Source organism: Anarhichas minor, unplaced genomic scaffold (assembly GCF_050575085.1).
Source record: "Anarhichas minor isolate MPS153535 unplaced genomic scaffold, ASM5057508v1 ptg000004l, whole genome shotgun sequence".
NCBI classification, from domain to species: Eukaryota; Metazoa; Chordata; class Actinopteri; order Perciformes; family Anarhichadidae; genus Anarhichas; species Anarhichas minor.
The window spans coordinates 13,189,128-13,477,485 of NW_027466450.1; the positions used below are offsets into that span (position 1 = coordinate 13,189,128).

At 41.7% G+C, this 288,358-nt stretch overlaps 10 protein-coding genes and 7 pseudogenes across 23 annotated transcripts; 2 read left to right on the plus strand and 15 right to left on the minus strand.

The window, feature by feature from the left end:
• Positions 1-30,287: 30,287 nt before the first annotated feature.
• On the minus strand, positions 30,288-61,329 carry epb41l5 (erythrocyte membrane protein band 4.1 like 5). Of its 3 annotated transcripts, none has more exons than XM_076109724.1 (27): positions 59,784-61,329; positions 59,275-59,482; positions 58,230-58,443; positions 52,927-53,031; positions 51,649-51,691; positions 51,357-51,435; positions 50,973-51,017; positions 50,376-50,428; positions 48,296-48,416; positions 48,055-48,142; positions 47,814-47,902; positions 47,485-47,554; positions 45,615-45,784; positions 44,699-44,805; positions 44,455-44,473; positions 43,556-43,601; positions 43,165-43,286; positions 37,570-37,712; positions 37,250-37,341; positions 36,913-37,047; positions 36,509-36,576; positions 35,539-35,661; positions 34,363-34,444; positions 33,980-34,060; positions 33,302-33,364; positions 32,942-33,069; positions 30,288-32,368 (listed from the first exon to the last, which is right to left on the minus strand). In XM_076109724.1, the coding sequence occupies exons 1-27, from the start codon at positions 59,842-59,844 to the stop codon at positions 32,299-32,301; spliced, it is 2,625 nt and encodes an 874-aa protein (XP_075965839.1). In that variant the 5' UTR covers positions 59,845-61,329; the 3' UTR covers positions 30,288-32,298. The 3 variants fall into 3 exon arrangements, with proteins under 3 accessions (XP_075965839.1, XP_075965832.1, XP_075965845.1); XM_076109717.1 differs by having other exon boundaries at positions 37,250-37,344; XM_076109730.1 differs by lacking the exon at positions 32,942-33,069 and having other exon boundaries at positions 37,250-37,344.
• A 363-nt stretch (positions 61,330-61,692) lies between these two features.
• On the minus strand, positions 61,693-118,559 carry ptpn4a (protein tyrosine phosphatase non-receptor type 4a). 7 transcript variants are annotated; one of them, XM_076109670.1, is made up of 28 exons: positions 118,015-118,555; positions 111,883-111,976; positions 96,618-96,772; positions 89,423-89,530; positions 88,984-89,026; positions 88,274-88,352; positions 87,132-87,176; positions 86,828-86,880; positions 84,070-84,190; positions 83,414-83,501; positions 82,434-82,522; positions 78,761-78,824; positions 77,938-78,110; positions 77,016-77,084; positions 76,777-76,911; positions 76,478-76,642; positions 72,206-72,365; positions 71,747-71,830; positions 71,506-71,562; positions 70,988-71,144; positions 69,847-70,013; positions 69,410-69,500; positions 69,167-69,228; positions 68,253-68,399; positions 67,499-67,627; positions 65,705-65,853; positions 65,475-65,610; positions 61,693-65,307 (listed from the first exon to the last, which is right to left on the minus strand). In XM_076109670.1, the coding sequence occupies exons 1-28, from the start codon at positions 118,018-118,020 to the stop codon at positions 64,930-64,932; spliced, it is 3,204 nt and encodes a 1,067-aa protein (XP_075965785.1). In that variant the 5' UTR covers positions 118,021-118,555; the 3' UTR covers positions 61,693-64,929. The 7 variants fall into 7 exon arrangements, with proteins under 7 accessions (XP_075965785.1, XP_075965779.1, XP_075965800.1 ...); XM_076109664.1 differs by having other exon boundaries at positions 78,755-78,824; XM_076109685.1 differs by lacking the exon at positions 118,015-118,555 and adding an exon at positions 111,374-111,456 and having other exon boundaries at positions 78,755-78,824; positions 111,883-111,957.
• Positions 118,560-120,341: 1,782 nt separating this feature from the next.
• On the minus strand, positions 120,342-126,567 carry tmem177 (transmembrane protein 177). 5 transcript variants are annotated; one of them, XM_076109752.1, is made up of 4 exons: positions 122,631-122,673; positions 121,997-122,082; positions 121,655-121,919; positions 120,342-121,347 (listed from the first exon to the last, which is right to left on the minus strand). In XM_076109752.1, the coding sequence occupies exons 3-4, from the start codon at positions 121,853-121,855 to the stop codon at positions 120,616-120,618; spliced, it is 933 nt and encodes a 310-aa protein (XP_075965867.1). In that variant the 5' UTR covers positions 121,856-121,919; positions 121,997-122,082; positions 122,631-122,673; the 3' UTR covers positions 120,342-120,615. The 5 variants fall into 5 exon arrangements, with proteins under 5 accessions (XP_075965867.1, XP_075965875.1, XP_075965846.1 ...); XM_076109760.1 differs by lacking the exon at positions 121,997-122,082 and having other exon boundaries at positions 122,631-122,766; XM_076109738.1 differs by lacking the exon at positions 120,342-121,347 and having other exon boundaries at positions 121,865-121,919; positions 122,631-126,567.
• An 8,890-nt stretch (positions 126,568-135,457) lies between these two features.
• Positions 135,458-151,899, plus strand: LOC142969766 (ras-related protein M-Ras). Of its 2 annotated transcripts, none has more exons than XM_076109777.1 (6): positions 135,458-135,690; positions 142,543-142,799; positions 143,738-143,891; positions 144,438-144,537; positions 146,697-146,776; positions 148,384-151,899. In XM_076109777.1, exons 2-6 carry the CDS (start codon positions 142,607-142,609, stop codon positions 148,481-148,483), a joined length of 627 nt encoding a protein of 208 aa, XP_075965892.1. In that variant the 5' UTR covers positions 135,458-135,690; positions 142,543-142,606; the 3' UTR covers positions 148,484-151,899. The 2 variants fall into 2 exon arrangements, with proteins under 2 accessions (XP_075965892.1, XP_075965885.1); XM_076109770.1 differs by having other exon boundaries at positions 135,462-135,600.
• Positions 151,900-162,819: 10,920 nt separating this feature from the next.
• On the plus strand, positions 162,820-191,598 carry pth2ra (parathyroid hormone 2 receptor a). The gene is made up of 13 exons (XM_076104109.1): positions 162,820-162,885; positions 167,996-168,101; positions 169,581-169,691; positions 170,048-170,169; positions 171,192-171,289; positions 175,318-175,501; positions 177,679-177,832; positions 180,150-180,210; positions 183,614-183,680; positions 185,405-185,499; positions 189,149-189,287; positions 190,117-190,158; positions 191,230-191,598. The coding sequence occupies exons 1-13, from the start codon at positions 162,820-162,822 to the stop codon at positions 191,596-191,598; spliced, it is 1,614 nt and encodes a 537-aa protein (XP_075960224.1).
• Positions 191,599-208,258: 16,660 nt separating this feature from the next.
• Positions 208,259-209,123, minus strand: LOC142964017 (olfactory receptor 10K1-like; annotated as a pseudogene).
• Positions 209,124-218,008: 8,885 nt separating this feature from the next.
• LOC142964024 (olfactory receptor 10K2-like) lies at positions 218,009-218,873 on the minus strand (annotated as a pseudogene).
• Positions 218,874-220,787: 1,914 nt separating this feature from the next.
• On the minus strand, positions 220,788-221,652 carry LOC142964031 (olfactory receptor 10J4-like). The gene is given in 2 exon segments (XM_076104142.1): positions 220,788-220,811; positions 220,813-221,652. Coding segments are annotated over 2 exon segments (864 nt in total).
• A 3,455-nt stretch (positions 221,653-225,107) lies between these two features.
• LOC142964038 (olfactory receptor 10K2-like) lies at positions 225,108-225,972 on the minus strand. Its single transcript, XM_076104155.1, is given in 2 exon segments — positions 225,108-225,131; positions 225,133-225,972. Coding segments are annotated over 2 exon segments (864 nt in total).
• A 9,150-nt stretch (positions 225,973-235,122) lies between these two features.
• LOC142964045 (olfactory receptor 10K2-like) lies at positions 235,123-235,987 on the minus strand (annotated as a pseudogene).
• An 8,093-nt stretch (positions 235,988-244,080) lies between these two features.
• LOC142964054 (olfactory receptor 10K2-like) lies at positions 244,081-244,945 on the minus strand (annotated as a pseudogene).
• A 1,926-nt stretch (positions 244,946-246,871) lies between these two features.
• On the minus strand, positions 246,872-247,736 carry LOC142964062 (olfactory receptor 10J4-like). Its single transcript, XM_076104188.1, is given in 2 exon segments — positions 246,872-246,895; positions 246,897-247,736. Coding segments are annotated over 2 exon segments (864 nt in total).
• Positions 247,737-253,759: 6,023 nt separating this feature from the next.
• On the minus strand, positions 253,760-254,624 carry LOC142964072 (olfactory receptor 13C2-like). The gene is given in 2 exon segments (XM_076104200.1): positions 253,760-253,783; positions 253,785-254,624. Coding segments are annotated over 2 exon segments (864 nt in total).
• Positions 254,625-256,684: 2,060 nt separating this feature from the next.
• LOC142964080 (olfactory receptor 6N2-like) lies at positions 256,685-257,549 on the minus strand (annotated as a pseudogene).
• A 6,800-nt stretch (positions 257,550-264,349) lies between these two features.
• Positions 264,350-265,214, minus strand: LOC142964084 (olfactory receptor 10K2-like; annotated as a pseudogene).
• A 7,576-nt stretch (positions 265,215-272,790) lies between these two features.
• LOC142964093 (olfactory receptor 10K2-like) lies at positions 272,791-273,655 on the minus strand (annotated as a pseudogene).
• A 3,979-nt stretch (positions 273,656-277,634) lies between these two features.
• Positions 277,635-278,552, minus strand: LOC142964101 (olfactory receptor 10K1-like). Its single transcript, XM_076104244.1, has one exon. It carries the CDS (start codon positions 278,550-278,552, stop codon positions 277,635-277,637), a length of 918 nt encoding a protein of 305 aa, XP_075960359.1.
• Between the last annotated feature and the right edge of the window lie 9,806 nt (positions 278,553-288,358).

Genomic DNA, 288,358 nt, shown 5'->3' on the forward strand with positions numbered 1-288,358 from the left:
ATGTCATAAAAAGTCATAGCATAGAATGTCATAAAAAGTCATAGCATAGAATGTCATAAAACGTCATAGCATAGAATGTCATAAAACGTCATAGCATAGAATGTCATAAAAAGTCATAGCATAGAATGTCATAAAAAGTCATAGTATAGAATGTCATAAAACGTCATAGCATAGAATGTCATAAAAAGTCATAGCATAGAATGTCATAAAAAGTCATAGTATAGAATGTCATAAAAAGTCATAGTATAGAATGTCATAAAAAGTCATAGTATAGAATGTCATAAAACGTCATAGCATAGAATGTCATAAAACGTCATAGCATAGAATGTCATAAAAAGTCATAGTATAGAATGTCATAAAAAGTCATAGTATAGAATGTCATAAAAAGTCATAGCATAGAATGTCATAAAAAGTCATAGCATAGAATGTCATAAAACGTCATAGCATAGAATGTCATAAAAAGTCATAGTATAGAATGTCATAAAAAGTCATAGCATAGAATGTCATAAAACGTCATAGCATAGAATGTCATAAAAAGTCATAACATAGAATGTCATAAAAAGTCATAGTATAGAATGTCATAAAAAGTCATAGCATAGAATGTCATAAAACGTCATAGCATAGAATGTCATAAAACGTCATAGCATAGAATGTCATAAAAAGTCATAGCATAGAATGTCATAAAAAGTCATAGCATAGAATGTCATAAAAAGTCATAGCATAGAATGTCATAAAAAGTCATAGCATAGAATGTCATAAAACGTCATAGCATAGAATGTCATAAAAAGTCATAGCATAGAATGTCATAAAACGTCATAGCATAGAATGTCATAAAAAGTCATAGTATAGAATGTCATAAAAAGTCATAGTATAGAATGTCATAAAAAGTCATAGCATAGAATGTCATAAAAAGTCATAGTATAGAATGTCATAAAAAGTCAGCATAGAATGTCATAAAACGTCATAGCATAGAATGTCATAAAAAGTCATAGCATAGAATGTCATAAAAAGTCATAGCATAGAATGTCATAAAACGTCATAGCATAGAATGTCATAAAAAGTCATAGTATAGAATGTCATAAAAAGTCATAGTATAGAATGTCATAAAAAGTCATAGCATAGAATGTCATAAAAAGTCATAGTATAGAATGTCATAAAAAGTCAGCATAGAATGTCATAAAACGTCATAGCATAGAATGTCATAAAAAGTCATAGCATAGAATGTCATAAAAAGTCATAGCATAGAATGTCATAAAACGTCATAGCATAGAATGTCATAAAAAGTCATAGTATAGAATGTCATAAAAAGTCATAGCATAGAATGTCATAAAAAGTCATAGTATAGAATGTCATAAAAAGTCAGCATAGAATGTCATAAAACGTCATAGCATAGAATGTCATAAAAAGTCATAGCATAGAATGTCATAAAAAGTCATAGCATAGAATGTCATAAAACGTCATAGCATAGAATGTCATAAAAAGTCATAGCATAGAATGTCATAAAAAGTCATAGTATAGAATGTCATAAAAAAAGACATATAGTATAGTATATAGTCTCTCTCTCTCTCTCTAACTCTCTATCTCGCTCCCTCTCTATCTCAGGGGTGTTCTGGTATTTGTACCCATGAGTCATAGTCATAGCCAAAGCATGAAGGATCAAAGACTCTCTTCATTTAATCGAGCTTGCTTGAAAGCTTGCTCCTAATTAACACGTACCCACTGAAACACACAAACCAAAGCACCCGGCCTAGTGGAGATTAGCTGCAAGATCAAAATAGGAAATGTGTCACCCACTCAACTCATTTATCTTAAGAGTTGAAAAAGCGAGAAAAGTGATGGCGCAAAAATGATGACATGTTGGGATAACTTATGGTTGTTGTTGATGTTAAACAATGTGTGAAATAGTGTGAGTGTGTGTGTGTGTGTGTGTGTGTGTGTGTGTGTGTGTGTGTGTGTGTGTGTGTGTGTGTGTGTGTGTGTGTGTGTTTGTGAGTGTGCACATTATGAATCAACACATTCAAGGAGTAGCTGGAAAGCAGTAATTTATATGAAACAACAGTGAGAAAAGATTCAAACATTTCTAAGGCCTAAATAACTTCAGACAGGCTCACGTTACAATGCATCCTAATTGTCTATAACTGCACAATGCTAGTTTGGTTTTAGCCCTCTAATTAGCGTAGAAAGCTCTTATCAGTGATTTCTCTGCATCAGCATTTCTTCACCTCTTTCTTCTTGTTTTTTTCTCATCACTCCTGCCCTCATTTATTCATCGCTCCTTCATCTCACTGTTACCCTTCTCCCCAGGAGACCGACCCGGTTCTCACGCTTCCTCTGACATGAAAACACACAATTGTACACACAGATGTGGATGCACACACGAACAGATGCAACAACATTTCTGCAACCAGCTTTATGAAGGGAAGGAGTCTCCGCACATCAGCCAACTTAAGGCTCAAACCGGTGCCTCAACAGACAAATGGATACAGGCACAGATGAATTTCAGAGTATAAATTCAGCAGCTTTCTCTGCGTTTTTTCTTTTTTACAATCTCCCGTCCCCTAGAGGATGAGGAAATGTTTTCAATACCCCAGAATTTCAGGGTAGCAGCCGTTCCATAATTGGCATTCGCACAATGACGTGCTCCAGATCTCATCTTCCCAGATCCTGAATGCACTTTAACGCGGGCTCACACAAACTCAAGCATGTCAGTGTCTGTAGATGCAAACGCACACTTCAGACAGGTCTCTTGTGGTTGACTTTTGCTGAGAGTGTAACCTACTGACATAGATTTTTTTAACTCTCTGCTTAGCAGCACAAATCACTCTTCGCTCACACACAAACGAAAAGTTTTAGACATTTATATTTGGGGAATTTCCCAGCTTTGGTAAAAACAAAACATAGAAATTGAACGGTAATAATGTGTGTATTCAATCATTTTAAACCAGCTAATCTTAATTAAACTGATCAGCACTTTAATTTAGAAGTTATGAAGGTGAATGCCGTCTTGCAGCCTGCCCGCCACTCTTTCCATTCCTGCCTCTTATAACGCACACAACCAGATGCACACAGCTCCCACATTAACCATCAGGCAGCCCCTCATAAATGTGGTAAGTCTGGTACTCATTAGAAGGCAGTTATACTCAGAAGTAGCATCGACAGCTATAGGCGAACAAATTCTGTGCTGCACAAAGCTGCTACTGCTGTGGCAGAGACTTGGCTTGTTTGTGTGTGTGTGTGTGTGTGTGTGTGTGTGTGTGTGTGTGTGTGTGTGTGTGTGTGTGTGTGTGTGTGTGTGTGTGTGTGTGTGTGTGTGTGTGTGTGTGCTGTATTATGAATCCATACCTGCCTAGAGTCAATAATGCAATGGGAGAGAGGCAACTCCAATAGAACGTCCCCAAGAGGACTGTGGTTACGGTGCCTTTCTCGCTGTTAGGCAATAGCATTAACTGTTGAGTTACTCTATTATCAACCATTACTCCTAATATAATGTCAACTAAAAATGTTACATTTGCATAATGGGTGTCACCACACAAACAACAACCCCAATAAAATAAATCTAATGAGTAGAAACTTTGCATTTGCATGAAATATTTCAACATCTGGCCTCACTGAGGTTGGAAATAAAATCATGAATATGAGTGTGTGTGTGTGTGTGTGTGTGTGTGTGTCTGTGTGTGTGCGTGTGTTCACATTCATTTGTGTGAGCAAAGTCGCACTGTTAGTTTTACAGAAGAACAGTTGATTTGATTATCTGCATTATATTTTCTACCTTGTTGGCAGCGTAGATATAATATTCTGCCTGCAGCTGAGACAGAAACTACCAACTGGAACCGAATTGAGGCATACAGCACAATAGCCTCTTTGCCCTATTGTTTCTTCTCTCCTTCCTCACTTCCCTAGCTACCTTGCTGGTTTGCAACTTTTTTCCTTCCCTCCAAAGTATTGCATAATTTACTGGAATAATTATTTGCGTAGCAAACAATTTGGTCAAATATTTGATTCACTGTTCTCCCTTTCTGCCTTCTTTCACTCCGTCTTTGCACATATTCCACATTTGCTCTCTCTGCTCCCTCTCCAATTCCCTCAGATTGATAAACTTTAAATTATTCTAATATAATTTCCAGGGAACAGAGCAGCTCTGATATCAGCATAGAGGGGACGGGACTAGAAAGCATTTTTAAAATAATGAGCTACAAATTTAATTTGCATGCCGTGCAGCCTCTTACGGAATCTTATTTTTCAATTTGTAGAAAAACATGAAGTAAGCTAAGTGCTAAATGTCTCCTTTGCAGACTGTATAAAATCCATTAATGTTTTTTTTGTTTGTTTTTTTATCTTCCTCTACCTGGGTGGGCGTCTGGGTGAGAGAGCTGTTCGTGGTCTTGGCAGCTTCCAGCGCCCTGCTCTCCTAATGTCCTGAACTCACTGGCTGCATGCTGCTAAATCAAATTACATTTTATCAGACAAAAGCTTTTTTTGTTTGTTTTTTACCACTACACACACCAGTACAAATAAGATTGTTGTAAATCTAATCACAGTATAAAGGTTTATTGCTTTCTCATTTCTGGGTTTTTCATTCGTTGGCTGTTTGCCAGGTGCTGGCAACCGTCCCTGAATTTTTGCCAAATTAAAAAGTTACTCGAAAGATGTAAGGCTCACCTGACAAACTAGTTTGTTTTGCATAATTAACTATTTATTTGCATGTTCTATTCCTCCCTCTCTGCTTTTTATCCGTCCTAACTGTTCCTTTTTTTGCCGTGTATTGTCCTCGCTTCCATTTTTATTCTCTCTTTTCTTTCGTTCCTCCATTAATACATCACTTTATTCAATATTCTACTCCATGCTTCTCTCTTACTGTGAATAATCTAAAAAATCTCATCTTCCTTTTCTCAATCCTTCATTGCTCTCGCCTCTTATGAAACATTTTATCATCAGTGTCTTCCTTGCCTGCCACTGCCCTTTTTTCATCCCTCTCATTTATTTGTAAAACATTTCATCAGTCACCGTTACAGCAGGCACATTCTGTTGTGATGATATCAGTCTCTCCGTTCGGTAGCCTTTGGCTTATCTAAAGCGGCTGCTCAGCCTCAAACACTTGTGCTTTTAGAGGTGGTTGTTGACATTGAGACTCCTAAACTATCCAAGGCTGCGGTTTCTCCCCCCTCAGTGGATTGTAAGTGAGCGTGTGTGTGTGTGTGTGTGTGTGTGTGTGTGTGTTTTACCCATCTTGTGGGGACAACAATCTGATTACATGGAGGACACAACTTTTTTGGGGCTGAAATGGGGATAATTTTGATTTAAGGATAGGGTAAAGTTAGGTTTAGGTTAAGGATAGGGCTAGGAATAGAAATAGGCTTGTAGCAGTTATGGTTAGGGTTAGGGTAAGTCTCCAGGAAAGAACATCCCCAAAAGTCATGGAAACATGACTGTGTGTGTGTGTGTGTGTGTGTGTGTGTGTGTGTGTGTGTGTGTGGTTTATGTAAAACCAAAGGCCACACAAAAGCATGCACAACATACTGTACAGTACACACTGTTATGCCTCCTGCTGACTCCTTATACTATTAATAGCAACAATAACCCTCATCAGGGCCTCTAAGAGCGCCACAGAGTGGACTGCCACAGAGTGGACTGCCACAGTGCCAACACTTTCATCTGGGTAGGTGGCACAAGTGTGTGTGTGTGTGTGTGTGTGTGTGTGTGTGTGTGTGTGTGTGTGTGTGTGTGTGTGTGTGTGTGTGTGTGTGTTTCAGCAGATTGTCTGTGTTTTGTACTCCCTGTCCTCCCCCACACAGCCAACCTCACCTCACTGCTGGCTCATGCCAACACATACCTGTCAATATGTGTTGGATCAAACCCGATCTGCCCACCGAGCAACCTCTCACTCAGTGTGCTGTTCAGTGTTACGTGAAGTTATACTTAAATGTGAGATATTTTTAAAATGACAGTGCAAGTGTACACAAGCCTCTGAGCCTGGCTTCATTTGTGCAAATTTGACCTCTGGATCATTTGTGCTGCCTGTGTTTATTCAAACCAAACAGCTAATAAACTGACTGTGTTCCTGTTGTGGATTCATAAATCCAGAATACGTGCAAGTTTTGCTAAAGTCTGAACATTTGGAATTTCCGTTGACTTTGAATGCAATCTGTTGCCTTTAAAATTCACCTCAGGTTCTGTCTGAACACACAGTTAGTCCCATTGGGCTCAACAGAAAAACAATTTCCCTGCTTTTGTTTGAAAACCACGACTGGGATCAGCACAATGTGTGGGTCCACACATGCAAACTGGGTCGTGGTTATACATTTAATAAACTGTAGTGTTTTAGTGGACTGAATTGAAAATTCAACCTGAGATCAGTTTAGTCATGTGAGATCTGTAATCACCTTCTGCTGGCTGATACACATTAGGAGAGGCTAACCTAAAACTGAGCAGCAAAAGGTATCAAAAGCTGATAAGAAATAAAATGATGATGACATGAATGAGAGTGAGAAGTGGTAGATTTTTACATCATGTTGGACCAGCGAGATCAATTCACTAGAGCAGAATTATCACTCTCTTTCTATTGAAGATGAGTCCACAGATACACATATTCACCAGACATGATGCAACCTCATTACATATTGTGTGTATTCAAAGGTGGCTTTTAAGGTTTATTGCACAACCACTGTAGCCAAGCACACCTCTTGGTGTTCAGTAATGTATGTAGGCATATACATGTGAAGCCTGAATAGTCTGACAGAAGAATTTGGAGCGGTGTGAGTCAGGTTGGACACGTTTTTTTTCCATTCTGTACGATTACTGACTAACAGGAAACGTTTTAAAACATTCCTGATGAGCCCTAAAATGCATCTTCAGAAAAAGGCTGATTTTCTTGATGAAGTGACTGTTATCACTTCTTTGGTGTGAAAAAAAGGCTTCTGGTGGTGATTTTTGTTTTTTTTAAAGTCACATAATAAAACCAAAGAAAAAAATAAGTAATGATGCAAACCTAGTCTGACATCATCATCATGGGGTTTCTAATAATGCCTCTCTTTTCCTGTGTGTGTGTGTGTGTGTGTGTGTGTGTGTGTGTGTGTGTGTGTGTGTGTGTGTGTGTGTGTGTGTGTGTGTGTGTGTGTGTGTGTTGCACTCTTTACCTCTCTAAGAGATGAAAGTCCTCTATCATTAATTTTCTAATAATGCGCCCATGGCTTCACATGTGAACAGAGCTCCAAACACATCAATCATGGTTTCGAGTGTGTGTGTGTGTGTGTGTGTGTGTGTGTGTGTGTGTGTGTGTGTGTGTGTGTGTGTGTATGGGGTGTTATTTGTGGTTATTTGTGTGGTTTCTTGTCAGTGCCTGGGAGTGTGTTTCTGCGTTTTCACCATGTTGTGCATTTACCAGCGGCTCGGGGCAGTGTGTGCTTATTGGATTGGTGACAGACTGGTGTATTATTCATCACCAGATGGAGAGTGACAGATGACTCCCTGTGTGAGTCCATGCATGTGCATCGACATGTTCATTTTAACAAGGGATGAAGAGAAGGTGGTGCAGGTGTGCTTTTGTGGCGGACGTTCTTACGTCTGTGTGTGTCTCTTTGTAACGTGCGTGTACTTAATGTGTGAACAATAAACAGGTAAGAAGAGACCCATAACGTGTGTGTGTGTGTGTGTGTGTGTGTGTGTGTGTGTGTGTGTGTGTGTGTGTGTGTGTGTGTGTGTGTGTGTGTGTGTGTGTGTGTGTTTGTGTCCTGCCATGCAAAATCTCTATCAATCTAAACAAGAAGAGGGAAAAGAGTGGGAATGTTTCTTGGCTGTATGTGACTAAAGGCATTTACTCAATCCCTGAACTTGTGACTAGACATTTGTGGAACATGTACTTAATGTGTGAACAATAAACAGGTAAGAAGAGACACATAACAAGTGTGTGTGTGTGTATGTGGAACATGTACTTAAGGATTTCCTTGTTATGCTGCTTTTTACTTCTACTCCATTATGACTCAGAAACAAATAATGTCCTTTTTTACTCCACCATGTTGCTGTGACAGCAGCAGTAGTTACTTTACTACTTTACATGCAAAATATTTAGTTCCACCTCATCAGCTTCTACATTTAAACAACTCTATCTAGAAATAACGTTTTCATAGGTCTACGACCTATTCGCATCTTCTACATTTTCTAAGTAACAGTGTTCTGTTAACATAATGAAGAAACATTGTTAACTGACATATCTGCCACGTTGCAAAATGTTCACTGACAAAATATTTAATCAGTTTTCCCCTTCTCATAGAAACTAAAGCAGGATTAACATTCTTATGGTTATTTAGCCACTCATCGTCTGAGTTAAATACCCATGGCATGACTTTTTTAATTAACATTTAACCAAATCCATGATCTTTAGCTAACATTAACCTTTTATTACCTTAACCTAATAACTGGACTTTATATTGAATATATTTTGTGGGTAAAACTAATCAATATTCAGGAACAAAAAGACAGAAAGAAGCTTCAAAACACATGAACACGATGTAAATCTCCACGGGAAATACATGCAACCACGGCTCTACAAAGCCCCGGTTTATCTGACTATATCCATTCAAAATCCTTAAAGTTCCTGCCACATTTATAGCACTGATCCCTGTACAGCCAAGATTGGACGGAATCATCTATCAATCTGCTAGAGGAGCGAGAGAGAGAGAGAGAGAGAGAGCGAGAGAGAGAGCGAGAGAGAGAGAGAGGTTAATTTCCTGCTGAGTTAAGAGAAGTTACTGGACCCCGAGCGCCTCCTGCACAGCATGACGGTAATGGTCTGTGTGTGTGTGTGTGTGTGTGTGTAAGGTGCACATGTAGTGCATTTGTGTGCCTTCAGGTGTGTCTTTGTGTGTGTGTGTTTTTAGTGTGTCCTTCCCTAGCCTCCTCTCAGTATGCTGTAGCGAGTGACAGCTGGTGATTTTGAGCAACAACTGTTCAGACCCGAGGAACCCCAGTGTGCAGCTGTAAATAAAAGCTTATTCTGATTTAAACAGTGGCTCTCAACCAATTTGGCGCCCCATACCTTATGTCCTGCCTATCACACCAAAGCTGGAGAAATTAGCAACTAATGCCTAGTTCACACTACACGACTTTAGCCCTATTTTTTACAGCTTTCTGAGCTTTTTGGAGCTCATGGAAAAAAAGCCCCAGATCAGAGGCAAATAGGCGCTGGAGCACTATGTGTGAGGGAGGCAGTATTCAATGGCTGCAAGCTGCTGCTACATGTGCTTCCCACTGAAAAGCTTGGGACAGAAGCTATGAGCTGCACTTAATCGGCGGTGGTGAAGTTTGTGCGGATAATAAGCTACACAATGGGGAGATTTAAACCTGATCAGAAGTGTTTTTGGTTCAGTTTCCAGCACTGAGGAAGAGCAGCGCACAGCTGCTTCCCTAAACTTTGTCTCATCCAGAGAGTACCAAACAGGATTCTGTGCCTGTCAGACCGTCTGAAGGGGACACCGATCATTAACAAATTAATTTAAATTGAATACTACGTCATAAAGTAATAGTATAGTGAGCCGTAAAAAAGTCATGGTCATAAATAGGTATAGTAGAGGATGACATAATAAAGGTCATAATATAGTATGCCATAAAATATCATAAAAACAGGATGGAAGAGTAAATCATGCCTTCATGTGTTTGGCTGACTGAATGGACATTTATGCCTTAAATTGATCCAACTAAATTTGCTAGAATGCAGGAAATGAATTGTTTAGTGCTCAAAGTTTCTTGGGTGACGATCCTTTGACCCGATTGTGAATATTGGATTCACAGTCTGGACAGAAACAAGACTCCAAATGAATGCTAACGCTGCTCCATGTCTGCAGGATGTATAAAAGAAATAAATAATGAGTCACTGTGACAATGTGTTTCTTTGTATGTGAAATAATTCAGCTTTAAACTGTTCTGTAAATCTTACCTTGCTTTTAAATATCAGTGTTGATAGTTTATAAAAACACACGTGCAGTATAATTACAACAGGGAAGCCATTCCAAACTACAGCAGTGTACCTGGAGAGTTGTTGGCTCACGATGTTGCACCTGACTGTAATTAGACTGAATACATCCAACAGACCCACCACCTGAGGCTGACACACACACACACACACACACACACACACACACACACACACACACACACACACACACACACACACACACACACACACACACACACACACTAACCGGTAAAAATTGCAAACACAAGCATTGTATCTAGAACCTTCACACACAAACACACACAAAATGGAAGGGGCATTGAGAATAAACAAATAGCTCAACATGGAAGAAAATAGATGAAGATCAGACATGGAAAGGGGGGTATAGGTAAAAAAAAACAATATGTAGAAACCTTTTCACTTACCTTCATTATGTGTTAGTAGCGTGTTCCTCACCTGCTTCATGATAGGGCTCCGTCTGTGTTCAATGAACTTAAAAAAAAGACATAATTATACATTTCTGCCCCTTTTTCAGTGGTCTAGTGTAGCACCCTTCAGCAGGAAGCAGGCCAATGACTGAGAATACACATGACATTGCATCCTACAGTTTCTGTAGTTTGGAGGTTTGATCTACTATAGTTCTGTTGTTACAGTCATAAGAAATCTCACTGTTTTCTCTCTTTTGCTGTCAAAGCTATAATTTCTGTATCAAGCAGTTAATGCAAACTTTACAGTTGCTACCGCTCCTGCTTCACATTAAAAGCTTCACACAGGAAAACCACAGGAAGGCTTTGATTTTTACTAAAGTAAGCAAATTCTGTCTCACTCTGCTAAAAAAAAGATTCTACGTAAGATCAGATCAAAAAGATTGAGGATTGGGGAGGAGGATGCATCTCCACTGTCAACATGCAAAACATTGACCCTTGTGCACCCAAACATCCACTGCAAACACCTTTCTGAGAGGTTTTGCAGCACAATTACAACGTCACAACTACAAGAGATCACTTCTCTGTAAAACATAAACATGAGTCTCGTTAAATATTTGAAATGTGCAGTCATTTTTTAAGGTGACGACAGTCTTGTGCGTACACACGTGTGAATGTGTGTACATTCTTGCTTGTCCTAATGCTTTTGGATTACTGTGAACGCCTCTGTGTATCGCTGTGTATGGGATGTCATTATCCCTAATAGAGAACCACAGGTGGCCCGATTAATCAGTCTAAACTCTGCAGCAAACAGTGACACAGACTGGCAGATTGTTTGGCAGATCAAACAGAAGATATTGTTCTGTCTAATTCCAGTCAAGTGATGTATTCTCCCTCAGCTCAGACCTTTGTTGCTGTACATTACCGGCCGTTTTTTGTTTTGCTCTTTCTTTACTCACTAGAGGAATAAGACTATTTATGGACTTGTGGAAGTGTCTTGAAGTTACTTCAAGGAACTTTTAACTGGTTTTGAAACAGTCTCAATCTAATGCAGATGCCTCCGTATGACCTACATAGGCAAACTACAAGCAAGAAAGCTGGCTATTTCTACATAGTCATTCTTAATGCCTGGCATCTGGTCAAATTAAAGCAAAATCGGACAATATCATGCAGGGTCGAGGGAGGAGGAAATCTCCACGGACAGCAGCAGCAGCAGCAGCTCCTCCAGGGGACCCAGGCTGCATTGCTGGTCCCACTGGAGGGAAGGGAGGCAAGGCCTAACCAGAACTTAGACTGAGTGGAGCAGAGTGTCAGACCAGGCTGTAATAAAATGAGAGGTTTTCTAAAGGGACTCTGGTGCTCAGAAACACTACTGCTTTTGTCCACAGGGGCCGCCAAAATCAACACAAAATGAAAGTTCCTCGTAGCAGCTTTAAAGAAAACATTTGTTTTTTACGATGTCATTTACATAGTTTTGGCCATTTATATCCGGTATCATAACATTTTGCTAGGCAGCTCATCCTGACATATGGCAGGAAGTCTACAGAGTGTCTTAAACACACGGTAACACGTCTATTTATTTCAGTCTAAACACTGTCCAAAAAAAATAACAACAATATAGCATTTTTGCCATTGCTTTGTGTATGTTATTATTTTACATTGTAGAAGAAACAAATTGTCAGACATTTTTTCATTTGCCAAGACAACTAATTTATTCCTGATTGTGTAAGAACCAATGAGCCTTATTTTCTCCAGTCACCCTGCTTTACCCCTTTTCTCTTGCTCCGTATAAATCCTCAGTTTCTTCTCGTCTTTGCCGTCTCTTTTCCTTCCTCTAACATACTTCTCTCCTCTCTCTCCTCTCTGTCTTTCCCTCCCTACAGGCTACGGAGGCCCTTTTCTTATGAGAACCCTAGATCTCAGTTGCAGCTTACAATGGCTCAATATTGTATCATCTATCACTCTGCATAGAGCTGCGGGCCGCATCAGCCTCAACGGACAGGAAACAAGATTTATTACAGGGGACGACGCCCTGCATGTGTGGTGGCAGGAGAGACAGAGAGAGAGGCAGTTGGACAGAAAGGAAGACTGAAATGTGGCAGAGAGAGACAGACAGACAGAGAGGGAGGAAAGATGGAGACCCGTCAACAGAAAGAGAGAAAAAGGTAAAAAAGAAAGGCGGGGGGGGGGGGGGGGGGGGGTTTGGCAAGAGACAATGCAAGTAAGAGATGGAAGATAAATTAATGTAAAAGGAAGAAAAATAAGCAGAGAGAAAGATAGATGAAGCAAAAGAGAAGGCTAATGAGCTTGAGTGATTGAGAGTATAACGTGTGTGTGTGTGTGTGTGTGTGTGTGTGTGTGTATGTGTGTCCATGATAGACACAGTGCTTAAAGGCCAAAGCCTGGCTGCGTGTCCATTAGGTGTTTAGTAATGACTGAGGTTATGTGTCTGTGTGTGTGTGTGTGCCTTCAGTAATTATCTGTGTCAGTGTGATTGATGACTGACCGCGGTCGCTGTTTAAACATTTAAAGTCTTGCAGGACAGAGGGAGTAGGAAGGAGGAGGAGGAGAGTGATGGTGAAAAGAAGATGGCGGCCAGTTGGGACGCTCCAATTGAAAATGCAATAAAATTGATTTTGCCGATGACGCTCGCTCACGTCGCATCCAGTTAGGACACGGGGTCAACGAAAGGAAACTATTTAGTTAAAACATAACTTATCAATATTTATGGAGGAAGGAGAAGTACAAGATTGCTCTTCAAGGGGAGACACTACAGGTGTATGGGGGGAAATGATTTAACTGATATCGTCATGAAACTTCTTCAGTTGATCACTTACAAGACAATCCTTCTTTCGTGTTACAAGTTTACTGAAACTTTATGTTTGAATGTGGAAATGAGGAATTATATAGCCTAACTTTTGGTGAATTTGGGAAAATTCTATGGAGGAAAATAGACAAAGTAAATGAATGTGTATTTTGGATGTTTGCTTTCCACTAGTCTGAAAGATTACATGTTATGGGAGCAAAATAGCCCAAAATCTCACGATGTCAACACTCGCACACCCATTAATCCACTCTTGGATAGTTTACACTGTTGCATGTCAACCTGTAATGTGTAGGAATGAAAAATTAGTGGATCTACTTTAAGTCAAGTCAAGAAGTATTTGTACATCCCCATCACAGACGTGCCTCAAATGGCTTTGCAATCTGGATAGCGTGACCCCCTCCAACCTTCTTTTGGATTAAAAAAAAAAAACACCCAAAAATCCCTTCAAGGAGAGAATGAAAGACGCCTCGGCAGAGGAGTGATCCAGATATAATGAAAGTAAAATTACAATAAGGAGGAACAGAATGTTAGGTAGATAAGAAAAGAAGTTGAGCAACCTCCAGGTGCTGCCAAAACAGGTAGGACCCGAGCCACGACCTCATCTTCACGGTGAAGTCCTGGACAAAGGACAAACATGAATATTCACAAGAGGCGCTTGCAGATAAAAAGTTTAAAGAGTCAACTAACTGCTAGTAGAATAGTCATGCTGATAGTTTGGTTTCCTTTGTCTAGTAATTGGGATTTAAATGGACATTTCTTTCCATGAACAACATCCCAGTTTCTCTGGATACATTTTCTGCAGTTTTTATTGGGACTTCTTGTTTGGTAGAAAATAGGAAGAGAAATATATATATTTTGTTTTGTTTTCTGATTTGGGTGAGGTGCACGTTGAAAAACAAACTTCTGGCAGCACTGCAAGACATTTGCAGCAGCTAACATAATTTATTTTAGATAGTGGAGTTTTGAATTTCTTGGCTGACACAAGACTCTAGAACCTGTTTGTTTTGTATGCACTGCGAGGGAGGGGAAACGGTTCAGGCAGGAGAAATGTGATCATTCAGTGTTTAGCCGATAACGGTGTAAGATGTTGGACGTTGCACGGAGAGCTAACAGGTGTGGGACACGGAGGTGGAAACAGTGGGAGGACTGGAGGGAGGGAGGAGAAGTCACAAATAAAGAAAGAATAAAAGGAAGTAAAAGTTGCTGTGGATGACAGATGGGTTCGAAATAAATACGTGTTTTAAAGAGAAAAGGCACGAAGGACAGAGGCGTGGAGAGGGGGAAATGGAAAGAGGAAAGGAGACAGACAAGCAGATTGTGTGTGTGTGTGTGTGTGTGTGTGTGTGTGTGTGTGTGTGTGTGTGTGTGTGTGTGTGTGTGTGTGTGTGTGTGTGTGTGTGTTCCAGCCTCAGACAGACAAGTCACTCCACTCCAACAGTCTGGATGCTCGAATGTTCTCAGGCTTTCCAATATAATTCAGCCGTTCCACCATGTCAAGTTCCCCAACACGACCCTGTAGGGCCCGCCACGCCCCCCTTTCTCCTCGCTTCCATATATGGGCATCCTGTCCCCCCACGGTGCTCAAAGGGATTATTATGTTTATGTTCGCGCTGCTCCAGTGACCCTGTGACAGAAAAGAAGAGAGATTGTTCATGCTATTTTCTACCCGGCTCTCTGTGACGGAAAAACGTCTCCGAGACTTCAGTGTGTGTGTGTGTGTGTGTGTGTGTGTGCGTGTGTGTGTGTGTGTGTGTGAGAGAGTGTGAGAGTGTGTGTGTGTGTGTAGACACTGAGATACTGGAAAGATTAAAACATCAAATATAAGCCCAGATATTTTAAACAAGTTGGACATTTTGGGAAATGCGCTTATTCACTAATTGATAACTCAGGAAGTTACTGCGGCTGACCTTTTGAACAGACCCAGGGTAGCGTTTTTCCCCTGTTTTTGAGCTAAGCTAAGCTAACTGGCTGCGGCCTTATTTTGACATATAAAAGAAATGTGTTGATCTTCTCTCTCCTTCCAGGAAAGTCAATAAGAATATTTCGAAAAATGTCAACGTTTTACATTAACTTTCTTGTGCTTTTGAGCAGCTTGTTTTAACATAACTATACTTTTAGACCAAGTAAGTTATTATAGTTATTATAAGCTAATACAGATATTGGTAACTATGTACAATTCCATGATTTCAAACCAAACTATTTGTTGTGTTAATGTGGTTCAACTGCTGTTTGAAAGTCAAATTTTGGCAAACAGTTTAGTGTTTTTTTGTGATGTACAGTCATGCCAGTGCAGTGCATTGAATCTGCGAAAGAAAGAGCAAGAAATTGAGACAAAGAGCAAAGAAAAGGAGACGCTTGAAAAGCGAAAGAGGAGAAGAAGAAAAAAAAACAAGGTCTTTAAATGAGTGTGGCGAAAAGCGGCCTGGCATTGGAGCAGACACGCCCCATCACACAACAGTCGAGACATTAACTTCTCTACTCTCTCTGTTTCCCCCCCTGCCATCACTCTTTCTCTCCCTCCCTCTTGCCTTCCCTCCATCTGCTCTGCCACTGCACCTGGCCTCTTCACTTTCTCTCACTCCATTTCCTCTCTTTTACTCCTTTCTTCCCCTTCTCTCATCATTTCTCTTTCTGCTCTGTTCGCGCCGTCTCACCCTCCTCCTCCTCCTCTTCCTCTCTCCCCTCTATGCAATTGAATAGTTCTTTCTCTGCTGTGTGTCTTCCTCAATCTGCCTCTTCTCTGCATCTGACAGCGTCTCCATCTACGCTATTGGTGCTCTCGACATCCTCGTCTCCTTCTTCTCTTTCCCTCTGACTTCTTCTTTTTACATCATAAAGAATCTCTAAATCTCTGTTGTTTAACTCAGACTCATCATTTCTCGTCCTTTCAAATATTTAAATTTCCTCAATTCGTTTTTATTTGTATAGCCCAATATAACAAATCACAAAGTTGCCTCAGAGGGCTTTACAATCTGTGCAACATATTACATCCTCTGTCCTTGGACCCTCGCATCGGAAATGAAAAACTCACCAAAAAGCCTTTAACGGGGGAAAAAGAAGGAAGAAACCTCAGGGAGAGCAACTGAGGAGGGATCTTTCTCCCAGGATGGACAGAAGTGCAATAGATGTCATGTGTACAAAATGAACAACATAATTAAATTACAACATCCGTCAATCCAAGTGAATCCAAGCGTATAATGAGAGTAGTAATAGCAGTGGTAGCAGTAATTCTAGCAGAAATAATAATAGAACAATTATATCCACAGCAGTGGATATAATAGAATAATGATGATAATAAAAGCAGTTATAGTAGCAGTAATATGCGACTAATGTGATTTTTTGTTTTTAGACCACTCTTTTGCATTTCCTCCCTCCTCCCTCCCCCATTCAGGGAGCTCACTGTCTCTCCCTTTTTGGCCCAGCATGAGTGAGCCACGTCTGGGCACAGAGAGGAAGGACTCACAGGGTGACTCTCCAAAAAACCCTGGAGGGTTCTGACACAGTGGCCATATGGCAGAGCATTGAGCGAACAGCTCCACACACTCAGACGGGGAGACACAACACAGTCTCCGACAGACGCCCTGTGTGAAGGAATGAATTGTGTCCCCCGTGGCCGGTGGGCATGTCCACCACTCATTAGTTTCCCATGGAGAATTGATATTATTCACAAAGCTGCTTGGCTCGCCTCGGATCACAACCCCGATCGCATGAATAGGTGGATGACATGTGTGTGGCATGGGAGTGCACAAGCTAAGAAGAATTAAGAAGGGGATTTAGGAACGTGATCTCATTTAACGCAGTTATAATTCACAACTTGTCGCACACAGACAAAGTTATTAAGACCCCTGCTCTCCTGTTTGACACACAGGACACAAACAGCGGTCTCCTTGGTAAAAGTCCTTATTAAGGAACCATTGTAAATTTGATGTCCAGCTCATAAAAACACTTTTGTATACACCCAGAACATGCTAAAACCACAAAAATGGACATGCAAATGCTATAATTCCAATGAATAAAGCAAGCTGGAGAGTGGACTGGAGTTCATAGCATAAACAAGAGTCTACAGCCACGCTGGCTGTTCTTAGACGCAGCTGTGCTTTGAGCCAAATAATGATAATCTTAACAAGCTGATGTTTAGCAGGTAAAATGATTACAATGGTCACCGTCTTAGTTTCGTATGTTAGCATGCTAACATATGCTATTTAGCAATAAACATACGTTTTACTGGTATAAATCAAAGTATTGGACGAATTGACATTTTAAACTGATGATGGAGCTAGAGGATAAAAAGGTCAATCCACTGGGGACCACGAATGTCTGTACAAGATTTCCATCTAATAGCTATCGAGATATTGCAGGGAGGGGTAAGAAACCCCAAAATAAGCTTTTCTTGGCCTCAATCTAAATAGTAAAAACAAAATTCTGATGGAGTAGAATATTTCACTTAAATATCAACCAAGTCGTAACAGACGTTCTAGTTTAACTTGTGATTGACATGTTTGTATAATTGAGAGCTTATGGGCGTTTGCCAAACCAGAACAGTCGAGTGTTATTGTCTTAGCAAATTCTGTTGTTTGCAGATATAGAAAAACTATATCAAACTGTCCTGTATAATAGAGTGTCAGAGTGTTATTAGAAAAAGAAAAAGTGTCTTCGCACAGCAGAAATGAAACAGGAAAACTGCCAAGGTTAATAGAGACGGACATTCCCGTATAACCACTTTTATTATTATTATGATTCTGGTGTATGGATCAATGTAAAACTAAATGAAATGTTGTGTTTGATTTATATGTTCTATTTAGTTTAGAATAAGGGCCCTGCTTCACAAAGAAAACGTTTTTTTTTAGTTAAAGATGTTAAAGATGCATCTTTTTCAGATTCTTTCCTCTAACTTTTCTACTCTTGTCGTGTTTGCGTTTCTTGTAATCTGATTACAGGCTTGGACATAGCTGGCATTTGTTTTCATGGAGAAAAATGATGCTATATATGCGCATGCATGTGTACTTGTATGCAATAGATTTGAATGTCACTGAATTATGATGCATTTTGTCGCAGTGTGGGTTAGTGGGAATGTAGAGATTGCCCTTACATTGGCTTTGTTCTAATAAGACAATCATTTTTATTCATGCCACTGATTCTGCCCTATTCCATGTGTGTTCCTCACCATTACACACACACACACCGACTAAAATTAAAAAGATTATTCAATTTTGACATTTTCAGTGTCCCTTTTTATGACCGTCACAGTCAGAGTTCATGTAAAAAGAAAAGATAGCGTCTTCCTACAACAGAAAGCTTCTTATCCGGGTGTTCTATAACTGACAGCTGGCTCGGCCTCTTGATAGAAGACACATAAAACAAACATCAGTGATGTTTTGGAGAGTCAGCTGACCTTAAAACATTCATACTCTTCACACCTATCATATCATATTGTGTATTTTCGAACCAAATGAGCTGAACATTGTGTTTCAATGACATGCATCAGAGTTGTGGTTGGTTGGTAAGTCAATGGTATAGAAAGTAATGCAACAGTGATTTTCAGCGGTGTATGCATGCAGCGAACTTCTCTTCAGTACTGCCCTTGGTGAATAAACTAACTCTGAAATCCCTGACTAACGCTGTTTATGCAACCACATTTGCATATGTAAAATCTGTGTGTATGAGTGTTGTTTTGAGACTTGTGTGAGCTGGTATTAGTTTGAGGAACAAAGCGCTGAGTTTTAACTGGGGCATCTAAACACAAGAACAAAAACATGACAAGGACAAGGACAACAACACTGTCTAAACACACACACACACACACACACACACACACACACACATTAAAATGACAAATAACAAAAGTTCAGACTGACTCATCCTCCATCGGCCTGTATTTCTCTTCATGGGTCTAATGATTAACATCCTCTGTCCTCTTTTCTAGGAAAGCCTTCAAAGATTTCCATTGAAATGTTTGGCGACAATGCAGACACGTGTATTTGAAAGATGTGTGTGTATACGGATGAAATGGACAATTACCCCTTTGGAAGACCTTCCATTTCCTGCTCTGTTCCATTTTTAGTCTCTCTCAATGTGTCTCAACAAAGTACATGTTCATGGGATCATACTTTGCTAACCCACTGCACAGCTGTCTGTGATTGTTTTGGTTTGATTAGACTTCTGTTCAGGTTAAAGTTGGAGTTGGGTGAGGCCATGCTGGTAATAAAATGTATTGTCCCGCCCTTGTTTTTTTGTTGTTGTTGTTTTTGCAGTCTGACAGGCCTAGTTTTGTATCTGTGTATGATTTTGATGTGTTTGGACGAATAAAAACTTAAATGAGAAAAAAATAAATAGTTGCGTTAGCATGACATTCCTGCTGCACACGTTTAGAACACAGAAGTTCTCATTGGGGTTATTGTATTAGTAACATCAGGCGGTTTCCTTCTTGAGATCAACTTTCTCCATTTCTGTTATAAGATTACATAAGATCACTGATTCATTTGAGGATATTCAGGCTGTTCTCGTGCAGTCTTTGTAGCGATACCTGCGAAAATAAACGCTTCGATATTTGTAGGTATGCAACAAAATAAATCTGTATGTCATCAGCGTAATTATGAACCGGGAAGCATAAAGACTGCAAAACCCTCACTGGGCAGGCAGGAGTGGAGGTGGATGGGTCAAACAATAAACTGTCTTTCAGCCAGGAGCCCGCTGTTGGTGCCGCATGTCAAACGAGAAGTCAACGTTGATTTATTTGTCACGTAACTTGCGGTCCGTAGCGGCACTTCCTTAGTTATTTCAACCCAAACCAAGATCTTTTTCCAAACCTAAGTAGGTTAGTTGTCTAAACTTTAGTATCTGATGATCTTTTCGTAAACATAAACAAGTAGTATTGCCTTAACCTAACTTTTCAGAAGTTTATTCTGAAAAGACTGTAACGAGCGTAAATCGACACTTGTTGCTGGACTTTCACAGGAAAACCCGCAAAAGATTTTGAGTTACTTTTTTGTAAGATATCACACAGATCTTTAGTGAGGATATGTTGTGATATCGCTGTAGGAAGACTGACAGCACACGGCATGTGTTGGGTAATTAAGTTCTGGCTGCATTATAACGTGTTAGCCTGATTAGCGCTCAACCCAAACTCCAGCTGAGGCTCACTGGAATGTAATTAGTTCTGCAATTTAAATGGGCTAATTGAGATTCGGACCTAATGGCAGTGAAAGATGAAAAGTTGGGATCACCGAAGTTACTACAATTCTTCTTGTAGCGGCGATAGTTTGCCATACAGATATAAGAATAGGTCTATTTCTAATACCATAAACTCATTTTGAAGCTTGCACACTTGCAAGAGTCACAACCTGTTTTTCTTCTCATGGTCATTAACATTCATTTGAATTTGAATTTTAAATTATTTTACTTCACTGACGCTTTCTGTGAGCAAACACTCGAATGTCTATAAATGAGCTGCTTCTGCTCGATGAACCCTTGAGCCTGGTTTCCGTATCATTGTTATTTTCTGAAGATAAAACTGAGTCAAAAACATATAAATATAATTTGCCGTTGTCTCGGCAGATGGTGTCTCTATGGCACATTCACAGAGAGAGGGGCCCTTCTGTATCTAGGCCTGCAGACTGACAGAATTACACTTCGCTAATTAACTTGAATAAGGCAGCTTGACACTCTACCCAGATAGTGATGCACTGCTATCAGTCAGTGTGTGTGTGTGAGAGAGAAAGAGAGAGAAAGAGGAATGGAGAGATGAAGAAAAAGAGTGATGGAAACGACATGGTAATGAGTAACTAATCATTTCTTTCGGTTTGAATCGGAGGAATAATAAACATCTTCAGTGAAGCAAATGTGACCCATTCTGTCACCGGAGATATTTATGAGTGTGTGTTTGCGTGGACAGTACGTGTGTGTCCATAGGCGTGCGTCTCTTTCCCTTTCTGGAGTTAATTGACACTCTGCACAGACTGCAGTTGCCCCGTCTCAATAATTGTTGTTATGGAAACGATGTTTGGTGTGACAGATGCGTTTGTGGCAGACCACGAGGGACGAAGTCTGCAAATAGATAGACGAACAATACAAAGAATAAGGACACAATACAAAATCATCACAATGGACGCAGCGGATGAACACATTCATGAAATAAAAAAAAGAGATCAATAAATGCCAACAAACTGGTATGAATATTTCAATCTGCATTATTATTCCACCTAATTAAAAAGTCTTAAATATGGGTAAATATCATCATTCCCAAGCGCAATTAAGAAAAGGTTTCTCCTGTGTTAGTCTAATTACTTTGGGAAGATTAGCTGCACCCTTGTGTCCTAAAAATGACGGACTTATAACCAAACTGCGTTCTCATTTACGTTCTCTGGAAAAATATATTTTCGCCCGGATTATTGTTGCAGTTTTAAACATGTGGTCAAAGTTGGGAATTTAAACAAAACAAAACAAAGAGGAAACAAAACTACTTGGTTATGTTTCGGAAACAAAACCACTCGGTTCGGTTCAGTGAAAGATGGTTTGTATTTTTGTAGGTTTGTATTTTTGTTATGTAATAAGTCAATATTGAGGACTCATTCAGACTTTGATAAGAAACATATTTGTGATCCGTTAAAAACACACGTAATCCGTTAAAAACACACACCCCTCGCCAACCAATGTGAGCAACACATCTATCAAGTCACCACAAGTGCTTTACTTCCCTACAGAGCTGAGCGCCCAGGAGACGGTGGACGGTGTGTGCATGGTCAACAAACATTTGGCCACAGCTCGTTTTGGAAAATTGGCTGCAGCTGCATTTTTGGGGTCGTTGTGTGTTTCTGCACTTCCTTGCATCCTTTGATTCTCGGCCCACATTTGATTGGGCCAGACAGGTTTGGTCCCGGTGTACCGGGCCTGATTTCTCCTAATTGCTTTGGGCTTGATCTTGTCAGGTTTTATTTTGTTCTGCAGTTTTGATTTTTGATTTTTTTCCCTTTTGTTAACAGTACGAATGTGACCCCCCGCCGGCACATTCAGTGACATTCTCGGAGCTTGTTAGTCCGCTCTGGGCTACACAGTTGACACTAAATCACAATGTTTTGGCTTAATGATCACTGTAGTGACTCAGGCTTTGATCAGCTTTAAACTGAATCCAGGTCCGTATGAAGCCAGATTTTTAAGGGCCCAAAGAAGCTACTACTACTCATGTGATTCCCTTCATTAAAAAAATATTCAGTTTGGCAGTTGTCAACTGAAATGAGAGCGTTATCATTATTCAAACATCTTTACCAATGTTTTTGGGAGGTCTTTGCTGTTTTTTATTCATTAATTCATAAAAGCATACAATAATTACTTTAAAAAACTGTAGATTAAATAATAATTAAAATATAGCTAAAGCCCTAAAATGAAGGTAGTTATTGTAAAAGTGGATAACATGCAGTGATTATTTGTGTTATGCTGGCATTCTGCAGCGTTCCCTGTGAAAACTATACGAATCTCAAACTTGTGTTATTTCTGCCACCCTGCTAGTGCACACTTATGACTTGAAAATGTCAATGTGGTTCTGAAATTATTCAGGTTGTGTACACGACTTCAAGGAGACGGTCTAACGAGGGGAAAATGGGGTAATCTGTCCTTCATCATCTGATACAGTGTGACATCAGTCCAATACTTTCACCAGGTGTGCCGCAACTAATGAGAGCTGAGAGCACGAGGAGAGCGAAAGCTTATTGGCCGGTGCCTGAAATAGATAACTAGTATTAGAGTGGGGGGGGGGCGCACTGTTTCTGCTGTGTGTGTGCAGATGGAGCGAGTCTTTCCATGTGAGTGTGAGGAACACCTGCTACCAGCGTGTGTGTGTGTGTGTGTGTGTGTGTGTCTGTGAGAGAGAGGAAATGACAGGAACAGAGAGTGATGGGAACGAGCATGCTACATCACCTACCATATGTGTGTGTGTGTGTGTGTATATTCCAGTGTGTGCACTGCTGTATACTAGGTGCCAGGTGTTTATGCATGCATGTTTGTGTGTGTGTGTGTGTGTGTGTGTGTGTGTGTGTGTGTGTCTGGTCTGGCTTGGTGGGTAGATGTGCTGTCCCACCGGCATGAAGGGTGATTGGCAGCGCCCGTTTGGGAGTCGCTGATAACACACAAGAGGGCGACTGCCACAGATGAGCTCTGTCAAGCTGTCTGCCCGTCAGACACACACACACACACACACACACACACACACACACACACACACACACACACACACTCCTTGTCTCTCTGCTTCACACAAGTCAAATCAAGTCACGTTTATTCATGGAGCACGTTTAAAAAACAACAAACGGTGACCAGAGCGCTTTACAGAGAGATTTGATAAAACACAGACATAAACTAGAAAGGTGCACTCAGCAGAGTGCAGATCTCTGCAAAGGTGTGTCAGTAACCACAAGTGTACCACAAGTGACTGTTTTTCACTGGCACGTCTCACGCAACAGATTCACTCTCATCTTTATCTATGCAGATGTCCGCGCCCAATAAAAAGGCACTGAATAACTGTGTCAAGAGGGTGCAAACAGTTTTTACGGAGACAGAGAGTAGTGTGTTAGGAGTTTAGAAGGCAGTCAATGGCAGTATAAAACAGGCGCTAAAAGGTGTTTCGAGAAAGTGTGAGTCACCGCAACCACTAGAAGTCCTTGAGCATGGAGCCATAACTGGTCCCCCAAATATTAAGTAGTTTGCTGCAGCAGAATGCGAGATAAGTCGTGGACAGACACAGAGGTGCACACACACTTACACACACGCGCGCGATCGCATGATTCCACTGGTAGAAATTATAAGAGAATATGAGTAAATGAATAAATACATAGAATATCTTGATAAAATCAGAGCATACAACGGTATTCCACAAACAACTAAATGAAATAGAAGTAAATAAAAACAAGTGTGTATGTCTTCATGATGATAATTAAGGGGCTAAAGAAAAGAGATTTTTTTTGATGCATGATCTAATTGTTAGTGGCAAACTGTACCAAATATATGGTCTCTGTCTCCTGGTCTTGCTGCTGCATTTTGAACAAGCTGCAAGCGAGATAGGGTTGACTGACTGAGTTATGACAAGAGGAAATAAAAGCGTGAGCTTAAACTCCATAAATCTTTAATAGGCAGGAATGATTTTAAATTTGCGAGTGATGTCAGATGGTAGAAGCTAGTTCTGACAACTGAGTTGATTTGCTTATCAAATTTTCAACAAAAATCACAGATTACACCAAGATTTCTTTGTGTGGGAGTCTGTTGGACCAAAGAATAGGACCTCAGTTTTATTCTGTTTTTTTGCATCCAGGATTTTACAAACTCAATGCAATTTAAAAAGGAGTCAACACTGCATGGATCACCAGGTTGCAGCGGGAGGTACAGCTGGGTGTCGTCAGCATAACAATGGTAGGATATATTAAACTCTTCTCACAGGCCTAGAATCCCCACTGTATCCTCTCTACACACACACACACACACACACACACAACCTGTCAGCCCTGCCTGTGGCCAGCCATTGAACCTGGTATACTGATAACGGCAACAACAGCCTTCTCCTCTGCAGGGAGAGAAAGTCTCATTCATATGTATCTTTTGATGTGCCAGGAAATCTCTGTCACTTGTTTGTGGACGGCTTGAAAAGACCAGGCTGACATTTGGAGCGGCATATTTCAATACAGCAATAGAGAATTGGAAAAACGGAAGTTCTGTTTCAATACTTGCCATGTTCACATTGTGTACGTGGTATGCAGCCGAGTTTTAGTTTAAAGTGGAAGAATGATTTCAGTGCCACTCTCTGCCCGGTTGGTGACATCTTCTGGCATCAAACTTTCTTGGAGTGGAGAGGTTTTTGAAGCACTGGTTTTGGTATCTTCTATTTCTATGTAGGAACACAAAACACAAAGCAACAGCATTAATCCAACAATGATGGCCATGTGAATAATGAGAGGGAGAAGCATTTGTTATAGCAAAACTTCTTAGGCGGGTAGTTGGGACGATGTTTGGTGTGCAAAGACACCGTCTCCTACCAACAATGATTCATTTAACCACGAGTATGGTGTTTTCATAACACAAGTTATCAGTTTAGGTTTCTTCAACTTAGCCAAACACTAAATTCTCTTCTCAACTGGTGGCAGTGGAACCAGTTTCCAACATATTTACATCTGATCACATCATAAAGCTAATAAAGCAAATGCGATAGCAAACAGTTCCCTATTTACACATCCAGCAGATGTGGAGCAACATCTGCATTCATTTGGAGTTGGCCACCAGACCCATGTAAGCCCAACATTCATTCTCCTTTTAGCTCTGTTGGTCTCCACCAGCTCCTGAATGTCTCGATGGCAGATAAATACTCCAGCTAGTCTCTAACTACGTCTTATGTCAAGCGATTGGAAAGTAGCGTACCGTGGGTCTATCAGAGCTTTTCCACTGAAACAACTTCCAGCTGCAGCTGGAAGATTCAAACAACACAGGCGAGTGATCAGGAAAAATAAATCATATATTCGTGACAGTCATGTGACGTGAGGTTGTGGAAAGCGCTGACAAACAGGATCGTCGTGTCCGGTTGGTAACATGGAAATAAAAGTACAGAATCACATGGACCAATGCAAAGTGAAATATTGTTAGAAATGTATTTAAGTAGTTAAAATCATGATCAATAAATATGAATCCCAGGATCAAAATTGTCACATATTGTGTGATGTTTGCCATCCATCTTTTTAAATATGCTGGAAAGGGATTTCAACTTTTCTTATGGATGGAACAACAACATACAATTACTGTGTGTGTGTGTTTGTGTATGTGTGTGTGTGTGTGTGTGTGTGTGTGTGTGTGTGTGTTTGTAACCTCACCTGGCACACATTCAAATGCATATAATAGACATTTTACTGACACAATGCAGCCCTTTAGGGATCAGTTACCCTCACTCACGTCTTTATCATCTCAAAGCTTTGACTATGAATACCTCCTCACACTGATCAGACACACGCTCTCTTACACACACACACACACACACACACACACACACACACACACACACACACACCAAGGCTATGAAGCCATTTTGATAGTTGAGATGTATAAGCGTCTTTTCAAAATGCCGTCAGAGAATGTTATCTCCTGCAACAGCTCGCCAAACAGCACAATAGCCTTTATTGTAATGACTGACAGAGAGAATCTCATCTGTGTGTGTGTGTGTGTGTGTGTGTGTGTGTGTGTGTGCGCGTGTGTGTGTGCGTGTGTGTGTGCACCTCATGGTGTTCCAGTGCGAGGGGGCGTTTACCCCGTCATTCCACTCTTCCCATAAAATGGTTCTGAAGGTTTTATACCCTATTTCATACGCAAGTAAACATCACACAGATTAATAATATAGTGAACTATTAATGTGAGCTACCTGTGATTTTACAGATGGTCTCTTTAAGAGCCAGTGTGGGCAAATGGACAAACTTATTCAGTAGATCAGTGAGAGACTCATATTTAACATAGAATAGCATCTGTATCGCTCATCTTCAGGAAAAGCCAACGGATCTGTTCGGTCTCTAAAAGCTCTCCCTCCAAAGAAAACCTTCCACACAAACATCGTTAGCTCTCACTTTCTTCCCGCCGTCCAGATGCTCCACCATTTGTTCATCTTTTGCTGGATGAAACTTTTTCACCGAGGTCAGTTTATCCTGCAGCAACAGGAAACTTCGTCAGGATCTGACAGTCGGAAGAGAGAAAACAATGGGGACAGATGCGAGGGCAGCTGCAGAGTACGTTTCATCAGCATCTGGGTTTTTAGCCAGAGTGTGAAAACTGTTTTTAATTATGAAGACAAAAATCCAGCTTGGTACAGGTTCCTGGTCAGATCTGAGATTCAATGGGAAACTCTGAAGCAATACGGACTAAAAAGTCTCTGCTAAAGGTGTGTTCATACGAAAAGCAAGCAAATGTGACACCGGAAACATTTGTGCAGTCCTGGTTTCTTCACCCCCAACAACCAATGTACGTACCGAGGTTAGCTGTAAGCTAGCTGGTAACTAGCACACTGTGTATTGATTGAGAACACCGGCCCCCCATTTTCTTTCCCGCCAGACAACCGCTGTTAGCATGCTAACGTTTGGTGTCAGAGTCCAGACTTCACCTGACAGATATACAAACACAATAAAACATGATGTAGATAAATTAAATAGACAGCAGCCAAAGAATAGCTCTTTATTTCCCCCTTTCTCTTTTAAGGGGTTACGGGAAAGCTCCAGTTAAACAATGAACTTACAGCTAGCGGTTCATTTATGCTACAGAAACATTAACCGTTAAGCTTGGTAAATCACATTACATCGCTAGCTAGCCAAACATGTTTAGATACATAATCAGTACAATCATAGTCAGCGTAGTCGTTGATATTGGTCGTTTCTTTCACTTGCTGCAGGGTCGATCTTTATCGCTCAGGTTAACGGTCCCGCTGCTGTAATCTGTGCATAATATCTTTGAGATGGAGGATCAAATACACATTATTCTTGGTGTTCAAGTAGTGGGAACAAAAATAGGTTACTGACCATAAGTAATAACCATTTTGAGGAATTACAATTTGGAAACACAAAACAGATATTAATATGTATATGGGTAGAAAGTATAACAAGCAATGGCATTTACTTAATGGCACCAAATACCTTGTCTCAAGTAAATAACCAACAATGGACCTTCAACAAAGTGTAATTACTAAGATAACAGATGCACTGAAGTTGATGCTATGCTAACATTTTACCTTTTCACTAAGATTTTTAAGCCTGTTGGGTTAAAACCTTGACACCCATTACATTGAAGTTCTTCTATTATAGCTTTTTCTGGTCTTAAAACCTTCAATTTTATGAATCCATCTCAAACAGCTGGTCATCAAACTATAAACAAGGCTGATCATTTTAAAAAAACGGCACCGATATCCATCCTGAAAGAATATAAAAAATTTAAGAGGGGACATTATCTTTGCTTTAGTTGGATCTGAACTGGTGACATCAGGACACGGGCCCCGCGCCAAATCTCCATGAATCCACCCAGAGCTTTGAGCATGCTTAAGCAATCATGACCTGGCATAAGGTCCATGTATGTAATCAATTATTCATTTGGAAGGTGGGGGGGGGGGGGGAAGTCGGCCCATCTGCTGAGGGGAGCAGTCCTGGCTGAGTTATTGAGCTGTATGCTGTCTGCTGTTTAATAATGGTCCAACTATGTATTGCTCTGTAGCATGGACGAGTCGCAGTCAATCAATTTCAAATCACTGCAGTTTGAAATGTAAACCAATATGGCAATTGACAAATAACTGCAAAAGTCTTTGCTTTTATTCTGGTACTTATTGAGGGTTTTCTAGCTGAAAGAACAGTTTTCTTTACAAGGCAACAGCCACTGAACTGTGGTTCATAATGAGTCTTTAAAAGTGTATTCATCTGGCCCCAAAAGCAGATGTTGTTTTTGGTCCTTTAAATGAAGCAGCTGAAGAGATGACGGACAGTTCATTTGTAAAAAAAAAAAAAGTGGCTTAAACCTCTCAGATAATGAGAAGCATGTGTAAACATTAGTTTTTTTTCTCTTGTTCACCTCTCTTATACAAATCCACTATCACAAAAACACATCGCTCATCTGGAATCTGATTAACAGACTTCCCTGTGCAAACGAGACACTAATCTTGGACCTGGAGATATTAGACTGATTTATAGTATCTGCAGGGGGAAACATTCAGTGAAAACCGGTTTACTTACACCACTCTGTTCCATTTGAGTAGATTTTTTTCTAATCCATCAGATAAGAAAATGATTTGTTGATTTAAAAAAAAAAAAAAAAAAGATCCGCTTCTGCTGAGCCAGTACATTCAAATAGAGGTTAGCTAGTTCTGTATATGAGCTACTTTATCTCACCAGAAGATAAACACGCTGCTGTAAATTCTGGTCTTATTCAATGCGCTTTAAAGAGATCAGACTTATTTAGTACAATAATCTATGCCTAAATAAATGAGCAAACACAACCTTTAACAGTTGAAAATGAAACACAAAGACAGAGTGTGTGCCCAGAATGTCATCGTTTACAGTGTGCTGCCGTGTGATATTATAATGGGAAATGTTGCATCTTGATTATTAATGTAAAATACAATCAACCGTGCCATCTTTAAAGGGTATTTATTCAGCTCGATGACATTCAAGGGCATAAACAGCTTCTTGGAAGAGTCTACTTTCATAGTCCCAATTTTTGCGTTGCAGTAGCGTAGAGATGAGTTTTGCATGAGGTGTAATGTATTTACAGTTATGAGGTGGAGATCTGAATTGGAGTGTTAATGAGGAAAATAGTACAAAGAAATAGTGCTGTGCTGCCATCCAGTGGTGGATTGGCCAACATACATGTAGACTGTTAAAATCTGTGTGAAACGTGAATCACTGAGACTTGAATTTCTTTACAGTTTGAAGACCAAAAGCTAAACGCCGACATGTTAACACAGTTTGTCCGCTCACCAGGCTGAACGTCCTTTAGAGGAACTCTTAGTTTTTTATATTCATACATGGTCTAAGACGGTCCAGAAATATAATACCAAAAAACCAAATACTCTAATGTGTGATGTCATCCAGTATAAATTGTGGAACTGCTCTCTATAGACAATAAATTGGTAATGTTATGGATGACACAAGTATGTTTTTAGGTGTCTAAAACACATTTTGCTGCTGCCGCCGTCCACAGCGGACCATTGCTTTGCTTCTGAGCTTCAACTCTGCTTCTCCAAACTGGGGTCGTGCCGACTGTCATCTAGTCTACTGTATGTAATACACCGACTATGGCTAAGCAGGCTTACTTCATTCAACCCCACTTTAAAACATCCCTTTTACTAAGATCCAAGAAGACCATGCAGATGTTTTCGGATGATGTGCTTAAAAAGTTTGAATATATTTAAACCTCGAGGCGGACGGGTCAGTGGTTACTGCTACATTTGTGATAAAGATGCGAGACTGAGGTCATTGTTCCATAGCCGGTTTGAATCCCATGTGGTTCACAGCACAGTAGTAAATGAGACTGTTGCTGAAAATCTAACTAAGTAAATAATCAACAGTAGCCAAACAGTAAAAATGAATGAAAAACAATTGAGTCCTACTGTAGCAAAGCTTTACTGAATCATGATCAGGTATTCCAGAAAAAAAAAATAAAGGTTTATATAAAATTGCATTTGAAAAGGTCACAATCTGTGTGTTTCCACTCAGCTCGATCAGTAATACGTCTCCTACTTCTTTCTGTAATTAGAGAACACCTCAATGCAGAAATATTCTCAGTGTGTAGTAACAATACTGCCAACATCATTTTCAAAAAAATATATATAAATCGACTTCATATCTACAGCCAGCTGATGCCATTACACTGACAATACATTAAAACTGTACGCTACAACACTCTTGGACAACATGTAATATTTGAACAGAGTAGTAGCATAAATAACCGTCGCGGCTAAGAAGACGTAAAACAGTCAGCTTCCCTTGTTCAAGACTGATGATGAAAAACCTACAGACATAACTTAAATGAGGGTCTAGACTTAGTGATTATGTATTGAGACTTTTAAAAAGCCCATCTTTTAAGAGTCAATGTGATACATTTCATTAATAACTGTAGAATCAGGCCTCAATACAACACGTATAAAATCAGCTTTTAAGATATTTCACACATTTTCCTCCAGTCATTAACCATATCAGCATTTGAGAATTTAACAAGTCGTAAAAGTTTTCATAGTGTGGCATCTCCAGCGTTCTCAGATGAGACTATTTGAATACATTCATGTCCATAAGGCAGGGTAGTAGCTACAGCATATTAAGTCCAGGAGCCATGTTCTCTAACGGGGGAGATTACGAGCAGATGAGCAGCCTCTTGCATTTACCAATTTAAACTTGCTGTAAATAAAAAATGGCCGCACGTAGAGGCGGCGATTTCAAGTGAAAACGAAGTATAGGATCACATTTTACACAAAATGTTAAAACTTTATCTTCAACTTTCACTCAAAGTCATGATAATAGTTTACAAAGAAACAGAACAAACTGGGTCCAAACAGAGTTTCATTCGTGATGTTCGATCCCTCATCATGCTGCTACGAAAATGTGTGAATTCAAAAGTCCTGCTACGAGCAAATTAAAACATCAAAAAGGAAGAGTAAGAGCAGGATAAAAAAAAAAAAACATTACAGTGGTCAACTACATTGTCATCCAATGCAAAACGTCAATTTCAAGGTCCAGTGTTGCAAAAATAATCCAGTGAAGTTTTCATATCCAGTGGCTGCCAACAGACGAGCTTCACGTGCAGTACTGACTGGATTTAAAGGGTTTGTAGTGTGCTACAAGGACAGTACAGCATCACATCAGTACTTCATGTTCAGAGTCCAGGCTTTCATCTCTTAGAGTCAACATTTAAAGTCACCGTCTTCGTCTTTTTATAGATTTCTTTTAGTCCTTCATCCAGTGTACTTCAGCACAGCAGCGCTACATTCTGTGTGATCCGTGCGTGTACAGACAAGCTCAGTGTAGCAGTGATCCAGTGGTGAGAATAACCAGCAAGATTTAAAAAAAAAAAAAAAAAAAAGAGACAAACTTCCCTTCCGAGTCAGAAGCCGGATGCTTTTACGCATCGAACCTTACAGTGTCACGAGATCTTAGTGCGTCAACTTGACCTCCGTCAACTTGACCTCCGTAGCAAACAAGTTGAGTAAAAAGACTTTTCATCACTTTTCACCGACAAGGAGGTGGTGCACGTTATGAGAGACAGAGGTTTGGCTGACTGGATGGATTAAGCAAACTGCAGGTCACTGTCAGTGAACTCATACAGGAGATTCACAAGTTAGGTGCTCTTAAGATGTTAATACTGGAGCTAAATGTTTGTTTTACAAAAACTAGGCATGTTATCTTGAAAAACATGTCATCATATTCCTATTATTTTCCTGTGTACTATGTTTAGTTTGTCCAATCTGTTTTGTAAGTGTGGGTGTAATTGTGTCTGTAAGCTGCCTCTTCCCTGGTTCCAACTTCCCTCTGAGCCCTCAGTGTTCAGCACTGTGTGGCTGGGTGAGGGCGGGGGGGGGGGGTGAGGTGGGAATGTGGTGATGGCCGCTCCTCATTTCTCCATCAGAGCTCAGTGGTTAGGAGACCTCTGGGTTTGGCTCCGTCCTCCGGGGCTGGCTGCTGACCCACAGTGCTGCGCGACACAGTGACAGATGGCAGAATGACTGCATCAGAGATGGAGACTATACTTTGCTGGCAAAAGCATCAAACATTCACGATCGTGTTGACCGAGAAGTTATGAGCATATGGGTCCTGAAACATTATGCTTTAAGAAGAATGAATTCAAGGAACAGAGAAAAAGTATCCATCACATGGTGAAGTGCATAACTAACATCATTTAGTAATTCCCTCTGACTTGTAGTGGAGTAGAAGTATAAAGTTGCATTAAATGGAAATACTCAAGTAAAGCACAAGTACTTCACATTTGTATTTAAGTGCAATACTTCAGTAAATGTACTTCACTAGCTGAGACTCCTCTGCAGTGACTAGCTGTGTTTTACAGACAGATACAGCGCTCATGATTTCTCTAAATAGCAAAACCAAGCAAGAGTTGCAAGTGATTCGGTCCACTTGGAACTCTTTTGCGTCGGGATTTCAGCTAAAGGGAGGCACTTTCCTGCATGACCAGCAGGGGTCAGCATACTACCAAAGCTTGCTTTAAAAGCAAGCTTCAGGCGCTTTGGGTTCAAATCTAAAAGAGTTTTACCTGGCGGAGTTGGCGTTACGTGTGTGAGCGAGGCGGGGGAGGACTGGGGTGAGAGCTGCTCCCCCATCTGCAGGGAGGAGACCCTTAGCAGGGGGGTCGAGGAGGCCGTTAGTAAAGACGCCAGGAGGCTGCATTAGACGGGTATGAGGGAGAAGGAAGGAGGTCATTCTCTACATAGCTTCTACATCAGCCAGCGTGAACAGCAGCTATGCAAGTGCATGTGGAAAAAATGAACAGTGAGCCTTGCATCATCCGTTTCAGGACAATGGAGACAAATGCAAATAATGGAATACAGATGAAAACCTCCAGGTAGACAGTTGAACGTGAGAAAACGTGAGAATACAGAGATTGATCACTCACAGCGGTTGAAGGAATGATCCAGCGAGGTGTGATGGGAGGTTTGGGCTGCTGCACGGGTGGTAGCTGGGAGACAGAATGATCAGGATAATGTTTGTATTGACCATATTCATTTATGGTGGTGCATTCTACCACCTTCGATCACGGATGCAGGTTTACTTCAATAGCTCACTGCCAACTCTCACACATCACATGTCTTGTTTTATTCTTACTCCTCTTTTTCCACTTGCCTCTCAGAACACAGTTACAAGAGGTAGCGGTTGAACTCTTCCCCAATGAGACAATCCTACCAGACCCGTAGACGTCATTGGCGTTTACGTAAACAGACCTTCATGGTAGAATAGCGGTGCTCTGTCGGCTAGAAACCGATGTAATGAGTACAGGGACTTCGCTGTGGGACTCGAGTTAAATTGTGGGTGCCACATGCCATCAACGGGGGAGAAATGAGACACGGAAATATGTTGAATGCAGGACTGTTACGCACAAATCAGCCTGAAAACAATGTTGTAACGTGTTGTATTGTTACAGTCCAGGTGGGTAGTGAGACTGAGTTTGTCTTGAGTTAAAGGTCAGTGGTTTACTCCCTGCAGTGACTAATCGTTCCTCCTCAGTGTTCTTCAACAGGTCAATAAATCCTGTCCTTTTACAAAAGGTGCTTTCACAAATAGGACTGTGACTGACCATAGGAGTTGGATCAGTGAAATCAATCAGGTTGTCAGACAGTGGGGCGACGTTTTGCAGGTCAACCTCCTCTGCTTTAACCTGCAGAAGGACACAAACACACCACAACACATAAAAGAAGAAACCTCTACAAATTCTCAACACGACACTAGATCAAAGAGGAGAGACAAAAGCAGCAGACTCCAAAGAAAAGGGAAGCGAGGTGATCGTCTTTGCAACAGCGGCACCTACAATGGTATCACTTGGAAACGCGACGGGGAGAGAAGTTGAAAAGTTATCTTCTGCCACTTTAAACAGAGATCCTTCAGGTTTAAGAGCGGTCACAGTAAGACAGGGTTATGAGTACCTTCATGACGTGTAATAAATACAATGTTATGAGTTACCTTTGGTGCCATGCCTTCGCCGGCAGACTCAGAGGGCATCTTGGGAACAGAGGGGTTTACATCTTCAACGAGCCTCTCGGCACTGATGAGCAGAGAAAGAGAGAAAGAAACAATTACAGAAATGTATTTCAAGTTCCTCCTCCTTGGTACAAAAGTAAGTTAAAGCATATTTCATTAGTACATTTATAAGACATTTATTGTTCACATGATCAAAGAAATCTCTTGATTGATTATCAAAATTGCTCTTGATAGATGTTCTATGATTGACTAATTGATTGATCAATTTGTTGTTTCAGCCCAGCATGAGTAAACATGACTGTAAACACTTATTGAGCAGAGACGCCAGAAGTATCCAGGCAGAACTCAAGTCATGTGACTCAACTCACCCAGACACACACTGAATTACTCACACACACACACACACAAGCAGGCATTGCTAAAACATGCCAACAGATGTCAGCAAAGACCACCAAGAACAAGCAACCCTTCTTTCTTCGATGGATATTGTGAGCATTATATTTGTTTTATGCTCTGTTAGGAGGCAGGCCTGTATGAATAGTACAGTGAGGGCACAGGAATTAGTTAAGTTAAGTCGATGCTATTGAAGGAAAACCAGTTTTGCACTGAAATCTGAATGCACCTGTTTTTTACTCTCCAAATACAATCTTTATACCCTTACTTTTAACGGTTTTCTATCCTCCTTTATTCATTCCTTGTTAACATCCGAGTGGTCCGAGCCTTTTGTTTCTTCCTACTCTCAAGGTCCTAACAGCTGAAGTAGGTTAAATGACGACGATCGTTGCATAAGATGTGTTTAAAGTTGTAGGCACAGTGATCAACATCAATTTACTGCATCCTAATCTGGACAGTGTAGTCATCACTAAATCTATTGTTTGATATAAAGTTAGATAAAAGAATGGAGAAAACGGATATAATGCGCTATAACATGCAATATAATTAGAAGGATTAGGAATCTGCAGCGTCAAAGGTTCCCTCCTTAGCTGAAGCTTTTCTCACTGTTTCTCTCTCTCACATTTCTTCAGCCACAGAGCGAATAATGAATACATATATTCAGAATTTACCAGGTAGACAAATCCCAGTGTGTGCAGTTTTTAAACTTGCATATACATATATATATTTTTAAAGCATTTAGTACATAGAGACACACAGACTGACCTGGCCCCTGCTGATGAGACCAGTGAGGCTGACTTGAGCAGGTCCCAGGAGTCTTGGATTTCAGGGCGAGTGCTGACGGACAGAGAGGAGTTACTGCCCATCCGCCCCGTGCGCACTCTCAACCTGAAAATAGACACGTGCGCTTGTTTTGTGCCAGTGATTTTGTGTTTCTACTCGATGCGCAATTTCGGCAGAAAATATTCAACAAAAAGAAAAAAAAAATGAAACCCTCAAGATTGAATCAAAGCAATCCTTTCACAGTAAAGTAAAATATTCTCACAATAAAATAAGCAAATTCATCATGAATCAATATTGGAATGGGTTACCGGGAAGGAAGAACATTTAAATGGATTTTTTAAATAAGAACTGGAGGATATATACATTATATATTGTTACAGACTGCATTTAACAAATCTTACGTGGCTCACCCCCCCACCATCATCCTGAGCCACTTACTGCCTCCGATACAAAGCAGGGATTTGCTTGACAAGCTGTGGAGCCGTGCCTGTAAGAACGAGCTGAAGGTGACGTAATGTTTTCTGAGCAACGCCAATAATCCTCATGAATATTCAAGCGGTTGATCAGCTCTAGCAGCAGGCAGTGCCCAGATTGGCTGAGACAATGTGTTGACAGTTGGCATGACTCAGGGGAGATGGAGGAGGAGGGAGGAAGTCCCACATTTCAAGACAATAGAGCACAAGTGACAATAGCTTCTCTCCTGTCCATGTTTTCTCTGCACTGACTGTACTGTACTGTTTTTAAAGGACAGACGATTCGAAGCTGAAAGGACGAAATAAACAAAATGTTTTCTATAGTTGAATACATTTTGGGAGCCTTAGCAGAAACACATTGTTTTATTTATAATGTCAATAACATAAGGGAGCTAAGTTTAAGAAATATCACTTCATTATAAATATGTATCTACAGACTGTACTTTTAATAATAAAAATATTCCAGTGTGTGGTCATACCTGGCTGAAGCCTCCTGCAAGTTACAGTTTTTATCTCCAACAATTAGGACGTGTTCCTCCAAAGATCCCTACACAGCGGAGCAGGGAGAGAGAGGTTCATCGGGCGGGGGACTAATGCAGCCATTCATCTCCGACTCACAGGACAGCAGAGTGCCATCGCCACTGTGACATTAACATGGATGTGTTGCACATCACTGACATACTGCCGCTAGGATGAAGTCATTCTGCTGCGACACAGACACTGAAGCCCTCATTGTCAGACCATGAAAAGGCTGTTTTGAAAGTCAGAAAGGCCCTGGCTGAATGCCATTACCTCAGATACATGAAGGTACATAAATTAGAAGCATTAAAGTGCGATCACTAAAGAATAACATGCATCCAGTTGTGTGGGGTCTGTTCCTCACCTTCAGGGCAGCAGCCTCAACTTGTGCTTTCAGGATGTTACTCTTCAGATCCTCTGGGGTGCACAGTGGAGTGACAGCTGGACTACCGCCTGTGCTGCTCAGACCACACTTCTCTGTGAGCTTCAACACGTCCTCCTGGTGGGGCACACACACACCCCATACAAAGAAATATGGTTATTACTTCTGAACAAACCAGACATAGCGATGCTAGCCCTGCTGTAATGTCTCTATGTTGGGGCTGGACGCAAATAAAACGTGTCTTTATCTAGTTTTCCTTTTTAGGTCCTGGGATAAAAGTTGCAAAATTAACCTAAATACTATATTAACAAATACTCACCTGATTGTTCATGGCCATATTAACGTTGACATTTTTCAGAGTACCAAGAAGCGGACTGCTCTCCAACTCCAGCTGCTTCAGACGAGCGGCTGCTTCTGGAGAGACACGGCGTTAAACTTAAACACACGCCCACAGAGCTGCATTTGAATCATTCAGTGCGTGCACAATAAAGATGTGAAGAAGACGGGCGTGAGTCTAAGTGGTGGTGCCAAGTACATGTTCATATATACTATAGGGGTATTCATAGGATTACAGTGGCTTATTTTAAGATTCAGAGTTCATTGTTTTTCCCTGTGTGGTATTCTTTTCTGCGGCCTCACCAGCGAGGCTGAGAGGATCTTCCCCGGTGGCAGCATAGGCGTAGCTGGGTCCGGCCTCGTCTGCAGCGGTCTCAGGGGGAACGACAGGACCCCCGAGGACATCATCGATGCACGTCTCCATCAGGTCAGCAACCGTGGGCACACTAGAGACAGGAAACAGGAGAGGAGGAGGATGTGAAAGAAGCGGCATAATCATATTTAAATATAAACAAAAGCATTGGAGGAGAAAATGCAAGTGTGATATTAGACAGCTGTACAACTTACCTGCGACACCCATGAGACATGAATGGACTCTGCAAAGATGTCAAAACTGGCCCATGGTGACAATTTTCAGAAGACAATTTTGGAATAACTTCCAACAAACAAACTTTACAAAAATGTAATAGAATGTTAAATAGAAGGCCACCGTATTTTGAAAAATATCTGGCAAAGCGTAAAGGTTCATAGGTGTTTGGCAAGTATAGCCTTGCATCCATTGTATTTAAAATAAAAAATGTTCGTTATCAGGAACTCAAGAAAGCACAAAGACAGTTACTGTTCCTTCTACCAGAAAGATAAAGGACCTGTGCGTTCAAGAGGGAAGCTCTTTAAATAAACAGCATTGGTGAAAACATCTTCTCAAGAGGTAAAGAAGCACGATTCAGTCAGTGGAAGTAAGTCAGCAAAGCAGACAATAATCTTTGAGGGGAAACATGTGGTGCAATATTGAAGCAGAACATTTGATACATGGATTTTGGTGGAAGCTCTTCCAGCAGAAGTAATTACCTCATATTTCTGTAGCCTGAAGACGCAGTGAAACATGAGAAGCATATATTACTTATTATTACTTACACTGCCTGAGAACACAGCAGCTTAGGCACAAACACACACAAAGATGTGACGAAAAGGACAAAACTGTTCCTGAGGACTCACTAACCAAACGTACATAAACACTCCCACATGTTAGGTAATCCGTGAAGGAAGCAGTGAGGATGCATCCAACCCTGATGTGGGCAGTAAACAATGCATTGCATTGTGTATTTATAATGAAATGCAGCGCATGCACAGTTAAGAGATGTCATTGGGAGATGATACATCTTTTACAACAACCCAAAGGTTCTGAGCATTGAAGTGATTCTTGTCATGTTCAATCCTAACAGTAGTGTATAGATGTCCTTTGTTCCTGTGCTTCATATTGATCAAACACACACAACACTACATCGTCTTCTCAATCAAGAGCAATCCTGTCTTTATTCTCTGAAATGATTTTAAACGCTGTTCAGAAAGATATACATCCTTTGGTCGGAGCCATGTTGTAAACGTTTAACTAAGCAATCACATTATGAAATCATCTTCATTGGTTGAACTGTGCAAGAACACATTGTACAGTGTAGTAGTTGAGGTGAGATTTCCGTTATTATGCACACCGCTCTTTACACATCAGTCAAACCCACCGTTACCTCGGTGGCTGCGTCGTTTCATAATAACCCTCCCAACTGTCTCCACACTACTGTAGCTATGCCGCTAAACAATTTACATTACATTACGATTCACCTTTGAACATCTTAATGGGATTGTGCTTGTTGGATTTCTCGCCAAATGTTGGATGAGAAGGTCATTTTTGAATTGAAGTAAGAGTATAGAGTCCAGGATGTGTTCAGGAACAAAACGCTAGTATTTTTTGTGCCAAGTTAACAACTTCTCTACACGACAGACGAGAAAGACATCGACCTTCTTATCCAACTACCTTTTAAAAACAGCAGCAGATCCATAAAATGTGCAGAACAGATTAAATACAAAATAGATAAAATCATATTTTAAAAAATCATTTGATGGAACTAATGCAGTAACAGTGTTTGAAATACTAATTTTGAGAGGCCGACACTGGGAACAGAAGAGGACTTAGTCAAACCCTCCAGGCAGGAACTATGCGACTTATTGTTTCCTGACGGAGTCGAGAGTGGAGTTGAATTCCTAAGCCTCACATTGATACCATCTCCCCCCCCCCCCCAGCCATGAGGTTAAAAGTGAAGGACAGAGGAAGGAAAGGGGGCGAGGACAGACAGAATGAGAGCGACAAAGAAAGTGTAGGTGACAGAGAAAAGCAGCAAAAAGTAGACAACTTCCAGGATTGTCTATGGAGGAAGGGTCGAGGACAAGCGGAGGGAGTCGAGTGAAACATTGAGAAGGGCGGTATATCAAGTGTGATGGCACGCTTGGAGAGGCGTCAGTCTGCGACGGAATACGTGATACTTTGAGCGGTTTGTGTGGAGGAACGCTTCAGTTAGAAAGGCATGACTGCATTCACACCAAATGTGTCCTTCCATGTGGTGCAGTCACTGCCACAGAAGCTTTTCACGGGTGAGTCACTGCCGAGCCATTCACATTTACTAGTGTGCTGTCCAATTCATGTCAGCACGGAGGGGGCAAGGCCGTTGGCAGTTCCTCGGATCTGTCCGGCTCCTTGTGGGGAGCTTTGATGAGACATGAGCATGAAGGGGTGGAGGAGAGGAGACCTGAGGAGAACAGGGTGGAGGACAATGACAAGGGGATGTAAAGAGATGGGGGGGGGGGGTGTAGGTAAACCACAAGCAAGACTGGTGGGAGAGGAAGGGAAGCATTGAATGGAAAAACAGCATAGATGAGAAAGAGATTGTATGCAAATGAATGAGGGAGAGAGAGAATAAGGAGAAACCGCTAGTTTGACAGGTTTAAAGAAGAGGGGAGGAGCAGAAGAGAATGTGAGGCAGCTGATAACATGAGTCTGAAAGAAGAGGAGCGTCGTCCTTTGAAGTGTAATTCATTGCATGTGGACTGAGGTGCAGGTTCACCTTGTAGTCCGTCCTTGCATGTATGAGAAACAGGACTCCTTGAGGAGGTTCTACAGTCGTGCTAAGAGCTCCATGTTATGTTGTCACATCATGTCATTTTAAATCAGGGCTTGGCAAGAGAAATCATGCTGCTGATGATTTAAAAAAAAAAGATATTTCAGTGAACATTAAACATGAATACATACATAAGGCGTTCATGGTTGTGTCGGGATACTGAACATGCCATGCAACGTATGGCACATTGCTTCTGGTACACTGTACACTAGCGTGCATCTAAGTGTGCTGTGACTTGCACACTTGAGCGGAGTGAAGTGGACTGGGTGTCTCTGGAGCTTCCTTGACCTGGCTTTGCACCTCTAGCGGCTGAGGTCTGATGGGTTATGTGTCAAATCTGTGTTTATATATTCAGCGCTGGCGGCTGCGAGCCGGAAGCCGTTATTCATGGCGACAGCTCCACGGGGAGCGCAGGAGGTGAGGGAGCGCACAGTTTCCCACTGCCTCTGTAAAACGATGACGGACTTGATGATGCGACTAGATTTACAGCAGACTGAACTCCTGACCTTTCATTATTTTCCATGTACTCTCTTGATAGCGAATGGAAGAATAGAATGCAATGAATTCATTTCAATGGCATTCATCTTTAAGTTATCTACTTATGATGATGTTAGAGGAGAGAAGTAGAGAGGCTTACAGGAACGAGAGGAAAGCGTACAGAGAGAAGGCAACAGATACAAACAACAACGAGAGAGCATACAGGCCATTTACATTACCCATTACTATTAATTAATTCGTATTGGTTAACATTTCACTTTGTTTTCTCTTACTTAAACAAATGCAGCTCCTCTTATTCAACTAATTTCGTGTGAATGATCTGTCATTATGTTTTACATATAAACTGGATTATATCATCAGTATGAAGGCATCACATCACAACTTTACATGTATGAGCATTAGGCTTAAGCACATTAGCATTTATTCTCTTTTGTGCTTGGTGAAGTTGGAGGACGACAGACAGAGGGAGAGAGGAAATTGATCGCTCGAGTGCTCCATGCTAAATTAAAAGTGCTAAGTGCTAAAAGAAAGGGAGAAAGGAGTGGGAGGAGAAAGGGATTAGTCTGAAGCATTAGTGGTATCGTCTCTTTCAAAGCATCCTCCTCCGGCCCACTGAGTCAGTAGTAAACTGTTGCCATTGGCTGATAGCATGAACCAGAACTCAGTGTAATATCTTATCAAAATACACAAGAACTTGCAGGGCTTGGGTCTTGGGATTGCTGATAAAGCAGTAGACCAGACAACACTGGCCTACTGCAGAGTAATGTGGGCCTGTACCTGGCAGGTCTTCAACTTAATCTAGTTTAAAAACACTTAAAACAGACACTAACCTGGGAAGCAAAATGTCGGAAACCTTTGCTTTTCCCGCACAAAACAAAAAGAGTTGGTTGACGTGCAGGGAAAAGAAAGTATTTACAGCCTTTAGGATACACCGTTAACCCTTTGAGCAACAACGTTTGAAAGAGGAGTATACAGCATAATGAGTGTGACGGGCCATCGCTCTGTCTGTGCACTCGCCCTTTCCAAGGTTATGTCTGTGCATCCTGTTTTTCAGGGTAATAAACTAAGAAAAAAGGCCTCTGCTCTAAAGCCAGGCAATCCTCTTAGTGCAACTTACCAGAAATTTACTTTACTAGAAACCGGATCAGCCCTGAGCTTTGTTCCACAGAAGCCAGAGTAGTATGATCAAGAAGTAAGAGAACCTACTTTACACTGGTAAAGGTAAAGGTTTCAGCACTAAAAACCTGAAATCTTTTTGGCAAGTCCTTAGCATCACTAATTAGAAGTATTAACTTCCACTCATCCTCAAATATCTTGTGAACCCTTTAACAGTTTAGAAGATAAATGAGGGTTCAAAGAGGAGCAGGCGGCCAACAAGATGCACAACATGACATTAGAGGACTGAAAGTAAAGACGTCTACACACCGGAATGCACCGAAAGTCTTGAACAGAACACGTCCAAAAGCTGAAATCATGTCACGTCACAGATCCCAGCACCGCACCCCAAATCATCACATCAACTGCAGCGATTAGGTTGGCTTTTCATGCTGATCACAAGTGGACAAATAGCAAATCACAGGAGACCGTTTGGTCAGAAGAAAACCCTTCTCCGAAAGCCAGAATCAGAGAGCCCGCCACTGCACAGCGACTGATTGGTTAAAGCCAGAGCAATGGCGAGGTTCAGTGTTTGATCGTACCTACCTGGTCTGCCTCCAGACAAGACCAATATGTCCTCAGTACATTTTAATACTGGAACACACAGGGGGAACATGGCAGGTTTATAACAGAGGAGGGAGCACACATATTTACATGTACATTTGCTTGTTCATTCACACACAAAAACTGCATTCAAAGATTTACTCTTTCCTGCCATCCATGGTCACAGCAAAACAGGGTCAGTGGATAAGCCATTTCAACCCACTCTCGTGGCATTAGACCATGAAAGAAACACACCTAGCTATCCACCCACTTCTTTCAGCACCCCACAGGGATCAGTCAGTCTGCTCCAACCATGCATGACCTGGTCTTGTTGCCCTCATCAGTGAGCACTGTAGTAAGCTGCCACTGGCATGACGGATTATAATTGGCATTTAACTTAAAAACATCCATCCAACCTTGAAAACATCCGGTCTCTCCAATCTCCCAAATGTGCATTCACTTATTTTAACAAATAAGGTGAGCTGAAGATAAAAGAAATTGGCAGAAAGAAGTAACTCTGAACTCGGGTACCAACCTCCTCTTTTCTCCTCCAGGACTCCTGGGTAGAGCTTCGATTTCCATCGGTGCACAGGCAGCAGCAGCAGCCACCGGGCTGACCACGGGCACTGCTGACCAGGCACTTCTACTGGGAGTAGCCTGGAGGCGCAAAGAGAGAAAATATGGTCGGCACAGATAGATGAGATTGGCTGCAATCTCTCCATCATTAAACCTTATTGTCGTTGTCAATGCATTGTAATATTCTCAGCTGTATCTAGTCATATAAATGAACTACTTCTTTTCTATGTGAAAACAGTAACCATTACTGATCCTTCCCTGTAGTTTGATTCTTACGTGTCATTGTCTAACTCCGTTTTCTTTTCCTGTATAATGGAGGGACTCAAACACACAGCAGTTCTGCTCCTCACCTTGTTGCCTTTGCTGGAGCTGACTCCGTTGCCCGAGGAAAGAAGTCTGAGCAAAGAAAGAAATTGAAGTAATTATCAAAAAAACAAATAGCAAACACCTTGAACTAAACTGGTTGTCTGTGTCGTCTGAACACTTAAGGACACTAAAGAAATAAACCAGGGACTCTTAAAGTCTCCCATAATGCTTCTCACAGAGCACGTCGCTCGTGTTAATTTGGCTGAGCAGCCACCACGGGTGGCAAATTACACAGAAGTCTTCAGGCTGCGACAGATGAACCACATTCTGGGGCAATGGAGTTGTACAATTTAGTCAAACTTATGACACAATTTTTCATTATGTTCTTTTCAAAGTTGTCCATTAGCCAATTTGCAAATCCCCATCTTTATACAAGGCGTTAATGCGGCGTCCTTTCAGCACAGCTTTAAATATTGCAAATACTTTGTCTGAGCTGTCACAGTCTGGGACTGTCCAATGAGGGGTGATGAAAAGTCACAGGAACAATAATCATCACAATGCTTTGAGTCAACTGGTCCCATGACAGATTAAAACTACCACTGACATCATGTATTTAGCCTGCACACACATCCCCATAACAAAAAGCTACTTCTGCAACCAGAGTACAAGTCAAGGCTTATTATGGTGGAACTGAGAGAATTAAGAGAGTGCGAGTCACAGCACTTCAAGCTACGGTACTTGAGAACTCAAAGTTACGTAAAAACAAGACATTTACAGTGCAAGCCTTTCCATCGTTGTCATTTATCAAACAGGATCACGCAGCAGCGGTGCTTACGACAATTGGGAAATTATATAAAATGTCACCCTAAAAACGAAAGGCGAGATAAAAGTAATTGAATCAGGCAAAGGACACAATCATATGTTTAAATATCAGTGTACTCACTCCTGATGATGGAACGCTCCTGTAAAAACACAACGAACAGACAGTTAGTGTTGAGTTCAGATAGATCCTAAAATACAGAAATATGGGTCTGTGCATGTTTACATCACGCAAGATATTTCCATTTCTGCATGCATTCCTCATGTGTATATACTATGTACTATGTAATGTATTTTAAGTTGTGGTATTGATTGTTATGTGTTTAGGCAGTATATACACATGTGCTGTGAGAGAGAGTTGTCCTCGCCTCTGTTCTGCATGGTTCTTCTGGAGTAACGTCGACTGGGCCTTCTCTCGAAGGAGGCGGACCGCCTGGCTTTATTGGCCTTGGTTGTCTGATACTCTGTCTTTCCACTGGCCACAAAAACACAAAAAATACATTTTACACATGCAAGGACTTCTGTTTGCTCCCAGACGGATCAACGCAGGCCAAACCATGAAATACAAAAAGAGACATTTCCTAATGATTCTTGTGTAAATCAAAAGTCACAGCGGTGACCCCTGCTGAACTCTGGACTCATCCAAGCGATAACCTTCTATTAACAACAAACCCTGTAACCTCTGTGTAAAACCAACAATACTGCCAGTGCTTATCCAACTGGGTAATGTTTAAACACACACAGAAGGGAACTGGCTGGCTGCTGCGGCATGTTGACATTGAGTGCCTGTCTAAAGTATCTGTGTGTACTCACATGTCCAGAGAATGATACTGTGCACCAAACTAGGACTATCTCTGTTTGTATGTTCAAACAGATCGTACAGAAACAAACACACAGCTTTCTAAATGTGTGGCAACCCCCCCCCCCCCCAAGTCTTCTTGTTAAGCAAGCCCAGCTGCAACTGTTCTCAGCATTCTCATTTCTCTTTCAGATAGAAGTCACTCACTGGAGGACTCATTCGGAGAACACCAGATTTATTTGGTACAGATCAACAGAAAGACACTCTTTAAAAGTCTAAGTGAACAGTTTGATACTCAATTTACTAGAATTGCTTGTAAAACTTCTGTGCAAAGTTGTTCTTGATTCAATTTATAACACGACTTAGGAAAACAAGTTGGCGTCCCCAGTGAGGATTTTGGTGTGTTGTTTTAAAAGGGGCTTCAAGTCTGCCAAGAAAAAGGTGCCTCATTGAAAAGCATGTTAACCAGTACATTGGTCCGTTACCTGTATCTGAAGCGGGATCCCATGCGTATGAATCCAGAGCTCGCAGAGTTCTTCTGAACCGGCCCTCTCAGCCTAAAGAAAGCGTGGTGCTCCACAGCACACTTCCAGAGGTGCTTACAGGCCTTGGGGTGGTCCATCCGGAAGACAAAGGTGTGCTCCTGTTCTTTGCCCTGGGGAGGAGAGGCGCGAGGTTAGATTTGGGCGATTCAGAGGAGAGGACAAGTTCACAGTACGGGGACATACAACATTTACTTTGCATAATGGATACCTCCAGTCAGAGTAACCATGGCACAGCATTAGTTCCTCACCAGTAATACGTGATCTTTTGAAACTCCTGCAGTCCTAGCAAATATATTTTCAGTAAAACAAAGCTCATGTGCTAGCTGTTGCTTGTGGAAGGAGACTGATATGTGAAGGATGGATGGCTGCACTACAGTGTACAATGTGCCAACAAACCAAGATCGAAATAGACTGTGAACATGTTTCGATGTGTGATTGCTGACTGACTGCTTTTTGGTCTTAGGTCTGCATCGTTTGTTATTGCTCGACTGACCTCCGGGTCTGGAAAGTGAAGACAATATCTTTCTAATGGCCAGCAGGGGGCGACTCCTCTGGTTGCAAAAAGAAGTCTCATTGTATAGAAGTCTATGAGAAGATGACCGCTCACTTGATTTATTAGTTTCAAGTCTTCTTCAATACAGCATGATGTTCATTTCGTAAACTATGGTCCATTAAGAGTAAAATAGACGATAAAGCAGGGTATGCTTTAGGGGCGGGGCTAAAAACGGCATAATCTTAAGAGTGATTTTCCAACTAGCCACCTGTTTTACGAAATTTAGAAACAATGGGATGCGACTGTTTCGCTTCCTCAATCCACTGTTCCAGAGGGCATACGCAATTTACTCTCAAACTATGTGCAACAATTTTCAATGCAATGATCCTGACAAGACTCAGAGCCAGCCTTCTCTATTTTGGGTTCATCTCCGATGCTCCTGCTATGTGTGTGTGTGAGACAAACAAGCATCTCGATAAGAGAGCTGAGAATTATAGTACATACTGTAAATGCCTGTGGCGAAAAGACTAGCATGCTGCATATAACTGTTTAGGACAGAGATTTGTGTGTGTGTGTGTGTGTGTAGGAGTTGGAGAATGGTGCATACCAGAAATACCAGAGCGGGCAGGCTTCTTTATTAACCTCACTCAGACCTCCAGGATGGACACAAACAGGCTCTCCTTCTCTCTCATGTACACTAGCCTCTGGGTAGTACAATACTAAGCCTTGTTTCATTTTGACTTGGAACCAGCCTCTTTTTGGGGCTCAGGCTCTGCTTCTAACAAAAGCTTTAAGAGCAATACTCATTGTTTGACCATTTCTTTTATGGGACGCAAAAAACCAATACATCTTGCCTGGTTTGTAAATAATTTTGTCTTCGTTCTGTCAGTAAATGGCAGCGTTGTTATTACTTCATGATGATATTTGGTAAAATGTTGAGATTTACCTTAAAGTGCAAAGTGGTTTAATTCTTTCCTATTTTGTAAGAGGACAGACGCGATAGGATCAGTTGTTTATATATTATATGTGAATATGTCATTCACAAGCCGACACCTGCATGAAGTGTTATGATACCACCAATAACTAACTAATAATTAACAATGAACTGGTAATACACTGCGGTGTGGTATTGCTTTGTCCTTGCAACAGGAGCAAAGTGTGGCAGGTGCAGTACATTCTTTACAGTCAGAGTTCTGAGATCGGGTCATTGATAAACTGTTAACAAGAGGGATTACTATGAGAGGCTGAATGCATGTTGTGCATTTTCAACATTCCACTGTATGGCAGGAATCCGAGTGTGTGTGTGCTCATGTTCACCTGGTCATCATCCTCCACTACCACAAGCGTCAGTTTGCTCTTCTTAAAATCCAGACAAGTGATCTTGGGCCTACAGCACACACACACACACACACACACACACACACACACACACACACACACACACACACACACACACACACACACACACACACACACACACACACACACACACACACACACACACACACACACACACACACACACACACACACACACACACACACACACACACACACACACAGAGGGAAGAACACTGAAAACTCGAAGATGTTTCTATAAAGCATTGAAGCAAATATTTCAGTAAATTGTGACTTAACCAAACATACCAGAAGAAGAGCCCGATCTTGGTTTCTCCTTCAAACACCAGAACTCCAGTGGGTGTCAAACCCAGACTGTACTCATTACCATCTCTTGCCTGCATAGCAGATATAGAATAAAAGACGGTAAAGAAGAGACAGCAAAAGAGGTAAGATTATGAATTTTTTCACATAATTATATGCACATTCTCGCCAATTTCTAGTCAGGGTATACGGGTCATGCTCGTGAGAAAGAGTGTGTGTCAGTTACCTTGACCATATGCATGTCCACCCCATACATCTCTAGCCACTTGGCTTTGTTCAGGTAGTTAATTTCAGCCTGAGCTGGCATCTGACCTCTGACAGAACGGAGGGAAAGAATGAAGGAGGTGAAACAGAAAGAAATGTCTGCATGATCAAAAACATAACTGCAGCTCCAAGCCAAACAGAAGGCCGGCATACAGTCTACAGACTGCAGTGCATCCTTTTATTATTATGATAAGATATCTTACCTGCACTCCTTCCATTTGTTGTATACCTCTAGCTCCACGTCCTCCGTCTGGTTGGGGATGAAGCGAAATTCTGACACCAGGTCCCGATGATGTTCTAATGGGTCGCAATCACCTAGCTCAGCTGAAAACACACAGGCGTGCACACTTATCAGTTCCCACTGTGAGCAACATAGCTTCACAAGATGCATTACATTGAGGCGCTGTGGTTGTGGGCTGCACGAGACTGTACAGACGTATCTAACACTAACTGGTAATTCAGTGTACAATAAAGTGAAGACTAACAACATTCTTGAAATAATACTTTTGTGTTCACAACCCCTGGAGGTGTCTAATACTGTGGTAGTAGGTCATCCTAATGTACAGTATAATAAACAAACCCTCCCTCAATGTCCCCGCACACACAAATGACTGATGGGTATCTGATCTCTCTCTGGGCAAGAGGTCATAGATTTTAAATCGGGTGAAAAAAAGAGACGAAGGCCAGAAAAAACATAAATCCTCACCAGATAAAAATGAGAATAGTGTTGAAAAGAGGATAAGGTAGAAAAAAAGGAAAATCTCATCTCTGGTACTGTGGTGTACAGAAATAGGACTGAGACTGAAAAGCCTTGGTTCTGATTGCATTTGGGTAGATAGGAGCAATTAGGACCTCACTGTTTAGCTAGTCCAGCTGTGAGGATAGCCTCAGGATATCGAGAAGAGAAAAGATTATTTTACTCTATTCCTATCCCATCAATTGTCAGCGGACCAAAACATAGTTTTGAATCAGGGAAAATGAAGGGAGGAAGCTCAACCGAAGGAAAGAGAGAAGGCAGAAAGGGTGCTGGATTAGGGGGCCTCCGGAGAGGATGGAGCACTAATGAGCTGGCATTTACCCCACAGTGACTGTGTGTGTGTGTGTGTGTGTGTGTGTGTGTGTGTGTGTGTGTGTGTGTTCAAGAGTTTGTGCACGCAACCCCATTCAATAAACGTCTCTAATGATTCACACTTTGTTCCTCTGAAGCAGCACTCTTTCCATTGCTCTTGGAGTCAAATGCTGCATTTCCAACGATTACAAACAGTATTAATGTGTAGTTTAAAAAGGTATGGGCTCTTTACTGTTCAACATGTGGTAGAAGACCACTTTCTGCTCCATCAGTACATAATTAAATGTACTGCATGTAGCTATGGAATGGACACCAGGATGGCTTATTTTAAACTTTAAAGAGAAACCCAAATATATCTTTCCCCAAAAACATCCTTCAGCTTCTCCTGTTGGCATCTGTAGCAGTTATCCACATCAGCTCAGCTAACGCAGAGGAGCAACGGCTCGATTCTGAAGTTCTTCTTAACGTAGTATTGGGAACATCACTTCTCAGCCACATGTGTCTGCCATCTAATTCTTTCCGCCGTTACCCGAAGCTACGCCACTCCCTGTTTCGCAGTCGTATTGTAGTGGAGGGCTTTCTCTGGCTTCAGAGCCCCATGGCAGCTATGGTTCCAGGAGGGTCCGTCAAAGAGGACGGTGATTCACGAAGACAGCCATGACTGCTTCAAAAAGATCTGGGGAAACTCTTGTGGAACAAGGACACAGGTCCACTCCAGCGGCTGGGCTTGAGAGTACATGGCTCTGGTGAGCACCTTATTGAGACACAGCTCAACTGAGATGTGGGGTCATTACTTTATGGGTTCAACCGGTTTAAAGTAAGTAAGTGTCGGGGTTTCGGTGCAATGTCTGTTGGGCATGTGTCGAGGTTGAAACAGATTCCAGCTATGTGGACAAACAGAAAGTAGATCCTGGGATAGGGACTTAGTCGCTGCAGATTGTAAAAATGCCAAGCTTCTTGGTATGCGAGTGTACCGTGCTCCAGCTTAAAGCTGACAAATGCTTGTGTGACTCACACCACTCTAACTGGTATAAGCACATGCTGGATATTTTGCTACACAGGCCTTTTGGGACTCTGTGCTGTGAACACAGTACATCTCTCAACTCTCCAAAAAGGAGTGTGCACGGCAAAACACAAAATAATGGCAGCCATTACAAAGGTGATCCCAATTAAAGACAGAGCTGGAGAGAATCCTGGATACCTGCTGTGCTTACCCTGTAGCGAGGAAGCAGCCAACTCCACCACCGTGTCAAACGGGCATTCTAGCCTGAAAGTACAGACATGGTAAGAGTCAGCAACATCAATGAAGCTAAAACACGGCCATAGGGCATTACAATTCCCTTATGATCTTCACTGAGGCCCACTGGTCCTATTATTAATCAGCCAAACAATTCAAAAACTGTTCCTTTGTAGTAGAACCTTACACTCACAGTATTCCCAGTCCACTTACTGACTACAGTGAATAATTAACTTCTGTTCCCCAACATGTAATCCTGTATTCCTCTAATACACACTGATGAACGGATGAAGAAAGGCAATACAGTGCATTGTCTTGGTGAACTGATTTAAAAGTTAGTTGTGTGAAATAACTGGTTGTGTGGACTGGAGAACCACTACGAGTGTGCTGCTAAAACATGCAACTGACATGCTGCTGCCAGGTCTGTTTAATGGTGTGGCAAGTTAACGATCTCTTCGTCCGTCCGTCTTTCTCACTGGACATTTATTTAGAGAACAATAACACGAAGTTCTGTGCATCGTTCTTCATTAAGATGGACGGCAGTCAAAGGGTTAAAACACAGGCAATGACTTACTTGCCACTGAGGATGTCTTGCTTTAACTGTAACACAAATAAGTATCTGAAAGAAAAACAAAACAATGCAGTGAGATATGGTGGTGAAATGTGAATTTGAAGTTACCCTGTAGGAACCCTACATTTCTGATTTTTGTATATAAACAAACAGCACTTCACTTCATTGTTATTTTTAGCTCTCTCTCTCTCCACACACGCAAGTAAGCAACCTACTTGTAAAGCAATCTGTTAGAGCAGAAGACACAACACTGACTTTCTTTGAGGTGTATGAGATTAACAGCTTCACAAAATAAACAATCTCAAATCACCCATCTCACCTCATTTTTAAAATGCGAGTTAAAAAGAAAGCAAGACGATGAGTTCAAGTGTTTGTGGCTCAACTCACCTGGTGAGCTCCTCGTGCAGGTTGTTCGGTTCTGAAGAGTAAAACTTAACTCTCAGGTGAAGGCAGTATGGCGGGCCAACTAAAAGACAGCCGAGTAAATATCATGGACGTTAATGCGATAACATAAATACCAGGGTGACATTTAGTTTTAATAAACTGTCTTAAAGACCAGATGCACAACATTCATTTACATTCAAACAAACTGTTTTATTTTAAAAATAATTTAGCTAAACACAGCTTGAAGTTTTGATACATAGCAAGTATGCATGCATGTTTGTGGAGGTATACTTACTTTTCACTTGTTTTTTGATACTTTTTGTAACATCGAGCCAGTGCTGAAACAACATGAAGGTGATGACATCGTTAGAAACACAGCAGTGTCAGCTCTATAGAGATGAGGTTAGGTGTCATAAAAAAATCAATACCAACGGCAATGTGAACTCACAAGTATAATCAACTATTATACTTGCTTTTATTCAATTTACAAGCATTACATATTTATATATACGCAACTGAATGAATGAACAAAAGCTAAGTGGTGAGTTACGTTCATGAAAAGTTGAATTCTGGGAGTTCCTTTGTCAAAATGCAACACAGACAAAATGACATAAACACACAACCTTGTGCTCGTCTTTGTGAGGATACGTAATGACATAATGCATTACCTAGCTAGCCCCTAACCAATGTCAACGAAGTGCCTGACCCCAACACTCACCCTAACCTAAACCTCATTCTAACCCGAACCCTAAACCAAGTCTGAACTCTCAAACAGGCCTTTGAAGGTCTGTCTCAATGTGTGGACTCAAATTGGTCCTCACAAAGACAGCTGTACCAGTCCCCACACACACACACACACACACACACACACACACACACACACTAAAGTCAGTGTTCTGTGCTGTAATTCTTCTTGGACGTTCAGGCTCTATGAGGCATGAAAAATGTCAAGGAGAGGCGGTAGTGGTGGTGTTTGTGTGTCTGCACGTAAAGAGAGATAACAGAGGGACTCGCAGCACTCTTTAGTCTCCTCTCCCCCACATTCCTTATCACAGCCCCCCCCCCACACACACTCTCTCTCTCCCTCTCTCTCTCTCTCTCACACCCTTTTGACTCTCTACCTCCGCCCCTCTCCTCGGTGCCGCTTCCTTCAGTTACATCCTCACGCTTTGCCTCCTTCCATGGCCTTCACAGTGCATCAGCGTGAAGGAACAGGGTCACTGGCAGACCAGAGCTGACAAGAGTCCCATAACCAATCCCTTTAGCCCATTCACTGGGAGGGGAAGTCCCTGCCTACAGCCTTCCTTCAAACGGGCGAATGGTGATCTAGACTGAAATCTTAAGTCTGGATGGGAACAGCAGCTGAGAAGACTGCCCGAAATGGTGAAATGTACAACGACAGTTGGATACAACTCTGATTAGTTCAGTACAGTAAATATTGTGATGAAAGAGACATCTTGAAACATGGTTACACAAACAAATTAGGCGACACACAGTATGGCAAAGATGCAAAAACATAAAAAAGCAAGCAGTTCAGAGAGAGAGAGAGATTATTGTGCATCTCCATTCTTACCGGCACTTGTGCTGAGTCCATGAAGCGCAGTCCGAAGTAGTCTTTCTCTACGATGTCCAGATGGTACATGATCTGGTCAAACAGCTCCTCACCTTTTGCTTTTTTCTGATCAGGGAAACACACACACAAATATCTGAGTGAAAGACTGCCTCATGTAGGATCACAAGTTATAAACTAGTGATTAAACTCTTCAAGATTCAGAAAACCGGACCGCAACATCAGTGCAGATCCATCACATCCTGGACTTGACCGGTTTTAACTTATCCCCTCTGGTAGACACTAAAGACCACCGTACGGCAACACAACCAGACACAGGAACAGTTTCATTCTGCAGACTGTCAATCTGATGAAGAGTTAAATGTCTCATAGAGAGTCAATAACCCTCCAACACCAAAATATCCATTGCTGCCAGAGATGCAAAAGAAAAAAGTCAAATTCTTTGTATGTGCACACATACTTGGCAAATAAATGTGATTCTGTTTCGGATTTGTCTGAAGAAGTTTAAAACACCGAAAGATCAGTTCTTTACTCTGGCCTAAAAAGAATGGTTGTTTCTCTTTTTTGTACCAAATATTATTCTGAGCGGTTCTTGCTTTAAGTGTACATGCGATATGAGAAAATATTAACCTAAAAGTACTCGTAAAGTAAGTTTTAACAGGTGTTGCCCTTTCTGACAAGGCCGTACCAGTTACTGCCTGTGTTCCGTCTGGGATATCTCTCCCTCACATGTGCACTCACTCACTCTCTCTCTCTCGCTCTCTCTCACACACACACACACAGGGACTGAAGTGCCCCAGACAGCGAGGAGCTGAGGGAAGGTGGGGTGGCTGGACACGTCATGTGATCATCTGGCTCTGTGGGCGCTTCACTGCGCCAGGAAAAGATCAGGCCATCGAACATCGGGTTGCAGCTGCACTTCACTTTTCACTTTAAATCAATAAATTCTTAATCCAAAATTTGTTCTCCCACTAAAAATGAGTCTTCATTTCCTTTCATGTGTGTAAACATCAAAAGCTTGTCAGGGCGACAGCATCCAGAATGCATCGTTTCTTTGAGCAATCGTGTAAATATCGACATCGCGTTGCAACAAAGGAATCAGGGCAACCATGACATTCACGTGACTGGCTTGATTAGTTGCCCTAACCATTGCAACAACTAGACACTGTAACTCTTGTCACTAGGTCAACAATAACAATGTTATAATATGGTTGTTTTTCCAAACGAACACCGCTTCCTACATGATTGAGATCGCTTCACTGAGCTTCAATGCACGGTGATGTTCTTGGCAACAGGAAGCTAGCACGTCTTTTCCTTCTGCAGCAATAGTTCCATCAGCAACTCTTAAGATATATAAAAAAAGAAACATGCCAGAATTGCATGAGGTAAGGAGAGGGGCGAGGGTGCTCCAAAGGTTTCTCTGTGTGTCCTACAGACGCACACATTCTCCCCCCCACACTAAGAGATCTCCTGGGCAGCTCAGGGGGGCTATGGCCCCATGCTAGCTGGCCCCATGCTAGCTGGCATAGTTGACAAGGCATACAGTACCCAGGGAGAGAGAGAGTACAAAGGGCTCATTGTGCATGTGTGCTGCACCCAAGGCCTTGTTATACTGCCTGCGGTATTGTTCGGCTGTTTGCAGTCTTTCTGCCTGCCTGTGAGCATCCAGCTCTGTGTCTCGGTTACATTGAGGTATTTAGCCGACGCTCTCATCTACTGCAATTTACAAGTCCGCTAAAACCAGCCAGTGTAGTAATGCAGCCATTAGAAACGGACAAAAACACAGTGTATAGAGTAGGAGGAGGACTAGGGCACTTTAAGAAGGAAAACCGTGTGGTTTGGATTTCATTTATAGTATGTCAAAAAATGAGAATAACACACCTTCACCTATCATTTCGGGCCAATTGTTTACCCATTACACTGCAAGAGATAAGATTAAAGAAAAGATTACATTTGTCCTCAATGATCATCAATTCACATGCCGATGTTAAAGAATTGATAAGGTATCTAAACACGGCTGCACAGTCACCCAAGCCAAAGTCGCTCAACCACTGCAAAGTCAACCTGCAGTGCCCTCAAGACGACACACAGTCACACACAGTCACACACAGTCACACACAGTCACACACGATAACATCGAGTAGATGCTGATTTGGTAGATTCTAGATTTCTGGATAATGTAAACGTATAGATGAAAATGTAACCTAAATATTTGCGTAGACTAAACTATTTTCAGATAGGACAAATTAAAACCAGTCCAATCAGTTTACTTAAATGCTTTAAGAATGTTGTTTTGTTGCATGTCATTCCCAACTTGCCAACGATGTACTAACAGCAACAGAATGACCCGTTTTGTGTAAAAGTAAAAGAAGCTTGCATGTGGTTAACTTTTGCTCTGAGCTTTAAATCTACAACGAGAGAAAAGGAAGTTGGAGGAGGTGACAGGGTGGGTGGCAGTGGAGAGGGGAATGGGGGGGGGAGATAAAGCGAAAAGACAAGGAAGTAAATAAATTGAATAGGGAGGAATGTGAATCATAAGGCTGTGTAGGAATTATGTTTGGACATGGATGCTGCAGAACAAAGGTATCCCTAGGAGTCAACTTCGGGTGGCCTTACATACTAGTTACACACACACACTCAGCTGGAATGCCCGTTAAGCAAGTAAAGGAGTCCTATTCAGTTTTGGATCGTAGTCCTCTATTTACAACCACCTGAACATCTAAAAAGAAACAAGACAAACGGCACCATTTGGCAGGGGGTCCCGCAAATGTATGCACGCGTGAGTTGAATTAACTATTTAGCTGGCACCCACTACTATGTGAACCCTTTGATGGAGCTGCATTCTTAACTGTGCAACAGAAGTTTTGTTAACCCAAAAACAAACAATAACATTGAGATTTGTTCATGTATTTTGCAGAACACTAAAACATGAATCCAAACTACAACAAAGGAAACAAAAGTCTTCGTAATTGACAACCAAACTGGATTAAACCTCCAGATACGATCGCTCCAACCCCAAAATCTCTGGAGGCTTTTACACCATGTGCTGAATCAAATGAAAGACTCCCAGCAATAGACAGTAGTGTGCCAAGTTTAACTACATGATAAGCATGGCCGAAACACTGATCGTGGGGAGCTGCAACTTTTTTCTGCAAATTTGCTCAGCTTCCCTTTCTACTGTCAGAGGATTTGTCTGTGCTGTTCGTCCACGAACGATCAGTTCCCCATCACATCCAGAGCATTTAGGAACAGTTCAGACAGAATAGCACAACACCAACAACACCTGTCAATGCCCCCAAGGGTGGTATACACAAGCTCCTTTGAATCAGTTCAGAACATCATTGGCCTAGCTGACATTTCCCCCAGCCGGGTTCTGCTGCAGGGAAGACGATCTGGATCTTCTGGATGTATTTTTCTGTACCGCTTCTTACAGCTTTGGCACATTCTCCCGTACAACCTCAGTAGAGCCAAAAACACTGAGCGTTACAACGTTTTCAATGGTGCTGCAACAAAGTGAAGCCTCCCGTTTCAGTAGCACTACAGTATCTGTCAACACACGCAGGCTCTCGGGGAATAAAGGGCAATAACACTGACACAACCGAGGGCAGAAACTTTGGATTAAGTTGTTAGAGAAAGAGATACTACATCATAACTGAACGAGTAATGTTGCCCCGGTTGTGATGAAATGCAATCGGTGATGCTGTTGTTAGTGCAATGCATGTCTAGAAGGCTCCTAAATGGGTTTTTGTCAATATCCTATCACTTAGAGATATATTGATTTATTATAGGACAGAAGGGTTTACAGAGGCTACCTATACCTGGGGGATGGGAAGCACGAGAAAGCTCATTTTGAAACCTAACACAACTTAAGGCCAGAACTCTGCTGGAATGCATTCAGATATCCAATCACATTTTGAAACTTCCTTCAGGCACACACAGCAAAAAATGCTGGAGAGCTTTAAAAAGGCATGAAAGCACACTTTCTAGTTCAAAGTCAATTAACTCCATCAAGGAAAGAGGAAACAGAAAAACTCCCAACTAACAACGAACACTGGTGAAATAGCTTTGGGATAGCTTTACAAATTCTAGGAATCATGTCTGTGCAAAAACGAGAGAGAGAGAGAGACAGAGACACACAGAGACAGAGCGAGAGAGAGAGAGACAGACAGAGACAGAGCGAGAGAGACAGAGACTGAATAAGTGTAACTTCTCTATGCACACAAACTGAGCTGACAGGAAGGATTACAAGTTAATGATTTGTCAGCTCTTAGACTATGACAGACTCGAAAATGTGTGACTTCACTTGAGAGACGTGCTGAATAAAATACGTTCATGCATTCCTGCCTAATAAGCTGCTTAGGAATTCTCCTGGTCTCCCGTTTGATCCTGGTTTAATTTACCACGACCAAGTATCACTGCCCGGTCTCACGCATAAGTAACGAGCTATATGTAGAGAATAATCTCAATTGAGTCAGAATATGAGAGGAGAAATAAAAAAGACGAGTAAAACCAACAACATTTGGAGTCTAACTAATAAGACAGATATAGTAGTAATAATAATAATAATAATAATGATGAGACAAAATATTCAAGAATTCTTTCTTGTAATTCACACCAAACGGCTAAATTTCCAGATAAGATTGATACGGGACAGTTAGATACCAGACTGGCCTCTCAGGAATGCTGCAGAGTCAACACATGGAATGCCAGCGGAAACACAAAGTAGCTAAACTCTGTGAGCCGCGCAAAAATAAAGATCACATGAGGGGAAAACATCCATATATTCATGCCCTCAGTTCTTAAATGATACATTACAATTACACATCTGTGTGTTTGTTCAGGAAATGTTGATACAAAGCAACATAACATAATAGGAGAAGAAAGACAGAAGAGAGAGAGGAAGAAATGTGGAGAGAGAGTGAAGTTCTGCTGTGTATCCACTTGGTGATCAGTCTTACATGTCATGTGATGTTGTCATGTGATCAACTCGGTTCTCAAGAGAGGATAATGGAATTACAGGTAATCAGTCAGTCACACACACACACACACACACACACACACACACACACACACACACACACACACACACACACACACACACACACACACACACACACACACACACACAAAAGTGAAACGGTATTTAAAAAGTTCTTCAGATGGTGTGGCACACAGCTGCTCACTAAAATGAAGTACACAAGAATGCACAACATCCAAAATGATGCCTGGAGATCAACAAGCATCTGGGTGGTGCTCACTGTTAACGTCCACACTGTGGCATAATGAACACGCACAACCCTCCTTACCGGCAGGTCAACGCTGACGTCCGTCCCGTCCAGTAAGGACACACGGCAGGTGATGACAGACTTTGCCTCCCCAGCAGCAGGGATGTGCGTCGTGGCACGCTGGGCCTCCCGTAACCGACTTTTCTCCGCATGTTTCCGGATGGAACGTCGGCCCAGCGTCCTGCGCAGGAAACTCAGCATGATGGGGGAGAGAGGGAGGGATACACTGCCACACCTGTAGGAGAAGAGAGGATATGAATACACACAGGATGTTAAGTTTGTATTTGTGAACTGCACAATAAACATAGTGAAACATACAAGTATGTAAGGTGGACAACAGTTGCTTACTCCGACCACAGAAACATGACATGTATTGTTTTTAGTTGACTGTTGTAATGTCAGCAGGCAGCTAGTTAGTTTTCCATCATGGATACCTGACAAACTACCAACTAACAGGTCCATTTGTTTGTATTAACTTATATCATAATTATATATATATATTATGATATATATATATATATATTGAATTAATATTAAAATTATATTATAATATATTAAATGATATATATTTAATAATTTATATATTATAATAATTATATATATATATATATTCGTAAAACCAGCAAGGATAAAAATAAAAAAAATAGTATAATATTCAACAAATACAAAAAAAACAAAGTACAAAGAACATTAATTTACAATCTTAGGTTAGCTAACGAATCGACTACAAAACCCCTTACAAAGACAGGCTAGAAAACTACAACATTCTTCTGCTAAAATAATATTAATGAACCAAACAAATGAACAATTTAACCCACAGCTTCACAATTGTACCCAGTTTTGAGGCCTGAGAGTAACGTTAACTGATGTAAGCAAAAGCAACAGGTGTGCGCTTGTTTTTTTTACCAGGAGCTAATCGTTAGCGGTTAACGTACGCTACACACAAGACTCCGCCCGCGCGAGGGTGTCCCCGCACAACAAAACAAACGCCGTCTTTTGCTTCGAAAAGCTGTATCCAACGTACACTTGCTCCGCAGTCACTTGTGGATAAAGAACGCATACTTACGAAAGACTGAATTCACGGCGAGAGGACGTCCGCTTGCATCGTAGACGACTAAACAGCAACCTTGTACATGTCCGCGGTTTGTAACTTGTTCCTCTTTTCTTCCTTTTTCTCCCCTCCTCGTTACCTCTGCGGGGTAATTTTCTCTCCCAGGTCCCAACAAAAAGTAGGAGGCAAAGCTTTCCTCCGGATGTGACGTCACTATAAATCCCTAACAAACAAAAAACGTAATTAGCATATTTAAAGCGACACGCCGTTTTTATTTGAGCTGGCAGAGTTAATAAAATATTCTTTTTGTGGGGTTTCCTCCCTAAAAAAAACACACACACACTTAAAGTTTGTTGCCTCATGCGAGTTTACATTTAGTTGTTTCAGTTATAGTGTACTTTATTGATACAAGGCCAGAGAGAATAATGTTTATAATCGATTATACACACAATAACATTATGAACAGTAAAATATATTAATAACCATACATTCACGAAATAGTTGACATGCCATTTAAAACTTACAGTTTGAAGAAGACTGGCCTCGTTTGATCCATACGGTGTTATCACCATCAGACAGCAGCATCCCCTTCTGGTTAGTTTGGGAATAATGGTTTAGAAAAGGTGGCCAGAGACTATAGGACCTGTTTGGTTAGGGTTTGGAGGTTATCATAGAAGGGTAGCATTGTGTGTACAAAGAAATTTGTTTATTGCCCCTGTCAACAAGTATTTTAATGCCTTAAGTGTCTTTTTTGATGACACTGAATCAGTGCCAGGAACAGGGACACTGCTTTCAAGTTTATCCCAAGCTAGATGGGGTAAGAGTGTATCTGCACCCTTCTTAGTGACTACTGGGATTCAAAAAAGTAGAATATTGTCACCTGTTCTCTTTAAACTGTACGTGAATGATCTTTCTAAAAAGTTAAAAGATTGTAAGACTGGATGTATGGTGGCGGGACAGTCTTATCAACCATCTAATGTGGCTGATGACTTAGTCGTCCTGTCTTCTTTTATGGCTGGCTTACAGCAACTGCTCAGTCTGCTCACATTTAGTGGGCAGTGTTGCATACCGTAGTGCAGAAGCCAATACGCTATAGCACGTAAATGACCTATGTGTACGGAGGATGTTAACCAGCTCTCTTTAGAGCCCACTTGTTGTGCAGTTACAGTAAAGCAAAAGTGAAAAAGCTTCGGGTGGCATTTAATGACTCATTCAGAATCCTGCTCAAGCTCCCAAGATGGACAATTGCAAGCCACGTTTGTGACTAGTGCTAATGCTGTGTTGAGGAATTTTATGTACAAATGTTTGTATGTCTTCTAATCACTGAGGACTTACGAACTGCAATAATACCTGCGTTGTTGTACTTTTTTATGTGATGTGTCTGAAATAAAGCTGAATTAAATGTGAAGGACTGCAACAGTACGGCATGATTGTTATTCTTATATATCCTATATCTTGGTCATTAATATTACATAGTCATATCTTATGTTTATATTTTGTGTTCTCTACAATATTGTGAAATTATTAATATTTAGGAGGCTTTAAATAAACCCAGGGCCTCTTCACTAAATGATCAATGATCACTGATCACTAAAATGTATGTGGACGGCGTATTCACTGCACAGATATTTGGCCTGGTTTTACTGGCTCACAAATGTGCCGAAGCTCTGCCACACAATACTGGTCGTCTCATACTAATGCAGTAACATGCTGGTATTTAACCCAGCTGTGGTCTTTACATTAAAGTAGGCTTCCTTGAAATATTGCAAACCTACACAAAGCTAAGATCCAAGCTACAGATGATGTTTGTTTCCTTAGAAAACCTACTTTTACAGTATTTTCCTCACAACTTATTTTCTTTCCTCTTGGAAAGCCTTCTACGCGTTTGTTTGTTGCTTCTTTAAAGTCTGGCATTACAGAGATTTAGCTCTTTTGCCACCTCATGTGACTGATGGCTTCACTCTATGGTTAAATCTCAAACATCAAAAATATAAAATAGGTGATTCTGGCCACGGTCTTCAGCACCGGTGTCTTCTTTCTCATCCGCTTTGCTGCTCATTGCCCAACATCACAGGGTGGAAAAGCAAGGTGATCTGAGGCCACGTCTCCATGCTTTGACACACGAGCTTTAATTGTTCACAATCAAGCTTTCAGACAAAGCACCATAAACCATCATAGCAGAAAGAAACAAGCAACTGAGGACAAAGGTTTTTATGACACAGGTAGGAGTTAACCAAGGGTATAATACGGTAAAACATTTCTCATTGTTGTGGTTCATTGTATATACACTCGCTGTAATAGATAACGTCTCAAACAAAACAAAAGATTTTGAAATAGCAGTCTTGAAATACACACCAATTGTGTCACATTTGAATCATCCAAAAGAGAAAATAAAATCCAAAAAAAAGGAAAATAAAAACAAAATCTTCCTGCTCACAATTGATTTTCCCTTTTATTTTAAAGATTTTTTTTCATATACAACATTGTATTTACATGGTCTAGTATTATTTACACAAAATTAACAAGTGGCACTGTGTAGTTATAGGAGTTCTTGTCTTTTCTTCTTTTCTTCTTGTTCCCTACATATCTTATTTTTAAACAAACTAAAAATGTCAAATTCCAAAAAAAGAAAAAGAAAAAAGAACAACTCATTTTAACAATGCATCATTACCTCCCACCCCCAGCCTTCTACAAAGTGCTGTCCTTTCCCTATCCAACTAGAGCCGTTTTCATCTTTACAAAAATACAACTAACCCGAGGCCCCGCCCCCCCGACCCGGTCCCCTCCACACTACCTTTGATCAGTACCCTAAACGCACAGAGAGGACCAATTATGTGTCAACACAACAAAACACTTTGAACACAGAAAGCTCATCGCTGGATCGTTGGTGCAGATGGAAACTGGCAGCCCTGATTTATCAATTATTAACTTTGCACTGCAGGGTTCCATGTTTTATTTTGGGCAACTTGTTATTGATGCCACTTTATCACGAGGCCTTTACAGTTAACTCAATTTGATGTGGTTGGCCCTGCTGCTCAATACAAAAAAGTGAGGAGGAAAAGCCACTGAAGTGCTGAATGGTTGTTCTTTTGATTAAAAGCGCATACATGTGGGGGGCAGTTATTCGCTCATTCACTGGCTGCCCACGGTGTGTCCACTGTACCCGTGTGGCATTCTGCTCAGATGTGTCATTTTGCCTTGAGGCCATGCAGAGAGAGTGGGTTCCATGTGAAATGATCCAAAAGAGAGGCATCTGGGGAAGAACAATGAGAAGAATGGACTGTGGATGTTGCGTGGGCTCTGCAGAAATCACTGATGTTGCCTGAGAGAAGGAGCTGGGCAGATTTTTGGGAGAGGTCCGCAATATAGGAGAGATATAAAAAGAGAGAGAGCGAGAGAGAAGAGGAAAGCTATACTCTTCTTGATCCCACCTCTCTGCGTGTCAAAAGTGTGATTCGGCTGTTTCAAAGGGAGGTACGAGCATGGTTTGAAATGTTTCACAAGCAAAGATTCAGCCTGGTTCTTAGGACAGACTTTAAAAAAATAAAAAACACTCTCCAAGAAAGCTCTATCTGAGTTTCTTCAGAAACACTTGAGATCAGGTTAGATGAGGTTTGTGGCTTTATGGCACAACCCTTCGTTCCAGTTGACGGACAAGCAGGCTTAGACCAGACAGCTAACAAACTGTACGTTAGAAATAAAGGAGGGAGAGGTACAGAGAAAGAGAAAGACGGGAATCTGAGTACACACACACACACACACACACACACACACACACACTCACAGCAGTAGGCGTTTGTTTTCTTTAACAGCAGGTACTGAAGCATCCGATAAGAAAAATATCTAAAATCATGAAGAGGCTACACTTCATTCCATACCACTATGTAAAGTACAACGGCAGCTTCGCCTGTACTTTGACAAAAAAGAAGACTCAACAGGCAACTTGATGCTGGGTTTTGTGAATTTAAAAATACAAGTCATCACTTAGTCTCATGAACACTCTCTCTCATTAACACGCCATCATCTTGGCTTGACAACAGAGACAAACATGTGCCTTAAAATGAAGTACCAATGGGAAAGCATAGGCTGAATGTTCCGTTTGTGCTGCTTCTTTGAACTGTCAACTGTTCTCTGGCAGACAAGCAGACGGGTTGAGAAAATGAAACAGCAAAGGTTGGATTAAAGGCCCGCTCCAGTGACCCCTTGACTAGTCTACGACCCACCAGTCACAACTGCAAAAGTGTCGGGAGAGATCCAGGTTTGCTCCCGTTCATATTTAAATGTTCGTGTAAAAAGAAAGGAGGTCAGTGGAGGAAGCTTTTAAAGGTTTAGTCACACTAAGGCTGAGATCAGTTCACTGTCAACGCAATTCCAAAAAGCAAATGCTGATCGCCAGAGCAGCTTTCAAGAACTAATTAATGATACCGGTGTCTTTAAGTGATTGACACCAATCAGAGTGAAGCCACAGAGCTTCACACACCATGAGGATTTGTTGTCAGTGTCTGGCTCAAGGACACTTCAGCAGGGGTTTGATTTAAATATCATCTTGACTGCGTGTGGATTAAAGAACTGAACTGACCTCGGCCTTGTTTTCTCAGCTTAGATTGTAACTCAGTGAGGCCGTGTGTCTACTGGTCGCCTCTCTTCATGACGCCGTCTTCATACTGTGCTGTTGAGCATTACGCAAAGTGACCAGAATTTGAATAATGGATCACTGCTGAAAGTTCATTATGCCTTTTCAGTGGGAGGTCTGACTCTGCGGTCGGAGAGAAACGGAAGTGAAAGAGAGGTGGCCCGCGCCAAACACGGAGGCTTGTAAACCGGATATGTTCTTCACCACGCCGAACGATGGCTCGCCTCAGAGCGTCTGTAGAGCTCAAAAACACAGCACAAAGAAGGATCAGGAGCACAACTTGCCACATCATTGAACAAGAGGTGAGACACAAAGTGCTTTCAGCGGTCCATCTGTCAGCCGGTGCTGTCAGAGGCAAGAAAGCTGAGAAAGATTTAAAAAACCAAGTACAATAAATTAAATCAGTTCTTTTTTTTTTTCTTCACGGAAAGCAAAAGAAATAAAGAAGTAGTTAGAAGAGGAATCGCACTACTTTACTACCTAGGATTTAATCAGGAAAGCATGAAGCTCTAGATTCATACAAACAAACATACAAGTCTTTTTTTTTGTTTTGTTCAGTGGACAGGGTTTGACACAAACTAAAACACAATAAATACTCTTTCTGAGGAACAAAAGATAAGGTTTATCTCTTTATCAGCTAAAAGGACACTAAAAAAAGGCAGGTCTGTCTGGCAGACTCGCTCAGAAGGGGACAGGGCGACGCCTTTCCATCCATGGGGGCAGCCCTTCCCCTTCGTACTTATGGCACTACAGCAATTCCCCATCCACATTTTATTCTCTCGTACGTTTAACTTTTCATTCGCTTTTCATGACTTTTTTCTTTACCCTGAACATACAATATCCACTAATGGTACCTATTCAACACAGCTGGGTTTCTTTTTTTATTCTAGCTTGTCCATGACTTCCACGTATGTTCGTTTGTGTGTCTTTTTTTTTTCCGTTTTTTTGTCAGCATAAAGTGCAACAGTGCTTTTGTTCTCTCCTCCGGCCCACCTGGCCTCCTCCTGGAAACCCTCATGACTACCAAAGGTCAAATGTCACGGGTCAGCAGGATCAGGGTCCGGGTCAGGATCAGGGTTCACGCTGGTCTCGCTGATGGCGCTCGTAACGCTTGCGACACTTGGCTCCTCCCCTTCCTCCTCATATTCATCCTCCTCCTCCTCTTCTTCATCCCCCTCTTCTTTCACTACCCCCACATCCAGCACCTCCACCTCTTCGTCGTCGTCCTCTTCATCCAGACCTCCTTCCAGCAACTCCACCATGGCCGCCTCCCCGGCCTTCTGCTGCTCCATCGTCTCCTCCTCCCTCTCCTCGTCCACTCTGTCTCTCAGCTGGTAGACGACGGTCCTGAATGGTTGGACCAGGCCCTCCTCGAAGACCTTCAGGATGGCCTCACACACGAATCGGTACTGGCTCTGATGGACACACACACACACAGAGAGAGAGAGAGAGAGAGAGCGAGAGAGCGAGAGAGCGAGAGAGCGAGAGAGAGAGAGAGAGAGAGAGAGAGAGAGAGCTATTTTGGCTGATGGATTCAAGAGGATGAGAGCAGCTAGACAGACAAAGGGATGTGTCTACATACAGGTGTTTGTATCATCATGGCCCTCTGGTCTCTCATGGTCCTGACGATCTCTAGAGGATACACTGGCTGACCGCACTCCATCAGACACAATGCCGACTCCATTGTGATCAGAACCCCTGTCCGACCGATCCCCGCACTGTAAATAACACAGACCACAGAGAATTAAGAGTTGAAATGAGTCGACCATGTCAGTCTATCGACATCGAACCACAAAAAGGGGGCGACTGTACCTGCAGTGCACCACCATGGGCTGGTCCTGTCCAGCGCGTTTGGTCCGTACCAGAGCCACGAAGTCCAGGAAGTCAGTGGAGTCGTCCGGTACGCCGTGGTCTGGCCAGGCCAGGTACTGGATCTGGGTGAGCTCTCTCTGCTGCTCACTCTGAGAAGAAGATAAATTACTTTACATCATATTTTCATGTACTGCCTTTCAGAAAGGCTTCTTTCTTATTGGAAACAAACTGAGGGCTCATTCACTCTCACCTCAGTCATGACCCAAGCTTAGCAAGTAATGAATTATTCTCAGCTATCACTCGTCCTCAGAACCATAAACAGGTTATTGTATTTCATGTGGGCGACCTCGGAGCATGTTTCATTGAGCTCTGTGTCCTAGTGGGAACCCTGTTTGTGTAATTACGGCCTATAAACACGTTATGAAACGGAGGGGGGGGGGGTAACAAACAGTGCTTTTTATTTCTTCCACTCCGCTGGACCACTTGGTGATTCATGTTGTTCTTTCACAAACAACAGATATTAAAGACAATATTTTAAGACAAAATGTACATTTTTATGTTGCTGCAATAAATCTATGAATACAAATGTCACACTTTCTCTTTTGTTCATTCACACGCACACACGATAACTACTGACCACTGTTTCATGTTTGGACTCAGAGCCCCCGTGTTCCTCTTTTATACTGCCCCGCTGCATCGCCATGGTAACACATCTATCTCCATAGCAACAATCACAGGCGGAGGAGAATGCTAATTGCCTCCTCCTCCTCCTCCAGCCGTATATCTCAAAAGGTCACGATGGATGCACGGGCATCGCACAGATAACTAAATCAGGAAAACACACAGACGGCAGGACGCGATGAGTAAACAGCAGGAACATACGATCCTCCATTGAAAGTTCAATTTTGTCCTAAATACCGCCATGTTGTGTCACATATATCACATGACACGATAACATTTAAGACTGTGAGCATCAAGAGGCTTCAACATGAAAAATAAGACGAACTTACATTCACTAAACTACCATTGTCCCACTCTCTGCTCCTCTCTCTCCCTCCGTTTGGTTTCTCTCTCTCTCTCTGTCTTATTTCGGCAGCAATGTGACTGACTGAGGGTGGTTGGGTTGTCATGGTAACCAGCAGCGGGAGCCAGAAAAAGAACAGCCCACACTGGTCACCATGGCAACATACCTTCTGGGGTGGGGGGGGGGGGGGGGGGGGGGGGGTCCTCAGCAGGCTCATCCTCCTTCCCGAGACGCTGGTCCCTTCGCTTTGATTTGACTCTCCATCCTGTTCCCCTTCACTCCCTTGTTCCTCTCATTTGGTCCTAATTGGCCATTCCTGTTTGGCATTTTTTTCTCTCGTGTGCGTGTGTGTGTTCCTGACTTAGGCTACCTTTGATGACACATTTCAGACTGAAGACCAGCGGGGTTAAGGTGGGGGTTACAGTTACTCTCCAGGAAGTGAATGTAAGTTCATGTGATGTCCCTAAAAGTGACCGAAGTAAACCTGTGTGTTTACCTGTGTGTGTGTGTGTGTTTGTGGTTACCTGTGTGTGTGTGTGTTTACCTGTGTGTGTGTGTGTGTTTGTGTTTACCTGTGTGTGTGTTTGTGTTTACCTGTGTGTGTGTTTGTGTTTACCTGTGTGTGTGTTTGTGTTTACCTGTGTGTGTGTTTGTGTTTACCTGTGTGTGTGTTTGTGTTTACCTGTGTGTGTGTTTGTGTTTACCTGTGTGTGTGTTTGTGTTTACCTGTGTGTGCGTTTGTGTTTACCTGTGTGTGTGTTTGTGTTTACCTGTGTGTGCGTGAGAGTCATCTCCCGGACCAGGAAGGCAGTGTTGCCTTCTTCGTTGTGGCACGTTACTGTAAAGTCTCCGTAGGTGGCGCTGCTGTCTGGATTGGGCCAGTACTGGTGACACTTCACCTATGAACACAGACAGAAGTATTCGGTTTACAACTGAACAGTTACTATACTTAACATGTCACTACAGGTCATGCTCTGCTACAGAAGAGCAGCTCACTTGGGCTATCCATCTTCACTGTTCTGTTTAATACACCAACATATGGCATAGACATTCAATACATATGGAATCACTAAAAACCTCCAGTGGTGTGTATAGATCGTGATCTTAAAATGTCCCGTCACAGACCTTTCCTTTTGCAACTAAACACTTCTTTTTAATGTCAAGAGAAATTAGCAAACGATGCATGTTTTAAAATTGCCACTTAGTTTGATGATTCATGAATTTTGGTTCTTTTTCTTTTCCACAGTAACACATTTTTAATGAACAAAAGACACAATTTACCCGAAAGCAGTGTGTTGTAAATGATGAAATATTTTGACAGAGGAATTAAAACAATAAGTATTTCATCTACAAATGGGAAACTTGGTTAGCAGAATTCAAAGCAATGCCACACGTACAGTAAAAGGTTTGAGATTTTGTTTTTTCCAATTAGACTCACTGACAGCAAAAACCTATGTTTTTTCCAACATGCTGCAGTCCATATGTGGTCTCCAGTCCTCGTCTTTGAAGAATTCCTCTACATACCCGTCCTCTCTCCACCTGCGTAGTCAGCATGACCACCATAGACGAGCCCTGCTCCCATGTCATTTGCCAGAAGTCGGGGCAGGTGTTGGGCAGCGGGCCTTGGCACGCTATGTAGCGGTTTATAAGACTCGAGGCTGGAATCTCCATCTACAGACAGAGACGCAGAGATATTCGGTTGCAAGGATTTCCCTTTAGAGCTCGTTTTCAGCAGTGCAGAGAGCTAAATGTTCTCAGGTTATGCTTTGAAAAAAAAGGTAGCACCACTTTAACTTTGGCCCCAAAAAAATAAATCAAGATGTGCTCTTCAATACTTTGACGTGCTGGCAAGCTAGCAGCGTTTGGTCTTCTGTTTGAATAAGCCGCTGAGTCACTTACAAGGTCAGACCTTGTGACATTATAGTGACAGAAGTTTCAATAAACGGATAGGTAAATAACAAGTGTGTCTGGTTTTAACTTCATTCAACTGAAAAACATTTCTTTGATGCAGCCTGTGACAAAACTGAGAACACTTCTTCTGCCGTATCTTTACTTTCCAACTCATTCCTGTTTGCTGTGCTATTATATCTGTAAAGGTTGTATCATGTTCAGTACAGTCATTGCAGGACATTTATGTGACGAAGGCCCAAGATGGACTTCCAAACATGCATAACCTAAAGATATATCTGAAAGGGTCTTAAATCAATAACATCCATGAGCTGCTGATAGCTTAAATGGCCGACTTAAAAAAGAAAAAAAACGTGCAAAACAGGAACTCACAATGTTATTGGCTTGTAAAGCTCATGTGGTTAATTCATTCACCAGCATCGCAACCGTAGTGTTTCAACATGTGTTTTGATGGTTAGCCAAGCAGACCACCCACCACGTGTCAGACAAGCAAAACGCAGGATGGAGAGATACGAGAGAAACTAACTCACATTGATGTAGTTTGCATTGATGTAGTCATCTGTGCTTTTCAGAATGACCCGCGTGGCATCATCTGCAGAGGGGAAGAAAAGGAGGTGAGATTACAGACAGACAAACAATTGACAAACGTTGAAGGAAAAGATTTCAGGAGGGAAAAACATGGAGAAGAGAGAGCGTATCAGGGAAGGAACAATGTCAGTTCATATGTAAACACACGAGCCGACAGATATAGACGACCGTGTGCAGTCACGTACAAGGAGAGATGTCTCTGTAGCGATTTTTGGAAACGTTCTGAGGTAATTTGGCACACAGCATGGTCATCCCGGGCCTCTTCCTGTACAGTTGCTGTAAGAAAAGGAACACAAATCTATATTAACGTCGCAACCTCCAAATATTCGTTTGCGCCGCTCGTGTATGTAAATATGCACAAACTTCTATGACTTTTGTGTGCATGAGCAACTTGCGTACATTATGTTTGGGTTCGTTTTGCATCTAACATTCCTCTTCAGTAAAAGCACAACACAGGGTTTAAACAGGAAGCTGTTAAGGGATTATGACAAAGGACAGGAAGCTACGGGAATGTGAAGGAGGAAAGAAACGTGTGACAAACGCTTCAAACTATTTCCCAAGCTTGTCTCTGTGTAAGCATATATGCACAGTATCTATTTATGTTTTAATACTTCCTCCTTACGTCAAACTGAGCGAGAATGGCTCCACTGATCAGGCCTTCCTTCAGTGTGACCATGGAGTCCCTCAAAGCATGGTGGTCTAGCTGGTTGGGGTCCTGAAGGGACTTCTCAGGGATATACTGAAAATCTGGCTCCGAGTCCACCTTCTCCTCCACCACGTCATAGATGGCTGAGCGGGACAGAGAGGAAACATGTCACAGTTTATATACACACACACAGCTGTTTATGTCGGTTGAGGCCCGGAGGAGTTCATTTACCTTTAAGTACAAAATGAAGAAAGAAAACATGCAAGATAGAGAAACGCTTCAAGTCTCAACCAAAGCACTGCACGACAGGAACATATAGTTCATCTATCGGCAAATATCTATATGCCTACATTTAAGAAAAACGGTAAAAAAAAAAAAAGTGAATTGACAGGAATTTAATACATGGATAGAATCCATAAAATCCTCTTTGACCCAGTTAAAATACCAAGAATTGCCCTCATCCTTAAAAGCTCTGCTGCTGCTTCACTGATGCCGATTAACACGGTGAATATATAAGGCTGAGATGTGACTTCACACATCTCCTTTAAAAATAACAAGAGTGAGATTGAGCAGTCCAGAAAAGACCGGAAGAAGAACCGAGACTGGTGACCAGATGTGTAGCTGTTAATCTTCAAGGAGTGGGCCGCAGCTGTCCGTCGGTTACACTTAGCCTGGTTATCACTTAAGCGTTTAACAAGCGGAGATTCATGCATCACCACATTAAAATGGGTTGCACCACATGTAGAGATTAGCTGTTACTAAATGTTCACACCCAGTAACTGCCAGATGTACACTGCCGTTGGAAAGTTTGGCATCCCCCCCCCCCCACGTGAGCTTGATTGGGTCCAGTCAGATGGCTGGATAACAAATCCAAGTTCCAACAGTATTCTCCCCTTTCATAAACACTGAGGGGACTTCAACTAAACGGAAGTTTGAATCATTTAATTATTATTCTTTCGGGGGCAAAACAATTTCAAAAGTAAATAATACATTTGATGTCTGAACGACACTGTTTTTTGATCTTGTTTAAATAGCCATTATTGAAGGAAAGAAGAAAAATAGAAATTGAAGTCAGGTAAAAGTGACACAGTAGATCCAACCAATGGGAACCACTCACCATTTGGTCTGACCAATAGGATGAGCTCTCCGGAATGGCTCTCACAGCTGGCTTTGATGAACATGACCACCTGGTCGTGGGTGTGGTCAGAGATGTCCCGTCCGTTAATTAAGACCACCTGGTCGCCCTCGTTAAGGCGAGGCACACACAGGTCGGCCTGAAGAGAGAGAGAGGGGGGGGGGGGGGGATGAGAATGGTGAGATAGCATCATTAGTAGAATTGTAACTCGTTTAGTTTGATAGAGTGTTTAGTTTGATAGAGTGTTAAAATAATTTGCTCTGTAACCGACACTTCCAAAAAGGCAGATTACTAAAGGTCGCCCTTCATTTTAAAATGGTTGTTTGTGTTCCCTCAACAGGGAATTAACAGCCTCTTGTTTACGAGACCGGGCTCTTGAGAGAGCTCCAGCCGAGGAGCCAAATCAGTATGAAATCTGGGTATTCTTGGCATACTGCACGCTACATTTTGGCCTAGTCGGTACACACTGCTAGTATAGTATGCGGTGGCTGTTGACTTACTGATGTTCCGGGAGCCACTCGAGACACAATGATGGGCATCTTCTGGTCAGCTCCACCCTGGACACACACACAGACACACACACAGGCAACATCAGTTAACAGCTTTCTATGAATTGGTCATAATGCACACGTACAATCTGTAATAGGGGTTTTTACTACTTGGAGTGAAAAAGAAGTGATGGACCAAAAGAAGAGAGAGGGACAATGAACAGACCTTTTTCTAACTACCATCAGCTCTCACCTTGACATTGAAGCCAAAACGTCCATGTTCGTCGGGTCTCATCTTGATCAGGACCAGATTATCATGAGGGACAACCCCATTTAGCTGCAAAGTTGGACACAGATTAATCAAATTCACATGCTACTTTCCTCCACACCGTCCACCTCTGGGGCACTGGACTATTGGCTCCAGCTCTAACACTCGACTGGAATGCCAACTCCACAGCTTTAATATAAGATCAAGATTTAAAGCGGCAAAAAAATACGTTTGGCCACTAGGGGGCAGAAAGAAACATCAAAACATTGTGAAATTGTTTGCAGAATAAAGAACCTCTTTAATTGAAGGCAGCTTAGGTTGTAATTAATTTTCATTGCTAATGATCTTCCTGAATAAAAAAATATGCTTTGAACCTCAAAATGCAAATAAATACATTTTTTTAAATATGCAAAGCGTGCTGCAGTCTTGTTTTGACATACTGACCGTGGTCTTATCGGCGTTGACAGGGACATCGTACATCTCGTTAAGGTGGTTGTCCAGGAGGCTCTGCTGGGAGTGGGCCTGGATGATCTGGCTCAAGGTCTTCCTGCTCAGCTGCTTGGGGGGCAGAGCTGGAGGTAGGCCGTCTAGCCCCTCTGGAGACCTGAGGGAGGTAAAGACAGAAGGGGGGGGGGGGAAAGAGTGTTTGGATCAGATGAATGTTGAAAGTTTTAATGAAGCAAGTATTTCTCCAAAGACTTGGGTAAACACGTGTTCCAGCTGTGGTGCTGATTCTCTTTTGCGTCACTACTGTACATGCTCACACTTGCATCCGGCAAAGAGCAAAACATTACTCGATTACAACCGTCACATTCAAAACGAATCACACAACTGCTGATGAAACTAAAGCCTGGCATTTTAAATACGGTGGGAAACCAAAGACAAAAAGCATGCAGGTACAGGAAGAGACGAGACTAATTGGTCGAGCTAAAGACTGTGCCGTTTGTGAACGAGGCGGGCGCTTCAGTAGAAAAAGAAAAGGAGACGATGGTAGAAAAACAGATAAAAGGGAGAGAGAGAGAAAGAGATTGCAAGAGACAGAGAGGCTTAATAGCACTGTGTTAGTCATAATGCATTAACCTCAATAAAAGGGCTGCAAGAGGAAGGAAAACACCCCCCTCCATTATCCAGACAGCAAAAGGCAGTCAGTGTGTACGATGGAACAACACAAGCAGCCAGGTAATGCTTTCAGCAGCACCATGGCTCACTCTCTGGGGGGGTAACAGCAAGTCATTTCATTCTAAGTCCGTAAGTGTGTGTGTGTGTGTGTGTGCAGACACTCATGGGACAAGAGCACCAGTCAAAGAGCATTGCCTTTGTTTTGGCTGCTGCTACTGGTGCCACTTTGTGTCTTACACACACACACACACACACACACACACACACACACACACACACACACACACACACACACACACACACACACACACACACACACACACACACACACACACACACACACACACACACACACACACACACACACACACACACACACACACTATGGGTCAAAAGCAGGTCAGGCTCTCAGAAGGGGGGGGCAGTGCACACAGCAGGCCGGAGCCAAGACGGAGCATCCTCCTGCATTACTTTGCTCAACACGACACCGACGGGTGAAATGGATACTAAAGTATCTTCAACGACGTAGCCAAGGCCCTGGGATAAGGATATTTAACCCTTTTGTACAGCGGACATAACTGAGCCCTGCTTTTGAGTTTGCCTTCTGTCAAATGCTTTGAAGGTGACAGAATCTGAAATGTTTCAACAAAAATATCTCTTAATTTACGTCACCGTCACCCTTCTCTTCCTCTCTCTTTCAAACACACACGAACACACCACACGCTGCAGCAGCTGCCCTCCGTCTGTCACTGTCCTTGTGCTAATGTCATTCATGAAAAATGTCCTCATGTAAAATAAGTTAAACTAAAATGACAAAATAATTGGTTTTGGCGAGACTGGATTGACTGAAATTTTAATAATAATAATAATAATAATATAAACTGATGACTGAAAAAGAGACATTTGACACAGGACTAAGAGTAGATTAAAAAAAATAGCTGATAAAATTAGAGAAAACATTTTGTCACCAGTAATGACTCAAAGTTGATTAAAATTGAATGACTTTTCGTCGACTAAAACATGTTAAGTTGCTGTCGACTTAAATTAGACTATAACTATGAAGGCTAAAAAGGACTAAAATGAGACATTGTTGTGTAAATATTAAGATGAAGACTAAATCTAGCTGCTAAAATAAACACTGGACAGAGGACAGCCCGACATGAATGTGCACAGTGACCAAGTCGTAAACAAGCTGCTGTAAAGCAGTTTCATTCAAAACCTAAAAATAAACCCAAAGATACATTTGAAAACACTTTCAGAGGAGTTTCTCTGAAGCCAACATGTCTGATCATAGAATACAGAGTAAGTTATCGTGACATGCTAAACAGTTGCTGCAATGTTGTGGTACAATAGATGATATAATCGTCCCTCTTTGTTCCCCGACACGGTGAAGAAAACAAACACTGCATTTTGAAAACCATCACTGTAATGTGCCGTGGTTTAGCTAAACAGATACTTTTGACTAAAAACAGAACATTATGGAGAGAGTGTCTGAGGGTTATGGCTTTGTAGTATTGCTGATGTGTGGAGATGACATAACTCTGGCCTGTGGGAGAGAAACCAGATTCTAATTTAGCTTTTATTGGAGGAAAATCTTGGGAGGAACATTTGGGAAATTTGGATTATGGGCCTGAGCGAAGTGACAGACGTGAAAAACGTGATTGAAAATATACAGTTATTGTAAATGATGAGGGATGCCTGATTCTCACCAAAGATGGCCGACTAATCTATTTGGGGCAAAGCGGTGTTTATTATATTTAGAACTGATATAGCTCCCCAAAACCAAACATCTGGATTGTCATCACAATGGTGTTGGCAGAGGAGGTGATTCAGAGCCACCAAAGCAAAGCGAGATGATAAAAAACATGAATGTGTTTCTTTTGACAACAATCTACTTTTGGAAATTGTAACCAGTGAACTATTTTTGAAATATTTGCAGCCCAATACTAATGTCTGTGATTAGGAAGGTCCTGCTCACCCTCGGATCTGAGTCTCTAAAGGATTTATTTTCACATCTTTGGGTTTTTTTACGGCCCAAATAACAGATAAACTAATCTTCTCAACAGACTGGAAAAATTATTCAGGCAAGAAGATTGGGAGATTGGAAACTTCTGATGCTGAAGCTGCTCACCAAGTCCCCTCTTCCTGCAACAGTCCAAATGACCTATATTTAGAAAACAGTTATAAAGTCAAGGACTCATGTAAACAGCTCAGTTTAATCTTAGTCATAACATCATCCGGCTGAATGCGGTTATGGACAATAAAAGCGTGAATACACAAACTGATATATCAAGCACATCTGTCAACAAACTGAAAGACATAAGATGTTGAAACGTCTGACTAGTCAAATATAAATCCAAGTAGTTTTGCTTCAAAGTGAAAGATTATTATTTATTATTTGCTCAAGGACTCTTCTGCAGCAGAAATGACTCCCTAGTCTCTTCTGCGGGTGGCAGACGAAGATAAGTCAACTTTATTGTTTAACAGAAATTCGAGGAATCATGTTCTAAGAAAGTAAAGCTGGTGTGGGTATTGAAAACTTGAACGACTATCACAATGGACAAATCAAAGGCAATTCAATAGCATGCATGGCTAACGTGTGTTGTGTGAGGAGGAGCGAGCAGGCGATTACGTCATCGCTTGGCTCTGTGACAGAGGGATGAGCCAACAGCTCGGCGTGTGTTTATTAGCTTTGTAGGCAGCGGAACTACCGCTGTAATGTTACTTAACCACTCTGATTTCCAGCTGAGAAATGTTCCATCCATGTTCTCTCACCTCTCTCACTCACACACTCACTCACACACACACACACACACACACACACCTACTGTGGCAACAGAGAAAAGCTCAGCTGCACTTATGTGCATCTTACATTCATGGCTCATTTCCAGCTCAGTATAGCAAAAAATCGGACATAATAACGTGACAATTTAACGATGTGCTCATTTTTAGGTTCATACTTGTATTTTGGGGTTTCTACTAGAACATGTGTCTGAATATACTTGTTTTCTTTCCTTTTCTGCTATCCCGCCGTTCTTTTGGAAGGACTGAATAAGATATATTCAGTGAAGATATAAACAAAAGTCACTCCTAACTCACTTAACTTTTACTCACAGGCTTTTAGGCAAACAGAAATGTGGAACTTCAAGGAATATTTTATAACGTGTGAGCACAATAAAGGCATGCCGAAAACAAACACATTAATTCCTAGTTCAGCCCTGTCTAACCTCTCCGCCCTGCTAGCTGCTATAAACACATTTTACAGGCTGGTTTTCAAAGGGTTCAGTCTTTCAATGGGACCAGCTAAGTGACACTGGGAGAGGGTGTGAACTGTTTGGAGAAGCCACAGGAACAGACAGACATTTAAAAACCTGTCAACTCAGCAGTACAGTCAGACAGAGTGGCACTAACACTGATGAGTCAAATTAAACTTCAAAATGAAAGGGGGGGGGGGGGGGGGGGGGGGGTTGTGCTTTATTTATGTGACAGTTAATTTAAATGTATTTCTCTGCCACAAAGTCAACGGTTGGTTTTTCTATTTTTAACCTAAAGACAAACAGCTTTAAAGAAAGCGGTATAGTGACAGTTGAGACTTACGGTGTGGAGTCCAAGCTGATGCTGTTGGCCTGCGTGGACGACGCCGACCTGTGATTGGAGGAGGAGAAGACAGGCAGGCTGGGTGAAGCGTGGATCACATGATCGACCAGGTGGCCGACGGACGAAGGGCGGAGTCGTGTGCCCTCTTGTACAAACAGCGAGTTCCTGACGGACAAACGGATGCAAAGACACACAGCGTTAAAGGGCTGAGAACACGGCCTCAAAACCTTTTTTTTTGCGCTGACCAAAAATTATAACATTTATATTTCTCTAACATGAAGCCTGAATCTGGGACTCACTGATTGGGCGTCCCAGGTGGCGAGCGAGTGGGCAGGCTCTGGGTCTCCAGTCTCTCATCTGATAGGCTGTTCCTGCTGACCGACTCCCAGTCAGTTCCGCCCACCAGCTTCCTGGCCAACGGCTTGCTGGGTGATCTGCGCGGACCGAGGCATTTATTTGGTTGTGTCCAAAATAAAAACAATAATAATGAAACAAGTCCAAGTAGTTCATTGAACTAATCAAGAAAGATGTGTATTACCTGGCAAATATCCTGTCCTTGATGCCTTTCTCCTTTCCATACTGCACAGACTGCACCTCTGTCCGCCCGCTAGAGACACACAAACAACCAGAACAACTGTCAGTGGACTTGAAAAATTCAACTTTAACTGGATTCAAATATTGACTTATATTTGCCGTATTTGCCTTAAAATGAAATCTTAAAAAACAGTCAAAATAACACCAGCATTAACAGGTGAGTGTAGTCGGCCAGCTTCAATATGGATATTTCATCGTATTATACACTGTTAATAACATGTTAACAACGCAAAATCTCAATTGAAAGGCGTATCATGTTGGACAGTCGGTCAATATCCAAAGAGCAAAAACACAGACACACTGTCAAGCCAAACTTCAGAGCAAAGCCTGCTGGGGTAGTATCACTGCTGCTCAATAATGCATCACAAGGCCTCAAACTCTCCGTTCACCCCTCACTCTCATTTCATAGAAAACTACTAAGTTGTCACAAGGCACAATATAGTAAAATGTTTGTAAAAGTGATTTTATTATTTCCCCTTTCCAACGTAAAATTCCCCAAAATGTATAGAACATCACCGATGTGAAGTAGTTTGTTAGAGAGGTGCACATGGACGCCGTGAATAATTAAGTTGTGGTTTTCTGGGGGAAGATAGCATGAGAGGCACTGGCCTTCCAGTGTTTCAGCCTCTGAACCCAAAGGGAAACAACTGCATCAACCTCCAAACAAACATGTACTTCTGTTGATGTTTACTGAGAGTCAGACAGAGTGAAATGTAGACAAAGCATCCACAAGTCTGGTCCATGTATTTGTGTGTGTACATGTCAATCTGTCAAAGTATGGCCGTCAGGGTGAGGCTGTTTGGAAATTCACTGTCTTGTTCTGTGGATACATATGTGTGTGTGTGTGTGTGTCATCTTGTTCTGACCAGTATCTGAACTTGGAGCCCAGGGTGAAGTAGTGAGCGAAGAAGTTCTTCTGTGGTGGGATGGGCCGATCCAGCCTGAAGAAGGTGTGGTGCTCCACGCAGGCCTTCCACAGGTTTTTACAGGCCCGGTAGTTCACCATGTTGAAACCCAGCAGCGTTTCCCGGGTCTCAGTCTGTGTGCGGGGAGGTAGAGAGAATGGTTAGCGGGCCTTTGAGTAAGACTTTGGCATTCAGCATGTGAAGTGACAGTGGGTGACCAGAATTCTGTTTATCCGAGTCCAACAGTGGGCATAATGCAAATAAAGATACATTATGCAGCAAAGACAGGCAGCGTGTGGCTAACCATTTAACTGTTTATCCATTTATTTTAGTTCACCGTTTAGCTGTTTATCCGTTACTTTTAGCGAACATTTCAACTGTTTATCTGTTAGCTAACATTTCAACTGTTTGTACATTACTTTTAGCTAACATTTCAACTGTACACAGGTCAGTTGTCTGTGTAGTTGTTTGTTACATTATGAATGAGAAAAGATCCACGTGTCAAACAAGGGATGCAGGACACAACGAGGTCACAGACAGCAGGGGGTTAATCTGACACTGATTACACACACATGCAGACACAGCTCAGATAACATGTACAGTATATACACACATTTAACATTCAGTATGTAAAAAAAACACACACACAGGGTAATCTGTTCAAACGTCACAAATGTTGGAGGGAGGTGGTGGTTAAGAAGAGTGTGTGTGTGTGTGTGTGTGTGTGTGTGTGTGTGTGTGTGTGTGTGTGTGTGTGTGTGTGTGTGTGCGTACTTACACCTACCGCCTCTCTTCTCAGCTGGATGAAAAATTGTTTGCACTTGAAGGAGATTTTCACTATTTTCAACCTGGAAGCAGAAAAAGACAAAGTTAGTGTCTCTACAGTTAATGAGCCGATCAGCTGTATTGGGACACTGATGTTAAATGTTTACACTTTTGATAAAGGTCAGTCATTGTGCTTTGGTAAGTATCATTAGTGGACATGCCCCAATACAAAACAAGGTAACGATCTTCAATAAAAATAAACAGCTTAGATTTTTTTGAAAAACATGTGTTCTCAAATGTGTAATACTTTTGTTTTACTGTAATGTAGATTAAAAAAAAATGTCTTTTGGTCATGCCAACAGCCAAATAAAAATACAGTAGCATCTACTACTATAGTGGAAAAGAAAAGTTGTGCGATTAAATGTCATACTTAATGTTTTACACTATGATCACTGTTTTTTAATTTCATTGTTTGCTGAAAGGTGCTCCTCCTGATGGCCATGGCCAGCTATTGTGATAATATTCAATGGTGTTTGAACAAATAGAATCATTAATACGGTTTGTTTAGATATAAAGCCTCATTGAATTGTGTTCGTTGAATACAATCATTTAACAAGAAGAAGGTAGCACTGTTTCTTGTCTGATTACTTGTCATATTGTTTGAGTAAGAAAAGAAACCAAATGCACTGAAAGCAAAACAATGAACAGCTTTATTTTCTCAGCAGCTTTCAGGTTGATGTGAACAGTCATTTGTCTCGCCATCGTGATTCTCCCTCCTCAACATCTAATTATCCCTCTCTCCCCCTTTAAGTAATCTTAAAGTTGTAGATATTGCATCATCCATTGAAGCTTTATGATGCGAGTGAAATATTAAAACTCTTCATGGCTGAATATAATGGTTGCTATTTCTGGAAGTTAACTTACAATATCCTGTACAGTTCTATCATTCTCGTTCACCTTTCTCGCTATTTTTAAGGATGTTTTCCTCTCACTATTTCTCATGGATGTAAACACGGTAGCTAGCTGGGTATGCAGGAAGATAACGTTGACGTTCCTTATGTCTCTTATCCCGCCTACAGAGCTCTAATTGGTCGACTGTATCTCAAACATGCAGAAACGGACGTCGATAAGCAAAACACGAAGAAAGAAACTGGAATTCAAGATTAAGAGTCCGAACAATGTTTGCATGCACAGCATCACTTTGTAATGATCCACTCTCACTCGCTCATATCAGTGGTATTTGAGAGGTTTAAGTAAAAATAACTTTTTATTTGACCATGCACAAGTTGAAGCTTAGCCATACTCCACCATATTCTAAACAATGAAAACATTCATAACTAGCAATGAAGATGGAAGTACTGCAATCCAATCTTGACGTTCAGGAACCAATAAATAGAATTGAGAAGCACACTCCTCCATGAATCGCCTGTTCTTCAAGTAAGCCGACCCATGACTCACGTCCCAACTGTTCATTTAACCTCCGACCCGCTCCTCCTTCCATAGCTGGAGGGCGAGAGCGTGACTACACCGGAGCCTCTCCCAGCGGTTCAAGGATCGCCGATCCGCGTAATATCGAGTCATGCGTCTAAAGCGGCAGAAACGGTATGAAATAATATTGGAAATCAGAAGACCACACGCGCGGCCGCAGTACGAGGTCTGCTGCCGAGCTGTGACTCATCGCTCGCTGCTAAGTATATTTTACATACTTACTCACACACACTCTCTCACATGGACAAACACACGTACACACACATGCTTAGGCAGAGTGTGAGTCATGCCCCATCGAAGTGTGGCTCATTTGTCAGGCTGCTGTGCACAGAAATAGGAGAGAGGGGGGAAAAATGTGTCTCCTTCTCTTGACCCTTCCTCACTGTATCGTACAGTTACATTTATTATTCGCATGGGGGAATAAAGACAAGTAGAGAGGAGAGACACCGGGAGATGTGACAGGACTGTAGCCGATGTAGGACATTGTGAGCCTTTGTTGAAGAGAGGATGAAGAACGAAAACATGAAAAGGAGAGAGAAGGAAATCCGTGAGCATAGGTTTTGAGAGACACAGTGGACTATTGTGTCGCTCTCTCTCTTTCTCACACATGGACGTGGACAGCTGTTGTGGACACCGCTGTTGGTCTCTAAATTTAGCTCAGCTGACAGGATATGAAGACACACACACACACACACACACACGCACACGCACACGCACACTGTTTTCTCTCCTCCACTTAGGAGGATTTTGCACTGATTCCATGGAGACTTATCCTAACCCGAACCAAAAAAAACAAAGTCTTTACCCTAAAAATTTCATGGTTTGGCCCCAAATGGGACGCGAGTCCCCAGATTTATGACTTCAGCTCCCCGCAATGTCAGTAACACAAAACCCTTCGTGAGCACACACTCTAACTCATCTTATCACAAACATCTTACTGTATTAGACACTCTCACACACACACACACCAGCTGCTATGTGCATTTGGTCAGAGTGTGTGTGCGTGTGTGTGTGTTAAGCCTACACACGAGTGAATTATCTTCCGGAGTTACAGGGATTTGAGTTGTTACTATCCCACCCCCGGCACCCATTAACATTTAGCCTCCCACAGTGCAGCAGCAGAGGATGGGAGATTTCCAAGAATCGATGCTTTGGAGAGAACGAGAGCAAGAGACATAGAGCGATGAGAGCAAGTGAATTAAACAGAGAGGTAAAAAAAAAAAAAAAGTGTGAGCGGATTTGATGCCGATAATATTTCCAGGAAACCTAGTTCAACTCAAAGCCCCCCCCCCTAGAAATATCTGCTGGAATCATCTGCATAATTCCAGCAAAGATCAACCGAGGCTTAAACGTTTACATGCTATGTCAATAATCACCATGTGTGAGGTTACCAAAACATTACGCAGCACATTTCTCAGCAAAAAGGCTTCCTGGAGGCCGTTCAAGTGACGCTGGCAGACGTTTGAGACGAGAACATCCACAGTTTGATTCCCCGGCTCAGGGGTAATCTGGCTTTTGGAAATGACAGAAAGGCGCCGTTTTAGTCCACCGAAAAGCAAGGCAGCAAAGATTCAACTGTTACAGTGGAGCTGCTAATAGTGACTGAAAATATCAATGGAGAAAGCTTTTTGGTTGTCTTCTGTTTTTCATCCACAGTTCTGCTCATTCACATCTAAAAGCTGCCAGGTTTCAGCTTCACTGGAACCGTTGGTCTCCAGCTGCCCTGCTCGTAGGCTTCCAGCAGGTGTAACTGAAGCTGTCGAGCTTCTTTCATGTCTCGCACTTACATGCTCGAGTTACATGTTCAAAAAGCATGTACGCTTTATGTTTCATCTCTTTTGGGATGTGTTTTTGCCCTCAAACCGACACACAGAACACAAACTACTGGTTGAGCATTAACAACTCTCCCACGGCCCCGGAGTTCCAGGGCGTCCCACAGGGTTCAGTACTTGGTTTTCCTCCTATTCATCGTCTACCGGCTTCCCCTCAGAGATTCATTCGCCAATGATTACACATCCACTAAATCCATCACCACTAAAACTCCCTCCAAAACTGCCTCGCTGAAGGTTAATCATGGATGCGAGCCAACTTTCTAAAACCTGGTTCAAATCTGAGACCATCATCAGTGGGCCTCAAGTTCTCACCAAAACCACCCACAACTTCTGCCTCATCATTAGAGACGTGTGTGTGTGTGTGTCACTCACCATGGGAAATAGTTGATCCGTACCCTGTTCTTGTAAATCACAATGCCGGCGGACATCACTCCGAGAAGAATCTCTGTGTTGCTCTGGTCCTGAAGAGAGGAGAACAGTGTGTGTGTGAAGGAGCGTGTGTGTGTTTGTAATGAAGCGGAGCCAAACAGAGACACAACAGGAGTACGATATATTAAAAGAGAGGCTTCCTCACTGCTACAAAACAAGGAGCAGCTGACTCAAACTAAGAGTAGAGGTTAATGAGACACTGAGGAAAAACACACACGGACAGAAATCCCAATCTGTGCGGGACAAGAACAGAGTTCAGGTCAGAGTCCGATAGACTTCAGTCCTAATTGATTATCTAATTAAGAAATGTAATCCTGCATGCGCAATGTGATACTGATGATGACAGAGTGCTGACACACGTTTGTCTTGTGCTGCTAGTAGATTATCGGTAATAATTGAGATTCATGTGATTTTTTTCCCCACACAGAAATACTTCCTATGAAAGAAATCTAAATGGTGACTTGGCTGCACTGCTACCATCTGTTGCCACTTCAGTGAGAGCTGAATGCCAATGTGTGGCATTTCCGCAGGGTGTGGGCATCAACATCAACTGTACACACTGCAGCTCCTCCAACCGGTTCTCTATCGTCCTCGGCCGCTGAGGGACCGAACACAGCTTTGAATCAACCGTGTTGTGACAGTGGGGAGCAGATTGGGATTCTTTTGATATAAATTCTGATACCACCGGTTGTATGAGGGTTAGGGATTAAGTTATCTTGTACTGTTAGGGAGAAGAAGGAAAGAAAAAGGCCAGCGTGAGATCACAGACGCACGGACACGTCTAACGGGTCGCGTCGGCTTTTTGCTGGGGAAAAACAACTATGAGGCACGAGACCATACGGCAACACAAGAGACTCAAAACGTACACACAGCAACGCACCAAAAACAGACTTGAGTGTAAAGAAGAATAACACCTTACTTACCCTTGCATAGTGCAGCTCTATCCCGTAGAGCTCCAGCGAGCGTGCTGTGTTCAGATAATTAAACTCCGACTGGGCAGGAGATAGACCGCTGAGAGCGAGAGAGGAAGGGACAGGTACAAAGACAGATGGGGACGGGAGGTTGTGTGTCGGAGCAAAGGGAGTGATGATGACAGGGCGGGAAGAAGAAAGAGAGTGTGTGTGTGTGTGTGTGTGGTAGAGAGGCATATGGAGAAGAGAGGACGAGAAGGGCACAAAAAGGAACAAAAGAAATGGCCGATCAGAGACATGAAAGTAACAGCAGGGAAAAGGTCAGATAAACTGTGGCATATACATAGTTTACTGCAACACAATATACACTATCATACAACAGTTTATTGAACATTCAACTGAGTACAAAACAGTGTAGTTTTCTACTGATACTCTTTCAACTAACTCAAAAAAATCCCTGAGTGCAATAAAGCAGTCGTTGACATCGCGATAAAAAAAAGATATATTGTGCAGCCCTTATCTGGACATAAGAGTAATCTCTTCAAGGCCTGGAATCCAATTCATTTTTGAGTGATTTTCCTGCCACGTGCACGGCTGAATGCGTCAGTTCCTGTGAGTCTTTACATGCATTTGAATGTGTGTGGGATCACCGATGCGCTCGTGCGTACCTGTGCTGCTGGTGGTGTTTGGCGACCTCTTTGTGGAAGTCTTGCGGAGGGTTGGGCAGGAAGCAGAACTCCGACAGATAGCCCGCCGTATGCTCCGTCTCGCTGTAGTCCCCCAGCTCAGCTGCAGAGGGAGAGATCCAGTTAATGTCAACGCGGCGTCGCTCGCAGAAAAAGGAGGAACCACACAGCTAACGGGACGACAACCAGGACGAGAGAGAGGTCTGCATATGATGTGCACGGGTACGCTTTCCTTTAGGACACTACACTGCAACATGACATTAAAAAACATATACTGGAAGAGCCAAACAGTTTTACACAAACACATGTAGCATTCTCTGTCCATTATCTGAAAGCTTACTTGTGGCAGATGTGCAAAAATATATTTTTATTGCAAATATGGCCTATTAAAGAAAACCTTAATCATCTTCATTGACAAACATTTCCCAGAACATTTGTATGCTTTAGCTGATTATTAAAACAACTAACACCAAACCTTTAATTTAAATTGACACTCGTTAACTGACCGGGATTGTGATTTATCGCACACTTTTCAATCTTTCCGCCATCTTATTTACTTCATTAACATCTGTTTACACAGGAAGGCAAAGGAACAATCACACTCACAATGGTCTTTTCACACCTTATCTACAAGATTCGCACAGCCACTGACAAACCTCTTGTATTAAGAGAGTATGTATTATGCATTCACATTCTTTCTGAGCGTGCTGTTGTACACACGTGTTTCTTTGTCCTTGCAGATTTTCAACGGAGCCAACAGGCAATGCAACCCTTTTATACCATCATACTAACAGACCAGTCCTCAATGTGTGAACATATACCGAGCTGATCCGATACATGATATCCTCAACGCAGGCCAAAGACATGGTGAGACTGTGCGAGTACATAATACCATCTTAAAGAACATGTCGAAAACTAAATGGCAAGTATAGATCTTTGTCTTTCCTGATGAATGCATTTCATAAAGCAGATGGCCAGAGGTAATTACATGTGGCTCAAAATAACAAAAGACAGCAGCATCAAAAACACAGCTGCTTTCACTCAAAGATGAAGAAAGACGTGATTGTTAGAACAGGCAGAAAGATGAAGAGTGGAATGATTCTTAGATCTCTAAAAGCTTTCAGAGCGCTCAGAGAGAAGGAGCTCACTAGCTCGTGGTTAGAGCTCAAAAGCATCAATTTACTCAAGTAGTCCCTGGACTAACCTACTAGCCGGTAGCTTAAACATATTGACCAACCAATCAATTCAAGCTCACCCGCTTATTGATGTGCACACGGCTCCAGGGAGAAATGTATGTACAGTCAATAGCTCACGTTTCAGAACGGTAGGCCAACGTTGGTTTTACTTTATGCTGCAGTTATTACTGTAACAAGGGTCCGATGTTCACACACGTGAAGCTCAAAGGCTGGCCGACAACCTGATCTCTCTTTATATATTCATCCATTGATGTGAAATCCATACTAGCTCGAGCTCAGGCTCCCTCTATAATGATGCTATTGACCAACGAGGCACAAACGAGACATTCAACTCATCATTTGTGATGATGGATTAACATGCATTGTGGGTAATTTAGTCCACATGTGTGACAGAAAACCTGATTGTATCCAATATCCACCACTGTCAATATGAATACAATACAAAAGCAACACTAGGCAACTCAATGAAGCCCTGCTTTTAATGTAAACGTGTGGTGATGCAACAATATCGTACATAAGAAAAGCTGCATTACAAAAGCTCACATCTACGCCTTTAAATGAAACAAACAAAAAAGATTTTTTAACCAAAATGTCTTATTTCTGATGAATACTAATCAAGAGTTTATATCTACTGGGTGGGATTGGTGGTGTTTTGAGAATGCAAGCTTTAACGTGGGATTTAGAGCGATCTGTGCCGGCACTCGGGCCGAGCTAACTGAATTAGCAGCATAGCAGCTGCTTCAAGCCGTTTTATTCCCCCCCCCCCCCCAAAGCAAACATTTATCTTCACAATCTGGGCTGGCACCGAGCAGAGTGACAACATGGACCTAGCAACAGAGCGTGCGTATGTGTGTGTGTGCGTCTGCGTGGGTTAAAAGCAGCGGTGTCATGACGGTGGTGCTAGTCTGGGCCAAATCTCTTCTCTGGCCTATATACTGCAGCAGTGCAGATTCCCCACGAAATATGCCAGAGGGGGTGGAGGACAGAAAGAGGGAGAGAGAGAGAGCAGAGGGGAGTGGAGAGAGAGAGAGGGGGGGGGGGGTTGTGAGTGTGAAAAAAAAAAGGGATAAGCAGAAAGGGATGAGACGGACTAAACAGATAAAAGAAAGAAACAGACAGCGTGAAAACAATGAGCAGCAGTAAAAGAGAAAGAGCGAGTGACACAGACGGACCAGTGTGTCATTATTCTGATGACAGAGGGGCACAGTCAGCCTTTAACACAAACACTCAATCACAACAGCACATTTCCATTCGCCACTGTACCATATTTGACCAATAAGAAAGGATTTTGTTTTTTTTACTAAACCCCGACTGTAAAAAAACACAAAAAAAAACACAATCGCATTACATATTTACATCGCTGCAAATGCTATCAAATATCAGCACACTTGAGTCTTAATTGAATCATAATGGCTTCAGAGCACCAGCAACGAATGCACTGGAGCAACCGCGGCCATTACATTTAACAGAGAGTGTAGCTAACGAGAGGCCTAATGAATTGCCCTTTTTCCAGAGAGTGGATGTATCCAGGGAGCGCTACTTACATTGAACGGAATAGGACGCCAGCAGAGCGGCTGTGTTGTGAGGACAGTGCAGTCTGGAAAGCACAGGGACAAGAAGTGTTGGATCAATACAAAAGAGCGATTACTCATCTTTGATCATCGTGACTGACAAAAACAACACTGAGCGTGTTGGATGTGTGTATTAACTCATATCTCCTCCAGTCGTGCAACTCTTGGTAGAATGTAGACCCACTAACTCACTCCACTACAACCAATGCTAACGCAACGACAATAAGTCTACAACAGCAACTCTTTACAGGCATTTAAAACACAAGTGAAGACTCACCTTCCAGTTACTATATCCTGCTTGATCTGAAGATAATATTGGTACCTGAGGAGGGACAACACAGCGCATTAAGAAAAGACACCAGTGCACCGTTACTTCTGTTTAAATTGTTTTAATGGTTTTCCTGTTGTGTCAAATGAATGGACCCCCTTCAGCGGCCCCTTATCAGCGGTGTTTAGAGCAGCATCGTTGTGTACTCCGATGTCATAAACAAAGCCGTCATGCAGTGCGTTTTTTTGTCGTGACTCGAGCGTACAAGATCACCGGTTCGGCGCGTGAGATCCAAGCCCCCCCCCCCCCCCCCCGGTTCACAGTTACGAGCTGCATAGAAAGTGTTGATAAGGCTGAGAGAGAGAGAGAGAGCGAGGCCACGGCTGAGAGGCTGAAATAAACACCAGGCGGAAAAGGCGATATGGCGCTGCGACGCCTCCTCTGCATGTTGTTTGTGCAGAGCGCAGTGTTGTCAGACCGTATGTCTGCAGGAGTGTGGGTTGGAGTCCACATCGCGGCCTCGATGCGGAACACGCTGGTTTCTTATTTCTCGTTAATGAGCCTGCATCATCAGCGAGAGAATGAAGCTCTGGTCCTGATGATGATTAGATCCCAAAAGCTCTTTTCATAACCATTTTCTATATCATCACCTTGTTTACTTAAGATTCCCAGAATAGAAATCCCTTTACCTTTTATATACAATATGCTCCTTCTTGCATGGTGAGCTTAGGGACATTATGTGCCCAATTTGCATCATTATGTGGCACTTAGGACATTAAACCAATCTCAATAAACCTGTCTAATTCAACTCAACAATTAGTATTTGTCTCTACTCTTGCTAATTGAGAGTCGAATACAACAGGAAACAAATAGGAAAAAGAACTTCATGCTCATCAAGATCACCGTTCTCTATTATCGTACACTTTATGGACATGATCTCGTTTTAATAACCTCGATATCAAAGCACGATACGATCCTTATCATGATACACCGGTCTGGTGTTGCCAACACTGAACTATAAAGCATAATCCATGTCACAGGTATCTATGGCTGGACCCCCGTTAACCGCTTGTGTCAAGTATACGTCCTTTTTCAAACCCCCCCCCTTTACGTCAGTGATAGTCCGTGTATACCAGTCTGTAAACTCTTACCGTGTGTATTCTTCCTGAAGTTTACTGGGGTCTGTCACAAAGAATTTGACTCTGAAGCTCAAGCTATAGGGAGAGCCTCCTGGAAAAAATGACAACAAACAGTTAGAGAGGAAAACACAACGCGGCAGATCTGTGAGAGGATGCAAACTGTAAGTGAAGTGTATACGCTTCTACTGTAAGACTGGATTTATATTTCTTTTTTAAACCGTTACAGGATGTAAACAAAGTAATGACTCAAAGCGTAAAATGTGTACAAACACATCGGCCTAGCTCCATAACGTAATACATAACATCCTGTGGTTATTCCTCAATGAATCAATCACTCGGCACAAAAACACAGTTGAAACACAGTTCAGTCGTCGCTGGAGGACGACTGCGTTTCTCACTCGGGCTACTTCTTAATTCCTCTACGTGTTACAACATTCTATTACTCATTATCCAAAAACAGAGCCGAGTTGAAATGAAGTTTAATAATTGCTCACAGCAGATTCAGAACTCTAAATCTCAGTGCAGACGAGAGACTTTTGCTGGTGGTGGAGTGAGGGTGTTTAACCTCGAGGCTGGACGGCACACTACCGCCTCAATCAGCTGGTAAATAGTGAGATTTTAAGCAACGACTTGGACTCGAGTGAACTCGCTTCGGCTTCACGACTTTCTGCCGATTCCTGGAAAAAGACCTGGACTTGTTAGTTAAGGTGGATTTCACCTACTTTTTAACTGTTTCCTGACGGGCTTGTTGGGATCGAGCCAGCGCTGTAAAATATTGATAGAGAGACACTAAGAGACACCTTCCATAGCATGGTTACACACCCTAAATTATTCACCACACACACACACACATCTGACAGAAGTACTGAAACACGGTTCACGTGGATACAAACACTTCTATATACGATACACTCTGACATGCAGTAAATGTACATTCTAGATAGCTATTGACACACAGTCATGGTGACTTAGATTTTTTGATGCTGATCCAAATACAGAGCTAGAGTCCACGTGTCCCCACACACACACACACACACATAACGCAGGTTTAAAATCAATGCACCCACACAGATTAGACTACGTCAACTTTCAGCATCCTACAGCACGGCACGTTCATTCACTCATAAACACACTCCTATCGAGCAAAAACATCCGACTGACCGGCGCATCTAAGGAGTCATCAGCCAAGTGCAGGCCAAAGTAGTCTCTCTCAGTCAGCTCCAGGTGCTTAAAGACAGCATCCAGCAACACCTGGCCATGATCCGACTTCTGCACAGAGGGACAGAAAACACACAATCCATCAAATCCTCGCCTCCTGGACTCCACTGCGACGGTGAAAAGTCACAGTAAAAAAAAAAAAAAAATTCTCTTTTATAGGATTTTAACGTTTTTGCTGTTTTCTGTGTTTTTTATGGAGTAAAACTTTTACGCTGCTTTCTTGGCCAGAACCTCTTTAAAAAAAAGAGATGGAAATATTCTGGTTAAATAAAATAAATCCATGTTAAGCCGTATTTAATATCTTTCTAACCACGTAGGGAGGAACGTGTATAACAAATTAAGTTGATGAGTGGCTTTGGGCTATTGTCGCATATTTATCCATCTCGCTACACGGTTTGCTCGGTGACCGTGTAACGCCATCTGACATAAAGTCCCCCAAAAAAAAACAAACATATAAAACATTGTTAGCATGAAAATTGTACATTAAAAAAATGTAGACGAGTGGAGCCGCAATGACTTTTAAAGACATTAACATATGGATACAAATCCATATGTCAGCTGCCACATTCAGCAGCCGTCTTAAAGAAACAGGAACATTTGGTGACATGGCTCGTTGGATGAGCATCTGATCGTAACATATCGTCTTACATCCACACAGAAACACTGGAGATGCAATGATTTACGTCGCAGTAACAATTCCGTGTTTTTTCACGGATTCAAACAGGAATACGGGAGTTGAATGAAGTGAAGATTCATTGTTAAATCCTCACAATTCAACTTTAAAATCGCTGGAGACTGATCAGTAAACACAGACATGAGAGGCTGTGGGCCACTGTTTGATGAAAACTGCCACGAGGATTAGAAAGCAGCAGATACAGAAGAGTCGGACGTTTAGGAAGTAGGGAACAATCTGAGAAAACAAAAAAACCAAAGCACTGTGATGAAAGAGTGAAGACGGAACAGTGAAACCGCCGTCTGTCTGCGGGCATAAAAGAGAGACGTGGAGAAGAGGAACATTTAGAGCGAGAGGCTGAGAGCTCAGCGAGGTAATTAAAGTAAATCAATGACCATGTGCTTCAACACGGTGAAGTAACTTCAAATCTTTAAGTTCTGCTTTCAAAGGTTTCCGACAGGAAGTGCTCAGTGCTGCTTCCTGCTTCAGGTTGTTCACTTGATAACGGATGAGGACTGTTTATGCAATAATAATAATAAAAGTCTTACACTATAATGAATGACCTTTACTTTAAAAACAATGGGATTGTTGTTGTATATCATTGCAATGGAACCAGTGGGCCTCAAACCAACCGAGGTTGTAAAGAGAAAGAAAAAGGAATTTGGATGAAAGGCTGAGAAACACAGGACGGAGGGAAAAGAGGGATGAAAGGCTGAGAGAGGGTGAGGAATCACTTATGAGACGGATCATTAATATCACATCGTTTCATGAGAGAGAAGGAAGGACGAGAGGATAAACTGTGGGACCACAAGTGGAGCAGAAACTCACACCTGATCCTGCCCGCCACTTTGAGAGGGGGGGGAGAGGGGGGGAGAGTTAGTGTGTAACTCCATCAGAGCTCCCATGGGAGGACAGACGCACACACACACACACACACACACACACACACACACACACACACACACACACACACACACACACACACACACACACACACACACACACACACACACACACACACACACACACACACACACACACACACACACACACAGCTTTCGTCCACCTCTCCCCTTTACCCTGGTGACACACTTTCACAGCCCAGCATGTGTGAGTAAAGTGTGTGTGTGTGTGTACGGAATGATAGTTGACATGTTGACATAGCAGCCCTCTAGGATCACCGGCAGTCTTTTAGCGCTCTGCTTGCTTGTGTGCGTGTGCGTGTGTGTGTGTGTGTCTGCTAGCAATCAGCTGCTGTCAAAGCCTTAGTTTGACAGAAAGTTAAGCGTGACTCAACCCTGATATCCTCTGTGCTCCTTCCCCCCCTTCTTGCTCACTTCCCTACAGCTTTCCAATAACTATGTTTGAATGATTATAATTGGAAAGATTTCATACTTCTGTATTTTGGGAAGTGTTAGGCGAAGGAATTTGACTAAATCTGATGAAAGGGACAAACAGACTCACTGCCCTCGCTTTTAAGATGGTGTCAAAACCAACCAAGCGGTTAAATTGGGATTATCTTTGTAAATAAGCAGTTTGAAAGTTATCACAAAATACTTGTGTGGTCTGAAAATATCCGACTAAATATATACGACACAATATATTAACAAAGTGATGGAAAAGTGTAACGAAGCTATGCATAGACATGTGTGAGAGACTGTGTGTGTGTGTGTGCGCACTGCTTCTCCTTTGTATGAAGCAGCTTTTCAAGTTGAATGTGGGAGCCCTCTGTGGACTTCTTATACTGTGCTCCCAGGAAACCCATCGCCACTCTGTGTCTGTTTATGTACACACGTGTGTGTGTTTGTGTGTGTGTGTGTGTGTGTGTGTGTGTGTGTGTGTGTGTGTGTTAGCCTCTTCTGTTATTCTTAAAGCATGCCAGCCAAGTGTGCGATCGGCGCCAGTGCAGGAGCAAACAGCAATCCATTGTTAAAACTCAACATGCACACAGGGGGGCATGTCCATACACACACACACACACACACACACACACACACACTTTCATTCTTTCTCTGAACTACACTGTGGATGGTTCACGGGCTATCACACTCAAAGATAGAAAGAGTAACTGAACACAGACCGAAGGAGAAACCAACAAAGAAAGAGAGAGAGAGAGAGAGAGGGGGGGGAGAGGGAGAGAGAGAGAACAGACGACTGAGATGGTAAGAGGAAGACAGAGAGTCATAGAGACACACAGAGAGAGAAAGGGAGTGATTGACGATGCGTTTGCGTGACATAAACGCTCTTTGTGTTGATCTTCATCAGTCCAGCAGCACCACTGACTGAAATAGTGTCTGTGTGTCTCAGAGCGAGGAGAGAAGAGAGGAGGAGGAGAGAGGAGAGAGAGAGAGAAGAGAGAGAGAGAGAGAGAGAGAGATGCTCTGATAAGTTGTTCACCCTGAGGGTTTATCTAAAGTGTTAGAGGGGAAAAGAGTCCCAAACATCAATCACACTGGAGGGACCTGAGATCCAAAGTGGTGCTTGAGGGAAAAATCTCAGTGTTCTTCTTACAGTAGGATAACAAAAGCCGCAAAAATGTGTCACTTATATCGCCCTCCTTGTTCATTTCCTTCCACTGGAAACAGCTGAATGTGCTGCAGGTACGTGTTCGTGTGAAGCAATGATGGAAATTCAGGAATGCGTGAGGCGGCTTGTTCAGACAGGAAGAGATCTCTGTGAAGGAGGAGTCATTCACATCTCTCTCTCTCTGCTCTTCAGTCACCGATTCCTGATCATTTTACGTTGTTAACAACACATCCGTGTTGAAATCAGCAGGAGGAGAGCTCGGGACGTCAGCAGCACCGGAGCTAACCGCTAACAGCCAACGTACAGAGGTTCCATTCAGTTACATGACAACGTGTTCAGGCTCTGTGCAGTAAGAAGTCTTATTATTGGACAAAAGGAAATTACAGCGTTATCATGTAATCTTGCAAAATGTAGTTTATGGCAAGACACTTGAATAAATACAGCTGTTTGAGGATGTTTTTACAACAATATAAAATAGATATCACCACAGACGTGATGTTAGAAAGAGACCTTAACCTCTGACCTTTGACCACCAAAATCTCATCAAAGTTCATCCTCAGGTCCAGGTGGACGTTTGTGCCAAATGTGATTCCCTCAATGTGTTCCTGAGATACCACGCTCGCATATGTAAGTACGTACTGACTGAAATATGTCTTAGGGATTAAATCTTCCTATATATATATATATATATATATATATATATATATATATATATATATATATATATATATATATATATATATATATATATATATATATATATATATATATATATATATATATATATATATATATATATATATATATATATATATATATATATATATATATATATATATATATATATATATATATATATATATATATATATTTATATATATATATTTATATATATATATTTATATATATATATTTATATATATATATTTATATATATATATATATATATATATATATATTTATATTTATGGATATCAAACAATGGAAATAACTTGAGTAGAGCTCATTCAGCATATTCCACCTGAACTACTACCCATTTCTGGAGAGAGAGAGAGCGAGATCTATCCCACAACACAATTAACAATACGCTGAGCCATTCTCCAGAGTTTTCACACAAAGCCGAACACATAATTAAAATGAAATAATTTTACAAAAACACGCGGAGCAGCAGAAGTCCATATTTGTGGCTCACCCAGTGCTAACTATTGGAGCATTTAATATCAGGACCGCACTAAAAGAGTAATGAGATAATGGGATGACGGGTCATTGGTCAGCTGAAGGGAAAGTAGTATATGGAGTGGAAAGAATAGGCAGCTGGCTTCTGCAGAAGCTTCACATGACCGTAGAGCTCATTGTAGGAAAATGTGTTGATATTCTTTTAGGTCAGCTATCTTGAATAAAAGTATGGCCTTCAAAGTCACCGGTTAAAGTTAAGTGTTACAAGCAGAATTATAATCATTTAGAAGAAGTTATACTATTAAATCATTTCTACCACGGACGTTGCAGAGGTCTGAATCAGCAGTAAATTACAGCGGGATGATTTATCCGTTGCTTTTCGCTGCTCTTACGTGCTCATTATTAAGAGCTACTTCACGACCAAATAGCTCTTGCAGACAGCTGCATGTTTGCGTGGTGTTTAGTGGTTACTATCGCTACAGATGCACGTCACTTTACTCTGAATAAATCCAGCAGCTGACCTCGCTCTTGTGTTGGTAGAGAGGTGGGTCAGCAGTGGGCTGGGGCTACTTTTATTCCTCGTCATCTATCAAGCCTTAATGCTACACTAGATGCTGCTTCCAGCCCAAGGCTTCCCATCTATAAAGATCATCAGCAGAAGCCCTCATGTGCACCACCCCCCCACCCCACCCTGCACCACGAGCGCTTCGGTTCCCATGACAATAAGTGACCGCTTCTGGATTTTCACTCTCCGCTAGAATCAAGGCCGGTCGGGGCCAGAGAGAGGATCAATAGAAGTATTGTTGCGCTCAGGGTGGCTTGTCTTTCCAGGAAGTGAGTGCTGCTGCCGGGGTCCTGATCAATGACGCTGACAGAGACCGACTCATTCATTCATTCATTCAAGAGGTGGGTGGGGGGGGGGGGGGGGGGGGTCGGAGCAGGAAGCAGAGAGGGAGACGAAAGCGCAAGAATAAAATAGATTGTATAAAATAGAGTGTGTAGGATGGCGATGCGCAATAATGGCTGAAGCGATTATCCGTGAGGAGAACAGGAAGTTGAAGTTCACGTTCACTGGTCTATATGAGAGATAGAGATAGAGATATATATATGGTTCACATACAAATTTGTCTATTGTTCCTTTCGGTGGGAACCGCAGAAAGAGCAGAAGAATGACAGGAAGTGAAAAAAAAAAAAAACACACCAGCTACAAGCTAGCTTGTGACAAATACATACAAAATCAACCTCTCCAAAATAAAATGTCTGAATGACAAAGTCATAATGTGCATGTTTGTGTATCTCTCTAGATATATACAGTATATATATATATGCATGTATGCACATGTTCACATGCACTCACAGATATTAACAGCAACAGGATGTGATCTGTCAGAGACGGGATGTTATTAGAGGAATTATATTTTCTGACTCACAAAGGGAATTTCCCTTCTACTCGTACTGTCAGAAGTCTGATCAAACACACGGTGACGGAGAGAGAGAGACTTAAAGACAGAGGGGGAAAAAAATGAAGGAGACGTGTTATCACGCGAGGCGACAGAAGACTGCAACGTCGGTCACAAGCCAGCTTGTCATCCAGCTTTGGGCAAAACACACAACACACATTCTGTCCTTCTCACCCCTCAAGGTGCGACTGCGTGAGATTGTAAAGCAAGATAAAACACCGACCGCCTGGTCGGCTGCTGATAGAAGCCAGTGTGAGAAAAGAAATGTAAATCTTCAAGTGTCATCACAATATTACAGGAAATCTGCTTATTGAACGTCTGCAAACAACGGAGGGACACGCAGAGCTTTTGAAAGGCTTTTTCTCTTTTGGGTTAATCTCCGATTATTTGAGGGCTCATTCTCACTTCACGCCTTGATGAGCGTCCCTATATTGTTATGTTTTCAATTTTTAGGAAATGCATCACAAAAATTCAAGGTAAATTCCAGGTGATGGGTTCTCGTCAGTCAGCAGTTTTATTGTATGATAATAACATAAAGTTTATTAGTAAGTGTTAATAATTATTGGGTAAAGTCATATAATTTGTTAGAGGGGTTTTCAAAGTCCAACCATCTCTCCATCACTATTATTATCATTATTAATACTTTGATCTGGGGCACAATCATGCTGTACCTTTTAGTGCATCACGTGGGGGCTTTGGGGGATGGAGACAGGAAGTATAATGTTGCTGTAGAGTCAGTTAGCTGTGGGTAGCCCTGTGTGTTTTTGCCTATATTTGTTTACATTCTGGTAAATTGGCACAATTAAAAGTAAGCCGAAGTTGCTATTGACAGTTCCTGTTGGTATTGTATCCATAGATGTACAGAAGTCTCTCACTGGATACTTTAAAACTGAAGAAAACTTAAAAATGGGAAGATTCTTCGGCAACTTCTGGCTCTATAAGGAGCATCTTTACTCTCGGGTGTATTGATGATTGACATCAGAGGTAATGGTATTCCCAGGAAGTGTAAGTCACATTGAATATAAAAATGTGTGCATCATGCCTGTGTGTTCAGGTTTGACTTCAGAGTATAAGACTCCAAGAAGAAGAAGTACGAATTTTAAAGCAAACCGTGGCCCCCGTTGCTCTCGCGCCCCCCTGGGGAGCTGCGCTTCACAGTTTGAAAGCATCTGTTCCTTTAAAAAAAAAAAAAGCAGTATGTATCATGCAAGTCATGCCAAACCCACAGTAACAAATGAATTCTCACATTTGCAATATCCTAAATTAGCAATGAAGCGAGATACTTGTAGAGCGGGATACTTACGCAGACTTTGAACGCCTGGACGGTGTTGTCCAGCAGCAGTATGTTGCACACAACCTGTGTGTGCTGCCTGTCTCGCTCCAGCTCCGTCGCCCGGACATTGTAGGATCTGCCAGCAGGCAAGTGGAAGCGCGCGCTCATCACGCTCGTACCAGGGTCTGCAGCAAGCAAACACACACAGCGGAGAGGAGCAAAGGATGAGTGAAGGGAAACAAGAGGTGAAACAGCCAAAAACATAAAAAGACTGAGGCAGGAATATAAAGGGAGCGTCACTGCATCAATGCTCGTAATGTACACGTACTTTACGACAACGTAGGTGAGCTAGAGGAATAAGAGATGGACTCAATCCGTCTATAAAAAGGACACAATAAGACGATGTACAGTACAACATAATGTATTTTTCTCCCCACTGCCTCAGTGCAGGCAGCCACGCAGCAAGGCAAGCCTGTACAGGCACGGCGAGGCAGCGAAGAGCGACTGCTTCATGAGAAAAGAATGTCAATGAGTAGGCAAGCAGGGGATGTGGAAACTACACAGCAGCCCGGCACTAAATCACTCACGAGCTACTATAAAATTCAACGAGAAGGGGAAAAACAAACGCAGCAAAAGAGCTTCAAATGTGTGCAATCCTCCTCCACGTTTCATTATGACACAACGTGACCGTGTTTGATATTCAAAAGAAGGGAATACGGCATGTTAAAAGTCAGCAGAAGCAACAATCAGGATATCTAATCCTTCAAGTATGTCTTCACTGTGCAGCATAACAATGAATAACGATCTTATTATTATCATATATCATATTATCATATATATATCGGTATTGGAATATACTGTGTACAAACACTCAAAAGGGTGCTTTTATTGATTTTTGTACATATTTGACCTATTCTTTGAAGGAATAATTCAACATTTTGGGAAATATACTTTCCACTGGTTGCCTGGCTGGCAGCCTCACATTGATGACAAAAACTCCAGGAAGTTACTGCGCCTGAAGAAACAGTCAGCACACAGCCCACCGTAACATCACGCTGTGCTGTGTTTACACTTTGCTTCTCGTCCAGATTAAACAAATGAGATATAAAATGTTCATTATTGGGTTTTAGAGGTGCTGGTAGGCGGACTTTGTTTCACTCTGAACAGAGCCAGGTTAGCGACCATGTGTTTCCTATGTCAGCTCTTTCTGTTTGTGTTGTCCCAGCAGTGCTTTCATTTTGCTTTTATTTTGTTGGGCAACATATGGCGCTGCGCTGGGATTTGTGTCCTCTCTGCCGGCCTCCTGCTTTCTTTCTTTTTTATTCCTTGGTGATCTGTCCTGACAGGAGACATAATAACTCCACAAGGGTCACGGCCCCGTCATCAGGAGCTGCTGTATCTGCAACGATGGCTCTGTGTGAGCGTGTGTGTGTGTGTGTGTATAGTATATATGGAGGGCCCTCTGCATGTCTGAGCGGCTTGTCACTACACATCAGCACAAACCCCCGTGACCACTGGCAGATGGCGTGCACACACACACACACACACGCACACACGAATGTATAGTTGAGGAGGCCGCGACTAACGGCAGCAAAACGCCTCGTCACCTCCAGGACACTCGAGCTCCACTCGCATCCTTAACAGGTGGTTTCAATAAGCGCAGAGTGGAGATCATGAGAGACACACGGCATAGTTGATGTCGTCATTTCGTAACTGAACCGATCACACTTAGAGAGATGCATCCGTCCGTCTGATTCAGATCAGCAGGTGTCAGCGCTCTCCACCTCTATTGACGCCTTCCATGGGAGGAAACCCAGGCCTGTGCGACACACCGGGGGCCGTGTTTGTACGTTCAGAGGCTCTCGCAGGGAGATGCTAGTGAGCCGCATTACAGGAAGTGTGGGATCCAGTGGCTGACAGCTAGCAGGTGAAATCCAGCCGGGCGTGACGGTGGTCGCGCTGTAGGTCACCCTGAGAGAAAGGTTTTCCGACTGCCAACAGAACGACCACACACACACACACACACACAATCAGGTGCACACTGACACAAGCTGCAGCGCTGTCAGCTCGGGGGAAACGGAACGAACGGACCTGCGAGATGAGCAGAGAGGAGCGCCGAGATCAAGCCACGCAGAAGGAAGGAAGGAGGGAAGGAAGGAAGGAAGGAAGGAAGGGAGGGAGGACAGATGGAGGGAGGGACGCTATCACTGGCTCGCGCTGTGGAACAGCTACAGGCTACACAGATGAGGTCTGACACAGAGACTCTCCACAGGATCCCCTGCTCTCTTCCTGCTCCTAACATGTGTCTGCCATCCAGCTGAAGCCAATTTAAAGACGGATCATCTTCGTAGTGCGCAACCATATACATCATAATTTCCCCCCCAAATATAACCTCTGTACGTGACTTGAAAACAGCACTGATGGTAAATATTGTCAAAGTTCTCTGTAAAATACTCATAGCTGCTGTCAAAATACTATGTTTCGCTGAGCTATACAGTCTGCTTTAGTGCGATGTATTGTTCGTGCTGCTCCTCTACGTCATGTATACTCTCAGTTTCGCTGTATTTTGTTTTAAATCCATTATGTTGTCCTCGGTCCTGCTCTGCTCTGCTGTGTTCTCGTTCTATTGTGTCGTTGTCGTGTTCCTTCACAAACGTTCCATCACTTTCTGCTCTGCCGTGTTCCTTTTCAGTTGTGCTCTGCTGAGCTGGACAGGACAGCCACACTCCCCTGAGAGAAGCCTCCGGAACTCCGGAAGCACGCTACCATTATTGCTTCCTGTAGTCAGCAGAGCTTACAAACAGGCAGGAGAGTGTGTGTGTGTGTGTGTGTGTGTGTGTGTGTGTGTGTGTGTGTGTGTGTGTGTGTGTGTGTGTGTCTTGACCCCTAAAGCTTCCCCTCAGTGGTGGGCTCCTCTGGCTCTCTCAGCTTATTGCAAACACAGACGGTCCTGGAGCCTTCCAGTCTGTACGCAGGAACACACACCCTTCATATGCACACACAACACCACACACACACACACACACACACACACACACACACACAACACATCCGCTGCACATTCAACACGTACATCCACGCAAATATGTCATCCAAATCAGGTCGTGTGTAGCTCCACTGAATCCGGATACATACTTGCAAACAAAAAAGTTCTCCAAACATTTCCTGCTGAACTATGATTCTCCCAATATTTCTTATTCATACCAACAGAATAAAAGTCTTCAAGGGAAAATACTACACGACAGGCAACGTCTTCTCCCGGTTCGTATATGTGGGACGACTAATGAACTTCATTTGCCCCATACGTTTCTATTTATACCGCAAATTTTCTTCAAAAGAAACCCCAAAAGACGCGCTATGTAAGCGTGTCCCTTTGTGCTGCTTTAAAACAACTGAAATAAGAGGCTCACAGCTCGGGATCCCAAAGGAATTATACATCAGCGCTGCACAGCGGAAACTAGGCCACAGACAAACAGGTGGTAAATTACAGATGTGTGCCAGTGTGTGTGTGTGTGTGTGCCAGTGTGTGTGTGTGTGTGTGTGTGCAGACAGCTTGCGAATGCTGTGGGTTTTCATAATAAATGATTGAAAAAAAACTACTTTAAAGCGCCATAGATCTTTCTCTCGTTCTGTGTGAGACATTTCAAAAGGAACATATAAATGAAACAGAGGGGAACGGGAAGCCCGAGATCTGGTCTTAACCTGGAAGAAAAATAAGACTTCCTGTTCCAGATCTTTCTTTCTTTCTGCACCCACCCATCTCTCTTTCTATCTCTCCCTCTTCAGACCCCGACACCCGCCCTCATTGAACTTCACCCGGGTTTCTCCCCCACTTTCCCTCCCAGTGCTTGGTGTTGCACCCTTTTTTTTCCTCCACCTACACTCCTCCTCCCTCCCATCCCCCCCCATGATCCCTTTAATTCTACTTATTTTATGTAGGGCAACAACAGCAGCAGACAGAGTGCTGTTTCATGTCTGTGCTTGTGCGTGTGTGCGTGCGTGGCTGACAGATTCAAACAAAGCATTTAGAATGCGTCTGTGTGGGGGAGGTGGGGTGCAGTTTAAGGAATGTGGGCAGCGAATGACCCCTGACCTCCTTTAGGATGAGCCATATGTGGACCTGGCCGATGGTAGAGTCATACAGTGCAGCTGAGGATCCGATTGTCTCTCGAGCGGAGTTCAAAAATTTTGATTTCATGCCGCCAGCACATGCATAAGAAAACACTAGACGTACAGTAGAGCAAGTACTGAAAGGTTGCATTGTATTCATACCATTAGAGCGGCTTTCCGAGCTAATTCTTCAAGTTCAAGTTTGAATTCCATTGCTTCGCGTTTCCCAAACTTTTCTTCTTGGAACAAACTTTTAAAAAATGTGGTAAATTCGTAATATTCGGATTTGTGAGTAAATGAACGTTAGCGTTTCCACATCAGCTTGTATCATCTTGTATACCAGATATTTTGAAGAGATATACTTTATACTATACTTTGTTTTATGCACGTGTTATTGAAAACATATAAACATGTTGAATACTTAATAAATGAGAACAGGCTCTCGCTTTCTCCTCTCGTCAGTAAAACAAACAGAACGTACGCCGGCCTTTTCTTTCATTCAATGTTAGAAAGAAAAACACACATATTCATCCCCAATGGGGCTCAAAGGTGTACTGCAGATATAAATGTTAAATATTACAGAAGAAATACTGCAAAATGTATTTGGTGAGCCTAAAAACATCTCCTGCCAACCCTCCTGTGGGTCCCGACCCGGTTTTTGCGAATAACTGGTTTTGACAGCGAGCTTGAAGTTTTAAAAAGAGCCAGTGTGAAAACACTTTTAGTGTAAATAACTAAAATGAGTGATTATTATGAAAGGAGAATATGAAGTCAGGTTTCTCGCGGTGTTACATTCATAATAATTAAGTTATACAGAGTTGCAAACGTCTGCAAACCTCTGCTTGAACTTGAACACCGGCTCCTCGTGGAATAAGCCTCTTCAATGAAAAGCCTGAGTCAGCATGTCCGACTGCATCGATCAGAGAAGCCAGACGGTCCCATTCAGCTCTCAGCTGCTTACAGACCGATACTCTTCATTTCAACGTAATCAGAATTCAACACAGTGAATAGAAAAGCAGAAACTTTCACTGATTAACAGCCATTTGGAAAAAAAAGTCTGAATGAATTTTTCTGGACAGTGAAAGAAAGGAATGTATTACGTTTTTTCATTCAAATTGTCGTTTAGCCAAAACCTCAATCGCTGACTATCGTAAAAAAACCTGAAATGAAATCCTGAACTTGTGAGACTGTTGATTTATTTGCTGGTGAAGGCGATGAAGCTTTAGATCGACGGTTCTACTGTATAACAGGGTTGATCCATTAGGCCTCCTGCGGTGTTTACAGAGGGCCGACGCCAGAGTGAGTAAACAGTGAACAGTATCTAATTGAACACCACGAGGGCCAGACTAGGTGAGTCAATCAGTAAGCTGGGAGGTTAAAGGATTTAGAGGGAGGCTAAATGGATTGCAACACGTTATTTCAGTGGTTCTCAAACTCTCTCTATCATGAGCCCTTGATTTCCAATATGAGGGTGTTTTCACTCCGATACATCAGGAAAACATGAAACATATTACAAAAAAGAACGACGTGTTTCTTTACACCCATGACTTTGGTATCATCAGAGTACGCTGTGTGTCTTTAAGATCAGGAACTTTGACTTGTCATGGCGGAAAAAAAAAAAAGCACCGGTGGAATAACGTTCCTCTGGCTCGTCAACTACTGGAGTGTCACGCAGCGATTCATCGTGTTATTAGTTACAGCTGTGTTTGACAAGGGTGTGACACAACCACAGACACTAAATGATAGAAACACTCCAGTACAATGACACATTCCAGAGATCTTACGAAAATCTAGGATTTAATAACAGATCGAAACGAAACCAAAGAGAGAAGCCCCACGAGACTTCTCCTGATAACAGCTTTCCTTTATCCTCGTCCCCCCCGTCCCCCCCCTCCCTCATCTCCTCCTGCCTTTAACTGTCAGCACGGCCTGTGTGAGGCCATTATGCAAATTATAGTCATCAGTGGCAGGCAGAAGCCATCGACTTACACGCACACAAAACAGAGCCATTCATAAAAACGTAGCACCTGTCCCAGAGATTCCCACTGAATTAACGATACAGATAATGGAGATTTTTCAGGAGCAGCTCCTTTCTGCTCATTCTGGTCTAATATTACTCCTGGACTCACCTCCTTTAGACGTATCCACATCCCCCTCTTCCTCCCCTCTCTCCTCTCTCCTTGCCCTCGTTAGCTTCCATGCTCTTTGAGTGTCCACTCCAACCTGATCTCCCTCTCTCTCTCTCTCTCGAATTGCCATTTTTCTCCGTGTTGGAAGAAACAAAACACTCTTAAGATAGATATATGATATATTCTAAGAAAGGGAAAGAGTTATATCAGGCTTTTACCACTGTATGGAGGCTACAGGTGGAGAGATGACTACACTCCCCCTCTGTAAGACTTTTTCTGCCCTCTGGCTAGAAGCACATTCTTCTAATCAATTCCACAAAAAACGTTAACCCCCGGCAAGTGCAATTATTCAAATAGCTGAGGACCTTTCATCAGATGGTTTACATGACAGGATTTAGAGTTCCGTGGTTCTCAATCTGCAAGACAACAACATTCAGCTCACATTTAAATAATGGCAAAGGCTGTGGAAAGTAGAGATTTTGTAAAACAGAGATTTCCAAATAATATAAATAAATAATAATAAAATATCCACGATAGATTAAGAAACTAACAAACCAGGAATGTCATATTCCCAATAACGTGCTCAGTGACTGTCCGTCACGTCAATCTTAATATTCAAGAATAGAAAACAGTCGCATCCGATTACATCAACAGCATTATGATCATAACTGCTGCAAGCACCACAGTAACCACAGTGAACACACGCCCAGCTTCTTCCCCTCGGGCCACGTAAACGCACAGGTTGGCTTCACTTCATGTTTTGACTTTACAAACAGCACAAATGTCACCGTGGTGGCTGGTTAGCAGTGGTGGAGAAAACCCACAGTCTTCCTTCCTAACATCCTCCGTAAATTCACGAGCACAAAACATAACAAATGCAACAAATACAAAATAACAGATTATTTAAGACATGCATCTGTTATAGGACATACCAGATTATGATCGGTTTCCCAGCAGCAGCTTCATGCGACATCCAACGTTAACGTATAAAATGATTCATTCACAGTGATCAAGTTGTGCTGAGCGACAAGAGTCCTTAGAACATTCAACTAACCGTCTGCGGCGCAGAAGCCGGTTCAATCATTGATTTATATCACAGCTCACCGTCTACTGCTTTTGTTTTTCTCTGAATCATCTCACAGAGCTTCATTCTACCACACAGGTAAGAAACCTGTAGCCGCGTATGCAGACAGTCTAGCTGCATCGGTTACAGGCTTCTATACTACTGTAGGGGACATTTGTAATGGTGTCCTCAATAAGAAAAAGCAACGTTACACAAGTGTCAACTCTACCTGATTAATAACTGCAAAGAAGTGGGAAAAAACGTAAAGGAATTAAAGTAATAAAAAAGCTAAACTGAACACAGATTGGCAACATGAGGGGTGGGACAGTGGTACCTCATTTATACAACAAGAGGCCCTCTCTACAGTAATGTAGACACGCACACACGGAAAAACAGCAAGCAGAGAAACAGAGATGTAGGTTTGATTAAAGCAGCACATTCCCCTGATTTTTCCTTTTTCTGCTGACGCCAGCGCCTCTCAATGTTACCGGGGGTCGTGTTCTGAGCACGCTGCAAATTTCCCCCCCCCGCATCCACCTCAACCCTGCACATCCCTGCCCCACCAGCAGGGAGGCCAGGTGTTCTGCACCATGCACGCACACACACACACACACGTGCACACACACAACTCGGCTACATGGCTGAGGACCACAGCCACATTTACACCTGACAGAAACAAGTGAATTACGGCCATTATTTCTAGTAACATGCATGTAGACCTTGGACCATTTCTGGGCAACTACAGTGACGAGTTGAGGTGATGCGAGATGAATCGATGGGAATCAAACTTTGACATTTGCCCTCTTTCACCACTACCTCAGCCATCTCTTTGCACCCGCAGTACATGGTGGTATTCTCATGATAAACGATCTATCCGTGTGGTATAAATTCTTTAACCACCGGCTCTCAGCAACTGTGTGTTTAACGGTGTCTGCGATCAATATAAGCAGTGAGTTAATCAGCCTTTCATCGCCGGAGTGTAAAAGCTCCCTTGACACAACGCACCGTAAAGAACAAACAACACACACATGTGCACACAGGTATGCACGTGTGTGGGAGAGCTGATCTCGGCTCTTTTGCGTCTTAAATGTTTAAGCTTACAAGAACTGTGTGTGCATGTGTGAATATCTACAGTAACCTGTGGGAGCCAGCATCCACACATATTTCATGCCTAATTCTCCACGCCTAAATCAATATTTGGCTTGAAATCAGGATATTTTTGCAGGCGTATAATTTACTTTTTTTCCGTGTACTTTATCAAACTAGGTCAAAGTTGTAAGTCGGAGTGATTTTCTTGAGCGGTTGCTGAGTCGGGCGTCAAGGATCCGAACATTAAATATAACAAAGGAGTTACGCAGCCTTAAGCGCTTTGATGGCGATCATGTGAAAGCGGCTCTAGCTTTGGCCTGAATGCGCCACACAGGTCTCACAGTGAAAGAGCCCGATTGTTATGAAGTATGGAACTTCATAACACTAACGCACTTTTCGGCCTAATGGGGGCAACGTCACAGAGTTTTGGGGAAAAGAAGACAGAATTACTTGATTTTAGACAAATAACTTCCGTTGAAATAAACCGTGTAGCCTAGGACCAGAATAAATTGTTAGTATAATAATATATAGATAATAAATAGAAAAATACAGCCTGACTGTACACTGTTTTTGACCCTAAAAACCAATGAATAATTGTAATAAATAACCATGATCTCAATATTGATAAAAAAATAAGTGTGACTAACATTTTGGCGTGATTTTTGTCAACATTGAAGTAACAAAATCTGTCGAGCGTCTCTTAGAAAAAGAGAGAGGATGGCATCATGTGACAAAGTCATGATGACTACATGACTTACTTAATCCCCTGCACCCGCAGGATAACCCTGTATTGCTATTCTTAGAAGCTATAGATGTTCAGGCCGTGATACTCCAACACTAAACCAATCAGAACTCGTCTCATCAAATTTCAACCCGCCTCGTTCATTACTCGTCTACCCGAGCCTTTTTTTTTTTTTTTTTTTTCTTTGCAGAGAAATAGAATTAGACCGCGGCTGACATTTAAAATGAGATATCGGCAGCGAGTAGTTGAGGACGGAGTACTAGGAAGAGGCTTTTTTTCATCAGCCTAATCCTTCAGAGGTAATAAAACGGTCATTTTCCAGGAAACTCAGGCGCTTCACTGAAATGTGTCCATATTATCAATGCTGTGCACTCAGGGGAAGGTTGCCTGCTCAGGCACTGAAAATAGATGCCCGGTTAATTTTTCACATTTTAAAAATGAGTTCTCATAGCCAACCGGCAGGCCTATTTATACGATAGACATTTAAAAACTAACGAAATGATGGAGAGAGTAACACGATATGATATACAAATGAAACAAAAAATATATGCAAACACAGCAACCGACGGGAAAGAAAAGAGGCGCTTTAATTCCCTGCCTGGATGCATCCAGAGGATTCCTACCTCTGGCTGGAAATGTACAGTGGGTTATGTTAATGCTACATATGCAAACACACATTTGCATTATTACACAACTGCCTAACCCCGTCCTTCATCCAAGTGTCAATTGAAAGCCGAGTGGTATAAACCCAGAATGTCTAGCAACGCTGTGAGGACAAATTGCTTCAAACTTTGGTCATTTACAACCAGAAATACAAATCAGTATACACACGCAGAACAAGGGGCTAAAACACACTCATGCACAACATCTGCTGCTTTAAAACGTCTGAAAATGAATTTTCCAGGTGTCTTTAGCACAAATGTTCACTTCTGTGAGAAATACGTGTGTGTGTGTGTGTGTGTCCACAGATGGGACACACTGCAGGCTTATAATCTGCTCTATTTTGCTTAGAAAAGGAATTCTGCATGATGCATAATTCAGGAAACTTGCAGCTCTGTGTAAGTTTCACACTGTTTTACACCACTCTCTCCCTCTTTGATATTTTGTGACGATCGCCTTCTTTTTAAGTCAAAATTACTTTAAAAACCAGACATGGTCGTCTGCTTGTGACTTATTTCAGAAAAGTCATTGTGCTGTGAGGAAAAACTGTGTGGTTAGCAGCACTGTGAATACTCAAGATAGAAGACCTATAAACTATCCAAATGTAAAAATCAATAACCTTAAGGTGGATTAACTGCAAACTATAAACCGCAAAGCTGAACAGCCGCAGGCCCTGCTGCAACACAAAGAGGGGGAGATTTGGAGAGCGGAGCTGATGATTAAACAGTTTGATTGAATGCATTATGTAGCTCATGTAACAAGAAGCATGTGTGTGGGAGAGGTGTTAGGGGACATCTCTGCACCGCCGGTCATATGAAGAGGTGAAGATGAAGAGATAGATGTGGGTGGAACACATTGTGGTTGGTAAACGGGGCCAAAACAGGAAAGCGTGGGCCCTCCTCCTGACAATCACCTCGATGTTTCCACTCTGCTGAAAATAAGGTAAGCTGCCGGTGAAAAGAAAGACTTGAGACACTAATTAGCTGCTTTTGTGCATGTCCTGAGGTATGAAGGCAGAATCCCTTAATCCCCTTCAAGGCCACAGTTTGCTTCATACAAAAATACCAAAAAGGTGCATGCTCAGGTGAACAGCTGATACAAATCTCCCAGCATCACCGGGCTCTTTAAGTATTTCTGCTAGCATCACAGTGCACCATCAACGTCCTTTTCAACGCCCTGCCTTTCCACACGAGTATATCTGCATGTACAAATACGTTATCAAAACCTTTTCATTGTTGGAATTTGGAAAGCTATTGCTCTTAGGATGATTCCGTGTATTCTGTAGCATTTATCATGTTTAAAGTACCTCGGTAATGTACATGCATAGCACGTTCTTTGAAGCTTTATAAGGTTGCATATGTAGGCCAGCACAGTTTATGCGTTTGTGGTAGTGTTACCAAGCAGATGGCATTTCCTCTGCAGCGTTGACCTGACATACAGCAACCTCAAACACGGGTTAAACAGCGCTTGATTTAGCCCGTTCTGCATTAATCTGATTTTACAAAAGAAGATTAGTGCAACCCCAGAGCTAAGTGGGGGCTTAAATTAACCAGTGAAACAGATTCAACACCAGAGTAACGCTGTTATATAGTAGTATGTCATATATTAGTAATGCACACCGACTGTGCGTGTCTTCATTGGTGATGTTGTAATGTTTGGCTGTGGAGTTTATTTGTGCAACATGATTTTATGTGTAATAGTTAGTTTCCCTTTTTTCATTCCACTAAACATGCAAACTACTAAAGACGCCACAATGTTTGTCAGGTCTTAATGTTCTGGACTCCAATGTCCAGAAATCACTGGACCAGTTTGGACAGTTAAAGTTACAGTTTAAGTACTAGATGAACAATACTTGCTTCTTGACATAATAAAACTCTTTCTGTGAAATCACTCTTAATTGCGTTTGTTTTGTCACCTTGCTCAAGAGCACATACACAGCTATGTTTATCTCTAAAACTGTATTATAGTTGTTGTTGTTAGTGTTGGACTTCTCATATCTAAGAGTTCTTATGTTGTTTTTAAGATAGCTATGACAAACAATGTATTGACTCCTCTAAAAATCTATATTGTATTGAAACCCAGCTGGTGGTGTACCAAGATATGCAATACCTAAATAAAGGCCAGTCCTCAGCTGTAGCATCAGAAACTGGCCCCAGAATGGCCTGAATAACAAACTATAAAGTAAAATGATTGCCACTGCTCACAGTACTAGCTTAGCTAGTGTTACTCAGTTGCTAGGTTAATGCCTGAGCAAGAGGTGCTAAAATATGCAAGAGATTCATAGTCCTGTAATTAATGTGTCATAGATTAAAGTGTCCAGAAAATGTCATGTATTGTACTCTTGCTGGTAGCTTCCATGCTGGCAAATAGGCTGAGAGAGAGAGAGAGAGAGAGAGAGAGAGAGAGAGAGAGAGAGAGAGAGAGAGAGAGAGAGAGAGAGAGAGAGAGCCCCCTGCCTCATGCTGAAATCAGAGAAACCACAAGAATGTAACAGCTTCTGTTATTATCCCTCCCTGCTGTCTCGCTGCCTGATAGCCTGCCCCAGAAAACAGCAGCAAGGCAGCCCGTTTCTCCCTCACACACACACAATCCTGTTCTCAGGTTCTCATTTCTGACACACACAGATTCTCTCAGGGTATGGTTGTCCATTTTGCGCGCTTTCTTTCTGCACACACAGATACCGTAGTCCTGTATAAGCTCACACACGCGCGCGCACACACGCACACACACACACACACACACACACACACACACACACACACACACACACACACACACACACACACACACACACACACACACACACACACACACACACACACACACACACACACACACACACACACACACACACACACACACACACACACACACACAGGACCTGACAGTGCAAAATCACATAGACTGCAATTTGTTTTTCCAACTGAGAATTGCTGCAAACCCAGAGCTGTCAGACACGTAGAAACATCTAGACCAAGGCCCACAGAAAAAAAAAAACAAGCTGATACAGAACATAACTAGCCGGCAGACACACAGTAAAATAGATCAATATATGGAAAAGATTGACCCACTGATACACTGTCCAATATATTGAGATTCAGCAACTTGTTGTGTTGCTGATCAATGCTTAAAAATACTTGTTTTCCCATAACTTTGTCCAAAGTGCCGTACAACAAGTGCATTTCACAAGACCTTCTTGCATCAAAAGGAAGCTGCAGATAGTTGCATATGTGATGTTCACTGCTCTACGTATGTAGATATCTCTACGTATGTTGTACGTTTATGAGTTAAAGAAGGTTGAACGGACAGGGACAGAGTTTATTGTAGAAATAACTACAATAAGCTAACTTATTAGCTAGTAGTAACACTTTTTAATCTAAAATCATGTTACATTTCAGCTGTCACTTTAGCCATCTACCTACAAGATCTATCCATCGTACCCAATTACCATCATACAGGAAGCTTACACGAGTCCCTGTTTAACTCACACCAATTAAATACTAAGGGTGTACATCACAAGTTTCATCACGATCACTTCGCATTGATATTGAATTGTTGATCACTGAATCTATATATTGATCCAAATTGCTGTATCTTTACGCCCCTATTAGCTACAGTCATGTTTAGCAGCTATATTGCAACAATTCATGACTAACGTTAGCCTGCTACGGTTAGCTGACTTCTTATGCTACAGTTAACACTGGACAACTGACGTTAGCTTGCTACGGTTAGCTGACTTCTTATGCTACAGTTAACACTGGACAACTGACGTTAGCTTGCTACGGTTAGCTGACTTCTTATGCTACAGTTAACACTGGACAACTGACGTTAGCTTGCTACGGTTAGCTGACTTCTTATGCTACAGTTAACACTGGACAACTGACGTTAGCTTGCTACGGTTAGCTGACTTCTTGTGCTACAGTTAACACTGGAAAACTAAAATTAGCTTGCAAAGGTTAGGTTACTTATCATGATAAGTAACCTAACCAATGGTCAACAAGCGTTAGCTTGCTATGGTTAGCTGACTTTTTATTATAGCGCATAAGAATGTTCTGCCTGTTATAAAATTGAGTTGCAGTGTTTCTGTACATAGTTGTTAAATACAACTAAGGGGACTTTGTGAGTAAGCTTGAGGAGAGGATCTTCCCTATCCTCAGGCTTTGAGTTACAGTTGAGAAAGGTTAGGCCCTGATGTCAACAACAGAGCACAGGGAGGTAGTGTGATTGTGTGTGTGTGTGTGTGTGTGTGAGAGAGCGTGTGTTCCAAGCTCACATGGGCGGACACACCCTCCAAAAAAGCATGCCCATCAGCCTTTGTAACCAGATATCTCTACGTATGTTGTCAGTCATTTCCCTCTTGCTTTTTCCACTGCATCATCTCACATGCACTGTGACTACAGTCTAAAACTAAGCAAGAGAAAATTACGGAGAAACTGAAACTACAAAACACCTTTGTCCTGAACCAGCTGGTCATGTAGACTAGAATTCAAGACCAGTAAGGGTAAAAGGAAAGGACGGATGGATAGAAAACAAGCCCGAAATTGGAGAAATTGGAAGCAGCATGAAATAAAAACAGTAGCACTAATGTCTTGTGTTTTTAGACTGCTCTTTATGTCCTTGTTTGAGTTGGATATGGAATCCTTTTGCGCTTCCTCCACACATCTCCAAGCAAAACAGGCAGCGGATAAAACAAGGTTATACCATGTAAACTGTTGATGTTCCAGAAATAACCCCGTCAAATGTCACACAAAAATGTCTGCAAGTCTGAAAAGGAGGGCAGCATACTAAAGGTTTAGAGACATGGTAGCAACAGGTTCTATAACCTAATAGATACACGATTGTGAGTAATTTCATCAAGTTAAACTCTGAGTTTTTCTTTAACCCCAAACTGGTCACATCTCAACCGGAGATCGAAAAACAATGAAGCTTTGCCGATTCTCATGAGGGGGCGACAGCAGGAAAAGGAGCGCATCCATTTTTGTCCCTGACCCACCGTTCTTAAGCAACCGTGTCCTTTGACCTCCGGAGGTATTCAAGGCTCTTTAAGCAGCTGTTTCAAAAGGCAGACCTGAGGATCTGAAGCTCACACACACACACACACACACACACACACACACACACACACACACACACACACACACACACACACACACACACACACACACACACACACACACACACACACACACACACACACACACACACACACACACACACACACACACACACACACACACACACACACACACACACACACACACACACACACACCAGGTTATAAAAGGGCACATGGCAATAAGTCCACAACTCTTTGCTGAGAAAATCAGAATACACCTTTTAGGAAATGGTGTATGTGTGTGTAAATGTACAGAGATGGGCATGTGTTGCTGTGTGCCTTTTGGGGATAGTGGCGAGGATGTTAGCGAAGGAAAGGACAAGCCAAAACACGCACCGGAGCATAACTCTTGAGTAAAGAGTCGGGAGCCAGCTGTACTCACATACCTGAGGAGGGTAAATGTGGGGGGTGGGGCTGCAGTGGAGAGGAGTCCTCCCTTTCAGATGAGAAATGTTCAGGTATAATCATCCAGTGGTGGTTCTATAACAATAAGACACGGAGCAGTGATGGTCTGGAAAGGACTGATCTCATCATCTTGCCCCCTCAGTTTGCATCTGAATGACTTGCTCTTGTTTTAGACACTCAACGCAGGTTTGATGCATTACTTCCCAACACTTGTGCATTTGAACCCTGTTACCCGAGTCCAAATTCAACAGGTGACTTCTTAAAAAAGTCGCATATGATCATCACTTTGTGAGCTACTTGCTAACATACTTGAGCTGAAGGGAGCGGTCCCGCTGACACCGACAGTGGAGCAGCAGCCATTTTGCTAAGAATATCAAAAATACCACAAATGAATGGCATATCGTCCCATTGGGTTGCAAGTGTTATGCCTGTTACACAGATCAAGCACACTCCACATCAGTTGCATTTCGTTGCTGAAGTTTGCACACACTTTTTGAGCATTTGAACACACACCTCATGACTCATGTTGTATCAGACCCGACAGCATTAGCGGAAGTTCGATTAGATGATGTTCAGCGACCAATAGCAGTTCTGACTGATCAGCAACCAGTACAATACTTAAAAACTGGTTGTTGGTACCAATCCCAAAAGTCTACAGACATCTGGATGGATGAGAGTCAGACACAAGCACTTCTGCATGTTACGGAAAAGAAGGCAGCAGTAGGGATTGCATTTTATTTGTTTTAGAAGTACCGCTTGGTACCCTGTTTATATGAAAACTACCCGTTTCTTTAAAACCTGCATTTGTTTATTTTTTATTAATGAAGCCAAACATCTACTACTGCTTCGTATATTACATCCACGCATCGATGCCAATCAGTTACCCCACGTCCCCTGCTGTTTGCCCACCGGTCGCCTCCCAATCCTCCATTTATCCGAAGGCCATCTCTGCGTCTACCCATGTCATATACAGTACTAATCAATGATCACGTTAATCTTTTAATGTCTTTATGTTGCACTGTCTTAATCCAACCTGTGCAAGGCTAGCTAAATCCATCTCACACACTATAATCTAGCAAGCTTTACCACTTGGCTCTGCTGGTATAATCTAGCTCTGCATTTTTTCAGAAAACTGGGTTAGAACACACAAGTGACTTACAAACGGGGCAGACACCGATGATGAATTGCATAAAATATCTAGGACCACTGCTTATGTTGCAAAGGCTTGTGGGCTAGTGGAGTAAAAAAGCTCTCCTACTAAACCAGAATGTTTTGAGTTGTTTTAAAGGTGAAGGTCCGGGAAAAGAATTAAGACGGACCACGATAGTCCACACTAGGATATCGATAGATTAGAAGCTAGAGAGATTTCCCAGAAAGTAGAGTTTATTTGAATGCGATGTGCTCTACAAACCTGTCAAATTTGTTATGGCCGATACAGCAACACGGGATGACAAGACATGATTTCTGCTACACTTAATAATAAGGGTGCCAAAATTAGAGCTTGAATGTAACTGGTGGTTTCAAAAGCATTTATTCTGTGTGTGAGAGTGAGAGTGAGAGAGAGAGTGAGAGAGAGAGAGAGAGAGTAAGAAGTAAGGGGTCCGTCTCTAGCTCCTCTCTCTGGCTGGAGAACATGCCGTTTCAGCTAATCAAACCATTATTACTGCCCACTAACGGAGAACTCCATTACCATAATGTGCAGTTTCATCTGATTAGTTATGCATGATCCAGATACGCCAACACTGGGCAGAGAGAGCGAGAGAGGAGGGAGGGGAACAAAAGAGGTGACCCTGATCTGATAAAAAACATGCGTCTAACATGAAATCTTAAAATTAAACCGCTACAACCACTAAAAACTCATATTTTACACACAAGACTCCTCAGAACATTGTTGCGTAAACGTGACGAATTACTGTGATTCAATACAATACTACCACTGTCCATCTATGGATAAATGTTGTTTATTAATTATATATATATATATAATAACAGCTTTTTTCCTGCTAGAACTGAACTCGTCTACACCCAATTCAAAGAGCCTCTGTTGTTTTTGTCCCGGTGTTCACAGGCAACAAATTATTTCTAGTCTTGGTTTATAAATTACAAACTCATGCAAACATGCGAGTGTTCTCTAATGTCTGAATGACATTCAGACTACAATGCTTAAGAAAGGCTGGGACAAATTTAATATGATACTGTATATCCATCGAGATATGAAATGAGCTATATCGCGACGGAACATTTTGGCCGTATCGCCCAGCCCGATGCTAACGGCATAAAAGAAGCAACTCCACCATGCGATTATTCTTTACGACCAATCAAAACGTACACGTCGCCATTAAAATGGGACTACTCGTTTTTTCATTTCCGGGAGCGTGAATCTGTCGAGGCACCTTCATACTGGCATTCTGCAGCTTGTGGTATCTTACACAGAATAAACACAGCTGTGTTTGGGGCTTGGGAGACGTTTTTTTCCGCTAAAGAGTCGTGCCACATCCGCCCCAGCAACAGACCGCTGACTAGCTGCCTTTCTGAGAACTATCTGGCTGGATATTTATGTGAATGGAGGGCTGTTTGTTTGGCTGGTTCACTTGAGGACCGCCGGGCCGCATGAAAGAACTGTAGCTCAGGACAATGACGACGATCTGAGGCCGCCACCGGCATGTGCCACGTTAGGTCAATTGGATTTGTTCCATTCTTTACCAAATTAGGCATATTCGGCTATTTTTTCAGAATGACTTAATGGCAGTAATTTCATTTCAAGACGTACAACATTCAAGGAATAAGCTGGCTAAAAAATAGATAAATCACCAGTAACTTGGCAACGGTCGGGTCGGTTGTGCAGCCGCTGTTAACTGCAAGTGGCCAAACTCGGTCTATCAATGGCTCCGCTTACTGCGTTGCCCAACTGCAAATAGGACCGCGAGCTTTCCAAAGGGTTATAATAGAATGAGCAGGCAGCTGGTCCTCTTGGTTAAACAGGAACAGGCTGCTCTTTGGCAGGCCTGTCACCAACAGTCAGCGTGGGTCACAGCAAGCCTGGTCTCACTCAAATAAAGAGGACGATCTTATCGGGGATCCTAAAAAAGGTAAGTACCACTCAATTTGAAACATAGACAAGTGTGAGCCTTAATAAAGTTATAAACTTGTGCATGTGGTGGAAAAAAGGCTACTTGGGATACAGTGACAAAAAATAAAAACCTACATTATGATGATACAAGTTAAAGTGAATGAACAGTTTTTTTCATAGCTCTTTTGGCAATGGATGCAAGCCTACTAATGTAAGATATGCATATCTTTGAAGTCTGATAATATATCTCGCCTGCAGCCCACCCAGCCAGTCGTCTTCTCACCAACACTTTCGGTTAGCACCAATACTAAGCTGTCAGCGGCACGGAGCCATGCTGAAAGGTAGGGTGTGCCTCTCCAACTAATCGGACGTAAGGTGTCGGCATAAGATAGAGAGAAAAAGGAAGAGCAGAAAACGCAAAAGCAAAGAGGTGAGACGCAGGCGAGAGAAAGGAGGAAGTGACGGAGACAGAACGTCAGAGAGACAGAAAATGAAGCTCAGGGTGCATAAAAGACGACCTCCACCTGGACCGGCACAGTTATGAGACAAAAGAGACACAAAACACTGACTTCTTGTTTGATCTTTTTGGCACATAATGTCCCACGTTCTACTGTTCTGTGCTCCTCCGAGCCCATCCCACAGTGTGTACACATCTCAGCCCTTCACGCAGACAAGAACAATGGTCGACCTTTGACTACTTCGCTATGTAGGCCGGTTTATGGTGTTGAACCGAAGACCGGCATCTTTACGCATCTTCTCCACAGGCACCGGAAAAACCTGGGCTGAGAAATGATAAGTCAACCTCTGAAATGTATTGTGTTGGTTAACAATAGGCAAAAAATGACTAAGAATGGCTGGAAATAAATTACAGTTTGCCCCTGCACTATAAGACCACATTTAAAAGTTGAAGAAGTTGCTTTGGGATCTGACGATACTACCAAACTCCCAATTTGCTCCCATGGGATCCCTGCCCTTTGCTACCAGGTGCAGATTATCCCCATTAACCCTGGCACACCTGGGCCTCCCCTGTCTCCATATCCTCTCCTCACTACTTCCCCCTCACTTTTTACTATCGGTTCTCTCTCCATGTTCCACACACACACACTTCTGCTGTACACCATGGGGATGGCAGGTTCAGGTGCGCAGCTCGAGTGAACCAGGGCCATTGCCACAGGCAATTTAAATCAGCAGCTGAGTCCATCGACTCCTAAAACTCAAGGCTTCTTCAGGGTTTGGAGACGGCGAAAGCAATGCGGCTCAATCGAGGACTCTCCTCAGCACACCATTTCGGAATTTATGATGTGCATGTAAATAAAAATGGTTACACTGCACGTCAAACTAAATTCATGGAGAGAAACTTTGCTCGGCCTTATTTAGTCGTGTCAAAGTGCCAACAGCACAGCCTCCAATCCGATATCAGAGATGGGATGTGCCTTAAAATAACTCTTTACTCTAGCTGAGCTAAAAATCCACTGTTGCAAAAATAATCCCTGCTACCACAGCTTTGATATATAATATGTGGTGGTAATAAACAGCCTATGGTGTCCCAAATATGTTTTTAAAAGTGCAACACGACGGGCCTAATTCCCAAGATGAGTAGTTGAGCTTCAGCCTCAGACGAGGATTCCCAAACGCATTCAGGTCAATACCAACATGAGGTCAAAGACGTTTTTTGGACTCCCGTCTGCTCGGGGTTTTTTGTTCATGCAGATTCCTTCAGAAATGGATACTGCAGAAAAAGCTTCTTTTTATTTTTTAAATGACTACGGTCTAATCTGACAGATTAAAAATGTAAAATTACACAGTATGTCGTGGGTTGGGGTGTGCCCCAGTTTTTGAGGCTGCTGGTTTTAAGATAACCCCAAGCTACTGGGTTTCATTCACAATTCCTGAGATCCCATTCAGAACCAACTGTGACTGTAAAAAAAAACAGCTACGACTCTCTGCGGTTAAGACAGAGAGAAAAAAGGGAACCAGATAGAGCCGAGGAGAGGAGAGATGGAGGCCAGACAACCCGGACAGAGCAGAGGCCCGTGTGATCTCAGCAGCAGGCAGCGAGAGGAACCGACTGCGACCCAAAAAGATGTGGCACACAGGATGGTGGGGGATTACGTCATCGACAGAAAGGAGGACGGCTCATCACAGCGAACCCTCACATTTATGACTTAGCACCACATAGTTAACAGCACATTTTCGACCATTTACTTTGCAACAAAAAGGAAGCTATTTTTTTTTAGGATGCATGGGCGACTAAAAAGCAGGATCTTATCCCGTACACACGGGGCCTCTCGTGTGACATTTCTAGAATGTGACACGTACATGAAAGCACGCTGTAACAAAACGGTGGTTCACCCGAACATTTACCAATGAATGGAAAAACCTTTACATCCATTAAATCCTAAAGGGTCCGTCCTCGCTGTATCTATTTACCGCTGACGATGGTGGAAAAGGAACACAATAGCTCAGTCAAACAACACTTCCACCGAAATCACTCAATGACCACAAATGAATTGCTGTTCGGTTGCACGATGAAAGGAATGTCATCTTTACGCAGCGCTTCCATTTAACGCCAACTGGACTCTGTCATTAAAGGGCTTATTGTGCACCGTGACAGTGAACGGGCTGTTAACGGTCCATTTAACTCCAATATAAATACCGTAGACTTAAAAAGAAGCTCGACCGAAGTTACATTAATTCGATAAGACTCACTGCACATCAAAAACTGCTCACACTAGCTTTAAAGTAAGCTGCAAAGATATTGAATGGGCTGAGGAGCAGCAAGCTAAGAAGCGAGCTACACACAACCCACTGGTTTATTACGGTTGTGGAATAAAATGTGTATAACGGCTCTCTGTGCGTTTATGTGAGGTTTCGCTCCCTCACACACACGTGTGACAACAACACGGGTCATTTGGAGGAGCGTTATCCCGGCGTTATTTCGCAATATTAGCATTTTAGCCAACTTGGATAAAAGTGACAGCGCTAAGCTAGCTAGCTAGCGAGCTAACGTCAGCTGGTGGCCTGCGATTGAGTCTTTTCTTACCGTCATAAACTGCTCCAGGGGCGTCCAGTTTTTAAAGAATATGTTTTTTTTGCCGTATGAGGAAATGTTTTGAGTAGGGGCGACGTAGCCCGAACATCCAAAGATCAGTTCACCCGCTGCCGATGAAACCCGAGCATCATCACTATCACCGTCTTCATCGGTACTCGGAGTCCGGCGCTGCGCTCACACACGTCCATCCAGCAGAGCGGGGCCTCCTCCGGGCTCGACCATGCGACTGGCTCGGCGACGACGGATAATCCACAAGACAGGAGCCCCCGCGGTAACCATTGGCTAGACGCGGCGACTAAGCAGTCATTTCAGGTCGAGAGAATGAAAAATATATCCCCACGCATGCGTAAAAATGAAGGAGATGTGATCGGCGAAACGGTTACGCGTGAAAATCTTTGGACACCGAATCACAAAAATAGGCAAATGTTGCGTTTGAGACTTTCCTAACGTGAGCCTCTCCGTTGTTGTCAGCGTTCCGTGGTCTCTCCGCAGCTGCTTTTGCCTGCCTGCCTGCCTTGCAGCACAGCAGCGATCAGCATAGCGACGTAATGGCGCAAACCGAGCGCAGAGGGGCGGGGCCACCGAGCGGGAGGCGCGCTGTTTGGTTTTTCTCTTTGAGCACACCCAGGTAGAGCTTCTCCAAAATATAATCTGAAATATAATCCCACATTTAGTTGCTCTGTAACCCGTGAATGAAGAGCACAGTGACAGTTCTGTTGCAGCTCGTGTAGAATATTTATGATATATTGCAGAATGTATTTATTACTTCAGATAGTAAGTAAAACTATTACCATATTATTTAGGCAGTTATTTACCAGTGCACATACAGTAGCTGTCATCTGAATAGCAGAAAATGAGGTGCTGTATTGAAAATGCAGTTTGCATATATATTCTGATATGTATGTGAAATCCTTTTGTGTACCTTGAATATATTTGAACGCTCTATTTTTTGTGTACAGGTCAAAGACATTGCACAACGATATGTCACACTCCTAAACATATAAAGATAGAGAATTTGATTTCCTTTTTTTTTTAAAGACCACCGGAATAAAATATATTAGATTAAATGTTCTCAACTGTCTTTTCTACAGTATTTGCAGATGGCATTCATATTATGGCTGATACTGTTACTTGCACACACACAGACACATACACACACACTTGGATTTTATCTTAATTGGAATGTATTTTTAACTTGAATTTCATTTTTTTTTTTAAAGAGCCCTGTCCCTACGGGAGTCTTGATCTCAACATGACTATCATTGTGTAACTTTTCAAATTAATGTAATAATGAAAGTGACATTCAACCCTTTCTTTCTTGTTCTCATTCACTTCAAGTCCAAGCCTGTCCATTCAAACCAAATGAATGTGCAGCCCTGTCATTCATGAGACACCACAAAGGAAGGAGAGTAACGCGTTGTGAGAGCGGTGATGTGGGCTGTACTGACCTCAAGTGGCTTGAAAAAGAAACAGCCTACAATACAACTAACAATGGGCCATTGTACAGTAACTCTGTTTGGCATACAATGAAGTGAGCAGATGAAGCGGAGTAGTGAGAGCGAGACAATAAGCCCAGTGTTGTTGATATGCATATCCCAAAAGCCACTTTATAGTCGGGGAATAGATGGAGACCTAAAGAAACCACTCAGAGCCCTCACCTTTTTAACATTTCTTATCAGCTATGTATTCATTGATGTTTTTTTCCCACTGTGTTGTCAATATAATACTACAAGGGGGTTATTTTGGAAACAAAAAAATATATGTTTAGCTCACATAATGAGCATTTCTTGAAGAAGGGTGCAGGGTGTCAAAGCCCACAATCTGCTGCATTATCGTGGATATGGAACAAATTCTGCATCTTGCTCAAGGGCAGTCTGACTTGCTGTCAGCGAACACTGAACCCAAGCTGTCCTGATGAAGAACAGTCCCTCCACTCCACCAGTTCTGCCGTCTGAGTGCTTAATAAATCCAGATTTTATCTGAACATGTGCCTTTTTGCTGCGATTCCATTGAGCCATTGAAGGAAAACACAGCGTGTTGTAGATTCCACTTAGTGTGTACTTCTACGGCACGGTCTACCTGAGGACAATGATGTAAAAAGTTCCTGTATGTCTGTCTACAAATCTATTAATCATATGCGTCTATATTTAGATCAGTCCACAGGGTAAAGATTGAAAATGTAATTAAACAAAGTGTTTTGCAACGCTGATCATTCCGAACAGGTTCTAATTGTCCCTGATGGGGCATCTTATTCTGCGAGACAAAGACTGGTCACTCACTTCTACTCAACAACATATATTTTATCACATACTCCGAAATAGGTTTCAAAAATGTTTATTTTTTTTTACATTGAGAAATCAACTAAATCATGTCTTTAGTTGGATAAATAAGTCACCAGTCATGCTGGTCACTAAATCTAAGTCTTGTCATTTGTATTGTTCTACTTCAGGATTCATAAAACGCACAAAATAGCATTCAGCACACGTGGGATGACATAAGAAATTCTTATGGCCAGGATTTTTTGCTTCAAAACAAAGCTCAGGAACACTCCTACTCTATCTTTTTACAGTCTTTTAACAGTCCCACTTCTTCTCAAGCTTTTTCCTCTCTCATCAGAGTGAGGATGCCTTCCCTCCTAGATGTGTATGATGTGTGTTTCAGCTGAAGGAGGTGAGCGGGAAACAAGTTGCCACTCAAAGCGTACATCTCTTCTCCCTTCTGCCCCATCAGGGAGCGCAGTGTCTTGTTTCTGGACAGAATCTTGTCGTAAAACTCCACCCCTCCTTTGGCGTAATCACGGGACACCCCCGCCGCACGGCGGTCTGAGTTGTAGTCGATCCACTGGCTGACGGCATCCGAGGTGAGGAAGTAGGACACGGCTCCGAGCCCCAGCGCCACAATGTTCACACCGCCGCGAAGCAGCGGAGGCCCTGCGTGGATCCCGAACAACTGCTTCATGAGCACGCTGTACACCCAGACCCCACCCAGGCAGACCGGGGCCACAGCAGCACTCATTACAGGTCCTCCGGACTGCAAGCGGGCCGCTTCCCGTGCTATGGCGAACTTCTGCGCATCAAGGGAAAACACCAGGGCCTCCTGTAGAGCCGAGCCGGTATCACTGCTCCAGTCCACCATTTTGCCGTTGATGAAGATGTTGCGGTTGGTGATTCCGCTCGGGTCCTCGGGCGTGCTGTTAAAGTTCGCCGGGATGCCAATTTGGGCCCCGGTAGAAAGCCAAGGGACACCAGCACCAACCGGATGAAACCCAAAGGAGGCGAAGGCAGAGAAGTTCTTGGGTGAGCTGAAACCACCGTCCTTCAACACCTACAAATGACAACATGGGAATTTGGATTTTATTGTTTTGTGAGTGCTGTGATTTATTGAATTTGACTATTCTTCTGACTTCAGCTATTGAGAAAAGGTTGTGCATCCATACAATGCCAGCAACCCTGACGTCATAACCGTTATTGCTAGAATACACAGCTTTTTAACGGTTTACAATCATTTCTAGGTATAATGTCCTTTGGGTCTTTTATCTCATCTGAACCATCTTGCAAGCAAATGTACAAATCTATTTTAGCTAAACGACTGTTATTAAATGTAACCATGGAGGTCGATTGGACAACACTACCTGCTGGAAAACCTCCTCGAGCTTTTCAGACAGCGTGACCGGTTCTCCTTTGGACCAGGCCTGATAGAGCTGACGGTAGGTGACGTCGGGGAAAACGTGGTAGAACATGTTGGCCGCGAAGACCCCGCCGCAGCTCGTCACAAGCAGCGGAGTCCTGTACTTCTGAAGAAGCACGGTGTACTTGAGGAAGCGAGACGCCATGTCACGTCTTTGTTTTTGATTGATTTTGTGTCCGTCGGGCGCCACAGGCTTCAACGGGAGGCATCTGTGAAGGAGGCAGAAAAGGTTAGGTAGAGTGTGTTAAGTGTCTCTCTCGAGGACACTTGAGGCGGGGATTTGAACCTTTGTCGTCCTGTTGAAGGAATCTTCTCTTTAACCACTCGGCCTCTGTAACATCTTCATCACGCAGTATATCCAGATGGCTTCAGCTAACAGGTGTACATGACAGTCCCTGGTCATTGTTTTTATTACACAATTTTATTACATTTATTTTGTTATTTATAATTACATTTTACAATAAAATAAAAATTAAATCATTTATATTTTAATACATAATACTATTGATAAATAATAAATATGTATAAATAATTGATATATAATATAATAATAAACAATACATAATAAATATTTATATTAAAATATTTAATAATAGTTTACGTCTATTTTATACCAATAAATCGCTGTATGTAGGCATTTAACGTCGCTAAAAACACCAGAAAACAGCCCTAAAATGCCCCGAAAAGTTCCGTTAACCAGCTCTACTGCTGCAAACTGACACACCGGGTTTATAAAGTTTATTTAGTTTACTCCACATTATCCAACGCTACATTGTAAAGCAACCGTAGCTAACTGACCCGATAATAAGGAAATGCTCCAACCGGTTTAGCGGTTAGCTCACTGAGTGCGAACACATTGGGGCTAAAAACAACAGGAATTATCTTTATAGCACAAAAAGACCCATTTAAATAACACTCACATGCTCTCCACGTCCTTGCAAGGACAACTGTAGTTCTTACGTGACAGAAAGTCATCGCCTGTCCGTAAAGCGATCAGCTGTCGTCACGATGCTGCGCGACAGTTTTACGACAGAAGCTTTAGAAGAGCAGCTGTATTCAGAAAGAGAGCATGTTGAATTTAGGAGCACAGAATATTAATACAAATGGCAGCGTTCCTGAGATGTAATAATATAACACAGAAACTAAATACAGAGCGACTGAGTTGTACAACATGAACCGTACTTAGCCAGGCTAAGAGCTTTCCATTTAAACCACAGATCAATGATGGATGTATGATTAATAATCACTGGAAAGATGTCTGCAATGATTTGTTATAGAGCAATAGCAGATTTTACCTGTTAAGCTGTCGACCTTCACACATCCTGATGAAATGTATTATAAATTCACACATCTTTTTCAGAGTTTCAAAGTGTTTTATTGTTTTAGTTTATAAAAAAAACAAAAAACGTGTAATCCTTTTATAGACTTACAAAATTGCATATAAAGGCAGTGTTTATAACAAAAGGCACTTTAACAGTGTGGCAGATAAATGAAAAAGTAACTGTTCAATAGAACAATATGTGACCACCACGGTACCGCCGCCCTGATGGTACCGTAACAAAGTGCAAGACTAAGAAAAATACAAACACAAAACACAACTAAATTCAAATTTGAGTCACTCCCTGTGACCGTTTGGTTAGGGAGAAAAGGTCAGTTCACAATCATGATCATATTTAAGACCACTCGTATTCATGCAGTTTTGCAGAACATTCTCAGTTACTGACACTGCAGTTTTCAGTACATTTTAAATTGCACACATCTCTGAACATACACATTTCCATCATTAATTGTTCCCAATACCGCTGCAATCTAGGCCTACATGTATATCATTTCCATGTGTACATTCTGTTGTGCCCATGTTGCATATACTGTATTTATCGGCAGTGATGACCCCACCTAGAGAAAAAAAACTATCTCTTGTTTGATAAAAAAAAAAAATAATAAAAAATAAATAGGAGTAAATCTGTTCTCTTTTTACAGATGAATGGCAATTAGCTACAACAAGGCACTCCAAACATGTGGCAGATAAATGCAAAAACAAAAGATGCGAACAATCAAAACTTCACTGTTGAACGCAGCAGTATGTGACCACCACGCCACCGCCCTGATGCTACCGTAACAAAGTGCAAGATGAAGAAAAATACAAACACAAAAACAGCAACAAAGTTGCCAAATACGCAACTTGAAAATGGAGCAAAGCCCTACTACTATGTGGCTGGAAAAGGCCCCAGCACACAAGCGTGATCATTGTTAAGACCACTTGTATTTTTCGAAGTTTTGCGTAACAATTTCAGTTTGTTTTTGTATATTTTACATTACACAAATCTATAAACATACAATGTATATAACTCAATGTTCCCAGCACTGCTTCATTCTAGACCCACATGTATTTGCAGGTGTACATTTAGGTTGTGTTCAGTTTTCACAATCTTCATTAATTTGACTATCCCCATACTTTTGTGCTTCAGTAGTGATCCCCACAGAGACAAAACAACAAGTTCCCTGGCTTGAGATAAATAAGAAAAACAAATGTAAACATTGAGTGATAGTCTCCTCTTTCTTTTGACAGCTGGGTGGCGAGCAGGTTCCTCACCAAACCGCTTTGATCTGGTGATTGTCCACCGGCCGTGTTAGCGTCACGGTGAGATCCGCTGGCAGTATCTTCATTGGGTGGGTATCCCAGGTGTTGATGTACGGGAACAGCCTGTCGGTGAACGTGTGCGTGAAGGTATGAATGGGTGCGTTAGTGTCTCGATCGAGGACGGACAGCGTCCCTCTGTCCCAGTCCAGCTGCACTCTGACCCTCTTAAGGGGTTTCTTCAGTGGGAGGACAGACACTTGGCATGACGGGGAGAACGCAGACAATTTACCTTTACAGAACCTCACCATCCACAACCCAGAGGTGATGTTTCCCGTCTTCTGGGCATCCGGTGCCATGACCCCCAGAGCCCACACGCGGTTGCTCCCAACCTCCACATCCCAGCAGTGGCTCCCCGAGGTGAAGCCCTCAGAGCCCAGGACGCTGCGGTGGCCCTCAATCCTCTCCGGGGTCGCATCGAGAGGCGGTTGTGGTCTACACCTCGCCCTGGTCAAACCTTCAGACAGCAGCAGCTCTGGGTGGGCAGTGTCGGGGTTCAGGATCACAGGGGTGTACGACACGATCTGTTTCATCTTGCACCACACGTTGAAGGTCATGTTCCCCAGGTGTTTGGCCACGTCGATCCGGGCCACCGTGACCCGCTCCGGGTCGTCCGGCAGGGGGCGCTCAGCTGCTCTCGTTAAAGCGTTGACGTTAAGGAGGAGTGACGTGTCGTCATCTCTCAGCCCGTCCTCTATGGTTTTGATGGTGCTTTCCAGGGCGATTACCTCACCGGTCAGACCTGCAATCTTATCCTTGATCACGTGTCTTTTACGCGTCTCTTCTTCCTTCAGTGCGTGGATCCTGAGCTCTTTTTCCAGATTTAGAAAGTCCTGAAGCACGCTGAACTCTTGTATTATGATCATCTCTGTGCCCCAAGCTTTACTATGAATGGCATCATCCAATTTTTCCAACTCAAGTTTCACGTCAGTAAAGAGTTTCACTTTCTCCCGTGACTGGCCCACGTATTCCCGCAGATCGTCTCTGTACGACTCCGCGGCTTCGTCCACGGGGGTAAAACGGTGGTTCGTGTGCAGTCTCGAGTCTCTGCAGACGACGCAGACGGGCGCCCGGTGGTCCAGGCAGAAGAGCTTGAGCGGCTCCGCGTGCAGGCGGCACACGAGCCCGGATTCCACCTCCAGCCGAAAGGCCTCGCACAGGTTCTTCAGCACGAGGTTGCGAGGCGGCACTTTGGTGAAAGACACCGTGTTGCAAACGGGACACGGGCGATTCAGTTTCGTCCCCCACCATTTCTGCACGCACACGTTGCAGAAGCTGTGGCTGCAGCGGAGAAGAATCGGGTCTCTGAAGATATCGTGGCAAATCGGACAGGAGAGCTCATCCCTGGGCGCAGACCAAGCTGGAGCCATGCTCTTCTTTTTGTCGCTTTTTTCCTTCACTTTAGTTTTGTTAAGACTCCGCGTGACACACCTGAAGTTTGCTGCAGTAAACACAACCTCGAGGATATAAAGTGAGGTGAAGTCACGCCCCTTCCGGTGTCCCACGGGATCTTATTTTGATAAAGAAATGGCCCAATCCCAATGTCCCCCTTAAGGACTTAAACCCTGAACCCTCAGGGATTTACTGACGTCACCTGGTGAATGGCTGAGTGGGAGAGTGAGGGCTTCAAATAAGAAGGAGACAACATATCACGTTACCATGAAACCGACAAAATGATCTTTGATCCTCTGACTACATTTTATTCGCCAGGCTGAACACAGTGTCGTCCTCTTTGTTTACCTTTTTTTTTTTTTTACGTCTTCATGCTTCCACTGGTAAAACAGTGTTTAACATCACATTGCTTTGAATTGTGGGTAATTCCCTAGGGCAAAGTCTGCAGAAATGCTGACTTACAGAAAGGGTTCAAAATGTCTGTGTCGGGACCTGGCTCTGATAGCCATGACCCAATCAGGGAGCCGTCACAGTCTGCGAGAGAGCCCCCAAAACACTTGTTGATTTGACAGTGGGACAGCACTAAACCCTCACGGACTTTGCGTGAGCGCGCCTCAATCTCTGTGAGTCTGTGAGTGTGGAGATTGAGATTGGACCAAATACTTTTTTCATCCCGTTTGAACATTGCCGTGAAACACACATATGATGTTTGTCAATTTAAACGGTAATCTTGCGACACAATAAAGTCACAGTTTGTCTTTGATCTGTCGTAGTGTCATTAGTTTTGTGTGAAACCGATCAGTGAACTACATCTCTTGTCTCGCACAACTACGTCACCAACACAGCAATTACAGCAGTTGCTAGCTAACTTTGAAATTTTTTTATCAACTGTGTCATGATGGCGGCACAATAAGAAACATTAGGATTAATCAATGATAATTTATTTCTTACCTGATGTGTTTTAACCTACAGTCTATGGTTTTATCCAGCATCTCTTTTTATCCACCGGGAAGCGAGTCTTATAATCCCATTGGCTGTCGTGAAAATAGACACATTGCTGTTTGCCATTTAGTTGATGACATATGTAGCTCGAGTTCACCCGGCTTTCGACAACTTGAGCTGCTTTGACCTCTGCTGAACCAGTGATATAAAAGTGCTCATCCTGCCATTGATAAATATGTAAATACAGAATAGGTCTACAAAATATTAAACGTCCACCATTTGTGTGTACTTTGCAGTCTCCTTGTGCATTTGTGGAGTTTTCTTCTCAATATAGGCTACCTGCATATTATTATCTGTGCATAGTATAATTCCACTCTATAGTTATTTTATCTCATCTGAAATGAAACTCCAAAGCAGCACCTTGCCATACAGAGACAGTGGCCTTGCACTATACACAAGGTGCTATTATTATATATTAGCTATGGTCCCAACTGTTAGTGTTCAGTTTCAGCTTTTCTCCTCTTATCTAACTAGTTAGGGGACCTTATGTCATGGCTGCAGTTTCCCTCTGGGATTAATAAAGTACTCTATTTATCTGTCTTCTTCTTTGTGCTCATGTTTCCTCCTGTAGGTTTATTAGAAAATAAAGTGTTGCCCTTGGGAGCATTTCTAATGCCTCTCAACAGCTCTCAACATGGCGACAGCTGAGCCGGCGGGTCGCCGCTAACAGCGTTAACAGCACTAAGTGCTGACGGAGCTAACAGTGTTTACCTGAGGGGGAACTGAAGGGTGGGTGCTCTGAATCCTGTATATTAAGGAGAGGAGAATTACTCTTTGTGACAGTCTTCACTGTAACATTCAGCACCGGAGCATCGATTCTCCACTACAGTCTGAATGCCCAAGAGTTCCCATTAGCTGCAACTGCTTTACATTGATATTGAACAAACTATTTGAAGTAACAGGTTAGTTTCACTTCAAGAAGGACAGGAAGAGGATCTTGCTGCAACTATTCAAAGCTTTGCTCAGTCATGCATTTGTGCTGCATGACGTTTTTCTGTTGTTCCTCTCAACATCATCAGTTTCCTTTCATCCAATGAAATTAATGAAAATAATAAAACCATGACATGTAAACTGTTTATGAGAGCAATAATGCACTCTCCTCGTTTAATACTGTAAAAAAAAACATGGTAATGGCACAATGCAAGATTTTACTTCTCAATTTTCAAATGTGAGATGCATCAAAACACCCTTTTTTCAGGTCACAGTTGAACAAAGGTTAACTTTCAAGCAGGAAACGCATACTTGACTTTGTTGGCCAAACAGGATTCAGTTGAAGTGACTGAGGGATGGAGTGAACATTTGCGGAGACGGGTGCAAGTGTGAATGTGCTTTTTATCAGGAAATCCAGGATGGAGGGTTGGGATTATTCTTCCCTCCCCTGATGTTCCTGAACAAGGAACTGATCTGAGGAAAGTGTAAAACCAACTGAATATTCTACAAACAAATATCTGAATGTATTGTTTTGTAGCTCTGTTTCTAGTGTGGGGGAGTACAACTTTGCAAATTATGTTATGCATTTGTCAATATATGGTAAATCTCTCCAAGATGAAAAAAAATAGTTTAGACTATGGTTCACCCAGCATGGTCTTTATTTATCTTATTTTTTTCATATGTGGAAGCCAGGCAAGAATGTGGCTATACATCAAATTGAATCAAAATATTCCCTTCTTCTCCCATAAACATCAAATAAAATCATACATTTTGTGATAGAGGAGAATAGAAAATAATGAAACCCCTCTTTTTATTGTTGTTTTGTGTATATGTGTTGTCATCAGACATCTTTTGTGGTTTTTGTCTCTTTGGGGTTGTTTTGCCCCTTTTTGTAGTTATTTGTCATCACTTTTCTGTTGTTTTATATGTCTTTGCTGTCATTTTGAGTCTCTTTGTGGTTGTCATACGTCTCTTCAAGTGACATTTTGCAGGTGAATGCCGGGTGGGGTTGACACTGGGGCCCTGGGCCTGTGCTCTGAAGGCTCGTTCAGTAGTCCATCCATGAGTATCAATTGGTAGAAAACAAACTGAATTATTCTAACAGAAAAATGAAGAACAAATCAGGTGGAACTCACCAGAATAACATTAAAGCCGGTCTCCCTCACACCTTTTTCTCGAGCTGCTGCTGTCATCTGTGGGTGTGATGAATACATGGGAACGGTTCATTACAGCCCTATTGGTATTTTATAAGAGACTACTGCAATTACTGTGTGTTGTTGCACACATGCATATGTTCAAAGCGCCACGTTTCTCTAGATCAAGTCAAACATGCACGCAATCCCATGCAAATTAGAAAAAAGGGGAAGGGGGCGAGCACGTATGTGTGGTTGCTGCTCATCTGTAACGATGTATGTTTCCTCTGAGGAGCTCTGAGACGTGCATACATGCCCGTGAGCTGCTGTGCAATTGTAATGGTGTAGCTGAGCTTGGTGCTTATGCATAGGATGCAAATGAAAGGTGGAACCAGGTACAAAACAGCGGATTTCAATGTGCTGACTGGCTGCACACATGGTGGTGGTGTCGTGGTAGAGGAGGAAGTGAAAGTTGTGCAGTAACTCATCGACATGGGGCCGTGGATCAACGTTGGTATTCTAATGCCAAATTAGTATGGTGCTGGTTTTGAGCTGGAGGTGTGATGGGGTCGGGTGACCTAACACCCTTTTAAGAGAACGTGTGTGTACTTGTAGATTACAGCCCAGCAACACATTCAGCACATTAGGAGTGGGTGTACTTTTTTACGTTTATTAAACCCACTGACTGTGATCAAGTGATCACTCAGACCCATTTTTGAATGCCAGTGTTTTTATTTATTTTATTTTATTTATTTAGGCAATTCATTTTTGCTTCATCGACAAATTCTCAATAAAAAGTCTACATAAGATCAAACTTTATTGATCCCCAGCGGGGATATTCAGTTCCCAGTTGTGGACACACAAGGACAGCCATACAGATAAATAGAGAGAGTAAAATAAATATATAGTGAGAGGTATGCCTCACCAAAATAAAACAAAGTAGCACAACACGAGAGCATTTAGAGACAGAAATTACAAAGTAAAGTAACGGTAATGTGGTTAAAATGACAATAGTGGGAATAATGATACAAAAATCACTGTAACGTATTAACACAATATAGTGTAAAACTGTAAATTATGATACTGTAGTTTGGGATATGAGATATAGTATGAGGTGAAAGGTATAATATAGTATAACGTATAGTATTGTACAACAGTATAACAAAGAACATCTGCAGGGAAGATAAAAGGCAATAACGCTCCCCCATTGGAATCTGGGATTATACAAATTTGCATTAAAGTAATCGGGTTCGCCTTGTTATCCATTTTTAACAAAAAGCTCAGTTTACTGCAACCTGCAGTGTTTCTCTTCATTAAAATACAAATATTAAAAACTGATGCTCATCATTTAACATGCAAAAATATTTATACTTTCATCACATAAAAAATGAATTCTGCACAATCTGGAAAAGGGAAACTATGCAAGTTGGAGCCTTCCACAGTAAAGACTAGATCCATATGGTCGTCTACATAACACCTGTAGAGTGATGATGCATCACTAATACTACAACCGTGTACATGTAGTGATGCGGCCTATAGACACACGGTCATTTTAGGGTAAAAAAAGAACAATTCATCACTTTGCAGTGTATGTGAGTGCACGCATGTGTGTGTGCATATGTATTGTGATCAAGTCAGACCGTGTGATTCAAGTGAAGAAACAGCTCACTACTGTTGCCATGGAAACAGGCAAGAGGCGATGGAAGTGTGTGTGTGTGTGTGTGTGTGTGTGTGTGTGTGTGTGTGTGTGTGTGTGCAATATGTGTGTTTCTGAAGGGAAAGAGACAGATAAAACCCCCTATTCTATTCTATTCTATTCTATTATATTCTATTCCATTCTTAGCTGTATCACAAATAAAAATGTGTACAACTACAGGGGAGTATTGGGTGCTCATGACAGTCATGTGTCAGAGATATGTCAGTCCTGTGATGGACTGGAAGCATTTTCAAATGTTCCTCTCTGCCTTCCACACAATGCATGCTGGATATAAAGCTACCAAATATTTTATTAAAAGCTGACCTCTTGCACCGGTACTCTTTGGTCCGTGGCATTTTAAAACAGCCTTGCGCGACATGTTGGTGTGTCCATGTGTTGAAGTCTAATGGCGAAATAGTCGGATGTTTTGGAGGGCAGCGTCCTGTACGTAGAGTTAAAGGAGGCTGTTTGCTGCACATTGTTGAGCATTGGATTCAGTGTCAGTGCATCAGTACTGACAAACACACATAAGTCACTGCTGCTAAATGACCCTTGACACTGAATGTCGATTCCACTTTTCAACGTGGACATTATGAACACTGTGGGCTTTTTGATGTCCCTTAAGGATTTGTAAGAATGCTACAAAAATATTCCCGAGAATAACAATTTTGAACGAATTATTTGATGTATTATTATTGTGTTCATGGACAGTGGCCCAATAGAAAGGCTCACCCTAACTGACCCTGCCCTCCAAACGCCTGCAGCATCTGGAGAACAAAAATGAGGACTTACGCAGGAGACACAAAGTAATCAATTCTCAAATTAAGATCCCATCAACTTGTCGTCCAATCCAGTGGAGTGACCTCTCAATGGATGAATAAATCAGTAACCCAGTCAATCAATTCACCACCTCTTGATTGCTTCTTACAAGTCTTCCAAAGCAGAAATCAATATGTTCTTACGTCAAACGGAGCAAGCTTTGGGATCCCAGATGGACGTACAGGAGAAACAAATGAGTCATTGGTGAGTTGTTAAAAACTGTTTCCATCCTGTTTACCTTTGATTTACAATCTCTCCCATACCCATACCTGAAGAATATAGTTTAAAAATGTCAAATTAGATTCTGATAATAATGTCACATTGGCACAGTACAGTAGGGAGCAGGATCTTTACATCTTTAACTGTGTACAGTTAGGTTTAGGCAACAAAGCCTCTTAATTAGATTCAGGAAAACCGTCACAAACGTTAGGTTCAGGCAACTAAACTACAACAACACTTTGAGAAACGGGGTGTTGAACATCGGCCTCATGGTTGAAAGTCCTGTGGTTGCTGGACCCATCCACTTCCCCTCCCCTCCCCTCCCCTTTGGTGATCCCTTTACTTTTTTTTGATTTGCTAATTAGCAAATGTTAGCACGCTAATGCGGTTATTTAAGACAGTGAACATGGCAAACAGTTCCATCTTGACATCATCATATTGACAATGTCATTGTGAGTGTTAGTATGCTGACATTAGCCTTTAGCTCAAAGTGCAGAAGTACAACCTCACAGAGTCGCCAGCAGCAGCACTACAATACTTCTTTCAAACCATTCAGATAACGAAAAGTGTTGAATCGTCATTACGAATAGTGAGGCTATATGCTAGAGGGATGCTACTGTACTTTTAGGTCAGTCTGAGTTGGTGCATGTGCAGCTTTAACTACTGGACAGTACCCTAATCTTTAACACTATTATTGTGGATCAAAATGTAACCTCGTTTATTTGTTTCTGTCTTGCCAAATCTGTTTTTTTGTGTGTGCAAGAGAATCAAGAGAAAGACATGTTAAGGCCACACAAAAAGTATGGAAAGAATTACAGAGTATGGATACATGTGAGTATTTGCTAACGCTATTAAATAAAAGAAGGTTTTCCCGGAAATACTGGACAAACCCACAGAGATGAGGGAGCACTTCATCTCCTGTATCACTTACTGTAACGTGAGTTCTAAACGCCTAATGTCTGGATATTTACAGAGGTAAAACTCATAGCAAGCTCCCTCTTCCGCATTTGAATTGAATTATTCACATCTTTCACCCCCTCTCTCTCACACACACGCACACACTCTCACACACACACACACACGCGCACACACACGCACGCACCTCTTACCGTTAATGGACTGCTACATCATAAACAGTCTTGCCGGTAATGTGGAAAATGTGTGCGTGTGTGTGATTTCTTTCTTTCTGAGCATGTGTGCACTTATTAACTACACTAAGTCAAATCTCTCTTTAAATAATATATCACATCTCATGAGATATCAGCATTCCTTAGCGTGAGCGTTTGCATCCGGCCCTCTGTGGCTTTGAGCTGAAATCCAGAATGTACTCATCATGCTTGCGAACAAAGCTTTCTGGGAAGCAGTGCTTTAGCTACTTGCCAGTGTGACAAATGAATAAGTCAGTCAGAAGGCAGCCTCTGTTTGACCTTGGGACCAGCAGGCCTCGGAGCTGTCGACCTGTTACTGAGTAAGTTATGAAGTAAAAGGAACCTGATTGCTCGGCAGTGATTTATCATCAGCTTTTAATCTGTACAACAATCAATACTTCATGACCTTCTTTATTCCTTCTTCACAGATCTGTTGGAATGCAGCCCGGTACATGCAGATTTACTGCTAACCAAAATTTAATTGTAGTCTACGGGATCTACCCTAATCTATTCTCAGTATCACCAAGCCCTTTTGCTCTCAATCATTTTGTATCAAACACACACACACACACACACACACACACACACACACACACACACACACACACACACACACACACACACACACACACACACACACACCTCCCTTTTTGTTCTTGATTGATCACACACTTATCTGTCTCTTTGACCTCTAGCTAAAACAAACCAAGGGTGCATTGTCATCTTATCCTTATTTCTTAGTTGATTCATTGACTCTATGTTAAATGATTGCCTTTTATCTCCAAAAAACATGTGAAATTCCTGTTTTTACACGTAAAATGCTAAAATGACACATGTGCCTATGTGAGAAAAAAAAATGGAGATGTTCTCCTGTAAATAAGACTTGTGTACTCGTTCTCACGATTACAAGATGTATCTCACTATGTAAGAGAAAATAAATCATTACAGCAAGGAAACTTGTAATTATGAGATCTTTTCTCATAATCATGAGTCACAATTACGAGCTATGATTTTGCAACAATGAGATACTTGTGTGAAAAGGTCTCCAATTTATTCGTTCTGATGAACGAATGTGCCTCTCTAAAAGCCACATGTGCTTAACATATGATCTTATATGTGGGGTTGTCATTTTCACATGCAATTCATTCTACATTTCGTATAAATCTAATGTGTTTATTTCAGATTAATTTAATCACTTCTAAAAGAAGAAAGAATTACTATATAGGCCGACATGGGAATTTTTTAAGACACAAATTTTTTTTTGCATATGATAAACATAAATTTGTATTCATCACATGTGATGAATTCGCATTGCCTATCGGCCTTTTTCTTGAACGCCAGACTAGGAAAATCACAGGCGTAAAGTAATGATGGCTGGATTCCATTTAGCTGCTTCAGTTTCAGGGTCCTTCTGTGCCTGCTGGATCACTGTCACTACGACTTAGTGGGACACTCGATTAGAACAGAGCCAGCGTTGATGTTATGTAGTAACACCTGTGCTTTTCCGAATATGACAAGTCAAAATGTCTGTTGTGAAAAAAGACCTATTGCTTTCTCACACATATTAGTCTTTTTAGTGCATCCTTAAGGCTGCATCCTTGCTTAACTTATCGATTCCTATTCTTGTGATGTCAGGGAATGAAAATGGTGCATGAATGTATACATGCACATCTATATGTGCATGTATACATTCATGCATGCGATAAACCTACGTCCACATAAATAAAATGTATGCAAACGAAAGATAACCAGACAAACAGAGACAGAGAGAGAACAAAATATTTGATTAAAAATAAATAACGAATAAATATTTGTGTTCATACATGTAAGTATGCGTATGTATGCATGAATATGAAGTAAGGTGTTTTCCCTCTTTTCTTTCTTGTTCTCTTTTTCTGTTTGTATCGCTGAGTGTATAAATATATAATAATTGCAAATACATGTCAGTAGATTGGACATACTGTGGTTGTACTGATTTATGTATTTATTTCAATAAAAGTACGAAACATTTAAACAAAGAAATTAAAGAAAAAAGGTTTTGTTTGAGCTGTGGGGAGGATCACTTAAGAACCACTTAAATAAATGAATAAAATAAGATACAACAGTGAACCAGAGGCACAAATGAAAATGTGACTTCTTCGTATGCTTGATAACCTTCACCTGTTGCTGAGAGTACATTAAAAACGTAAAAAGATTTGTGGGTCTCTTTGTCACTAGTCGTTGCACTAATGGCTCTAATTTATTTGATGAGAGGTTTTAACAGGTTTTGCTCATAATATAGCAAACAGGAGACAAAAACACCTGAAAAGTATGAAAAATCATAACCTGATTTATGCTATTGCTGATTTAGACATAATGGGTCAATCATTTAATTAGAACGATTAGTTGTCCACGATTCAACTAATATAAAAAAATATCTTTAATTAATCCGTTTACCTCCTCTTAAATTAGGTACAGCTAATTTGACAGGACTACCCCTTTAAATAAATCCGCTGTATAAATAAAGGAAGAGTCCATTTCACTTAAAAGGGGAACTCTGTCTCTGCTTCGTGAGATTTTAAAAATGTTCCACAAACAAAATCCACTATGAAGGGAAATGAACACGTTACGTTCCAATCGCTCTCAAACACGGATATCATGTTACACTAAAAACCGACATTTAACGGTTAAACGTCTTCACACAAAAAACGGCGTTCACCCCTTCGGAGCTTTTCTATTTATAGCATCAGCTGTTGCAATACAAAGATTAGCTATTCAACGTATTGTTTCGCTGATGTGGGCAGCGCTCTCCCGTCCTGTGGCGAAAGGGCGGCGGCGGTTTGAAGAAGCCGAGGAAGAGAGAGGGAGATGAGGAGGAATATGTCGGCGTGAGGACGTTTCTTTGTGTCCACGACATCTAAAAAACTCATCTCGGTAAGTGGCTTTCCTGCTGACAAGAGAGGGGGAAGAAGAGGTCGTGAATGCGGGCGTCCGTGTTCACGGACAGTGAAGGCAACACCTACCGTGAGTGTAAAACCGACCACTCTCAGTGTATCAACAATTTACTGCAGCCTTTGCTACATTGTCACAATGACAGCGCGGTAAACAGTCGAGGGAAGTTAGCTTCGCTTTAATTAAGTAGACCGACGACTGGGTTCAGTTGGCGGAAATTCCTTTTTTTTTTTTTTTTAAACTTCAAGAGAAGGATGAAGCAACCGAAATCTGTTATTTTTCAGGGGCGGCTTCTGTCGGTTTTCCACACGGCCGCTCACACAGACACACACACACACACACAGACGGGGCCTGCCTGTGTATGTCACAAATGTCCCAAAATACACGGTGCTTGGCTTTTCTTTCGTATGTCAGAAATGCTCACTGAAGCAGACATGGTGTGCAGATTGAACCGCTGGACGGAGAGAACAGAGGGATTCTTCATGTATCAAATCATAGGATGAGATCATTCAGAAGCACCCCAGTCTGCAGAGAGAGAGAGAGAGACACACACACGCACGTTAATCACTATTAATAGCGAAGTGAAATCACCAGATCATTTGGTTGTCTGAAGACAGACACCCCTTTATCCTTCCATCATAACTCGATGGAAATGTCAGTCCCTGCTGCTGCTGCTGAAGCTGCACGTTGCCTGTGAGAGGAGTAATGGTGAGCTGACTTCTGCATGACAATTTCTCCTTAAGTTTAATTGTGACCTTTTGACCAGAATAAATTACCTTCTTTATGATTAGTAATGTTAGACGCTGGGTTTCCCACCCAGGTGAGTCAGTGTGTGTGTGTGTGTGTGTGAGCCATTACATGTGTACGAGGCCTGGTAATATTCACCTACTTGTTATTAAATAGTGATTCCCGTGACATTCAAATTCTCACTTGCATGTATATGAAGTCTAACCTACTGTAGGCGACACCTCAAAGTGAGGCCAAAGCTTGGCCCGTTGTGAAGAGAAGTGGTGATTGTGATTACAAGGTGTTAACCAGAGCATGATCCAGACCTGGATGAGTAGACTTGAGCAACCAACCAACAGCTGAAATAGACTATTTTGTTTTCCAGTTTCACATGGGGCATGGCGATAATTCAATGTTTCATTGGACTAGTAACGCGATGAAATCGAGTACTTCAACGTCCATTTAGTGTCACTGGTTCACTCATCCACACATCCTGTGTCCTGGTTGAAATGGTGAAATAGCCCCAAACAAAAAATTGTACATTTTTAGAATTAATGAGTGGAAAGGTCAGAGTAGGAAATTCCCCCACAAAATCACATCCACAGACTGTGGCTAGTTAGTCATTGGTGATGACCCACTCTCATGTGAGCCACTGTAAAGCCCTCCATTAGGCTCTTTGCACTTTGTTCTCTCAGCCACAAAGGTTGCACAGGGTCTAAAAGATGTGAGCATGACGTCCGTCATCACTGGGGGAAATTTGATGAGGAGGGCAGCTGACTCTGCTCACCTCATTTTCTGAAATAGATCAACAGAAATGATGTCAGTGCACAGTCAGTACACAGCACACTACTTGTTGAAAGACGTCTTTTATACACAGTTTTATTAGCGAAGCTTACTGTTGCTCAAATGACCATCGGTTTGAAACGCTGTGCAGTAAGAGAGTGGCTCAGCTGTGCAGAGTGCATCTTACTGCACACTGAGTTTGTACCTGTGGGATGTACGCCTTCATCCAGGGAGTCATATTATTTTGTGAGGAAAACCTCTTTTAAGTACATTTAATGGAACGCTGGAATAACTACGAGCTGTATGAGTCAGGGATGGGACGATATAGGAAACCACTCACAATAAGTTAATCATGGTGAATTTCCATTATCGGGATAATCGTGAATACGAGTGACTTGAGAAAGCTGTCTAGTTCACTATCATGGTAGAGAAGTGAAGAATGGAAATATAGAAATGATCATGTCAGAAATATGCTTTGTTTACGCACCGGGGCCTTATGATTTATGATCACCTTATTTAAAATTGTTAGATTTTCTTCGACCATATTTTGATCGAATAATATTGTGAATCGCATTCATTTTGGCCGGGATAATCGGATCATCGTATGAGTAATAATATATCAAGGTGCATCTGATTTTTGACCACATTAATAACTAGAATATTGCCAATATTTATGCTGCTGGTAAAGAAGCATTGGGGTCCTTTCAGTATTTGCCCTCAGCTCACAGACAAAGAGTCATCGCTTTTACTCCGGCTGTCCTGGTGACAACAAACTCAGGGTTTCAGTTTTTAAGAATTGTTTATATTCTGATTAACCAAAATGTAACTGTCCATTTCTTAAATGGCTCATAAGTCAAAGGTAAAATAAAAAAATGGCTCTCAAACAAAGTTCGACTACACTTTTGTGAACTCGGCGACCTGCGCCTTAACGCCTCTCTGGAATGATGGATGAGTGTTTATCAGCGCTACAGTCCAGGCCGGGGTGTGTTCCTCCTGATTCCTGCTCTGTGAGATGTGTTGCTGCTTTGTTCCCGTGTGAAGAGGGAAGTCCCTTCATCCTTTCCCCAAGGCAGCGACTCACCGCTTCTCAAGAGCCCAGAGAGGCTTTATGGAGTCCCGGTGAAGTCCACAACACACCGGCTGCTTCTGTTATTTTACACGTGAAACCACACACCTGTAGACTGATGCAGGTGTAGTGGTGGCATTGTATAAACAATGTCACTGGTCCTCTAGCTATCACTCTGGATGAGGATAAACTTATTATTGTGCCACAGCTGTAGAGATTGTGAAAGTGAACCAACATACAAAAGAAGCTTCATGTCATTATTTACATGCTTTGCAGTTTGTCGCTGTGCCACACTGCTGCACACCCAGTGTGTGCAACAGGGCGTCCAATAACTTCATCTGCTGTGTTGCAATGTTTCGGTGTGATGGAAAACTAGGTTTCTCTGATTAATAAACATTTCAATACTTTGACCAAAGTTGTGCTTTGCAACCATCGTCTGATTTGGAGTGGGGGTGAGCGGCTTGACCATTTTGACAGACACGGCCAGATAAAGTATTAAATCTCAGTTTGTTGTCTGCTACACTCCTCTCTTATTCCAACCCCGTCTCCTAGAAATTGTTGACATATTACTAAATATCTTTTACCATTTACGTATCATCATCATCAGCTGGGTTATGGATATAAAGTGCAGGACATTGACACCAGTTTCAGGCAACAAAAAAAGCGTCTTTTGTTTATTGTGTAATCACCTGAAACGAAGACTGGTTGTGTTTCGGTAATTTAGGATGAGCTCTTTATATCTACATGTGCAGCGCGTCCTCGTCACAGACACCGCTATGTTGCACCGCCACGTTTCCACAGTCGCACAGAACGTACAACTAAATTAAACACTGGCTCTAGATGGGGCCATTCATGTTTTTAGCGTAGTTCTTGGCACACGGGAGAAGTTTCAGTCTGTTGCAATCTGCAACCTCACCGCTAGATGTCACTAAATCCTGAACGGAGTCATTTCTGCACTGATGCATTCGGGCCTCAAAGCACTACTCAAAGTCGAGTGATGTAAAAATAAATAAATAAGCCGCCGGCTTAGTGTGGATGAAAGGCCAAATCCGAGAGGAAAGGATTTCTATTCATTGGCGTTCGTGTGAACACAGCGAGCGTTGTGTACCGTAAACATGTCCTCATGCAGCCCTGGTTGACCCTCTGAAACATCAGGGTTTGTTAAGCCATACAGCCACATTGAGCAGATGACTAACTTTGGTCGGGCACATAATGACACTTCCTCGACCAAGCTTCCACTCCCAAAGGAATATGCTTTAAACTTTGGTGTCTGTGGATTCTTTTTGTCTAACGAAACAGTGAGCTGTGTTTCAGAGGATTGTGGCCTCCACCAAGTGAGACTTTGGATAAATGCTGACACGCCATACAAGGTTGGGACCTGACTTGGTGTGAGAACCACACCTGGTGGCAGCTACTGTGATTTCATGGGGCTTCTCTTTTTCTGCACAGCACTGAAAAATCCTACTCGGGTGGCGAAATCGTGGCATAGACATTTACTCTGTGGCTTCACGACAGCCAGCCAGCCGAAGAGGCATTTCAACATCAGGAATTTGTCTCGGAACTTGTGTGCCCAACCCGACTTGCTGGCTGGCTGGCTTGGTTTTTTGGAAAGGAAGGAAACTTCTTCCTTCCCTCCATTGTGCTGGGCAGGAAAGGATGGACCGTAGCCAGCTGACAGCTGTTTCCTGGTGGATGAAGAAGGAATGGGTGCGTGGGTGGTGGTGGTGGTGTTGTGGTGCTCGTAGTTTGTGAATGTGTTTTTTTTTTTATTTTTATTTTTTTGACTGCTAGCTGAAGGATTCACAGGAAGATGGAGTAGATTAGTTTGATTTCAGACATTCCAATTTAAAATGTGTATGAACACTGGTTGGTTTGACTTAAATGGTTGCATCAGTGGGTCGCATGTTTTTAACCCATTCACTACAAATCACATGTGCTTAACGTTACCTAACAGAAAGTAGAAGCTAGCTTGAGATATGAAATGTGTTTATTATTTAGGTCTTTTTGTTGTGTGTAGATTTTTAAAGGTACCTGTCTAGTGGCATGCAATCACCACAGTCTTACAAAAGTGTTGAATGCATTTCCTTCCTCAAAAAAACATTCACAAATCAATTTTTGGAATATTATAAATCATGATTAGTGCACATCCACGTATGCTAGCTTGCAGTCGTCTTGCAGGATAGTGTGTTCTGTGTCGTCCGAGTGCTTGCTCACGTGCTTGTGCGTCCTCGAAGGCATGCACAAAACGGTGACTCATAAAAACATTGCCCAATAGCACTACTAGGTCAAAAGTCTTTAAGTTTGCTTGATTTGATCGACAGTTAGACTTCAACCTAGATTTTGTTTTGCAGTGGTTAGGACGACTGAATTATTTTCCCACTCATGATAAGATTTTTTAATTTTTAATTTTATGGCTTGTAGCAAAACTGTCAATATCACATAGAAGGAGAAATAACAACACAAAGTGGGCGCACACAGTAAAGCAGTGGTGTCCGTTGTGTCGGCTCCACTATATTGTAACATTTTCATCAACTATGTCCTCGCTTCCTCTCCCTCGCTCTTCTGTTTCTCCTGCTCTGTTCTCTTGCTTCCCTCCCATGACTCCTCTCTGTAGCTCCCCCTCTTTGTGGTGAGCTTTGGTGTGAGCTTTTTGCAACAACAGCATAAGATTTATACATACAAACACACTAAAGCTCCTATCTCATTGCGCATAGTGATTTGAACTATGCAGTATAACTGTATTAATGTGAGACTCTTATAAAAGGGCAGTCTGATACAAAAAAAGATAGTGTACAAGCTGTTCCCCTGAGGTGTGAATGCATCTTAATCATTTGCAAATGCTTAAATAGACACATTTGTTATCCTCTACTGTACTTAACTTGTGTGGGGAAAAAAAGAATACTCCTCTCCTTTTATTAAACCTCTCATATTTAAGTAAGATGGATGTTTGTTTTCAAAAAGCCATAATTACAAGCTACGGTTATCCATCATCTTTCTCTGCTGGTTCTGTGGTTGTGCTGCGTTCCTGAGAGTAGACGTCATTAGTCTGCTCTCAGTGGCTTTGATTAAAACCAATGACGCGAGGACAGCGCAAGTGGTTGTCTGCAATACCTGTTTTATTGTGGCTGCTGCTTCGTTTACTATTCGTCCTTCTGTTTACAACACGTCAGCTGACAAGAAATATCGGCGAGCTAATCTTGATGGCAAATGCGGCTGCATTTCCTGTAGCTGCTTCACAATAAAAGCCGCTTGTGGTTCTTCCAGTGAAGGCCGCAGGAAATGTTAGCTTTGCATTAGCAACACAATGTCAAAGGTACCAGCATGGTTTACATCCATGTTAACTTGCTAGCAGTCTCCTTCTTCCCTGCCTTTGCTGGTGCATTGCAGCCTCTCTTGACATGTTACTGCCCCATGCAGATAAGTGAAGTAGTGATCAACCATTTGCAGGAACGAGCATCACATCACCCACGTGAGCGAGCGATTAGGACCATAATACCGTAGGTCAGTGTGGTTATTCCTTTGCTTTGAGGCCACAATAGAAATGCATACGGTCACAGCTTGGGTTGGGCTAATGCTTGGCTTACAGATGCTGCTGGAATCGTGCAGCATCAGTTCCAATTTAAACAGAAAAAGAAAAATGTTGACTGTCTTATGTCTCAAATCGTTTTGCCTTTCTTACTTAATTTGACAGTGTAGATGCAGAGAGAACATTGACAAAGCTATCCAAATTCCTTTTATTTTTTAATAATAAATATTTCATGATAACTTAGTCCTGATACCCCTCATATTGTGCATGCTGAAGTCCACCTTGCAAAACAAGTCATTGAATCACAAAGCTACCAGTTTAGCAGTCTGGGTGGGCTTTATGTTGCTACTTGCGTTGTCACAGAACTCTGCACGGTTCTGTGGTTTCATATCTGCCAATTCAGCATAAATACTCGTGTCAATACTGTCGTCCCATAAGATGCAGTTCCTGTAAAAAACTGTTCGACGTTGGCTCCAAGACGGCTAACCGTACTATAGGTCCTGGAAAAACATCAGCATCTCTGGAAAACAAGTCAATTGTTCCACTTCAACATGTTTTTGCTGAAACTCTTTTCCGCTTTATTGTAAAGCCATGTCCAGCTGTCACTCAGCTAGCTGTGTGTCTCTCTCTGGTGGGTGAAACCTAGAATCTGAATTTCTGTTGCCCAGCTCTGACAACATGTTTTAGGTGAGCTTACAGGGTGCTGAACTCTCTCTTCTGGCCCCTCTTTCTCTATTTGTGCACCTCCCATAACACCTCCCTCCCTTGTTCTCTCTCCCTCTCTATTGTCAATCCCTCTTTTCTTTCCATTTCCCCTCTCCAGGTGTGTGTCCTCAGCCACCCTACCTAGCCTTCTTTTCACCTTCACCACCACTGTCGAGGTAGCCATGGCGACCAGCGCCCTGCCAAGTGACAACCTGCCAACGTACAAGCTGGTGGTGGTGGGGGACGGCGGTGTCGGGAAGAGCGCCCTCACCATCCAGTTCTTCCAGAAGATCTTTGTGCCAGACTACGATCCCACGATAGAGGACTCGTACCTCAAACACACGGAGATAGACGGACAGTGGGCCATACTGGATGGTGAGTAGAACTCTCCATGCTTGTCTTGTCTTATTTTTTTATTTATTTTGATCATTTTCTTTTGGTTTCAATTAAACCCGTCCTTCATTGACTAATGAGGGAACATTTGTATTTGTTCTTAAAAGGATGTTTCAGCGTTTAGCTACATTCCAGTGGTCGCTGCTTGCTCCACTGAGCAGACTTTAAACTAGTTGAAAGAATTAAAGACATTTAGAAAAAGGCACTGTTGCATGTGAGACTTATTATGCATCATTCTATGATTTTTATCCTTCCATCAATAAAGTTTTCAATTTAGGTTGGAAACACATGAAGCTCAGGAAAGAATTCGAAAAACAACTTAAAAAAGAATCAGTTCTACAGTTTATGTGAACGCACTGTGTCTTAACTATCTTAACTACTGGCTTCTGCTAAGTGAGTGGTTCTCACACAGTTGTTATGTAAGAGCAGCAGAAAGATGCCTGGGTCACAGTCACAGGTTAACACATCCTGAGTGTCTCTGGGTTAACAAAGTCTGGGTGGAGGTGATCTCTCAAGTCGTGGAGGAAACAAACACTTATTCTGAACATGTTCCTGCAGAAGAATTGCAACATTAACAATGCTTTTGGTTAGGAGGAGTTCAACAATTAATATTAAGAATAAGTGACTCTCTATGTCGGCTTTGAGAGGTCTTGAGTCAGACGTGTGGTGGTGCAACAAGAATTAAAAATGAAATGCCTAATTGCCAATTTGTGACTGCAGCTGAAAAGAACATTTAAAAAAACCTAGTCTATATATTTAATTGGAAAAGTAGTCAGATTGTATACTTACTTACTCAGACAAGATATAAAGTAGTTTGCTCAAAGCCCATGTCAAATACATACATCATCAGGGTGTTTTTAAATGAAAAGGACAGCATGAGAGAGACGCCTCCATAAAGTAATACACTCGTGTCCCTCCAGTGCTGGACACAGCCGGCCAGGAGGAGTTTAGTGCGATGAGGGAGCAGTATATGAGGACAGGAGATGGCTTCCTCATCGTCTTCTCCGTGACGGACAAGGCCAGCTTCGAACATGTGGACCGATTCCATCAACTCATACTACGGGTCAAAGACAGGTAGGTGGGAATGATGAGGCCATTACTACAACTCATGTCGGACCAAACCCAGACAGGGTTTGGTCAGGGCTGAGCGATGGCGTTGTCTTGTTTCAGCATTAGAGTGGTTCAGGATCAGGATCTCGTACGCGCTGGACTCTCCTCAAGCTGCAGAGGAATTTGGCGGACCGTCGGATTTGTTTCTAAAATTCTAATCGGTCGTGTTGTGAAATGTCAGCTGTGAGAGAGGAGACGCATCTGTTCTCTGACAGTAGCCAATAAAACTCAGCTTGAGATGTTACAAAAATAGAAACTGGAACTGAGCAAGTTGCCGTATGTCCATATTTAGTGGTGCTCTACTGTAGCTCATTTTTCTACAAGATTGAAGTGTTGCAGAAACCTGACACCTCTCAGACAATTTGTGAAGCATGTGATGTTAAACCTATCGGGTCCTTACAATAGTCTTTAGACCACGAGACGCTTTTAAACACTCTTTGGAAATGCATTATTCAGTTGTACAGAGATACCTGAGGTTGTGCATGTGTGTGTTTGTCCTTTTCTTTTCAGGGAGGCCTTCCCCATGGTGTTGGTGGCTAACAAAGTGGACTTGGTGCATCTGAGAAAGATCACCACTGACCAGGGCCAAGAGATGGCTGCAAAACACAACGTAAGTAGTGAGGTCTACGTGTGCCTGTGTGCACTACAGAGACTAAAGACAATGGAGGCGTTCTCTAAGCAACAGTGAGAGGAAAGATCGTTGCTCACAGAGGTGTGTGTCCTTGTATCTGAAACCATTCAAACAAAAATCACAATACAACTAAATAAACTTCAAATGGTTAATTCTGTTTCCCCAGCTGAAAAGTAGACTTGTCACTTCTGTAGCGAACAAAAAGAACACCTTGATGACACAGACTCACCACTGTGACTACATTAAGCTGTCTAAATAGAAACATGTAGCTGTCTACATGAAGACGGCTCCTTCTTCGCTTGCTAAAACTGCAGCGTCACAGCTAACATTTGGTAAGGAGTGGGACAGACAGCCCAGCTGACCACATCATTAATGACAACAGTTATGCTCTGTTATTGGTTATATCAGCGGTTATATCAGCGGTTATATCAGCGGTTATATCAGCGGTTATATCAGCGGTTATATCAGCGGTTATATCAGCGGTTATATCGGCGGTTAAAATGCGTCAGAAATCAACATAAAATCCAGGCTACTGACAAAAGCTCTGCTGTATATTCAGCTATTTTGGCATTTAAAATGAAGAATCACAGTGAAAGTCAGAAGCCGTTAAAGGTTGACTACCTAACTTTGCTGTCACATGACCCCTAACCCTTAGGCCTTGTTTAAACTCGCCGTGGCGCGAGCCTCCACTGATGGGGCGCGAGCTACGAGGGCGTTTATGCTCAAAGCACTGTTGGTTGCATTATTCTCCGAAACGCGAGGGAGCGTACAAACAAAAAGTTACCGAAGAAGCAAGAAGACAAAGAGTGAACTCACATCCACAATGTCAAGGAGGAGAACTGGAAACTCAAATATCATGTTGATGGACCTACTTTATCTCCTTTATACAAGCCCTGTCAAGAATTCAATGCATTGGAATGAAACAAAGGTTGAATATCCTTTCAATTATTTGATTTGGCTGCAAAATATTGACACAAATGTGGATTTTCTTTTGGCATCCTGCTTATTAAGCATTTTAACAGTTAATCACTTCATCAGTGAGCTATTTGTGACCGTCGTGTCCGAGAAGCCAAGAGCTCCCGGTGACAAAACTCCGAGGTGCACGACTAAGCGTCTCAACAACGACGAGCTGCGGTGACGTGATTTTTGTGGCGGCCGTACTTTTGCGCCGGCTTCATTACGGCGAACATAAACCACACATCACTGAGTTTATGTCACGCTTTTGCAAAAGCTCCATGTATCCAGCTGGTGTTTAAAGATTTCACTCTCTGGAGAGAAAAACATGTGTTTATAAATTGAACTGGCTTAATGGGGGGGGGGGGGGGGACACGTCCTCTCAGTGAACACAGCATGAGCATTGGAACAGGCAAGTAAACAGGACTGTGCTCACTGTAATCTGCAAAAAGGATCACTTCCATACAGACTGCACCATGTTGACTGATCTGAGAGCACTTCTACAATCTCCCTGTGATGTCGGATGAGTTTGGTCCAGACGGGATCTCTGTCACAGACACATGCAGTATTTATTCCAGGGTTATGACATCTTGGGGCTTTTCATGTCACGCGTTTTTTTTCTCTTTTCTATTTTGGATTCAAGGGCCCCTTTTTTAAATTTTTGCCGTTTTGAAGTGATCATATGCAGCCTGGACAAAGAGTCCAACACTCGGGGCTGTTTCCACACTGACTAGCATCACACTCGGTTGATTCATCGGTCATTTCCACGGCTGCTAGGCATGTCAGGGAACATCTGTCTCAGTCTTTGAAGACAGAGATTAAGAGGTTTTTATTTATTGTAGTGATGTAACCGCATTGTGTTTGGTGGCCCTCAGCCAGCCAGCAGCAGCAAACAACAACAACGATAACAAACAATATACAATTATTGTCTGCAGAGTTGTTGATTTAGTGACGGTGGGCAGTTATGTTTTTAATTGGTGTTGTCACGTATACAGGATCCGTCCTCATGCGATTTTCTTCTAGTTTCACCTCATCGGGAACTTTTTTGACCTTTTTATAGTTTCTTAACCACGTAGCACTTGTATATTTCCATACTTTATACATTATATTCATGTGTGGTTATTTCATATTCCACTCTTATACCATCTATGCTTAATTTGGGAACCTTTCGTTTGTTTCCTCAGATAACTTATATTGAAACCAGTGCCAAGGATCCTCCAATGAATGTGGACAAAGCCTTCCACGAGCTGGTTCGTGTTATAAGGTAACTCCAGGTTGACTTTCATTTAACCTTTTTTTTTATTTTTATTTTTTATTTTTTTTTCATGACCTGAAGAATGTGATGTCTTTGCATTTAAAAAAAATGATGTGAGAGAGATTTACTTACAGCAACAGCTGTTAAAGTGATTGAGGACAGTAGTGATTGGCCCTTTTACAAACATAAATACAGTCATAAAACATCTAATAGAGTTCTCTCAACTCAAAGTGTGTCACCTCCCCCCCCCCCCCCCCCCCCCCGAGTGTGTGTTTCACTTCTTTCGAGGTTGGTGGCACACAGAGTGGAAAAGCAAAGCAAAAAAAATCCCAGAGCTATTTCCTGTCTTGACACGTGTCATTTCAGAAGAATTTGATTTGTGTCCATGCTTCGAATGTGGTCACATCCTGTTTTAAGGTCTTCTCTCGCTGCAAGGACCAATAAGCATCCAGCAGACATGCCAGTTTGTTTTAAGGCCTTAACTCAGATCCACAGGAACACTGCTGTAAGAAAGGAAATAATCCAGATTAAGTAGAGTTCTTTGCTGTTTTGGTACGTTATGGGAAAAAGATGAGTCTATTGATGAATCAACATTGCCCTCTAGTGGTCAGACTGTGGTAAGTCAGTCATACAGGAGGTGGATCCAGACATAATGGTTGTGCTTTTTTCAGACTGCTGCATCAGCGGTTCAGGCAGAAAGTGTCCATCCTCTTTGTACTGGTGTATGGCTGCTTTAAAAACTCGCATATAACACGTTTTAATGTAAAATCTCTAAGAGGTGACGCTCTAAGCTTAGTATGACTCACTTGTATGGCTGCCTTTGGGATTGCAATTTGCAGTAGTAGCTGTAAAGAGGAAAAGAATAAAAAAAAAAAACACAAAACAAAGGAGACGAGCATTGAAGAGTTGGATGAGAAGATCTAAACCACTCTCATGTCTGATGGCAAATGTGAAGCTGGAGCCAGCAGTCGTTTATTTCTAGTTTTCCTTGCAGCCTTGTGGTGACGACAGGACTGCAGTAAGTCACAGCGCCCAGCCAAGAAACAGTCCAGCACATAACCACTCTGATGATTATATGATAGATAAAACATTATGAGCCAAAATGATGACTGCTGCAGAGTTTCCGCAGGCCAATAAAATGTTGCAAATTCAATTGTCTGAAATTGAGGCATAAAAAGCTCTAAAAATGTCTTTAAGATGATTTATCTTAAAATGAATGCATTGCTAATAATCAGGAGGGTCTTATTTATTTTTTATTTTATGTTTGATATGTGGTTCAGGCCTGATGCTGTTTTTATATTTGATGTTAAAACTTTGGACATCAGGAATCAAAGCAATTGAGCTGCAATTGAAAAGTCTCCCCCAGAAACCGCCTCTAGTTTGACCAGACAGCGTCTACGCTCAACACTGAAAGCAGAGCTTTAAACGCTGTACTTTTAGGACTTATTTTCTTCTATAATACTTTTCCTTCACACTTCTGCCAGCAGGACTGCAAAATACAAACGATATTCTTACATTTCTTGCTATGTGTGTCTTAAAAAGTCTCAAATTGAACCTGCAGAAACCCTGGTTATGATTATTTTGTATTTATGTATTTCCCTTCTCCACACTCACAGACAACAGGTGCCAGAGCGAAACCAGAAGAAGAAAAAGAAGATGAAATGGAGAGCAGAGCGTTCGGCAGGTTCCCACAGGTTCCACTGCGCCATCTTGTGACCTCCCTCGTCCTGTTTATCATTCGTTAACATACACACATACGCACACCCACACACCTTTGGATGTCAGGGAACTCCCCAGCGGGGGTTAACTACTGGAGCACAAAAGGGTCCCTGAATGGCTGACGAAGTGAATCTGAAATGTTGGACCGACGTCCCCTCACCCTTCACAATGCCTCTGAGTGAGAGCTGAGCCCTCTCTCCTCAATTTACGGTCCCTTTTCAAACGTCCCTCCCGTCTCTATTCAACACAGAACTACAGCGTCACCATCAACTGTTTCTCACGCAAGTCCATCAATTCTCATTTTAAATGTGGCACCAGACGAGAGACCCTGGGGGGGGGAAGGAGATCAGAATCACCTTGACATTGGAACTTTTGTCTTCTTGAGAAAAGGGAGGACCCGGCTCAAAAATGGCGCCTCGTTTTTCAGCAACCTGCTGGTCGTCTCCTTTCTGTCCTCACACTCCTCACAATTTGGGGAATAGAAGAAACCCGTGTGATCTTTTAGAAAATGTTGTGCTGTGTTCTCTCTTTGTAGAGTGGACATCATAAGGGCGTGGCGGATGAACACGAGAGTGGGCGACAGTGATTTTGGGTAGTGCAAGTAGAAGGTGCTTTGGTTTGGTGGGCGTAGCGTGAACTTCGTGGTCATGTGACGCTCGGGGTTTTGAAATGTCGGAAGGGGAGGGAGGACGTGTCGTGGCAAGCGAGAGAGACGTGTTGTAACGGTTGACAGGTGAGCGCTGTGGCAAGTGTTTTAAATATAGTAATTGTAAAGGAGAGTGAGATGTGGTTACACGGTTTTTGCCAACACCGATGTGTCGGCGGCCATGTTTACAGACACTCATAATAACGACACAGAGCAAGTGTTTGGAAATAATTATGGTTTATTTGGGTTGCCTCCTCAGTCATGGTCAATGGCATGATGAGAGCAGTCTTCACCAGTACTGTATGGACAATAGCCCTGATATATTCTGTCTTTGTAGTCTTAACAGATTGTCTTCAAAACAAGTTACTTTCCATGTTTTTTTTGTTTTTTTATCTAAAGAAAAGAAATATCAAAACAATTATATTTGTGATATTAAATCTAATTATAGGTGGCAATGTAAACAAATTCAATGCTGTTTTACAAAAGATCCGTCGGATGAAATACAATAGATAAGGGACAACGAGAGCTTCACGTTTCAGATCTGAAGCCGGCTGGAGAAGCTGATTTGCACTGGCCACTAACCAAAATAATGTGATGTCACTTTATTTCAATCAAGGGGCTTTTTCCGACCGCACCGCTGAATTCAGGACAATGAATCGAGCCCAGCGAAGGAGAGCACTCCGTCAGTCTGGGGATACATACTGTAGCCCTGGGGAGACATCCGAGTTAGACCGCCTGTGTGAACCGGGCAGCGTGACGCTCCTGGGGCTCAAAGCCATGTTAACCTCGCTACAGACGACGTTCAGTTGTAGGAAACACTCGAAGCAACAAGACATTCAGTATATTCACGTCTGTAGTCGGGAGCTAGATAGGAATGTACTTAATAACCTATGAAATGGCTTGTACTGTTAACGCACTAAAGTTTCGGTGGGACAACTTTTTTTTTTTTTTTTTTTTGTCTGGAAGAATACCGTCTCTTGAAGGAATACATTTTTGCACTTTTAATACGATTTCTGACTTTCCTATTGGCATGTTGTTTTCTGTTCAAACCTGGCACGGTCACAAGAAATGATTTGAATGTAAAATCGAATAACGAAAACAAGCAAAGAGGCAATTAGCGTTGTAGCCCTGTGTGCCTGTGTACGCCTGTTGCCTCTGCGACGACTGTGACAGAGATTAAATTAATTAGAATTTAATCATTGGAAAGGTATTGAAAGAAAAGTTCCATGTTACACTCAGTTATTGAATGGCGTACAAATTCACCTCAGCATGAAAGTGGAAAAAAAAAAAAAATCAACCTCAGCGACAGAAGAGCATCGGTTTGAATCTCCATCTCCTGTTTAAAGGGACGGAGACGTGCTGACCGTTGAGCAACAGACTCTGGATCGAAGGACAGAAAAAAAAACTGAATGTGTTTGAAAATGTTGCATCATGTATGTTTGATACCATTTTGTATTATTGATATGATTCTTGCAAAGTGTTTTTTAAACAACTGAATAATTTATTACTGTCTGTTACCTCAGCATGTCCCAGACCTGGACAAAAAGCTACCCCCCCCCCTTATTTCCTTCTCTTCTTCATGTCTTTGGGACTCGGAGGCCTTTCGCCTTTGAGCCCCCACATGAAGAGACGTTTAATGTGTCGTGAATCAAGAAGAAGAAAGGGTTTGATCCTGAACGACCTCTTCTCTGCTCGTGTGAACAGCCTCACACGACGGTCAAAACAAGGAAAGTTTGTCGTCCAATATGTAACTTTTAAATGTTTCTTTGTTCAATGTGAAGTTTCTTAAACGAATAGATGGACACTTTGTAAAATATGCTTTCTCACTTTGTTGCCGAGCGCTACATCGGTACATTGAAATACTAAGATGGAGCCATGCAGTCGTTATCTTATACCTTTAGTGTAAAGACTGGAAACAATATCAGCCAACCAGCGCCTCTAAAGCTCACTGAACATGTGATATTTAGTTTGGTTAATCTATACAAATGGGTTTATGTGCTGGATTATTTCTTACCTTTGGACAAAGCCAGGCTAGCTGTTTCCAGACTTTTATGCTTCCAGTCTAAATCAACTGGCATGCAGGCTATAGCTTCATAGTTAGTGTAGACTAGAGCAGTATCGATCCTCTCATTTAACCTTTAGTGAGAAAGTGAATAAGCATATTTCCAAAAAAATGTCACACACAATTCCTTAAAGCAGAGTTTACGTTCCCGGCAGGTGTCCTCTACTTTAACTTTTTGGTTTGAGGTCCAAAACACCGTTTGAAATGAGAAAGTTCCCGTTCCTGGATGAATCCTTGAGGCTGGTACAAAGCAACCTGCTGATGTTTTGCACCGTCTTCACATTTCAGGCAGACCAAACACAAATGCCGAAAGTGAATATGATGTATCAATTATTTGACCCTGGATTACATGTGAGCTAAATTGAGCACTTTTGTTTCATGTATTGGAGACGTAGAATCCTTTTTTTTTTTTTTTTTTTTTTCAGATGGACACCAAGTATTGTTGAAGTTATGCAATTGATTTGAGTCTTGTATGTCCTGAAATGTCGTCGGTATGTGGCAGTGAGGGTGAACTTTAGGTTTTAATAACTTTTGGACGAGTCGCACCAGTTGTGTAACGTGTGTTTTTGGACAGGTCTGTTGTGTTTTAACTGGCGGTGTCAGACTGAGGAGCTAGACGAGGCACAAAACAAGCTGTGGCCTTTTTCTATCTAGCCTTAGGGGTCGATTATATTTCAATAAAGAGATACAAGTATTGTGACTTTACGTGTGTGTCTGCTTTCTTTCTTTCTTTATTTGATGGATGGTATGTGTGTATCTGTGGTATTAAAATGCAGAAACTCTGCTGAACGGCCCGTGATCAAAAGGTGAACATGGCTACACGTGTTCTCAGAGTCGTCTTGCTTGCTCAGCAGAAGCGCCGCTCATTAATCCTCAGAGCCGCCAAGGTCCATTGATTTCAACACCGAGAATGCTGAAATCTCTATTTTGCCTCATTGATTTCAACGCCTCGGGGGAGACGTGAGGCAGGCAGACAGACGCACAGAACGGATACTGCATCTCTAATGATTTACATTCATGTTCTTTTAAGAGGGAAACAGTCAGGAGAGGTGCTCAACATGAAACCAGGAGAAAGAGGTGCAAGATGGTGGTCAGGGTTATTAAAAAGATGGATGTAATGTCTACCCTCCAGCGGTGAATCGAGGGAAACCATCTGACCGTCTTCAGAACTTAATATTTCATGTAAATCAGCAGAAATATTAAGCAGTGCGATCAGTTCAACCGTTACTTGATCAGGGAGAGTTGCCACATTAGCACAATCAGCAATAATGTGAAGCAGCTGAGGGCCAGCAGAGCGAAACCAGAGTCCTTTTAAAAGACTGCAGCTTCTGAATCAAAAGATGTTCCAGGATGTAGACAGAAACGGAACAAATGGGTTTCTGTGCCATTTGAGGGTCTTACCACTGGGGGTCAGCACTGTGCTGATTACTTATCCTCTCTCATGTACACACGTTTGCACTTTTCATCAAACCAAATAAGAAAAGAAACACAACAGATTATGCCAAAAATTACCTTTAAAAAAATAAAATAAAAAAGCAAATACAATACAATACAATGCAATTTTCAGAGAAACAATTTCAATGATCAGTCATTTAGCATTTCAAACGAAACAAAAACAAAATGTTCAGCGGGTCTTCTGCAATAGATTGTTTTTTAAAATACAAACTGCTCGTTGAAATGGAAATAAGCAGAAGGTGGAAAAGGACTTGATCAGAAGTAAGAACTGTGGTGAATGCATTTCGACGGGATGCACAGCTGTTGTTGGAGAATAGACTGACTGACGTGCTTTAGGCCACACATGGAAATGAATGGTGATGTTCCCCAGCTGTTTCTGACCGCCACACGTCGCCGTTACAGTACGTCATGCGAAATCAGCGGCTCGTGACTCCTACGATCATGCCACAGCTCTCACAACCTCTTACAGCGCTTTCAATTACACGGTCCTCAAGAGTAATAATGTGCATTCATCTCACACATGAAGCACACCTCACGTGTTCTTTACAGTCTCTACCTCCACAGTGCAGACACCCACTGTTCTCATTTCTTATTACATACCCAGATCAGGTGTCTTTTTAATATATTATTTTATTTCACACCTTGTGCTGTACGTGCTATTGATATCTGTCTGAGTCTCACTTTCACGATCTCTTACAAGCTTTTCAGGCGCAGAACCTCGCCACTAAGTGCAGCTGTATATGCTCATTTATTAGTCTGCCTTTCTTTTTGACATAATTTCGAGGGAGCTTAGTTTCATAGAATTTTGGGGTAATTTAGGACACCATTCATGCAGCTCAACAGTGGATCCATTAGCTGCTACGCTGAAGTGAGCGTGCATGTGTGATGACCTCACATTTTGAAGTCAACAAAGACAAGTATAAGGTATAAACCTGAGTGAACTTGGACAGACTTGATCTAATGTGCAGTTAATGATGCCTGATTGAAACAGCATTTATATAACTCTACCAATGTAAAACAATCATTTATTTAATTATCTGGAAACCCCTGGTTTTCTTTGTGTTGCTCCCTTTAATCTATTAAGGATACATTTGTTTTAATCCCTTATAGTACCGTGCTTCAAAGAACGACTAAGTTTTCCCATTTAATTCTTTAATGGAGGTTTTAACCTTTTGTGTGATATGTATGCACCAACTCATTCTTATCTTGTGCATGTTCATGATAAAATAGACCCAGTTGTTTATGTATTTCCTAGTGGGGACAGCCTTTTATTTTGCGTTATATGTTATGTTCAGCCTTTCATGAGTTTTATAAGTCTGCAAACTTGCAAGCAATCTAAAAAGCACCACCTTGTAAAGTATTTTTACTCCTGTTTGTTCTGTTACTTCATCTTATCGTATTATGAAGAGGGTTCATAACTTAATGAAGAATATAGCCATGTTACGTAAGGTTATTATCAGCCAGCAGTATAATTCACATGTAGTTCTTTCATGTAATTTCTATCTTCTTATGGATCCCGATAGGAGCAGTGTTGGTTTTTACCCTCCATGTAATGAAATGTATTTCTGGAACACGGTAATGAATTCTGCTCTATATGAGAACAATCATGGTACAGGCTAATCGGTCCGTAAGATACTGGTGGTTCTGAATGCTGATGTTTTTAGTTTAGTTTTTTTAGGTGGTATCAAACTTACATGGTATAACAAACCAAAAGTTAATACTGACTTCACGCTTATTACATAACGCTGAGATTGGTTGTGTTATTTATTAGAGATTTTAATCTGTACGTTGTTGCGCTACGTTGTTGCGCTACGTTGTTGCGCTACGTTGTTGCGCTACGTTGTTGCGCTACGTTGTTGCGCTACGTTGTTGCGCTACGTTGTTGCGCTACGTTGTTCCGCTACGTTGTTCCGCTACGTTGTTCCGCTACGTTGTTGCAATATTTTTTTTCACAACGTTAACCACGTCTTTGTCTGTTCCTGCAACCATGATACGAGGCTGATATGAATAGTATTGATAAAATGTATTTTTGGTTTGGAAACGTCAACACTCAACATATCCCGTAGTTTGCAGAGACTTACATTACCAAAAAAAACTTCTGGCAACTGGCTTGTGTGATAAGAAACCTGGCCCCTGAAGACCTGTAGCAACATAACAGAATAACCGTCCAAGATCTTAAATTCTGGTCCAAAGTTGAAATGCATCGGATTTCCTAGAAATGAAACTGGGCCGTTAAGATGCCTTTGAGGGTCGTTCATTTTAATGTGATTTTTAATTTGACAAACGTAAAGTTAAAGGAAGGTTCCATGCCAGAGAAATAACAAACCCGGAGGCCAAAGACATGGAAGGAGATTTACACAGTTTTGTCAGGTCTATGTGGTCTTTCACAGCAATCGATTTTGCAACTAATACTGGGCCCATTTTGGTGATTGCAAAATCCAACCACAATGGATTTTTTTGCATTACTGGAAACCAAAAACTAGAGAACAAAACAAATGTGGTGTTATGGAGTAGAAAATAAACGGAGGTAACTGAGGTCTGATGTCCAAAAGACATTCTATTGGTGTTCTAAGAAATGATGTCTTTCATCTGATTTCTGAGAACTGATGCCGTGGTCAGAGGATGTCCAAAATTAGAAACTGTTGCAGACTGGACAGAATGAGCTGCATGTGTTACATGCAGGTGAAAGGTGAAAAAATGTTTCCAATACAACCCAGTTAACGCTGCTAATGAAAACCAGATGAAAATAAAAACGAATAAACTCAAAAACATATTATCCTCTTTAAAATATTCAAGAAAAGACCCCAAGTAGAACGACAATTCCCAGACAAACTCCCCCTCCTTGGAAAGAGATAAGAGCATTTTTAGAGAGCCATGTCATCATCTTCCTCTCGCACGTCTGTCACGTAAAGTGTCTCATTACCTGCAAAGACACAATTTCAATTTTTGGAGTATTACTTTCATATGAATTAATATATTAACCGTGGCTTCATCATTTGACTTGACCTCAATTTTCTCATAAGGAAAGTCATTTTATGTGGGAAAACTCATGATGATGGGATTCTTAATTAGGGTATTTATTGTGTTTACAGGAAGTCTTTTGACAGTCTGAAGTATCCAGGTATTGTTTTAAAATTCAAAGCACATCCTTCGTTCTGTCACAGGTTTTCCTGCAGCTATCCCGGTACGTCCTGGTAGCAGAGTAAATGCTGTTTTTTTATTACGTTTAAGTCCCTGTCTGGAATATTTGAGTTCTGGGTTTGAAAGATAATGGCACTTGCAAAAATGATGAGAGAGAGGAGGAGGAGCTCACATATATTCTGGTGCAGGAACACATTAACAAGATAAGATGTTTGTTATCTGTGGAAACGCTCTGATTTTACATTATTGTCATATAAGTCTGTGTGTGTGTGGGTGTAAACACTGAAATCTAAAATGACTGTTATCCATGGCGTACTCAATGAACAGAAAGTGACAGTACGTAATACTTTCATGATAAAATATTAATGATATCAATAAAAGCATATACATTTTCTTCAACTGTCAGTGAAGGTGTTATCAGCACACAGACAGACACAGAATGGACCAGTGAACTGTAGAACAATAGTCTGATTAATTGTCTTTTAGATCATTTTTTTTCTGGCATTTCTTTATTTGATAGTGAGAGAGACAGACGGGAAACCACACAGGTAGAGAGAGGGGATGACATGCAGCAGAGAGCCCTGGGCCGGACTCAAACCTGAGGTAAGCACTCAGCCTTTTTGGAACACGCTCTAAACCAGGGCACCCCATGGTCAGATTCATTTTCCAAGAGAAAATGACCCGTTGTCCCTCACTGACCCCCTGCTGCTACGCCTCCTGGGCTTCCCGTCGCCTCCATGTACCCATGAAGTCCAGTGTACACAGCAGACAACTGAATCATGCTTCGTCTAAAGCTCCAGAAACCAACCAGTCAGTTTGTGGTAATTTGATTAAACACATTCCTTCAGGATGTATGCGTCATGTAGTATAAGCCGAGACATCACGATTAGCAAATATAAAGCAGCACCTGCCTTAAATCCAGCAGTACAAGCAACAACTCCTTATACTGCATTCTTTTGGCAGTTTTTTGGTATTTTAAAACTATTAACTTTTATAGCATCTTTTGCTGACAGTAAGAGGACTTTAGATGTGTGGTGTGACCTCAGAGACGTGTTCCTAATTGCAACTTTTAAAACATAATCATTTTTGTTTTCTGAGCAGCTGGCTGACCACGTCTGTCTCACCACCATCTGCCATTTTCAGCTGTTATTTTGGGACAACAGTGTTCACCCACAACACACTCGAAAATCTGATTTTACACGTCAACATTTTGAGCATGCTTGCAGGCAGCAGTTTCACATAAAAACAATTCCACGTTACGACACGCACATAATAGCAACAAAAGGGGAATCGTATAAGAAGAGAGGCATACAGGCCGCTCCAGAGATGTGTCCAGAACGATATCATTGCATTGCATACACAGCAAGAGCTCTTCTCTTCTCCACCTCCACTGGGAATGGTGTCATAGTGCTCAGGGAGGATTCGCACGTATAGAAGCCCTCCCTTTGCCTTTGTTCTGAGCTGATTAAATATTGATTTCTACTGTAGAGTTCCCAGTGCAGCACAGGTACAACTCAAAACTCAACTTATCTGGAGAGTGCACAGTCTTGATCATCGCAAAAACAAGAGGAGCAGCAGGCCCACTCACAATAATGCATGAACAGCATTCTGAATGTTCACAAGTGACTTCTTGCTGCAGATCACATTGATGTCGAGTGGTGGGAAGCAAAATAAACACTGAAACCGAATGCTGTCCAGCACAATAAAATGACAAGTCAAACCGGACGCTTTTTGTAGTCATGGAAACAGTGAGACGCTCTGGCCTGCATTCATTACCATGATTTTAACAGCGTCAAGTTTAGTTTAATGTTCAGGGAGTCAGACTCCATTCAGCTCTGATTAAATCCCACACCGGATCGATAAAACAGTCAAGTGTTTTACAGAGAGGTGGTCGAGTGGATCTAACTTGATATACTTTTAGTATTGCAGTGTAATCTATGTTAATGCATTCTGTAAGCTGATGATAATAATAATAATAATAATAATGGGCATGTAAACTCTGAATCCACACAGTCATTTAAAAGTATATAAATGGTGTTAAAAAAGGTCAGAAACATCCTTAATGAATTGGAAGTATTTAGTAACATACAATAAAAAAAAGATAAAGTACTGCTTAGTATTCTGTTCGAGAAGGTATAATCAGAATAAAATAACTTTAACAATTGTAAGAATGACAGAAGTTGAACAGAAAAATAAAACCTTTTCAAGGGCTTTGCAATTCATTTTCTATACGACTATAATCACTGTTTGTAGTGCAAAAGCATATAGCATCCAACAACGCTTGCAAGTAACATTCTACTGCATTATTTAAAAAAAAGATCTCACTGTTTTTTTATTAATATGAAGGTGAAGAAACTTTTAGTTGCCTTATTAATCCAGTGCCCCTTCGACGATGTATAATGTTATCAGCAACACGCTCAATGCTCCTCCCAGGACTCATAGTGGACCAGTAATGAAGCAAGTTGGATTATTACCTGTTGAAGATCAAGTTAAATAACTGCAACTTAATCATATGATTGATATAATTCACAAAAGGGGCACAGATCATATGAACTGTCAAATTGACATGGTCGTAAGCCAACATACCGGCAACACAAGAGCCGGCATCATGTCATGCAGTGTTCCTTGTTCAAAGTACAATAGTGAGAAGCTCTTTCTCTGTACTGGATCTCCTTGTGGAACAACCTGCCGCTTCATATTGAGCAAAGCCAAACAAAGGCAATTTAAAACAATGAATTGTGGGAAATGGCAAGGGGGACTATATGTTTATGTCGTAATTACTTTCTTTCCATTGATTTGAATGTTTTCATGTGTTGTTTGCTATTTCCATCGGGTTTTTAGTAATGCTTTTAAGTTGTTTTTTTTATGTCACTATACTCTTGAGTTGTTGTGCTTTTAAATTCCTAATACAAATATAAACAGAGTTATGGAAATGGTACAGTAAGTGGTCTTTCACCTTGGCCTTTAAAGTCCCCAGAATACAATGCATAAAGATGTTTATGGCCTTCCTCTCTCATGCATTCAGACATTCCTCCTTTGTAAAAGTCAATAAATGATTTCCTCCCTTCACCCCGTTGCAACTCGTGAATGATTGGTTGAAATACAAGTGGGATGACTGGCAGCTAAAATATTGTTTTTCATAATATTTTCACAGAACACCGTAATGAAATATGCATTTTCATTAGATCCAGAGTGAGAGCTGCTCAGTCTGGGTTTGCAAATCGAAAAAAAACAACAACTGATAAGATGAAAAAAGAGACAGCATCAGAAAATGATTCCCAAAAAACATTATGACACAATCTTACTCCAACTTCAGTCATTACTCCGGGTTTAATACTCCACCCTGATAATACTAAAGTTTCACTTCTGCAACCTTTTGGAGTTATGGGGTTATGATAAGTGAAAGTCAATGACGAAGGCTGCAGGTATTTACTCATTTTTAATTAAACGCAGCAGATTTAGCTATTCCAGTATCCAGCAGGGTTCAGTATCAAGTCCAATTTAAATGTCTCTGTGTCTGCCAGTTTAGAACAAAACCCACAATTTCCATCCACAGTTTAGGTAACTAAAACCGCATGGTTGTGAGAAAAATGCACGTCCGTCTTCTTTTACAAAACTATTGTTTTGTTATAACCACTGATGTAACACTATCACATTTTTGATTTTATGGTATGGATTAATGGTCTTTTTTTTTTTGGGCCATCGAATATGCCGGTAAATTCTTCTGATTAGAAAAACCAGCCTTTAATTCGAGAACAGCTAAGATGCCTGTTCTTCACTTTTTCTGTTCAGCTCCACTGAGCAAACTGAATCACTGTAGAAATGTCAATAGCCTCGACGGGAGCCGCGAAAGAATGAATCAGTCGGAGAGCAAAACAACTTTAGCACCAAACACGACAGCATGTTGAGCCTGTATATGTGAGCCTCATATACATGCAACGCTGTCTTTCCCTGTTTAGAACTGACTCACATACTGAGTGATGTGTGTCCTTGTGTACAACTTTCAGACTCTACACATCAATGTCGTGGTTCTCGTTATATCTCCATTAAGAACCCAAGGTCCAAAATGAGCATAGTGAAGCAGCGTCCTCTGAGGCGGACCGGCTTTGGAGACATGATGATAATATATATATGTAGGAAGTCACGGATGAAATACAACATCTTATTCATATTCACATTCCTATTCAAGACACGCTATAATCACCACAGGGAATAGGAAAAAACATTCTGTGTAAATTAAAAACCTTTCTTTAGCAGCTGGTTTCGACTGCTGAAGGCTTATTAAGCATGACACATATGGCCACTATGCATACGCATACAAGTAACATGTGAAATGTCTCGGCCCTGCCAATCATGTCAGAATGTCACAACATTAAATCGCTTGAAACGTTTGTGCCTGCAAACTACACTGACAGTTCTCCTTTGCTTACTATCTTGTCATCTCTCTCTAAAGCGTTGTGCCGTCCAGTCTCTCTCTCCTCTCTCCTCTCTGCAGGCATCTCTATGTGTGTCTGAGTCATTCATTGCCTCTCAGGTTGTGGCATGTTAATACATATTGGGCAGGAGTATATTCCTCTTGAGGGGACATTTAAGCTCTTTGAAATTTAAAATGAAAATATTGAAATTACATGAAATGTAACTTTCTGATCTCATTGAATGTTTAAACAGATGAACTCTCTCACTCTAAGGAAGGTTTCTGTGGCTTAAACGGGAGTTTTTTCTTTGCCGCTTTTGCTCATGGGAAAAGGTGGAGAACAGTGTGGGAATTGTTGGCTCTCTATAAATAATATTACACGGTACGGCCTACATCTGCTCTGTGCGAGAAAGTGCCCTGAGATAACATCTGCTATGATTTTTGCGCTGTATAAATTAAATTGAATTGCTTCAGATGTCTAAAGAGCACTTTCTATGCTTAGCTGAGCCTTCGCAGGTTCCACACACACCGCTGAAAGCTTGACAGGCCTCCTGATCCTAGTTACAGTTGCTAACGAAGAAATGGACATTGGCTGTTCTTGAGAAGGGGCGTAGCGAAGGTGAGAGGAAGCAGCTATGGGCCATAGAGTTCAGTTTGAGTCGGTCTGAACTCAATGCGCCTTGACAGCGGGTTACGTATGAGGATAAGTACTGGTTTCACTTCAGGTTTCTTATAGGTGAATGATGGAACTCAGCAGCCCTTCGGCTCAGCACTTTGAGGAGGCCTTTGAGAGATGCTGATAAAATCATGTGAAGGCATGAGTGGATGCCCGTTTTCCACTAATTGGGCAGAGAAGCAGCAAGCGCTTGGATGTGAAATCATACAATAATCACAGCCTATTCGAGAGGATGCATGCTCCGGGATCTCTTTCTATTTCTGCAAAAATGCATTCAGAAAGTTTTTGACTATAAATGTAGTGATTTTCTCTCTTGTACGCGGTCGGCTTCTGTCTCTCCTCCATTGTTACACTGCTACTACGAGGCTGTAAAGTGGTTTATTTTACACCCATTGCATGCTGGGTAAATGATGGCCCTGCCAATGTCAATTTGACAGCTGCATGCCATCAACGGTTTCCATTATTAAATAGAATGTGGCACAGTGTGAGTCAGTGGTGTACGTGCTGAATGCATTAGTTCACCACTGACTCATTAGACAGGCTCTGCCCACATGTGTGTTGTGCAACAGTCCAGGCATGTAGAAATTCATGCTCAATGTGCTTCTTAAACAGTTACAGACCTAAAGAAGAGATGAACAGGGACTCACAAATGTGATACTGTGAGAAAAAGATCTGACAGGCTTGTGTCTCACCATTGCTTGTTCCATGGTTGGAATTGAGCTGCTGCCGTATGGTGCCTTGTCAGCACCACGGACAGCTACTACGGCACCATGGGCCAAGACGTTATAGGTCATTATTTCCTGCTGCATATTTCTTTTTTTTTTTTTCTTTCATATTCACTCGCTCGTGGTCTTGAGTTTCTTGTTTATTTTCCTGTGTTATTTTCTGTGATGTCTGGTTTTACTTCTGGCCTTTGTGTGTTTTCCCGCCTTTTGTTGCACCTGTGTGTAATCCCCCTGCTCTCATTGTGTATTAGTGCTTCTGTTGTTTATTGGTCGGTTTGACTTCATTGCTATATGAAGTTTTGCTGGAGTTTTTGTTTGCCTGTGCTTTTTGGACTCTGATTTGTAAGTTTATTCTTACATTAAATCATTAAACTGCACAAGTTTGGCTGTCTTACAAAGCATGCTGAGAATTTAGTCAGATACGCAAATTTAAATATTCATCTTTAGCATTTAGGTTATAACATTTCATTGTCAGAATTCATGTCCCCCAAGTAATGGTTCTATGTTGAATACAAAATAATAAACAAACAATGGATATTACTGTTACAGTAACTTTAGCAGAAGGTTTTTACATGCTCAGTTGATTAAAAAAGGGGGAAAAAACCTTGAATAAAAACCAATAACATATATTAATTTACAGTTGGCCTATATCTTTAAAAAGCCTGTCTGTGCGTCAAATACATTGCACTGCCAAAAGGGTGCCCCGTCCCCTGTCCCGTCATATACTGCGCGAGGAGAGAGGACATCTGACAATCACACTAGCGCGAGGCAGAGCTCCATCCACATGCGTGATGGGAAGCGCGCACAGGAATAATGGGGTTTTAATCATGACGTACTGTGACGAAACTGGACGTGAGGCTCACTTTTACTCACCCGGCGCGCATCCCAGACTAACGGCGATCTGCGAGCAGCGATGTCACGGAACTCAATCATGAGAACCGAGTGAAAACTGAATGGGGGGAAAAAAACACGTGGCATTTGTGATCTGATGAAGTCCACTGACGCAATCTCACTCACCGCGCTGGGCGGCTCAGTTTTGGACCCCAACTTGCGATGGAACTTTCTTTAATAATGTGAAGCTGTAACTCAATGATGCAACGGCGACAGCGGAAGTGTTTATCTCGAGCGTATAAGGTTGCTTAAACTCAAATGAACGCATAGTTCGTATATATATATTTTTTAAATTGCTGGAGATGAAGGCAGAAAGACGAACTATGAACTTGCTTGTGTGGATATTAGTCTTAAACTTTTTCTTGTGCTCGGCTTCTGTGGACGCACAGGTAAGGACGCATTATGTCTCCACTTTAGCAAAAATATTTGACACTATAACAGTCGCTATTCTTGCTCCTGAAGTCATATTTTTTATTATATTATATTTGCATTATAACAACCACCTCTATAAACCTATTATTTTAATCGCCCTCACAGCTGACCTTTTTTCAGTCACAAAATCGGTGCAACACCGGCACTGCAGAAAGTCTTTTTGTGTTTATAATTAGCTTGGCATTTCAGGAGCTGTTTGTTCCAGATTTGAGGAGTTGTATCAATAGTCATCATCTGCCAATCGTTCACACACCCATATTGGCTTTGCAGCCTTTGATGGCAGCCAGTGTGCTTCTAATTTAATAGATAAGTGAGATCTGGGTGCAATCCCAAAAAAAGAGTTAAACCTAACAGCTCCTCTAAATGGTCAATGTGCTTTACTCTCACATCATTCGATTGAAAATGATTCATTTAAAACGTCGGCAGTGATGAGCTGCAACAGAAAATGAATAGCTGAAAGAGTGCACCATCAGCCTTTTAATGAGTAAAATTCTGGCAAATGAATCACCGGACATGCAGAGTTATTTGTCGCTGAACTGTGAATGATCCTGTGTTATCTTTTGAAATGAAGGAAGGAGAGTTTCATTATCAGCACCATGGACAGCGCCGTCAGCACCAGGACCACTACAAATACTGAATGAAAAAGGATTCAGTGTAAAAAAAAGAACCTGCAAGGGCTAACAACATTGTGCTGCCATGAAATTGCAAATGACAGAATAATGAATACTTAGTTTGTATTGTTGGAATATATATATATATATTTTTAATGGAATCTGACATTTCCAGATGGGTATTTGTTGACAGGAAATGTACTTTTCAGTGGAGTGACAAGTCTGTGTTGAGTGGTGAACATTTCTTAAAAAGTCATCATCGATTTTGCAGCTTTAATTACGAACCAGAGCAGGAAGCTTCTTTCTGCAGATTACCAAGGAACCTTGCACTGAGACAGAAATGTCAAGGTTTTATAGTTTTGTTTTAACAAACTGATTCCGAGGCTTCTGACTATATGACAACTTTTAATTGGTGTTTCGCAGCAGCAACAGCTGCTGTGTGAAAGTCTTTTTTTTCATGCAACTAATTTCTTAATTGGCTCCTTAGCATAGGCGCTACCATTGACAGTCATTGGTAAATGTAGCTGCCTGTTGATAGATGGCTAGTGAAATCTGATGCATCCATCAGTGTGTTTTCCCGCTTAACCAGGGCCGTGTTTCAGAGGCAGCAGGATGTGTTGCTGATAAAAGGTTAGATGTGTTGTGCAGACACCACACATGCATGTTTGATTTAGCTTTCTGAGGAAAGGGTAGGCTTCTAAAGATAGACGCAACCTTGCCTCATATCTGAAAGTACAGACATGAAAAACATACCTTGACTACTTCTATGAAATGATATTCAGGACTTGCCTGCAGGCATCTTAATATTTGCACATCAATAGATGCTGAATTCTCAGTGAGGGAGAAGAAACATGCTTTAATGTACTTTCAAGTCACCGTTTTTCGCAAGAAACCCCAGCAAAACATATTCGTATTGCACAACATTTTAATGCAAAGTATTTTGAAATGGAGGGTGTTTATATAGTGAAATAAGCTAAAATGTGTGGATTGAACAAATACAGTTTGACCCTTTGACTTAGGCAGCTTGTCAACATCGACTTGTTGGGTAATTAAGAAAGCCAGATCAACAAATGTGTGTCCATGCTGAGAAAACAAAACAAGTGAATTGCTGCTGGAAAAAAAGGAATGCACCACTGCGACAGCACAACCATAGATTACTGTAAAGAAATAATAGCCTTTCATCTCTGTAATTAAAACGTCACTACCGACTCTCTTTTCTCTCCCCCTCCTCCTCTCTCCTTACCTCATTATGCAGCCCTGTCGCCAAAAAGATTACATTTATATGTTTTGGAGGAAATGTAGTTGCTGCTTGGATTATGTCCACCAGAAACACGTTTTCCAGTTAATTAAGTGTTGCGTTCTGCTGCACAGAAGTCACAGGGAGACGGTTGAGTTGGAGGGTGGAGGGTGGGCGTACAGAGCACACAACTTTGATCCCAGAGACTGGAGTGGGCATGTGTGGCATGTGTGGTAAGGTTTAGGCTAACACAAATGGTCAGGGAAAGATGGTGGTTAGTTTTGTCTCTAAATATTGAAGAAGAAAACACGTCCTGTCTTGTGCAAGGTTCAAGGTTATCGTTATTGTTTCTCAAGGGGGGATTTGTGATGCAGCCGGGGTTCATATAAGAACAGAATACAAAAGACAACTTTAACAACACACCAACACAATATATCACAGCAACAATAGGGACATGGAAATCCATACCACGTTCACACGTACAACAGTGCAAGGGAAGTGCCAGATTGCTATGCATATTAATAGCACTTGGGATCTAACCAAGAGTGCAGTGCAAGTTAAACATCAGTGACATCCTTCAATATACATATTCAGCCATTAATCTAGTGTAAAAGTAAAATAAAATGTGAGAAACTATGAGCAGCATCTCTTGGATACATCTGTGGGACTGTAATTCTTTGTGGAGATGATAGGCTATTGACATGTTCTCACTATGTAAGCATGGCCTAACAACAACACAAGCCTGAACTGTAGTGACTGGAAACGTAATACTTAGTTAAAGGTAATAAGCAGCAAGTTTGCCCCCCTTTTATAAGGTTTACGACCACAAACTTCTGAAAAAGATAGTAGTGCCGGAACCGAAAATTCACCTGTTAGAAGTGAACATGGAACTATGTGGGATCGAAACCACTTTACCGTTGACTCAAACCAGCGGACAAGAGCATGCGAACACATGTCTTTTTAGCATCGACAAGATTACCTTGGAACAGGAAGGCCGTGTACCACGTAATGATTGAAAGTGATTGTCCTGCCTGGAACTCCGTTGGTGCAAAGCCTGAGAGTAAATCCTGAACCTCGGAATTGGGAGGACGAGTAACAGAGCCTAGCTCCCTGCAATTTGTGATGTGACCTGCTGGCCTTTAACTCCGCCTCCAATCCCTTAGTCCAACCTTGTACTCAGGCTCATGAACGGAGGAAGGAAAATAAGTCTGGAATCGTCATTTGACCATTTTTAGGAGCTAATGATTTAAATAAGTACTTTTCATGTGTTCGTACTGGGAAGTTGAATTATCCGCTGAGTTACAGGTGTCTCTCTCCTATGGGAAAATGTCTGGGCCAATGGCATCACTAACATACTTGGAAATGGTAATTCTACAGTTTGGCGACTCTATAAAATTAGCTTCAAAGCCCAGCGCTCTTCCTGGAGGCTTAGTTTGTACACAATCATGACAGCTGCGACGTGTTATAACGTGTGAGATGGGGTTGTGCCACAACATTTCCAGTTTTATGGAAATGGGAGACATTAGACATCACTTATGATAATAAAAAGTCTAAGGAAATGGCAGACAACATCCTTTTCCATTGAGTCAAATGCACCCACACTTATAAGCATGCACGTTTTAACAAGGATGAGTTCTTTCGAGGATATTCAGTATGCCTGATTGGTCTGCTTAATGGTCTGCCAGAGATCAATTTACACGGTTCAGCACTCTTGACTTGGTACTATAAACACAACGTCATTCTCCACGACAGGCTGACAGGTTATGAGACGGTATGAATTCATAATGACGCCTTTATTCAAATTTTCAGTGCATGTATGGAATTAAAATGTCTGGAATTATTTCCATCTCTACAGACAAGTACATACAGTATGGTAAAAACTTTGAGGCAAAGCATAGAAGACGTTTTTTGAGTAGGTCTGAATGTGGTGCTTAATATAAAATATCTCGCTTGATAACATTTCTACATCTGACCTGACATCACAGGGTGGCTCATGCACTCCCATAAGGGTGACTCATGACTCACGGTATTACAGCTTGAACTGACTTCATCAATATCCTTGTAACTTTTTTGAAGATCTTGATATAAATATATATATATATATATAATATCTAGCCCCTGGTCCTTCCTCCCACCATGGCCCTGCTGACTCCCACTGCTAATATCATTTTTATTATTACTCACATTACCATTCTATATTAACAATACCGCACATTACTGACTTTGCTTCTTCACCGGAGCCTCTGTGATTTCTCGCCTCGCAGGTTTCCGTGGATCCTGGTTATACCTGGACCATGGTCTTGCCTCCTGCCGTGGTTCTGTCATATGCATTGAATGTGTTGTAACTCTGTTATTCTGTTCATTCTGTACACATGACATCTATTGCACTTCTGTCCATCCTGGGAGAGGGATCCCTCCTCTGTTGCTCTCCCTGAGGTCTCTTCCTCTTTTCTCCCCGTTAAAGGTTTTTTTTGGGGGAGTTTTTCCTGTTCTGATGTGAGAGGAGGGTGTCGTATGTGTACAGATTGTAAAGCCCTCTGAGGCAAATTTGTAATTTCTAATTTTGGGCTATACAAAAATAAATTGAATCGAATTGAATTGATATGACAACCTAGTTTTTGGTCTGCTGCTGTATTATTATTACTCGTACTTCCAGTACAGTGATAAATCCGAGAACATGAAACATAAAAACCATGGACATGCAGTCCCATTATTCCAAACAAGTATTTTGAGTGTAATTGCTTCTTTTGATAAAGAGCAAACTGACAAACCACGACCAATCCAGTGTTGGGTTGTTCCATACTTGAAGGGCTGAACAGCTTTCACCAAAGCAGCCTTGTGTGAAAAAATGTGAATGAAAGGAGAGGCAGGTGTGTATCTGCTGGGACTTCAAATGAAAGACCATATAAGGAAGTTATTTAGAATTGATATCAGACAAAGGACTTTACTTTTTTTGATGTATGTAAATTTTTTTGAACAAATGTTAAATGTACAAATTCGCAATAACATGTTTTTTTCTCTCTGCTTTCCTCCATTGTTTTTGTTGTCACCACTTTCCTCCACTTTCCTCCACTAGAGGCCACAAATGTTGGCCTGGCCCACAGCAGGTGGAATATGAAAAGATGTCCCAAATGTTATTGAGAAGCCAAAAGCAAAAGGTCATTTGAACACATATGGACAGAGGGTGACCGGTCTGATCTTGTTTGTCGTGCTCCACAGATGGGGTTTGATGGGCCTCTCTCTGCACAGGAGCAGATGTACATCCTTTATGAAATCAAACTGCAGTGCTACCAGAACCTCTCCAACACTGAGCCAGAGTCCACAGGTACAAAACGTGCACAGACATACTATGCCACACAATTAATCTGAGTTTTCTTCATGTTTATGTGGTGATTATCAAATATACAACATATACAGTAAATATATGAACAGAAGATGTATGTAAACAATTGAGCGTTTGCTAAACCCTGCCCGTCTTAGTTGCTGTTGCTCCGCCAGCTGTTTAAAACAGCAACCTTGGCAGTTCAATCACTCAAAACGGTTGGTATTTTGTTTAACAGCAGCTCCTTGATAACAGCAGACTTAAGCAGACTTCTCTTTTCTAGCTTCTGATTGATTTTGCTGGCTGAAACAACAACTGTCACTGATTGTCCCCAACTAGCTAATTAAGCTAAAGTCAGCTCTACTAGCAGATTGGAAACCCTTTGCTTGCATCATTATTTGTATCATCAAACAGTATGTTTTTTTACATTTAATGTTACAAGAGAAAAGGCTTTTAGGATGAGTACTAACCAATGTGTTTGGCAAACGTAACTCTTATCCAAAACCAGTAAAGAAAAAGACACAACTGAATAGAAAGAGCGTTGCTTTTGAAAGTTGCACTTTGTAAAGTTTACAGTAATACAGTCATTGTGCGGTAAGTGCAGGGAGGAGATGAGTCAGCAGAGGTGCACATTTATGTTTGGGGCATCCATTTCGATATCCATGAGTGGCTCTCACATTTTTCACCAGACTAATGTTTTTTGATTTTGTAACCATCCTACACAATAAAATCCACGACATCCAATGGTTTCTGTTTACCTCTTTATGGTTTTTGTTGGCAAAAGGCAAAGGAACGTGTTTTTCCGATAGAAAATCAATGTAGAGCAAAGATTCAGTACATGCAATATGTTATCAAGATATTTGAGTGTGTTAGTATATGCGAGAATACTCATTGAAGGGAATATTATGACTATTATTTGTTATTCACAATGTAAATAACGAAAGTATACATTTAATTTCCTTTCAGACTCAAATGATATAAAGACCAACAACAGTGGCTTAAGATTAATCTTAAACTTCCTCACATCTTATTGATTGATAAGACAAGATTTAAAGTGTCAGGGAGATTCACACCAGACACATTGAAAGCAGTTTTTCCCCTCTAGTCAAGACTGTTATAATTGCCCCATCTTGATTTGGTGATATTTAAACTATGAATAATCCTTTTTTTCAGCTTTCAGAACCTGTTGTTTAGAAGCCAGATAAAGATGAAAATGCAAAATAAAATTATATACGATCAACATGGAATTTAAAAGAGTAACAGAAGCTAATGTTTCTGTTCTTTTGCAGACTTCTTTTTTTTGTCAAACAAACAAAATTGTGCATTACAGTCTTTCTCTCACATGGACAGAATGGAGTCAATACGAATAACAAAACAGCTTTTCAGAAACAACAACAAAAAACGACATTGACCAGATACCAGACGACAGTATGTGAATTGTATGTTGACTTCCTCTTACTTATCATACCCTACTCGCTGTAGATGAGGTGTGCCCTCCAGAGTGGGACGGTCTTATTTGTTGGCCCCATGGCTCCCCTGGGCTGGTTACTGAGGTCCCCTGCCCGGCTTACATTTATGACTTCAATCACAAAGGTGAACACTTTTTTTAAAATGTTTTTTTTTAAAGATGTACCATCACAAACACTGAGAACTATACGACTACAAGTACATTTAAATATAGAGATTCAGATTGTTTACGCTGGTGATATATTGTAATATAAGTATGTTTCTGCATGACTTACTTGCAACTACCTGAAATATAAAAAATAAAAATAAAAATAAAAATGTATACCATATATTTTAAACATTGTTTAGCCGTTCATTTTACTAGACTGGTGGGCAAATGCCTAAAATCCATAAGATCCACTTCCATGAAATGCTTTAATCATCACCATTTGTTTTGTTTGGGTTATAAATGACCAAAATCATTTTAAAGCGTTTGTTTACAGGACATGCTTACAGGAAGTGTGATGTCAACGGTTCCTGGGTGGTTGTGGACCACTGGAACAAAACATGGACCAACTACTCAGACTGTCTGCGTTTCCTTCAGCCCACTGATGACGAAGGGAGGGTGAGTATGACTGTAAAATATTCAGGCACCAATCTCATTCGTGCATGAATAGATGGATAGGTTGTTAGCATAGACTGACTGAAATCAGATGCTAGGGAACCGTGTGTGCTTCAACTCATGTACGAACACATTGGGCAGAGTCAAACTCACATTACCCTATAATTGTCCATCAAATTGAACACAATTTTGTGAAGGAGAACTGCGTTTCTTCTTATTATCCCTGCCAGGGTTAAGCCAGGAGAGAGGTTATGTGCTTGGTCGTGTGTGTGACTGAGTTTGTCCGCTGCTAATCTCGCATTCTGCTGAAGCAAACTGCATTTTCGGGCAAAGATCGGTTTGATCTTTGTTACTGAACACAGCTGCCTGCTGTGGATAGTTATTTGATCCTTTGTGTATTAGAACTAGACACGGGGTTTGAACACGATGGGGTTGATTTTGGGACTTAATGTGCATGAGGGCTCAACTTCACTTGAGACTGCAAAGAGTATGGAGGACTGGCTGAAGTGGATACCTATCCTCATGATTAGCAATCTCTTGATTAGAAGCCTCCAACGTGTAAAGTCTTTCTGAGGAGAGCATGGATGTTTTGAGATAAAAACTCAGGAGCAGGGATTTATAGAAATACTAAAATGTTCCAAATCCATCTTTTGTTCATGGTTTCATCTGAATCTAACCAATCTGACAATTGTTAAATCCCTGTTGTCTCCAGTTTGTAAGCATTCAGAGATTAAGGATTTAAGACTTTAAGACATAATAAATCTACCCTTTTTTGTTTTTTTAAATAACCTTAGACTGGCTTAGTAAGAGCTCTAGGAATGAGTTACTGATCCATTTCTTAATATGACATATGTGCATATGTCTTTGCTTTAATACTCCTCATCCTCTGTCAAAATGCAAACACAAAATAATGAGTTCTCTTGCTTTCTTGTTTCCAGCAGCTGTGAATCATGTATGCCATTTCCTCTGCAACGCTGTTTCACTTTAATGAGTGGACTGAAAAGCTAATATTTCTATGTTCACAGCAAGACTTCTTCGAGCGGCTGTATGTCATGTATACCACAGGCTACGCTGTGTCCTTCAGCTCTCTGCTGGTGGCCATCTTCATCATTGGATACTTCAGGTAAAAATGGATTTTCTAATGTCCAAATGAATCAACAATAAAATGTCGTCCTCGTAGCAAACACACACATCAGTGGATTAACAAAATGCCCCTCTGCTGTGTCTGCAGTTTTCACATTCTAATTTGTATCCTGAAAAGTTTCTGTTGCAGTTACGACAAAACAGCATGATTTAGTTCCAGACAACTGAACACTTTTCAGGTTGCCCAATGGGATTTGAAAAGTCACTAGACACAAAAGACGTGAAGACAGGATCTCTTCGGGCAACCTGTTGCTGCTTTTGCTGGCTGTCATTTACGGCAAAAACTTGTTTCTCACACTTACTATTCATATTTCTGAATAAATGTTATGCAGTTTGAGTAATGACAACTTTTGGGCATCACTAATCATGAATGTCGTAAAAATAATAATAAAGTTAGTTATGTAAACATGCTTTACACAAACCATGAGTATTGCACGCATGGTCAAACTGACAGAGTAATAATAGAATAGACGGTCACAGCAGTTGGGATGTTACTGGGGGTCATGGAGTCTCATGACATGAGGGAAGAAGCTACTGAAGAACCCGGTAGTTCTGCACATAGACCACCGTATCTTTTGTCGTGGCCTTGGTCCGACAGCGTGTGTGTGCTAAGTAAAGTAAATTGTTGGTGTGGCACGAGTCCACTGGTTGTTCCACCTTCTCATTGCAAGCCAGCATTTTCTATTTAATTTAATTTAAAAGGGACCATGTACAGTTCTAAATCATAAATATCACCATTGTGATGCATCGTACCAGGCTATAGATTCAAGTTAATTCACATATGTAGTCCCTTGGCAGGTCAAAACAAAGACAACACAATAACAAACAGTACAGTGTGAAAACACAATACAATGTCATGCAAGAAATAACACACAAGAGACACAATCAGAAAGCTACACACAATAGTGCATCACAAATATATGCTCGTCAGATAAAAGAAAGTCATTAAAACCACAAGATATAATTCCAGGTCAGTGAGTACAGAGCTGAGCCGCTTTTAACAGACTTTCTAAGTTGGTTTTGAAAGTGCTGATAGAGCTGCTGTTCATCACATCATCAGGCAGGCTTTTTCACTGCTGCATGCTTTATAGATTATTTTTTTTCCATCTCGCTGTCCTTGTGAAATAGTGAAGAAAATGTTGAGTTTAATTGAGGAGTTCATTGAAATACTGAGCAGCAACCCTGCAGCTCAATCATTTCAGTGCCAGTGCAGGAAAGGGAGAAGTAAGGGTACGGACTCTGCATTCTATCACAGACCTCCAATTAAGGTTCACTTTTTAATTAACTGTAAGAAGTTTGACACTGGATTAAAAAAAAAGTTTTAAAAGTCTATTACATATTCGATTGATTGGCAACATGTAGAGTAAATGAACCAAACAGTGTAGTCAACAGTTTCAAACAGAGGTGATACTCAGTGTAATTAGTTGTCTATTTGAGATATGATAGAAATAAATTACTTCTTTTTTACCTGCACAAAATGAATCCAACACCACAATGATTAATGAATGGTGAATTGGAACCACTTCCTGCACCATAATTACCTTTTTTGCCAAGACTAATTCATGTTGCTGATGAATGTGCTACGTGTCCAGCATCAAGTGGAACAAATAGTTTACTCTTAATTTAATGCTTGATACCAAAACTTCACTGGCCTGTTGCCATTCTGTCAAGTCCAACCAGTTAATGAATCAACTTTTGCCAAGACACAGCAACGGCAACATGCAGGGAGGAGCAGTGGTCCTCTGCGACTGCTCAGAACTGCCCATGGGGATCAGGAAAGCAATTTAATGCTGCTTTAATTTTCAGTCTTGGGCAGAAACCCAAAGCGTAGGTAAAGGATTTAAACGGAAATAGTCAGTATTTTAAAAGAGTTGAGCATTTATGTTCAGTTTTATTTGAAATATTTGGTTTAAGTTAATATTCTTAAAGTTGCTGCGTACAGTTTCTCTACAAATCCTGTGACCTAACAACTTCTTATGTACATAACTGGATTACAAAAACAATACCGGTATCAATTTATATCCATTCTGTGAAAGAAGAGTAAAGATAATGCACATTTTCAAATTTAAATACTCTAAAGATCATGGGAAAAAAAGTACTGATGTGAAGAAAAGCATTACTTCCATCCAGTTGCTCCTTAGAGAGAAGTAAACACAACATCATTTCTCTCTGGCACCACAAACGGCCTTATTTGTGAAAAGACTGATCTTTTTTTATTGGCATAATCTAGTAATTCCACTGGCAAGGCTCTCCAGGTTTATTATGCAATTTTACAGTTGGCGTAATCATCCCATCAACACATCAAAAGGCTTTTGGAAATCTCTTTCCACTTGAAACTGTACAGCCCACTCAGCTGAAGTGGCCCTGTGTTTTTTTTGCACAACACCGATGCTTAAGTAAATATATTAAATATAATCAACAGTTACCACAATTATACCTAGCTTAATGGGTCCTTACAAGCGACTCCCTTGTCTCTACAGCCTGAGAAGCAAGTGTTGGCTACAGGGAAGGAAGGTTGAGTGTACAACAAGCCGCTGTGGAGAGACTGACTGTGATTTGAGATCACAAGAAACTCATTTTGAGGCAATATATACCTTTGGGGCCACACTAGTGTTTCTCACTTTTTTTAAAGGCATCTCTCCCACCTTCCACATGAAGATAATCCATCATACTAAAGATGGTGTCTCCGTTTATCACTTGTCGGCACTCAGTGTAAAAAGAAACTGTCTTAGTAGATTCAGTAGTAGTAGGAAAAGTCCCAAAGAGGTTCACAGCTGCATGATTAAATAGGAAGACTTCAAACAGAGCATATTTTCTGGATCAGTTGCAGCTGACAAGATGCATTTTGACAAACGGGCCTTATATCTGTTGTGTGTTTGACATTATAAAGCAGCTTCAAAATCTTTAATTCCTCAGCCTCCCTCTGCTTTCTTCTGCTCTCTTTGCTATTCTCTTTAATATACTGTCACAATAATGCGCATCACCCCATATGACACCTAATTTAGCTACAACATATTTACCATAGCAAACCGCAGTCAACCAGCTTATTACAGTGCTGAGCAACTAAGGGATGTTCAGGATACCTAATGCAGCATAACGAGATGAGCAAAGACGGTTTCCATAGTATGGACATGAATACGTTTCACTCAATTATATAGAAACATATTTCTCCACATAGAAAGGTTCAGGCAACAATAATTAACTGATGCTTAAGCGCCAATTAAGGATAAAACAATCATATGACGGTGAAGATGGTGTCATCATTAACTGAAAAGGAGGTTGTGAGGATTTTTTAAACAGTAATTATGAGCAGCAACAACAACAACACTAGTGCTGATTAGGAGGAAGATATACTGTATGTTTGTATGGTTCGTACAGAGGAACCTCAGCTGAAGTGCAACTGCCAACCTCCACTACAATTTCTGAACCTTCTGCAGCCACTGAAAACAATAAATTACATTTCACATCTCAGAAAGAGGGAGGTGTGCTGGCCTCTGCAGGGACAACAATGCGGCTCCCAGACATTTAGACGCACAATGATGCGGGTTGCAAAGTCCCTGAGAGCTTGAGAGTCAGTGAAAGCAATGCGAGTGCAGAAGTGTAACCGAAGAAACAGTTTGAGATTTAAACTACCACTTTTACGCTTAATACGCTGATGACTGTTGCAGGTCAGGCTTGTGCTGCATTGACGGCTTACAGTGGAAAGACACTCAGGCATTTTACAAAACCGGTTGGCTGTATTTTCTTATAGATGCCACCTAAATAGCTCTTTTTCCCCAATCAACCTCCACATTATAGTTGACTATTTTTCTTCTATATCTACTCAGCAACACTTGAAGACTAGCCTTGAACTTGTACTTCAAGTAGGACCTATTGTCCTCTAACAATACACGCATCAGCGACCAATCAACCTGAGATAATATAAATGTGATTTATGTCTTAGTTGTTTGGATTGCATAATCTTAATTATGAATTCATACCAGTGAATCCTGTTTGTTTTCTCGGCAGGCGTCTTCACTGCACCAGGAATTACATCCACATGCACCTGTTTGTGTCCTTCATGCTACGGGCAGTCAGCATCTTTGTGAAGGACAAAGTCGTCTATTCCAGTGCTGGATTGCAGGACTTTGATTCTGCCCTGTTGGACAACTTAAAGGCAGTTAGCATGGCACCAGTGGACAACTCTCAGTATGTAAGTACCTGATCTACTTGTTTGAATCTTTTTTTCTTCCTGGCTATTAGACCTGAGTAAAGTCAAGCTCTGTGTCACGCTCTCACTCCGCCAAGAAAAATGTCACTGCAAACCATGACCCCACTGAGCTGCTCTGAGCAGCTTTATGCTGGACGCAGTGTCCCCGGCGTGAGCCATGCGAGTTGGGAAATAATGCCGTCTAGTCTTGCGCGTCGGCTCCACGAGTCATCGCGGCGCTCGATTGTGCACGCTCTGGACAAAGAGGGATACCAGAGGAGAGAAGGAAGCTGGAGAAAGGGCAGACACAGGTGACTTGGACTAGAAGGTCAGCTTATATGGTATCGACACAGGGTTACTGACAATGTCATATTTACACCAGCACATAAAGGGAACACAGGGAGAGAGGAAAAAGATGAAGACAGCGGGGCAAGCAGTAACAAAGTCTGCTGCTGCACCTAAAATAGGAAGCACTCAAAATAGGCTGTCTATAAGATATAGGGGAGCCCTGGGATGGTTGTAACACTTTGTGTGTGAGCACCTAAACCCTAAGCTCTCACATAAAACATTGTAAACATGAGGTTATGGTCTCAATCGCTAGTTTCAAGTCTTCTTCAATACAACATGATGTTCATTCATTACATTATGGTCCCATTTAGTAAAATAGACCATAAAGCTGAGTATGCTTTGGGGCGGGGCTACCTTGTGATTGACATGTTGCTACCCTACCAGAGCTGTAAAGGGCGTCCAAATATAATCACTTTCGTTCATTGATTGCAAAAAAGCCAAGATGACGATGGCCGTAATCCAAGATAGCGACGGCCAAAACGCCAAACTCGAGGCTTCATAACGTCAGTCCACAAACCAATCGGTGACGTCACGATGACTACTTCTTACAGTCTATGCTTCTAAACAAAACTGCTAACAAAAAATAAAAATCTTCAGACTTCCCTAAGCCCCGTCGATGTCTTTTCCTAAATCCCTATGAATTCACACAAATCCACAGCAAATCTTCCGCTGGGACTTTTCTGATTGAACATAACCAACATTTACATTTTCAGTATCTATTTAGTTCTTTGTTAGATTTAATAAAACAACTAATTTAAGCAGTGACTCAGTGAGCTCCAGTCATGAGTCTGACTGAGACAGGGAATAGCGCTCCCATTCAGATTCAGGGGGGATCTGAATGTTGCTCTTGAATAATACGTACTTATTTAATCGAGTTCAGAGATAACTCCAGTCATCTCAAATTGGCATCAAAGGTCAGGATTGCTTTTTTCACTCAGCTGATTTGAGTCATTAATAATTGTGTCAGGTTACCAATAAACTTGCAAATCTCAAAGAGTGAGAGCAATTATTTTGATTTGCACTGAACCATGTCGTTTAATCCTTGTCCACATTATCCCTTAGTTATTTTAAAGTTAGGTGACACCATACAAATATATAATTCATTTTAGGGGACCGCTAGTGAGCATATGCTGTCGGCATTGGAATTACTACATGTTACTAGCTCTCATGTTACTAGTTTCTCTTGCATTCATTATGTGCAGACAGAAACTATTTTACTATCTGGGTTCTCACAAGTGCAAATATTCTCCTCACTGCATTTGTTCTGTGCCTCTGGAAATAAACATCGCTGTTCATGCTTGCTCTATGGATTATGAAATGTGAGCTAAGGCAAAGTGAGGTATAAAACGTGACTACGTTACAGCTTTGCAGATTAATGCACTGCATGCACAATAATAATGTGTCTTTGTTCTTTCTTGTGTTAATTCAGGATATTAATTGTGAATGACTGAGATATTATCAGAGGAAATGCAGATGTATTCATTCATTATCATGATTGTGCAGCCAAATGTATAATTTGTTATCATAAATAATTATAGTCATATCAATTATAGTGATTAGATGAATGGTTGTCAGTTAACAAAATGTGTGGGCCAAAAGTGGGGGCTAACAATAAATTGAAGCTGATTTGATGCCTTTATTGATAAACTTTGTAATTATAGTTTCACCGCTGAGTACTTTTTCTCATCGCTGTGCAAATTTATACAGCAAGGTGCTAAAATCCTACACTCTATTATAGGGCGGCTGTGGTGTGAGAATAGTTTGTACTGTGATTACAATAATGTGTCAGGTACAAACAGGATGTGATAACAGTGATGATGTTTTGTTATCAGATTGGCTGCAAGGTTACAGTGCTCCTCTTCATCTATTTTCTGGCCACCAACTACTACTGGATCCTGGTAGAAGGCCTCTACCTCCACAGTCTCATCTTCATGGCCTTCCGATCCGACTCCAAATACCTCTTGGGCTTCACCCTCATCGGATGGGGTAAGCAAAAAAAAAAAACGACATGGTGCAGCACGACTAAATCATTCATTCTAAACAATCCTCTACCAACTTAAATCCAGCCGATGCTGAAAGCTTTAGCTAATACAGATGTAAACTTGCAATACAGTTATAATCGCCATGTCATCAATATGATTAAAAATACGGAAGATACAATGCATTAACATACTCTATATACAATGCATAATCCTCTCGGCACCAAACCACTTTTGAAGGCAAATGTATTACACAGCAGTCTAGTCTCTTTATTAAACCGCTTTCTGGTCCTCCTATGTGATTCCCCCGTGGTCATTAATATTGTCTGCTCATGTCTGGTGCATATTTCGGAGAAATTAAAGAACGTCTCTACAAAGTGCTACACTTGCATTTTGGATGGAAAGAAATTAGCTGGGGATCAGAAGCAACAGAGCTGCTGGTACTATTTCAATAGATGAAAGGTTTTTAGACCCCATCAGCATTCGTTTATGAAGTGATGTTAACACAAAGGGGAAAATAAAGCGACCTCAGATCTTTGTCTGATCTGTGTTTGACTTGTCTGAATTTAAACGGCTGCTCACGTTTGGTTTGATTATATCAAAAGCAGTGAAAGTATCAATAAGTGTTATACTGTGCTGTATTTAGATTTGAGAAACCCCACTAGGCTTTGTATGACAGAGAGAAGCACCAAGAATGACAAATGATTGTGGGTTTACATGAACAAGGCACATCATTTATGCTGGGTATAGTTGTGTAGCCTGTGAGTGGGCTGTGAGTAACAGGATTTCCTTTTACTTCTGCATTTCTGAAACACTCTCTAAATGTAAAGCTATTTTAAACACTGCTAACATGAAGTAGATATTATGTTCGTATTGTTTTAGGGTTGTTGCCTCCTTTATTTTCAAGCCTTCCGTGCCACGTCTACCATGTTATGATAATTTAAAAAACAGGTTGCTCATTTGGGAAGTATTGTCTAATGTCCGACAGAGGCAGCGTCCTGTTAATTAAACTCAATGTCTTTGTTTTTGTGGCTAAAAAAAACCAGTTTGAGTTGCAGTGCTTTCGTATGGTCGAATACAACAATTGTTCCTCTGAATGTTTCATCTTGTTTCTATGGACTATAATGCTTTAGATCAGTGTGGTTGAAGTTACCTAGAGGGAGAACAAAAGACAACTGATTCCAAGGTGATTTGTTTATTCCCTATCTTCATCAACAATTTATCCAAAACAATATACTTTTAAACAGATCGGTGTTTTGAATAGTTATTAATGTAGAATTTCAAGAGTGAAATAGGTGTGACTTTTAGCAATCTCCATCATTTCTGGTTCTGGGGATTCTGGTAAAGGTTTGGAGGATGTTTGTTAAAGGGGCCCTGTGGAGTCTCTTTTTATAGCCAATGCACATTTTGTGTATTCTTGAGATGTTTCTTCATAAAACAGAAATGATGACAACATGGAGACCCTCTTATTAAAACATTGCTCCATAGCGGTAATAGTGACATAAAAACCCACAAGGTATCTTAAATCTGCTTTGTGTCATCATCTTCTTTTCATAAGCATAAGACACTCTGGGATGGGATGCATTTTTCTTGACAGGTCTAAAAACAGCTCTGTCAAATTATGCATCCACCCCTTAGTTTCCTCCCTGGAGATCTAAGAACCGACTTATTTTTGCAGCACACATTATGTGCTTCTTTGGCTTCGATAGTGTGAATTCATCTGGTGATAAGAAGGGAATCATCTCCTCGCTGGTGGAAAAAAAAAAGCTGTGTCGAGGAGACAATGTCGGATAGATTTCACTGTAATGTCAAATTGACACCTAGAATCATTATTAAACACGCCCTAACCTCTGAAAACATGAATGTAGTCACTCTGACATGGCCGTTTTGAATAGCTTTTCTTTGCAAGCTTGATTTGAACTTTTAGATAGATGTTAATTGGGGACCATGCACAATGGGTGATAAAAATATACAGAGGATCAGATCTTTGTTTCAAGGTTTTATTTTCCCCACCACTATAAGCTATAGGACCAATATGACAGCATTGAGTAATGTGAATCTCTTAAATATTAAAATATTCTATCAAGATGTAGGCCATTTAATTTCCTGATATCGATTTATATATCTTATATCTCTCCACCCCCCCAATGATTTCCATACAATCCCTAAGACAGTTCATGCTCCTTCTGATTATCTCTGTTTGATGTCTTCAGACATCATACCTCTCTTTCCTTGATACCATGTATTATAAATAATATCAGGTAAAGAAAGGATGTTACATCATGGCACAGCTTACTGTTTGTTTTTTGCTTTGTTAATTTCAGGTGTTCCAGCTGTTTTTGTGGCAGTGTGGGCGATTGTCAGGGCAACGCTAGCAGACGCAAGGTGAGAGAGCACGTCGTACTGTTTCTAAATGTCTTCTTTTAAAACAAAAACAAAAATAGAAGACACCAACATTTAAAAAAGGTCAACTAGTTTGAATATAAACATGAAACGAGACACAAAGAGAATTTCAGGATGTTATAATTATCGCATAATTGTGGTGACATTTTAATAATCCGTGAAATGTAATTATGCATGATTTAAATTGCAATAGAACTTTGAATACATTTTTGTTAAGGAGCTCAACTTTTAAAAGGTGTCATATCAGGTACACTTCATGACCGAAAAAACTAGGTATATTAAAAATTACATTCCACCTGTATGTGATTGTTAAATATCTCATTCCAAAACCATGGACATTGATATGCTGCTATACTAGCCGTCACTCTTTTGGTGTGGTCCACTCGCAGTGAATGAGACTGAGGTTAGGGCCCTGTAAAGCGCAGTGACGTTCTTCCACATCAAAACTCAAAAACACTCACAATCAGGGCGGTTAGAGAACATGTCTACGCAGAGTCAGCGGTTTGATTCCTGACTGTTTCGCAGTCCACAGATTTGAACATTTTTTGGACAAAGCATAAAAGCTGTCTGCATTTACACTGCATTTCTGCAGAAAATACATTTTCTAGTTATTATAATTGTCATTAGCAAGCTTAATAATTAGTGAACAGTTCATCATAACTTTTTTATTAGAGAATTAATATACTTAATGAACAATAATTTAAACGTTTTCTGAATCCGTTCTTTTGATTTACAGTAAATGATTGTACAGGGCAAACATTGCGAGAAAAATGTAATGTTCAGACAAAGGCTGTGATGTGTAAATAATAAAATAATTATTGATCCATAGCAAAGTTTTCTCTTTACACTTTTTGGATGTTATTTATAGTAATAATAGTGTTCAAAAATGATGTGAAAATGTATAGTTTTAAGTCTATGACAAAAGTTACCCTACACAAACAAATACACATTTCAAAAGCTTAATATTGAGTGTGTGATGTTAGAGATGTAGAAATGCATTCTGCAAGTTCCACCAACAAAAAGCAAAAGTATACGAGGCTGACATATTTAATAGAGCATAGCTGTCAATGCAGTACAAAACATAATTTCCACAAACAATTTTTCTTTCTCTAAGCTTGAAAAGCCCTCCAGACAGTGTCGTTGGTCTTCAGCAAAATGTCTACATCTAAATATTATTAAATTACATTTTTTATGTGAGTGGACACTAGAAGCTAATGTGACATATGCTGAGTGGTTGTTCCCTGGTGGTGGATCTTTTAAGTGACTCTTCCAGAAATTAACTGGTCATAATATATTTTGAGTTTATTATGAGTTTAGGTACATTGGGTTAACTTTATCTCTTTATCTCAGTCCCCAAAGGAGTAAGACAGACAATGAGCGACAGTGAAAACAACATTTCACATACAACTGTCTTGACGGCCTCAGGGAACATACTGCACTGGTTTTGAACCACTTATATTTAAAGCCATATAACCTTCAAGGTAGCATCATCTTCAAAGAGAGATTCTGGATGAGAATCATCCCGAACGAAATCCACAGCCTTTTGGCAAAGTGGAACTTTATACATTGAAGACAGTAGAGACGACAACAACTTGATATTCTCTAGTATTCAGGCTACCACACCACACTCACCAAGTTTAGGAAGTTTCTGTGTGTAATGCACAGCAACTCTTGCATGCAATCCCCCCCCCCACATTACATTTGGGTTGTGTTTAGACACCATGCAAAGTACACTTTCTGGCAGACTTGACGCCTGCTCAACATTTGCGACACATCTGCATAATCGTGTTTGCATAATCCCCTGAAACAGACATTTTGTGGGAAGCTATGTGTTTGTGTTCGTGATGCACGTTTTCCTTGTGATGGTTCACATATGGAGACAATGCCAGGCCAAACTCCTTCACCCTTTTCAGTACAACATCTAAGTATGAAGCAAGACATCTCTGTCTGTCTGTCCTTCACATACATCGAGAACTTTGTGTTTAATGAGAGGGGATCCCTATTAACTGTTCGCCAAACGTCATGCTGGGTGCAGCTCGCTCTCCGTCGCTCGCTACATTGTTTTTATTTGTTTTCAGTCTACATTTGCATTTAAGAAAAACAAAGTAAATACAACAGATAGTATCCAACACAAATAAACAAAAGATAGCTATTAGTCCTCATAACACACCCACCCTTTCTTCCTTCTGCTCAATAAGTAGTACATGATAGTGAAGGTTGCGATGGAAACTAACTTGGACAGTTGACTACAAAAGGAGTGTGAAATGTAGCTTGTTTCACATGAAACAGATGAGGGGCAGCAAGATCTTACTGAATTGTGTCTCTATTCTTCAGAGATTTTGCATGCATCACACTGAGCGGAGATGTTTGCTTTAATTTTGAATTGTGCAGTCTGTGGATAACCGGAAACTGAATGCGACAAGAGCTCACTGCAATATTAATATGTGTGTATTAATAACAATATTAATATGTTACACTGCCGAGCTGCACGTTGGGTACAGCTTGCTCTCGCTGCATTGTTAGGGAATGCAACTATGTCACAGCCGGTGTGTTGCTCAGGATCCAAGAAAGCAATCGGCTCATTCTGAACAGGCGAGTTCTGAACGAGCATTGCAATAGTATCGAATAGTCACACCAGTATGTATATAGAAATGTATTTGATGTAATGTATAAAGAGATAATGTAAATAAGAGAAAAGAGGAGACAATCTGACTCTACTACAAGGCAAATTATGACATTAAAACCAGGCGGCAACCTCCGGTTCTGAAAAGTGAAGCCAATGCGGAAGTGCTTTAAACTTGCATTCTCTCTAGTGGCCATCGGAGGGCGACTAAAAAACAATTCTGTGTGCATAGAAGTGAGAGACCATACTTCTTAGTAAACATACTTCTCAGTTTATGGTCTCAATCTCTAGTTTCAAGTCTTCTTCAATACAGCATGATGTTCATTTAGAGTCAAATAGACCGTAGATAGATAGATAGATAGATAGATAGATAGATAGATAGATAGATAGATAGATAGATAGATAGATAGATAGATAGATAGATGCTTTATTCATCCCGCAAGGGGAGATTTGCCTGTGTTTGTTGTTCAACTAAAAATGTGATCTCACCATCCTTCTATAATTGTCCTTTATTTCTGCCGCTGTTTACAACTGTTTTTCCACACACCCTCTTTGGTTGGGACAATATGAATAACTCCTTACTTCAAAATTGATTATCTAACCTCCCTTTTTCTCTTTCCCACTGACCTTAATCATTTATTTGGTGCAACATGTGTACTCTCTGCATGTGTCTTTTGAATAATACCAACTGCATTCTTATTTCTCCTGCTTTTCTAACGTCATCCTCTCCTTCCTTTTTCTCTGCACTTGTGTTAATTGCAGGTGTTGGGAGTTAAGTGCTGGTAAGATAAAGTGGATCTACCAGGTTCCCATTCTGACAGCCATCGGGGTAAGAGTGTGGGCGTGAAATACAGTTTGAAGTTGCTATCGCTATGTGTGATTGTAGCTTGAGAAGTTGTCAAGAAATGTACTTAGGCATGAAGTAAGGCATTTTGTGTGCGTGTATTTGACTTAGGGTATAAATCCAAATGATGCACAACATAAAATGGGTATAACAGCCAACTGACCAGACTCACTTTAAGTTAAAGAAAACTTGGATGTATTGTATGTGTAGGTAAGAACCAATTACTAAATAATCAACGCCTACAGGCTCCAAAACAAGTTGGAACAAACTTAAGCAAACATCTGAGCACAATTAAGTCTAAGACAGAATGTTTTTAATGATCTCTGGGTTATTCTATAAACAGAGGAGCAGCAAGTGAATGACTAAAATATTCATTATGTAGAAAGTGCTTTTCTCATCCTTTTCTTGATCTTTCTCTTATTCAAATTAGCTTTGTGTCATGAAACAACAGTATTTGTTGCAAATGAATATCATGCAAATCAAGGATTCACAGTCTCGCTCTGTCTTTTATCATTTATAATGTGCACAACTCCTCTACTGGCTGGGGATTCTTTGAGCATTGCAGCCTGCCATGAAAGCACAAATTAAGGAAAGAGAAGATAGAGGCAGTTTGTTTTGTTCATGCAGCGTCTCGCTGTGAAGACACCACAATGAAGCCACTAAAAAAGATTACACTATTTTGTTGACATGTACTGCCTTGAGTTGTCCTGCAGATTTTAATGAGACAGCATTTCTTCATCAGGACTAGTGCGCTGCTCGCTGTAACCAATTCTATATTGAGGCTACAGAAAGTGCCAACCTGCAGAAATAAGACCACATGCTATGTTGTAGGTCTCCAACAACCTTCATGCTCTAATGCAGTGAATTCATTATAATCACTTCTAATAGGTCAATATATATATTTGAGAATTCTTTACTTCAGGAAAGTTATTGTATCTGCATCCTTGCAAAAATATTGGTGAGAAATGGGCTTCTAATAACTGACAGAGCTGTAATACCTTAACTTATTAAACAACTCAGGATCTATGAATCTATGAATGGCAATATCGGTCTCGCTCAGTCGGTCTTTGGTCCAGACTGAAATATCTCAAAAAGTACTTTAACTGCCATGAAATGTTTGTACAGACATCCTTGGTCCCCAGAGGATGGATCCTTCTGACTCACGGGTTGGTTCAGACATTCATGTTTCCCTTTAGGTTGAATTGTGATGAACTTTGGTGATTAACTTTCCATACAGACAAATCCAGGCCGAAGACAGACGTAGACACACTGCCATCACTTTGTTTGTAAACCTGTGTATGAGAATGAATATGCAAAGGATTTCACCTTTTAGTAGCTTTTGTCCAGAAATCAGTCCAGCAGATCATCTGGCACCAGTTACATTTTGAAAGTATAGTTATAAAAAAGAAAGGTTGATGAAATCACCGTAATGATTGAACTCTCTTTATGTCTCAATCACATTCTGAGCTGTTTGCCGAAATTAGTGACCAGACCAGTGAGCAGAACTCTTGCTTCCTGGCTGACAGTCCACTTTTACTGCTAAGATTTGTATTAAATGATGCATTTCCTCTGATTGGAGTGGCAAGGAATCATGGAGTTTGGTGATTGAAATCATAAGTGAAATCATAAGTAATAAGTAACAGGAAGTAAGAACACTGACATGGACTGCATAAATGAAGAGCTTTTCCATCTCTGTTCTTCTGTTTCAGCTCAACTTCATCTTGTTTGTGAACATCGTACGAGTGTTGGCCACTAAAATTCGAGAGACAAACGCAGGGAGATACGACACCAGGAAACAGTACAGGTGTGTTCTCAACTGAACGAATCTACGAAACCAGCGGTCCACTTTGTCTCCAGGGGTGGAATTTGTGTGTTCATGCATTTCATTATTACATTATTACATCTGCATGTCAATTACGCTCTACCATTTCCCCTCTACTCCTCCCACTGTGACCTGTTTTCCCTCAGGGCTGACCACCAGACACACAGGTCATTTAGAGACCTGCATTTATTTTGACAGGCTGTTTATGTTACGAGCTATCTCACATTCGAGCTTCACATTGGCTCACATATACAATTTTATTCGGGCTTACGCAGAAAAAGGTTTAGGGTGAAGCCTCGGCAAAGTGACCTGGCAACACCGAAGCCCTTAGTAACTCACTCCTGCCTGTGTGAGCACGGTAAGAGAGGAGAGGGAGGGAGAGAGGAGAGGGAGGGAGAGACTCTGTCAGAGTTTACTCGAGCAGAAAGTCGCTAAAAGGGTCTGAAAAGAGTCCGCCGAGAAAGTCAACCAGTTTGAAACACGGTGTGTGCATGTAATATTCATTCTGCCCTCATTTAAGTAGTTACTAAGTGAGTGATCGGTGTGCAGGCCACGACCCTGAGTGCCCATCCGTGCCAATGGGACTGTGTTCACCCACTGAAAGAAGGGGAAAACAAGAGATTTAGCTGCTCAGCGTACACTAAAAACTTTCATAAGCACATACTGACCACGTTTTATAAAAATGTTTGTTTTTCTGACCAACTCCTAAGCATACAGTACACATGCAAAGTTCTAGCTAAAGGGTAGTCTGTCGTGGAGCTACAGCCAATGAGAGCGCAAGACACGGGTTGTGGCTAAATGTATTTTGGAGACCAGACATACTCATCAGGGATTCCTCCTGCTGAAAGATATTGTAGTGTTTGTCCACATGTCACTGGTCAGTCTTGTAGTGTCAAAACCACAACGACCACAAGACTCCCAAGTGCAAGAAAGCAAGTTGTGTAGTGTGAACAAAACAGGCTTACTGCATGCACACACACACACACATATCTGCAATCATCACTTTTATTCCGCAGGTGCAGGAATCAATGTGTCAGATAAAAACATTATAATGAAAGTGTATTATCTGAGAACAGCACTGTATTGAATGCTGCAAGCGAGGTTGCTTTGGGTAGATACGCAGACTGTCAGAAAAGATGAAGGTGATTGGTTGCAGCAAATTGGCATCCATGCTGGAAGATGAATGTAAGCCAAATATAACGTTAGAGGTGAGGGATAATAGCTGTCGTCTTTAGAAAACTGCGAACGTGAATAGAATTTGCAAAGACTGAATTTCAATGCTGATTAAACTTGCCCACTAACAATGTGATAGCTCCTGTACCTTGCTGGAGATTAAAGCAAAAACTACACTTTATTGCAACTTTATATTTCATGGTTTACAATATTATACATATTCTATTTAATTTACAAATATATGTATAATAGCATTTTATATGTCACTCATAAAAAGCCAAACCAAATGAGTTCGGGTGACGAATAATAACAAGCAGCCGGTTTAGCATGGATGCGTTGGAAGCAATTTTAAAAATGCAATTTCTAAAAAGTATTGAAACTGACTGCAAATTGCATTTTGGATTGCATGACATTACATCTCTGTTACACAGGTCGGACCATGTTTATTCTTTATTTTCACATTTTCGGCAGTAAGGATAGGATTGCTAAGAGAAGGAGACAGGGAAGGAGATCACTGTCAAAATGACCATGAATATGTATCCCATAGAGTATTATGATTAGTTTTCATTTTGCATTATTTAAATGTTTACATATTTAGCTTTGTGGCCTGGCTGAAATCACGTTTTGATTATAATTAACTGACAGCACTCATCATGCTAATAGTAAATTAAAATACACATGCATGTGACAGTTTAGAGCTGCTACAGAGTAGGAGACAGATCCGTCCCCTGTCCCTGCAGAGAATTGCTGCAATCCGTTCTGTTCAGTGACTGGAAGCAGCATGATGAATGAATGCACATACTCTCCTTTCAGGTCATTTACAGTTTGATATGGTTGTCAGAATTGCTCCTGTAAAGAGGATGGTCAGCCTCTTGGAGTGAATTTTCTTTGCCTGGAGTTATTGCGAACATTTTCCTGGACCCCAGTAGAGTTTGAATTGATGCAATAGACTCCAAAGCACTTAATTTATTTCCAGGATGGATCATTATGTGAAGAGAAGAAGCTGAAGTCCTCACCTGAACTTTAAGGGACTGTAGATATCTCCATTTTCTGTTAGCAGACAATTCCAATCAGGACTCTTCACTTCTGTCAGGTGGATTGCATGCCCAGGGCTGCTGCTAGATACAATCTCGATGTTCTCCATGAATTCAAAGTAAGAAATGAAGAACCTTGCATCGTTTTCTCAGGAGGCACATCTGAGCTTTACCTGCCATTATTTCATGGCTGTGTGGCACAGACACTGCCATTGGTTTGAACATGAGAGAGATGAACTGTATGCAGATGCTTGTCTATTTCAGATATGGCTTGAAAGGATCCCTGTGCACATGTAACACACCTTTTATCTCCTCTAGTGTGTGTTAAGTCCCATGTTATAGAAAGTGAGATTTCCATGTCTTTTTTATTTTAAAGCAGGTCAGTGTGCCATATAAATACTCAATTCATTGATAAATGCACATCCCATTTTCAGAAACGAGACGTCTGGCCTTCTGTAATGTGTATACAATCACCGCCAAGTGGAAAAAAAGTTATTTTGCAGGACAAATCCAAACATCTGTCACTTCTTGATTCAGATGTGTAGATTAGTTGACTGGATTCTGACTGAAGTCAGACATACCAACAAGCTGTAGTATGCTTTGGGAAATAGAGACCCGAGGATAGTTTATAATGCAGGTTCCCCACACTGACATTAAGCTTACACAAAGTAGGAAGCAAAGTAAATTCTTTTAAAATGAATATTCCCTGAAGAACAATTTGTTTGTACTCATTTAAATCTGTGGGAGAAATGTGAGCTTTGCAACAACAAATGATCACTGATCTCAGTATCTAGGGTGTTAGAAGCCATTAACCCTTTTACGATAAAACTAATTTGCTGCTAATTAATTTAATTACACAAAACACGATTTCTTTCATTCTGTTTGATGGGAAACTCAAATTGTTTCTAAAGAAGGATATTTGCTTTTCACACATTTTTGTTATGCGTTGACACATACAGTATGAAAATGGCCAAGTTAATGCTTTTGCTAAATTATGTCTTAATTAATCTCTTATCAAACTGCTAATTTTCTAACCACATTCACATTAAACCTACATTAGAGACAGTATTAGTGTTGTTGGTGTATATATTTGCAGATATGACAAAGAGTGCAGTGCAGTACAGAGATACTTTTTAAATTGACTCTCAATCATGTTTAATTGACCTTAGATGTTCTTCAATTCATTCATTCATTCAATTCATTTTGAATAAAATTCAGTTCTTATTTATTTCTAATTTATTTTCCAGCGATATTAAATGTACTGTTATATAAAGTATCTATCTATCTATCTATCTTACGATGATCTAATGAATAATAAAGTCTGCCACAGGATGTAAAAGAATCGGCTGATATTCCTATTTTCAGGTCTAGGCTCTGCTTTGCTTCCATATTTACGTTCTCTGTGTGTGTCTGTGTCTCCGTAGGAAACTGGCAAAGTCCACCCTTGTGTTAGTGCTGGTGTTTGGCATCCACTACATCATCTTTGTTGGGATGCCTCATACATTTGAAGGATCGAGCTGGGAGGTCCGCATGTACTGTGAGCTGTTCTTCAATTCCTTTCAGGTACGCAGTTCTCTTCAGATATTTTCACACTGCGGAGAGCTGATACGTTATGTGAAAATCCGCCCTCAAACTCAACTCGCGATGCCCTTTTACAGCGAGCACTCCCACAAGCATGAGCCAACTCAAGGTTGGTCCTCACATTCACAGAGCAGGTAGAGCAGTTCAGTCTTTTTACTGTAGTGGCTGACTCATTAATGTGTAAACAACCCAACACCTCGAAGTCAGCTTAGTAACACTATCCAACAGCAACCACAATCCCCCCCCATATCATTTTTACACAAATATATTTCAGGACACAAATACGTTTTTCCCCCACAGGTCTTAAATGAGGACTGAATAGCAATTATTAGGATGAACCAGCATACACTGTTGATTTATACTTCTCAGAGAGTCGCTGTGTGGATGCCTCTCACCAGCAAAGAAATGTAGCAATGCACTCACACACACACACACACACACGTGTGCAGAAACACACATACACAGACACACACCTTCACATCTTCCCATGACCCACCATTTTCAGAAAGACACTATGTCTCTCCTGTAACTTCTTATCGTTGTGAGAAGCAAGGACAAGAGGTGAAACAGATCAAAACGGCAACCCCCAGAGAGTACCATTTCGTCTCTTTTTTTCATAAGAAAAGCACTCTTTGAGGCTTAGAGATGGATGACCTGGAACATCCTTCTTTTGATAAAAGATCGTGTCTGTATCGCACTCAGATAAGAATGACATTTCAATTATTGTGATTATTGCTCTCGAGACAGTTTTTTTCTCACTTGCTCCAAGAGATTTAAGCTCACAACTCGTATGTCAATCTCTTCCTTTCAGGGCTTCTTTGTGTCCATTATCTATTGCTTCTGCAACGGAGAGGTGAGTGGATTGATCGCACAGAAGAAGCACAAACACTGCAAAACTAAAGCAAATTTAAAAAAAGAACGGCAAGCACTTAAAATAAACTGTAGTTTGATTTCAAAAGCCACTGAAAACGGGCATAATTATACCAGTGGCACTGGGTCTGGCTGAAGAATTAAAAAGTGACATTAGCTACATGGAATTTCTTCACTTTATCTGTTTTTTGCCTTCTCAAATGAAATGTGATGAAAAGAGCTGTGATGATACCAGTCATTCTCTCTCTCTCTCTCTCTCATACACTTTGCACTCTCAATTGAAAACAAGATTTGACATTTCTGCCAGTTTTCGCTTCACAAAACCCCCCCCTGTTCTTTTCCCGCTTGCCTTTTGTGATCCACAATGTATCCTGGGCAGCACTCCTTTCATCCTCCAGGAGTTACTGCAATTCAAACAGCTCAAAAAGAATCTGATGATTTTTATTTTCAGTTGGCTAGAGCTCAATAAAGCATCATTTTGTTATTAGCACTGGAACAAATGACTCAGATAATGTGGAAGGGTCTCAGCCATTACTTAAATTGACACTGTTTGATAACCAGTAAAAAGTTCCTTGTAGTAAATTGAAGTGGGGGAGATGAAGTTATGATGCTGGATAAGATAAGATAAGATAATCTTGTATTAGTCCCACAGCGGGGAGATTTGCAAGATTGAAGATTTAGCAAGTTAAAAACCTTAATAATGTTTCTCAGGAGTTGGTGGAGACCAGACCTGAGCTAAAAGGCGAGTGAATGTTTTACTTGCATTAGCCACATGGACAAAAACATGACTCCTTTGGGATGCTTTTGTTGCTCTGCGTTTCCTATCAGACAATTGTTTGCTTGTATTAACATTTGACATAGTGCAGGAGTTTTTATACTTTGAATATGCTGAATTACAGTCCAAACTAAAGTATCAACAGTCTTCACTGAAGTAAAAGAAATAAACCAGGTTTTAAGGTTTGTAGAAAACTAAAAGATTAGCCTGGATCAAATCAAGATCATTTTGCAGTATAATTCTTTATATTTATATCCTTTGTTCTTTCCATCCCCACAGGTCCAGACAGAGATAAAGAAAACATGGACACGTTGGAACCTGGCCTTTGAGTGGGAGGGCCCGGTGGTCTGCGGCCGCTACCGTTACGGCTCTGTCGTTGTTGGCATCAACAACAGCACCAGCAGCCAGTCCCACCTGGCAGGGGCTGGTCCTTCCGCACGCTCCACCACGCTCGTTTCAAGCCGTGTTCATCGGAGCATAGGTCCTCCTGTGATCAGCACCCTCCCAGGATACGTGATCAGTAACTCTGACCCATCCATACCTGAGGAACCCGAGGACGGCGGCCCCAAGCGGGTGGACGATATCTCGCTTAAGGAAAATCTGCCTGTTCCAAGTGCAACAGCTGAGGATGAGGAAGAAACACTGTAGCTGTCAAAACATGTCAAAACATGCGGTAGAGACCGATGAAAAAGTTTCTAGGTGCCCAATCCTCTCCAACCCACTTCATTGAAACTCTTAAAGGAACAGTGTGTAAGATCTAGTGGGGTGTTGCAGATTGCAACCAACTAAATACCCATCTGCAAATAAATTTAGAACAGGATTAGAATTAAATTTTTTTAAATATATCTAAATATCGTCTCTGCATCCACAGCAAAGTCACCCGGTTTCGAAACGCATCCCTACCTTCAGACAATGTAAAATTGAGAATGGCTCTTGTTAGTGCCAGTATCCGTTAGTGTTCGTCCGTTATGGGCTGCTGTAGAAACATGGTGGTGCAACATGGCAGACTCTGTGGAAGAGGACCCGTTCTCTTCTACGTAGATATAAATTCCTTTTCCTAAGCTAACGGAAACACTGTGATTCTTAGTTCCATATCATTATACACTGATTAAAACATAGTTATAAATATTATATTCCATTTCTGCCAATTAATACCCCTAAATGATACAAAGTATTCCTTTAAGCAGGTATCGAGGGCAAACGAATGTTTGACTGTATGTACAAAAATGGAAAACATGTCTTGAACCCCCTTATGAAAAAGAATATAACATAAATGGTTGGAAACTAAAAAACATCAATGCAGATGAAGTTTAATATGTCTTTTGACCATGTGAGGTGCCAAAAGATGAAATGCAACTTATTCAACAACCAAAACACATCTAAATTGATGTTTTAGTATTGGTAGTTGCTGCATCCATCCGTCTAACTGCAGACAATCATTTACCACCTTTAGAAGCTCTCAGGGAGTGCATTGCCATAGGGCTCTCTGTTGTCAATAAAAGAAAACATGCTGTTGCATGAATTTTGATGGTCTGACTTTATGGAAATGTATTTCTGTTTCCAGTAAACTGCACTTCTCCTGCTGGGACCTTGAGAACCACAACTGAGGAAAGTGACAAGCCAAACTCAATAAAAAAGTACACAGAAGCACTTGAGAAAAATACAAAGAAATAATATGGACTGGGGAGACATGGGGTAAGAAAAAAGGTTGTTTGTTCTTTTATAATAAAAGTTAACAGCAGCATGATAGCTGCAGAAGGAAACTCATCTCCTGGATTGCGTCGACATGATGACCATTTCTTCTTCCCAAAATGCTCACTGAATTTGAACGTTTTTATACTTGTCATTTTCTCCACATGTTCCAAAGCTAAAAAAATTAAATTTACAGCCATCTACAGCAGTTTATAACCCTCCTGTTGGCTTAATTACAATTCTGATTACAGTATCTGTCATGCAAGAGCCACAACAATTGTCACAGTCAGCAGCACATACAGTATTCGTGATACATTAAATGTGGCGTTAAAGGGATAGCTTACCTCAAAACCCCCCCAAAAACCATTTGTTTGCTTTTACCTCGAGTGCTACTTATCAATCTTGTTTTGGTATGAGCTGCTGAGTGTTGGAGATATCGGCCGAAGAGGCGTCTGCTTTCTCTCCAATATAATGGAACTAAAGGACACTCAGCTTGTGGTGTTTAAAGTGCCAAATAAAAACTCAACAGCAATGTAACTTTCCAGAAATCTTGACCTGAGTACTCAAAATAATCCACAGACCTTGTTGTGAGCAGTTTTATTTTGGAAATGTTTTCTTTCTAGCAAACTACACTGCCAACTGTTTCCCCCGTGCAGACTGAAGTGTGCATCGACTCACGGACAAGAGGCTTGTGTTTATAGTTTACAGCCACTCGATACTGCTAGCTAACTAAGCTAGCTAACATTACAGCTCAGCCAAGCTGGACACCATTGATGTTTACCTCTTGTGCTGTCACGAGCACGAGCCCCATCTGATGTAAACCTAATGTCAACTTACTGAACTGTCCCCTTAAGACAAACATTTTGCAGTAAAATTGCAGTTTGTTGTGTCAACTTGTCTTTTGACTGTGAAGGGCTACATTAAGGCTGCTTAAAGTTGTTGTGTCTGTGCATGCATTTTCGTCATGCATTAGATGCAGTGCACTTTACGGCTGTCGACGGATATTCTAAATTTGAATTTGTATTGGAATTGTAAGAAATCCTCACTTCAATGAATTGGAAATGAAATAGAAAGTTGGGTCAAGCTGAGTGAGGAATAACTCAACAACAATCGTAATGATGAGTAGTACTTGTTGACTTTCAACATTTGTACTATTTAGACAAAAATCAATCGACTTTTATTGTGATATTTACTGAACATTACATAAATTCAGGTGATCAATAGATAGATAACTTGTCACCAGTTAATTTGATCGGGGCTTAACTCTGAACATTTTTAAGTCTAGTCCTGTAAATAAATGTGAGCCAATGTGCAGCTAGATTAAAAAAAACAACGAAAAAGTAATGTGTGTAAGAGACTACTGAGATACACAACGGCCTTTCAAAATACATGCTCGTCTCTAAACTAACTCTCTGTGTGTGTGTGTGTGTGTGTGTGTGTGTGTGTGTGTGTGTGTGGTTGTCAGCCCTGAGTGACACAAAGTTACAGAAAAGGAGAAAAGTCACAGCATACTTAACCATCACAATTCAAATCACAAATTCATCAATCTGGAAAGTAACAAAGAGTTTTAGCAGCAGGATAGGCTTCACGCTTACATGTTTCAATGATTAAGATATATTTATGTAAATAGGGTACTAGAGTGCATAAAAAAACATCAAAATAGAAGAAAAAAAATCCAGATGGGATGCTTTTCTATTGACCTGGTAAATTAACTGTCAGTGACTTCACCTGTGTTGTTCCCAGATCTGTGAACATTGCGCATACACAGGGAGGATGTGCTTATAATTGTGAGCTATAATCAGCCTGATCATACGCCTAAAATGTTATTGGGCCTGCTCCTGAAAATCAAATGCCCGCATACAAATTTAAGTCTGCAGCCATGTCTGAGCTCTTCCAAACAAAGCCATCAGGGGATTTACATCATTTGCCTACAATTATTTGTGCATTGCTCTTCTCTCCATGTGTAATTATTGCTCAGTAAGAGAGATGCTCCAACATAATGGCCGGGTGAGGAGGCAAAGGTTTATTGTATGTTTGCTGTCTGACTTAATGTGTGCGGAGTTGTTGTGTTATCTAACAGATCTCTATGCTTTGTTGAGTGCTGCAGGTTATGCCGTATGTAAATATGACTACTCCTTCTCCTCCACTCTTCTTTGTTGTCTTCTTTATTTCAAAGACATAGTCCTCCTCCCCCTTGAGAAGAAAAAGCAGAGCACCCACACTCACACACAAACACACAGTCATGCAAATAAGAGCTGTGTGAGGCCCTGATCCAACAGAGCGCATTTCAGCAGCCAAGGACATGTTTTGGCAATTGTTTTCAATGAGAGCGAAACGTTTTGTGCGCTGCATTTGTTATTCTGAGCGCCTCGCGTAAAAAAGAACCAACTCGCCCAATGTTGTTTGTGTTTATTCTAATTGTGGTTGGTGCTGATAATAGCTGGAGGCTATTAGTTAGGAGGTAGGTTGTTTCCATAAATTTAAATTGTACTATCAGACAAGCAGCAATAAGCGCACAGTCTGATCAGGCCCTTCGGCATGCACACAAAACAATCCCAGCTCAGAGCAGTGGTGAAACATGCAGTTAAAGCACATGATCATCAGGTGACCTGATTGACAGCAAATGGAATCTCCTGGTGAGATGAGATGTGTGAACATCTTCTAGGTTGTAATATGAAACATTCAATTTAAATATCGACATTTAAATGTGCAATATTCTGAAATGTGTAAAAACAGATTATGCAAAGAACAGTCTTTAAGTCAGCAATAATTATCTGTCCACCGTTTGCTGACCATGAATTACAATTTCCTTCCCAGTTTTCCATTTTATGATAATTCCAAACAGCGTCGAGGTCTGCTGAGAGAACTGATCCCCCAAAATAAACACAAACATAAACATATGATTGGATGCTTGATTGGATCATTATAACGCATATTGCAAACAGCTGATGCCAATCAGCCAATTCAAGTGAGACTCAAGTGTGCTGCCTGAACTAAGACTAACTTAAACTTAAGACTTTAAGGTATTTCAATTTGGATTGTTGCCTGGTCTTATTTCCAGACTAATGTTTGTTATTTTAATACCTTGTTGCACTAAAAGCCCAAAGCACTAATACTCCTTTTTTAAATATCTATATTGTATAGCAGTGCAAGCATAAAACGTAACGTAACAACTGACAAGTAAATCTGCCAGAGTAAGAAGCACAGATATTATAACAATTTTAATAAATCGCAATGCTAGAACACTTGCAGCTCGGTGAAATGTGAGAACAAAGCTGATTTCTAGACTGATTGAGACTTTTTTTATAGGTGCTCTGAGAGTTAACGTGACACAGACTCATAGACTGTAGATTTTAATTTGTAGATATTAATAAATAGGCAGCACCCACACACACTTCTTGTTTTCGTACATTTTGATTCAAACATTGCCTATTCATGAGAGTAAACATGATTTAATCAGAAAAATATAATTTATATTCTACCATCATTTATTTAGCTCACATCACTTTTGTGACTTTTGAGACGAAGCTCTTCAGGATAAATACATAAAAAGTGGACATGGACCTCAGGCCAGAGAAGGTCACAAATGGGGAGAAACACAGAATACAGATCAATTCTTGGAGGGGAAAATTGGAAACAGCAGGGAGCTGCAAAAATACATCATACTTAATACGATAGATGTGAAACAAAGTGAGACAGGGACAAAAAAAGGTAGGAGATGGATAGATTCAATACAAAGACAAACTGAGATGAAACGGGGAACAGGATGATGGTGAGAATTCAGAAGTGAACCAGCCAACAATGAGGACCCTCAAGATGGCTTTTGTGGGTGCAATGAACTTATTCAACTGAACAATTTAGCTGCAGGTTGAGTAATACATATGGAAACATGAACATGAACAGTCCAACATATAGAGAACCAACATCTGACATCATGGTCGGGCTCGCCTCTGCTTCTGTAACTCAATTCAATCTCTCATTCAGCAGTCTTTGAAATGTTTCAGAAGAAATTAAGAGTTTTCCTGTAGTTTACTTTATGACACATCAGCATCCACCTAAGCGAAACCTACTGTAGGTGGAAAACAAGGTCACTTTTGGCTTGTATGTCAAGCAATGACTTCCATTGCTATTCAATAAAATGCTGCTGCAACAACCTGAGTGCCAACAAGTTAAATTTGGAGCTTTGGCACCCAGTCACACGTGAATGGTTTAATGTTCTGTTGCATGCCATTCTCCACTCTTTGACGCCAGTGTTTCACTTTAGATCATGAGCTATGAGTCAGTAGTTCACTTTCCTTTCAATTTACTCAGTCAATTTCATCGACCCTTTCTTTTCAGCTCTTTGCGCTGTGTTATTTCTCTTTGTATCCTGCACTTCAGAATGTTGATAGAATGAGTTTATGTTGTGTTACAATGCATGGCTTAAGTTGACATCTATCTCCAGCAGTAGTCACAGCAGGGGAGACTCATGACAAGCAAGCATTCTTTCCTCATACAAGATGATCATGTCCTAGCAAAATAAACTATCATTCCATTCAACATATCGGCACATTAGTCATCACACTGAAAACAGAAGCAGCCAGTTGATATTTCTTCTCCTGCAATACAAATTATTGGCAGACAAATCAACAAAATATTGAAGAAAACACTTTCTAGCATGTATTTCTCAGTATGCTCTACATGAATAATTGGTTCATTCTGTGCTGTCACTTCTTTCTCCTGACATACTGTATGTGGGAGGTGTAACGTTGACATTTTAGATTACACTTTCAAGGGATGTCACAGTGTCCCTGCCTCTGCTGTTCCATCACAACAAATATTCAAGAGCCACAGAGCTCCACCTCCACTTCATTACAATTTGACCTTTTATTTCTGTAAATTCTTATGCTCCCTGATTTCAAGAGGACAATGTTTTGTTTTTTTATTACGGAGACTGTTGACTGACTTGGATGATATCGTTCTAAAAAGTCGATTTGTCAAATTACTGCCATGCTAGATTTGCTCCGGTCAAATGTCAGTGCTGTTATTGTAATGTGAAAAAGTCTAGGATCAACAACAGGTTAACCTGAGAGAGGCAGGCCACACAAGCACACAGAAAATAACTGCAGTCTGCTGAAGCAAAAACATGTGTCACAATAGTTTTGTTCTTGGTTTCGCCATTCACAAAACAGCCTTGGAAATCACTTTTCGAGAACCGTTCTTTTCTTTCCTTTACAATTACATTTTTGTGGAGTAGTGGGCTTCCAAATGTGTGGCAACAGTTTGGGGAAGGCTATTTCTATTAAAAGGTTATTAAAAAGGGCATTTTTTTAGCACTTTTCTCTCAGTACACCGGTTAGGTCAGGATACCATGTGAGGTGTGTATGCACCGGATTACACATAGTACCCATTAGGAACATGCACCTGTGCCTGTTCAGCACCTGTTCCTTGTAAAGAGTATAATGTGGCTGAAGTAGTTCCCAGTAGATGTTCTCCACAAAAGTGAAGCTCTTGACTCAGGTGCTTTACTGTCCCCCCTTGCTGACTCACTGGTGAGGTCTCACTCAAACACACATCCCCAGCTGACTGTGAGAGGTTGATCCAACAACTGGTAACTAAGGTTAACTTAAATAATCAAGATAGTTGTTAAGATGGGAGCGGTTTTGCTGTTGAACTGCATTCCGTTTCTCAAGAAGAAAAAGCAACCAGAGGAATTCTCTCTGGGTTCTTCCACACTGCACTTCAACTCTGGACTGTGACGATAAAGGATGGTCTCCACTACCCCGTGCCGTCTAAGGTGCCATGTAGCTTCGACCTGCGATGCACCAACGTGCTGAAGATTTATTCCTGCAACTATTGCGAGACTCTAAAAAGAAAAGACTCTGAGATTAAAGACTTTTGAACTGGCAAAGGTGCCATAATGACAGCTGCTGCTACGACGGGGGTGATAAGATGATTCAGCATCCTGCTGAAAGAGATGGAGACGAGGAAGAACGGTTCAAGCCGAAGATATCGGAGGAAGCTGAATCTAATCAAATTAAAATTCAAACTAATATAAAGGTGCTTCACAACCTTCACTGGTGCTTCTCAAATTCTCAGTTGCTGAACGGTGCATAAATGTTTTGAGTTAAATTTGATGTAAAACTTCAATCAACAAATTTTATTAATCAGTCAATGATGGGAGTCCCTGATTCTACCGGGTCACATTCAATCCTTTTCATTTATTTGTGGTTCATCGTTATTCATTGTGCTGTTCATCATAGTTTGTATTCATTCCATTAATATTTCATTTATTTTCTGTTTAGTAGTTTAAGTGTAGTTAGTCCAATAAATATTTCATTTATAAAGAACTTGATCATTTATATGAAATAATAGGTCCCTGTACACCAGCTACAAAGCTACACGTGCTTTGATGAGATACTGCGGAAAGAAATCTATAATGGGTGTTGGTGAACACTGAAATACTGTCACCTGCTGCGGTGAGTCAGTTAATGGATGTTTGTGATCCATTAATTAGGTGGCAATCTGGGCAATGACCTCACACATTGAACATATTGTGTTTTCCACCTACGGGCAAAGCACATGCAAATGCAGAACACGCCAGGGAAGGAGACGCACCTGCACAGACGAGAGAGGGATTACACAGAGGCATTTTTGGAGGTAATTGATCTTTTTGTTGTTGATTTAAACAAAGAACAATTTTCAGGTTTGTCTAAAAAACACCGTACTAGAGTGGACTTATACCATTGTTATCGTAACCTCTATCTCACAACGTGGTAGTTCGATAATACCGGCTTCACACATTTTTCCTATGCGTCTACCAACGTTAAACCCAAATCCAATCCGGATCACCTATGTTGCGTCCGGACTTTCTTCCAAGAGAGAAAGTCCCCTCTGACTCGAGGTCCGTCAACAAAATAAGGCCGAATAGTTGGTTCAAGTTAAAATCAAAAGATATTTATTCTCTAACAAAAGCAAATGCAGTTACAAACTGAATCACACTATGAAATACAAAAATATATTCCATGGAATAGAGATCTAATCCGTTCTACCCGACAGACTGGCGTATAGCTGCCCGACAAAAGATCTAATAATAATAATAATAATAATAATAATAATATATCAATTTTATATAGCGCTTTTCAAAATACCCAAAGACACTTTACAGGGCAGAGACAAACAGAACAAACAAAAAGAAAAAAGAAAGAAAGACAGAGGAGCAAACAAAACAAACAAACAGAACATTTTGGTAAAAAAAAAGAATAACTGGAGAAGCTGTGCAGAATGGGTCATGTAGTGGAGGGTAGGGTGCAGGGGTTAGCAGGTGAAGGCGAGTTTGAAGAGGTGGGTTTTGAGGGCTTGTTTGAATGATGATAGGGAGGGAGCCTCACGGATGTGGATGGGGAGGGCGGTCCAGAGGGGAGGAGGTGCAGCAGCTGAGAAGGCCCTGTCACCCCAGGTCCGGCGCTTGGTCCTGATGGTCTTCAGAGTGTTTGCACCAGCGGACCTGAGGCAACGGGTTGGGGCGTGGAGGGGGAGGAGGTCTGAAAAGGTAGGGAGGGGCCAGGTTGTTTAGGGCTTTGTAGGTGGTGAGTAATATTTTGAAGTCTATTCTGTATTTGACCGGGAGCCAGTGGAGGTTGCGAAGGACCGGGGTGATCTCTCGATCTCCGGGGAATCCTAGTTCTTGTAATTTCAGAAAAGTCCACCTATTTTCCATACATCACCACAACGCTCAGCCCAGGGATGGGTTGAAACCTGATCTTATTAAAAGTTCAAACTTAGTCGATGACCCCACACTGTTTTACTTTGGGCCGTCTACTCGATTGAATAGGCTTGAATTGTGATTTGTCAGTCCATAATATGTTCAGCTGATATTCCAATAGTGCTTACCCTACACTAACCTTCTATTATTGTTGTGAAGTTTGAAGAATAGCTTTGCCAAAGTAACACGCCTGTTGATTCCAACTTGTTATGGGCAACATTGTGAAACAGGAGCTTGTTCCCTTTGAAATTTGCACACATTTTGATAAGCTTCCAGTTTCTTTTACCAATGGCCGCTGATTTCTTTTATTCTTATAGAGCTGTTGCTCAGAGGGATCTTTGTCTCTTTCTGTCTTTTCAAGGGTCTGGTTGAACCATTGCTCAGCCTTCATACTAAATAGCTATCTATCTATTTGTAAAGAGGACTTTTAAACCTAAAAGCATGAAAGACCATTCAGAAATATAGAGTAGTCCTCTTCTGACTGGACTCAATCCAGCTCTTGTTGCAGAAAACTACAAATTGTTTAATGGCAGTGTATGTGTATTATAATTATTGAATATAACATTTATTATCAGGATGTGAGATCCAATATGCTTTTATTTTACAAGCTGAAGCCGACATAACATGTATATGAGTTACACCAAACCAATTGCCTCGTCTATTTGTAGATACAGGGATTGTTTTTGTTATGAGGTTTTTATTTTACTAAAAAGTTCTCAAAATTGACTGTATTTTATGAATATTCAAACAGTGTGTGAATACAATACCTTTCAGGGCCTAATATTCTCTTTTCATGGAGCTTTTATCAAAGTATATGCATTTTGTGTGTGTTAAATAATCACTGTTGTAACCTCGCCTTGAAAGAACATGTGTCCCAGTCTTTTCTTCTTCACCCGGTCTACCATCTCATCTGGGTAAGAGAGGCAAGATGATGATATCAGTGTTAGAGTGATAAGACGTATGCCAGAGATGCTCTCGACACTCATCTTTGAGAAGGTCAAATGTGTCAAGGTCAAATGTGTCAAAAAATGGGAAACACAATTAAGTTCTTTCACAGAGAAGAACAATGAGAAGAACAGTATTTCCTTTCATCGTAAGCCTCTTCCAGTTGCCGTTACTATTCAACTGCACCCGGAATTAGTGCTTTTCATCTGTGGGTTGCATAGTATCTCTTTATTGCCACCAGTGAATGTATATTAGTTAATAAAAACTAGTGATGTGTCCTTCCGTGTCGAGGCTTCGAAGCGTGTGTCGAGTAATCCAGGAAGATATTTGTGACGCGCGTATCGAGGCTTGTGTTGATGACGTATGAGGTGACGCTCGAAGCCTCGCGAGCCGGCCGTACCACGTGACTGATTCAGGAAATTAATTTTGTCCTGTTGCCTGAATCTGTTTATAGAGATTACTTCTTTGTTGGCCATGTCTACTTCAGTGCTAAAGCTATTCTGTAGCACAAGACATAGACAGAAGTCAGATCAGTTTCTTAGTGAAAGTGAGGATTTTTGGGTGTTTCAGGATTGAAGAGGTTCTGGACTTTGCAGTAGCTGTACATCATGTGAAGAAGCATTAGATGGTTAGTTTCATTGGAGTCTGTGAGGAGACTTAGAATGTCAGCCTTGTGCCTTGGACAGCAAGCATTTAAAGGGTACAATGAGGCAGCTGCAGTTCAGTTTTCATTTTCACCACTTTCAAATCGATTGCTTACTTGACAATTTTAGATACAAATGAACACTGACTTGCTTGTCTGTGACCCCTGTTTCACTCAAGAACATGTTTATTTTGAGAATTGAATCATATCTAATGAAAAGTGTGCAGATGTTTTACCTTTGCTGGTCTCTTGACATATTTAGCATTTGTGTAACCTAAACAAATGTAAATTTTACTTTTTTTATACATCAGTTAACACTGTCAAGTGGTTGGTTCTGCAAAATGCAATCTGATTTAATATGCAACTATTCTGAGTGACTCCTTATGAGACCTTGATCTCAATGCTGTTTGATATCCAAACTTCCAGGTGAACTTCAAAGATGTGCGCAAACATTTAAAATAAATCTCCTGTATTACATTTTGTCAAGCGCAGCATTATTGTAAAACAGTATTTTCAGTGTCACTGAAACCAAAACACTCTAAGACATGGTTATATGTGATACTTATTGTTTGTTATATCACAACAACAGTCTCAAGGGTTCACACAGCGTGACCTTATTGCCTCAGAAATCAGTTAATGGCGAACAACAACCATGAATATAAGCCAACATGGCCCTGAAGCAAGTAGAAAATTAGAGATATGACTCATAGAACTGTCCTTAAAATAACTGAAAAACAAGGAGCTGAGCAGGAGCTCTGACCCGACTAAGAGCTTTTAAGAAAATCACACAGAAGATTAATGCTATTAGCTCCATCTTCAAAACAACCTCGTCAACACATTATTGTTAATGTCTTCAGATTTTTCTTTCCCTATGTAATAATAAGAGGTGTACACTCAAAGGAGGAAATCTAATGTCCTGTTTCAGTATCAGGCTGGGTGATAGATTAGAGGAAACATGAGCAGAGCGTAACAATGGGCTCCAAGTCATTTGTAAATTGCTTTTGGATTTACAAGAAAATGAGTGGCTTCATCACCATCTCAAATCAATCTCTCTAATGTTAATAATTATCTTGTTGGATTGATTCTTGCCAGTCTCGGTAGCAAACAGCAGTATGTCCAGGGAAAATTGGTCCGAAACCAAAAAGCATCTCCACTACATAGCCATCTCCCCTGTAGAGAACCATTTAAGCTCCAAGCTGAGCCTGTGTCTGGTACATCATGTGGTGGAGATGTCCCGGGAGATTGTATCTCTCAAAGAGTGGTTCCAGCCAGGGTTGTACAACTGTATTATTAGTTGTACAATTTGCTGTGTATTCCTATTCGGGGCTAAAATCGGGCTTAATCCATGCAGTATCTGCGCGGTTTTGGCATTGTCACTCACTGTCCTGGTTGGTTTTCTACCCATTTGCCACTGGGTAAGGTTAACACAGTTTTTTATTTTGTGTGTGAATGAATTATGTCTGGGTGCAAATACAGTCATGCTGTAGTATCTTAAAAGACATCCAGTGATCCAGTGAGAAGTTATGATCAGTACAATCATCTAGCACCTGTTATTTGTTCCCTCTGGCATCAGCCCACCATAAGGAAATGAACAAAATCAAAGTGTCTAATTTAGCCCTAACCCTAAAACAGTACTAAGAAAGATACACCCAATAAGAACTGAGACACTAACAGCATTATGTTTGCCTGCTGTGGAAATGATTGTTGTTTAACTCTGTCTCAAGCGTTGACACTACACAGTGTAAATTATAAAATAACTGCTTGTGGAATATAATAATTCAGAAAAGCACTGATAAAACCACAAACCTTTCTTTGCAGCTCTGACACAAAATCATTTGGTTACTAAGATTAAAACAACAGGGCTGGATCATTGCTCTCTCCTCTGGATACTGTAAGGGGCTGAGGGGGAGGGTAGTTAGAGGAATCTACGTTCCAGTCAGAGGGCTCCACCCACTCCCTCAGGAGAGCATTGGGATCAGGTGTGGGAAAAGACACACCTGGAGCTGATCTCATCAGGGAGATGAACAAATGTAAAGCAGAGGAACTGATTAGAGGTCCTCCCTAAGATCTCCAGGGTTGGAGAGAGTTGAGACCGGTAAGTCGGCTAGCGGCCCGGCTGAAATAGTATATATTTTCTAGTTTTGTAATAGAGCTCTGGACTGAGCTAGTTTTTCTGTTGTTTTGTGTTACTTGAAGTTTGTTTAATTAAATACCCTGCGGAACTGACTCTGATTGCTGTGCTGCCACTATTTTCTGTGTCCTCCGTACCTTGCTGTTACAATACATTCTTAACCAGATGAAATCCAAAAAGGTTACTTAGTAACAATGTGTTGGCCCAACAGGAAACATCTCCAAGACTCCTACTGTATGAGATCCCTCCACTGAAGCTATCCATGTGGCGCTTTCTGGCTCTATGCCACAAGCAGCAACATCTACATAAACCTCATTTAGGCTGCAACAGATGGAACAGATGGGCACATTAGAGTTTTCAGCTAAAATTCATTTTAAGCAGATACTGTAATTTTTGATTCAACATTTGTTATTTCCCAGCTGTGTTTACGGTGCATATTAAGCACACAACAGAAAAAAACCTACTTGGAATATATGATTAACATTTCCGTGGTGGTAAAGGTAAATATTTACTTGTATACTATTCAATTCAATTTATTTTGTATAACCCAAAATCACAAATTTGCCTCAGAGGGCTTTACAATCTGTACACATGCGACATCCTCTCTCCCGGGACCCTCACATCGGAACAGGAAAAACAACCCCAAAAAAAACCTTTTAACATGGAGAAAAAAAAAGGAAGAAACCTTATGCAGAGCACAGAACCTTGTGGAACTCCGTGACTAACGTTGGTGTTCATCGAGGTTTCACCGTTTACTTATACAAACTGAGATCGATCTAATAAAGAGGACTTAAACCAGCTTAGTGCGTTTCCTTTAATGCCAATCAAATGTTCTATGGATCAGTGTGGAATTAAGATAATAATGTACTGTAGTTAGCTCAGTATTCGGGGTTCAGGACCAATACATGAATGCACTCATATGAACATTTTTTTTTTTTCATCATTAATTACAGCGGCTACTTTTCCACACTTTCCGAGTAGGTGTTACTCATAGAATTAGATATGGATCTATTCAATTGCCAACATGCTCAATACGAGGACCTTGACACTGAAGCAGCTAAATGTCTGCAGTGAAAAAAGTCTGTTTTCCTAATAATGCAATTAATGGTAGTGGAGAATGGTAGAATTTTAAATAAAATTCACATGAGTGATGCTTCCACTGTGCTCTGTTGTTTACAGATATGCCACTAATTGGATGATAGGATGCGATAATTAAAGGTTAAATTTGATTTCTCATTTAGAGAGGCCTTTACTCCTCAATCAAATGATCCAAATGTCAACTTCAAATATTATATTTCATATGCCACTATCACAATCAGAACAAAAACATGACGTGTTGATGCATCATGTTACACGTTCCTGCTGTATTGATAGAATATGACATATTTCCTTGATTAATGTTCATTTACCTGCAGGACTGTGAACACTTCAGGGTATGTGACCATGTTAGATGCATAAAGGGTCAGTTGGTGGCAGCCAAGCCCATGCCGCTGCATCACTTTTGGAGTCACTATGACGTTAAGAGGGACATTTCCTCTAAACACAGATTCATTCAATTTTGGAGGTCACATTTCCACCTGCAAAAAGAAAGAGAAAAAAAAAATACAAACACCAAAAACTGATACGTGACTGTCATATTGGACTGGATGAATTATGGAATGTTATGATCATGTTGACACCTTCCTGCTTTTACCTCAATTTGAATTTGAAATGGCTCTCCACAAAGGGCTTTGCGGTTGGTTGCATGGAAAGACTGTTTACCAGCACCTTATGACACTAAACACTATGATGGACTCTTGAATGATAATTATATTCTGAGCTGCAATATGTGTGTCCCTGGTACATTCAACTGTCGCAGCAAATGTGCTTGGATGGGTATATTTGTACACCTCGCTGCTCTCCAACCTGAGATAAAGCGCACATAGAAACAGTTGGCAGTGACCTCAGTATGTTCCTCTTGCTTTCCTGAGAAAAAGAAGAAATTCACGTTACATATGTCACACATAAACAAGTCAAATCAGTAATTTTGGAGATTTATTCACATAAATAATCAAAGACTTTGGTCTAATTTCATGGCAGTATGGGTTGACGATATGGGCTAATTAAAGATAGCACACTGTTTCTCGCTTACTGATATTTCAGTTTATTAAATATTGACCGATATTCGCTGACATAACTCTGAGGAGAAACACCTGGTGCATAGAAACAACAATGTCCTTCACTGACTAATAAATGTCTGCCAATCTCTAACCCTACACTTTGTAATAACCTCTTATACATTTGAAGTCTCAAGCCAAATCATCATTTTATCTGGTTTATTTTCTCAAACTTGACAAAGCTCCTTCAGAAGACACTATACAACATGCTGAGTCGTATTTATTTTAAACCCACATCAGTCAGTCTGTAAAAGCTACTACCCACCCCTCTTGGTAAATAAGAGATAATAACGTGCTGATGAATGACGTGGCCATCTCCAGTACGCAGCTTGTTAGTAGGTTTTCCTTTTGGCAAATGTAAGAGCCACTTCACGCTGATGCACAGCGGTCACTGACAGTGTGAGCCCTGGGGGGAGATAATGACCAGAGATGTGTCAAAGTACCTGTAATCAACCAGATTTTCAAAAAAACAGACAAACACAGATCCTCATCATCTCAGTGGGCAGCCGAGAGGCACTAAGTCCACATGGATATTTAATACAGCAGCAACAAGGCAACATCAGAGACCATCAATGTGATCTATCTGTTTTTCTGTCTCTTTTTGCCCTCTTTCCTTTTTAATTTGCTCTGCACTGGTGACTGCTTTGCTGATATTCAAACAATAATATATGATGCAATTAAATGATTTAATAATTAATTCACAACCACCATCCTCCTTGTCAGAAGAATATATTTGTATATTTTTGGATGCATAAGTATATCCGTAGTTCACTGTTGTTTGCTGAAACTGTAGAACCAAGCAAAGACTGTATAAAAATACAGTCTTTGAAACATGTCACATCTAAGTGTCTGAATGGACTTTTTGAAGCTTGGATTTGGGTTTACTGCTTGACACTAGCTACCGTGTGGTGACAGTAAAGCAGTGCATGTGGTCACCATAAACCTCTTTATTGCTGGTAAGTGTTGGATTGGTTACACCCTCTGCAGCACAGTTCTTCAATGGAAACTTTACAGAGGTCAGGGGTCATATTCAATACTGAGGCACCTACCATGATCTGATGAACAGACCTTCCTATCTTGTTTTCATCTTTCCATCAGTCTTTCTCCACCAGTTCAGGGAGCTGGGCCCCCACTCAGTGCATTATCCATGTAGTTTATATCACAGCTTTTTTATTTTAAATTAATCATAATGTCTGCATACTCATGTGTCTAGGCATAGTATTTATTGAGAGCTGTCTGTTTTACTACTACACAGTCATAAACATTAGAAGAGGGTTAAAAACACTGAAAGTATCAGCTTGAATCCACTCTGTTTACATCCTCTTGGAAAATTCACCACACAAACATTAATATGTTATACTATTATTTTACTCCATAAAGAATAAAATATCCTACAAGTAAAGACTTGGATATCACAATGGTGTGTACATGATAGAGCTTTTTCAAAAAATATTCCAGGTCACAATTACAAATTAGAAACAGTCAAATATAATATAAAACATATTTTCAGCAGTACTTTTAAGCCAATTAAAAATTTGACATTTTTGTAAATGTTATTTTTTACTGAAGATGGAGTAATAATGATGAATTAATTAATTGACAACAACAACATTTGGTTTAATTATTCATTTATACGAAAAGATATTAAAAAAAATAATTTGTCTCTCAGGGAACAAAACTTAATTTTGCTTACATACACTACCAAATCAGAAAGGTTGTTCATTAAAAATATTGACATGCATTCATTTCATCACAACCCCCACCCTCCTCCATAAGATAACAACTGCCCGATCACAACTCACTGCACCACATAATATATTATGATACTTCTTTTTACTTCTCTTATCTGTATTTATTTCTGTTTTGTGCTGCTGCAAGTTATCACATCTCTGCATTATTATGACACAAAACGATGACTGTACAACAGTTATCAGTGTGAATACATTAGACCCTTTTGTAGAAGAGCCTCTTAAGGTGTTCATAAATTCCTCTCAATTTTAGTCCATAAATGATTGGATTAAAAAGAGGATGATATATTACTATTTGTAAAGTCATTATCAAACGTAAAGTTATAGGAACGTCAAGTTCCAGTCGAGCAAGAAGTACATCATATGCAATTAAACAGGAAAAGTTGATTAGAACCAGCAGATGGGGTAAACAGGTCTGTGCAGCTTTTGTCCTGACTCCTCTACATCGATAGGATATTACAAGTATCCTGGTGTATGTAAAAAGTATGAAGAGCACAGGGAGAAGTGCAGCACTCACAAAAACAACTAAGCCATAAATATTAAGCAGTCTTGAACTCACACAGTGAAGTTTGAGAACTGTGCTGTTGCAAAGTATTCCTTTCAAATGAAACTTACAGATTTGTTTTTTAGCACTCAGTAATATTGGTACTGAAACCTCACAAGCAGGCAGAATCCAAGCAAAAATCAGGAACATATTAACAGTTGTTTTTCTCATGATGGTTGAATATTGCAGAGGGTTACATATAGACACATATCTATCATAGGCCATGACCGACAACAGGAAGAACTCTGAACCGGCTAGAGAATAATAACTAAACCACTGGAAGAGACAGGCTGGATAAGATATGATCTGTTTTTCTGATAAAAAGTCAATCAAAAGCTTTGGGTAGATAGCAGTGCTGAAAAGAACAGAGTTGATCAACAAAGCTGCAATGAAAATGTACATTGGCTCATGGAGGGATTTGTGAATCACTATGATGCTCACAATAGTGAAATTACTGCAAATTATTAAAATATACATCGTAAACATGATCACAAAATAAAGATATCTATATTTGCGCACTTCCACATGCCCATCAAAAGTTATATATGTCACATTAAATCTATTATCCATCAATGATATATCAAATGAGATGATAACAAATAATAAAGCTCATGTAACCAGCACTAGATTGTCTGATTCAGTCTTCAGTACCTGACCTTCATATGCTCTGGTGTGATCCAGCAAACACAAGAACTGGAAAGGGATCTGTTGGAGTCAGTGGGAAGTCTTTATCAGACTATTTCTCCCTCCATGGATCTCATTAAACTCTCCAAAGAATGAGCTAGGTAAACAACTTGATTCTAGAGACATGAAGTCATAGATGTTTTTTATGGCATCATCTATTCACAACAACATTCAAGCTGTATGCGCTTGTGCACTTATTGTTTTGTTGGAGCACTTGTGGTGTTTGTAGTTAATGTTCCATCAAGCAGTATATCTAAACATCATTATCAACCTAAAGCTGTTTGGGGCCTTTTTAGTTGTGCCTCCCAAGCTCAGGTTGCTGCAGAATGGTAAAGTTTGCCCCTGGTGTTTTTTACCAGTGAACCACACCGTAGGCCAATTTCACCTGTTTTAGACCGTGAGTAGCCGTGTCTTTGGTGTGTGACACAAGTATGTCATGGCAGACGTATTTCTCTGGACTCAAGTAAGCACAGTGTTCAGTTGTTTTGAGAAAGCTGAAAGCAGCAACACCACAGGCCAAGGATTCAGCTCATTCTGAACAGGCATGTTTTGAATGAGCACTGCACCAGTGTAAGCGTCGTGGGTGTATGATCGGGAATTAATCAGTCCAACACGTTTTGGGTTTTCCTCATAACTTTAGTCAACTTTCCACGGAACCGCACCAAGTCAAAATCACACTCTCTCACTCCCATCACATTATCCCCATCACATCAAGCCCCCTTAACAGCGCCGACTAGTGGTCATATCTGATCATCGCAGGATTTCAGTCTTACACATCTTCCCCCCTTTACAAAAGAAGCGTCCTCGCTTCGAAATAGCTGAATTTTTAAGATACAGTACACTTATCAACTTACAATAAACACCAATATAAACAGATGTAAGTAATAAACAGAAACAACAAGGATCATAACAAATAATAGAACAGCATACATATATATTTATACTTTTTTTATCTGTACGCCAGCAAGAACAAGCAAAAGTTCATACAACAGTTCCATAACGTACTGGGGGATGCACACAGCAGCCGGACTTGGTCCTTACTCCATCAAAAGGCAGCACTACCGGAGACAGTTCACTGGAAGAACCTGTGACAGTATTGTCTCCCACATCTGTTAAGGTAGTGGCAGCTCCTTGAGTCAGAGGACAAACATTAGTCCGAGCCCTATCTGGTGACACAGAGCATCGCTGTGTGGCTGGACTCCAGTAAACATAAGGTCTGGAGCCGGAGAGTGCAGTAAGCAATGAAGGACCTGAGCTGTTTGCTGCTGCAGCCCCTCCTGAAGGTGAGGGTGGATTTCTTTCAGCTGACCAGGCGGAGCGATAAGGTTTCATGCGGTTGTAGTGAATGACCTTAGGCTTAGCTCTCGGGTCTCGCTGGTCCAACAGTTGATAGTCCACTCCAATGTCACCACCGCCTGAGCCTAACATTCGTAGCACTTTGAAAGGGCCCGACCACTTTGGTGACAGCTTTTGTCTAGCAAGGACTGGCAGGTCAACCCACACCAAGTCAACTGGCTCATAGGCTGTGTGTTTCATCCGACGATCATAGTCGTGCTTTTGTTGAGCACCTGCTGCCTCAATGTTTTGTGCAACAGAGTGAAAAGCCGCGCACAGTCTCTTTAATACAGAATTGCCATATTCACTTGGAGTACCTGGAGTGGCATTTGAAACTCCGGGGGAGTCTCCAAGAAGGAGATCAGCAGGCAGACGGGCTTCTCTACCATGGGCCAGGGAGAAAGGCGTGTGTTTGGTGGACGAGTGAACAGTGGTGTTTCAACAAATTCAACTTGTCGCAGGTGGTCGTCCCATTCACCTCCTCTGGTGTATAGGTATTTTGCCAACTGGTCCTTGATGGTCCTGTTTGCCCATTCCACCATTCCATCTGACGTAGCATGATAAGGGGATGTCCGTGTTTTGTGTATTCCCAGGCGGGAACACAGGTCTTTGACAAGATCTGAGTCAAACTGACGGCCTTGGTCAGTGTGCAAACTTTGAGGGACACCGTGGTGGCTGATGTAATTTTCAAACAAACATTTAGCCACAGTGGTCGCTCGTTGGTCAGGAAGTGCATACAAGTTGAGGTACTTAGTAAAACAGTCCATTACAACAAGTACATAATGATTACCACGGTGAGTAAGTGGCAACTCCGTCAAGTCTGCTGCAATCTTCTCAAATGGCCGAGATGTGACTATTTTTGCATAGGTGCCTGTTGGTGTGGTGTTTGTGGTCGCCGTGCTTCACAGGCTGTGCATTCAAGACACCATTGAGTTATGTCACGGCTTATGTCAGGCCAATAGCATCTAACTTGTGCCCCTTGCAGTGTCTTCTGTGCACTGAAATGTCCAGAGAGTAAATGTCCATGTAATGTTTGAAATACCTCCTTCTGTAAACTACTGGGTACTACAGTCTGTAAAACAGGGTCACCTGGTGGAGGTCTGACCTTGCGACATAAGAGACCATCAACAAGGCGGAGTTTAGGAAAGTCTCTCCAGTACTGTCTCATGTCAGGTAAGGCTGCTTTAATGTTTGAAAATGGCGGCCGATTGTCAGTCAACACCCAGTTGATGATTATTTGCAACACAGGATCAGCTTTTTGAGCTTGAATGAGGTACTGTCTGTTCATATTCAGGAGTGAATTGTCCATAGTTACCGCTGCAGTATCAGGTGATGCAGACTGCACCTGCGATATTATGTCCGTAGCAGGTGAGGCAGTGGGAGCAGACTCTGAGCAGGATGCCAGTTCAGTGGTTGGAGCGCATGAGAGTGACTCTGCTGTGTCTGTTTGAGTGTGAATGGAAACACATCTCACCTGATTGGCTGCAACCATAGTGGTGGTTTCTTCAGCTGTCAGAGGACGACGGGACATAGAGTCAGCATTGGCGTGTTTAGTTCCTTGTCTATATTCAATTGTCCAGTCATAGGGGTCAATTTCCAGAGCCCACCTGGCCCTGCGACCTGTAGGATCACAATCCAGCGCCATCTTCCTCAAGGAGAGAAGAGGTTTGTGGTCTGTGATGATGCGAAAGGGGTGGCCTGTCAAATACTTGGGAAAGTGCCGGATGGACCATATGATAGCCCACAGTTCCCTGTCATATGTAGACCAACGTTTCTCTGTTTTTGTGAAAATGCGACTGCCATAAGCAATGACATTTTCCATGTTTTCCGCATTCACCTGAGACAGAACACATCCAATGGCTGTGCTGGACGCATCTGTGAAGAGCAGAAACTCCTGTGAGAAATCTGGATAGGAGAGGATGGGAGTGTCACACAGAGCATGGCGGAGGCTGTCAAATACACTCTGTTCAACATCAGTCCATAGAAATATCTTTCCTTTTTGAGTGAGAGCATGCAGGGGCTCTGACATTTTTGCAAACTCATAAATGAAATGCCGGTAATATGAGCATAACCCAAGAAATGCTCTGACTTCAGTAGGGTTTTTAGGTGCAGGCCAGTCTCTCACTTTGTTAGTGTTTCTCGGGTCAGGTTTTAGTCCTGCAGGTGAGACGACGTGTCCCAAGAATGTCACTTCCTGTTGTGCAAAACTGCATTTTGAGGGTTTGAGTTTAAGGTTAGCGGCTCTGAGGCAATCCAACACCTCTCTCAAATGCTGAAGATGGACAGAAAAACTGGGGCTGTATACAATAATGTCATCGAGGTATACTAGGCATATTTTCCATGAGAGACCTTGTAACACCAGCTGCATTAGATGTTGGAAAGTGGGGGGTGCATTTACCAAGCCCATGGGCATCATACAAAACTGGTAAAGTCCTCTGCCTGTGGTGAAAGCTGTCTTTGCTTTGTCCTGTTCCTCGAGCTGTACTTGCCAATAACCTGAAGAGAGATCCATCGTGCTGAACACCGATGAACCTCTGAGTGCATCCAAGGTGTCGTCTGTTCTGGGCAAATGATGTGCATCTTTTACTGTGACTGCATTCAAACCTCTGTAGTCAACACAAAAACGCCATGAGCCATCTTTTTTCCTGACCATTACCACAGGTGCTGCCCAGGGGCTGTGACTCACTTCCACTATTCCCTTGTCCAACATCTCATCTACATGTGATTGAATCAATGTTTGCATTTTTGGGGAAGTACGATATGCACGCTTCCTAACTGGGAGTGCATCCTCCGTGTGGATTTTGTGTTTGACCATGTCGGTATTACCAAAGTCTGTGCTGGTTTTACTGAAGACATCATGGTAAGAGGAGAGCAAGTTGTGTAAGTTGGACCTTTCTGCATTTGTCAGATTTCCACACTTGACATCAAATGGTAGTTTGTTTGGCTGTATAACAGTAGTTGACAGAGTGGGTGGTTGTACTGGGCAGGTGGACACATTACATACAGGAGCTGAATCCTCACTTATGTCAGTGTCGGACACTGGAGTAAACTGTCCTAACTGCATACCTGAATGCAGTACCATAGGGGTGTTGTAGGAAATATAGGTTCAGAAGTGTGCTTTAAGAAATTATAATAGAAGTGTTTAATGATTCATAATTAAGAATTCATAATTAGTCATAAATATAGGAGAGTTTTAGAATGTATAGTTCGAAGTGGGGGCGACTGTGGCTAAGTGGATAGCAGGGCCGTCCTTCAATCAGAGGTCGGTGGTTCGATCCCCGGCTCCTGCTCTGCTAGTCTCATGTCGATGTGTCCTTGAGCAAGACACTCAACCCCAAAATTGCTCCCGTAGCTGTGCCTACGGTGTAGAAATGTGATAGACTCTGAATTGTAAGTCGCTTTGGATAAAAAGCGTCTGCTAAATGACTGTAATGTAATGTAAAGTGTTTCTTAGTAGAATTAGTAGCACCTCTTACAGGTGGGGAATAATATGATAGCAAGTACTTGGAAGTCCCATTTATGCTTGTAAAACTTGTGAAGTTTTTGCCAAAAGTTGCAAATCCTTATCTTTATATAGTATGTTTAAGAATAGCGAATGGAAAGACAGGGATTTATAGACAGGCAATTTCAGCGGACGCAGAAGGAGCATCACCCAAGCCAGGGGTCCTAGCTGGCTGAGAGAGAAGGAGAAGCCAGCTGGAGTTAGCCAATAGGAACTAAAATGGACAAGAGGGGAGGGGTTTTCAAACTGTGAACAGAAGTGCTGGGAAAGAATTCATTCTCTTTCCTCTGGTCTCAACGTGAGGGCAGCTGTGCTTCCAGGCTGGGATGAGGGTAAAGATGCTTCTCTGCGCAGAGAATATATATCTATAGATACTGTAATTAATGTGCTTCACTTTGTAATTGTATTAGATTCAGTAGGATTAAATACTTTTTGATTGTAAACCAGTTTATGGTAGATTTTATTATCGCAGCGACTAATGGGGCGAAGGCCCCATTAAACTGAGTAACGTATTGATTTACATTGTGAAGCATACTTGCAGAATGAATTACGGGTACTGACTATAGTGAAAATTACCACATTGGGATTAAGAAAAATGGTTGGTTACAAACAGCAGAAAACTGCATTTCTGCAGATTTATGTGCTTGTTCGCCAAATTGCTGGTATTAACGCCCTTCAGTGGTGGGCCGTCAGGGCCAGCAAAGCCTTCTCTGCTGGCCTAAACAGAATCACAAAGCTATAGCTATTTTATAATTTAATAATTTTTCTTAAATACACTACATGTATTATAATTTATAAAAATATTTTTCCCATTATCTTATTTTCTCATTGCACAGCTTCTGTCTTCCTCAGTTGCTCTGCTTCCAGTGCAGCTTGTTTTAAGTAGAGCTTTTATCCAATCAGATTTCACCTCTGTGTCTCTCGGTAAGAAGAGAGGCCCGAGGCCTGCAGACTCACAAGTGAATCCCTTTGCAGTTTAAGTGAATGGGGATGATATTGTTGATTGTCATAGTGTTCGACCAATCAGATCTTTAGTTTGACATGTTGGGCGTATTCTTTGACGTGCCAGAGCCTGCTAGCTGGCCTACAAGTACATCAGCATTACGTGCAGCTCAGTTTTCCAGAGCAGCTCTGCAGTGTGTGCTGTGATTGGTCAGTGGGCGAGCACGTGACTATCGTGAAACAAAATTTACAGCAGAGGCTTAGTCTGAGTAGTGAGAGTTCAAATTGAAAGATATGGAAGAAATTATGATATTTTTGCATTTTGCTTGGTGTAGATTTTTTTTTTTTTTACCTAGCTTTGTTTTTTAAAAACTCAATGGCTGAAAGAGGAGGAGAAACGGATTTGTGAGTTGGGATTTAACTGGGATTAAACTCTTTGTCAACAAAGAAAGGAGGATGTGATCAGCATTTGGTAAGTAACTGGTTCATTTTTTTACATCTAATATCTTAATGGCCCGTGCCCTTGAGTGTGTAGCAGAATGCGTGTTGCTGCTGTTGTTTTCCCGTTAAGCTAGTTAGCATAGCTTCCCAGAACACTTGCGGAGCACTAGCTGTTTTTTGTTGTGGTTCTTTTTGTTCCGGTTCAGAGGTCACACAGACCGCTGTCTCCTACGGGAGCGCAGAAAACATTATATTTCCTACAATCTAAGCTTCTGCATTTTCCAAATGCACTGGTATTATTCAAACGTATTGTTCGGTTTGTAAGCCTCGTACCGAACGGTTTAATACGAATACGTATATTGATACAGCCCTAGAAACGAATAATAACCGTAGCTGTGGCGCCATCATGAGGTTATATGGTGGTATTTCAGCTGCAGGACAGCAGTGAAGGCCCAGGTATAAAATGCAGGACCCGCCACTGACTCCCTTAGATGTTTTTTTTGCTTTTTTGACAGAGTTATCAGCATCTACTCGAGTAAAATGTAGCCACACTTCCAATCTTTTTGTTGTCTCTGCCATGATGTGTGTCTCACGCTGTATTGAGCGAGAGTCGGTGTGAGTGTCAGAGTAAAGCACGACTCTGGCCCTCGTGCAAAGACACAGAGACAGAGAGAGGAGGTTTGTGATGCTGCTATTTTCTGGAGATCTCACTCCGTAACTTTTAACATAATGATAGTAGAACCGTTAACTCCGGACATTATCAATACTCCGGGTTTTACAAATCTAGAACCGGTTCCCTTTCTTTTTCGTTTGGCATCTAGTAACGACCAAGCCCAGAAACTCAGAAGTTCTGTAAACACTTAAAACACCGTGGAAGCAGCTTCACTCTTTTTATGTCAGTATTTTGCATGTAAGAGAAAATGACGTATGCAACGTTTTATAGACTTTCCCTATTCGAATTGAAAATTATTCAAACCCACACTGTGCATGCTGCAAGAACACTGACTGAAAGAGTTGAATTCATCAGTTATTGTCCTGGTGTTGGCTGGCACAGGGTGGTGACAGTAAAGCAGTGCATGAACAGAGGAATCTCAGCTTAATGAAAACAAAACTGCAACTTTTCTAAAATATATCTCTAATTGATTGAGCCCTAACTTCACTATGAGTTTTCCTGTGAAGGGATGCTCCAGAGTCCACATCCTGATGGATACAGGTTGGAGGAATGTCTGTTTAGAGAACAAGGGATCAGACTTTGTAATTAGAGACTCTTTTCTTCCTATCTTGATCTCATCTCTCCCTCAGGACCCACCCAGTTCATCATCCATGTAGTTTTGATCACAGCTTTTTTTTATTATGAAGGTAATTCAAATGTAAATTAATCATAATGTCTGCATAGTCATGTGTCTAGGCATAGTATTTTTGGAGAGTTGTCTGTTTTACTACTACACAGTCATAAACATTAGAAGAGGGTTAAAAACACTGAAAGTATCAGCTTGAATCCACTCTGTTTACCTCCCTCTTGAAAAATTCACCACACATAGAAACATTAATGTGTTGTCAATGTTATACGATTATTTTTGTATCCATAATGGATGAAATAACCCACAAGTAAAGATATCACAATGGTGTGTACATGATAGAGCTTTTTCAAAAATATTTCCGCTGACAACTACAGATTAGAAACAGTCAAATATAATATGAAACATATTTTCAGCAGTAGTTTTTATGATCATTAAAATTTGGCAGTTTTTGAGTCTAGCCTACATATAACAATTGGACATTTTTAGAAATTAGATTATTTACTCAAGATGGAGTAATAATGATGAAGTAATAACTTGACAGAAACAACAGTTGGTTTAGTCATTTATTTTTACCATAAAATTAAAAACAAACACGCCTCTCAGTGCACAAAACTACAATTTAATTTATACACACTGCCAAATCAGACACATGCACATACTCTTGCTTTCAAGGTTGTTCATCATTTAATATCTTGACATGGATTCATTTCATCACAACCCCCACCCTCCTCCATAACATAACAACCACTGCCCGATCACAACTCACTGTACCACGTACTATGTTATGATACTTATTTTTACTTCTCTTATCTGTATTTCTTTCTGTATTGTGCTGCTAAAACACTGGATTGCCCTCCAGGGATTGATAAAGGCTTATCTCATCTGAGTTTAAGCTTATTTCAGGGCAATTATAAACTTTAGCAATACACTTGAAGACAATGGTCATGTCATCACCGGTAACTACAATCAAACGGAAAAATGTATGATTAAGTCGTGGTTATCTCTTAGACTTAACCATTACCTTTTGGTCTGAAAAACTGCAGTGAATTGCTCATACTTATCATTACATTGTTGAAGTGGAGGACTCTCTGTGCGTTATTATATCAGAAACAAGTCTTTAAATGTTCAAAGTTATCACATCTTTACATTATTATGACATAAAACGATGACTGGACAACAGTTATCAATGTGAATATATTAAACACTTTTACAGAAGAGTCTCTTAAGGTGTTCATAAATCCCTCTCATTTTTAGTCCATAAATGATTGGATTAAAAAGAGGATGATATATTATCATTTGTAAAGTCATTATCAAACGTACAATTTTGGGAAAATCAACTTCCAGTCGAGCAAGAAGTACATCATATGCACTTAAACAGGAAAAGTTGATTAGAACCAGCAGATGGGGTAAACAGGTCTGTGCAGCTTTTCTCCTGACTCCTCTACATCGATAGGATATTACAAGTATCCTGGTGTATGTAAAAAGTATGAAGAGCACAGGGAGAAGTACAGCACTCACAAAAACAACCAAGCCATAAATATTCAGCAGTCTTGAACTCACACAGTGAAGTTTGGGAACTGTGCTGTTGCAAAGTATTCCTTTCAAATGAAACTTACAGATTTCTTTTTTAGCACTCAGTGACATTCCTACTGAAACCTCACAAGCAGGCAGAATCCAAGCAAAAATCAGGAACATGTTAACAGTTGTTTTTCTCATGATGGTTGAATATTGCAGAGGGTTACATATAGACACATATCTATCATAGGCCATGACCGACAACAGGAAGAACTCTGAACAACCTAGAGAGTAATAACTAAACCACTGGAAGAGACAGGCTGAATAAGATATGATTTGTTTTTCTGATAAAAAGTCAATCAAAAGCTTTGGGTAGATAGCAGTGCTGAAAAGAACAGAGTTGATTAACAAAGCTGCAATGAAAATGTACATTGGCTCATGGAGGGATTTGTGAATCACTATGATGCTCACAATTGTGAAATTACTGCTAATTATTAAAATATACATCGTAAACATGATCACAAAATAAAGATATCTGTATTTGTTCACTTCCACATGCCCACCAAAAGTTATATATGTCACATTAAATCTATTATCCATTATTGATATATCAAATGAGATGATAAAAAAACAATAAAGCTCATGTAACCAGCACTAGATTGTCTTATTCAGTCTTCAGTACCTGACCTTCATATGCTCTGGTGTGATCCAGCAAACAGAGGAACTGGAAAGGGATCTGTTGGAGTCGGTGGGAAGTCTTTATCAGACTATTCCTCCCTCCATGGATCTCATTAAACTCTCCAAAGAATGAGTTCGGTAAACAACTTGATTCTAGAGACATGAAGTCATAGATGTTTTTCATGGCATCATCTATTCACAACAACATTCAAGCTGTATGTGCTTGTGCATTTATTGTTTTGTTGGAGCACTTGTGGTGTTTGTAGTTAATGTTCCATCAAGCAGTATATCTAAACATCATTATCAACCTAAAGCTGTTTGGGGCCTTTTTAGTTGTGCCTCCCAAGCTCAGGTTGCTGCAGAACGGTAAAGTTTGGCCCTGGTGTTTTTTACCAGTGAACCACACCGTAGGCCAATTTCACCTGTTTTAGACCGTGAGTAGCCGTGTCTTTGGTGTGTGACACAAGTTTGTCATGGCAGACGTATTTCTCTGGACTCAAGGAAGCACAGTGTGCAGTTGTTTTGAGAAAGCTGAAAGCAGCAACACCACAGGCCAAGGATTCAGCTCATTCTGAACAGGCATGTTTTGAACGAATTCTGTAGTAAGACTAAAACTATTTCAATCAGGAGAGAATTCACTTAGAGTGAAAAAAATATTTAAATATTTATTATAAGGAATGTCTGTTTAGGGGACAAGGGATCCGACTTTGTAATTAGACTCTTTTCTTCATATCTTGTTCTCATCTTTCCCTCAGGACTTCTCCACCAGTTCAGGGAGCTGGCCCCCACTCAGTGCATCATCCATGTAGTTTTGATCACAGCTTTTTTTTATTATGAAGGTAATTCAAATGTAAATTAATCATCACGTCTGCATTGTCATGTGTTTAGGCATTATAGTATTTTTTTGGAGAGTTGTCTGTTTTACTACTACATAGTCATAAACATTAGAAGAGGGTTAAAAACACTGAAAGTATCAGCTTGAATCCACTCTGTTTACATTCCTCTTGAAGAATTCACCACACATAGAAACATTAATTTGTAGTCAATGTTATACAATTATTTGTATCCATAAATAATGAAATGACCCACAAGCAAGACTTGGATAACACAATGGTGTGAACATGATAGAGCTTTTTCAAAAACATTCCAGCCGACAACTACAGATTAGAAACAGTCAAATATAATATGAAACACATTTTCAGCAGTACTTTCAAGCTAATTAAAAATTGGTCTTTTTTATAAATGTGATTATTTACTCAAGATGGAGTAATAATGATGAAATAATAACTTGACAGAAAGAACAATTGCTTTAATTGTTCATTGTTATTATAAAATAAACAAAACACTTTGTGTCTCAGAGCACAAACTCAATTTTAGTTACATACAGTGCCTAATCAGAAATATGCTCTTGCTTTCAAGGTTGTTCATTTAAAATATTGATATGGATTAATTTCATCACAACCCCCACCCTCCTCCATAACATAACAACCACTGTCCGATCACAACTCATATTATACACCACGTATTATATTATGATACTTATTTTTACTTCTCTCGTCTGTATTTATTACAGTATTGTGCTGCTCAAACACTGGATTGATAAAGGCTTATCTCATCTGAGTTTATGCTTATTTCATGGCTACTATAAACTTTAGCAATACAGTGGAAGATTCTCTGTGCTTTATTATATCAGAAGCAAGTTTTTAAATGTTCAAAGTTATAACATCTCTGCATTATTATGACACAAAACGATGACTGGACAACAGTTATCAGTTTGAATACATTAGACTCTTTTGTAGAAGAGCCTCTTAAGGTGTTCATAAATTCCTCTCATTTTTAGTCCATAAATGATTGGATTAAAAAGAGGATGATATATTATCATTTGTAAAGCCATTATCAAATGTACAATTTTGGGAAAATCAACTTCCAGTCGAGCAAGAAGTACATCATATGCAGTTAAACAGGAAAAGTTGATTAGAACCAGCAGATGAGGTAAACAGGTCTGTGCAGCTTTTCTCCTGACTCCTCTACATCGATAGGATATTACAAGTATCCTGGTGTATGTAAAAAGTATGAAGAGCACAGGGAGAAGTACAGCACTCGCAAAAACAACCAAGCCATAAATATTAAGGAGTCTTGAACTCACACAGTGAAGTTTGTGAACTGTGCTGTTGCAAAGTATTCCTTTCAAATGAAAGTCACAGATTTCTTTTTTAGCACTCAGTGACATTATTACTGAAACCTCACAAGCAGGCAGAATCCAAGCAAAAATCAGGAACATACTAACAGTTGTTTTTCTCATGATGGTTGAATATTGCAGAGGGTTACATATAGACACATATCTATCATAGGCCATGACCGACAACAGGAAGAACTCTGAACCGCCTAGAGAGTAATAACTAAACCACTGGAAGAGACAGACTGGATAAGATATGATCTGTTTCTCTGATAAAAAGTCAATCAAAAGCTTTGGGTAGATAGCAGTGCTGAAAAGAACAGAGTTGATTAACAAAGCTGCAATGAAAATGTACATTGGCTCATGGAGGGATTTGTGAATCACTATGATGCTCACAATAGTGAAATTACTGCTAATTATTAAAATATACACTGTAAACATGATAACAAAATAAAGATATCTATATTTGCGCACTTCCACATGCCCATCAAAAGTTATATATGTCACATTAAATCTATTATCCATTATTGATATATCAAATGAGATGATAACAAACAATAAAGCTCATGTAACCAGCACTAGATTGTCTGATTCAGTCTTCAGTACCTGACCTTGATATGCTCTGGTGTGATCCAGCAAACACAAGAACTGGAAAGGGATCTGTTGGAGTCGGTGGGAAGTCTTTATCAGACTATTCCTCCCTCCATGGATCTCATTAAACTCTCCAAAGAATGAGTTCGGTAAACAACTTGATTCTAGAGACATGAAGTCATAGATGTTTTTCATGGCATCATCTATTCACAACAACATTCAAGCTGTATGTGCTTGTGCATTTATTGTTTTGTTGGAGCACTTGTGGTGTTTGTAGTTAATGTTCCATCAAGCAGTATATCTAAACATCATTATCAACCTAAAGCTGTTTGGGGCCTTTTTAGTTGTGCCTCCCAAGCTCAGGTTGCTGCAGAACGGTAAAGTTTGCCCCTGGTGTTTTTTACCAGTGAACCACACCGTAGGCCAATTTCACCTGTTTTAGACCGTGAGTAGCCGTGTCTTGGGTGTGTGACACACGTATGTCATGGCAGACGTATTTCTCTGGACTCAAGGAAGCACAGTATTCAGTTGTTTTGAGAAAGCTGAACGCAGCAACACCACAGGCCAAGGATTCAGTTCATTCTGAACAGGCATGTTTTGAACGAGCACGACCGGGATTTGTTTTCCAGGCTTGTGTGTAATGGTAATGTCGTAACTTTGTAGTTGCAGTATTATGCGTTGTAGGCGTGGCGGTGCGGCTGCCAAGGGTTTCCGCATGATTGACTGCAGCGGTTTGTGGTCTGACTCGACGATCACCTGTCATCCATACAGATATTGATGAAAGCGTCTGCATCCAAAGAGCACTGCGTTCAGCTCCTTTTCGATTTGAGCGTAATTTTCTTCGGTCTCATTTTGTGTCTTGGATGCGTATGCGACTGGTTTCTCTCCCTGGAGCAAGACTGCTCTTAAGCCGCATTTTGATGCATCGACTTGTAGTTTCACATCTTTGGTGTGGTCGAAGTATGTGAGCACTGGGCCGGGCTCCTGTGTTAGCAGGTCTTTCATTTGCTGGAATGCAACATCTGGATTTGAGTCCCACGTGAATTCATTGTTCTCTTTCAGCAGTTGTCTAAGTGGGGCAATTGTCTCTGAAAGTCTGGGTGCAAACTTGGAGAGGTAGGTGACAATGCCCAGTATAGTCTCCAGCTCTGTTTTGCTGCTTGGGGGAGCCATTTCTTTAATTGCCTTGACCTTGTTAGGGTCGGGCTTGATGCCTTCTCGTGTCAGTCTATGTCCAAAATAGCTCACCTCAGAGACGCAGATGATGCTTTTGTCTTTGTTTAGCTTTATTCCTCTCTCCCTGGTTCTCTCCAGCATGGCGTGCAGGTTGGCATCGTGCTCCTCTTTGGTGCGGCCATACACCAAAATTTCATCTACGATGGCTGCGACACCTTGAAGCCCCTCGTAGGCCTCATCAACTCTCCTCTGATACCCATCCTCTGCAGAAATGATTCCGAAAGGGAGCCTTTTGAACCGATATCTGCCGTAGATGGTGTTGAACGTGGTCAGCGTGGATGATTCATGGCTGAGTTTTATCGTCCAGTATCCAGATCTTGCGTCCAGTACACTGAAGTACTGTGCTCCGGCTAGTCTTGGTGTGACATCATCTAGAGTGGGAAGTGGCTAGTGGGGTCTCTGGATAGCTTTGTTTAGGGGGCGGGGATCTAAACACACCCTAAGCTTTCCTGTTTTAGGCTTTTCCACTGCCACGAGCCTTTTTAGTTGTGCGTCCCAATCTCAGGTTGCTGCAGAACGGTAAAGTTTGCCCCTGGTGTTCTTTACCAGTGAACCACACCGTAGGCTAATTTCACCTGTTTTAGACCGTGAGTAGCCGTGTCTTTGGTGTGTGATACAAGTATGTCATGGCAGACATATTTCTCTGGACTCAAGGAAGCACAGTGTTCAGTTGTTTTGAGAAAGCTGAAAGCAGCAACACCACAGGCCAAGGATTCAGCTCATTCTGAACAGACATGTTTTGAACGAATACTGCACTAGTAAGACTAAAACTATTTCAATCAGGAGAGAATTCACTTAGAGTGAAAAAAATATTTAAATATTTATTATAAGGAATGTCTGTTTAGGGGACAAGGGATCAGACTTTGTAACTAGAGACTCTTTTCTTCCTATCTTGTTCTCATCTTTCCCTCAGGACTTCTCCACCAGTTCAGGGAGCTGGCCCCCACTTAGTGCATCATCCATGTCGTTTTGTTCATAGTTTTTTTTATTATGAAGGTAATTGAACTGTAAATGAATCATCACGTCTGCATTGTCATCTGTTTAGGCATTATAGTATTTTTTGGAGAGTTGTCTGTTTTACTACTACACAGTCATAAACATTAGAAGAGGGTTAAAAACACTGAAAGTATCAGCTTGAATCCACTCTGTTTACCTCCCTCTTGAAAAATTCACCACACATAGAAACATTAATGTGTAGTCAATGTTATGCGATTATTTTTATCCATAAATAATGAAATAACCCACAAGTAAAGACTTGGATATCACAATGGTGTGTACATGATAGAGCTTTTTCAAAAATATTCCAGCTGACAACTACAGATTAGAAACAGTCAAATATAATATAAAACATATTTTCAGAAGTACTTTTAAGATCATTAAAAATTTGACTTTTTTATAAATGTGATTATTTCCTCAAGCTGGAGTAATAATGATGCAATAATAACTTGACAGAAACAACAGTCGGTTTAATTGTTCATTTTCTATGACATTAAAATAAAAACTTTGTCTCTCAGTGCACAAAACTCAATTGTACTTACATACAGTGCCAAATCAGAAACATGCTCTTGATTTCAAGGTTTTCATTTAAAATATTGACATGCATTAATTTCATCACAACCCCCACCCTCCTCCATAACATAACAGCCACTGCCCGATCACAACTGACTGTACCACGTACTATATTATAATAATTCTTTTTACTTCTCTTATCTGTATTTATTTCTGTACTGTGCTGCTAAAACACTGGATTGCCCTCCAGGGATTGATAAAGGCTTATCTCATCTGATCTTATTCTTATTTGAGGGCTATTATAAACTTTAGCAATACACTTGAAGACAATGGTCATGTCATCACCGGTAACTAGAATCAAACTGAAAAATGTATGATTAAGTCGTGGTTATCTGTTAGACTTAACCATTACCTTTGGGTTTTTGAAAAACTGCAGTGAATTGCTCAGTACTTATCTTTACATTGTTGAAGTGGAAGATTCTCTGTGCATTATTATATCAGAAACAAGTCTTTAAATGTTCAAAGTTATCACATCTCAATATTATTATGACACAAAACGATGACTGTACAACAGTTATCAGTGTGAATACATTAGACTCTTTTACAGAAGAGCCTCTTAAGGTGTTCATAAATTCCTCTCATTTTTAGTCCATAAATGATTGGATTAAAAAGAGGATGATATATTACTATTTGTAAAGTCATTATCAAACGTACAATTTTGGGAAAATCAACTTCCAGTCGAGCAAGAAGTACATCATATGCACTTAAACAGGAATAGTTGATTAGAACCAGCAGATGGGGTAAACAGGTCTGTGCAGCTTTTCTCCTGACTCCTCTACATCGATAGGATATTACAAGTATCCTGGTGTATGTAAAAAGTATGAAGAGCACAGGGAGAAGTACAGCACTCGCAAAAACAACCAAGCCATAAATATTAAGCAGTGTAGAACTCACACAGTGAAGTTTGAGAACTGTGCTGTTGCAAAGTATTCCTTTCAAATGAAACTTACAGATTTCTTTTTTAGCACTCAGTAATATTATTACTGAAAACTGACAAGCAGGCAGAATCCAAGCAAAAATCAGGAACATATTAACAGTTGTTTTTCTCATGATGGTTGAATATTGCAGAGGGTTACATATAGACACATATCTATCATAGGCCATGACCGACAACAGGAAGAACTCTGAACAACCTAGAGAGTAATAACTAAACCACTGGAAAAGACAGGCTGGATAAGATATGATCTGTTTTTCTGATAAAAAGTCAATCAAAATCTTTGGGTAGATAGCAGTGCTGAAAAGAACAGAGTTGATTAACAAAGCTGCAATGAAAATGTACATTGGCTCATGGAGGGATTTGTGAATCACTATGATGCTCACAATAGTGAAATTACTGCTAATTATTAAAATATACATTGTAAACATGATCACAAAATAAAGATATCTATATTTGTGCACTTCCACATGCCCATCAAAAGTTATATATGTCACATTTAATCTATTATCCATCATTGATATATCAAAAGAGATGATAAAAAAAACAATAAAGCTCATGTAACCAGCACTAGATTGTCTTATTCAGTCTTCAGTACCTGACCTTCATATGCTCTGGTGTGATCCAGCAAACACAGGAACTGGAAAGGGATCTGTTTGAGTCTGTGGGAAGTCTTTATCAGACTATTCCTCCCTCCATGGATCTCATTAAACTCTCCAAAGAATGAGCTAGGTAAACAACTTGATTCTAGAGACATGAAGTCATCGATGTTTTTTATGGCATCATCTATTCACAACAACATTCAAGCTGTATGTGCTTGTGCATTTATTGTTTTGTTGGAGCACTTGTGGTGTTTGTAGTTAATGTTCCATCAAGCAGTATATCTAAACATCATAATAAACCTAAAGCAGTTTGGGGCCTTTTTAGTTGTGCCTCCCAAGCTCAGGTTGCTGCAGAACGGTAAAGTTTGCCCCTGGTGTTTTTTACCAGTGAACCACACCGTAGGCCAATTTCACATGTTTTAGACCGTGAGTAGCCGTGTCTTTGGTGTGTGACACAAGTATGTCATGGCAGACGTATTTCTCTGGACTCAAGGAAGCACAGTGTTCAGTTGTTTTGAGAAAGCTGAAAGCAGCAACACCACAGGCCAAGGATTCAGCTCATTCTGAACAGGCATGTTTTGAATGAGCACTGCACCAGTGTAAGCGTCGTGGGTGTATGATCGGGAATTAATCAGTCCAACACGTTTTGGGTTTTCCTCATAACTTTAGTCAACTTTCCACGGAACCGCACCAAGTCAAAATCACACTCCCATCACCTCCCATCACATTATCCCCATCACATCAAGCCCCCTTAACAGCGCCGACTAGTGGTCATATCTGATCATCGCAGGATTTCAGTCTTACACATCTTCCCCCCTTTACAAAAGAAGCGTCCTCGCTTCGAAATAGCTGAATTTTTAAGATACAGTACACTTATCAACTTACAATAAACACCAATATAAACAGATGTAAGTAATAAACAGAAACAACAAGGATCATAACAAATAATAGAACAGCATACATATATATTTATACTTTTTTTATCTGTACGCCAGCAAGAACAAGCAAAAGTTCATACAACAGTTCCATAACGTACTGGGGGATGCACACAGCAGCCGGACTTGGTCCTTACTCCATCAAAAGGCAGCACTACCGGAGACAGTTCACTGGAAGAACCTGTGACAGTATTGTCTCCCACATCTGTTAAGGTAGTGGCAGCTCCTTGAGTCAGAGGACAAACATTAGTCCGAGCCCTATCTGGTGACACAGAGCATCGCTGTGTGGCTGGACTCCAGTAAACATAAGGTCTGGAGCCGGAGAGTGCAGTAAGCAATGAAGGACCTGAGCTGTTTGCTGCTGCAGCCCCTCCTGAAGGTGAGGGTGGATTTCTTTCAGCTGACCAGGCGGAGCGATAAGGTTTCATGCGGTTGTAGTGAATGACCTTAGGCTTAGCTCTCGGGTCTCGCTGGTCCAACAGTTGATAGTCCACTCCAATGTCACCACCGCCTGAACCTAACATTCGTAGCACTTTGAAAGGGCCCGACCACTTTGGTGACAGCTTTTGTCTAGCAAGGACTGGCAGGTCAACCCACACCAAGTCAACTGGCTCATAGGCTGTGTGTTTCATCCGACGATCATAGTCGTGCTTTTGTTGAGCACCTGCTGCCTCAATGTTTTGTGCAACAGAGTGAAAAGCCGCGCACAGTCTCTTTAATACAGAATTGCCAGATTCACTTGGAGTACCTGGAGTGGCATTTGAAACTCCGGGGGAGTCTCCAAGAAGGAGATCAGCAGGCAGACGGGCTTCTCTACCATGGGCCAGGGAGAAAGGCGTGTGTTTGGTGGACGAGTGAACAGTGGTGTTTCAACAAATTCAACTTGTCGCAGGTGGTCGTCCCATTCACCTCCTCTGGTGTATAGGTATTTTGCCAACTGGTCCTTGATGGTCCTGTTTGCCCATTCCACCATTCCATCTGACGTAGCATGATAAGGGGATGTCCGTGTTTTGTGTATTCCCAGGCGGGAACACAGGTCTTTGACAAGATCTGAGTCAAACTGACGGCCTTGGTCAGTGTGCAAACTTTGAGGGACACCGTGGTGGCTGATGTAATCTTCAAACAAACATTTAGCCACAGTGGTCGCTCGTTGGTCAGGAAGTGCATACAAGTTGAGGTACTTAGTAAAACAGTCCATTACAACAAGTACATAATGATTACCACGGTGAGTAAGTGGCAACTCCGTCAAGTCTGCTGCAATCTTCTCAAAAGGCCGAGATGTGACTATTTTTGCATAGGTGCCTGTTGGTGTGGTGTTTGTGGTCGCCGTGCTTCACAGGCTGTGCATTCAAGACACCATTGAGTTATGTCACGGCTTATGTCAGGCCAATAGCATCTAACTTGTGCCCCTTGCAGTGTCTTCTGCACACTGAAATGTCCAGAGAGTGAATGTCCATGTAATGTTTGAAAGACCTCCTTCTGTAAACTACTGGGTACTACAGTCTGTAAAACAGGGTCACCTGGTGGAGGTCTGACCTTGCGAAATAAGAGACCATCAACAAGGCGGAGTTTAGGAAAGTCTCTCCAGTACTGTCTCATGTCAGGTAAGGCTGCTTTAATGTTTGAAAATGGCGGCCTATACTGTCAGTCAACACCCAGTTGATGATTATTTGCAACACAGGATCAGCTTTTTGAGCTTGGATGAGGTACTGTCTGTTCATATTCAGGAGTGAATTGTCCATAGTTACCGCTGCAGTATCAGGTGATGCAGACTGCACCTGCGATATTATGTCCGTAGCAGGTGAGGCAGTGGGAGCAGACTCTGAGCAGGATGCCAGTTCAGTGGTTGGAGCGCATGAGAGTGACTCTGCTGTGTCTGTTTGAGTGTGAATGGAAACACATCTCACCTGATTGGCTGCAACCATAGTGGTGGTTTCTTCAGCTGTCAGAGGACGACGGGACATAGAGTCAGCATTGGCGTGTTTAGTTCCTTGTCTATATTCAATTCCCTATGACTATTCAAGTCATAGGGGTCAATTTCCAGAGCCCACCTGGCCCTGCGACCTGTAGGATCACAATCCAGCGCCATCTTCCTCAAGGAGAGAAGAGGTTTGTGGTCTGTGATGATGCGAAAGGGGTGGCCTGTCAAATACTTGGGAAAGTGCCGGATGGACCATATGATAGCCCACAGTTCCCTGTCATATGTAGACCAACGTTTCTCTGTTTTTGTCAAAATGCGACTGCCATAAGCAATGACATTTTCCATGTTTTCCGCATTCACCTGAGACAGAACACATCCAATGGCTGTGCTGGACGCATTTGTGAAGAGCAGAAACTCCTGTGAGAAATCTGGATAGGAGAGGATGGGAGTGTCACACAGAGCATGGCGGAGGCTGTCAAATACACTCTGTTCAACATCAGTCCATAGAAATATCTTTCCTTTTTGAGTGAGAGCATGCAGGGGCTCTGACATTTTTGCAAACTCATAAATGAAATGCCGGTAATATGAGCATAACCCAAGAAATGCTCTGACTTCAGTAGGGTTTTTAGGTGCAGGCCAGTCTCTCACTTTGTTAGTGTTTCTCGGGTCAGGTTTTAGTCCTGCAGGTGAGACGACGTGTCCCAAGAATGTCACTTCCTGTTGTGCAAAACTGCATTTTGAGGGTTTGAGTTTAAGGTTAGCGGCTCTGAGGCAATCCAACACCTCTCTCAAATGCTGAAGATGGACAGAAAAACTGGGGCTGTATACAATAATGTCATCGAGGTATACTAGGCATATTTTCCATGAGAGACCTTGTAACACCAGCTGCATTAGATGTTGGAAAGTGGGGGGTGCATTTACCAAGCCCATGGGCATCATACAAAACTGGTAAAGTCCTCTGCCTGTGGTGAAAGCTGTCTTTGCTTTGTCCTGTTCCTCGAGCTGTACTTGCCAATAACCTGAAGAGAGATCCATCGTGCTGAACACCGATGAACCTCTGAGTGCATCCAAGGTGTCGTCTGTTCTGGGCAAAGGATGTGCATATTTTACTGTGACTGCATTCAAACCTCTGTAGTCAACACAAAAACGCCATGAGCCATCTTTTTTCCTGACCATTACCACAGGTGCTGCCCAGGGGCTGTGACTCACTTCCACTATTCCCTTGTCCAACATCTCATCCACATGTGATTGAATCAATGTTTGCATTTTTGGGGAAGTACGATATGCACGCTTCCTAACTGGGAGTGCATCCTCCGTGTGGATTTTGTGTTTGACCATGTCGGTATTACCAAAGTCTGTGCTGGTTTTACTGAAGACATCATGGTAAGAGGAGAGCAAGTTGTGTAAGTTGGACCTTTCTGCATTTGTCAGATTTCCACACTTGACATCAAACGGTAGTTTGTTTGGCTGTATAACAGTAGTTGACAGAGTGGGTGGTTGTACTGGGCAGGTGGACACATTACATACAGGAGCTGAATCCTCACTTATGTCAGTGTCGGACACTGGAGTAAACTGTCCTAACTGCATACCTGAATGCAGTACCATAGGGGTGTTGTAGGAAATATAGATTCAGAAGTGTGCTTTAAGAAATTATAATAGAAGTGTTTAATGATTCATAATTAAGAATTCATAATTAGTCATAAATTAGAAGTGTTTAAGAATTCATAATTAGTCATAAATATAGGAGTGTTTTAGAATGTATAGTTAGAAGTGTTTCTTAGTAGAATTAGTAGCACCTCTTACAGGTGGGGAATAATATGATAGCAAGTACTTGGAAGTCCCATTTATGCTTGTAAAACTTCTGAAGTTTTTGCCAAAAGTTGCAAATCCTTATCTTTATATAGTATGTTTAAGAGTAGCGAAGGGAAAGACAGGGATTTATAGACAGGCAATTTCAGCGGACGCAGAAGGAGCATCACCCGAGCCAGGGGTCCTAGCTGCATGAGAGAGGAGGAGCCAGCTGGAGTTAGCCAATAGGAACTAAAATGGACAAGAGGGGAGGGGTTTTCAAACTGTGAACGGAAATGCTGGGAAAGAATTCATTCTCTTTCCTCTGGTCTCAACGTGAGGGCAGCTGTGCTTCCAGGCTGGGATGAGGGTAAAGATGCTTCTCTGCGCAGAGAATATATATCTATAGATACTGTAATTAATGTGCTTCACTTTGTAATTGTATTAGATTCAGTAGGATTAAATACTTTTTGATTGTAAACCAGTTTATGGTAGATTTTATTATCGCAGCGACTCTACTGTATTCAGCAGTGGAGCGAGAATCAGCGGCCTTCTCTCTGTGGGGTAGAATTCAAGCCTCCACAAATTTGACAAAACCACTCAGGGACCTTCTCGCCGGGCCAGAAGCAGCGTGGGCTGGAGGACAGTGTTGGCCATCGACACCTTCGGGGCCCACAAACAAAGAGGTCAGCAGAACCTTTTTAATAAAATCTGTATAAATTAGTTTATAGGACAATTTAGCGAAGGTGTCGAGGACTGGCGTTGCTAAGGGCTAGCGCTGCTAGGAGCTGGCTGCCGAGAAGCGGACCAAGAGAGGAAGGCCCCATTAAACTGAGTAACGTATTGATTTACATTGTGAAGCATACTTGCAGAATGAATTACGGGTACTGACTATAGTGAAAATTACCACATTGGGATTAAGAAAAATGGTTGGTTACAAACAGCAGAAAACTGCATTTCTGCAGATTTATGTGCTTGTTCGCCAAATTGCTGGTATTAACGCCCTTCAGTGGTGGGCCGTCAGGGCCAGCAAAGCCTTCTCTGCTGGCCTAAACAGAATCTCAAAGCTATAACTATTTTATAATTTAATAATTTTTCTTAAATACACTACATGTATTGTAATTTATAAAAATACTTTTCCCATTATCTTATTTTCTCATTGCACAGCTTCTGTCTTCCTCAGTTGCTCTGCTTCCAGTGCAGCTTGTTTTAAGTAGAGCTTTTATCCAATCAGATTTCACCTCTGTGTCTCGAGGTAAGAAGAGAGGCCTGAGGCCTGCAGACTCACAAGTGAATCCCTTTGCAGTTTAAGTGAATGGGGACGATATTTGTTGATTGTCATAGTGTTCAACCAATCAGATCTTTAGTTTGACATGTTGGGCGTATTCTTTGACGTGCCAGAGCCTGCTAGCTGGCCTACAAGTACATCAGCATTGCGTGCAGCTCAGTTTTCCGGAGCAGCTCTGCAGTGTGTGCTGTGATTGGTCAGTGGGCGAGCACGTGACTATCGTGAAACGAAATTTACAGCAGAGGCTTAGTCTGAGTAGTGAGAGTTCAAATTTAAAGATATGGAAGAAATTATGATATTTTTAGCATTTTGCTTGGTGTCGATTTTTTTTTTTTTTACCTAGCTTTGTTTTTTAAAAACTCAATGGCTGAAAGAGGAGGAGAAACGGATTTGTGAGTTGGGATTTAACTGGGATTAAACTCTTTGTCAACAAAGAAAGGAGGATGTTATCAGCATTTGGTAAGTAACTGGTTCATTTTTTTACATCTAATATCTTAATGGCCCGTGCCCTTGAGTGTGTAGCAGAATGCGTGTTGCTGCTGTTGTTTTCCCGTTAAGCTAGTTAGCGTAGCTTCCCAGAACACTTGCGGAGCACTAGCTGTTTTTTGTTGTGGTTCTTTTTGTTCCGGTTCAGAGGTCACACAGACCGCTGTCTCCTACGGGAGCGCAGAAAACATTATATTTCCTATAATCTAAGCTTCTGCATTTTCCAAATGCACTGGTATTATTCAAACGTATTGTTCGGTTTGTAAGCCTCGTGCCGAACGGTTTCATACGAATACGTATATTGATACAGCCCTAGAAACGAATAATAACCATAGCTGTGGCGCCATCATGAGGTTATATGGTGGTATTTCAGCTGCAGGACAGCAGTGAAGGCCCAGGTTTAAAATGCAGGACCCGCCACACTTCCAATCTTTTTGTTGTCTCTGCCATGATGTGTGTCTCACGCTGTATTGAGCGAGAGTCGGTGTGAGTGTCAGAGTAAAGCACGACTCTGGCCCTCGTGCAAAGACACAGAGACAGAGAGAGGAGGTTTTTGATGCTGCTATTTTCTGGAGATCTCACTCCGTAACTTTTAACATAATGATAGTAGAACCGTTAACTCCGGACATTATCAATACTCCGGGTTTTACAAATCTAGAACCGGTTCCCTTTCTTTTTCGTTTGGCATCTAGTAACGACCAAGCCCAGAAACTCAGAAGTTCTGTAAACGCTTAAAACACCGTGGAAGCAGCTTCACTCTTTTTATGTCAGTATTTTGCATGTAAGAGAAAATGACGTATGCAACGTTTTATAGACTTTCCCTATTCGAATTGAAAATTATTCAAACCCACACTGTGCATGCTGCAAGAACACTGACTGAAAGAGTTGAATTCATCAGTTATTGTCCTGGTGTTGGCTGGTACCGGGTGGTGACAGTAAAGCAGTGCATGTACAGAGGAATCTCAGCTTAATGAAAACAAAACTGCAACTTTTCTAAAATATATCTCTAATTGATTGAGCCCTAACTTCACTATGAGTTTTCCTGTGAAGGGATGCTCCAGAGTCAACATCCTGATGAATACAGGTTGGAGGAATGTCTGTTTAGAGGACAAGGGATCAGACTTTGTAATTAGAGACTCTTCTCTATATATCTTGTTCTCATCTTTCCCTCAGGACTTCTCCACCAGTTCAGGGAGCTGGCACCCACTCAGTGCATCATCCATCTAGTATTGATCACAGATTTTTTTTTTATTATGAAGGTAATTCAACTGTAAATGAATCATCATGTCTGCATAGTCATGCTTCTAGGCCAGGGGTCTTCAATGTTTTTCAGGCCAAGGACCCCCAAACTGATAGAGAGATGGAGGAGGGACCCCCGACTATATATATATTGTATAAAATTGTGTTTTATATCAAATGGGCCTAGTACCATGTATAAACATACCTCTTTATTGTGCATTCAATACTAAGCTATTCAAATAATACACAGGTTCATATATTCATGTTTTTATTTTAAACATGTGCAAGGTACAGTGAGCAGGGTGGCCGTGCCACTGCCATTTATAAACATACCTTGTCAGCTGATACCAATGCCAATATCAACATTGTCTGTCAATTGCATGATAATCATGCATGCAAGCTATTCAGATTGATGTTTTCATTTTAAACATAAATGTGGAAATGAAAAATGAGTGATGGCCTATTAGTGCCACTGCCATGCCATGCATAAAGATACCTGTTATCTTTCATACAATACTGAACTATTAAAATAATGGACAGATTCATGTTTAGAGAAAAAGAAAATTCTTATTTTTTTTTAAATTGTCTAATCAACCAAAAATTTCGAGGACCCTCTGTTGAAGACCTCTGGTCTAGGCATAGTATTTTTGGAGAGTTGTCTGTTTTACTACTACACAGCCATAAACATTAGAAGAGGGTTAAAAACACTGACAGTATCAGCTTGAATCCACTCTGTTTACCTCCCTCTTGAAAAATTCACCACACAGAAACATTAATGTGTAGTCAATGTTATACGATTATTTTGTATCCATAATGGATGAAATAACGCACAAGTAAAGACTTGGATATCACAATGGTGTGTACATGATAGAGCTTTTTCAAAAATATTCCAGCTGAGAATTACAATTTAGAAACAGTCAAATATAATATATAACATATTTTCAGCAGTACTTTTAATTAAGATCATAAAAAATTGGACCTTTTTATAAATGTGATTATTTACTCAAGATGGAGTTGATAAAGGGTTATCTCATCTGATCTTATGGTTATTTGAGGGCTATTATAAACTGTATCAATACACATGAAGACAATGGTCATGTCATCACCGGTAACTACAATCAAACTGAAAAAGTTATGATTAAGTCGTGGTTATCTGTTAGACTTAACCATTACCTTTTGAGTTTTTGAAAAACTGCAGTGAATTGCTCAGTACTTATCATTACATTGTTGAAGTGGAAGATTCTCTGTGAGTTATTATATTAGAAGCAAGTCTTTAAATATTCAAAGTTATCACATCTCTGTATTATTATGACACAAAACGATGACTGTCCAACAGTTATCAGTGTGAATACATTAGACCCTTTTACAGAAGAGCCTCTTAAGATGTTCATAAATTCCTCTCATTTTTAGTCCATAAATGATTGGATTAAAAAGAGGTTGATATATTATCATTTGTAAAGTCATTATCAAACGTACAATTTTGGGAAAATCAACTTCCAGTCGAGCAAGAAGTACATCATATGCACTTAAACAGGAAAAGTTGATTAGAACCAGCAGATGGGGTAAACAGGTCTGTGCAGCTTTTCTCCTGACTCCTCTACATCGATAGGATATTACAAGTATCCTGGAATATGTAAAAAGTATGAAGAGCAGAGGGAGAAGTACAGCACTCACAAAAACAGCCAAGCCATAAATATTCAGCAGTCTTGAACTCACACAGTGAAGTTTGGGAACTGTGCTGTTGCAAAGTATTCCTTTCAAATGAAACTTACAGATTTGTTTTTTAGCACTCAGTAACATTGCTACTGAAACCTGACAAGCAGGCAGAATCCAAGCAAAAATCAGGAACATATTAACAGTTGTTTTTCTCATGATGGTTGAATATTGCAGAGGGTTACATATAGACACATATCTATCATAGGCCATGACCGACAACAGGAAGAATTCTGAACAACTTAGAGAATAATAACTAAACCACTGGAAGAGACAGGCTGAATAAGATATGATCTGTTTTTCTGATAAAAAGTCAATCAAAAGCTTTGGGTAGATAGCAGTGCTGAAAAGAACAGAGTTGATTAACAAAGCTGCAATGAAAATGTACATTGGCTCATGGAGGGATTTGTGAATCACTATGATACTCACAATAGTGAAATTACTGCTAATTATTAAAATATACATCGTAAACATGATCACAAAATAAAGATATCTATATTTACGCACTTCCACATGCCCATCAAAAGTTATATATGTCACATTTAATCTATTATCCATTATTGATATATAAATGAGATGATAAAAAAACAATAAAGCGCATGTAACCAGCCCTAGATTGTCTTATTCAGTCTTCAGTACCTGACCTTGATATGCTCTGGTGTGATCCAGCAAACACAGGAACTGGAAAGGGATCTGTTGGAGTCGGTGGGATGTCTTTATCAGACTATTTCTCCCTCCATGGATCTCATTAAACTCTCCAAAGAATGAGCTCGGTAAACAACTTGATTCTAGAGACATGAAGTCATAGATGTTTTTTATGGCATCATCTATTCACAACAACATTCAAGCTGTATGTGCTTGTGCACTTATTGTTTTGTTGGAGCACTTGTGGTGTTTGTAGTTAATGTTCCATCAAGCAGTATATCTAAACATCATAATAAACCTAAAGCTGTTTGGGGCCTTTTTAGTTGTGCCTCCCAAGCTCAGGTTGCTGCAGAACGATCAAGTTTGCCCCTGGTGTTTTTTACCAGTGAACCACACCATAGACCAATTTCACCTGTTTTAGACCGTGAGTAGCCGTGTCTTTGGTGTGTGATACAAGTATGTCATGGCAGACGTATTTCTCTCGACTCAAGGAAGCACAGTGTTCAGTTGTTTTGAGAAAGCTGAAAGCAGCAACACCACAGGCCAAGGATTCAGCTCATTCTGAACAGACATGTTTTGAACAAGCACCGCACTAGTAAGACTGAAACTATTTCAATCAGGAGAGAATTCACTTATAGTCAAAAAATATTTACTACACATGCATGGCGAGATGAATATTTAAGAGATTATATTCCATAGTGACGTAGTATATTAAAGGGGGTAATGATGCTGTGATCACTAATATTCCCTGCGAAGTCTAGACCCTGGTGGTGGTGGTGGTGGTGAAGGGAACTGCTGATGATCCAATGATAGGATGAAGAAATGACAACTGACAGCAGCAGAGAGGAGAGCAGTTTTACAATTTGACAGCAACCATGTGATTGGCTCAGGGAGATTGTGGCAGAATCTGGTTGTTGAGCTCAAGAGTGAACGCCAATAATCAGCTGATTAGAATATAAGACAATGAGAGAGGGAGACAAAGAGATTTGTGAATGAATGAGAGTGTAACTGTAACGGGTATGGTAAGGGCCCAGAAGCAGTACGACGGACACACGGAATAATTGAGACGAAACTTTATTCCAGGCAGAAGACACAACAGGTAAACAGTCTTGGATCTGCACATGTGGAGAAATCCAGTCGGTGGAACGCCAAGCCGTCAGGGGAGAAGGCAAACAGAAACCAGAGAAAGCAGAGGCTAGAATCCCGTGGTCGGGGACAGAAGGCTGAGTTGTTTACCGGGGCAGACGCAAAGCGAAGAAGTCCAGACAGGCAGGGTTGGCAACGGGTAAACAGTCCGAGGATAAACGCGGGAAAGTCTGGCATAATGCGGAGAACGATCTGGCAGTGAGTGTGTGTGAAACTGGGGTTTAAATAGTAGGTGCCGCAGAGTGAGCAGTTGAGAGTGATTGAGCTGATGCGGTCGATGTGACTAACAGGTGTACTGATTGAGCTGATTAGGTGAGTGATAGATAGAGTGAGAGGGGAGAAGGGTCAGAGCTGGGACAGGTTTGACCTTGGATACATGGAACGTGGGGTGGATGCGCATGGATCTGGGGAGCTTGAGCCTCACTGCCGCCGGGTTGATGATCAGAATCAGAACCGTTTATTGCCATGGTATGTTGAACATACAAGGAATTTGGTGTGACGGGAGGTGCAAACATTTCACAATCAACAACAATCAGTGCAAGTAGAAACATATTCAAATTTACAAGAGATATAAAGTAAGATATAAAATAAATTAAATATAAAATAAGGTGCACAAACGAACAGATAACAGGACTATAAACAACGAACAGATGTAAGTGTAGTGTGAAAGTGTCGAGTAATAGAAGGGATGCAGGGGAGTGACCGGTGGGAATTTGTCCTGGGGATGACAGAGTCAGTGGGGGTCCCGGGCTCTGTTAATGAGCCCGACTGCGGAGGGAAAGAAGCTGTTTTTGTGGCGTGAGGTCTTGGTCCTGATGGACCTCAGCCTCCTGCCAGATGGGACGGGCACGAACAGTTCATGTCCAGGGTGAGAGGGGTCGGCTACAATCTCTCTTGCTCGCTTCAGGGTCCTTGAAGCGAACAAGTCCTGGAGGGACGGCAGATTGCAGCCAATCACCCTCTTGGCAGAGCGAATGATGCGCTGCAGCCTGCCCTTGTCCTTGGCAGTTGCTGCAGCGTATCAGACCGTGATGGAGGAGCAGAGGATGGACTCAATGATGGCTGTGTAGAAATGCACCATCATTGTCTTTGGCAGGTTGAATTTCTTCAGCTGCCTCAGGAAGTACATCCTCTGCTGAGCCTTCTTTGTGATGGAGCTGATGTTCAGCTCCCACTTGAGGTCCTGGGATATGATGGAGCCCAGTAAGCGGAAGGACTCCACCGCGTCGACGGGGGAGTCACACAGGGTGATAGGGGCATGTGGGGCTGCAATCTTCCGGAAATCCACAACCATCTCCACTGTCTTTCGAGCGTTGAGCTCCAAGTTGTTCAGACCGCACCAGGTCACCAGATGGTCAGTCTCCCACCTGTAGGCGGACTCATCCCCACCAGAGATGAGTCCAATGAGGGGGGTGTCATCCACGAACTTCAGGAGCTTGACTGGAGGTGCAGCTGTTTGTGTACAGGGAGAAGAGAAGAGGGGAAAGAACACAGCCTTGGGGGGAACCGAGGGGGGAACCGGTGCTGATAGTCCGGGAGGCTGAGACGTGTTGTCCCAGCTTGACGTGCTGCTTCCTGTCAGATAGGAAGTCTGTGATCCACTTGCAGGTGGAGTCGGGCACGTGCAGCTGGGAGAGCTTGTCCTGCAGCAAAGATGGGATGATGGTGTTAAAGGCAGAGCTGAAGTCCATAAACAGGATCCTGGCGTAGGTTCCTGGGGAGTCCAGATGCTGGAGGATGAAATGAAGGGCCAAGTTGACTGCATCGTCTACAGACCTGTTGGCTCTGTAGGCGAACTGCAGGGGGTGCAGGAGTGGGTCGGTGAGGGATTTTAGGTGGGACAGGACAAGGCGCTCAAAAGACTCATGACCACAGAGGTCAGGGCGACGGGCCTGTAGTCATTAAGTCCTGTGATCCTTGGTTTTTTGGGGACGGGGATGATGGTGGAGACCTTAAAGCAGGCTGGTACGTGGCATTTGCGGGGGTTCTGTTTTTTAAAGAGCCTGTTGACGTCTCTCTCCAGGATAGAGAGAGTCGTCACTGGGGAGTGGGGTGGGGGGGACACTGTGATGGGTGATACAGAGGCATGGGCCCCTGCTGGGATGGGGGAGGGGGACCTGGTGGTCTGGGCCTGGTTGATGGAGCTGTGGGGGATGGAGTCAGGACTGTCCCATTGTCCATCAAAGCGACAATAGAACTCATTCAGCTCGTCTGCCAGGCGGAGGTCGTTCATGGAGTGGGTTTTTTTTTGCTTGTAGCTGGTAATCTCTCTGAGGCCTCTCCAGACAGAAGCAGAGTCGTTTGCTGAGAGCTGGTGTTGCAGTTTCTGAGAGTACAGTCGTTTAGCATCTCTCACCGCCTTACAAAACCTGTACTTTGACTCTTTATACAAGTCCTTGTCCCCACTCCTACATGCCTGATCCTTTTGCAGTCTTAGCTGTCTGAGTTCTGCTGTAAACTAGGGTTTGTCGTTGTTGTAACTCACCCTGGTGCTTGATGGAACACAGCTGTCCTCACAGAAGCTGATGTATGAAGTCACAGCCTCTGTGTACTCATCCAGACTGTTGGTAGCAGTCCTGAATACATCCCAGTCTGTGCAGTCGAAGCATGCCTGAAGATCCTCCATAGCCTCACTGGTCCACTTCTTCAATTTCCTCACCACAGGTTTACAGAGCTTGAGTTTCTGCCTCAATAGGTGTCCTCGTTGAGCGAGACCCACCAGAAGCCCTGCCGAAGAGCGTCCTGGGTCCTTTGGATGCCCAGGTGGCAGGTAAGTTTTGAAGAGTGGGCCCACTGGAGGACGTCGGCCCGAAGGGCCTGAGGGACGAACAGGCGGTTAGGAGGACACGGGCTGGGACCGGCTTGACCCTTAGTCGCGGCCCTCACCGATTCCTCAATATCCAAGGTGAGGACAGCGACTTGGCAGGAGGCAGGAAGGATGGAAGAGGAGCCAGAGGTAGGTTCCTCCTCCCCCTGGAACTGACAGGAAAGGTCATCAGGCTTGACATTGCGGGGCAGGGCGATAGGAGACAGTGAAGTGGAACCATGTGAAGAATAGAGGTCACCTGGTCTGTCGAGAATTGAGTCTCTTGGCTGTGTGGATGTACTCAAGGTTCTTATGGTCGGTCCAAACCAGGCATGGGAGTTTGGTCTCCTCCAGCCAGTGACGCACTCCTCCAGGGCCAGCTTCACTGCTAGTAGTTCCCGGTTGCCAATCTCATAGTTTCTCTCGGCGGGGGAAAGCCAATGAGAGAAAAAGGCGCAGGGATGGAGCTTCTGGTCAGCGGCAGCGAGTTGAGACAGGACGCCCCCAACCCCCACGTCGGAGGCATCCACCTCCACCACAAATTGTCTGTCAGGGTCCGGGATTTGGTGGATGGGTGCTAAGGTGAACCTGGACTTAAGGTTTTGAAAGGCCTCCTCAGCTGCAGAAGTCCAAAGGAAGGGAATATTAGAGGAGGTAAGGGTAGTGAGTGGGGAAGCGACTGAGCTGTTTTTCCTGGTGAAACTCCTATAGAAGTTGGCAAACCCTAGGAAACATTGAAGCTGATTGGGGGAGTTTGGGACAGACCAGGTAGTGACAGCAACAACCTTCGCGGGGTCCATTTTGATGCTGCCATGGGAAACGATAAATCCCAGGAATGAAACTGTGGGAACGTGAAAGTCGCACTTCTCTGCCTTCACAAAAAGAGAGTTCTCCAGTAGGCGTTGAAGTACGGATTGGACGTGATGCATGTGTTCCTCTTGGTTCTTGGAGAAGATCAGGATGTCATCGACGTAGACGAATACGTGCCGGTCCAACGTGTCCCGGAGCACGTCGTTCACAAGGGTCTGTATGATGGCGGGGGCATTGGTTAAGCCGAAGGGCATCACAAGGTACTCGTAATGTCCCTTTGGTGTGTTGAATTCCGTTTTCCACTCATCCCCCCCCCTCTGATCAAGAAATACCGGTTCTTCACCGTGATCTCATTAAAGCCCTGGTAGTCGATGCAGGGTCTGAGGGTCTTGTCCTTCTCCACGAAGAAGAATCCAGCCCCTGCAGGAGGCGACGAGGGGCGGATGAGACCTGCAGCCAGGGAGTCGTTAATGTAATTGTCCATCACCTCTCTTTCAGGAGCAGAGAGGGAGTATAGAGGCGCCCCTTAGGTTGGAACGTACCAGGATGGCAGATCATAAGGACAGTGGGGAGGCAGAGACATGGCCTTGGACTTGTTGAATACCTATTCAGCGGGGACCCCTGTAAGTTCAGGTGTGGAGGTGGTGAGAGAGGAACCCTGTGGTGCGACGGCTTGTTTCAGGCGGACTATAGGTGACAGGAGTGGCTCAAATCCCGAAAAGCCCCCGGAGACAAGTCGATGTGGGGGTTGTGTCAACGCAGCAGGGGTATCCCAGAATGAGGGGGTTACGAAGGGTTTGCAGAATGTGAAAGCTGATGGTCTCGTGGTGGTTGCCGGACAGGAGCATGTGGACCGGAACGGTCTGATGTGTTACCGTCCCCAGAAAATGACCATCAAGGGCGCTGGCCGGAACAGACTGGGGGAGAGGTATCCGGTCGATTCCAAACTGTATAGCGAGTCCTTCGTCCATAATGGACGCATATGCTCCTGAATCCAGGAAGGTGGATATAGTCTGTGAGCCCCCGGGTAGAAGTAGCTTGGCGTGGAATAGTGGTCTTTGGCAGAAGGAGGGTTGGGAAACTGCTGGGCTGACCAGTACCTCCCTGTTTACTGGGGAGCCCGGGCCTTTACCGGGCCATTGTGAGCAAAATGACCGGCGTTTCGCCAGCCGCCTGCCCTGGATGCGACGATCCAATCTGGTGGTTACCTCGATAAGCCCGTCCATTGATGTGGGTAACTCGGACAAGACTAGTTTGTCTTTGACGTAATCTGCTAGGCTGAGCAAATATGCGTCACACTGGGCGGCCATGTTTCACGAACTTAATCGTGCCTTGGTCCGGAAATCAATGGCATAGTCCGTGACAGGTTGGTGGCCCTGCTGAAGCCCCAGTAGCACGCCGCCGGCATCCGGTCACATAGACACCACCCCGAAGACCTTGTGCAGCTCCTCTGAGAAGGACCGGAAGGAAGCACAGGCAGGAGTACGGCGATCCCATTCCGCCATTCGCCACAGGCGAGCTCTCCCCGTCAGGTGGTTGATGGTGAACGCCACTCTGGCGTCCCCAGAAACTCAGATGTTCTGTAAACGCTTAAAACACTGTGGAAGCAGCTTCACACTTTTTATGTCAGTATTTTGCAAGTAAGAGAAAATGACGTATGCAACGTTTTATTGACTTTCCCTATTCAAATTGAAGATGATTCAAACCCACATTGTGCATGCTGCAAGAACACTGACTGAAAGAGTTGAATTCATCAGTTATTGTCCTGGTGTTGGCTGGCACCGGGTTGTGATAGTAAAGCAGTGCATGTACGGAGGAATCTCAGCTTGATGAAAACAAAACTGCAACTTTTCTAAAATATATCTCTAATTGATTGAGCCATAACTTCCCTATGAGTTTTCCTGTGAATGGATACTCCACAGTCAACACCCTGATGAATACAGGTTGGAGGAATGCCTGTTTAGATGACAAGGGATCAGAGTTTGTAATTAGAGACTCTTTTCTTCCTATCTTGTTCTCATCTTCCCCTCAGGACCCACTCAGGGCATCATCCATGTAGTTTTGATCACAGCTTTTTTTTATTATGAAGGTAATTCAAAAGTAAATGAATCATCATGTCTGCATAGTCATGCGTCTAGGCATAGTATTTGTGGAGAGTTGTCTGTTTTACTACTACACAGTCATAAACATTATAAGAGGGTTAAAAACATTGAAAGTATAAGCTTGAATCCACTCTGTTTACCTCCCTCTTGAAAAATTCACCACACATAGAAACATTAATGTGTAGTAAATGTTATATGGTTATTTTTGTATCTATAATGGATGAAATAACACACAAGTAAAGACTTGGATATCACAATGGTGTGTACATGATAGAGCTTTTTCAAAAATGTTCCAACTGACAACTACAGATTAGAAACAGTCAAATATAATATGAAACATATTTTCAGAAGTACTTTTAAGATCATTAAAAATTTGACTTTTTTATAAATGTGATTATTTCCTCAAGATGGAGTAATAATGATGCAATAATAACTTGACAGAAACAACAATTGGTTTAATTGTTAATTTTCTATAACATTAAAATAAACACTTTGTCTCTCAGTGCACAAAACTCAATTTTACTTACATACAGTGCCAAATCAGAAACATGCTCTTGATTTCAAGGTTTTCATTTAAAATACTGACATGCATTAATTTCATCACAATCCCCACCCTCCTCCATAACATAACAACCACTGCCCGATCACAACTGACTGCACCACGTACTATATTATTATATTTCTTTTTACTTCTCTTATCTGTATTTATTTCTGTACTGTGCTGCTAAAGCACTGGATTGCCCTACAGGGATTGATAAAGGCTTATCTCATCTGAGCTTGTGCTTATTTCAGGGCTATTATAAACTTTAGCAATGCACTTGAAGACAATGGTCATGTCATCACCGGTAACTACAATCAAACTGAAATATGTATGATTAAGTCGTGGTTATCTGTTAGACTTAACCATTACCTTTGGGTTTTTGAAAAACTGCAGTGAATTGCTCAGTACTTATCTTTACATTGTTAAAGTGGAAGACTCTCTGTGCGTTATTATATTAGAAACAAGTCTTTAAATGTTCAAAGTTATCACATCTTTACATTATTATGACACAAAACGATGACTGTACAACAGTTATCAGTTTGAATACATTAGACCCTTTTGTAGAAGAGCCTCTTAAGGTGTTCATAAATTCCTCTCATTTTTAGTCCATAAATGATTGGATTAAAAAGAGGATGATATATTACTATTTGTAAAGTCATTATAAAACGTACAATTTTTGGAAAATCAACTTCCAGTCGAGGAATAAGTACATCATAGGCACTTAAACAGGAATAGTTGATTAGAACCAGCAGATGGGGTAAACAGGTCTGTGCAGCTTTTCTCCTGACTCCTCTACATCGATAGGATATTACAAGTATCCTGGTGTATGTAAAAAGTATGAAGAGCACAGGGAGAAGTACAGAAGTCACAAAAACAACCAAGCCATAAATATTAAGCAGTCTTGAACTCACACAGTGAAGTTTGAGAAGTGTGCTGTTGCAAAGTATTCCTTTCAAATGAAACTTACAGATTTCTTTTTTAGCACTCAGTAACATTAGTACTGAAAACTGACAAGCAGGAAGAATCCAAGCAGCAATCAGGAACATATTAACAGTTGTTTTTCTCATGATGGTTGAATATTGCAGAGGGTTACATATAGACACATATCTATCATAGGCCATGACCGACAACAGGAAGAACTCTGAACAACCTAGAGAGTAATTAATAAACCACTGGAAGAGACAGGCTGAATAAGATATGATCTGTTTTTCTGATAAAAAGTCAATGAAAAGCTTTGGGTAGATAGCAGTGCTGAAAAGAACAGAGTTGATTAACAAAGCTGCAATGAAAATGTACATTGGCTCATGGAGGGATTTGTGAATCACTATGATGCTCACAATAGTGAAATTACTGCTAATTATTAAAATATACATCGTAAACATGATCACAAAATAAAGATATCTATATCTGTGCACTTCCACATGCCCATCAAAAGTTATATATGTCACATTAAATCTATTATCCATTATTGATATATCAAATGAGATGATAACAAATAATAAAGCTCATGTAACCAGCACTAGATTGTCTTATTCAGTCTTCAGTACCTGACCTTAATATGCTCTGGTGTGATCCAGCAAACAGAGGAACTGGAAAGGGATCTGTTGGAGTCAGTGGGATGTCTTTATCAGACTATTTCTCCCTCCATGGATCTCATTAAACTCTCCAAAGAATGAGCTCGGTAAACAACTTGATTCTAGAGACATGAAGTCATAGATGTTTTTTATGGCATCATCTATTCACAACAACATTCAAGCTGTATGTGCTTGTGCACTTATGGTTTTGTTGGAGCACTTGTGGTGTTTGTAGTTAATGTTCCATCAAGCAGTATATCTAAACATCATAATAAACCTAAAGCTGTTTGGGGCCTTTTTAGTTGTGCCTCCCAAGCTCAGGTTGCTGCAGAACGGTAAAGTTTGCCCCTGGTGTTTTTTACCAGTGAACCACACCGTAGGCCAATTTCACCTGTTTTAGACCGTGAGTAGCCGTGTCTTTGGTGTGTGATACAAGTATGTCATGGCAGACATATTTCTCTGGACTCAAGGAAGCACAGTGTTCAGTTGTTTTGAGAAAGCTGAAAGCAGCAACACCACAGGCCAAGGATTCAGCTCATTCTGAACAGGCATGTTTTGAACGAGCACCGCACTAGTAAGACTAAAACTATTTCAATCAGGAGAGAATTCACTTAGAGTGAAAAAAATTATTTAAATATTTATTATAAGGAATGTCTGTTTAGGGGACAAGGGATCCGACTTTGTAACCAGAGACTCTTTTCTTCCTATCTTGTTCTCATCTTTCCCTCAGGACTTCTCCACCAGTTCAGGGAGCTGGCCCCCACTCAGTGCATCATCCATGTAGTTTTGATCACAGCTTTTTTCATTATAAAGGTAATTCACCTGTAAATTAATCATCACGTCTGCATTGTCATCTGTTTAGGCATTATAGTATTTTTTTGGAGAGTTGTCTGTTTTACTACTACACAGTCATAAACATTAGAAGAGGGTTAAAAAAACTGAAAGTATCAGCTTGAATCCACTCTGTTTACCTCCCTCTTGAAGAATTCACCACACATAGAAACATTAATTTGTAGTCAATGTTATACAATTATTTTTATCCATAAATAATGAAATGACCCACAAGCAAGACTTGGATATCACAATGGTGTGAACATGATAGAGCTTTTTCAAAAACATTCCAGCCGACAACTACAGATTAGAAACAGTCAAATATAATATAAAACATATTTTCAGCAGTACTTTTAAGCTAATTAAAAATTTGACTTTTTTACAAATGTGATTATTTACTCAAGATGGAGTAATAATGATGAAATAATAACTTGACAGAAAGAACAATTGCTTTAAATGTTCATTTTTATTATAAAATAAACAAAACACTTTGTGTCTCAGAGCACAAACTCAATTGTATTACATACAGTGCCAAATCAGAAATATACTCTTGCTTTCAAGGTTGTTCATTTAAAATATTGACATGGATTAATTTCATCACAACCCCCACCCTCCTCCATAACATAACAACCACTGTCCGATCACAACACACTGCACCACGTATTATATTATGATACTTATTTTTACTTCTCTCGTCTGTATTTATTACAGTATTGTGCTGCTCAAACACTGGATTGCCTTCCATGATTGATAAAGGCTTATCTCATCTGAGTTTATGCTTATTTCATGGCTACTATAAACTTTAGCAATACAGTGGAAGATTCTCTGTGCGTTATTATATCAGAAGCAATTTTTTAAATGTTCAAAGTGATCACATTTTTGCATTATTATGACACAAAACGATGACTGTACAACAGTTATCAGTGTGAATACATTAGACCCTTTTACAGAAGAGTCTCTTAAGGTGTTCATAAATTCCTCTCATTTTTAGTCCATAAATGATTGGATTAAAAAGAGGATGATATATTACTACTTGTAAAGTCATTATCAAACGTACAATTTTGGGAAAATCAACTTCCAGTCGAGCAAGAAGTACATCATATGCACTTAAACAGGAAAAGTTGATTAGAACCAGCAGATGGGGTAAACAGGTCTGTGCAGCTTTTCTCCTGACTCCTCTACATCGATAGGATATTACAAGTATCCTGGTGTATGTAAAAAGTATGAAGAGCACAGGGAGAAGTGCAGCACTCACATAAACAATCAAGCCATAAATATTAAGCAGTCTTGAACTCACACAGTGAAGTTTGAGAACTGTGCTGTTGCAAAGTATTCCTTTCAAATGAAACTTACAGATTTGTTTTTTAGCACTCAGTAATATTGGTACTGAAGACTGACAAGCAGGCAGAATCCAAGCAACAATCAGGAACATATTAACAGTTGTTTTTCTCATGATGGTTGAATATTGCAGAGGGTTACATATAGACACATATCTATCATAGGCCATGACCAACAACAGGAAGAACTCTGAACCGCCTAGAGAGTAATAACTAAACCACTGGAAGAGACAGACTGGATAAGATATGATCTGTTTTTCTGATAAAAAGTCAATCAAAAGCTTTGGGTAGATAGCAGTGCTGAAAAGAACAGAGTTGATTAACAAAGCTGCAATGAAAATGTACATTGGCTCATGGAGGGATTTGTGAATCACTATGATGCTCACAATAGTGAAATTACTGCAAATTATTAAAATATACATCGTAAACATGATCACAAAATAAAGATATCTATATTTACGCACTTCCACATGCCCATCAAAAGTTATATATGTCACATTTAATCTATTATCCATTATTGATCTATCAAAAGAGATGATAACAAACAATAAAGCTCATGTAACCAGCACTAGATTGTCTTATTCAGTCTTCAGTACCTGACCTTGATATGCTCTGGTGTGATCCAGCAAACACAGGAACTGGAAAGGGATCTGTTTGAGTCGGTGGGAAGTCTTTATCAGACTATTTCTCCCTCCATGGATCTCATTAAACTCTCTAAAGAATGAGCTCGGTAAACAACTTAATTCTAGAGACATGAAGTCATAGATGTTTTTTATGGCATCATCTATTCACAACAACATTCAAGCTGTATGTGCTTGAATGTTGAATGTGCTTGAGCGGGCTGCTCGTGGTATGCTCAAAGTCCCATGCGTGAGCAAAACCTCTGAACTCTTGTGAATTGTAACAAGGTCTATTGTCACTGATTACTGTCTGGGGTATTCCAAATCTGGCGAACATGGACTTCAGATTTTGGATGACAGTTGCGGATGTGAGGTTGGTGATTTTTTTCTACCTCAAAGTACCTGCTATAATAGTCAACTATATAGTCAGTACTGTGCCAGGTGAACAAGTCTGTGGCTACTGTTTGCCAGGGTCGTTCCAGGATAGGATGCGAGAGCATCGGTTCCTTTGTATTGGAGCTGCGTCGCTCAAGGCAGATGCTGCAAGATCCTACTAGTGCCTCTACCTGTTCGCACATTCCGGGCCAGAACAGTACGTCTCTTGCTCGCTACTTACACTTTTCCATCCCTAAGTGTCCAGTGTGTATGCGTGAAAGCATTTCAGCTCTGAGTGAGTGTGGCACAATGATTTTTTCACCTTTGAGCAGGATCCCGTTTGTCACTGATATCTCGTCCCGATGATTCCAAAACTCAGCGACAGCAGGCGGACACCTTTTGTTCGACTCAGACCATCCTGCTTGGATAACTTGTCTCAACATTGAGAGTTGCTCATCTTGTGCTGTGGCGGCTTTGATTTCTGCCATTTTGCGGTCACTCACCGGTGCACTGCTGATCACCGTGTGGATTTGTAAATCCATGTCTTCACTTAAAGAGTTATCAGGACACTCAATCGGCTTTCTGGACAGCGTGTCCGCGACCGGGATTTGTTTTCCAGGCTTGTGTGTAATGGTAATGTCGTAACTTTGTAGTTGCAGTATCATGCGTTGTAGGCGTGGCGGTGCGGCTGCCAAGGGTTTCCGCATGATTGACTGCAGCGGTTTGTGGTCTGACTCGACGGTCACCTGTCGTCCGTACAGATATTGATGAAAGCGTCTGCATCCAAAGAGCACTGCGTACAGCTCCTTTTCGATTTGAGCGTAATTTTCTTCGGTCTCATTTTGTGTCTTGGATGCGTATGCGACTGGTTTCTCTCCCTGGAGCAAGACTGCTCCTAAGCCGCATTTTGATGCATCAACTTGTAGTTTCACATCTTTGGTGTGGTCGAAGTATGTGAGCACTGGGCCGGGCTCCTGTGTTAGCAGGTCTTTCATTTGCTGGAATGCAACATCTTGATTTGAGTCCCACGTGAATTCATTGTTCTCTTTCAGCAGTTGTCTAAGTGGGGCAATTGTCTCTGAAAGTCTGGGTGCAAACTTGGAGAGGTAGGTGACCATGCCCAGTATAGTCTCCAGCTCTGTTTTGCTGCGTGGGGGAGCCATTTCTTTAATTGCCTTGACCTTGTTAGGGTCGGGCTTGATGCCTTCTCGTGTCAGTCTATGTCCAAAATAGCTCACCTCAGAGACGCAGATGATGCTTTTGTCTTTGTTTAGCTTTATTCCTCTCTCCCTGGTTCTCTCCAGCATGGCGCGCAGGTTGGCATCGTGCTCCTCTTTGGTGCGGCCATACACCAAAATGTCATCTACGATGGCTGCGACACCCTGAAGCCCCTCGTAGGCCTCATCAACTCGCCTCTGAAACTCATCCTGTGCAGAAATGATTCCGAAAGGGAGCCTTTTGAACCGATATCTGCCGTAGATGGTGTTGAACGTGGTCAGCATGGATGATTCATGGCTGAGTTTTATCGTCCAGTATCCAGATCTAGCGTCCAGTACACTGAAGTACTGTGCTCCGGCTAGTCTTGGTGTGACATCATCTAGAGTGGGAAGTGGATAGTGGGGTCTCTGGATAGCTTTGTTTAGGGGGCGGGGATCTAAACACACCCTAAGCTTTCCTGTTTTAGGCTTTTCCACTGCCACTAGTGCATTCACCCACTCAGTCGGCTCTGTGACCTTTTGGATTATATCCATTTTTTCCATTTCATCAAGCTCATCTTTGAGTCGGTTGCACATGGCATATGGGATGCGGTGAGGTGGGCACACCACCGTTGTTGCTGAGGGTTTAAGGTGAAAGGTGCATTCTCCGGGGAATAATCCAATGCCTTTAAATACGTCAGCAAACTCTTCTGTGATGCTGGTGTGTGTTTTCGGCTGTGCGTCAACCATGTGCACTAGCTTGACCATGTTTAGGTCTGAACATGCACGTAGGCCCAAAACAGGGGGAGCATTTTCTGCATACACTATGTCGAAATCTAGCATGGCTGTTTTCTGCCTGTATCTGCATGCTAACTTGCAAGCTCCTTTTACTTCAAGTCTCTGTCCACCATATCCTGAGATGTTGCTGTCTGACGGACCTAATGCAATACTCTCTAATATTTTGTCAAATATGTTCACTGGTATCACATTAGCCTGAGCACTTGTATCTATCTTGAGCTTTAACTTGTGCCTTGCTTTTCCTATTTCCACCTCTGTGAATGCTTGTTCCCTTGTTGTATTTTCATGCTTTTTTATAATAGTTTCAATGTACAGATCCACTGGTGCCTGTTCCGTGCTTTCTGAAAAAGCATGGACTTTCTTGGGCTTGTATTTTGTTGGCTGATACTGTGTTTTTGTCCTACACATATTACAAAGTGATTGGGCTTTTTGCATTTGTTACACTGACGTCCTTTTGCGGGGCATTCCTCCGTGCGACCGTGTTCTCTTCCACATGCTCCACACTCCTTGCTGCGCGTGGCACTGCTGCTATCGATCCAGCCAGTTATTTTGCGTCCGTGATATCTTTGTTCGGAACTAAACGGCCTTCAGCTAACTGCATGGACAGACTGGCTGGCTGTATTTGCAGCGGGGCAACCAATCGTCTTTAGCTGCTGTTGTGATAGCTCATGTGAGTGTGCAATGTCAATCGCTTTCTCGAGCTTTAGATCCGGACTGTGACAGAGTAGTTTTTCCTGGACTCTTGGAGAGCTTGTTCTGAAAACGATCCAGTCTCTAATAATCTCATCACCGTTAAGGTAGTTGCAGTCTTTTACTAGCAGCTTTAGCTCAGTCACAAACTGGTCAAAATTTTCACAATCCTTTTGCATCTTTTCGTGAAATTTATATCGCGCGAAAATGGGGTTAGCTTTGGCCGTTACATATGCTTCAACCTTTACATTGTACGTTTGGAGTACCTTTCTCTCATCTGCCATGAGGGTCCATGTATTATATACATCTCTGCCGTTTTCACCGATCCACTGGAGTAGATAGCTGAACTTTTCTTCCTCCTCTTTAGCGCTTAGCGGGCCGGAGAACATTAGCTCCACATGCTGGCGAAACTTTCTCGTCGGGCAGGTTAGACGAATCCCAATCCATCCGTGGCGTGGGGACGCCTGTGTTCTCCATCTTCCGTCGTCAGGACGAAGTGAGAACCAAGCTATTCTGACACCATGTAGTATTCTGTTGCTACTGACCTTTAAGTGTCTAAGTAAAACGAATGATTCCAGTTTGTCTCATAGGGCGCGGTGGGCGTCCATCTTTATTGTTCTCGTGTTTCACACTCTGGCGCACATTACTGACATCATCACAACATGACGGTTACCTGAACCGGAAGTATCCAAGGTACTACATGCATAAAAATAGTCTTTAGTGAGCAGCAAAAAAAGCTCCAAAGTCTTGAACATAAATTTGCAGCTAAACAATTAGCTAAGCGATTAGCTTCCATATATTAGCCTATTGTTATTGGCAAACTCCACATGGCATCGCTTACGTTACCTGCAGTGGATGAGGATGGACGGCTGCTCGCCAAAAAGCAGAAAACTGCATTTCTGCATATTTATGTTCTGGTTGTTCGCCAAACGTTGTGAAAAATGGCTGGTATGAACTCACTTACTTGTTTTTTTTTGCTTTTTTGACAGCGATTTCAGCATCTACTCGAGTAAAATGTAGTCACACTTCCAAACTTTTTGTTGTCAGTATTTTGCAAGTAAGAGAAAATGACGTATGCAACGTTTTATAGACTTTCCCTATTTGAATTGAAAATTATTCAAACCCACATTGTGCATGCTGCAAGAACACTGACTGAAAGAGTTGAATTCATCAGTTATTGTCCTGGTGTTGGCTGGCACCGGGTGGTGACAGTAAAGCAGTGCATGTACAGAGGAATCTCAGCTTGATGAAATTAAAAATGCAACTTTTCTAAAATATGTCTCTAATTGATTGAGCCCTAACTTCACTATGAGTTTTCCTGTGAAGGGATGCTCCAGAGTCCACATCCTGATGGATACAGGTTGGAGGAATGTCTGTTTAGAGAACAAGGAATCAGACTTTGTAATTAGAGACTCTTTTCTTCCTATCTTGTTCTCATCTCTCCCTCAGGACCCACTCAGGGCATCATCCATGTAGTTTTGATCACAGCTTTTTTTTATTATGAAGGTAAATTAATCATCATGTCTGCATAGTCATGAGTCTAGGCATAGTATTTTTGGAGAGTTGTCTGTTTTACTATTACACAGTCATAAACATTAGAAGAGGGTTAAAAACACTGAAAGTATCAGCTTCAATCCACTCTGTTTACCTCCCTCTTGAAAAATTCACCACACATAGAAACATTAATGTGTTGTCAATGTTATATGATTATCTTTCTCCATAAAGGATGAAATAACGCACAAGTAAAGACTTGGATATCACAATGGTGTGTACATGATAGAGCTTTTTCAAAAATATTTCCGCTGACAACTACAGATTAGAAACAGTCAAATATAATATGAAACATATTTCTCTGGACTCAAGGAAGCATAGTGTTCAGTTGTTTTGAGAAAGCTGACAGCAGCAATATCACAGGCCAAGGATTCAGCTCATTCTGAACAGGCATGTTTTGAACGAATACTGCACTAGTAAGACTAAAACTATTTCAATCAGGAGAGAATTCACTTTCAGTGAAAAAAATATTTAAATATTTATTATAAGGAATGTCTGTTTAGGGGACAAGGGATCAGACTTTGTAACTAGAGACTCTTTTCTTCCTATCTTGTTCTCATCTTTACCTCAGGACTTCTCCACCAGTTCAGGGAGCTGGTCCCCACTCAGTGCATCATCCATGTAGTTTTGATCACAGCTTTTTTTTATTATGAAGGTAATTCAAATGTAAATGAATCATCATGTCTGCATAGTCATGCGTCTAGGCATAGTATTTTTGGAGAGTTGTCTGTTTTACTACAGTATCAGCTTCAATCTAATTGTCTAATTTCATCACAGCCCCCACCCTCCTCCATAACATTACAACCACTGTCCGATCACAACAACTGCACCACGTAGTATATTATAATATTTATTTTTCCTTCTCTTATCTGTATTTATTTCTGTACTGTGCTGCTAAAACACTGGATTGCCTTCCATGGATTGATAAAGGCTTATCTCATCTGAGTTTATGGTTATTTGAGGGCTATTATAAACTTTAGCAATACACTTGAAGACAATGGTCATGTCATCACCGGTAACTACAATCAAACTTAAAATGTATGATTAAGTCGTGGTTATCTGTTAGACTTAACCATTACCTTTGGGTTTTTGAAAAACTGCAGTGAATTGCTCAGTACTTATCATTACATTGTTGAAGTGGAAGATTCTCTGTGAGTTATTATATGAGAAGCAAGTCTCATGTTCAAAGTTATCACATCTTTACATTATTATGACACAAAACGATGACTGTACAACAGTTATCAGTTTGAATACATTAGACCCTTTTGTAGAAGAGCCTCTTAAGATGTTCATAAATTCCTCTCATTTTTAGTCCATAAATGATTGGATTAAAAAGAGGATGATATATTACTATTTGTAAAGCCATTATCAAACGTACAATTTTAGGAAAATCAAGTTCCAGTCGAGCAAGAAGTACATCATATGCACTTAAACAGGAAAAGTTGATTAGAACCAGCAGATGGGGTAAACAGGTCTGTGCAGCTTTTCTCCTGACTCCTCTACATCGATAGGATATTACAAGTATCCTGGTGTATGTAAAAAGTATGAAGAGCACAGGGAGAAGTACAGCACTCGCAAAAACAACCAAGCCATAAATATAGAGCAGTCTTGAACTCACACAGTGAAGTTTGAGAACTGTGCTGTTGCAAAGTATTCCTTTCAAATGAAACTTACAGATTTCTTTTTTAGCACTCAGTAACATTGGTACTGAAGACTGACAAGCAGGCAGAATCCAAGCAAAAATCAGGAACATGTTAACAGTTGTTTTTCTCATTATGGTTGAATATTGCAGAGGGTTACATATAGACACATATCTATCATAGGCCATGACCGACAACAGGAAGAACTCTGTACAACCTAGAGAGTAATTTATAAACCACTGGAAGAGACAGGCTGGATAAGATATGATCTGTTTTTCTGATAAAAAGTCAATCAAAAGCTTTGGGTAGATAGCAGTGCTGAAAATAACAGAGTTGATTAACAAAGCTGCAATGAAAATGTACATTGGCTCATGGAGGGCTTTGTGAATCACTATGATGCTCACAATAGTGAAATTACTGCTAATTATTAAAATATACATCGTAAACATCATCACAAAATAAAGATATCTATATTTGTTCACTTCCACATGCCCATCAAAAGTTAGATATGTCACATTAAATCTATTATCCATTAATGATATATCAAATGAGATGATAACAAAACAATAAAGCTCATGTAACCAGCACTAGATTGTCTGATTCAGTCTTCAGTACCTGACCTTGATATGCTCTGGTGTGATCCAGCAAACACAGGAACTGGAAAGGGATCTGTTGGAGTCGGTGGGATGTCTTTATCAGACTATTTCTCCCTCCATGGATCTCATTAAACTCTCCAAAGAATGAGTTCGGTAAACAACTTGATTCTCGAGACATGAAGTCATAGATGTTTTTTATGGCATCATCTATTCACAACAACATTCAAGCTGTATGTGCTTGTGCACTTATTGTTTTGTTGGAGCACTTGTGGTGTTTGTAGTTAATGTTCCATCAAGCAGTATATCTAAATATCATAATAAACCTAAAGCTGTTTGAGGCCTTTTTAGTTGTGCCTCCCAAGCTCAGGTTGCTGCAGAACGGCAAACTTTGGCCTTGGTGTTTTTTACCAGTGAACCACACCATAGGCCAATTTCACCTGTTTTAGACCGTGAGTAGCCGTGTCTTGGGTGTGTGACACACGTATGTCATGGCAGACGTATTTATCTGGACTCAAGGAAGCACAGTGTTCAGTTGTTTTGAGAAAGCTGAAAGCAGCAACACCACAGGCCAAGGATTCAGTTCATTCTGAACAGACATGTTTTGAACGAATTCTGTAGTAAGACTAAAACTATTTCAATCAGGAGAGAGTTCACTTAGAGTGAAAAAAATATTTAAATATTTATTATAAGGAATGTCTGTTTAGGGGACAAGGGATCCGACTTTGTAATTAGACTCTTTTCTTCCTATCTTGTTCTCATCTTTCCCTCAGGACTTCTCCACCAGTTCAGGGAGCTGGCCCCCACTCAGTGCATCATCCATGTAGTTTTGATCACAGCTTTTTTCATTATAAAGGTAATTCACCTGTAAATTAATCATCACGTCTGCATTGTCATGTGTTTAGGCATTATAGTATTTTTTGGAGAGTTGTCTGTTTTACTACTACATTAGAAGAGGGTTAAAAACACTGAAAGTATCAGCTTGAATCCACTCTGTTTACCTCCCTCTTGAAGAATTCACCACACATAGAAACATTAATATGTAGTCAATGTTATATGGTTATTTTTGTATCTATAATGGATTAAATAACCCACAAGTAAAGACTTGGATATCACAATGGTGTGTACATGATAGAGCTTTTTCAAAAATATTCCAGCTGACAACTACAGATTAGAAACAGTCAAATATAATATAAAACATATTTTCAGAAGTACTTTTAAGATCATTAAAAATTTGACTTTTTATAAATGTGATTATTTCCTCAAGATGGAGTAATAATGATGCAATAATAACTTGACAGAAACAACGGTCGGTTTAATTGTTCATTTTCTATAACATTAAAATAAAAACTTTGTCTCTCAGTGCACAAAACTCAATTTTACTTACATACAGTGCCAAATCAGAAACATGCTCTTGATTTCAAGGTTTTCATTTAAAATATTGACATGCATTAATTTCTTCACAACCCCCACCCTCCTCCATAACATAACAACCACTGTCCAATCACAACATACTGCACCACGTATTATATTATAATACTTCTTTTTACTTTTCTTATCTGTATTTATTTCTGTATTATGCTGCTAAAACACTAGATTGCCTTCCAGGGATTGATAAAGGCTTATCTCATCTGAGCTTATGCTTATTTGAGGGCTATTATAAACTTTAGCAATGCACTTGAAGACAATGGTCATGTCATCACCGGTAACTACAATCAAACTGAAATATGTATGATTAAGTCGTGGTTATCTGTTAGACTTAACCATTACCTTTTGGTCTGAAAAACTGCAGTGAATTGCTCAGTACTTATCATTACATTGTTGAAGTGGAAGATTCTTTGTGCTTTATTATATCAGAAGCAAGTTTTTAAATGTTCAAAGTTATCACATCTCTGCATTATTATGACACAAAACGATGACTGGACAACAGTTATCAGTTTGAATACATTAGACTCTTTTGCAGAAGAGTCTCTTAAGGTGTTCATAAATTCCTCTCATTTTTAGTCCATAAATGATTGGATTAAAAAGAGGATGATATATTACTACTTGTAAAGCCATTATCAAATGTACAATTTTGGGAAAATCAACTTCCAGTCGAGCAAGAAGTACATCATATGCACTTAAACAGGAAAAGTTGATTAGAACCAGCAGATGAGGTAAACAGGTCTGTGCAGCTTTTCTCCTGACTCCTCTACATCGATAGGATATTACAAGTATCCTGGTGTATGTAAAAAGTATGAAGAGCACAGGGAGAAGTACAGCACTCGCAAAAACAACCAAGCCATAAATATTAAGCAGTCTTGAACTCACACAGTGAAGTTTGGGAACTGTGCTGTTGCAAAGTATTCCTTTCAAATGAAAGTCACAGATTTCTTTTTTAGCACTCAGTAATATTGGTACTGAAACCTCACAAGCAGGCAGAATCCAAGCAAAAATCAGGAACATACTAACAGTTGTTTTTCTCATGATGGTTGAATATTGCAGAGGGTTACATATAGACACATATCTATCATAGGCCATGACCGACAACAGGAAGAATTCTGAAGCGGCTAGAGAATAATAACTAAACCACTGGAAGAGACAGGCTGAATAAGATATGATCTGTTTCTCTGATAAAAAGTCAATCAAAAGCTTTGGGTAGATAGCAGTGCTGAAAAGAACAGAGTTGATTAACAAAGCTGCAATGAAAATGTACATTGGCTCATGGAGGGATTTGTGAATCACTATGATGCTCACAATAGTGAAATTACTACTAATTATTAAAATATACATCGTAAACATCATCACAAAATAAAGATATCTATATTTGTGCACTTCCACATGCCCACCGAAAGTTATATATGTCACATTAAATCTATTATCCATTAATGATATATCAAATGAGATGATAAAAAATAATAAAGCTCATGTAACCAGCACTAGATCGTCTTATCCAATCTTCAGTACCTGACCTTGATATGCTCTGGTGTGATCCAGCAAACACAAGAACTGGAAAGGGATCTGTTGGAGTCGGTGGGAAGTCTTTATCAGACTATTCCTCCCTCCATGGATCTCATTAAACTCTCTAAAGAATGAGCTCAGTAAACAACTTGATTCCAGAGACATGAAGTCATAGATGTTTTTCATGGCATCATCTATTCACAACAACATTCAAGCTGTATGTGCTTGTGCACTTATTGTTTTGTTGGAGCACTTGTGGTGTTTGTAGTTAATGTTCCATCAAGCAGTATATCTAAACATCATAATAAACCTAAAGCTGTTTGGGGCCTTTTTAGTTGTGCCTCCCAAGCTCAGGTTGCTGCAGAACGGTAAAGTTTGCCCCTGGTGTTTTTTACCAGTGAACCACACCGTAGGCCAATTTCACCTGTTTTAGACCGTGAGTAGCCGTGTCTTTGGTGTGTGACACAAGTATGTCATGGCAGATGTATTTCTCTGGACTCAAGGAAGCACAGTGTTCAGTTGTTTTGAGAAAGCTGAAAGCAGCAACACCACAGGCCAAGGATTCAGCTCATTCTGAACAGGCATGTTTTGAACGTGCACTGCACTAGTAAGACTAAAACTATTTCAATCAGGAGAGAATTCACTTAGAGCGAAAAAAATATTTAAATATTTATTATAAGGAATGTCTGTTTAGGGGACAAGGGATCAGACTTTGTAACTAGAGACTCTTTTCTTCCTATCTTGTTCTCATCTTTCCCTCAGGACTTCTCCACCAGTTCAGGGAGCTGGCCCCCACTCAGTGCATCATCCGTGTAGTTTTGATCACAGTTTTTTTCATTATGAAGGTAATTCAACTGTTTTTTATGGCATCATCTTATCACAACAACATTCAAGCTGTATGTGCTTGTGCATTTATTGTTTTGTTGGAGCGCTTCTAGTGTTTGTAGTTAATATTCCATCAAGCAGTATATAGATTGTCTTATTCAGTCTTCAGTACCTGACCTTCATATGCTCTGGTGTGATCCGGCAAACACAGGAACTGGAAAGTGATCTGTTGGAGACGATGGGATGTCTTTCTTTATTCCAGTAAACTGAGGTACGGGTCTATCCGCTGTGCATGTGCTTTGTCCATGAGGGCTTTGACAGTCTGAACAGTCTTTTCAGCCAAACCGTTACTCTACGGGTACAGCGGGCTGCTCGTGGTATGCTCAAAGTCCCATGCGTGAGCAAAACCTCTGAACTCTTGTGAATTGTAACAAGGTCCATTGTCACTGATTACTTTTCTGGGGTATTCCAAATCTGGCGAACATGGACTTCAGATTTTGGATGACAGTTGCGGATGTGAGTTTGGTGATTTTTTCTACCTCAAAGTACCTGCTATAATAGTCAACTATATAGTCAGTACTGTGCCAGGTGAACAAGTCTGTGGCTACTGTTTGCCAGGGTCGTTCCGGGATCGGATGCGAGAGCATCGGTTCCTTTGTATTGGAGCTGCGTCGCTCAAGGCAGATGCTGCAAGATCCTACTAGTGCCTCTACCTGTTCGCACATTCCGGGCCAGAACAGTACGTCTCTTGCTCGCTGCTTACACTTTTCCATCCCTAAGTGTCCAGTGTGTATGCGTGAAAGCATTTCAGCTCTGAGTGAGTGTGGCACAATGATTTTTTCACCTTTGAGCAGGATCCCGTTTGTCTCTGATATCTCGTCCCGATGATTCCAAAACTCAGCGACAGCAGGCGGATACCTTTTGTTCGACTCAGGCCATCCTGCTTGGATAACTTGTCTCAACATTGAGAGTTGCTCATCTTGTGCTGTGGCGGCTTTGATTTCTGCCATTTTGCGGTCACTCACCGGTGCACTGCTGATCACCGTGTGGATTTGTAAATCCATGTCTTCACTTAAAGAGTTATCAGGACACTCAATCGGCTTTCTGGACAGCGTGTCCGCGACCGGGATTTGTTTTCCAGGCTTGTGTGTAATGGTAATGTCGTAACTTTGTAGTTGCAGTATCATGCGTTGTAGGCGTGGCGGTGCGGCTGCCAAGGGTTTCCGCATGATTGACTGCAGCGGTTTGTGGTCTGACTCGACGGTCACCTGTCGTCCGTACAGATATTGATGAAAGCGTCTGCATCCAAAGAGCACTGCGTACAGCTCCTTTTCGATTTGAGCGTAATTTTCTTCGGTCTCATTTTGTGTCTTGGATGCGTATGCGACTGGTTTCTCTCCCTGGAGCAAGACTGCTCTTAAGCCGCATTTTGATGCATCAACTTGTAGTTTCACATCTTTGGTGTGGTCGAAGTATGTGAGCACTGGGCCGGGCTCCTGTGTTAGCAGGTCTTTCATTTGCTGGAATGCAACATCTTGATTTGAGTCCCACGTGAATTCATTGTTCTCTTTCAGCAGTTGTCTAAGTGGGGCAATTGTCTCTGAAAGTCTGGGTGCAAACTTGGAGAGGTAGGTGATCATGCCCAGTATAGTCTCCAGCTCTGTTTTGCTGCGTGGGGGAGCCATTTCTTTAATTGCCTTGACCTTGTTAGGGTCGGGCTTGATGCCTTCTCGTGTCAGTCTATGTCCAAAATAGCTCACCTCAGAGACGCAGATGATGCTTTTGTCTTTGTTTAGCTTTATTCCTCTCTCCCTGGTTCTCTCCAGCATGGCGCGCAGGTTGGCATCGTGCTCCTCTTTGGTGCGGCCATACACCAAAATGTCATCTACGATGGCTGCGACACCCTGAAGCCCCTCGTAGGCCTCATCAACTCGCCTCTGAAACTCATCCTGTGCAGAAATGATTCCGAAAGGGAGCCTTTTGAACCGATATCTGCCGTAGATGGTGTTGAACGTGGTCAGCATGGATGATTCATGGCTGAGTTTTATCGTCCAGTATCCAGATCTAGCGTCCAGTACACTGAAGTACTGTGCTCCGGCTAGTCTTGGTGTGACATCATCTAGAGTGGGAAGTGGATAGTGGGGTCTCTGGATAGCTTTGTTTAGGGGGCGGGGATCTAAACACACCCTAAGCTTTCCTGTTTTAGGCTTTTCCACTGCCACTAGTGCATTCACCCACTCAGTCGGCTCTGTGACCTTTTGGATTATATCCATTTTTTCCATTTCATCAAGCTCATCTTTGAGTCGGTTGCACATGGCATATGGGATGCGGTGAGGTGGGCACACCACCGGTGTTGCTGAGGGTTTAAGGTGAAAGGTGCATTCTCCGGGGAATAGTCAAATGCCTTTAAATACGTCAGCAAACTCTTCTGTGATGCTGGTGTGTGTTTTCGGCTGTGCGTCAACCATGTGCACTAGCTTGACCATGTTTAGGTCTGAACATGCACGTAGGCCCAAAACAGGGGGAGCATTTTCTGCATACACTATGTCGAAATCTAACATGGCTGTTTTCTGCCTGTATCTGCATGCTAACTTGCAAGCTCCTTTTACTTCAAGTCTCTGTCCACCATATCCTGAGATGTTGCTGTCTGACGGACCTAATGCAATACTCTCTAATATTTTGTCAAATATGTTCACTGGTATCACATTAGCCTGAGCACCTGTATCTATCTTGAGCTTTAACTTGTGCCTTGCTTTTCCTATTTCCACCTCTGTGAATGCTTGTTCCCTTGTTGTATTTTCATGCTTTTTTATAATAGTTTCAATGTACAGATCCACTGGTGCCTGTTCCGTGCTTTCTGAAAAAGCATGGACTTTCTTGGGCTTGTATTTTGTTGGCTGATACTGTGTTTTTGTCCTACACATATTACAAAGTGATTGGGCTTTTTGCATTTGTTACACTGACGTCCTTTTGCGGGGCATTCCTCCGTGCGACCGTGTTCTCTTCCACATGCTCCACACTCCTTGCTGCGCGTGGCACTGCTGCTATCGATCCAGCCAGTTATTTTGCGTCCGTGATATCTTTGTTCGGAACTAAACGGCCTTCAGCTAACTGCATGGACAGACTGGCTGGCTGTATTAGCAGCGGGGCAACCAATCGTCTTTAGCTGCTGTTGTGATAGCTCATGTGAGTGTGCAATGTCAATCGCTTTCTCGAGCTTTAGATCCGGACTGTGACAGAGTAGTTTTTCCCGGACTCTTGGAGAGCTTGTTCTGAAAACGATCCAGTCTCTAATAATCTCATCACCGTTAAGGTAGTTGCAGTCTTTTACTAGCAGCTTTAGCTCAGTCACAAACTGGTCAAAATTTTCACAATCCTTTTGCATCTTTTCGTGAAATTTATATCGCGCGAAAATGGGGTTAGCTTTGGCCGTTACATATGCTTCAAACTTTACATAGTACGTTTGGAGTACCTTTCTCTCATCTGCCATGAGGGTCCATGTATTATATACATCTCTGCCGTTTTCACCGATCCACAGGAGTAGATAGCTGCACTTCTCTTCCTCCTCTTTAGCGCTTAGCGGGCCGGAGAACATTAGCTCCACATGCTGGCGAAACTTTCTCGTCGGGCAGGTTAGACGAATCCCAATCCATCCGTGGCGTGGGGACGCCTGTGTTCTCCATCTTCCGTCGTCAGGATGAAGTGAGAACCAAGCTATTCTGACACCATGTAGTATTCTGTTTCTACTGACATTTAAGTGTCTAAGTAAAACGAATGATACCAGTTTGTCTCATAGGGCGCGGTGGGCGTCCATCTTTATTGTTCTCGTGTTTCACACTCTGGGGCACATTACTGACATCATCACAACATGACGGTTACCTGAACCGGAAGTATCCAAGGTACTACATGCATAAAAATAGTCTTTAGTGAGCAGCAAAAAAAGCTCCAAAGTCTTGAACATAAATTTGCAGCGAAACAATTAGCTAAGCGATTAGCTTCCATATATTAGCCTATTGTTATTGGCAAACTCCACATGGCATCGCTTACGTTACCTGCAGTGGACGAGGATGGACGGCTACTCGCCAAACAGCAGAAAACTGCATTTCTGCATATTTATGTTCTGCTTGTTCGCCAAACGTTGTGAAAAATGGCTGGTATTAACTCACTTACTTGTTTTTTTTTGCTTTTTTGACGGCGATTTCAGCATCTACTCGAGTAAAATGTAGCCACACTTCCAAACTTTTTGTTGTCAGTATTTTGCAAGGAAGAGAAAATGACGTATGCAACGTTTTATAGACTTTCCCTATTTGAATTGAAAATTATTCAAACCCACACTGTGCATGCTGCAAGAACACTGACTGAAAGAGTTGAATTCATCAGTTATTGTCCTGGTGTTGGCTGGCACCGGGTGGTGACAGTAAAGCAGTGCATGTACAGAAGAATCTCAGCTTAATGAAATTAAAACTGCAACTTTTCTAAAAGATATCTCTAATTGATTGAGCCCTAACTTCACTATGAGTTTTCCTGTGAAGGGATGCTCCAGAGTCCACATCCTGATGGATACAGGTTGGAGGAATGTCTGTTTAGAGAACAAGGGATCAGACTTTGTAATTAGAGACTCTTTTCTTCCTATCTTGATCTCATCTCTCCCTCAGGACCACTCAGTTCATCATCCATGTAGTTTTGATCACAGCTTTTTTTTATTATGAAGGTAATTCAAATGTAAATGAATCATCATGTCTGCATAGTCATGTGTCTAGGCATAGTATTTTTGGAGAGTTGTCTGTTTTACTACTACACAGTCATAAACATTAGAAGAGGGTTAAAAACACTGAAAGTATCAGCTTGAATCCACTCTGTTTACCTCCCTCTTGAAAAATTCACCACACATAGAAACATTAATGTGTAGTCAATGTTATATAATTATATTTCTCCATAAAGGATGAGTAAAGACTTGGATATCACAATGGTGTGTACATGATAGAGCTTTTTCAAAAATATTTCCGCTGACAACTACAGATTAGAAACAGTCAAATATAATATGAAACATATTTTCAGCAGTAGTTTTCATGATCATTAAAATTTGGCAGTTTAATTTGGCTAACCTACAAATAACAATTGGACATTTTTAGAAATTAGATTATTTACTCAAGATGGAGTAATAATGATGAAGTAATAACTTGACAGAAACAACTGTTGGTTTAGTCATTTATTTTTACCATAAAATTAAAAACAAACACGCCTCTCAGTGCACAAAACTACAATTTAATTTATACACACTGCCAAATCAGACACATGCACATACTCTTGCTTTCAAGGTTGTTCATCATTTAATATCTTGACATGGATTCATTTCATCACAACCCCCACCCTCCTCCATAACATAACAACCACTGCCCGATCACAACTCACTGCACCACGTACTATATTATGAAACTTATTTTTACTTCTCTTATCTGTATTTATTTCTGTATTATGCTGCTAAAACACTGGATTGCCCTCCAGGGATTGATAAAGGCTTATCTCATCTGAGTTTAAGCTTATTTCAGGGCAATTATAAACTTTAGCAATACACTTGAAGACAATGGTCATGTCATCACCGGTAACTACAATCAAACTGAAAAATGTATGATTAAGTCGTGGTTATCTCTTAGACTTAACCATTACCTTTTGGGTTTTTGAAAAACTGCAGTGAATTGCTCAGTACTTATCATTACATTGTTGAAGTGGAGGACTCTCTGTGCGTTATTATATCAGAAACAAGTCTTTAAATGTTCAAAGTTATCACATCTTTACATTATTATGACACAAAACGATGACTGGACAACAGTTATCAATGTGAATATATTAAACACTTTTACAGAAGAGTCTCTTAAGGTGTTCATAAATCCCTCTCATTTTTAGTCCATAAATGATTGGATTAAAAAGAGGATGATATATTATCATTTGTAAAGTCATTATCAAATGTACAATTTTGGGAAAATCAACTTCCAGTCGAGCAAGAAGTACATCATATGCAGTTAAACAGGAAAAGTTGATTAGAACCAGCAGATGGGGTAAACAGGTCTGTGCAGCTTTTGTCCTGACTCCTCTACATCGATAGGATATTACAAGTATCCTGGTGTATGTAAAAAGTATGAAGAGCACAGGGAGAAGTACAGCACTCACAAAAACAACCAAGCCATAAATATTCAGCAGTCTTGAACTCACACAGTGAAGTTTGGGAACTGTGCTGTTGCAAAGTATTCCTTTCAAATGAAACTTACAGATTTCTTTTTTAGCACTCAGTGACATTCCTACTGAAACCTCACAAGCAGGCAGAATCCAAGCAAAAATCAGGAACATGTTAACAGTTGTTTTTCTCATGATGGTTGAATATTGCAGAGGGTTACATATAGACACATATCTATCATAGGCCATGACCGACAACAGGAAGAACTCTGAACAACTTAGAGAGTAATAACTAAACCACTGGAAGAGACAGGCTGAATAAGATATGATTTGTTTTTCTGATAAAAAGTCAATCAAAAGCTTTGGGTAGATAGCAGTGCTGAAAAGAACAGAGTTGATTAACAAAGCTGCAATGAAAATGTACATTGGCTCATGGAGGGATTTGTGAATCACTATGATGCTCACAATAGTGAAATTACTGCTAATTATTAAAATATACATCGTAAACATGATCACAAAATAAAGATATCTGTATTTGTTCACTTCCACATGCCCACCAAAAGTTATATATGTCACATTTAATCTAGTATCCATCATTGATACATCAAATGAGATGATAAAAAAACAATAAAGCTCATGTAACCAGCACTAGATTGTCTTATTCAGTCTTCAGTACCTGACCTTCATATGCTCTGGTGTGATCCAGCAAACAGAGGAACTGGAAAGGGATCTGTTTGAGTCGGTGGGAAGTCTTTATCAGACTATTTCTCCCTCCATGGATCTCATTAAACTCTCCAAAGAATGAGCTCGGTAAACAACTTAATTCTAGAGGCATGAAGTCATAGATGTTTTTTATGGCATCATCTTATCACAACAACATTCAAGCTGTATGTGCTTGTGCATTTATTGTTTTGTTGGAGCACTTGTGGTGTTTGTAGTTAATGTTCCATCAAGCAGTATATCTAAACATCATAATAAACATAAAGCTGTTTGGGGCCTTTTTAGTTGTGCCTCCCAAGCTCAGGTTGCTGCAGAACGGTAAAGTTTGGCCCTGGTGTTTTTTACCAGTGAACCACACCATAGGCCAATTTCACCTGTTTTAGACCGTGAGTAGCCGTGTCTTTGGTGTGTGACACAAGTATGGCATGGCAGACGTATTTCTCTGGACTCAAGGAAGCACAGTGTTCAGTTGTTTTGAGAAAGCTGAAAGCAGCAACACCACAGGCCAAGGATTCAGCTCATTCTGAACAGACATGTTTTGAATGAGCAGTGCACCAGTGTAAGCGTCGTGGGTGTATGATCGGGAATTAATCAGTCCAACACGTTTTGGGTTTTCCTCAGAACTTTTGTCAACTTTCCACGGAACCGCACCAAGTCAAAATCACACTCTCTCACTCCCATCACATTATCCCCATCACATCAAGCCCCCTTAACAGCGCAGACTTGTGGTCATATCTGATCATCGCAGGATTTCAGTCTTACACATCTTCCCCCCTTTACAAAAGAAGCGTCCTCGCTTCGAAATAGCTGAATTTTTAAGATACAGTACACTTATCAACTTACAATAAACACCAATATAAACAGATGTAAGTAATAAACAGAAACAACAGGGATCATAACAAATAATAGAACAGCATACATATATATATATACTTTTTTTTTCTGTACGCCAGCAAGAACAAGCAAAAGTTCATACAACAGTTCCATAACGTACTGGGGGATGCACACAGCGACCGGACTTGGTCCTTACTCCATCAAAAGGCAGCACTACCGGAGACAGTTCACTGGAAGAACCTGTGACAGTATTGTCTCCCACATCTGTTAAGGTAGTGGCAGCTCCTTGAGTCAGAGGACAAACATTAGTCCGAGCCCTATCTGGTGACACAGAGCATCGCTGTGTGGCTGGACTCCAGTAAACATAAGGTCTGGAGCCGGAGAGTGCAGTAAGCAATGAAAGACCTGAGCTGTTTGCTGCTGCAGCCCCTCCTGAAGGTGAGGGTGGATTTCTTTCAGCTGACCAGGCGGAGCGATAAGGTTTCATGCGGTTGTAGTGAATGACCTTAGGCTTAGCTCTCGGGTCTCGCTGGTCCAACAGTTGATAGTCCACTCCAATGTCACCACCGCCTGAGCCTAACATTCGTAGCACTTTGAAAGGGCCCGACCACTTTGGTGACAGCTTTTGTCTAGCAAGGGCTGGCAGGTCAACCCACAGCAAGTCACCTGGCTCATAGGCTGTGTGTTTCATCCGACGATCATAGTCGTGCTTTTGTTGAGCACCTGCTGCCTCAATGTTTTGTGCAACAGAGTGAAAAGCCGCGCGCAGTCTCTTTAATACAGAATTGGCATATTCACTTGGAGTACCTGGAGTGGCATTTGAAACTCCGGGGGAGTCTCCAAGAAGGAGATCAGCAGGCAGACGTGCTTCTCTACCATGGGCCAGGGAGAAAGGCGTGTGTTTGGTGGACGAGTGAACAGTGGTGTTGTATGCAAATTCAACTTGTCGCAGGTGGTCGTCCCATTCACCTCCTCTGGTGTATAGGTATTTTGCCAACTGGTCCTTGATAGTCCTGTTGGCCCGTTCCACCATTCCATCTGACGTAGCATGATAAGGGGATGTCCATGTTTTGTGTATTCCCAGGCGGGAACACAGGTCTTTGACAAGATCTGAGTCAAACTGACGGCCTTGGTCAGTGTGCAAACTTTGAGGGACACCGTGGTGGCTGATGTAATCTTCAAACAAACATTTAGCCACAGTGGTCGCTCGTTGGTCAGGAAGTGCATACAAGTTGAGGTACTTAGTAAAACAGTCCATTACAACAAGTACATAATGATTACCACGGTGAGTAAGTGGCAACTCCGTCAAGTCTGCTGCAATCTTCTCAAAAGGCCGAGATGTGACTATTTTTGCATAGGTGCCTGTTGGTGTGGTGTTTGTGGTCGCCGTGCTTCACAGGCTGTGCATTCAAGACACCATTGAGTTATGTCACGGCTTATGTCAGGCCAATAGCATCTAACTTGTGCCCCTTGCAGTGTCTTCTGCACACTGAAATGTCCAGAGAGTGAATGTCCATGTAATGTTTGAAAGACCTCCTTCTGTAAACTACTGGGTACTACAGTCTGTAAAACAGGGTCACCTGGTGGAGGTCTGACCTTGCGAAATAAGAGACCATCAACAAGGCGGAGTTTAGGAAAGTCTCTCCAGTACTGTCTCATGTCAGGTAAGGCTGCTTTAATGTTTGAAAATGGCGGCCTATACTGTCAGTCAACACCCAGTTGATGATTATTTGCAACACAGGATCAGCTTTTTGAGCTTGGATGAGGTACTGTCTGTTCATATTCAGGAGTGAATTGTCCATAGTTACCGCTGCAGTATCAGGTGATGCAGACTGCACCTGCGATATTATGTCCGTAGCAGGTGAGGCAGTGGGAGCAGACTCTGAGCAGGATGCCAGTTCAGTGGTTGGAGCGCATGAGAGTGACTCTGCTGTGTCTGTTTGAGTGTGAATGGAAACACATCTCACCTGATTGGCTGCAACCATAGTGGTGGTTTCTTCAGCTGTCAGAGGACGACGGGACATAGAGTCAGCATTGGCGTGTTTAGTTCCTTGTCTATATTCAATTGTCCAGTCATAGGGGTCATCCAGTCAATTTCCAGAGCCCACCTGGCCCTGCGACCTGTAGGATCACAATCCAACGCCATCTTCCTCAAGGAGAGAAGAGGTTTGTGGTCTGTGATGATGCGAAAGGGGCGGCCTGTCAAATACTTGGGAAAGTGCCGGATGGACCATATGATAGCCCACAGTTCCCTGTCATATGTAGACCAACGTTTCTCTGTTTTTGTCAAAATGCGACTGCCATAAGCAATGACATTTTCCATGTTTTCCGCATTCACCTGAGACAGAACACATCCAATGGCTGTGCTGGACGCATTTGTGAAGAGCAGAAACTCCTGTGAGAAATCTGGATAGGAGAGGATGGGAGTGTCACACAGAGCATGGCGGAGGCTGTCAAATACACTCTGTTCAACATCAGTCCATAGAAATATCTTTCCTTTTTGAGTGAGAGCATGCAGGGGCTCTGACATTTTTGCAAACTCATAAATGAAATGCCGGTAATATGAGCATAACCCAAGAAATGCTCTGACTTCAGTAGGGTTTTTAGGTGCAGGCCAGTCTCTCACTTTGTTAGTGTTTCTCGGGTCAGGTTTTAGTCCTGCAGGTGAGACGACGTGTCCCAAGAATGTCACTTCCTGTTGTGCAAAACTGCATTTTGAGGGTTTGAGTTTAAGGTTAGCGGCTCTGAGGCAATCCAACACCTCTCTCAAATGCTGAAGATGGACAGAAAAACTGGGGCTGTATACAATAATGTCATTGAGGTATACTAGGCATATTTTCAATGAGAGACCTTGTAACACCAGCTGCATTAGATGTTGGAAAGTGGGGGGTGCATTTACCAAGCCCATGGGCATCATACAAAACTGGTAAAGTCCTCTGCCTGTGGTGAAAGCTGTCTTTGCTTTGTCCTGTTCCTCGAGCTGTACTTGCCAATAACCCGAAGAGAGATCCATCGTGCTGAACACCGATGAACCTCTGAGTGCATCCAAGGTGTCGTCTGTTCTGGGCAAAGGATGTGCATCTTTTACTGTGACTGCACTCAAACCTCTGTAGTCAACACAAAAACGCCATGAGCCATCTTTTTTCCTGACCATTACCACAGGTGCTGCCCAGGGGCTGTGACTCACTTCCACTATTCCCTTGTCCAACATCTCATCTACATGTGATTGAATCAATGTTTGCATTTTTGGGGAAGTACGATATGCACGCTTCCTAACTGGGAGTGCATCCTCCGTGTGGATTTTGTGTTTGACCATGTCGGTATTACCAAAGTCTGTGCTGGTTTTACTGAAGACATCATGGTAAGAGGAGAGCAAGTTGTGTAAGTTGGACCTTTCTGCATTTGTCAGATTTCCATACTTGACATCAAACAGTAGTTTGTTTGGCTGTATAACAGTAGTTGACAGAGTGGGTGGTTGTACAGGGCAGGTGGACACATTACATACAGGAGCTGAATCCTCACTTATGTCAGTGTCGGACACTGGAGTAAACTGTCCTAACTGCATACCTGAATGCAGTACCATAGGGGTGTTGTAGGAAATATAGGTTCAGAAGTGTGCTTTAAGAAATTATAATAGAAGTGTTTAATGATTCATAATTAAGAATTCATAATTAGTCATAAATATCGGAGTGTTTTAGAATGTATAGTTAGAAGTGTTTCTTAGTAGAATTAGTAGCACCTCTTACAGGTGGGGAATAATATGATAGCAAGTACTTGGAAGTCCCATTCATGCTTGTAAAACTTGTGAAGTTTTTGCCAAAAGTTGCAAATCCTTATCTTTATATAGTATGTTTAAGAGTAGCGAAGGGAAAGACAGGGATTTATAGACAGGCAATTTCAGCGGACGCAGAAGGAGCATCACCCGAGCCAGGGGTCCTAGCTGGCTGAGAGAGAAGGAGGAGCCAGCTGGAGTTAGCCAATAGGAACTAAAATGGACACGAGGGGAGGGGTTTTCAAACTGTGAACGGAAATGCTGGGAAAGAATTCATTCTCTTTCCTCTGATCTCAACGTGAGGGCAGCTGTGCTTCCAGGCTGGGATGAGGGTAAAGATGCTTCTCTGCGCAGAGAATATATATCTATAGATACTGTAATTAATGTGCTTCACTTTGTAATTGTATTAGATTCAGTAGGATTAAATACTTTTTGATTGTAAACCAGTTTATGGTAGATTTTATTATCGCAGCGACTCTACTGTATTCAGCAGTGGAGCGAGAATCAGCGGCCTTCTCTCTGTGGGGTAGAATTCAAGCCTCCACAAATTTGGCAAAACCACTCAGGGACCTTCTCGCCGGGCCAGAAGCAGCGTGGGCTGGAGGACAGCTTTGACCATCGACACCTTCGGGGCCCCCAAACAAAGAGGTCAGCAGAACCTTTTTAATAAAATCTGTATAAGTTAGCTTATAGGACAATTTAGCGAAGGTGTCGAGGGCTGGCGTTGCTAAGGGCTAGCGCTGCTAGGAGCTGGCTGCCGAGAAGCGGACCAAGAGAGGAAGGCCCCATTAAACTGAGTAACGTATTGATTTACATTGTGAAGCATACTTGCAGAATGAATTACGGGTACTGACTATAAAGGTGAATATTACGAGCACTGTAATTAAGAGTGAAAATTACCACATTGGGATTAAGAAAAATGGTTGGTTACAAACAGCAGAAAACTGCATTTCTGCAGATTTATGTGCTTGTTCGCCAAATTACTGGTATTAACGCCCTTCAGTGGTGGGTCGTCAGGGCCAGCAAAGCCTTCTCTGCTGGCCTAAACAGAATCACAAAGCTATAGCTATTTTATAATTTAATATTTTTTCTTAAATACACTACATGTATTGTAATTTATAAAAATATTTTTCCCATTATCTTATTTTCTCATTGCACAGCTTCTGTCTTCCTCAGTTGCTCTGCTTCCAGTGCAATGTGTTTTAAGTAGAGCTTTTATCCAATCAGATTTCACCTCTGTGTCTCTAGGTAAGAAGAGAGGCCAGAGGCCTGCAGACTCACAAGTGAATCCCTTTGGGGCGACCGTGGCTTACTGGGTAGAGAGGGTTGTCCGCTAACCGAAAGGTCACCGGTTCGATCCTCGGCTGCACCGTGTCCTGTGTCGAAGTGTCCCTGAGCAAGACACTGTACCCCTAACTGCTCCCCGGGCGCCTGTCATTGGCAGCCCACTGCTCCCTATACTGTATATACAGGGATGGGTCAAATGCAGAGAATAATTTCCCCACTGTGGGACTAATAAAGGAATGTTTCTTTCTTTTCTTTTCTTTGCAGTTTAAGTGAATGGGGACGATATTGTTGATTGTCATAGTGTTCAACCAATCAGATCTTTAGTTTGACATGTTGGGCGTATTCTTTGACGTGCCAGAGCCTGCTAGCTGGCCTACAAGTACATCAGCATTATGTGCAACTCAGTTTTCCGGAGCAGCTCTGCAGTGTGTGCTGTGATTAGTCAGTGGGCGAGCACGTGACTATCGTGAAACGAAATTTACAGCAGAGGCTTAGTCTGAGTAGTGAGAGTTAAGACCACCAGGAGAGAATTCACTTGGAGTGAAAAACAATATTTAAATATTTAATATAAGGAATGTCTGTTTAGGGGACAAGGGATCAGACTTTGTAATTAGAGACTCTTTTCTTCCTATCTTGTTCTCATCTTTCCCTCAGGACTTCTCCACCAGTTCAGGGAGCTGGTCCCCACTCAGTGCATCATCTATGTAGTTTTGATCACAGCTTTTTTTTATTATGAAGGTAATTCAACTGTAAATTAATCATCATGTCTGCACAGTCATGTGTCTAGGCATAGTATTTTTGGAGAGTTGTCTGTTTTACTACTACACAGTCATAAACATTAGAAGAGGGTTAAAAACACTGAAAGTATCATCTTGAATCCACTCTGTTTACATTCCTCTTGAAAAATTCACCACACATAGAACCATTAATGTGTAGTCAATGTTATAAGATTATTTTGTATCCATAATGGATGAAATAACCCACAAGTAAAGACTTGGATATCACAATGGTGTGTACATGATCGAGCTTTTTCAAAAATATTCCAGCTGACAATTACAACTTAGAAACAGTCAAATATAATATAAAACATATTTTCAGCAGTACTTTTAATTAAGATCATAAAAAATTGGACCTTTTTATAAATGTGATTATTTACTCAAGATAGAGTTGATAAAGGGTTATCTCATCTGATCTTATGCTTATTTGAGGGCTATTATAAACTGTATCAATACACATGAAGACAATGGTCATGTCATCACCGGTAACTACAATCAAACTGAAAAAGTTATGATTAAGTCGTGGTTATCTGTTAGACTTAACCATTACCTTTTGAGTTTTTGAAAAACTGCAGTGAATTGCTCAGTACTTATCATTACATTGTTGAAGTGGAAGATTCTCTGTGAGTTATTATATTAGAAGCAAGTCTTTAAATATTCAAAGTTATCACATCTCTGTATTATTATGACACAAAACGATGACTGAACAACAGTTATCAGTGTGAATACATTACTCTTTTGTAGATGAGCCTCTTAAGATGTTCATAAATTCCTCTCATTTTTAGTCCATAAATGATTGGATTAAAAAGAGGTTGATATATTATCATTTGTAAAGTCATTATCAAACGTACAATTTTGGGAAAATCAACTTCCAGTCGAGCAAGAAGTACATCATATGCACTTAAACAGGAAAAGTTGATTAGAACCAGCAGATGGGGTAAACAGGTCTGTGCAGCTTTTCTCCTGACTCCTCTACATCGATAGGATATTACAAGTATCCTGGTGTATGTAAAAAGTATGAAGAGCAGAGGGAGAAGTACAGCACTCACAAAAACAGCCAAGCCATAAATATTCAGCAGTCTTGAACTCACACAGTGAAGTTTGAGAACTGTGCTGTTGCAAAGTATTCCTTTCAAATGAAACTTACAGATTTGTTTTTTAGCACTCAGTAACATTGCTACTGAAACCTCACAAGCAGGCAGAATCCAAGCAAAGATCAGGAACATACTAACAGTTGTTTTTCTCATGATGGTTGAATATTGCAGAGGGTTACATATAGACACATATCTATCATAGGCCATGACCGACAACAGGAAGAACTCTGAACAACTTAGAGAGTAATAACTAAACCACTGGAAGAGACAGGCTGAATAAGATATGATCTGTTTCTCTGATAAAAAGTCAATCAAAAGCTTTGGGTAGATAGCAGTGCTGAAAAGAACAGAGTTGATTAACAAAGCTGCAATGAAAATGTACATTGGCTCATGGAGGGATTTGTGAATCACTATGATGCTCACAATTGTGAAATTACTGCTAATTATTAAAATATACATCGTAAACATGATCACAAAATAAAGATATCTGTATTTGTTCACTTCCACATGCCCACCAAAAGTTATATATGTCACATTAAATCTATTATCCATTATTGATATATCAAATGAGATGATAAAAAAACAATAAAGCTCATGTAACCAGCACTAGATTGTCTTATTCAGTCTTCAGTACCTGACCTTCATATGCTCTGGTGTGATCCAGCAAACAGAGGAACTGGAAAGGGATCTGTTGGAGTCAGTGGGAAGTCTTTATCAGACTATTTCTCCCTCCATGGATCTCATTAAACTCTCCAAAGAATGAGCTCGGTAAACAACTTGATTCTAGAGACATGAAGTCATAGTTGTTTTTTATGGCATCATCTATTCACAACAACATTCAAGCTGTATGTGCTTGTGCACTTATTGTTTTGTTGGAGCACTTGTGGTGTTTGTAGTTAATGTTCCATCAAGCAGTATATCTAAACATCATAATAAACCTAAAGCTGTTTGGGGCCTTTTTAGTTGTGCCTCCCAAGCTCAGGTTGCTGCAGAACGGTAAAGTTTGCCCCTGGTGTTTTTTACCAGTGAACCACACCGTAGGCCAATTTCACCTGTTTTAGACCGTGAGTAGCCGTGTCTTTGGTGTGTGACACAAGTATGTCATGACAGACGTATTTCTCTGGACTCAAGGAAGCACAGTGTTCAGTTGTTTTGAGAAAGCTGAAAGCAGCAACACCACAGGCCAAGGATTCAGCTCATTCTGAACAGGCATGTTTTGAACGTGCACTGCACTAGTAAGACTAAAACTATTTCAATCAGGAGAGAATTCACTTAGAGCGAAAAAAATATAAAAATATTTATTATAAGGAATGTCTGTTTAGGGGACAAGGGATCAGACTTTGTAACGAGAGACTCTTTTCTTCCTATCTTGTTCTCATCTTTCCCTCAGGACGTCTCCACCAGTTCAGGGAGCTGGCCCCCACTCAGTGCATCATCCATGTAGTTTTGATCACAGGTTTTTTTCATTATGAAGGTAATTCAACTGTTTTTTATGGCATCATCTTATCACAACAACATTCAAGCTGTATGTGCTTGTGCATTTATTGTTTTGTTGGAGCACTTCTGGTGTTTGTAGTTAATATTCCATCAAGCAGTATATCTAGATTGTCTGATTCAGTCTTCAGTACCTGACCTTCATATGCTCTGGTGTGATCCGGCAAACACAGGAACTGGAAAGTGATCTGTTGGAGTCGGTGGGATGTCTTTCTTTATTCCAGTAAACTGAGGTACGGGTCTATCCGCTGTGCATGTGCTTTGTCCATGAGGGCTTTGACAGTCTGAACAGTCTTTTCAGCCAAACCGTTACTCTACGGGTACAGCGGGCTGCTCGTGGTATGCTCAAAGTCCCATGCGTGAGCAAAACCTCTGAACTCTTGTGAATTGTAACAAGGTCCATTGTCACTGATTACTTTTCTGGGGTATTCCAAATCTGGCGAACATGGACTTCAGATTTTGGATGACAGTTGCGGATGTGAGTTTGGTGATTTTTTCTACCTCAAAGTACCTGCTATAATAGTCAACTATATAGTCAGTACTGTGCCAGGTGAACAAGTCTGTGGCTACTGTTTGCCAGGGTCGTTCCGGGATCGGATGCGAGAGCATCGGTTCCTTTGTATTGGAGCTGCGTCGCTCAAGGCAGATGCTGCAAGATCCTACTAGTGCCTCTACCTGTTCGCACATTCCGGGCCAGAACAGTACGTCTCTTGCTCGCTGCTTACACTTTTCCATCCCTAAGTGTCCAGTGTGTATGCGTGAAAGCATTTCAGCTCTGAGTGAGTGTGGCACAATGATTTTTTCACCTTTGAGCAGGATCCCGTTTGTCTCTGATATCTCGTCCCGATGATTCCAAAACTCAGCGACAGCAGGCGGACACCTTTTGTTCGACTCAGGCCATCCTGCTTGGATAACTTGTCTCAACATTGAGAGTTGCTCATCTTGTGCTGTGGCGGCTTTGATTTCTGCCATTTTGCAGTCACTCACCGGTGCACTGCTGATCACCGTGTGGATTTGTAAATCCATGTCTTCACTTAAAGAGTTATCAGCACACTCAATCGGCTTTCTGGACAGCGTGTCCGCGACCGGGATTTGTTTTCCAGGCTTGTGTGTAATGGTAATGTCGTAACTTTGTAGTTGCAGTATTATGCGTTGTAGGTGTGGCGGTGCGGCTGCCAAGGGTTTCCGTATGATTGACTCCAGCGGTTTGTGGTCTGACTCGACGATCACCTGTCGTCCATACAGATATTGATGAAAGCGTCCGCATCCAAAGAGCACTGCGTACAGCTCCTTTTCGATTTGAGCGTAATTTTCTTCGGTCTCATTTAGTGTCTTGGATGCGTATGCGACTGGTTTCTCTCCCTGGAGCAAGACTGCTCCTAAGCCGCATTTTGATGCATCGACTTGTAGTTTCACATCTTTGGTGTGGTCGAAGTATGTGAGCACTGGGCCGGGCTCCTGTGTTAGCAGGTCTTTCATTTGCTGGAATGCAACATCTTGATTTGAGTCCCACGTGAATTCATTGTTCTCTTTCAGCAGTTGTCTAAGTGGGGCAATTGTCTCTGAAAGTCTGGGTGCAAACTTGGAGAGGTAGGTGACCATGCCCAGTATGGTCTCCAGCTCTGCTTTGCTGCGTGGGGGAGCCATTTCTTTAATTGCCTTGACCTTGTTAGGGTCGGGCTTGATGCCTTCTCGTGTCAGTCTATGTCCAAAATAGCTCACCTCAGAGACGCAGATGATGCTTTTGTCTTTGTTTAGCTTTATTCCTCTCTCCCTGGTTCTCTCCAGCATGGCGCGCAGGTTGGCATCGTGCTCCTCTTTGGTGCGGCCATACACTATGATGGCTGCGACACCCTGAAGCCCCTCGTAGGCCTCATCAACTCTCCTCTGAAACTCATCCTGTGCAGAAATGATTCCGAAAGGGAGCCTTTTGAACCGATATCTGCCGTAGATGGTGTTGAACGTGGTCAGCATGGATGATTCATGGCTGAGTTTTATCGTCCAGTATCCAGATCTAGCGTCCAGTACACTGAAGTACTGTGCTCCGGCTAGTCTTGATGTGACATCATCTAGAGTGGGAAGTGGATAGTGGGGTCTCTGGATAGCTTTGTTTAGGGGGCGGGGATCTAAACACACCCTAAGCTTTCCTGTTTTAGGCTTTTCCACTGCCACTAGTGCATTCACCCACTCAGTCGGCTCTGTGACCTTTTGGATTATATCCATTTTTTCCATTTCATCAAGCTCATCTTTGAGTCGGTTGCGCAGGGCATATGGGATGCGGTGAGGTGGGCACACCACCGGTGTTGCTGAGGGTTTAAGGTGAAAGGTGCATTCTCCGGGGAATAGTCCAATGCCTTAAAATACGTCAGCAAACTCTTCTGTGATGCTGGTGTGTGTTTTCGGCTGTGCGTTAACTACAGATTAGAAACAGTCAAATATATTATAAAACATATTTTCAGCAGTACTTTTAAGCTAATTAAAAATTGGTCTTTCTTACAAATGTGATTATTTACTCAAGATGGAGTAATGATGATGCAATAATAACTTGACAGAAACAACAATTGCTTTAAATGTTCATTTTTATTATAAAATAAACAAAACACTTTGTCTCTCAGGCCACAAAACTCAATTTTAGTTACATACAGTGCCTAATCAGAAATATGCTCTTGCTTTCAAGGTTGTTCATTTAAAATGTAGACATGGATTCATTTCATCACAACCCCGACCCTCCTCCATAACATAACAACCACTGCCCGATCACAACACACTGCACCACGTATTATATTATAATACTTATTTTTACTTCGCTCGTCTGTATTTATTACAGTATTGTGCTGCTCAAACACTGGATTGATAAAGGCTTATCTCATCTGAGCTTTTGCTTATTTCATGGCTACTATAAACTTTAGCAATACAGTGGAAGATTCTCTGTGCGTTATTATATTAGAAGCAATTTTGTAAATATTCAAAGTTATCACATCGCTGCATTATTATGACACAAAACGATGACTGTACAACAGTTATCAGTGTGAATACATTAGACCCTTTTGTAGAAGAGCCTCTTCAGGTGTTCATAAATTCCTCTCATTTTTAGTCCATAAATGATTGGATTAAAAAGAGGATGATATATTACTACTTGTAAAGTCATTATCAAACGTACAATTTTGGGAAAATCAACTTCCAGTCGAGCAAGAAGTACATCATATGCACTTAAACAGGAAAAGTTGATTAGAACCAGCAGATGGGGTAAACAGGTCTGTGCAGCTTTTCTCCTGACTCCTCTACATCGATAGGATATTACAAGTATCCTGGTGTATGTAAAAAGTATGAAGAGCACAGGGAGAAGTGCAGCACTCACAAAAACAACCAAGCCATAAATATTCAGCAGTGTTGAACTCACACAGTGAAGTTTGGGAACTGTGCTGTTGCAAAGTATTCCTTTCAAATGAAACTTACAGATTTCTTTTTTAGCACTCAGTAATATTAGTACTGAAAACTGACAAGAAGGCAGAATCCAAGCAAAGATCAGGAACATATTAACAGTTGTTTTTCTCATGATGGTTGAATATTGCAGAGGGTTACATATAGACACATATCTATCATAGGCCATGACCGACAACAGGAAGAATTCTGAAGCGCCTAGAGAATAATAACTAAACCACTGGAAGAGACAGACTGGATAAGATACGATCTGGTTTTCTGATAAAAAGTCAATCAACAGCTTTGGGTAGATAGCAGTGCTGAAAAGAACAGAGTTGATTAACAAAGCTGCAATGAAAATGTACATTGGCTCATGGAGGGATTTGTGAATCACTATGATGCTCACAATAGTGAAATTACTACTAATTATTAAAATATACATTGTAAACATCATCACAAAATAAAGATATCTATATTTGTGCACTTCCACATGCCCATCAAAAGTTATATATGTTACATTAAATCTATTATCCATTATTGATATATCAAATGAGATGATAAAAAAACAATGAAGCTCATGTAACCAGCACTAGATTGTCTTATTCAGTCTTCAGTACCTGACCTTCATATGCTCTGGTGTGATCCAGCAAACACAGGAACTGGAAAGGGATCTGTTGGAGTCGGTGGGATGTCTTTATCACACTACTTCTCCCTCCATGGATCTCATTAAACTCTCCAAAGAATGAGCTAGGAAAACAACTTGATTCTCGAGACATGAAGTCATAGATGTTTTTTATGGCATCATCTATTCACAACAACATTCAAGCTGTATGTGCTTGTGCACTTATTGTTTTGTTGGAGCACTTGTGGTGTTTGTAGTTAATGTTCCATCAAGCAGTATATCTAAACGTCATAATAAACCTAAAGCTGTTTGGGGCCTTTTTAGTTGTGCCTCCCAAGCTCAGATTGCTGCAGAACGATAAAGTTTGCCCTGGTGTTTTTTACCAGTGAACCACACCGTAGGCCAATTTCACCTGTTTTAGACCGTGAGTAGCCATGTCTTTGGTGTGTGATACAAGTATATCATGGCAGACGTATTTCTCTGGACTCAAGGAAGCACAGTGTTCAGTTGATTTGAGAAAGCTGAAAGCAGCAACACCACAGGCCAAGGATTCAGCTCATTCTGAACAGGCATGTTTTGAACGAATACTGCACTAGTAAGACTGAAACTATTTCAATCAGGAGAGAATTCACTTAGAGTGAAAAAATATTTACTACACATGCATGGCGAGATGAATAGTTAAGAGATTATATTCCATAGTGACGTAGTATATTAAAGGGGGTAATGATGCTGTGATCACTAATATTCCCTGCGAAGTCTAGACCCTGGTGGTGGTGGTGAAGGGAACTGCTGATGATCCAATGATAGGATGAAGAAGTGATGATGAAATGACAACTGACAGCAGCAGAGAGGAGAGCAGTTTTAAAATTTGACAGCAACCATGTGATTGGCTTAGGGAGATCGTGGCAGAATCTGGTTGTTGAGCTCAAGAGTGAATACCAATAATCAGCTGATTAGAGTATAAACCGAAGAGAGAGGGAGACAAAGAGATTTGTGAATGAATTTATGTGTAACTGTAACGGGTATGGTAAGGGCCCAGAAGCAGTACGACGGACACACGGAATAGTTGAAATGAAACTTTATTCCAGACAGAAGACACAATGAGGAAACAGTCTTGGATCTGCACACGTGGAGAAATCCACTCGGTGGAACGCCAAGCTGTCAGGGGAGAAGGCAGACAGAAACCTGAGAAAGCAGAGGCTAGAATCTCGTGGTCGGGGACAGAAGGCTGAGTCGTTTACCGGGGCAGAGGCAAAGCGGAGAAATCCAGACAGGCAGGGTCGGCAACGGGAAAACAGTCCGAGGATAAACGCGGGAAAGTCTGGCATAATGCGGAGAGCGATCTTGCAGTAAGTGTGTGTGAGACTGGGGTTTAAATAGTAGGTGCCGCAGAGTGAGCAGTTGAGAGTGATTGAGCTGATGAGGTGGATGTGACTAACAGGTGTACTGATTGAGCTGATTAGGTGAGTGGTAGATAGAGTGAGAGGGGAGAAGGGGCAGAGCTGGGACAGGTTTGACCTTGGATACGTGGAACGTGGGGTGGATGCACATGGATCTGGGGAGCTTGAGCCTCACTGCCGCCGGGTTGATGATTCTCTGGACTTCGAAAGGCCCGATGAATCTTGGGCCCAGTTTGTTGGACTCTACCCGCAAGGGTAGGTCCCGGATCGACAACCACACCCTCTGACCCACCTGGTAGATGGGGGCTGGAGTGAGTGCGGTGTCGGTTAGCCGCTGTTGCGTAGCGGTCGGCAGACCGGAGCAGGGTTGCTCGGGCCTTCGTCCAGGTCTGGCGGCAGCGGCGGATGAAGGTCTGGAGTGCAGGGCAGGAAACCTTCTCCAACTCGGGGAACAGAGGCGGCTAGACCCATATGCGCACTGGAAGGGTGACAAGCCTGTGGTGGAGCTGGTCAGGGTGTTGTGAGCGTATTCCACCCACATTAGCTGGCGCGACCAGGAGGCAGGATTCCGGGAGACCAAGCAGCGGAGGGCCGTTTCATTCTCCTGGTTCTTCCTCTCCATCTGGCCGTTGGATTGGGGGTGAATTCCAGAGGACAGACTGACGGTGGCCCTCAGCAGAGCGCAGAATTCCCTCCAGAAGATGGAGGTGAACTGAGGACCTCGGTCGGAGACTATGTCGACTGGGATCCCATGCAGGCAGAAGATGTGCCGGGAGATGAGTTCTGCTGTCTTCTGCCGTCTCTTTAGCAGACGGGAGTTTGGGCAGAGGAAAAAAATTGGCCAGCTTGCTAAATCTGTCGACCACTGTCAGGATGACGGTTTGGCCCTCAGATGGTGGTAGCCCAGTGATAAAGTCCAGGGAGATGTGGGACCACGGACGATGAGGCACTGGGAGAGGCTGAAGGAGGCCAGCCGGAGCCTGGTGAGAAGGCTTGTGTTGATTGCAGACTGGGCAGGCGTTGATGAATTCCCTGGTGTCCTCGTTGAGCGAGACCCACCAGAAGCCCTGCCGAAGAGCGTCCTGAGTCCTTTGGATGCCCGGGTGGCAGGTAAGTTTTGAGGAGGGCGTCGGACCGAAGAGCCTGAGGGACGAACAGGCGGTTAGGAGGACACGTGCAGGGACCGGATTGACCCTTAGTCGCGGCCCTCACCGATTCCTCAATGTCCAAGGTGAGGACAGCGACTTGGCAGGAAGGATGGAAGAGGAGCCAGAGGTAGGTTCCTCCTCTCCCTGGAACTGACGGGAAAGGTCATCAGGCTTGACATTGCGGGGCGGGGCGATAGGAGACAGTGAAGTGGAACCATGTTAAGAATAGAGACCACCTGGTCTGTCGAGAATTGAGTCTCTTGGCTGTGTGGATGTACTCAAGGTTCTTATGGTCGGTCCAAACCAGGCATGGGAGTTTGGTCTCCTCCAACCAGTGATGCCACTCCTCCAGGGCCAGCTTCACTGCTAGTAGTTCCCAGTTGCCAATGTCATAGTTTCTCTCGGTGGGGAAAAGCCGACGAGAGAAAAAGGCGCAGGGATGGAGCTTCTGGTCAGCGGCAGCGGGTTGGGACAGGACGCCCCCAACCCTCACGTCGGAGGCATCCACCTCCACCACAAATTGTCTGTCAGGGTCCGGGACTTGGAGGATGGGTGCTGAGGTGAACCTGGACTTAAGGTTCTGAAAGGCCTCCTCGGCTGCAGAAGTCCAAAGGAAAGGAATCTTGGAGGAGGTGAGGGCAGTGAGTGGGGAAGCGACCGAGCTGTTTTTCCTGATGAAACTCCTATAGAAGTTAGCGAACCCCAGGAAACATTGAAGCTGCTTGGGGGAGTTTGGGACAGACCAGGTAGTGACAGCAACAACCTTCGCGGGGTCCATTTTGATGCTGCCATGGGAAACGATAAATCCCAGGAATGAAACTGTGGGAATGTGAAAGTTGCACTTCTCTGCCTTGACAAAAAGAGAGTTCTCCAGTAGGCATTGAAGTACGGATTGGACGTGATGCATGTGCTCCTCTTGGTTCTTGGAGAAGATCAGGATGTCATTGAGGTAGACAAAAACGTGCCGGTCCAACATGTCCCAGAGCACGTCGTTCACCAGGCTCTGTATGATGGCGGGGGCATTGGTTAAGCCGAAGGGCATCACAAGGTACTCGTAATGTCCCTTCGGTGTGTTGAATGCCGTTTTCCACTCATCCCCCCCCCTCTGATCAACTGATACCGGTTCTTCACCATGATCTCATTCAAGCCCTGGTAGTCGATGCAGGGTCTGAGAGTCTTGTCCTTCTCCACGAAGAAGAATCCAGCCCCTGAAGGAGGCGACGAGGGGCGGATGAGACCTGCAGCCAGGGAGTCGTTAATGTAATTGTCCATCACCTCTCTTTCAGGAGCAGAGAGGGAGTATCGAGGCGCCCCTTAGGTTGGAACGTACCAGGATGGAAGATCATAATGACAGTGGGGAGGCAGAGACATGGCCTTGGACTTGTTGAATACCTATTCAGCGGGGACCCCTGTAAGTTCAGGTGTGGAGTTGGTGAGAGAGGAACCCTGTGGTGCGACGGCTTGTTTCAGGCAGACTATAGGTGACAGGAGTGGCTCTAACCCCGAAAAGCCCCCGTAGACAAGTCGATGTGGGGGTTGTGTCAATGCAGCAGGGGTATCCCAGAATGAGGGGGTTACGAAGGGTTTGCAGAATGTGGAAGCTGATGGTCTCGTGGTGGTTGCCGGACAGGAGCATGTGGACCGGAACGGTCTGATGTGTCACCGTCCCCAGAAGATGACCATCAAGGGCGCTGGCCGGAACAGACTGGGGGAGAGGTATCCGGTCGATTCGAAACTGTATAGCGAGTCCTTCGTCCATAATGGCGCATATGCTCCTGACTCCAGGAAGGTGGAAATAGTCTGTGAGTCCCCGGGTAGAAGTAGCTTGGCATGGAATAGTGGTCTTTGGCAGAAAGAGGGTTGGGAAACTGCTGGGCTCACCAGTACCTCCCTGTTTACTGGGGAGCCCGGGCCTTAACCGGGCCATTGTGAGCAAAATGACCGGCGTTTCGCCAGCCGACTGCCCTGGATGCGACAAACCAATCTGGTGGTTACCTCGATAAGCACTTCAATTGATGTGGGTAACTCGGACAAGACTAGTCTGTCTTTGACGTAATCTGCTAGGCTGAGCAAATATGCATCACACTGGGCGGCCATGTTTCACGAACTTAATCGTGCCTTGGTCCGGAAATCAATGGCATAGTCCGTGACAGGTTGGTGGCCCTGCTGAAGCCCCAGTAGCATGCCGCCGGCATCCGGTCTCATGGGCACCACCCCGAAGACCTTGTGAAGCTCCTCTGAGAAGGACCGGAAGGAAGCACATGCAGGAGTACGGCGATCCCATTCCGCCGTTCGCCACAGGCGAGCTCTCCCCGTCAGGTGGTTGATGGTGAACGCCACTCTGGCGTCCTCAGAAATGAAGATGTGGGGCTGCAACGCAAACAGGATGGAATAGTTCGTCAGGAATGTGTAGGGTCCCCAGCGCAATGCTCCGGCTCCCCCACCTGGCACTCCAAGACTGGCGTTGAACGCGCTGGTTCGAGCCCGAAGTGGACCGAAGCAGGTACAGAGCTGATCAAATAACGCCAAATCAAATGTTACTATATTATTATACTAGTAACATACTATACGATAGTACTCATATATACTTGATGCTGCTTATCGGTTTTAGGTTCCTTATCGTTTTTTTATTATTATTTTGTGTGAAAAAAAGACAATTAATTAATAAAAGACTCAACATTGCTTTATTATTCTTGTATGCATAAAAATAGTCTTTAGTGAGCAGCAAAAAAACCTCCAAAGTCTTGAACATAAATTTGCAGCTAAACAATTAGCTTCCATATATTAGCCCAGTGGTTCCCAAAGTGGGGGTCGCGACCCCTAGGGGGGGCGCGGTGGTACTACAGGGGGGTCGCGGCTTCATCACCAACCCACACACACAGACGCACACATACACCGGTAAAACAATATAAAATAACCGACGTGACATGCACTGTGTTCCAACCACGCCACCAGAGCGGCTCATGTCACAGACCGACTGTGGCAAAACCAGCGAGAGCGAGAGCGAGCGCGCGCGAGCGAGAGAGCGAGCGCGCGCCCGAGCGAGAGAGCGCGAACGAGCGAGGGAGAGAGAGAGTGAGGGAGCGCGAACGAGAGAGAGACACACAGCGACACAGAGCGAGAAAGATACGGAGCGACAGAGAAAGATAAAGATTGGAGTGGAGAAAGACTACCCACTACTAGGCCAAAGAGCTATGGGCATACTGTTGCCTTTTGCCACATCCTATTTATATGAAACAGGGTTTTCTGCAGTTGCTGCAATGAAGACCAAATACAGATCAAAGTTGAACATTGAGAATGAACTGAGAGTAGCTATCTCCAACCAGCAACCCCGCTTTGACAAAATCTGTAAAACAAAGCAAGCCCACACCAGTCACTGATTGATATATATGAATAGGAATATACATAGGAATATGATCACAAAATAATATGGTCCATGTAGACCTGCACACCTTGTTCATAATTGTGTTATTTTATTGTTTGAGAAAACCTGCTGTTCAATGTGAGGAAATACAGTATATGTTGTTTGCACTTTGTTTGAAATTAAGTTAATTGTATTTACAAATTATTTTATATATTTTTTATTTTATATATATTTTATTATTGCTATTTTTTTTCCCAGTTAAACAAACTGAAGAATAAACTGTGAAGTGATATGTACTTATTTTAGAAAGAAATAAAAATATTTTATACAGTTCATGCATTATAATGCAATTCATTAAAAACCAAGAAAAATTTGGGGTCGGGTTGCGGGGGGGGGGGGGGGGGTCGTCCAATGTTCCTATATCATCAAAGGGGGTCTTGACAGAAAAAGTTTGGGAACCACTGTATTAGCCTATTGTTATTAGCAAACTCCACATGGCATCGCTAACGTTACCTGCAGTGGACGAGGATGGACGGCTGCTCGCCAAACAGCAGAAAACTGCATTTCTACAGATTTATGTGCTTGTTCGCCAAATTGCTGCTATTAACTCCCTTAATTGTTTGGTTTTTTTGCTTTTTTTACAGAGTTATCAGCATCTACTCGAGTTAAATGTAGCCACACTTCCAATCTTTTTGTTGTCTCTGCCATGATGTGTGTCTCACGCTGTACTGAGCCGGAGTCGGTGTGAATGTGTCAGAGTAAAGCATGACTCTGGCCCTCGTGCAAAGACACAGAGACAGAGATAGGAGGTTTGTGATGCTGCTATTTTCTGGAGATCTCACTCCGTAACTTTTAACGTATTGATAGTAGAACCGTTAACTCCGGACATTATCAATACTCCGGGTTTTACAAATCTAGAACCTGTTCCCTTTTTTTTCTCGTTTGGCATTGAGTAATGACCAAGCCCAGAAACTCAGAAGTTCTGTAAATGCTTAAAACACTGTGGAAGCAGCTTCACACTTTTTATATCAGTATTTTGCATGTAAGAGAAAATGACGTATGCAACATTTTATAGACTTTCCCTATTTGAATTGAAAATTATTCAAACCCACACTGTGCATGCTGCAAGAACACTGACTGAAAGAGTTGAATTCATCAGTTATTGTCCTGGTGTTGGCTGGCACCGGGTGGTGACAGTAAAGCAGTGCATGTACAGAGGAATCTCAGCTTGATGAAATTAAGAATGCAACTTTTTTAAATATATCTCTATGATTGAGCCCTAACTTCCCTATGAGTTTTCCTGTGAAGGGATGCTCCAGAGTCCACATCCTGATGGATACAGGTTGGAGGAATGTCTGTTTAGGGGACAAGGGATCAGACTTTGTAATTACAGACTCTTTTCTTCCTATCTTGTTCTCATCTTTCCCTCAGGACTTCACCACCAGTTCAGGGAGCTGGCCCCCACTCAGTGCATCATCCATGTAGTTTTGATCACAGCTTTTTTTTATTATGAAGGTAATTCAACTGTAAATTATTGATAATGTCTGCATAGTCATGCGTCTAGGCATAATATTTTTGGAGAGTTGTCTGTTTTACTACTACACAGTCATAAACATTAGAAGAGGGTTTAGAAACTGAAAGTATCAGCTTGAATCCACTGTTTACCTCCCTCTTGAAGAATTAACCACACATAGAAACATTAATGTGTAGTCAATGTTATATGATTATTTTTTTATCCATAATGGATGAAATAACCCACACGTAAAGACTTGGATATCACAATGTTGTGTACATGATACAGCTTTTTCAAAAATATTTCAGCTGACAACTACAGATTAGAAACAGTCAAATATAATATGAAACATATTTCCAGCAGTAGTTTTTAAGATCATTAAAATTTGACAGTTTTTGAGTCTTGCCTACATATGACAATTGGACTTTTTTATAAATTAGATTATTTACTCAAGATGGAGTAATAACTTGACAGACACAACAGTTGGTTAAGTTGTTTATTTTTACCATCAAATTAAAAACAAACACGTCTCTCAGGGCACATAACTACACTTTTAGTTACATACATCCGTAATGGAGGCATAGATCCGCTCCGCTCACCCCTTTTCACAAATTGGCATTTGTTTTCTCCAGTTTTGGCCACATTTTTTGCCTTATACTTTTGAGATCCTAGCTGTTCTGATCTGTGTGAATTGAACTAGAAGTACGATGTCAGCCAACACGTACTAGACCTCTTAGGTTTTTGCGTTCCCCAGGCCGCTTAGCCTGCTGGGCTACTACTGGCTCGTTTGTTAGCCCTGGGCTCTGAAGCTAGCTAACGCTACGGAGACCACAGATATAGACTGTCTACACACGTCAAACTGAAAACGGAACCGTCTGTGAATCAGCTTCCACCTTTGCTAATACCTGGACAAGGCTGTGGACTACGGGCTGGAGCACAATTGTCCACCAGATCTGATATGGCTCCACTCATCTCTCCATCTGACTGTGTCAGCTGCGCCCGCCTGGTTGATAAAATCACAGAGCTGGAAGGAAGAATATCCACGCTCTACAGGATCCAGTATGCCGAGAACCTCATGGACACCATCATCTTCGGTCCAGCACAAACCGACACAGCCAGCGACCGTGTGCATGATTCCATTGCTTCCAGTCCTGCTGCCGCGGCCCCTCCTCCGGTCACAGCTCCTGAGGCTTCTTGGCTACGGCTCGGAGCTAAGCCTAAAGCCCTGGTCAGCTCCACTCCATCACATCACGAGCCCTGGTCCCTGGTCTGTGCTCGCAGCAGCCGGATAGGGAGACTTCCCTCTCCTACACCCCATAACTTCGATGTCCAGCCGAAGAATACATATGACACCCTTGCCCTACACGACTTCCCTCCTCTGGCTAGGGACTCCCAGCTTCCTACACCATCCCAGCTGCCGCCTCAAGGGACCCACAGCCCCGGCTCCCCCGACATCCCTACGCCAGTCATTCCTGAGCCCTCCTCTCGCCCCAGGACTCGCCGCTCCATACCGTGCTTTACTCCAGCACCGCGGCGAGCTTCGGTCCCCCGTTCTCTCAGTCCTTGCTCGTCCACTCCGCCACCACTGGTTAAATCCTCTCCTCCACCCACGCGTATTACACGCGCAGTGTTGTCGCCTCGTCCCCTCTTCGCCCCGACGACACTGATAGTCGGGGACTCAATAATCAGGAATACCCGTTTCTTCAACGCGACCACACACTGTTTCCCCGGAGCAACGGCTCACGACATCCTGCTGAAACTGCCTGGCCTGCTGCACGCCCTCCCGTCTACCATTCGGCGAATTATCGTTCATATGGGAATCAACGATACAGCCCTCCACCAGTCTGAGTTGACCAAGATGGATTTTAAAAATCTTCTACACTTTTTAAACAGCTGTGGACTGTCTGCTTTCATCAGTGGTCCAACTCCAACACTCGGCCGTGGATCACAGCGGTTCAGCAGAGTCCTCAGCCTCCACACTTGGCTCCAGGCCGCCTGCAGGACCAACAACGTGAGCTTCATTGACAATTTTAACCTGTTTTGGGACCGCTCTTCCTCTTTTAAGAACGATGGTATTCATTTTAACAAGCTGGGTAGCCGCCTGCTAGCGGCTAATTTACAGCATGCTGTACACTCTTGTCCACATGACTGACTATTTACTTTCCACACACACGCCCCTTCTTCTTCTACGCTGCCACCTCTGAGCACAGTTTCCCGTGACTGCTCCCCCTCCTGGCCTTCCCTGTCATCAACTCCTTCAGCTGCAGCTCTCCCCATTCAGACTATTGTGACAG

Excerpts from the sequence above, each read along its gene's own strand:
- epb41l5 (XM_076109717.1), bottom strand. The coding sequence starts at position 59,844 with ATGCTGCTGTCTGATGGTGATAACACCGTATGGATCAAACGAGGCCAG. Across the intron at positions 53,032-58,229 it reads ACGTCAGCGTTGACCTGCCG|AAAAAAGCAAAAGGTGAGGA; the intron begins GTAAGGAGGGTT and ends TTCCCTGATCAG. Across the intron at positions 47,555-47,813 it reads AAGATCGGGCTCTTCTTCTG|GCCCAAGATCACTTGTCTGG; the intron begins GTATGTTTGGTT and ends TGTGTGCTGTAG.
- ptpn4a (XM_076109664.1), bottom strand. Across the intron at positions 76,912-77,015 it reads AAGGACAGGATATTTGCCAG|ATCACCCAGCAAGCCGTTGG; the intron begins GTAATACACATC and ends CGGTCCGCGCAG. Across the intron at positions 69,229-69,409 it reads CTACAGAGACATCTCTCCTT|ATGATGCCACGCGGGTCATT; the intron begins GTACGTGACTGC and ends TCCCCTCTGCAG.
- tmem177 (XM_076109731.1), bottom strand. The coding sequence starts at position 125,718 with ATGGCTCCAGCTTGGTCTGCGCCCAGGGATGAGCTCTCCTGTCCGATT.
- LOC142969766 (XM_076109777.1), top strand. The coding sequence starts at position 142,607 with ATGGCGACCAGCGCCCTGCCAAGTGACAACCTGCCAACGTACAAGCTG. Across the intron at positions 143,892-144,437 it reads ATACTACGGGTCAAAGACAG|GGAGGCCTTCCCCATGGTGT; the intron begins GTAGGTGGGAAT and ends TTTTCTTTTCAG. Across the intron at positions 144,538-146,696 it reads AGATGGCTGCAAAACACAAC|ATAACTTATATTGAAACCAG; the intron begins GTAAGTAGTGAG and ends TTGTTTCCTCAG.
- pth2ra (XM_076104109.1), top strand. The coding sequence starts at position 162,820 with ATGAACTTGCTTGTGTGGATATTAGTCTTAAACTTTTTCTTGTGCTCG. Across the intron at positions 183,681-185,404 it reads CCATTCTGACAGCCATCGGG|CTCAACTTCATCTTGTTTGT; the intron begins GTAAGAGTGTGG and ends CTTCTGTTTCAG. Across the intron at positions 185,500-189,148 it reads GACACCAGGAAACAGTACAG|GAAACTGGCAAAGTCCACCC; the intron begins GTGTGTTCTCAA and ends GTGTCTCCGTAG.
- LOC142964101 (XM_076104244.1), bottom strand. The coding sequence starts at position 278,552 with ATGGATAATAGATTTAATGTAACATATATAACTTTTGATGGGCATGTG.